Genomic DNA, 205,300 nt, shown 5'->3' with positions numbered 1-205,300 from the left:
CAAATGACGGCATTTATATCTCTAAGGATACTCAAGAACCCATGGATTTGAGAACACTCCTGTAATGGTTGTTTTACTCCCCAATTTGCAGCATCTTATCCCCTCCACCTTGTTCTCCTTATGCTTGCCTACCAGTCTCTTTGTCCAGCTCTTTATTGTCTACAACAACAGGAGCATTAAGCATTTGCAGAAAGAGATGCGCACTCTGTATAATATATTGTAGATGCTGGTTTTACCTACAAAGACAGTGATTTGGGGATAGGATATCTGAAAACTGAGTCAGTACCGTCCACACGAACTTGCAATGGCTGGAGATGTTGGAGATTGTACCTAGGAACTAGCGCAATGATGGAAGAATGAAGAAACCCCGACGAAAGAACTGTGGCAAGAAAAATTGATGGATTATGCGGAATTGGCAAAACAGTCACACAAATTACGTGACAAAGATAACTGTGATTTTAAAGATGAATGGGAACCTTTCACAGAATATTTGAAGAAACAACAATACGAATTGGACTCCTTGGCAGGTTTTGAATAAACATTCACAAAATCTTTATTGGTAATATACAGATAAACAAATTGAGGATCATTACAATTTCATAACAATGCAGATAAAAGCATATGTTGAGAAACCAGAGATAGGAGCTCAGAGAGGTCGTGGGGAGGGAGGGCATATGTTCAGGGGGGGAGGGGGGGAAATAATGTGGATGATGTATTTTTGTTAAAATTATTGTGTTGAAATTCTTAATAAAAATATTTTTTTTAAAAAAAATACTGCTCCTCAATGAGCACTGGTTCTATTATGTTTTTATATATGTTGGAAGCTGCCCAGAGTGGCTGGGGCCACCCAGTAAGATTTGTGGGGTATAAATAGTAAAATTATCCTTGTGGGACGTCCCTATTTTTGTTGGAGGGTATGCAAAGCAGATGTTCTACCACGGAGATATGGCCCATACAATCTGTCCACCCACTGCATTTATTCAATGCTGGAGGCCCTGGTGTGCATTCCACCACTCTCAGAAGTGGTTGGGATCTAAGAAACGGCCTTTTCTTTTGCAGCACCCATATTATGGAACTTACTTGCTAGAAAAGGGTGGCTGGCTCCCTCTCTTTTAAGCTTTGTCGCCATGATGGCTTTTTCTACCTCCACTGTTGGAAGCATTGTGCCTCTAAATATCAGTTGCTGGAGATCACAAGCAGGGAGAGTCCTGATGGCCTAGTTGGGGGCTTCCCCATAGGCCTCTTCCTGGCCACTGTAAGCCCAGGATGCTGTGCTAGATGTGTCATTCACCTGATTCAGCAGGGCTCCTGTTAAGTTCAAGTGTTCTGCTAAGCCCTTTTTATTCCACTGAACATTTAATGGCAGTTAATAATTATTTCTCCCTGTTCTTTAACCTCTTTTAACCTACTTTTGTTATATGATACTGTATTTTTGTCAGTAATATTTTGTTAGTAACGTTTTGTTAGTAATGTTTAGATAGTTATTATTTTGTTAATGATACATTTTGGTGTATTTCAGTCATTTTGTGAGATGCTTTGAACTTATTTATAAAATTAAAGTACAGTGGTACCTCAGGTTACATACGCTTCAGGTTACAGACTCCGCTAACCCAGAAATAGTGCTTCAGGTTAAGAACTTTGCTTCAGGATGAGAACAGAAATCGGGCTGCGGCGGTGCGGCGGCAGCAGGAGGCCCCATTAGCTAAAGTGGTGCTTCAGATTAAGAACAGTTTCAGGTTAAGTACGGACCTCCGGAACGAATTAAGTACTTAACCTGAGGTACCACTGTAAGTGGGTAAAGGTAAAGGACCCCTGACAGTTAAGTCCAGTCGTGAACGACTCTGAGGTTGCGGCACTCATCTTGCTTTACTGGCTGAGGAAGCCAACGTTTGTCCGCAGACAGTTTTTCTGGGTCATGTGGCCAGCATGACTAAGCTGCTTCTGGCAAAACCAGAGCAGCACACGGAAACCCCATTTACCTTCCCGCCGGAGCGGTACCTATTTATCTACTTGCACTTTGACGTGCTTTCGAACTGCTAGATTGGCAGGAGCTGGGACCGAGAAATGGGAGCTCACCCCGTTGCGGGGATTTGAACCACTGACCTTCTGATCGGCAAGCCCTAGGCTCAGTGGTTTAGACCACAGCGCTACCCACAGCAAGTGGGTAGAAATGTCTAAATAAAAACCCCAGTCTACCTTTTGTGTCAGCATTTTTGGGCTGGGGGGACACGCTTTTTTGTTTCAAAATATATTATGTTTAGCAACCACAGAAACATGAGAAATTCCTTTTTGCCTTCCAGATTTGGTGGAATGGTCTTCACCAAGTTCAAGTTAGAAATGGAAGCTCAGATACCACGTTCCTTGGGTGATGATGTCTCTGCCACCCTGCATGTGAACAGCAGTGAACTAGTGCTAAAAGATCTATGTGATGTATTTCCTCTCCTTATGAGTTTGCACACAGGTGATCAAACAGAGCTGACCTTTAAGGTAACAAATGCTATTCTAAATGTAGGTCTACATCTTCAGGTGCTAGCTTCACTGAATAGCCTGCATGAGCCACCTAGTTAATTTAATGCCCTGTAAGTACCATTTTCATCAATGGGATATGAGTTATGCGTTTACTCACCAAACAGGTATGCATTCTCATGATGTGACAGCTTCTTTTATGGTGTTGTTGTTTTGTGTGTGTGTGTGTGTGTGTGTGTGTGTGTGCTTTCTCTCCAGAGCAAACCATAATGAAAGTAAACATAGTTTTCTTGCATGTGGCAATAAAGCAAGACTGCATTTAGCACAGTCCATTCATCTTTTAAAATACTTTGGTCAAAGAGCACAATGCCCTCCTGACGCGCTCAGCTAAGTTAACAAATCATTTAAAGTAGTGCCAAATCACCAATGTTCTCTAGTATTAAGTCTTCCATGGAATTTAGATCCCAGACTGATGCAGATGGAGGTTACCTTGAGTAGGGAAAAAAACTTTCCTATGTCTATTTAGGTGTCCAGGTCTAACAGAGAACAAATCTCTTGTCTCTATAATAGTTGAGTAGAAGATGGAATTTTGGAAGAAGTGGATGAAATGGAATCTTGTCATGTCTTGGGTGGAGAAAAGTTACATCTGCTCAAATTGCCTCTTTTTTTTACAACTATTAAATGTACAAGAGCCCCAATCCCCTTCTGTATCTTGTCAGTCAGCCTCACTGGTAACTTACCATTTAATGCCAATAGCATACTAAGTATAGCACAGCACCAAATACAAGTGGCATGATCCCAGCTTAGAAGATTAAGGCTGACAGCCTGGTCCACATTTTAGGCTGCAGTCCTAACCTTATTTACTTGGAGGCAAGTGCCACTGGGACCTTGGAAGCTATTGCCAAGAAAACACGGGTCGGGCCAGGCTGTTATTCATCTTCTGAACAATTCTGGGACGTATTCCCAATTTTAAATATTGTAAACTGGTGCTTGGAGATCATCATTTGCAAAAAGAAATCCCATGCATGCCTGCTCAAACGTTCCATGGAATCTTGTAGGGCTTACTTCCAGGATTGCAGTCTGAATGACTAAGCAATCATGCATGCCCAAGTTCTTTATTGCCAGCAAAGCCCAAAGCAGATTTTGAATCTCTGTTTCCTTTTAGGAACTCGTGTACAGTTTGACACATTTAAAAATTTCTTTTTATTGCACCTTCAAACCACTGTGGTTTTGTGTTTTACCACTTCTTGTTGTCTACTTTCATAATCAGCAGCAATTGGTTTTGTGCAGTTATGACCCCAGATTTTTGTGTGTCAGTAAATGCCAAACCTACTTACGTTCTAAGGGGATGAGTTAGCTGCATCATTGCAATTCCCCTGGGAGAGGCACCAACATTGTTTTCCTGAAGGGGCTCGGTTTAATGCATAAACTATGCAATTTGCTCCCACAAGACATAGCTACAGGATGGCTGTGTTCTGCCTCTATCTTCTTATTGGGAATCCCAGGTGTAGAGGGCACTGATGGCTTAGGTCAGGGGTGCCAACCTGAATACCTGGATAAAATATTGAGGGGGCAGGTAAGCCCCTCCCTGCATAATCAATCACATGATGTGGTGCACACACACTATTTGAATGGCAAATAGCCATCAATTTGGGGGGGCCTGGCCCCCTCGGAAACTTTCATTGGGGGAGCCAAAGGAACCTTGGGCCCTAGAAGTTGGTTCCTATGGCTCAGGTCTTGCTTGTGGGCTTCTCTCTATGAGAACCTGAAGCCGGACTAGATGCATACCCTCTGACATTTCTCTGATGAAAATAGGGACAGTCCCATTCCATAAGGACATTTTACTATTTATACCCCCACACATCTGACTGGGTTGCCACAGCCACTTTGGGCAGCTTCCAACATATATAAAAGCATAAGAAAACATTAAACATTTTTATAAAAAACCTTCCCTATACAGGATTGCCTTCAGACAGCTCAGGGGTCGGATAACTCCATACCCTCCAACATTTCTCCAGTGAAAAGAGGGATGTCCTACCATAGCCTCCAGCTTTTCTCCAACGAAAATAGGGACATCCTAAGGAGAAGCGGGTGGTGCTGTGGGTTAAACCACAGAGCCTAGGACTTGCCGATCAGAAGGTTGGCGGTTCAAATCCTTGCGATGGGGTGAGCTCCCGTTGCTCGGTCCCTGCTCCTGCCAACCTAGCAGTTTGAAAGCACATCAAAGTGTGAGTAGATAAATAGGTACCGCTCTGGTGGGAAGGTAAACGGTGTTTCCGTGCGCTGCTCTGGTTCGCCAGAAGCGGCTTAGTCATGCAGACCACATGACCCAGAAGCTGTACGCCAGCTCCCTCGGCCAGTAGAGTGAGATGAGAGCCGCAACCCCAGAGTCGTCCGCGACTGGACCTAATGGTCAGGGGTCCCTTTACCCTTTACCTTTAAGGAGCATTCCGGGATCCATGTGGAAACTGGGAGGGCAATCAGAAAAATCAGTGACGTCCTTGGGAAATAGGGACACTTGCAGGGTCTGCCTTTGCCCTGCTCTAGCAAAGCTTTTCTTAGCCTTTAAGAGCAGGCAGAAATGCAGCCAGTAAGTCTCTCCACCTTCCTGGTCCTGTAGATGAAGCGATGAGGCATAAGCCTCACCTGGTCAAAGGCTGCCGGCTGTGTTAAAGCCACAGCAACCGAGGTGGGCGGGGGTGGGCTCTGCGGGATGCGACACCCAGGAGGATCGATCCCCAAAAGCGACACAGAACAAAGTGTGCGGGTTTTGTCCTGCGGCGTTTGAGCTCACGCGCGTCTTACTTGTTCGAGGGAGAAGGAGAGAGTCGAGATCTGGCCCCGCTCCGCTTCTGGGCCAGGTATTGAGGAATGCCGTGACGTCACCGGGGGGGAAGGAAAGGCAGGTGCTGCGGCTCCGTCGAAGAAAGGAGGCGAGGAAGGCGCTCCTCGGCTGGTCCCGGCCGGTGCTGAGCACGCGCACTGGGCGGCGAGCGGACCCAAAAAGGGGTGGGGGGAAGGGAAAGGGGAAAAAAAGAAAAGAAGAGCGCGAGAAACCCAGGAACGAGGAGTGCGCGCCCAGACACACTCGCATACCCAGCAGCTGCCCAAGGCGCGCGAGGCGAAGCGTCCCGCCGCCTCTTCTGCGGAAGGTAATAAAGCGCCACTGCAGGGCTGCTGCGCTTCGGCGGGAAGCTCGGCGAGGTGAGGGGGGCGAGGGGACGGCGGAGGAGGGAAAACTGAACGCCGCGCGTCGCTTTTGCCCTCAGGCTCCTCAAAGCTGGAAGTGTGGCGCAGCGGGTAACCGAGAGAGAGAGCGGACTCTGAGGCTGAGGGGAGTCGGTGGGGCTTTTGTGGGGCGTGAGGCGCCGCCGTTGCCCTTCGCGGGCGCCGCGGGAAAAGGTCGTGAGGGAACTTTGGGGGCGCCGCAACTTCGGCTGGGTGTCCGCGTTTCGAAAGGGCTACGGCTGTGGAGTCTGAGGCGAGATTTATAGATATATTTGTGTGTGTGGAAGAGGGTCGCTGTCAAGTTGGCGCGAGGAGCTGTGGAGAGCTTCGCTTCGCCCCCCACTCCCCCCCCCTTTCTCCGTGGCCTCCCCCATTCCGGCGGGACGCGCGGCTGGGCCAATGGGGTGCGCGGCCGCGGCGGCGGGGGTCTCCCCATTGGCCGGCGGCCTTGGCCTTCCTGCGAGTTGCTTGGACTCCGAGTTGCTCTTGCCCTTTCCTTCCCCCTGGCGTTTTGCTGCTGTTGGCGCCGGCTCTGGCTGGGCTCCGCCTCGGCCGCATTGGCCCGCCGCGATTCTGCGCCTTCTCTCCTCCCTGCGCCCGGGCGGGGGGGAGAGAGAGACACAGCTTCGCTCCTCTCTCTCTCTTTCCCCCCCCACCCGCAGCGCCACCCGCCAGCTTTAGCTTGTGCCAGGCACTTCAGGGGAAAGTTGGCAATGATGTCGCAGCTCAGGCCAAAGGGTTCTCTCTCCTGGCTGATCCCTGTTGCGCCTGCTCTGTGCTGCGAGCCCTTCTGCGAACGGGACCTGGCGCGGGCTGTCGCTGATCAGATGGGGAGAAATCGCGTTTGCGGACTCCGAAGAGTTTAGGCAACAGGCGTCCTCGTTTCGTCGCTTGAGGGCCGGTGGAGGCGTTGCCGCAGCTGACAGTAGAAAAAGCTTATTAAGTTTTTTCTTCTCTCCGAGTTTTGTGCTTGATCTTACAGAACGTGGAAGGGATGCCTGATGCCCTTAGGTAGCTGCTGAGAGGTTTATATTTCACATTTCAGACTGGTTTAAATCTCCAGTCTGAGTGTTCCTTTAAAAAGAAAGTGTGTTTCTTACATTTGGCACATCTGTAAAACCGATATCTAGTAGAATGTACATCTGGCTTTTTGGGGGGGGAAGTACCATTTGCTTTCTGTTCCTCCTTAACAATATGATACACAGATAGGTAGGCTCATAGGTGTTTCTGTTCGTTTGAAAACGCCTCTGAAGTTGAACTTGAGATGGCTTATTTCAAGACCTTATGGGTTGTTTCACCTTCCTATCTGTAAAACAGGATTACTGGTTGGTTTGTAGAATGCTTTGAAAGGATGAATGGCACCCATTACTTTGAAACATTCTTTGTGACTCCCAGCAGCCTCAGGCAGCACAAGCCAATGGCCAGGGATGGTGAGAGTTGTCATCCAGCAACATCAAGAATTTGTTATTAAGTAAAACCTTCTCGCAGCCTGAGCCTACCAAACAACATAGCAGGATGTTAATCCTAGCAGGCTTAGAATAGCATGCTATTTACGTGTGCACAATAACAACAACATTGAATGTTTATGTTCTTAATATCATGGGTTCTGCTTTGGTTTATTTGCTTTTCTCTTTTGGTTCAGGAACTTGATCGGGACAGATTTGTGAATGTCTCTTAATGGGGCCCTAGCCATAGAAATCTCTTAAGGAAGGAACAACTGTTAAGGTCCTTTAAGGCACACTGCAGTCAGAAATCTCTTTTCCTCACTCAGCCCCTCCCCTTCCCCCACAGTATTCCTGGCATCAGATTGTTCCTATGCTGCTTCCTCTCTGCTAGGCTAATGTCTAGTGTCAGGTTTTCCCATCATGGGGAGAACCACTCTAGGGCTTGTATTGAATAACCCAGTGAAAACTACCAAGTTTATAGGCTAATCCTTATATGCTGTCTGGAGGGTGACCAACAACAATACCTAACTCTCTGCTATTTCTCTCCCCTGCCCTCCCCCCCCCTCACCTCACTTGCCTAGCAGTAGACTTCTCAAGGTCTGCTGGGGCAACCAGAACTGCTGAACCAAGAGTGAAATTACCATATGTGTCTGTACTCTTAAGGTAACCAGCTTATTCTGCAGTCCAGGTGAAGCCTTTCATGGGAAAACCCATGCTGCTCTATTTTAATGCTTCAAACTCTGAAACCATCATTGAAGCAAGCGGTTGGAATGTGCATGCTTTATTGTTACAAGAGAAGCACTCAGATGCTTGTCTCCGTCGGACAGTGTCAAGTAGCACTCCAGCTTTTTTTCACATCCAGTAGAAATGTCCTTTCTTTCTCCTGTGCAGACAGTTGCATTCTCAACACTGACCTCTCTTTGGTTTGCTAAGCATTCTGCACTGCTGTGACGGTTAGTATGACAGGAATAATGATTGGACTGCAGTTCTAGAAGGACAGCTAGAGGCAGGGGATCCTTTAAACTTCTCCATTGAGGGGGAACAGTAGCTGCCCCCCCTTAAGCGAGAAGTGTGATGGAGCCAACGCCTCCCCAGCTTTGCAGCTCCCATCCTGCTCCTGCTGGTGTGCAAGCAGGAGCCGGATCAGGGCTCTCTCAGCTGGGGAGGGGGAGCACCTTAACAGAGCCCCCGCACCGCCGGGGGCTCTTTAAAACTGCTTGGTTGAGGTGAGGGTAACAGCGCGCTCCTCAGCCAAGCAGTTTAAAGAGGCAGAGGGAGGAACAAGCTGTATTAGCACCTCACTGATTCAACTTGTTTCTCCTTCTGCTGGTATGAGGGCAGACGATGGCAGTTTCATTCAGTGGTATATTGCTGGTGAAAACACTGCCTCCAGCATCTGGCTGCAGCCTGTTTCTCCCTTGGCGCTGGTAGCAGAGGGATTCAGAAGGCAGCAGCTTCACCAGCAATATACCACTGAGTGAAACTGTCATCGTAGTCTGCCCCTCATACTGGTCTTGGGCGATATATTGATATATTGCCCAGGCCTACTGAACAACTTGTTTCTCCTTCTGCTGGTATGAGGGCAGACGATGGCAGTTTCATTCAGTGGTATATTGCTGGTGAAAACACTGCCTCCAGCATCTGGCTGCAGCCTGTTTCTCCCTTGGCGCTGGTAGCAGAGGGATTCAGAAGGCAGCAGCTTCACCAGCAATATACCACTGAGTGAAACTGTCATCGTAGTCTGCCCCTCATACTGGTCTTGGGCGATATATTGATATATTGCCCAGGCCTACTGAACACCCAGCCCAAACCCCCTGATGATCTCTCCTAGCAGCTTCATATAGATGTTAAGAAGCATGAGGGAGAGGACAGAGCCCTGAGGTACCCCACAAGTGAGAGCCCAGGGGTCTGAACACTCCCCTTCCAACACCACTTTCTGGACACGGCCCAGGAGGAAGGAGCGGAACCACTGTAGAACAATGCCCCCTCAGCTCCCAACCCCTCTAGATGGTCCAGAAGGATGTCATGGTCACTGGTGTCAGAGGTCACTGAGAGATCCAGCAGAACTAGGAAACAGCTTTCACCTCTGTCCCTAGCCCACTGGAGATCATCGACCAGCGCATCCAAGGCAGTTTCAGTCCTGTGATGAGGCCTGAACCCTGATTGGAAGGGATCCAAATGGTCCACATCCTCCAGAGATGCCTGGAATTGTTCAGTAACCGCCTGCTCAATTACCTTGCCCAAGAATGGAAGATTTGAGACTGGACTATAATTGGCCATGATGGCTGGGTCCAAAGATGTTTTTTTAAAGAAGTGTGTCTGGGAAGACTCTCTCTCACAGAGGGAAGCATTCACCACCCCACAAGGCCCATTGCCCAACCCTCCCTGGCTTGCTTTTATGAGCCAGGATGGGCAAGGGTCAAGGAGACAGGTGGGCGGTTTCACTTGTTTAAGCAGCCTGTCCAAATCCTCAGAGGTAACTGATTGAAATTGATCCCATACAACCTGACTAGTCAGAGCTCTGGCACTCTCTCAGCCCTGCCCCTATGGTGGGGTCTGAGTGATTTTATCTGCGAAAAACTTTGCCAAGTCACCACAGGAGATATTGGGGTCCTCACTGGACCCCAATGGTAAATGTGGATCCTTTAAACTCTGGACCACCTGGAGGAGTCTCCTGGAACTATTTTCCACAGATGCAATAGAGGCAGTGAAGAAGGTCCTCTTCACCATTGATATCACCACTTGGTAGGCTTGACATTGAGCTCTAACCTGTGTTTGGTCTGATTCAGAGTGGGTTTTCCACCACTGGTGCTCTAGCTGTCTCAACAGTTGTTTCATCGCCCTTAGCTCTGGGGGAAACCATGGAGCCATCCGGGCTCCATGCAATTTGGAGAGGGCACTTCGGAGCCAGACAGTCGATAGCCCTGGTTAGCTCTGCATTCCAGAGGATCACCAGGGCACCAGCTGAAAGGCCATCAGAGTTACTTTCTCAAGCTAAAACTGACACACACAGTTGGTATAAACGTTTGTAATAAAGCTGTCTAAAGATCAGTAGTCATCAACCTGGTTAGACATGAGATGCACCTTTTCAGTTTTTAAAGGTCTTTTTCTCTTATCCTTTCTCGCCCCTATCTATCTTTTCCTTTGAATTTTTTTATTTGGTGCAGGAGAACCCAAACCAAAAACGGTTGGTGCCACCAACTGTGGCTGCAACCCACGAATTGAATGTCAGTAGTCTGCTAAAATGTTCCCAAGTAATTGCTTTGAAAGGTTAGTAAAGTTTTTTACTTGGAAGAACAAGTTCATTTTTTAAAATGTCCAGTGGTCAGGGATGATGGGATTGGAAATCCAATGACCATCTGGAGTGCAGCAGGCTCCTCATTCATGCTCAAGTGCTTCAGTGGGAAGCATGCAAAAAAGAAGCCATTGCCATTATTTCAATTCTTGAAATAATTCAAGAATTATTTTATAGTGTGTAATGTACTTAAATTAAATACATACCCTTTTCATGTCAAAATGGTTGAAGCTGGCATTGCACCGATAATTTTAACCTCAGTGGTTGATGGTAAAAGTACAAAGGGGCATGGTGAAGAAGAGGTTGTAATTGGAGGAGTCATGCCCAGTTAATTTTTTGTCCATCTTGTCAGTAGCTGCCAGTCCAGGTACTTATTCTCAGAGTAATCTGTTATTAGTTACTTACTGTGGCCTTTAGCTAGAATACCCAGGACAGGTGTTTTCTTGTGGGAAAACTTGGCCAGCAATGAAATGTTTGTTTTGTTCGTGTTTATTCCATGAACTAAGCATTAAACCTTAGGTGTGTTGTGTTTTCTTCAACAAGAGCAGGCATCATTTGGGTTGCTTAGTTGCCTCTTTTCTAAAAGTGGATATAATTGGAGAAAATAATTATTGCATTGCAGAAAATAATTACGGCATTGGACAAAATGTTGGTTAGGTGTAGGAATCCTTGTCTTTCTCAATCCTTCTCCCCCCAACCCTGCCCTCTTTTTGTGGTATTTCCCTTCCTCTCAGTCAGGGACCGTAACCTTGACCTGAGAGAAACCTCCATCAAAGCATAACTGGATTAGCCACACAGTTTAAAGCCTGCCTCTTTTTTTTTAATGCAGAGAATTTAGCATGTTGTGGCTTGCTAGTTACTATACTGTAATGTGTTTTGTGACTACCCAGGTTTCCAATAAAGATGGGGAACAGTAGAATGTTTTAAGAGCATGGGTTTTGAGGCATGCAGAGATGTGCTGGAGTCTTGCATTAGCTAAATCTTACAGTGGTGGATGATGTATCAAGACAGGAGTGGGTCTCCCAAGAGCATACCTGTAGGTGTCAAAGTTGTAAAGAAGTCTTGGCGATTATTTCTTCTAATTTCCAATACTGTGGTAACACTAGTCTGTGAAAGAACAACAACAACAAGCCATAGGAAATGTTGGATGTTTCTGTTTGTTGACGGATTCCTTTGTAATAAAGGAAGAAAATCAGTGGTATGAACATGGAAGTTTAAATACTGCAATTCAAAACACTCGTGTAATTAAGTATCACGCCTCTCAACTTGTGATGTGGTTAAGGTCATCTAGCTTTGGAAAGATGCTCAGTAGTTTCAAATGCTTATACTTTTGTTTCTATTTATACAATACACTGCTGGCAAAAAGAGGGGGACTGGAAAGGGCATTCACGTTGAAATCTGATACCGTTGCACTGTGGTCAAGGAAAGGTGGTGTGTGAATGATTTCTTGAGGTTCATTGAAAAATGAAAGGATTTTAAAAAATGCTTTTTAGAACCAAGTATGCCTCAAGCAATCAATGGCCCACTAAAGAAATGTACAGGACAAACTCGACTGCTTGGAATGAGCTGATGAAATCCCTAAGTGCTTTGCTTTGGTATGTTGGCATATAAAGTGCCACTGGGTTAAACGTTTTCCAGGCATCACTTGTAAAGTTATTGGAAAAAAATCAGGTTACATTATAACAGATGTTTAATAAACCTTCATTGCAGAATGTATGCACCAATGAACAGATTGTGTTAAGGTAGGAAAAAATATGAATCTCTCTCTCACTCACTCACTCACTCAGATCTTAATAGTTTTATTTGCTATTTGTATGGGAAACCTATGTTCAAGTTTTAGTCGTACAGAACATTTCCTTTCCTCTCTTGCCTTAAAAAATGAAAGTTAATTGGTGAGCTGTCTGTGAGACTGCAAGCCTAAGCATGTGTGCTTGGAAATGAGCCCCATTGAAAGCACTGGGACTTGGTTCTGACTAAGCAAGTTTCTTCTGCGTTTGACAGAAAGAAACAACTGAAGTATTTGCATGAGCTATTTGCCTTTTTGATTGAACCTATGAATATGTAAAGTTAGTTGATGATGATGGATGCATTCCAGGGGTTTGGAAGCTACATTTCTCCAATGAGTAAGTAAAAATCTACCTAAATTTTCTGCTTCAATTGTAGTGTGTGATCTGTTCAACTACAGTAATCAGTTGTAACTGGTTGAGTACAAGGTGTGGGTTTGGGAGATTATTTTTTTTTAAGCTGTGGTATCGTGGAAAAGCTTTTGACTGTGTTGTGCTTTAATGACTGAAGCTTCTGGAATTGGAAATTTAACTGTACTTGTATTTTTTTTTTTAATGTCTTTCAACAAATATCTCCAACATTTTGTGCAGGGCAGTTCCAAACAGGAATACAGCATTTCAGCTTATTTGCTGCTGAACTTCAGGGTGGTATAGTAGTCACAAGCTGGGCACTTCCCCAATTCTTGGAGACTTCACAGTGAATACTTTTTAACAAGTTGAAACTCATACTGGTGTTTCCATTTGAAACCGAGGCAACTTTTCATAGTCAGCTCCGGAGTACTCTCATTTCTTTGGGTGCACAGGATTAGGTAGAACCACTTTGGTAAAGAAAGCTTGCTTACAACAACTCCATGGATTTATTTCACTTGCATGAAGCTGTTGATTAAGAACAATAACCTTCATTGTGGGTTGAGGCTTTTGCCTGAATGTGTGAACTACATGTCATGGAAAGTATGATGAAAGATTTGTGTCGTTGGTTCGTTTACTTTAACGCATGCAATTTTCCATGATGAATATGCAGATGTGAACTCTCAGATTTTTACAGAAGAAGCTGATGTCAGTCATAAATTATGGTTAGCAGATTGCATCTTGTAGATCAATGCTTGAGGAGAGCACTGTACTAAGAAAACATTCTGACATTGAAGCTGCATAATGGGTTATGCTGTTTTGTTGTAGGAAGCTACTTCTCTGTGATGGGATGGAGTTATTGACTGCAAAACGATTGCTTGAAGTTAATGGGATAATGCCCCAGAAATGATTACGTATTTACCACTGGTGAAATTTCATGTTGCTAGAGTAATCTTCAAGTCACGTGGGGCAAGGAGAGATGACATGATTGGTGTGGAGGTTAACTTTGGAACTCTAGAATTCCCTTAAGGGCACTTTCTTGAGTGATGGAAAGTGTCCTTCGGGATTTGGAATGGTATGGAATGTTAATGAGGGGGAAATGGCTGTCTTTTGCTTACTCAATCAATATAGGTTAGCCTTGCATTCTTGCATTGCAGACTGGGGGAATTGAAACATTGATCCACACATTGCTTTTAAACGTAAGAAGAGCCTGCTGCACCAGGCCAGTGGCTCATCTAGTCCAGCATCTGGTTTTCACACTTTCCAACCAGATGCCTGTGGGAAACCTGCAAGCAGGATTGGGGACAAGAGCATTCTCGCCTCCTGCAGTTTCCAGCAAACAGGTATTCAGAAGCATTACTGCTCCAACTGTGGAGGCAGAGCATAGCCATCATAGCTAGCAGTCATCTATGACCGTCTCTTCCATGAATTTGTCAAATTCTCCATTAAAGCCACATGTTCCCATTCATCCTTCATTTAAAGTCCAAAGGGCTGAGAGCCAAATTGCATGACAGCTGAGAGGTATGTGTGACTGGGAGATGAAGCCATTTCTATGTACATACTATATATTTAGATAAGCATGTCAAATGTGCACAAAGTTCTTGTTATCCTTGTTAAGAACCTTAAGAGTCATGACTTAATATATACAGAAAATAAATTGTATAATGTGGTAACTATACAGGGACGCAGGTGGCGCTGTGGGTTAAAGCCTCAGCGCCTAGGACTTGCTGATCGAAAGGTCGGCGGTTCGAATCCCTGCGGCGGGGTGCGCTCCTGTCGTTCGGTCCCAGCGCCTGCCAACCTAGCAGTTCGAAAGCACCTTCGGGTGCAAGTAGATAAATAGGGACCGCTTACTAGCGGGAAGGTAAACGGTGTTCCGTGTGCTGCGCTGGCTTGCCAGAGCAGCGATGTCACGCTGGCCACGTGACCCGGAAGTGTCTGCGGACAGCACTGGCTCCCGGCCTATAGAGTGAGATGAGCGCACAACCCTAGAGTCTGGCAAGACTGGCCCGTACGGGCAGGGGTACCTTTACCTTTATACAGTGGTACCTCGGGTTATAGACGCTTCAGGTTACAGACTCCACTAACCCAGAAATAGTACCTCAGGTTAAGAACTTTGCTTCAGGATGAGAACAGAAATCGTGCTCCGGCGACAGCGGGAGGCCCCATTAGCTAAAGTGGTGCCTCAGGTTAAGAACAGTTTCAGGTTACGAACGGACCTCCGGAACGAATTAAGTTCTTAACCTGAGGTACCACTGTATCAACATCTCATTGCACTATTGCTTGGACTACATCTGATAACTTCTTTTTTAAAAAATCCATCTTAGCTATTGGCAGTTCTTGGTTGCTTCCATTCATGTGATAACATAGTAGTGACTGCTATAAGAGAGCACTATGTTTTCCCATTTATTTTCTTGTTGGGAATCACTTTTAATATAAGCAGAGTGTTTGGTACTATTATTCCTGTTTCACCCAGGAACAATTTGCCTCCCAAATCCCATGCTTTGCCAAAGGAAATGAAAATGTTTTCATTTCCCAGTGCTTTTTCAGACAAGACTAATTACTCAGAATGGTTGTAATTCGCACTTCAAACATCCAAAGACCTCTCTTCATATCCCAGAAAAGTGCAGATTATGAGAAGAGGGCCTTTCCTCATTACTTCTCTGCAGGAAGCATACCTAGCTGTAAGTAGGGTATGGTGGTGATGATCAGTCCCACCATGGAGACATAGCATAAAGACATTGACATGCTTTAATGGGGAACAGCTTGTTGAAGGTTGCAGGTTCAACCCTTGGCATCTACCACTGAAGGAGTCAGACTGTGGAAAGACCTGTGTATGAGATCCTTGGGAAGACTGAACACCTTTGAAGAAGCGGGATTGTAACTTGATGACAGTGAAGGTATGAACGAACCTGTCAAATTGCACGCATGGCTTGCAATACAGTGCAATTAGAGTTGTAGTTCACACTTTCAGCTGACAGTGTTTAGCTGCTGAGAAATGCAGCAATGGTATACCAACCCAGAGGCCCTAACTACACTTTGCATATGCATGCATGTAACAAATGCCCAGTGGCTGCTTTCTCATCAGGTGGGAGATTTGGAGCAGATAAAAATGACACTTATCCTTTCCGTGCACACTGCTTCTGAACCCAAGCCACTTCCCCCTGCTTAGTTTCATTTTTTTAAAATAATGGTAGCACACTTACTGTACTGTATTGAATAATAAACAAATCAGTTCAGAACAAAAACTTTAAACTCGGTGATAAATAGCTTTCTATTAAAAAAAAAAAAAGGGCTAGGAGACAGATGCAGACCAAAAAAAGCATATTAGCAGGATTCCATTTGCCTCATACACAGAAGAGCCATTCACCAAGCTCTTTAGTCTTCCCAACCGGAAGAGCTGTGCATGTCCCTAACACATTCCTCTTGTCTCTACTCCTTTTCCCTTCATTTCCTGACTGAAACCCCCATCGCATTAGGAGAAGGAACTAAGACCAGAGCCGTAGCAATGGGGGGGGGGGGCTAGCCAGGTTTTTTGCCCCGGGTGAAGCCTCCAGAGGGGTGCCACTGAGGCTCCCAACCCATGTGTGTGTGTGTACACAAATGCATGTGGGGAGCCCAGCGATGTAGCTAGCCGCTTGGGTTCCTAGTGCGGGGGTGTGTGTCTTGCAGCTGGGGGCGGGGTGAGCCACCTATGAGGGCGGGGCGAGCCTCTCTGCTGCTTGGAGCCTCTTCGCTGCCTCCCCCTCAGCTGTAGGGTGGCTGAGGGAGAGGCAGCATAGGCAGAGGCAAGTCCCATGCTGCTGTTTCAGGCAGCGCAGAACCTGCAGGTGCCTAAGTCACTGTGTCACTCCTAAAAAGTTCCGTGAGCCTATATTTTTTTTTAAAAAAATCATTTTGTCACCCTCCCTCAGTGATGACAGCTGGGGCAGACTGCACCCCCTGCACCCACTCCCTCTGCCACTGGGGGGGCCACATTGGGTCTTTGACCCAGGTGAAAATAAGCCTAGTTTCGCCCCTAAGAACTATATAGACCCTCTCCAACCTTGTATTCCAAGCTCAGTGCAAAATAGTTTCGTAAAATTATAAGGGAGGGGGCAATCCGTGTTGCTGCAACCTTTTAGCCAAGTTTTATTCATGTTTTAATTTGAAAATAGTGGAATTCCTTGTCTGAATTCTTGTGACACTTGTTGAAAAATTGTAAAAGGGGGTAAGTAATAGCCAAATATAAACTGGATAACTTTTTGTTGATTTTTTTTAAAAAAAATGTTTCCCCATGAGCCGTATTTCCAGTTCCTGAATTTCCAATTTTTCACGCTTGTTGGCTAGTTCCCTTCTTGCTTCAAGAGTAATGGTGGAATTATTCTTAATTCATAGGGAAGGTATCCAAAGTCTTGTCATTAGCTATGCCCCAGTTTCACTGTTAATACAGCACTTTCCTGTACTACTGTTTCTCCCTCCTGCCCTCAAATCTTATTCTAATTTAAGTGCCATTCTATTTTAGTCAGCTGTTGTGTTGGTGCTCCTGCTCACTTTTGAATGGCTACAAAGTCTCTAAAGTGATGCCAGCTTGCTATCAACAGAGGTGAAGTGTTCGTGCAAGATTCAAGTATTCTTCTCTGAAAAAGTATACTAGCTGCTTTGTGTTAATCCTGTGTGTCAGCAGTTCAGTGTTTGTTGGACAGGTTGGGAATGAATAAGGGTGAACAAGCTGAGGCTTGAGCGGGACAAGATGGAAGTACAGTGGACGCTCGGGTTGTGAATATGATCTGTGCAGGATGCACATTTGCAACCCGCAGCTTTCGCAACCTGCAGCAGCGCATCTGCGCACTCACAGGTTGTGATTCGGTGCTTCTGTGCATGCGCAAAGCATGATTTAGCGCCTCTGTGCATGTGCAACCGCCGAAACCCAGAAGTAACCTGTTCCGGTACTTGCTGGTTTCGACAGTTCGTAACCTGAAAAAACACAACCTGAAGCGCCTGTAACCTGAGGTGTGACTGTACCGTGTGTCAAGAAGACAACTGATGAGGATGGAGTTGCACTTCCTTAAGCTAAGGATCAAGTCCATAGCTTAGGGTCCTTCTGAGCTGAACACAGGTGGTGTCTGTTGCTAGGTGTGCCTTGTACCCATCTAGGTTAGTACACCTGATATCTCCCTATCTAGAGACATTGGACCTTGCCCTAGTCATTGCCAGGTACTGTAATGTACTCAGGGGTGTCAACAGGACTTTTGCCTCCAGACTGTATGTCATTTGGGTCCTATGCCCCACTCTCAAACAAGACACAAATTTGCATAGTTTTTATTCACTTTTGTGGTTGAGTTGGAGCAGGGTTTTCCCCCTCACTTCTCCCTGGCCAAATGGCTTAGGTGAGGCAATTCCCAGGAAATACTATGCTACTAATGTGAACTTGTAGCATATGTTGTGTTGTTGCATTGCCCATTTTACTTTCCAACAGATGTATATTTAGAACATTAAAACAAGGGTGTCTCCCAGCAAAGCAGTTTCTACATCGCCTGGAGTAGCTCAGTTGGTAGAGCGCAAGACTCCTAATCTCAGAGTCGTGGGTTTGAGTCCTGCGTTGGGTAAAAGGTTCCTGCACTGCAGGGGGTTGGACTAGATGACCCTCCTGGCCCCTTCCAACTCTACAGTTATGTGATTCTACTAGCACAAGGTTTTCCGCTTGCTCCTTTCCCTGTGTGCCTCTGCATCCTTCCCAAATGTGTTGTGGAGGATTAGAGGAACCCCTGAAACAGATTTAGGTAGGTGAGTGGGTTCTATTGCGCAACAAAAAGTCCTTGTGCTAGAGGAACTTCTTTGGATAGTGCTCAATGCTTTTTAAAAATACTCAGTTGTAGGCTTCCTGCATATTTAGAAAGTCTATATGAGGAGGAGAAATAGGAAACTTGGGAAATGTGCAGTGAGTGCATGTCTGCTGAGCATTTTCAGTATTATGAACAGGATCCTTTTAAATATGGCCAGGATCCAAAGTAATATGAAATTACGTAGCTGAGTGAGCCAGAGATGGCTTTAGAATTATTGACGAATAGTAGCCCTCAATTCTTTTGTATGGTGAACAATTCTGAAATGGAGTGGGGTTCAAATAAGGGAAAACATTCCACAGGGCTAGTGCAATCTTATTGTAAACATTTTTTACTCATACATTTGTGTTTGGCATATTATCCTATGAAGTGTAAGTATACCCACTAGGAGTACAAATTAACATCTGGTAGACTGCATTTCAGTACATGCCTGGTGGGTACAATTTTTTATTTAAAATATTTATAAGTCACTTTTTAGCCTCACAAGATAACTTCCATACTATATTCAAATGCAAAACAACAAATAACCAGAAAATAGAAGTAGTAAAACGATCCATAATAATATTTGCTAGTAGTATTGCAACATAAAGGTAGCTGATGGTATCAACAAGGCTTAGTTGCTAATTTTGGTGCTAGAGGATCACTGCAAATGGAAACTGGTATCTCTGTGATATCACACTGGCATTTGCTTCATTTTGAATATTGGGAAGCTAACTAAACTAAAACCAGCAGCAAGGCACTATTGCAGTCACATCGAGCTAATTTCTTAGGCTAGGTATATTGATGAGAGAACACTTCTGTAGAAGGTCATTCAATAACACTAGTGTAAGTTATATTTAGCACTTGTGTACAGTATAACAGACTCTGGTTAGAGTAAAGCTACTATTAATACTACCCAGTTATTTATGTACAACATGAGGGGACAACCGTTGTAGAGAGAGGAAGCTTGTAACATCACCAGTTCTCTCCCAATACAAATTGCAGGTATGTTTCTCTCCTTCACTCCCAAATCCAGACCTACCCCCATTCCAGGTTCCTGAACTGGACCCTTCTCTGCACCAACAATTTGGGCAAGAAAAAGTTTGCACTTGGCCCATAAACAATGACAGAGGTAATTTGGCCCTGATTTAAGAACCACTTAAGGAGTTCCTTTGTCAGCATGATTGTGTAGCTGTGGAACACCCCTATTAAATTGTAATAAACTAAACTGGTTGAGCAGGTTTGCTGCCGTCTTCCATTTACAAAGTCGTGCTTCTAAACTTGTTGCAAGCAGTTCTTATCCACACGAATTGCTTTTATGAAGGATTTTTGTAAAAAATTTTTTTACAAAATTGTTGCAGTGTGATGTGCTTCCTGTTGAGGATTCCAGCTGCTCCTTTGAATTCTCCTCCTCCTCTGATTTCGCAGTAGCTCTGTATCTTATCCCTATCCTTGCTTTTCATTGCATGTATTTTGTGGCCATTGAACGCTGTTGGTCCTTATTTTACCTATTTGGGAGTGAGTCCCCCTTTTAGTTTTTTCTAAACTTTTTTTCTTTTTCATGTGCAAAGCTTGGGATTCTCCAGAGGCTGCTGGTATTTCCATCACTACCAATAGTAAAATGGATCCTGATAATTAGCTTTTCTTTGCTGTAGGATGTTTGGGTAAGGTGTTCATGGGATACGTTAGCAAAATATAAGTTTTAGGCCATATCTGTGCTATAAACCTAAATTTGCTGAATAGGCCCAGTACTTCTCCTATCTCACACTCAAGAGTTCTGTGAACCTCAATTAATTGAGAATGGTTAATGGCCTGCCATGGGACGCGGGTGGCGCTGTGGGTAAAAGCCTCAGCGCCTAGGGCTTGCCGATCGAAAGGTCAGCGGTTCGAATCCCCGCAGCGGGGTGCGCTCCTGTTGCTTGGTCCCAGTGCCTGCCAACCTAGCAGTTCGAAAGCACCCCCAGGTGCAAGTAGATAAATAGTGACCGCTTACTAGCGGGAAGGTAAACGGCGTTTCCGTGTGCGGCTCTGGCTCGCCAGAGCAGCGATGTCACGCTGGCCACGTGACCCGGAAGTGTCTGTGGACAGCGCTGGCCCCCGGCCTCTTGAGTGAGATGGGCGCACAACCCTAGAGTCTGTCAAGACTGGCCCGTACGGGCAGGGGTACCTTTACCTTTACCTTTAATGGCCTGCCACACACTTCCTTTGGTACCCTACTGCCTTCAGTTGCAGTAGAGAGGATGGTATTGAGGATGCTGTCCATTCACCAGTGATTCAGTTGCAGGTCCAATCAGCTTCTGAAGAAGAAATTGGGAGAGGGGGGAGGGAGAGGGACCATCTTGTCCTCTGCCAAAGGCAGCAAAATGTATTTATTCGCTCGCTCTCTGTGTATGCATACCATGAAGCAGACCTTTGTCCCATTATTATTATTATTAATAATAATAATAATAACGATACAAATACCCAACACAGAGACTAATGCATAATGTACTGTAAACATATTGCAATGTAATTTTGTGTCATTGTTCAGTTGAATGTTTATATTAAATACCCAAGCAGCCCTAACCACTTTGAGAGGATAGTTGAAGTATAGCATCCTCTTAATATGTCTGTTTTCATTCAATTTGAGATTTGTATATATTGAACAGGTAGCAATTATGTAGAAATCCTTTCTGTTCAATGGGATTACAGGGGTAAGAGTATACTAGAGATAATTCCAAACCGGATGCTGAGATTTGTTTGTAGTTGGCAGGAGTCTTATTTTCTACAGTGAGAAAGCAAAGCTGAAATTCTATTAGTTTACACTCTTGTTCTTTAAGTTAAGGCATTTTTATAGTGAAGTCCAAGACTCTGTATCAAGAAAGAATTTATTTCAAAGCAAGTGTGTTTAAGGTCACAGCTCTGGTTGGTATGTCTACAAGATTATTATTTTTTAATGTTGCAAGGAGAAATTGGTGTAAAACAGCATTTTCCAATAATGTGTAGTTGTAGCTTAAAACCTTGCCGTTTAAAAAAGGACTTTCAACTCTTGAAAGCATTGCATCCTATGCATAATAACATGCAGAAATAGGCATACTTCTGAAAGTGCTAGTGTCATAACTCTCTCCTTGGATAAAACTTTATTGGTTTCTAAGGTCTGCTCTGTGCCACTAAACTACTATGTATAGTTCCCTCCTCTCTCGATTCAAAGGTTTTTTTTTGCAAATCATGCTCCCTGTCAGTTGCTAAGCAACATGGAATGCTAATAGCTTATAGCTCCTCCCACAGCTGAATGGCTAACCAGTTGCTCACTTTGACAAGCTGTGCTTTCCTTTTACTGTAAGTAAAGTTGTAGGGCTAGCAGGATATGTATGTGCCAGTGCCCTTCAAAAGCCACGGAAGGCTTGGCAAGAGCAGAGCAGTGCACTGCTGGCAAACAACTAGCTCTTGATGCCTGGTTGGCAGCAAGTCCCAGGAAAATCGTTCGGCTGGGAAAAAGTTACTAAACTCTGCCCTGTTACTGTTGAACTGATCTTTGAATGCAGCACTCGCATGACAGGAGCCTTTGTGAAAAGTCTGCATTTTTCCTTTTGTCTTAATGGATGCTAGGAACTGAATCCGCATACCGCTGCACAAACATGGTGAGTGCCTTACTGCATTTATTTTAGTTCGCGAGGAAACTGAAGTTTATTCCAAATGCAAAACATTGGGGTTTTTTAAGCGCTAAAAGTTGGAATGATTTTCTTGCATCTGGTTCATCTTATGAGAACTTTGTTTTGGGCAAGAGAATAAATTCTTACTATTTTTTTTATTGTGCACACTCGTAAAGTATCTAATAAGTTTTATGAAAGCCAGGGTAGATTGTGTATTTTTTTAAAACAAGCAAACAAACAAACTAGCAGGCTATGGACCTTATTGGGATTTATTACATCAAGGCACTGGGAAAATATTGATAGTGGAACTATTAGAGCCTTCTGTTCTTGAAAGCAAAAACATTCTAATTCAATTGAGCAGCTGAATACATGCTTGCAATGAAATAGCTAGACGGAAGTCAAATGGGGAAATAGCAAGTAATGGAGTAAAAGATCTCTTTTAAAAAATTGCCAGGCTGGATTGTAGGCATCTTGATCTGTGTTCTGCTTTCTAACCCCAAGTGAAACGATGAGGTTTTACATACCATATTTCAAAATTCTTGTGTGTCAGATAAATGTAAACACTACTGTCACAACTACTACTGGGAATTCAAGTGCTTAACTGTGTCAAGGATGCTTCTTGCTTGCCAAGGTAGAAGAGGGGGAGGGGTTTGTGTGTGTGCCTGTGACTTTTGCTTGACTGGAATGTAGCTTAGTATACAAAGGTAAGAGGCACACCTACTTTTCTGCCATTTTTTTGGGTCTGGCCCCACCCACCCCTAACATGTGCCCCCCCTCCCAGAAATTGCCTATGAGGGAATGTGTTCATTGGACTAAAGAAGGTTCTCCATCCACACTTCAAACTTCAGTTAAACTAAACTATGGTTTCAATGTGCATGTGTGACATACTAGTGCACCCTGCTGTAGTAATGTTAAATTCTTGAGAATAATCTTTTGGAGAATATTCTCGATTAATGAGAATATTAGAGAATTTCCATTTAAAATAGGAGAATATTCATTTTAATGAATTGAAAATGATATAATTAGTTAACCAAAAACTAAATAAAAATATAGAAACGTCAGCTGTTTAAATCAAGGCCACCTCACATGCAGTTACACATAATTATATAGGCCTAGGTACGTCAAGTGTATAAAGCATTAAAGCTACTTTCTGTAAAAAAAAAAATCACACTGTAGGGCCAAGGGTATAGAATTGCTAAGAATAAGGTCATACCAAAATAGAAAAAAGGCTATTATATATTGTTGAAATACATATGAATTCAAATGTTCATAAAATTAAATGAATAGCATTTTTTTTTAAATGTTTTCTGTAGCTCACATTTATAACTGCCAATGGTGAATGAAACAATGCCCAGTAATGTACTGTAACTGGATTTTAAAAAAACCATTATTCATTACTTACACTGGCAATATCACAGCTTGACTTATTATTTACTAGATTTTTAAAATGTGGGTTGTAAAACTGGTTCTTACATTAGAATTTACAGTTTGTGGAAAATATTCTCTGGAGAATTTTCTAGCAGAGAATATTCTCAAGAATATTCTCATTCTTGAGAATTTTCTCTGGAGAATATTCTCACCTCACATCACTACCATGCTGAAATCCTAGGCACAATATTTTGCTGCTCTCCAATTCCTGTGTTGTTAGGAAACAAGACATGGTCTCGTTTAGTTAGCACTTTGTGTGAACCCGCGCTCGTGATTTGTTTCTCTCCACTCTCAATAACGAATATGTGCATCCCAGGGCTTAGTTGTAGGTGCTCTGTAAAGTTGGGATGTGGGTGGCGCTGTGGTCTAAACCACTGAGCCTCTTGGGCTTGCCGATCAGAAAGTCGATGGTTCGAATCCCCGCGATGGGGTGAGCTCCCATTGCTCTCTCCCAGCTGCTGCCAACCTAGCAGTTCAAAAGCATGCCAGTGCAAGTAGATAAATAGCTACCGCAGCATTGGGAAGGTAAATGGCATTTCTGTGCGCTCCGGTATTCCGTTGCGCCAGAAGTGGTTTAGTTATGCTGCCACATGACCCAGAAAGCTGTCTGTGGACAAACGCCGGCTCTCTCAGCCAGTAAAAAGAGATGAGCGCCGCAACCCCAGAGTCATCCGCGACTGGACTTAATGGTCAGGGGTCCCTTTACCTTTACCTAGCATGGCACCCTTGTTAAAGTAAATATAGTATTGGAAGAGAAAAAAGATTAAGCTTTCTATTACAGGGAAATAATCATTATGTAGGTTATACGGCAGTCTCTTTTACTACCTAGGGGCCGTGCTTGCCGACTCCCCTGCCGTTCCCTAAGCTCCCTTTTCACCATTCAAACCCCATTTCTGAAATCTTAAATTCTGCAGTCCTGCCTTGCACCCATTTTCACCTTCATCTCCGTATGTACAACTCCCCGCCACCCTTAGTGCACACAAACAACCCCCATGGTTACTTCCTGCATCTTGCGTCTTCCAGACATTGCCACTTACTAAGCACCCTTTTTGCCTTCTGTCCAGTTATGAAACCACTCCTATTCTTCAGACCCTTCCATGTACCTTCTCCACTGCCAGTCCCATGCCTCCTACTCCCACCTTTTCATCTTCACTTGCTTTTTCTGACCAACTTTTCGATTCTCCCTTGCGCGCAGACCACCTCATTTCCATACCTTGTTGTCTCTCATATTCTGTGATCCCCTTTGTGTGCATAACCTGTGGCATCTGTCACTGTATCTTTAAGATGAATAGAATATTAATAGCAAATGCCGGCTCCCTCAGCCTTAAAAGCGAGATGAGCGCCGCAACCCCATAGTCATCTTTGACTGTACTAAAACCGTCCAGAGATCCTTTACCTTTACCTTGCTCTGCAAGCTGTCAAATAGTAATGGTGGGACACTGGCTAAGTGACAACCAAACTCACCCCCCGCCCCCCATCTGAATGAGATGAAATCAGAAACCCTGCTATTGGATTCTTCTTCTCCTTTTTGGGGTTTCGTTTCAGATGATAGCTACTCAAGTTACCTAGAAGTCCATGTGGTGAAAGCATACCTCTCTGTGTGACTTCAGAGATCTCCTGGATGCATTGTCAGTTGGTTTCTTTGAGGAACAAAGGGTTTGAGATTCAGATTATACATTGAACCCATTGTAGTCAACTGTTTCAACAAGTGTGCCACAAATTAACTTCCAAGTATGTGTGAATTGCACTATATCCAAACACACCCACATTGCAATCTACTCCTATGCATATTTTACTTTCTAATTTCTGATACACCCGGGAGCTCCTGATTCAGATCCTCAAAGTAGTGTGACAGGGAAAGTGTCAAATTCAAGCCAGGACTTGGATTTGCTGCTGTTTGCAGACACTTCTTTACCTGTCCAGTGTCTGACATCATATGATGGCGGGTGGGTGTGGCTTGGCCAAAACTGCCTTAAGGGCCAAATTGGGAAGCCTTGCAGCCTTATTACACCTGTGGGTCATAGGCTCCTAGTACATGGGCTTGATGTAATCTGGTTTTCCCAAGAGTGACCCATATATCAATCCCTAAAATGCTGTGTGCTTTTTAAAAACAAGTATTTGTTCTTGCACTCCCAAGAAAGGTGTCTCTGCCACTATCTCTGTGGCTTTGAAGCCCAAATCTCTTCAGATATATGGGGTTTCTCGTGAGTAGGAAAGTAGCACTCCAAGGCTGCCAGTCCTCACTAGCTAGACATAACCTGTTTATTCCAATTCTTTCTCCTTGCAAATTTATAGTACAGACCCAAGCAGTGTATGTGTGTGGGTAAGAGGATATTGAGTATACAACATGTGCAAGCCACTTCCTGCGTTCTGATTTTTAAGTATTTTATTAAGGAATCCAATTAAGGGGGAGAAATGGTGGACAGCTTATATTTCAATGCAATATTGCTTTGTGTGTAATCCTTACACTTTATAAGTTCTGATTGCCCAGGGGTTCAGTTCTGGCAGGGAACAGGCAGAACTGTGCTCTAAATATGTTTAAAAGCTTCATTATAAATATAGAGGGGGATGATGATGAGGATGATGATGATGATGATGATAATAATAATAATAATAATAATAATAATAATAATAATAATAATAATGTATATGCCGCCCATATGACTGGGTTGCCCCAGCCACGTTGGGCAGCTTCCAACAAATTAAAACACAGCAAGATGTCAAACATTAAAAGAGTTTTCTATGCAGGGCTGCCTTCAGATGTCTTCTAAGAGTCCAATAGTTGTTTGTTTCCTTGACATCTGACGGGAGGGGATAGTTGTCAGGCAAATGAAAAGAAACACAACAGAACATTGTTTAGTAGGCTTATTCATGATTACTACTTTCAAATGCTTTAATATTTCTGTGTGTTTTCAAATGAAGTAATATTGCATTCTGGATAATTGTAGGCTGCTTCCTGCATGACGGTAGCAATAAAGATGTAGTACAGATGGCATGTACAGCTTGATATCTCTGAAGTTTTACATGCCTCAACATACTGCTTCTGATAGTTATATTAAGCCAGAACTTAAAAATGTAACCTACTGTAATGTGAATGCCTGTCTGTCTGTGTCTCGGGCTCTTTTTGTGAGAGAGCTTAAAATTAGCATCTTGCTGTGTGGCCTAGATGGGTTCAGATTGTGTACAATCTAAATTAAAATGCACCCTGCTTGATATTTTAAAGAAGAAAACGTTCCTCTCTCGTTCTGGCCTTCCCAAATAATTGGTGTGCATCTGCTTAAAGTGATAGTGTTAATATGAATCAGGTTTTGTTTTTTTAAAAGTATTATTGTGCCTTAATAAAAGTATTGATCTAAAACCCCCAAACCCTAAATCTAAAACATGCTGTGTCTCTCAGACAGCACCTACGCAATCTATTTGCAACTGGAATGCAGACAGTGAAGTGTCCTGTGCTTCCAGCACAGTTATCCAATTTGCATGCTTCTCTAGCCTAGATATCTGGAGAAAAGTGCCCTCTTAACTAGAAATCCATTGTGGTTTGCAAGTGCTGAGTGTGGCAGGAAATAATTGGATAGGGCAATGTTAACCCTTGGTTGCTGTGTCTAGAGATGCCTATTACATTTCTGCTCGATAGGTAAAAGTCAGTTTGCTTCAAGATGCTGTTTTCTAAAGGTAAACAAAACAACTCCTAAGGTAATTCTACTCAGTTCATAATGGGATAACTGATTAGCAACTGCCTAGGATAAAACTAATGGAATAAATGCTGCAGAAATAGAACATGATCTGTACTGCGTCTGTTACAGCACTGCAACTCAAGAGATGCTACAGATAAATTTCCATCTCCTTTATTGTTTTATTCTAATGACAATTTTTTCGGCTTTGGTGACTACTGACGATGAAAATGAAGTGAATGCATCAAAACAGTACAAACATCTAGCCTAAGCTTAGTGCGAGAAAATGTTGCTGTGTACTTGCGTAGAGGACTTAAAATTTGTAGAATATTAAATAACTTGGAACATCTGAAGAAGTGTGTATGCACACGAAAGCTTATACCAAGAACAAGCTTAGTTGGTCTCTAAGGTGCTACTGGACAGGTTTTTTTTATTTTTTAATATATTTCGACTGTGTCAGACCAACACTGCTACCTACCTGAATTTGGAACATCCTGGTAATACATGCTGTGCTCTCGTAAATGCACACTGTCTCCTTGATTTATCCAAAGAATATATGGGCAAGATTTTGTCAAAGGAACACAAGGATCATTATGATTATAACCTTCCTTTTAGCATGTGCACAATAGTGAGATGCCAGTTGCTCTGGAAGGTTTTTATCATGTACATTTGATAACGTTTGTAGGTGTGCTAAGTTGAATGTGCTTGGCTTCAGTTTTTGGCCCAGGGAGAACAAATGTCACGTTTCAGACATTTCCAGCCTAGAAGGAAAAATGTAAAAGCCGGAGGAGAAAATACAGACTCCCCACCCCCCCAGCACAGTAGAAACTTGAGTGCTGTTAGAAGCTCATATCTCTCTTTATTAAAAAATAAATTTGGGGCTGTATGATTGCAATGAAGCCCTGAAGGGAGTTCTCATGCGTTTCCTGGGGTCTAGTGGACTCTCGGCACTATTGTGCAAAAAGTTTGCAGATTGGATGGATTTGCGTTTTATTAGATAAACATAAAATAGTTTCTGGCTGACTCACGGAGGCGTTTGTGACTTTAGTGCAGCTTCTAAGTTATTGAATGTTTTTGCAGTTTCTCTCTCTAAAATGTAAAAAATACTACTGCCGCCAACATAAACCGAGACCTCTTGCACTGCTGGGGTATTGTCGTTCTTTTAATGCTCAATAGCTAGATGTGGCGTGTTCAGAATGGTTGTGTAACTTCATTCCAGGAAGCCATTTACAACTCTTATAAAACTGGGTGTTTTCTTGGGATTCCTGACTCAACACTGCTCCCATACAGATTTTTTAGGCATTGCTGTGGTATGCAAACCTCTTTATTTCTGTGTGTACTACACTGGTTCTAAAATATTTAGATTAATCCCATGTGTGTGTTCTCTGTTGTATATTGTTACGACACTTGGATTCTTACCATTAAAAGATAAAGAACTGTATATGAATTGTGGGGGTGATGCAGTATGTGTTAAATCTTAATAGGCCTGACTGTGTTGTTTACCAGGATCTCTCTCTTGATGAAACATTCAAGCACTTCTCTGTGTGTTTCTCATCATAGCTGCATAGTTCTAGGCGGCCAAGGATCGCAGCATGTCCAGTCCTAGCCAAGCCCCTGATCACCCAGAATTTCAGGATTAAACATATTTCTTACTGTGGTCACCGGCTGTGTTGTGTGAAGATAGAAAATGGTGCTCTGCAAATGAGCCACTGCCCTCCTGAGGCACAGGAGAACCTTTGCAGTGTGTCTTGTACAGAGATGGAAGAGCTTCTCATGCAATTTTCATTTATAGCCAGCTGAGTTGTCTTTAGACAACATTATCAATATCAACCCCTCCTCATCAGACTTTTGTAACAATGCAGTGATCTGTGCTATGTCTGATCGAGGTGTTCAATCCCCTGTGTGTCATCTGTTGGCTAAATGGAAGGGTTGTAGTAAAATAAACCTTGAAATCTTCAGGTGTTTCATTTTAAGTTACCGAAACACCCTAGCATACTGTAACATTTACATTGCCTCTGCCCTCTGCTTTCTGCCATGGGCATTTTAGAGTGATGCCTGCTAAGCATCAAGTATCAATATTGAGGGCCCACAAAAACAAACTGCTGTTGGGAGGTACTCCCAGCTTTTGAGTTTCATTCTTCAGAAACTTCATAATCCTGAGCCAGAGTGTCTCCCAGAGGCAATAAAAGACTTTGGGCAGGTATATTATAGTTAAGGATGACTAAGCATACCATCAAGCCGTCCTGATTTTATTTGAATGTTTTGTTTTGCCTGCTGTAAGCCTTCAGGGAAAGGTGGATTAGAAGTTCAAATAAACAGAGTAAGCAAGTGGTAACGTTGCCGCCATGCAAGGGTATTATTTCCAATAGTGTTTCAGGAAACGTTTGCCATAAGAGTGCCTTGGGCAAGTCAACAATATATAGTAGATGTTAGGGATGGTACACTAGATGGACCTAAAGTCAACAGGGTGTAATGCAGTGTAAGCTTCATAAATAATACTAAGCAGTAAGTGTGAACTTGTGGGTAGTGCCATATACTCCCATCCCAAATAGGCTGCGGATTCAGGTCATCATCAGTCGCATCTGTGGCTTTTATCCATCCAGTGCGGTTTAGCATCATGAAGTTATAGTCCAGCTACCTCAGGGTTGCCACAGGTTCCACATCCTTAATATAATGGGAAAATAAAGGTACCGGTAATTAGAAAGATGGATTAATTTCTGAACTTTTTGCGTGTACCTAAGCCTTTGGTTTTTGGGTGTGTGTGTGTGTTGTACTGTATTAAGACTGACATGAAGCATAATGGGGCAATAAATGGTGACAGAAATGTTAGATAAAAGTGTCTCGGATATTCACGATGAATGGATAATGATGGATTGTTTTGTTTTTTGCCTGCTTGCTCTGATTACTACGCACAATACTAAGAGTCCCTAATGAGTGAAATTGTAAAAAGAACCTAGCTTTGCTTGGAATGGTTTGATGAGTGAGGGGATAGATGCTCTAGCATCTTTGGAACTCCTGTTAATTAGGGCTCTGACATCAGAGGGTGCTGGAGGAACTCCCTCTCCAACATTCTGGATCTTGAGCAACCACAAATGGAAGAAAGTTAGCAGAAGGAGAATCCCCCTTCCTCTCACCCTATGCCCCCTGAAAAAAGGTCTCTGGGGGCCCAAGGGAGCCTCTGAAGACTGTGGGATGAGGGTGGTGCTTGGGTGGGAGAAAAATTGGCTAAAATTGGAGCAGCTTTCATCTTTGACATGGATATGGTCCAAACTGGGGGCTATGTACTGATCCACTGAGTAAATGCAACTTGGAATTTATGATTAGAAGAAGAGCCTAGCAGGTATTAGAAAACCTACATTAGTTTCAAGTGGATTTAACTAGGTTGAGAGCAGTGCCTATAGTTTTATACTCGGTTCTCATTTGCATCAGTTCTTATTTGTACTTATACGGTGGTACCTCGCAAGACGGAAAACTCGCAAGACGAAAGGGTTTTTGGTTTTTTTAGTTGCTTCGCAAGACGATTTTCCCTATGGGCTTGCTTCGCAAGATGGAAACGTCTTGCAAGTTTGTTTCCTTTTTCTTAAAACCGTTAATACAGTTGCGACTTGACTTCGAGGAGCAACTCATAGCACGCGGTTTGGTAGCCTTTTTTGAGGTTTTTGAAGACTTTGGTGATTTTTGAAGCTTTTCCAAAACTTTTCCAACACCGTGCTTCGCAAGACGAAAAAATCGCAAGACAAAAAAACTCGTGGAACGAATTAATTTCGTCTTGCGAGGCACCACTGTACATTTGGCTTCTAAGGCTGTTTTGGAAAGTGAAACCAATTCAGCTGATGAAGCTTTCTTCGAGTATTTGGTTTAAGGCTGCCAGTGAGAGACACATCAGGTATTGTGTAGACTGATACAGTGAGGAAAAAACACATACCTGACTGCTTGTTTTATATGCATTTTAAACAAATAAACAAAAAAAAAGTTGGAAACCAAACTGCTGGAGATATCAAAGCAATATTGTATAATTGTAGAAGAAATGTGTAGGCCTAGCTCTCAAAAGCAAATGTTACGGGATACAGTGGTGGGATCCACACCATACCTTTAAAGCACATTCCTTCACATCCTGGGAAGTAAAGTTTGTTAAGGGTGCTGGGAATTGTACCTCTGTGTGGGATAAACTACAGTTCCCAGGATTCTTTGGGAAAAGCAATGTGATTTAAGTGTGTGATGCAGATGCAACCAAATGTGTAGTATTATTTGTCAACACATGCTGTTGAGAAAAGTGCTTTAAATTTTTTAGTACCTAAATCCCCACATAGGCTGTCACCCTCCAAGTGTGTGTTAATGGTACGTTGTAGGGTTTTAACTACTTGGCATGAAGTTCTTGGTCTTTAGACCTCAAGCCTAAAACATGCTTGAACTTTTCATATCAGCTGCATTTTATTTTGTTCTAATTTTGGTCAGGTACCAGGGCTGTTAAACGTTAGTTCTCTCCCTCTCCCTCTCCCTCTCCCTCCCCCGCTCTTTCTCTTTTAAAAATGGGCCCTAGCACTTGTTTATTCCCCTTTTCCCAAAAGGCAGCTGTAGAGGCCCTGATCCAGCTTAGGACTTCATGGAAGGGAAGTTAACCATTTCCTATACATTCTCAGCCAGCCCAACACCCCAAGCTGCTATTTCCTTAAAGGGAAAAAGGAAGGGGAAAAGCAAGGAGTGTTCTCTAATTTTTCCATGTGTTCCATTTCAGGTCAGAATTGGGAATATACTTGAAAAGCCCTACAATTCCGGAAAACAGACACAAAACTGAGAGAAGCTTTTTAAAAAGTGATGGAAAAAGCCTTAAATCCTGAACATTCTGCAGATTAGGATGAGGACAAGCTAGAAACACAGTCAAAAATGAACATTGAAAGCATAGAGAAACAGGGCTTGCAGCCTCCTATAATCATCAGGGATGAAAATGGCAATAAATATGTGTGTAACGCTACTTCGTCAACCTCCCTGAATGGCGGCACTGTTAGCCACTGCCACCAAGAGCTGGGGCATGAAGACTATATCGAATTTAAGGATACAAGTGAGGCAGATATTTATTCAAATCCTCAGAGCACTGAAGAAGAAGATCTGCAAAAGACTGCCAGTGACTATATCTGCATGGGGACTTCAGATCTGGAGGCCATGCACATCCCTTGTGCAAAGGAACAGTTTTACATGCATGCCTTCAATCAGAATTTCCAGGAGCCAGAGAACCCTCTCAAAGAGGGCCTTGCAATAAAGAGTATCCAGAACTGCAGTATGGAGGAATCTGTGCCTTATTGCCAGGCGGACTTAACGCACCCAGTGCCCCTCGCTGCTGTGGAACTAAACACAACTACTGAAATCCAAAATGAATTAGATCATGCCCAAATGCAACAGGAAGGTGCTAGTTCAAGTGACTCTTTCATTACCATTATAAACCTGGGGGATACTGTGGGAAGCAAGTGTTATGAGGTGGGATGTGCCCCTCAGATGCCTGCATATTCTGGGGACACTTGTGAAACTGTTGCTTACACACACAATGCTGGTTCCCCTAAGCTAGATGCCTTTGGCAACCCAAATATGATAAGTGTCATACAGCTAGATAGCGGAGTGTTACCTACTTCTCTTTCACTGACAGGAGATAAGGCCACCAATTATATAGATTTAGTATCGCAGAACAGTGAACAGCAGGGAAAGCAGGATGTTGAATGTGGTGATTCTTTCTGTGGGAGCTCACCAGAAATGGAACCATTTAATCGGTTCAATGATGAGCACAAGAAATATATGCATAGCACACCTGAGCATGATGAAGCTGAACCTGGAGTTGATGGCACCATCAATGGCATGTGCCCTCTAGTAATTGAGAGCTTTGATGAGCATTCAGAACAGGAGTCTGACAAAGACAGGGAGATCTTGACCAAAGCACAAAATATTTCTAAAGAAGATCAGGTTTTGCTCGAAGGACACGATGATAAAATGTCCAAGACACTACACTGTGATATACCGAAGTTAGAAAGGGCTGATCTGGCTGAGCCTAGTTGCCATGAGACTTTTGTGGTTTTTAGTCCCTCACCTGATGAACCCAACTTGGCTTCTCCACCTCCTGAAGCTGGGTCAACAAATACAACTTTTGCTGTGTTTGCTACCCCTGATGAAGTTGGTGATGGAATTTCTAAAGGTGGAAAGAATGGCCACTTGGCGAAAGACCACCCCAGGAGGACATCATTGAAAAGTAATGCTGAACGAGTTGCAGTTAAATCGCCAAACAGGTCTCCCTTTACAGCTACCATAACCAAAGCTAGGAAGGCAGAGATAGTGAGCTTTCCAAAACCAAACTTTAAAAATGTCAAGCCAAAAGTTATGTCCAGGCCTGTGTCTCAGCCAAGAGAAAGTAGTGCATCGAAAGCAGCTCAAAGATCTCCTCAGCTGTCTACAGCCTCCTCATCCTCCCCGTCGTCTTCCCCAAGGCAACCATCCTCTTCAGCTGCAGCACTGAGGAAAAAAATAGACTTGGATAAAGGTACAAAATCAGAAGCACCAATGAATAAAACTCCCAAGCAACATTTTAATAAACACCTTCCTAGCCAAGCTGTGCATGCTGCAACTCATTCCGAAAACACTTCCCACAAGGCTCTAAAAACAACAGTGTCGAAGCAGAGCATGGAACAGGTCGACAAGGCAAGATGCCCTAGTTTGACATGCTCCCTTGTGGCAGCTCCATGCTCCCAGGACTCGGGAGGGACAGCGAGCGACAAAATGGACAGTGCAGAGTCTTGGGCGCAGCCTTGTGCTTTGAGTCAGATATCTCAAGGGGAAGAGAAACAGAAGCAGAATGGCTTTTGTGGGATTCCAGCAGAGCAGTCTGCAAAAGATACTGCAAACAAAGTTCTCTCGGTAAGTTTCTTAATACAACAGCAACTTAAATGTATCTTCAGGTTGTTTCCAGAACATGGACTGCGTGTTTATTGAACTCAAACCTCTAGCATTTTCAGCATATAAACACATGGTGATAGCTACCTCTTTGACTTTACAGGCAGATTGGGTAAGCAGGTAGAGGATTTATTACAAATATTGGGTATGGTGATTTGTTAAACCATGACAGATGCAAGTCAAATGTGATTTATGTGCTGCTGGTAAGATCATAATGCTCCTAGTAAGTGTTATGTGTGGCAGTGCCCAAAGTGGCGCAGGATCGTTCTCGGTGGCTCTTCCTTTCCCTCCTCTGCTTTGCTTATTTAGCCTTGCAGTGAGAAGCTGCCACCCAGATGCAGCCTGTTGAAAATTTTATAATGCACGTTCACTCAAAACTAATGTAGGACAGCTTGTTTACAGTTTTCATCCCAATACCCCACCAATCTTACTTGTAACCTTCTGTTTATAGCTAGACATAGTCAGTTTGTTTGAAATTTGCAACTAGTAAAGCTTTGATATGCAACTATATTGCAACAAAATACAGCCTCTTTGCTTTCAGTTCCAACATTATTTAGTTCATACCAAAATGATCAAAACATCTTGACATTCTAGAACTGGAAATCTTGTTGCAGGGGCAGCAATGTGTAGGTGTTCCTTTATCAAGCTCTCAGGGTGACAGTTGCTAGCGATAATATTTGCAGAAATGTTTTCTTTTCAGCACAGCAATTAAAGTATTGTGCAAGAGCTGACTTCAATGAGAGACTTTTGAAAAGCTTATGGCAAACTTCCTGCAACCAGTTATAAAGCATATAAGAGCGTTTTAATCTCTGGCACTGTGGATTTTTATATCTTGCTTCTCCTACAAGTTCTTTGCAGAAGACTCTGAGAATAAGTGAGACCTTCCCTCACTTGATGCTGGGGTTGGAGAAGGCAGTGTGAATCTCTCGAGGTCCTTCTCCAAAGCTCAGCGTATAGCATATGCACATGTCAGAGGACTGTGCATGTTTGTGTGTGCGCACTGATAATAGCAAATCGTGGCTTGTTACAAAGCCAAACCAAAACATTTGGATCCCTGCTTCTAAACAGGACCATTGAGCGAGAAAATTACCTTGCTTGACTCCACTAGTAGGTTTGCATAAAGCTACAATCTGTCTTTTAATTCACAAATTCTTAAGATGATAATACTGAAATAATAATGTTATGAGTGAAGGACTACTCGTATAGGAAATCTGCCTCAATTCCTGCATTGGTTTCATGCTTTTACCTCTGGATTGGAGGTTTTGACTTGACTTGTGGCTTTTAAAGCAAAGCAAAGAGGGAGAGGAGAGGAGTGGGGTGGGACAGGTGCACAGAGGGATGATGGGGATGTTGTGTGGTTGCATGACTACCTACGCACATTTTGTCCTTCACATGTTCATGCTGTGCACCTGAAGAGGGCTAATGCCAAAACTATTATCTTAGCTCTTGTTCAATGGCATCTCTTAACATCCTTTTAACATCTCTCCCCAAAATTTCATTTGAGCAGTTCCCCTGATCCTTGTAGAAGCAGGGGAGCTTACACTTTCATGCAATACATTTTTTTAAAAAAATAAACTTCATATCATAATTAAATACCAGAAGTGATGTCCATAATCTTTTGATCACAGCTGTTCTTTCTTTCTAAATTAGAGCATGTGGGTGGCTGTCAGCAGGACAAATGTTTGCCTGTTGATGTTGGGATACTCTTTAATTTGAGACAAGCCTTCAGTTCATGTTCAATCCAATGATTCTCCATTAGCATCTCTCCATTATTACCTTAATGCTCCGCATTAAAGTGAGGCTAATAATATATATATCTATATTGCTTACAGATTCACTTTGTAGTTTGATCATGACTGCTTGTTGTTGTTGTTTTTTACCCCCCACATGCTCCCGAACCATATAGGTTTCTTTGCCTAAAGCAGAGGCAACCCAAGGACAAAGTTTACCCAAGGACAGGCCTGTTGCCGTGAGGAATATGCCGGCCTCCAAGATTGCATTCCGCTCCAGGAGAGGAAGTGACAGCAAAAATGGCCACGCATCTAAAATTTTATCTCCTCCAAGAGCAAGAGCAGTCCTGTCGTCAAATTCTGGTGAGAAAAACTTTTGTTAGTTGCCTGTTTTGTGTGGAATCTCCCATGACAGTGCATTGCAAGTAGCCCAGTTTTGGAATTCTGTGCCTGTGCGAAATGCTTGCTGCACGTCACTGTTGACGCCAAGTCACTGCTGGTCATTTCCCCTCCCTTCCCCACCCCTGCATCTCCTCAATTTTGACTTTTCAGCTGCAGAATGCACGAACACCTAACCCTGTTCCGTGAGGAAAGAAATGGGAGGTTTTATTCTGCTTAGATCTGTAGTTGTTGACTGTCCTTTACTTGGAACCCCCCCCTCTTCCTGGGCATGGCAGTTCTTTGGAAGTGGAAACCTGCTCTGAGGAGTGGATGGGTCGTGTATCTGCTGCTGGCGTGTGCTGTGGTCTGTGCAAATGGACTTTGGTCATGAGACCACAAACTCCCAATTTCCACGATCTCTGCAGAGCTCAGATTATTCTAGTGGCAATTATGTGGTCTTCTTTCCCTTGTTCATATAAGCTTGTGTGACTACTGGTGCTGGAGTTGGGGAAATGCAGAGTATTTTATAGCAGTAGTGGCACATTAAGGAGGCTGTGTGGTTTGCCCCGTAGTCCACTCATGTGTGCATGCTTTTAAAGTATATCGTATATTTAACCCTTGTGTATTTAACCAGTTGTGAGCCCCCCATCAGTACCAGGATTGCGGCATATGGGCTTTCCTACTATGCCATGATCCCAGTTAACTACTTTTCTTCCAAATATGGCATTTATGCATAACGGAAGTTTATTATTGCTGCCAATGTTAGCTTCTCTCATGGGGAGGATAATAGGCTGGGACCACGATTTGAAGGGAAAGTGAATAAAGCTGCTCCCTGTATGCTGCAGTCCTGATTGTGGACCTGGGGTTTCATTTTATAGAATAAAAACAAACACCTTAAATGTATACACGTGTACCCATCTATTGACTATCTTTAGCAAGTCTCCAGTCTCATTGGCTCTGCTTTCTCCTATTGGAACCCCAAGATCCACCAAACACGGCCAGATGCAAAAGACATAGAATGAAAGCACAGCACATTCTGAGCCTAGGGATCTGTTTTCATCACCATAACTGAGCCCTTTCACGCATGTTCACTCCTAGTTACCCCTAGCTCATTTCGGCAGCCTAATGTAGGCTGCAGTGGGGTGGAAATGTCATTCTGTTGCTGTTGCTATTGCTAAACAATTGGGAATTGGAAGCCCCTGCCAATCACTAGGGATGTACCAGTAGATCCTGAACTATCTTCTGCCCACACCTGTTCTAAGAATTGCAAACTAAAAAGTCAGTCTGGACATGTAAAGTTAATTTAGAAAACATACCATCATTTTAAAAGCATGCAAACGACTTGTTACCCAGAAAAACCAGTTTTAATTGTCCTGACTTTCCCACCCTCTTTAAAGTGAGAAACAACCCAAACTAACGTAAGTTTGTTATGTATAAACAAAGTGCTGGTGATCTGAAAAATTATTTCTCAGTTTTTATTTTTCATGTGAGCTCTTTTGTAAAGCTGTGTGTTGTTGCGTTTTTGGTTCTTCAATGCAACCTTTTTATGCTTCCATACATACAAAATCTTATTTAGTGGGAGGTAGGCATGCTGAAACAAAAAGGAAAAGTTTTTTTGCTCTTTCAAAACAGTAATTTATAACTTCACAAATCCACCCAGTTTCAGTTAGTTTGTGTCTGGAGGAGAGAGTTTCTCAGGCAGTGCTTTTCAGAGGGGTGTGGAAAATATGCAACATAGAAAAAGCAAGTTCTTGGTGTCCATTGAGTCTAGCTAGAATAAAATCTTATGTGTATGCAGCCAAGTCTTTCTGGAGCCTTTCCAATTTTCTGTTCTTAAAGGCTTTTTATCAGAGTAATCATTATCTGGTTAGTGGTAATGATGGGTGAGTGTCTTAGTTTCAATTTCAGAGCTAGCTGCTACTGGCATAGCACACTTTTTCCTCACTTAATGTAAGTGGAATTCCAAGCTGCTAAAATGTTCTCCTCTTTCTTAATATCAAGAACTTTTCTTTGCATCACATTGGCGAGCCTTGAGGGATGGAGAAGCTTTAAGCATGTCTGGAACAGAGTCTTGTCACTGTACAGAGTGTTTTATCCATGATTTCACGTATATAAAAAAGAAACACGAAATAGGGTTTTGAACAAATACTTTGTCATTTAGCATAAGTGCCAAAGGTCATGCTTGGTTGCAAGCCAACTATAGATTATTTGAGTCATTCTTAAGAGCCTGAATTGTGGCTTGGCAAGACCACAGCATATACGTGACAAAATTGTCAAGGAATTCTTGAGTGCCATGAATTTCCTGCTTCTCCATACCAAGTCATGGCCGCACTTACATATCTGGAAAAAAAATATCCTCCATACCATCTTCCATTGCTCCTATTTTGGGGAGGACAGGAGTTTGGAGATGTGACAGAGCCAAAAGCAGAAGCCACTTATGGTTCCTGTTTCCCTGCAATATTATTACATAATTATTATTATTATTACATAATACAGTTGTACCGGCTCCTGAACGCCTTGGGAGTCGAACATTCTGGCTCCTGAATGAACGAAAACCGGAAGTGAGTGTTCTGGTTTTCAAACGTTCTTTTGGAAGGTGAATGTCCGACAGGGCTTCTTCAGCTTCCGATTGGCTGCAGGAACTTCCTGCAGCCAATCAGAAGACGTAGTTTGGAAATCAAACAGACTTCCAGAACAGATTCTGTTCTGCTTCTGAGGTATGACTGTAATACACTTATTGACATAAGGCTTAAAACATACTTGATGCAGAGGAGAAAATGTTTGCATTAATATAATTTTAGCTGTTCTTTCCACTAAGGTGAGTCTGGCAGGAAGGGTTTGAGTAAGCTCGAAGAAGAAGTGAGGCTTGTACATTCAGGAACCAAAACCTCATCATCTGTGAGGCTTTACAGTAGCCATGTGAATAATTTAGGGATCATCCCCTGCTCTGTTTGTTAAACTCCTCTTCCAAAAACGATCCTGTGGCAGGGCAAAACTCCCATGGATTGGGAATGGAGTCAATTTTTATGGATTAATTAAAACAACTTTAATTGTTATTGTGTTCTTGTTGTTCAGATCCTTTCTGAAGTTGGAGTGCCTAGGAAGGCTCAAGCCCATTCCCAGTTTTTCTTTTAAAAATAGTCAGTTGTGGATGTCTAAGCGCTTGAGGGAGGCAAGCCTCCAATTACAATCTCTCAGTTTCTAGGTTTGCTATTCTACTTCAATTGCTAAAGGCTGAAGTGCTAGAAGGTGACAGGCCAGACACACTTCTGGGTCTGCTTAGCACACAGCTCAGTTGTGGAATGGGAGCCCCTTTCATACTGGTGGAGATAAGAAAGGCCACTTCTCAATGTGCAGCCTTCATGTTTTGACTCGTTTGCTTTTTTCGTACTGTGGCTGAGCAAGTGTCCATCTTCCTTTACTTTCACCTAAGTATTAAAGGGCATCTAGTTCAACACTGGAAAGAAGAAATGGCAGAGCCCAGGCTGTGTAGACATCATAGCTAGCTTCTGTGCTAGAGATGGAGGAGAAATTTGATTTGATATGAATTTAAAGCCAAATCTATCAAATTCACACTTTCCGAAATGATATGTGAACTGAAACACAGCTATCCTTTGAAATTCACACTTGCTCGATGCAGTTCTCCAACCAATGTATTAAAAAATGCATATATTTTGGAGGGAGGGAAACTGTGCATAAAAATGAAAATATTAGTAAAAATAGCTTCCAAAATGCATCATGTTGGAGGAAACTTGCTTGCAAAAGTGTGTACTTCAGTAAAAACTGCGTATAAAAATTAGGAAAATCCATTAACTTTTTAGTGCAGGTTTTTCTTGCAAGTCACTACAAAATGATGAGAACTGAATTTAAGATTGGGGGGGAAATGAGAAACTGAGAGAACCAAAATGGACAGACCCTTCCTTACTGTGTGCTGAGCACTGAGCCACAGAATGGTGGCTGTGGATAATGCATATCCAGTGATAAAAGTGATGCAGGAGAGATATATACTCTGCCTTGGGCTAAGTACTCTCCTATGGTAGATGTATGCACAGTTTGTTGCGAGGTTCTTTGAGAAGCAGTTGCTGCACATCCTAAGTGAGTAGGCAAATAGTGTTCTCTGTTCAAAGTTGACTTGAAAAATAACACACACACACCCTGCTTATACTGCCATCAAGCTTTGCACTGCTAGCTACAAACCCTTTAACGTGGTTTGGGTTTCAGTTGCCATCCTTTATAAAGTAAACTGAGAGGAATTAAATCCAAACATGTCACCTGGCTTTTGATAATGATGCCTGTATTTCTTTCATGATGGCCAAACAGTTTGGCTTAAACTGTGGCCAAAACTAGACATGTGGTGTTTATCTTTCCTTATCTTTTTTTTTTTTTTAAGTGGCTTAGGGAGGTTGTGAATTGGATTTTTGTGTGTGTGGTGGGTTGTGTAGTCTTTCCCCCTGATTTTTCTGTTTGAAATGGTCCCTTCTAGCTACTTTTTTGCCTGTGGAGGGGAAAGATATAAGGACTTTATCTCTTTCCCTTAGATGGAAAATCAGCTGGAGGGAAATAAGCGGTCCTGCCTCCACATTCCTCTGCTGAAATTCAAAGCTTTCCAAGGTTGCTTTTGGCTTGGAAAAAAGTAGGAGGAGACGCATGCGATTGCATGTCTAGACTAGGTCTCAATTAGTATTTGTCTAGTCCAGTTGTATGTTTACTGTCACCAAATATATTAGTTATATTCAAAATGCTGACTTTAGTAGAAGCAAAAGAGCAAATTAAAAATCTTTGCAAAGCCCTTAGCAGATCACATCCTAGGATGCAACACTATAAGTCACCTAAGTGTATCTGTATATCATTTCTCATTATTGTCCAAAGGATGGCTTGGGTTCTCATCAGCATTTTTGAGAAAGTAAAGTTAGCTATCAGCATCATAAACAATGAAGTAAGCCTGTTTGCGGTGGACTGTATTGCAGGAGGAAATAAATTATGATCAGCAGCTGCCTAAAAAGTTCTGCCCTGACTAAGGTTCTGAAATAGTGTAAGTAATGCATTTCTCAAACAGCAATTTCATATTCTCCGTGCAAGATTTGGATAGAGAAAACTTGGGTTGATCTATTGCATACCTTGGTGTTTCTTATCTGGAAACTGGATCTGTTGCATTGCTACCAGCAAGAAAAAGCTCTAAAATGGGATGAACACAGGGAAATTCCCCCCATCAAACCTAATGACTAATCCTCTTCATCCAGATGTCAAATGTTTGGAAGCATTTGATAAGCTCAGAAGTTAAGAAGGCTCATCAATCTTTCTCTATTCCTTGCCAAAGGATATTGTGATGCCTGTTTGCATGATGAGGGGCTGAAAGTCCAGTGGCTGCCAAGATTTTTTAAAAATGGTAACAGCAATCAAAATAGCCCATGTAAACCATTAGAGTTTAATCTAGGTGATTTGGGGGTTTTGTTTTGGTTTTTTATCACCCATAACTATTTTTTGTCAGGGCTTGCCATGGCTTGAATCCAGAGAGAATAAGATCTCTTAGTAACGCTGCTCATCCACTGAGTTTCTACCCTATCCCCATGGTCTGATGTATCAATAGAATAGAAACAGGATGCTTATTTTAATTATTATTAGGATGTAGCTTGTCCAAAATAAATCTGCATTTAAAATTGGTCATGCACCTGTTTCTGATACACAATTCCTACCAGTCATGTTTGCTGATACTTGTGTGGTTCCATTTTCCATAGACTTCCAGGACGTTGAATTGACATTATGTGTGTATGTTGTTGTTGTTTTTAGACGTAGCATTGGTAAAACAAATCCATATAATCTGCTTCTTATTTTTAAAACCGCTATTGATTTTCTGGGCAGTTATTATATGCACCCATAATAACTTTGTTCCTGGAGCACATAGCATCTTAGAGTGGAGTTTGGGGGAAACTGGTGGTAGGAAGGAGGGGGTTAAAACTCCCCCTCTCTTGGGGGCTTCTACACCAGTGCTATCATGCAGTTGATGTAGTGTCCAATTTTACTCATGTATGCAACTTGTGCTTTCTATTTTTCCAACAGCAGGGTTCACTGTCCACTTATTTGATGATGGTTTACTTGGATAAAGTCAGTTTAGATTGTAGGGAGAAAAAACAATGAAATAGCTGTTTGGACTTTTAATTTTTCAGTTGTTCAAGTTGTTTCTTTTATTTATTTATTTATTTATAATTTTATTTTCAGTTTTCAAAAGTTTACAGATACACACCTTACAATCACATGCTTCCAATACAAATGCATATTAGACTCCCCCCCCCTTTTGTGGGGGTTTTTTGGTCTTATTTAAAAATTTTAGATCCACTAGTAACATATTTTATTCTTGCCCCCCCCCCCCGCCAGACAAATCTCGTAATGTCTCTTTGCCACTCATTGAAGCATTCTGTTCAATGGAACTGTTTGAAATAAAAACAGCATTTTTGGTAGCACATTCATCTTAATAACTGATATTCTTCCCAACAATGAGAGGTTCAGCCTCCCCCAAACTTCCAAATTTCTCTTAATTCCTGTCCATATTTTAATATAAAAAGGTAAAGGACCCCTGACAGTTAGGTCCAGTTGCAGGCAACTCTGTGGTTGCGGCGCTCATCTCGCTTTACAGGCCGAGGGAGCCGGCGTTTGTCCGCAGACAGTTTTTCTGGGTCATGTGGCCAGCATGACTTAGCCGCTTCTGGCAAAACCAGAGCAGCGCACGGAAACGCTGTTTACCTTCCCGCCTGAGCAGTACCTATTTATCTACTTGCACTGTGTGCTTTTGAACTGCTAGGTTGGCAGGAGCTGGGACTGAGCAATGGGAGCTCACCCTGTCACAGGGATTTGAACCGCCGACCTTCTGATTGGCAAGCTCAGTGGTTTAGACCACAGCGCCACCCACGTCCTGCGTATTTTAATACAATTGTCCTTAAAGATATTTATATTATTGGGTTTTCGCCACACTCCAAGGTATTTGGGCTTTTTCTCAATTAAGAGCCCCGTCGTGTCTAGTAGCTCCTTTTTTAATTGATCTGTTCAAGTTGTTTAAGTTAAAACAGCTAGTTAACAAATTCAAGTGGTAGAAGTTTTTCTTTTGGGAAGTATGGGGCTACAGTTACCTAAGCAATATCAAAATGTATTTATGTATGTGACCACTGCCGCTCAAGTGATTGTTGCCCAAAGATGGAAAGAAGAAAACGTTCCAACCAAAGAAGAATGGCAACAGAATCTATTTTAGAATACTCAGAAATGGCAAAACTTACTGGAAGAATAAGAAACAAACTTTTTAATATAGAATGGAAACCATTTGTTGAATATTTACAAAATTATTTTACAAATTATAATTACAAAAATATTTACAAATTGAGACATTAGCAGGATTGAAGTAAAAACGTGCAGTGACAGAAAACATATATTGATTATCTGGGATAAATACCGTAATAAATAGGGTTAACTTGGAAATGCAGTAAAAAGTATAGATATAAGAAACCACAGAAAGCGGGGGGAGGGAAGTCAAAATATGATGTGTGGAATAATTTGAGTCTATGTTTGGTGTTTGTTGTAAAATGAAAACTAAATAAAAAATAAAAATAAAAACAAATGCAAGTGTTAAGTAAAACTGCAAAAGTTATTAGAGTTTCTATGCTATCTTACAGTGCCATCTGGTGTTGAGATTTGGCGGCATTGTGTGTTTTGTGTGTGTGTGTGTGTGTTTTAATCGCCTTTGCCAAATTTGTGCTTTTGAGATTCTGTCTCTCAAACAGAACTAATCTTTTAACCGGCTGACTTAAAAATGGAATTGGGCAGCTGATGATTTTGCAGGAGACTTTCAGGGCATGAAATGCCATCATTTCTAACAATTCCTCTCCGGTGAGCAGCAGCGCATCTTACCAACCTCTAAACTCCCTAAAGTCTCATAGAGTTGGCACAGAGCTCTTGAACCTGCACACCTACCCCCCAGAATGGGTTAAAACCTGCACTTTTGCAAATATCTCCAAGCCCACTTCTGGTCCTTAGGACTGTTTCTCAGAAATGACAAATTACTGGTGGTGCATTCAAGAAAGGTGTGTGCGGGTTGGGTTGTGGGTGCCAAACCCAGCCAGAATGGTGTAGAGGGCTTGAGTTACAGGAGTTGTGCTGAAATTTTCCTTGCCACTGAAAATGCCTTTCAGAAAGTACTGGCTGGGGAGACTACATTCAGATCCTCATACAGTCATTTAAGTTCATTATCTTCTAACTTATCTTGTGGGGTATTTGTATAATAAAATGAGACCGCCTAGGCGTGCCACCCCAAGCTTCTTGCAGAATGAACAGGAAACAATGTGATAGATGCTGATACAGTGGTACCTCGGGTTACATACACTTCAGGTTACAGACTCCGCTAACCCAGAAATAGTACCTCGGGTTAAGAACTTTGCTTCAGGATGAGAACAGAAATCACACGCTGGCGGGGCAGTGGGAGGCCCCATTAGCTAAAGTGGTGCTTCAGGTTAAGAACAGTTTCAGGTTAAGAACGGATCTCCGGAACGAATTAAGTTCTTAACCCGAGGTACCACTGTATTTGCCTACATTGTACATCCTTATTTTGGGACATTTTAACACAAAGAGCTCTCCAGAATCACGCCTGTTAGCTGTCATGATTTTTAGCTTCTGCCACATCGTGATATTTATTCTTACGTATGTAGATCTCCCCAGCTTACTAATGCCTTAATGAGACAAAAGCAAGGCTTTTTTTTTTTTAACTGTTTTAGAGATTACTACTTTTGTAATCTTTGTTAGTGACTCACTCCCTTTTTATGCTGGCAGGAACAGAAACGTGTTCTCCCAAGGGGAGGCTTGCATCTGTGAAAGCCTTGCCAGGATCTTGGACCAGTTCTGCTAAGCCGAGTCCCAAATCAAAAGTGCCTGTCAAAGGACAAGGAATACGGAGAACACCTAGCATTTCCTCTGTCAGTAGCACTCAGAGTGACCAAAGTACACGCAGCAATAATTGTAAGTCATTTTTTTGTTAATCCATCTCTTTAAAAAAAAATAAAATTAGTTGAATAAAACCCTAAACGGCTTAAGTCTGACCTTATGGCACTGATGGTGTTGTGGCTGTCCTCATCCTTGCAATGTTACCCTAAATAACAGGTAGAAAACAATAACTGGAAAATGCTCATGTTGTTGTTTGCAAATGTGTACCCATGTCACTGAGCAGGCAACACAATCCACCAATGGCGATGGAAATAACTTGTGGTTTAAGACTAGCTTTCATTGTAGTATGCGGTCTTTATGTACAACATTGTTCCTTTCCGATTTTACAGCAGCTGTCTTCGTTTTGTTAGGCTTTCAAATAAGTTGCTGCTTACCAGCTTAAACCAATTTTTACAAGCACGCCGTTTAAGTACCATTAAGGAATTAATACTAAACAGCCCCCTGACAAAGCTTAACTGTTGCCTGCTTTGATACTGCCTTAAATTGTAGGGATTTTTTTTGGGGGGGGGGGTGTAGCAGTGGTGCTACATATTGAAGCCGCTCAAATCTTCTGTGTGGAGAGGAGAGATATTATGCTAAAACCTTGTTGAGCTGAGGAGGCAAACTGCAGAACAGCTTTTTTAATATATATATAGGTTTATTGCATTTCCCTTTACTTGCTCTTTCCTTTAAAACAAATATTCCCTGTGTACTATTTTCTTTAAAAACATTTAAATTTTGCAGCATTCATCTCTCCTACAAACAGATTGGCTCTGAACAGACAGCCATGTTGGGGTTTTTTTGGGGGGCTGCACAGTATACTACGGTGACTGACTCACCTAAGGAGGTTGTAAATGCTCTGTTCCGTTTTTTCTTATACTCTGCTCGTAACAAAGGGGAGGTCTTTTTGCTTCGTAACAAAGAAATGTGGTGGTCTCCTTTTCAGATTAATTGACGACTCTTTCTTAGCTTGATGGCTAGTTGGCTTAATCTGTTTTGTCTCCTGCCTTGAAGCTTACAATTTTTTTCCACTCTAATTCACTAAGAGCAAGCGTGGGGAATACGAGAGAGGGCTGAACATGGCTGCAGTCTTTCGGGCTTTGAGCTTGCTTTGATCATTTTAAATGACTATACCAGGAGGACTTCGCAGTTGCACAGAAACTGACTTTTCTCCTCATATTTTCACCAATTCTACCCTAACGCCACCGGCAGATTCAAGGAGCCACTGCGATATTACCTTATTGACCTTGCTGGTAGTGGGATCTTACAGCTTTTGTATAATCCCTTTGTTAGCCACATTTACTGGGAGAAGAAGTAGGTGATCATCCTTTTTAAAAAATATATGTGTGTGTGTATATTCAGGGGCAGAATGTGTTGACTTATTGAATAAAATGAATGTGTTAATTCTGCATGTGTTAATTCTGCATTGCTTTTTAAAATTGTGATTTGGGGAGAGGGGGAGGAGGATGAATGTGTTCAGTTTCTGTCTAACAGATGTAAGCCTGACCTGCCGTCTAGAGTCGTAATCAAATCTGGGGGATATTTTAGCCGAATGCATTTCCAACTGTAGAGCTTTGTTGTTTGGATATTGCATCCTTTCTCCCCCCTTTTTTTATTTCAGACTTAATTTCACATCCACTCCTTCCCAAATGTGTGTGTGTGTGTGTGTGTGTGTGTGTGTGTGTGTGTGAATGTATGACTTTACTGAGCACAGTTTGGAATCAGACGCATCAACAGCCCATGGGAGACACCATACAATCTTACACTGATACATTTTTTGAGCATTCTAAGGTCAAAGTAAGATGCTTGTTCAGTAAAGCGGTTGGAATTTTAAAAAACCCCAGTGCATATCTGTAAAACAACCTTTTTCTTAAAGCAAGTGTAAAGTAACAATTCTGTTGCTTTGTGTGCCCAATTCTTTGTTATTTTTTCTCTCTCTCTTTTTAAATCTAGTTTCTGCAGTGTGTGTGTGTGTTTTGAGATTGGGCTGTTCTTTCATTCTCTTCCCCCCCAACCCCTGCCCATCAGCCACCACCACCAGTTTTAAGGAAACTGCCTTCCCTTCATCAATGGTTGAAACTGAGTTTATGCAGAGTTTTTAATAGAACTGTTCTTGTACTATAGTCAGGGATGGTGTTTCAGATATGCTGGAGAGGGCAATGAGATGAGGAAGGAAGAAAAAGGCTGCCTCCTGCATAACTTGTACCAGAACAGCATTATTATTTTCATTATTAGCCGCTTTCGGGGGGGGGGGGGACGGGACTGCTGAAATGACATGAACAAAATAAAATATAAATGTATAAAATCAATTAAAAACCAAATTTAAACTATGTACCATCCAAGAATACAGTAAGGACTAGTCCTCCCCCCTCTCCACATGCCCCCAGAGTGTGGGTTGATAATAATAATAATATTTATACCCCGCCTATCTGGCAACAGAATATTAAAAACACGATAAAACATCACATTAAAAACTTCCCTAAACAGGGCTGCCTTCAGATGTCTTCTAAAAGTCAGATAATTGTTTATTTCCTTGACATCTGGTAGGAGGGCATTCCACGGGGTGGGCACCACTACCAAGAAGGCCCTCTGCATGGTTCTCTGTAACCTTGCAGTGAGGGAACTGCCAGAAGGCCCTCGGAGCTGGACCTCAGTGTCCGGGCTGAACAATGGGGGTGGAGACGCTCCTTCAGGTCTACTGGGCTTAGCCTGGTGCCTCAAAATGGACAGTGATGGTGCCAGACATGGAGAGCATTCCACAGACTGGGAACCACTCCTGAAGTAGTTTGTTCTCACATCTCTACCCTATGCACCTCTCTTGGATGTGGCACACAGAAAAGGGCCTTTGATGAAGGCTGTAGGGTCTGGGCTGGTTCATGTGGGGGAGAGGTAGTCTTTGAGGTCCAAAGATGCATTTTGAATTGAGCCTGGAAACTTAACCGTTAGCCAGTACAGCTGTTCCAGAAGTAGTGTCATAGGCTCAGATTTTCTGGTCCCAGTTACTAACCTACTCTCTGAATTTGCCTTAGCTGTAGCTTCCAAATTGTCTTCAAAGGCAGCCCCACATATAATGCATTGCAGTAATCTAACCTAGATCTTACTTGTGCATAGACAGCTGAAGCTAGATTATATTAACTGTTGGCAAGTTTATAAAGTGTGTTTTCCTCCTTGCAGTGGAACAGTTGTGTTCTCAACAAATAGAGTAAACTATGTCTTCATTAACAAGACTGAGAATGACCACTGGGCTTGGAATGCTTACAAAAATGAACGTTGGCATTTGCACAGCAAAATTGTTATTTTACTGGATTATCTTAAATTCTGATAAGCCTGGCATGTACAGGTTTTGCCTCCAAACAACTCAGCAAGTTTGGCCTTAGCTTAAGGTAGTCAATTTCTCACATAAGTATTGGAATAATTTTTCTTATTCGTTTAGTGATGCAACAGTATGGAAAGGTTAAGCCTGAAAATTAACAGCTTGTAGGGTTCATTTAGCCAGCTTCTGTCTTGAACAGGCTGATCTCTCCATCTCGGATAGCAGGATACACGTGGAAGATTAAAATCTGGCCCATTTTTCTTGCTATATTTCCTGGCCACTGAGAAGGTACAGAAAATGATATACTCCTGAAAAATAAGCTAAGTCAGCAAGCCTGCATGCTATTAATTGGTTATTACCATCATGGCATAAGCTAAATCACTACTGAGGACATTTGAAAATGATTTGATTGCACATTTCATTCAGGCATATTAGTTTATATTACACTGTGCTAATTCCCTTTGAACAGTATCTTTAAACACTGTTACGGTAACAAGATTCCTTGCAAAGACCCAGTGCATTGCTATCACTAAACTAGGTCAGTAGACTACTCTTTCATCATGATGAGTTCTGACATGCAGCAAGTCTTGCAGACTTGAAACATCAGATCTGCGTTGCTTGCAAACACGTATTCTAAATGTAATTAAATGGGCCTTCTTAAAAAAAACCCCACAAAAAAACCATTGACATGCATTGAAGGTTTTGTGAGTTAGGGCCATGGGAAGGAGAGTAAGTTGAGAAAGCCCGTTGCCTTATTTGACAGACTTGTATTCTGCTTGACTAGACTGTTGTACTCATCTAATCTGAGTAAACACGTTTGTAATATGGTTTTAAGTCAGCTGTGCAGGGTGGTGTTTTTAAAAAGTGTTATATTTGGGGTTTTTAAAAAAAAAATGTTGGAACTGTGCCATCTTAAAGAAACCAAGTGCCATGCTGTCTTTCTCCATATGTATCTATCAATACCACGAGAACGTTAGAGTCCCATCTCTATGTGCCCTCTCTGAAGGAGGTCAGGAGGGTAGAAATGAAAGAAAGTGCATTTTCTGTGGCACTCTCTCCATTTTTGAAATGCTCTCCTTAGGAGATCTATCTGATGCCAGCCTTGTCATCATTTGGGTGCCAAGCAAAGGTGTTTTGTTTTCCCAGGCATTTGGGCAGCACCAATTATATAGTTATACAGTTAAAGCTTTTTTAAAAACAAAACAAAACAAAACCAAGCTTCTGTGATTTTTATTTATTGTAGGGTTTTTTTCTTGGCTGTAAATCACTTTAGGTGGGAAGCAAAATATAAATTCAACAACCGAAGCTAACCTAACAAAGTGTAATGATAGAATAGCCTAAATGTTTTTGCAGCAACACAACCATGGGTAGGCAAACTAAGGCCCGGGGGCTGGATCCAGCCCAATCACCTTCTAAATCCGGCCTGCGGACGGTCCGGGAATCAGCGTGTTTTTACATGAGTAGAATGTATGCGTTTATGTAAAATGCATCTCTGGTTTATAGGAATTTATTCATATTTTTTTTCAAAATATAGTCCGCCCCCCCCCCACAAGGTCTGAGGGACAGTGGACAGGCCTCCGCTGAAAAAGTTTGCTGACCCCTGTATTTATCACCAAGTGCCACAACAAAGAAAGAGTGTTTGGAGGACTGTAAATAATTTAAATACTAGAGCCACTTTCTGCTTCATTTAATAGATGTTTGTGTTATTGTCTTACCATATATTTTCTGTAACATTCAAAGGGGTTTTACACATCACTGTAAACATGACCCTGGGGTCTGGACTAGTTGAGTGGTTGATATGCACTGCTTGAAATGTGAATGGCTTTCAAAAATTATAGCATAGATATGCCTGGCCAGTTGTAGAAACTTGGGGACCAATTCTATTCCGTAATTTGTGAAGTATCTCTTAGTTTGTTCAGAATGAACATAGTGGATGTCAAAATGCCAAAAGAGCAGTGCTTTTTTCTGGGGGGGGGGGGCGGACTCAGGGGGACGCATACCCCTAAACATTTTGTGAATCTAAGTTTGGCCTCATTGAGGGGCAGTATTTCAATATGAGTAGGAAAATGAGAGTACCCCTAAACATTTTTTTTAAAGAAAAAAGCACTGATTAGAAGTATGTGATTTTTTTAAAAATCTACCAGATTCTTCGGAAATGAGTGGCTCTTAGCTATGTTGCATGTCAGCGCTTTCATGACTTCTTTAAGAATTATTGTCAAATGATTTTCACCAAAATCCCGTATGCTGCCCAAATGAGCAGTGTCCATTATTGTCCCACATTCTGTATCATGTCCATCCTTGTGTTAAAAAACACTGAAACATTAAACATACAACAGTCACAGTGAACAATAGGAGCATCGTGCTAGGATCTTACTGTGATCATAGAGAAAAAGAAGTCCAGACAGTACACTGACGCTTCCTTCTTTACAGGTGCTGTTTTTGTGTTTCAAGCATGTGGTGTCTGAGTATCCATATGGAGGCTTTCATGGCTGTCTGCTTGACGGTTGTTGTTTTTTCTTCCTAAATCCAGCAGAACAAAATTCCCTTTCCCTTTTCTTGGTGTTGCTTTCCCTTTCCACCAAGGTAAATTGCGTTGGTGCAAAATAAGGGCACAATCTTAAAATAAAGTGAGCAGGCTTTTAAACAGAGTTTCGGACTAAAGAATGAACAATGTAGAAGTCCTCAACATAACTGGATTGCTGTAGTTGTCAAATACCTGCAGTAAGGGGACTGGGATTTGATTGCTCCTGCAAATGTGGCTACACATCTCCTGCCAACCCTATCAAGTAGGGTTTCGATACTGGTGTAAATCATGATCCAGTCGGAAGGAACGTGAGCAGGCTGAAGTTATGCACAGGAGAAGGAAGGGGTTGTGATCTCCCATGACTTAAGAGATCAGGAATGTTGTCTGTACACATGCCTTTATTGTGGCAGAAGCTTTTTTCAGGCTAGGGCACATTTTATAAGATACATACATGTTTTATTTCCTTGTGATCATGTGCTGTATATAGCAGGTATGAGCTGCAAGCAGTATTATTCCAGGATTTTTTTAATCCTTCATTTTTGGTTAATGGGCAGCATGCCCTTGGCTTTGCTATTTGCAAGCAAAGCCCCAGTGGGAGATACTTTTTTGCAGTATGTTAGAGGGGAGTGAAGAAGCATCTCAGAAAGTGAGTGCTATTTTCATATGAAGCAAAAATCGAGTTTTTTCCCCTAAAATGACTAGTGGTAGACATCTGGAGTTGGTGTGTTTCCTCCAGCTTCCTCTTCTCCACTCCTTAGCGGTGCTCAGATCACTGACAACGGTGGCTCACTTTGTTTAAAAATAGGAATTTCTCAACAGGAAAAACTTTGTAAAAACTCTACCTTGTTTCATGAGGACGTTATATGAAGAGTGGTATGAATAAGGATGCAGAAGGGATACACTAAATATTGGGCAGTCTCTGAGATTAAGAAAGTGGCTATATAAGCTAATAATAGTGGGAAGAATAATGTAATGATACAACTATAGTGCCAAATAAATGAACAGTCCAGGGAAGCAGATCCATTGTGTAGCGTAACATGGAAATTATAAAGGAACAACAATATAGAGGGAGGAAAATAAATCTGTAGCAAGAATAATTTTGGAACTCCTTTTGGGAGTGTACTGTAATGAAAACGTGGTAGCTTGTCTCAGTCCTCTTACAATAACCACATAAAGTTAGAAAATACACTATGGCATTGTTAAACCAGATATGCATCTTTGTATGAGGGATGCTTCCCTACAAGTAAGTGTTTGTGTGTTGGAGACTGGTGAATTGACTAAATCTATGTACACAAATGGAGCACATGCCTGTTACATTGTAATTATTTACACAACAGTTTTGTAGTTGTTTCTTTTGGTCCCTAGGTCTAGGTATGAGCAGCCCATCAGCAATGATAGATGGGGTTCCACTTTCAAACTTTGTGGCACCTAATGCCTGTTGACTCTCCATGTACAGATATATTTCTAACAACAGAGGATAATACTTGATACATCTGAAAGTGTATTCCATAATAAATTTGTTAGTCTTCAAGCTGCCACAAATCTTGTTGTGTTTGCTGCTGCACCATAAGAGTAAAAAGAGTTTCAAGTGTTGAACATTTGGCATAATTGGTATGTGGTACTTAAACTGAACTTCTTTATGGCTTGTATTTTTCCTTTATAGCTACAAGTGCCACAATTATAATCAGAAATGGAGAGTGGCCTTCGAAGTCGTCTTGTCAGAATGGCACAGCTGAATCCATCTTTCTAAAGCCCATTCCTAGGCCGAGAGTGCTTTCCCTGAAAAGCACCCCAAAAGGTATCTCATCTCTTAAGCTTGCTGACTTCACTTTTATTCCAGCAGCTCCCATGTCCTTGCTGCCACTTCATTCCAGCCTTTGTCCCCCCCCCCCCCCCGACAGGAATAAATCTGGCAGGGGTGGTGGGGCTCAATTAAATCTTAGATCCCAGGCCCTTGGAATAATGTGCCCTGCATTGGGTGGCCTGTTCCCTTAAAATTTGCTGAGAGTGTAAATAGAGCCCACAGCCCCTTGCCTCTCCCAGAGAACATCTGATCTTTAACAACCCTGATCCTAAGCTGCAGTAGCATGGACCAAAATGATCTTGGCATGTGGGAATTTACAAGAATTACTAAGCTCGGCCACCATACGCATCAAACCCAGAAATCAAAACTACAGTGGTGCCTCGCAAGACGAAAAGAATCCGTTCCGTGATTCTCTTCGTCTAGCGGTTTTTTCGTCTTGCGAAGCAAGCCCATTGACAGCTTAGCGGATTAGCGCTACATCGGTCTAGCGGCTTTCAGCGATCAGCTGTTAAGCGGCTTATCAGCGGAACAGCTGATAAGCGGCTTAGCACCTTAGGAAAAGGGGGGGGGGAGCAAAAAAAAACCGCGGGGACTCGCAAGATTTTTTCGTCTTGCGAAGCAACCCCATAGGGAAATTTGTTTTGCGAAGCGCCTCCAAAACGGAAAACCCTTTTGTCTAGCGGGTTTTCCGTCTTGCGAGGCGTTCATCTTGCGGGGCACCACTGTATGCAGTTTTATATAAAATGGGAGGAAGGGAAGGACACAAAGGGTCAAAACAGAATACTGAAAAACAATCAGAGCTCTGTGGCTAAAAATTTGACTGATCCCAAGCTATTGGTTTGATGATAGCATAAGTGTTCTCAGTCTACTTAGGAGTGTGGTTGCAGGCTCTACAATAGTCAGTGATAGAGAAACGTAGAATTGTAGAGTTGTAAGGGACCACAAGGCTCATCTAGTCTTACCAATATATTTCCTGGATCCCTACATTAGGAAGGGGACAGACCTTGATGTGAGGGCAGGGACAAAGACTTCTCATTGGTCAGGCAGTCTCCAGTGAAGCAGAACCCAGACATTTTGACAGGTAGACCGTCCCTCTGGGATTAGAGGAAGATGGTTATCTCAGGTGTAAATTGTCACCGGGATCTCCCGTCCCTGCCAGATAGTTTAAAATATATATATATGGCTCTGAAGGCTTTAGTGGCAAATCCATGCTAGCCTTGCTCAGGAGAAATGGAGGGGCAGGAGGAGACCAGTGCCTTACATGACAAGCCCTATGTATTAGTTCTGAGATTTATGACTCTTGCAAGCTTAAAAATAGAAAAGATGGGATATTTTAATTTAAAAAATCAGGCATATGTTTTCCTTCAGTAAGAGATATGAGATGAGGAAGCTTCCAAATTGCCACCAATGAAGCACATGCTGGAACATTGATGGATGATTGTCTAACTGTAGCTGAGGAGTACGTCTGCTTGTTTAAATACCAGCAGTGTGCTAGTTTCTGTACAAACCATAGACGTGCATAGTCCCAGCCAAGAATTCTTACAGGTCACGCTAGGCAGCTGAAATCAGTGGAAGGGAAAAGGTCAGGGGCTAATTAAATGGCTGCCATGTGATCTCTTCCAGCACAAGATTAAAATAGGTGATAATCTTTGTGGGTGGGGGAAGAGACCCCTGAAACTGTTGCAGCTGCATTTCTTAGCCTTAAATGACTGGGGGGGGGGGGAGAGCCTAATGTCTTCATAATGATTTTTCTAAGCTGGAAAGCAGTGTTCTTTCCAGTTCAGGCAAAGTCCAGTATGGTAACTTAGACAAGGACTGACCACATCTACCAAAAATCTCTGTAGGCAGAAGAAATAATCAGAATCCTGAATATGGATCCCCCCCCCCCAATAAATCATATGGAACGTTCTTGATCTAACTGGAAAACACCTGATCAATTGCTGGCAGTATTGTCACAGAACCTTGATTAGTTCCAGGTGTGATCTGGAACCCAGCGGAATGTAGTCCCTTCTGCTGATAAATTAAAAGTGCAGTTAGTTGCAGTCTTGTGTGGGAGAGAGAAAAGTCTTAGGGCTGTTTGGATGATACCCTCTCTTTATAGTGTGTGTATGGTGGGGGAGAATAAGCATGCAAACCCAACATGCTCTTCTGAACTTGCTGCATGTAAAAGTTGGGTGAAGAGAGAAGTACTGTCCAATCTTTCTAGGCATCATGAGAAATGGAACTGGTGTTGCCACTCTATGTACTTACCCCCGTTACCCTTTGTAATTTCTAGTTGAATAGAAAGCATGATGAGATTGACACCATGTTGGGCATTGTCCCATCTCCAACTCAGTGCTACACAACATGCATTATGTCCTTCTAGGACTTATGGGGAGGAGGGGGTTGACATGGTGTGGCAGCAGTTTTTTATATTTTTTATATCATTAGGAGCACAGGTAGTTGCCTTATACTGAGTCAAATCATTGATCCATCGAGCTCGGCATTGTCTACACTGATGAGCGGCTTTCTAAGGTGTCAGGTGGTTCATATAAAGTTTACAGATGCATTGGATACTTTCATTATAGCAACGTCTAATTTATTTGTGGGGGGTCTTTTCCCTTTTTTTTAAAGGAGTGAAAAGCAAGTTGAGCTCAGTGAGCCAATGTCTGCCAAAATCTTCTGGGGCACTTCTTCCAGGAAGGAAAACCAGAGATGCAAGAGGGAATCAGCAGCTGGGTAAAGTATTAGTCCCATTTTTGTTTGCGTGGTGTTATTAGTTAAGGTTATAGGTTCATCTGTGTTATCTCCAACATCATTTCTATCCAAATGGCTCATGGATGAATTAACTGGCATGGTGCTTATACAATATACAATCAGACCTGTGTTAGGAAACATGACTTGTCTTGGATTTTGCAGATTTTGCTCAACCCTGGGCATCTAAGCACTGGTGTTGACTAAGGCAAGTGTACCTGTGTGTTTTCCCCCATTTACTTTAAAGCTTAAGTGTATGCTTATTCCACTGAGTGGAAATGCTTACTGGTGCATGTAAGAATTGTTGTATTCTATGATGGCAGTATCCGTTTTGCTATTTGTTCCACCTAGGGAACTAAATTTGTAGATAAATGTTGTGGATAAAGTAATAGGTTTCCAAACATCTATTACAAACCTGCAAAAACAGTTCTGACTTTCATTCAAGTTAATTGTGCAGAACGGGGAAGGATTTTTTAAAAGGAAGTTCAGAATGATGCATAGCAGCATGAGGAACCATGCATATATTAACCTAATTTTGTTACCTAGTCTCAGAATAGTGGCGGTGGTTGTTGTTTTTTTTAAAGGAGCATTTCTTCTTATATATAGAGAAAAGAAAAAATGCGCAGAAATCAAGACTTATGACTTTAAACATGGAATAATACATGATAATGCTAACAGTGAAACAGTATGCAGTATTACAGTTTGGAAAAGCCTGTCTTCCTAGTGATAATTGCATATTCACATTTGCTGATAACATACCATGTCACTTCTCAGCAAGGCAAAATGTATAATTGGGAAGATTTAGCATATCCCTGCTTCTTAAATCCACTCACTGTATGACCAAGTACTTTAAAGGGAGCCTGAAGAGTTTAAAGATAATCCACTTAAGCCCAAATATATATGCTTCATACAAGCACATGTAGCAGTTGCCTGGCAGCTCCTTCCTAGCTGGAGAAACTACTTTGAGTAGTGCGGGCAATAGTTACCTGCCTGTAACTCCAGCCATTAGTTATTTGCCTCAACCCTACAAATTTCACATGCATGGGTTCCCTCCAAACATGCACATGAAATCCCGAGTTGCTCGGGAGAACGAAATAATTTGGAGTACAGTCCTGAGAGGGGCAAGTGTCCCTCCAACTTACCCACCTTCTGAAGTAGCATTTTCTGTGTTTTTTGTTTGGTATTGGTTTTATAGAATGAGCCATTGGGCTTCGTTTGGGTATGTTGCCTTTGAGGAGTAGCTTGATCCATAAGGCTAGTGTGTGCATTTTATTTCCTTTTTAAAAAGAGTATGACAGTTCAAGTTACGTTTTTGTCTTTTGCAGGACCGTCAGGACAAAATGTACCTCGAAGTTTATTGTCTACATTCAGTTCTGGTGAGTTCAATCACTCCCTTTTGTTCCTAAAAGTATTGTGCTAGCAAGGAGGAGTTCCAGTCCTGATCCTAAGTATATTTTATGATGGTATTCTGGGTGAAGCAGTTGGCGAAAACTTTAGTGTTTTTTGTTTCCTGCACCTTTTTTGATATGAGACTTTCATACTGGTAGTATGACATCTCTGTTGTCCAAGCATGGGAAACCTGTGACCCTCCAGCAAATGTCTTTATCATTTGCTACAAACAGAAGTTATGGTTCCATTCCCCACGGAGAGTCTTCCAGTGTGGGTTGAGTGCCGAAATTAGGTTTAATTCTGTTTCCAGAGCTTGCTTGGGGGAAAAGCTCATGGGGAGAGGCAAGGCAGGGAGTGCGTTCAGCACCCTTTCTGCTCATTAACTTTTGCCTCACATCCTCCTTGCTTCATACATGATTTGGGTGGGCCTGCTGCCAGAATTCCATCTAATTTGGCCCTGATTCTTAACTCTGTTTTTTTTTTAAATAAGGCTTAATTCCTCCCCTGCAAATGCCCCTTATGTTATTTTTAATCTTTTCCTCCCTCCAACTGACCTCTGAAACCAGAGGCAACTCTAGCTGAGGAAAATCAGGAGGGCTGCAGGTCATTCATAGGTAGCATACACATACGGTAAGAAATAAAATAATACCTGCTGTTGGTCCTCTCTACCCTCTTTTGTGTTAGCTTGGCGCAAACACTCTTATCAACACGTTTGCCAATGTTGTAATCAATCTACAGAACACTAATTCATTCTCCAATGGGAGTTCCCATCCTATTCTAACTATAGCAGCTTCAGGGGGGCATATTGTGTTGGGACTGTGGCATGGGAGGAAAGAGTTAACAGCTCCACTGCAACTCTGGCCCTGATTGGCTAACCCACATGCACCTGCTATTTAATCTCTAAATCATGCAGGTGACAAGTTTCCCATCACGTTCAGGTTGACATACAGCTTAGAGAACCAAATGTACTTTACCAATCAGACCAGCTAAACTGACGTTCTGAATCCTGTGTAGCGTATAAGAAAGTATTTGAACTAAAAAGTTGGAGTTGATAGCATGTGATGTAATAATTTTGTATGTAATGCCAAATATAATTTGTCATTGAGCAACATAACCTTCATATATTTATCTTTGATTGTGGTCTGCAGTGTAGAGGTTAAGCCAGCAATCGGCATGTAGTAAGATGTTCACTTGCAATTTCCAAGTCTTGTACACCTGCCTTCAGTTTTAGAGCTCAGCAATAAATAATGCATTTGGCGAAACCTTCATTTACCTTAATGGTTCCGTGTGTCAACGAAGAGTGATGAATGGCATGTGCTGAATTAGAAGTGCTACTTATAACATGAAATGTTAATTATAGATGCCTTAGTGATACTGAATTCCTCAATGCATAGGTCTAAAAAGGTTCCTAGCGTTGTCAATTGCTCTTGAAGGCTTCTTCCTGTTGACTCGGTAGTTCAATGTTAATCATGATTTACTCAAACTGATTCTCTCTTTATTGAATCAGGATTAATTGGTAGACCCAAAATATTAATGGACGTGAGCAGACTAAGAGTTATTCTGTATATGCAGCATGAGACAAATATTTGCACAACAGTAGCTCTGCAGATGTTAACCACATTCCTGACACCTAGTAAATGCCTCATGGAGCAGTGTTGCAATGCTAATTGTATAGGACTCCACACAGTATTTAAGCATTATGTTTACATCTAGGAATTCCTGCATTGCAGGGGGTTGGACTAGATGATCCTTGGGGTCCCTTCCAAATCTACAATTCTATGAAATCAAAGGCTCCTGTAAATGATGGAAATGTTTTTAGGTAAATTTCACATGAAAAGAGTTGCTGTGTCTTTCGGGTCATGTACTCAGATGTGATTGGATTATTATTTTTCTGAGATTAGATTGGACAGTGAGATTCTGAGAGCAGTTGAGCCATTGGCGTGAAGGTGGAAGATTCAGTTAGGCAGTTGGCAGCTGTGGGTTGATGGATGAAAAAGGGAGATCTTGGAAAATGAGGTTATGAGCATTCTTGTACCTAGTATATGTTGACTGTGAGGTCTGGGCCTTGTAATATAAGGAAGCTAGCAATAAATTGGATTGTATTCTGTCTTGTTTTGTTTGGATTCCTTCCTTGCCTTGGTTGGCTTTCTATAGAATGATAGGAAGTTCTTATTTTTATTTGAAAGGAGAACTATATACCTTGTTGCTTTTCCAGTGAGTTTGAACAAATTGTTTCTTCAAGGCAAAGGTAGAGAAATGCCAGAAAACCACAGTAGGCCAATTACATTTTATTGGGCCTATCAAACCTAGGATCGGTCCTGTTGGAATGATGAGCCAGCAGATTGGGCTGGTTGATACAGGATGCGGACCCAGTGTCTACTCCAAGACTATATTACATCAGTAAAGAATAAAGTTGTGACCTATTTAATCCAAAGAACTGGCTTGTTGTGTCTTTATTACTCTGCCCCGGTTTTGCTCAGGCATTTGCAGGCTTACTGCGCCTGGGCCTGCAAATACTTCCGTGTAAAGAAAGATCTGTCTTTTGCTTGAAGCTGGATACAGACCTGGAGATCAGATTTTACATTGCTTTGTTGTTGTTCTTGAGGTCAGGAAGTTTCGCAGCAACCATTTGTGTGTTTGTTTCTTAAATTTGTATACTGCATCTGAAGGTCTCAGGGCAGTTTACAGCATAGAAATACAAAATGAAAACACAAAATACATAATAAAAATGAAACCAAACCCATACCCACCCTCCCAAAAACACATTTTAAGGGACATGGAATGTTAATCAGCCAAAGGCCTGATTATAGAGAAATGTTTTGTAGTGAAGGTGCCAGGCAAGCCTCCCTGGGGAGAGCATTCCACAAAAGGCTAGTTCTTGTGTTACCACCCTCTGGTCCTCTCCAGGGGTGAGGCACACAAAGAAGGGCCTCAGCTGATGAACGCAGAGTCCAGGTCAGTCCTTGATATATTGTGGTCTTGACCCATTAAGGCTTCATAGGACAAACCAGCACTTTGAATTGGGCCCAGAAACTAATTGGCAGCTAGTGCAGTTGGGTCAGGATCAGTTTAATATGCCAAGAGTGCTCCACAAAGCAGAAGAGGGCATTCAGGAGCGATCATGTCAATGGCTTGAGCCATTCGGATGTTCCAGAAGTTGGCCAGGGCTTTGACAGGAGCATCAGAGAGATCAGCTGGAGAACTCCCCAGAGTCTTCTGTAAACCTATTGGATCCATTAGCCTCAAAGGATAGACCATCCTCATAGGTCCCCTGCCGCTCTGCAGAGGGGGAAAGGCGCTGAAAGCTTAAACACCAGCAGGAAGTGATCTGACCATGACAAGGGGCTGATGTCAATATCCCCCCAGTTGAGAAAAGAAGGTCCAGGATGAGGCCTGCCACATGCATTGGGCCGGTAACATGTTGGGACAGCCACATGGTGGTCAAGACAGCCATGAAGTCCTGAGCTACCCCAGAGACAGTTGTCTTGGCATGGATGTCCCAACAGTCTGGGGGTCCTCAACATCAACACCAAGACCAGCTCTGTCAGCTCAGGCAGGGAGATAGCTGGGCAGCAAGGCTGATGGCAAAGCAACAGAATCCCATATATGTCCTGACGGCCCGATGCCAGGAAGACACACTCTATTCCCCCCACACAACTGAACAGAGAGCCTGGAAAGAGAAAGAGAAATTCTGTAGACCACAGCAACTTCCCCTCCCCAACTCTCAGGTCTTCTCTGATGCTGCACCAAGTAGCCAGGTGGCCATAGCTGGGTGAGACCAACTCCACCCTGTTCACCCACCCAGGTCTCAGTGATACAGACCTCCTCATCCATAATCGGATCATGGGTGAGGGTGGTCTTGCTCAGAGCTGACCTGGCATTTAGCAACAGCAGCCGCAGACCTGAGGACAACTGCAGTTCCCCAGGTCAGAGGAAGGGCTGGCACAGTCACTAACTGCCTGTGCTGTGTGCCCTTTCCCATCTCCTACGCCATACCTCCCCCTACCCTGGATCACTGCGATTGGGGCCCCCTGGTCTTCCCTACTCCTCTTTTCCCAGGCACATATTCACCCCTTTATTTTAAAAAAAGCAAAACTCCAAAACGGAAAAAAAACACCCGCAGATTAAAAGCTGTTTAGAAACAATTTAAATTTAAAGCCAAACAGTTGGGGACTCTGGTGTTGTTTTTTATTGCCCTAACAGAAATCCCTAGACAATACCCAAGGTTGCCTTTGGGTGTTGGGTAATTGAAGGAAAGCGAAGCACAGCCTTCTGTAAATCTGATGTTTAAGGTTTAGAGTCACACTTACATATAGATAGATAACTGTTGACTTGTGAGTCCCTGCATGATGTGACATATTGGCTCAATAGCAGGTTTTTTTTTCCCTTTTAAAACCCATATGCTATCTCTTCCTGAATTGGCAGGTTTCCTTTGGATGCCGTCTAAAGCATGCACCCTCTTATCTTAGGCTGTGTACACACAGCATGTTTAAAGCACATCTGCTCCACCCCCCTACAATCCTGGGAATTGTAGTTTAGCCCTCAGCGCTACAGTTTTGCCAGCACCCTTAACAAACTACAGTTCCCATTATTCTTCTTTGGATGTGTGTGTAGGGAATGTGATTTAAATGTATGGTGTGTACACAGCCTTAATCATCATGGCCTGGTTTGCATGTCTCATGCTATGCCAAGATAAGGGACCACACAGGCTCCTGGAGATGAAACTGGCATGCGCTTGGCTCCTCCCTGATCCTTTTTGCTGCAGAACTGCACAGAACTGCTAAGCAAACGTTTGTTCTTGGTTAGAGCTGGTGAATACTGAGCGGAGACCTTAATCACCGGGTCTGGATGGCACACTAAGCCAAACCTTGGCTTAGCTCAGCACCAAAATGTACTGGGAGGTGGGGAGAGAAAGGGATGCAAGCTCCTCTTCAGGAGCACACAGATTCATGTGGTCTTCCTAAGTACAGTGGTACCTCAGGTTAAGTACTTAATTCATTCCGGAGCTCTGTTCTTAACTTGAAGCTGTTCTTAATCTGAAGCACCACTTTAGCTAATGGGGCCTCCTGCTGCTGCTGCCGTGCCGCCGGAGCACGATTTCTGTTCTCATCCTGAAGCAAAGTTCTTAACCCGAGGTAATATTTCTGGGTTAGCAGAGTCTGTAACCTGAAGCGTATGTAACCCGAGGTACCACTGTATTGGCGTAGCATGTTACCCATCACTAAACAGGCATTTTTAGTGCCATGAAACAGCACAACCAGCCTGACTTCCCTCTCTGGGCATTTCTCTCTCGATCCCATTTAAGTGAAGAATTTCATCAAGAATTCACGGGCGCGTAAACAACAGTAATACGTAATATCAGCGGAATCCCGGTGAAGGGTTGTTGTTGTTTTTTATGCGCCTGGTTAGAAAGTGCTAAAATGTGTAAGTGGCTATGATAGCTGGGAGTAAGCATATTTCAGAACTGTGAAAAAGGATAAAAGGCCCTTTGGTTATATGAGGAATAATCTTAATCCATCTTGTGGAACGTTAAATCTTCTCCTCTAGCGGTCTTGCAATAGAATGAGATGTGTGACATTACCGGGTGATATATTCAGCTTGGGAGACCACCCACTTCCTCTTCCTCCTCCTCCTCCTCCTCCCCATCCCTCCTGGGTCCCTTCGTAGATTAAACATGAACAGTGTGATGTAATTCAGAGGCTGCTTGCCTTCTGAATCACAGAGCAGTTTTATTCTAAGGGGGAGCTTTGTTTTACAGCATCTGGTGGGGAAAGACGCTGCCAGCAGCGTTTACATTGTGGATATAGGGTCTGCCTTCTTGGACTCTCCTGGCTTTTCATCCGATTGTGGAATCTCAGTGAAGAACCAAGGGGAGGTTGTTGTTTTTTTTGATGTACTGTGAGCTTGTTTTCCTTCTTCCTCTGGCCAGCTACTGCATGGCCCCAATGCTGAGTTACCAATATAGTATGTGACAGTACATGGAGGCATTTTCCTGCTTGGTTTTCTTCCAATTGCTCTGAAGACATGTTATGGTCCCCGAAATTCTCCTTATCCAACATGCATGTTCGTCTGACTGCAAAAGGCTTGCTACAAAATCTCCGACTTCCTGCTGGATTTGGGAAAAACACAGTTATTTTTCATGCAGGTTGGTAATTTTTCTCTGTGTATGGGGGACATCTTGTCTTGTTTACTTCTGCTGCTGTAGCAGTTAGGATTTGTTCAGAGTTCTGTTTCCTTCTTGCAGCTTTAAACCTTAAACTGCACCATGTCAGACAAATTAATCATCATTTTCTTAGTGTGTGCGTGCGTGCATGTGAGGGGGGGGGGAGAGAGAGAGAAAGAGGGAGGGGGAGAGAGAACAGAGGTCTGACAGATGTGTAATCTATTTATAAAGTAAAGAATGTGATTTTAGGATCAGGTTCTTAATTTTTGTTTAATTATATGGCATATAGATTCAGATGTTCATATATTATAAATCAGACTGTGTATTTTAAATAAAGCTGTCTTCTATACACTTCTGAAATGTATTCAGCATAATAAGCAGAATGTGTTCTAAATGGAATTCTGAAAGATTATTGCTGAATTTGGACAAAAAATAATCATAGTTCTAGTGCACATAGATAGGCAGTAAAAATATAGTAAATACTGTTCCTGGAAAGAAACGGATAAGCATAATGTATTCTAAATGTGACCTAATTACATCTGCATCAACGTTTTTTGTACTACATTGCATATCAAACAGAAAAATGTAGCAGCTTTCTTTTTATACATTTGGAAAGCATAATGTTTCAAATAGTGCATCCAGCAAATATGTAACTGAAAGTCCTTTTCGGAGTTTAATCATGTCTCTGTCACCAAGCAGTTTTAATGCGCTCTGTTTATAGTGTGTTTTTGTGTCTCCCCCTCCCTTCTCCTCCCCAGGGCATTTCCTTTTCAGCCTGGCAACTAATAATCTTTCCTAACATCTCAGCCCCTTGGGTATTTTTGACATGCAATTCAGGATGGCTATGCACATGCCTGCTCTCCCCTCCCTCCTTTCCCCCCTCCTCTGTGTGTGTGTGTGCATGTGTGCTTAGCACAGCAGTCAGAATGATCTCATAATTCAGGGCAATTGTTACAGTTCAGATGTTTCATAGGCAAGTGAGCTATCCAAGCATTAACATGTGTGGCACAGCTGAAGGGAAACAACAAATATTTTTATCGGAATATAGGTAGATATGCTACTTAACATTGCTACTAACCAACTGATGTGTAAGACTCAGCTGCAAAAAAACAAACAAACACAACCCTGCAAAAAGATGTGTGTGTAGATTGCAATTGACTTGATAGCTAGATCTGAGTTCTGTATGTGTACACATGAAAGCTCTTGTGCGTGTAGTTCTGTGATCTGAGTCTGCTGTTGTACATATTAACTGCACATCCTTCTTAACTGGAAGTAAAATATAAAAAATGTCCTGCTAGCAAACCTTTTCTTAATACAGTACGTTTACACGTAGACCGTGGAAAATATCCAGGTTTTCAATATCCCTGTTTTCACTGCATTCATGACTCTTTTATGTGCATGTCACATAGGTCTTGGAAAGCTGGAGCTAAATTTGTTATATACAGTAATTGGCCATGTAGCTAGCTGGCCATATTTTGTTCCCTTAAACACATAGATGGTCAGTAAAATCTGTCTTCTGTGGTAGCTAAGGTTAAAGTGCTTATTCTGCTATGGCTGTGGCTAGAATACTTAACTGGGGGAAATGGTTATACAAGTAGCTGAAGACATAAGCCTTTGCTGCCAAGCCAGTGATGCAAACATGCAGCAGCAATGTGGAGGTTCTTTGCACCAAGAACATGTGAAAGAGAGCTCATGAGATATGGGTCCAGAATTGTTGACCTGTATTGTATAATCTGAGCTGCAGAGCTCAACATTGTCTGTTATAAAAATTTTGCATCCAGTAAAGCTCTCTCCCTGCCCCCAGCTTGATTGATCTCAGCATGGTAGCATAAATGTTCATGGAAATGCTTTAAGAGGAACTCCTTTTTGTGTGTGTCGTATCTGATACTCTTAGCCCCTTAACAATAGGTAGCATCACCCAGTGGAAGAAATCATAGTTCAGGCATAGGCAAACTTGGCCCTCCAGATGTTTTGGGATTACAACTCCCATGATCCCTAGCTAACAGGACCAGTGGTCAGGGATGATGGGAATTGTGGTCCCAAAACATCGGGGGGGGGGGCGAGTTTGCCTATGCCTGTCATAGTTGATTACTTGAGTTTTAGTTGATTTAAAATTGCCTGTAAACAAGAAGCAGAAAACCATTATTTCATTATTATTAGATGATGATGATGATGATGCCGCATTACAGACACACATCTTGGAAAAGGCACTCCCTTTTGCATGCTGGAGGAGTGGAAAGCCTCTGCTACCTGTGGTTTTTTTGTAAGTACATGTATTAAAAACCCACAATTTCCAAGAATTAGATGCCCAATTATTTTGGGGTGCCTTTTAAACCTCTTAGCTGATTAATAACAAAACATTGCATACCTCCTGAGGCACGCTGTCACTTGGTAACAGTGGATTTTTGGTGCCTCCAAGATGCATAAACAAGGCACTGTGCTTCTCCCAGGATCAGCCCAGTTCTGCTTTGTGTGTCAACACAGATGTAATTGAGGAGTTTCAGTGTCACCATCATGATGGAGGGTATTTGGTACAGCCTTGCAGCTGTGATATATGGACCACTATGTGTCTTTTGGGAACTAGGCGCTGCAGTAGAAAACGCACACCGACGGCTTTCTTCCTTTTGCAGGAGCCTCATAAAACTATTGGCTATGCTTGCCACCGCAGCTAATGTTGTGCTTCTCCACTAAAATGGGACAAGACCTGTTCATCAGTCCTCTGTCAGAAAAGAAAAAGAAAAAAAAGAAAGGTCCATCATATAGGGCAGAACAGGCAGCAAAAAGCTCATTATGCAAATAGTATGGCCCAAGTTTGCAAGTATAAATTACTCAGGTTCTGCCTTAGCCTTGAGTTCCTTTATTTTCCCCTGTCCTCCTCTTCCTGAGTAAACAATATGCTGAATGGTTTTTTTTGTATATTGAAGCATATTGTATGAGTATACTGCTGTGAAAGCTGTGTCCTATTTTTAGGGTTACATAACATATTCTCCCAAATGAGTTCCTCAAAAAAGGAAAGAAACCCTTCTTAAGGCAGCCTAGAATGTTGTTGAGGTTCTTGATTTTTTAAAACTTCTCTAAGACATGTAATGTATTGGTTAAATGTGAATTGTGTCTATTATTATTATTATTATTATTATTATTATTATTATTATTATTATTATTATTATTATTATTATTGATAGGCATCGTTAGTTGCCACGAAAGTTAGGCGAACAGATTCTAATGTTTGTTTTGAACCATATGGGCTATTTTTTCCCCCTTGATGTATGGTTTCCCTATGTGAAGACTTGCAATAATCAATAAGCTGTCCATTCTCAGTGGCTTGTGCATGTCTAAACAGCTTTCTGTCTCAAAGCATACGGAAGCAGTGACTGGAAAGGGATTGGATGCCTACTTAACATGTAGTGATGACCATTTTTAAAAATACGTTTGTGCCCTCGCCAACTTGAAGTAATGTTTATATTTTGTACTTGAGTATCACAAAATCTTACCCAAGGAAACAAGCGTACGGCAGCTTGTGTGCACCATGAAGAGCTTTGTTTAACTTTGAAGTGACGCAGTCAACAAAAAGCACTAGACCAGTTGGGCATAGGAGTGTAAGTAGTTATGGCACATCCATTATGCAGCAACCGCTTCTAGCAAACGTAGGCAAATATTGGTTGCAGACATTAAACTGAGATGCTGTGACTGGTATAAAGTGACACCATGTCAGAAGCTGTGCTCCTTCAAAAAATTCTACAAGTAATGCAGTATCTGTCAAATTGGTCGGAGCTGGCATCACAAGAATATAACGTCAATGGGACTCTTACTCTCAAATTAGGAGGTAGACTCTAATCTGTGGAAAGGTAGGAGAAGAGAGATTTGTTCCCGAGGAGAGCTTATTAGCAAGTACTAACTGTGTAGTAATATGAGCACTAAAAACTCAAGAACAGCAATCTTGAAGAGGCCATTTTGTGTGTGGAGGAGAGGACAAAATATAGCTTCTGTAAAAGGCGAAATCGAAATTAAGGGAAGGATTTGTTGAAGAGAATTAATTAGAGAATGGAATGCAGTAAGGAGAGGTATGAGGAAGTCGGGAAAGTGATTTTGATGAACATAAGGGAATGAAGTTATACATGTGGTCTTTTTGCTTTTTTTGTATGTATTTTTGATTTTCTTTTTTGTGTTTTTTTGTGATTTTTATGTTTTATAAAATTTGTGAAAATGCTAATAAATATCTTTTAAAAGAACAAAAACAAAATATAGCTTCTGTACCTTTTCTGGCTGGCAGACCAGATCCTAATTTTTCTGATGTCGGAGTGTTGATGCCAATGTAGTATTAGCGGTGTATTTGGTGAAAAGCCCTGCTTAGGGATGTAGCTTGCTGTGTCATTTTTTGCTTGGCACTTGGTCTCAGATGGATGACCAAGTTTGAGATAGTTTGCATAGTTTGGGATCCTCTGGGTGGATTCTACTCATTTAGAGGTTCCTGAGCTCCAGGTGTCTAGCTCAGGGTGGTTTAGTCTGTTTCAGACCCTACCATTCACTGTGACAGATATCATTCGTGGACCTTGATCAAAGCTGTCTTTATGCGATTCTCAATGCGGGATAGTTTGGAACCAAAGGCACATTTTGTTTTTAGGGGCACTCCCTCTACCCAGTTGTTTGGGGAACATTATGAAACCAAGAGCACAATAGTTTTACTATATGTCCAGGTTCTAGATCAGAGCTTTCCAAACTTTAATGTTGATGATACACTTTTTAGACATGCATCATTTAGCAACACAGTAATTCAGTTTTTACTAGCTCTGGGAGTTTTTACCAGTGCCGGGAGCATTTGCATGACACACCTATACACTGCACAGACTAACAGAGGTTTTCAATCTTTCTGAGTCCACGGCTCCCTTAACTAAGTACATTCTTTCTGCGGCACCCCTGTGGGGCTCAGAAGCCCTTGCCTGCAGAGCTGGCAGCCTCTCACCTTTTTTGAACACCCTCCCTTGTGGAGGGTTCCCTCATTCTCCTCTCCACTCTTCTTGGGAGTCTGCTAGGCAGCAGCAGCAGCAGCAGCTGCTGCTGCCCTGGTCTCTGAGCTGCCGCCTTGCCCCAAAGAACACCCTCCCTTGTGGAGGGTTCCCTCATTCTCCTCTCCACTCTTCTTGGGAGTCTGCTAGGCAGCAGCAGCAGCAGCAGCTGCTGCTGCCCTGGTCTCTGAGCTGCCGCCTTGCCCCAAAGAGAGGTTTCTCCCAGAGGCACCATTCGCCTGTGGAGCTTGTATTCAGGGATGCTGCAACAAACAGCTGTGCAAACTTTTGGGAGGCAGAGATGCAAAAGGGCATCAGAGGAGGGAGGGAGGGAGGGAAGGAAAAAGAGACAGGGGCCAGTGTTGGCTGCAGCACCCCTGAGCAGCTTTCAAGGCACCCCAGGGAAATAAACAACTATCTGGCTTTTAGAAGGCACCTGAAGGCAGCCCTGTTTAGGGAAGTTTTTAATGTTTGATGTTTTATCGTGTTTTTAATATTCTGTTGGAAGCCGCCCAGAGTGGCTGGGAAAATCCCAGCCAATGGGCAGGGTATAAATAATTTGTTGTTGTTGTTGTTATAAGGCACACTGGTTAAAAACCAATGCACTAACATGCCGCAGCACACAATTTGGAAAGCTCTGTTCTAGATTGTTTCTATACAGATGTTTAGTCTAGAATTTGTCTCTGTCCACTCATGAAAAGAATACTGTTGTGCACCACCCTGATCTCTGAGTGGTGTGAAATTCCAGGAATTCTAGGCATGCTTACCTAGGTCTGTGTTTTTTTCTGGGAATGAGGCACAGCAGAGACTGTGGTGTCTCTAGGGTATATGGTTTATTTACACACATATACAAGATCTGGCTTACATGCATGAAGAGGACACTTTCAGATCCTTGCTTCCTCGCCAATTGATTGCTGGCTCCTGGGAGGGAGGAAGGGAGACAGTGTCCCAAATTTCACATTAATGGGAAAATGTCAGCTTTCGGTCTGTTATGGAAGCTTCTTAAGCTTCATTCACCATGGAGTTGAAGTAGATTTGAAGCTACTAGATTTGTAGATTTGGCATGTTAGCCATGTAGTGGCCCACACCCCCCCCCCCGCTACATTTGGGGTTTCCTGATAGGTGGATAATCCAATACGGGAAGAAAATCCACTGTAAAATTTCATGTTAACCCCACTATGGACACACTTGGAGCACATAGTATGGTTGGGCTTTTTTCTATTGTCTTGCATACTCACTTGAATGATAAAATTATTCTCAGGTAAAGGCTATAGTCCCACTGTCTTTAACCATAGGGTCACCAATGTTGAATGGCTGGGTAGGCTTTTGCCTAATTCTAGAGGTATCTGAACAAGTGGAGGTTATTTGGTTTCCTTTCTGCCAAAGAAGTAAAACTGCTCTATTTATTTCTATTGTGGACAGTTACAAGTCTGGCTAGGGGGGTAGGGGCTTTCTAGTCCTAAGCAATCCCTTGCTTTGTTTCTCTGTTGTGGTAGTGCCGTCAGCAGCTGCTGGGGATTCCTACCGATGGGAAAAGGGTGATTCAAGGCCGATTCAGGACAAGTGTCTCATTGTATCCTCCCTGGCAGAAGCCAGAGTTGCTTCAGTGCTGCAGGTAGACTTTTCAATATGACCGCCTATTCTGTGCATCACGGTCACCACAGGTTGGGAATGTGTGTGTCACCCTATGGATGAAAGCAAAGTACTGAGCTCAGTGCTTTTGGGCAGCTGCTCCCTCTATTGGACTTTGTTCCAATTTGCCTTCTCTCTTGGACCTTTCTTCTCATCTCGTTCTTGACCATGCAGAAGTGCGACTAGGACACCCTGGGTTTGTGTGTGAGAGAGAGTGCGAGATCTATTTTGAAGCTGCTATCGTAGAAGCAAGTCGTTCTGTAACAGAACACTTGGTATCCTGTCTTCTCTCTTGCCACTGAGTTTCGTTGCTGCCCTAACCCACTAACAGTGCAGTTCTGTAGATGTCTACTCGGTTGAGTTCAATGGCACTTAACACCCAGGTAAGTGGGTATAAGATTGCAGCCTAAATTAAGTTCAGTTGCCTTTTTAGGCTTGAAGCCTTGCTTTTGGCATGCCACCTGAGATATTTTAGTTTTATGATTTGAATGCTGTTCCTAGTTTAGAAGAGTTACATGCACAGGCATCCAAAAACCATTTGTGAATGTATTTCTGTCTTGGAAGAACGGACCAATGTGACTGAAGTGAAGAGAGCAGGCTTGTGAAATGAGTCATCCTTTAATTAAGCATTTAGCTTCTTTCTTTTCTGCACCTCTAATCTGTATTGGCCTTCACCAACATTTTGCACTCCAGGCATTTTGGAGTATGGCTCTCATCATCCCTGGGCTCTCATAATCTGGTGGGTTGCAGTCTATAACATTTGTAACACAACAGGTTGGAGGAAAACTGATCTATACCAAAAGCCTATGGCATTGAAGGAGTCTTACATTTCCGTGAGGACATGGGAGTTGTAGCCCAATACATCTGGAAAGCAGCACCAGGGTTTGGAGGGAGCTTCACAGTGGAAGCAAAGGGTTTGATTCATAGCGGATGGCGTGACCTAATACTGGCTGCCCACTGCACGTTTCTGTCGGTGTCCTTGGTCTATTGCATGAACAGTCTATTGCTACCCAGGGGCAGTGAGGATTTTAATCCTTCCAGGGCTTTAATTTTGCAAAGCAAGCACTTTTAGTGAGGCTTAGTAGACTAGATGCTTTTGATGTCTATTTTTGCACAGCTTCAACTTTAAATAGCCTCTAAATCCACTCTGCCCTCCCCTCTGCAAGGTTTAATATATTTGTATGATTTGAGCATACTTGGCTTAATCTTGGACCTCAGACATGAACAGCTAAATCCATGCATCCTTTTTTTTTACTATTTCTTACTACTTAAATGCTGTCTGTCTCAAGCACTGTGCTGCCACAGCACTCGTAATGCTGTGCCATGTTTACTTTAGGCAGTAAAAAGAAGAGGCATCAATATTTTTATAGCATTTCCATGCCACAGAAAGACAGTCTGTGTTTTTAACTTTACATCTACCCTCTGTGCTGCTCCAATGGCATTTTCCGTAGCATGTTTAATTTTGTTTTGAAACAAAGTTTGACAGTCCCGAAAATCAACATGGCTAAGAGAAAATATTTTGATCATCTTTCCCAGTATTCATCATTGGTTGCATAGAATTAAAAGGCTAAAAGTTTAAACATTAATGTATATGAAGGAGGCAATATCTTGAGCAGTGGCTTTTTATGTCAGGGGCTGGTGGTAAGGTTTCACCACCTGCAGCCAGGTAATAGACTACAGGTAAAAGGTGTAAACACAATCCCTGGAATATAGTTCTTCCCAGATTCATACCTGCCATAGACAAGCTTTTTAAAGAGTATTTATGTTAAAGATAATAGGTTGCTGCTCAATTAATCCGGAATAACTTTTTAGTCAAGCATATTTTTAATAAATTCAGTCTGTTTTGGCTAAATATTGCAGTTTTAACAGTATATTTGAAGACACAGATGGCTATTCATCAGGGGACATGTATATCTAAGATTAATAGGATCAAGGGAATAAAAACAATGTCATGGGGTGAACTCACTGCAAGACCGGTTTCTCCATTTGTTTAATTCCTAGCTACACCTGCTTCTGCAGCCCCATACTAATTAATGTAGTGGTGAAGTTAACTAGATTAGAACCTGTGCTTGTCTTATTTCTATCTGGGAAAACTCTTCCCACTTGGAAGGCATACTTGGGTGCACACATGTCTGTAATAAACTCTTAAAATTATTACGTTTAATTAAAAATGATTCCAAAGTGCTGTAGGCATTTGGGGGGGGGGAAGCTTGTGGTCATGGGCTGTCTGGTAAATAATGCTTTATGAGCCTTAATGTATGTTTGTTGCTGCGGCAACACTAGTCATACTTCTAGGGCCTAGAGTTGATTTTCAGTGTTCATGGCTTGAAATGCTTGAGCCATGGTGAAACCAGCCTAGTAAACATGTAGGCATTTATGACTCTAAAATGGGAGTGACTAACCTGTGGCTCTAACCATGTTGGGTTCCCAACTCATCAGTCCCAGCCAGTAAAGGTATAGGGACCCCTGACCATTAGGTCCAGTCGTGGCCGACTCTGGGGTTGCAGCGCTCGTCTCGCTTTATTGGCCAAGGGAGCTGGCGTACAGCTTCTGGGTCATGTGGCCAGCATGACTAAGCCACTTCTGGCAAACCAGAGCAGCGCACAGAAACGCCGTTTACCTTCCCGCCAGAGCGGTACCTATTTATCTACTTGCTTTCGAACTGCTAGGTTGGCAGGAGCAGGGACTGAGCAATGGGAGCTCACCCCGTCAAGGGGATTCAAACCACCAACCTTCTGATCGGCAAGTCTTAGGCTCTGTGGTTTAACCCACAGCGCCACCCGCATCCCTCTGTCCCAGCCAGTAGTGAGAACTAAAGAGGAAGGATGTCCTCCACAGCTTCCCGTACAATGTTGCCTTCAGTTCCCTGCAGAGCCATAATCTTTACGCAATATGGTAGAGGAGTGAAGATAGCAGAATCTTTACCTACCTTTTCCGTCTATGAATTCTGGAGGAGAATGCAACTTGCATTCAGTCACATGGCTTCTGAACATGGACGAATGCGGGGCTGTCATGTTACTTGATCTGCCATTACTGATGCAACTCATATTGTCAAAGAATCACATTTTAGAATGCTGTTGTGCTGCAACTTAGATATCCCAAACAGTTATCCTGAAACAATATTGGAATTTGCATTCTCAGTGCCCATTAGATCTTAATCAGCTGATTTGTCACCAGAAGATGTGTACATTTTCATGTCCCAAAGTGCCTACACCAAATAAACAAAATGCTGTACATAGGAAACAGTATGCCTGCAATCTAAAACTGTGTGTACAAAGAAGAAAGGAGGAAGATGGATTTTGGTATGCCAGGGTGAAGAATGAGGTTTTAATAAATAATTTGGCATGGTAGTGTTAGAAGTCAGATGATAGTTGAACATTGAAAAGTGGGCACCAATTAATAGAGGGAGATGGGTTTTAGTTGGAGAATGGGGGGGGGGGGGAATGGTTAGGAAGAAAGGTACTGTACTGAAGAATGAAGATTAATAACTTGAGGAAGCCATATGACAGGCTGATTTATCAAGATGTAACACTTCTACAGCAATCTCTTCAAAAAGTGGCTCTAGGAGCATCCAATTCTGGGTACTAGTTTAATACAAACAACATTTAGGCAAACAATATGGGTGTTCTAGCAGTAGGAGGTACTTAAAAATCTCTGCACCAGTACATTTTGGCATTTCTGAAAGCAAATGTAGTGTTGAGCACTGGGACATGGTTGTCTTCCAAACTTTAAAAATTAGAATTTGGGGGGAAAGGGTCAGCACATAGTTGCTTATTTGAAAATGTGGGTTATAAATACAAATGATCCTAGCATATAAGTGCTGTAATTCTATCAGACACTAATTTTGTATGCCATTATGTCTGCCTGAGCATTACCCTGGGGTAACGTTCTGCTTAGTGGTCCCCATGCGATTTATGCTTCATCTGAAGCAGTTGTGCAACAAATTTTGGAATTGGTGCCTAAAACGTATTATATTGGTTGCATAAGATTGCTTCCCAGTGCCTTCTAGTTCTCATTGTACTGGAGCAGTCTCGCTACTCGTACCCTCAGCAGATCTACCTTATATTTAAGTGAGTAATCATTTCCTAATAAAGACAATTTCCTGTTTGTTCTGTGCTACACCAACAAATTCCTGCGAGACCTGTTTGGAATTTGAGATCAACATTGCAAGCGTTTGTTCTAATCAGCTCAAAGTTTTAGTTTTAGTTTCAATTTTTAGTCCAGAGCACAAAGATGAGATGTATCATTACACCATTCAATGCACAGTCTCTTTGAGATCCTTAGTACAGTACTTGTTTCCGAAAGTTAAGGCATATTCTCTTTTCAAATTCTCAAACATATTTTGAATATGTAGGATTAAATTAATTATTCCTACTTTTAAAACTTTGAACAATGTTTTAAGTGATACTGCAGGTCTGTGCTCACAATATTAACGATTACTTTAGAAACAGAACTCTCACATCTTTAAAGCTTTGGCAGTAATTGTTGTTCAAGTACTTTGGCCACATCCTGTTTGATGTAAATGCAGCCTTCCTGAATCAGCTGAGAGTTGGGTGTCTATGACTGTGCCACATGTGGAAAATAGCTTCCATAAGTAAAATGGGATTTTAAACTTATTAGTCATAGTTGAATTAGTTAATCTTTTTACAGGGCTTTAATTTTTACAGTGTTATTAAGATTTGATTTGAGATCTAAGCATCTTTCATTGCTGTTGCTAGCTTCTCGCCAGCTGTTTGTTCTGTATCCATTATCTACTGTAAAAATGTTTCACAAGTTTGTTTTTTTTATCCTAGTTTAATTAACTAGTCTCCTCCTGAAGCTTTGTCTCAGGCTGTAGTTGGCGGTTGAGCAGCCATGCAGAGATGGAGGTGGAGAGCTTTAAAATGCTTAGGTTTCAGTACTGTTTGCCCCAGGTTGTAATACGCCTGACTGCCGGCATTCTTGTTGTGACATACAAAACCATAAGACCATTTTCATATGATTTGCCAAGCATGCTTCTAATGGGTCACATTTGAACTGAGATTCCTAAACTATCAGGGACAAGTGGTTTGGTGTGCTGAAGGAACTGCATTTGGCTGTGTGCACAACTACAAATGCATACAAGACTACAAATGCATGCAAAAACATGCCCATGTTTTTAAATTTGCACACATGCTCATGTGGCATTGAAACACTGCTTAATTTTAACCGATGTACATCCTGCGGTTCATTTCTTCATCGTACCTTTTTTGTAGCTGTACGCTTGGGAGAAAAATATTTTATAATAAACTAATGGTGTTCACAGAGCCTAAATCTATAATACATGTGGAATTCTAAATGTTCTGTATGCTAGCAACTTTAATTATTCTAGCTAAATGGTGCAGATGCCCCTAAAAGGATGGCTTTATCATGTTAGGTGGGTTGCTCCTTTACCATTCTGATAGGTTTCAGTTGTTGCGAGGTGACATAGATGGCAATCCTGTAGCCATTCACCTGAGCAGCTTACTTCTGAGTTGACATGTATTGTTAAAGATAAGTGAAATGCCAGCTCTGGTGGCCTCAAAGTCATCAACTTGAGCATCATGTTCAGATAGTAAGGCAAATTGGAAAAGCAGAAGAAAAAGCACCTGTGGTTTTTTACCTGTGATGGATTCTTCTTTACTCCGAAGCGCAAATTCCTATTAGATGCATCCTATACTGCCAAAAGAAGACAGACAAGTCATGCAAATAAGAGAACACCCACATGCATTCTTTTGACTAACACGTGGATAGAATGACTGAGAGTATCTTTTCAGTGGCCTCCTACATGAATGTAGCAAAGGATCTGATTGGTTTGGGTGTGACCATGTTGAGCATCCATTGCACAGGTACATTCTTGCCAAGACTTGCAGTTAAGCTGAACTTCAAGGACTAGGAAGATGTGCTCCATTCATTTCAAATGTCTTTATCCAGCCACACCGATGACAAAGAAGAGAGGGTCTGAAGAAGTTATTTTGTTGTCGTCTCAACAAAGAAGCTCTTTTTTGCAAGTTTTGGAAGGTGGGGACTAGTCAGTTTGTGCTTTTACAGTAATGGAGAGCTTAGCTGCCATCCCAGGAGAACCTACGTTTGTCAACCATGAGGTGACAGAAGCTGAACAAAAGGAACCTAACAACATGGCAGAATCCAGAAAAGAAACTGGAACAACTTTAGATTTGCAGAAGATCCAGCAGACAATTAAAGATGACCTTGTGGCAGAGATCAAGTCTAGCCAGCTGGAAATAAAATGTGTGCTTGAGGATATCAAGAAAGCCTGGATGGAAATGGAAATGAGGCTGAACACTCAGGTTGACATGGTGACCCTGATGAAGGAAGTGAGCCACAATCTGACTAATATTACAGTGTTTCAGACAATGGTGAAGAGCCCGAAAATGTCTGCCAGCTTGACTTGCGTTGCCACGGATGAGAAAGAACAGGCATCCCAGTGCATGGGTGCAGAAGTTGGAAGTATAGACAAGTGGGAAGCACACTGTCAGTGTGGGGGGAATGCAGAGAATCCTACTTTGGGTAAGAAATATACAATTGTAATAGTTTTGCCTGACTGATATCACTGCAGACTTTTGAAATTAAAGCTGTTTCTCCCAGGAGAAAAATTCCTACATTTAATTATTTGAAAAACAATGTAGTAGCCTTGTAATTCAACTATAATTTTAAGATAGGAAAGTAGGTTTGGTTTTTTTGGGTTTTGTTTTAAAGAAATGTTTGGAAAGTAACATACTGAGATGTTGTAAGGAGTTATCTGCAGGGGGAAGAGTAACTTCTTTCTACAACCTGTAGTGTGTTAGAGTAAAAGGTGCTGGAACATTTCATGGCGAGTTCAGCTGACTCAGACAAGTGCTTTTGGGGAAATGAGCAATAGATTAAGTATGCCCCCTTGTGTTGCCTACAGAGTGTGAAATTGCAAAACACCCTGCTAAGTAGAATGGCTCTCTGCTTGAAATATTGTCAGATGTGAAAAACTGTGTAAGTAAGCTGAGGAACCAGATATTCACAGGTTTATTAAGAAGGAAAGACAAAACCGGAAACTGGTGTCATGCCAGTTTGCATTAGATCTTGGCTTTATGCTGGCAGTCTTTGTTCAGTCTGCACAAATATATTGTTCTGGCCCAGAAGGAATCTCTCCAGAAGCTAAGGCAAGGATCCTTAGCTGGTGTCCAAACATCTTTGTTATTCAGTAAGATTTTCAAGACACTTGAAGGAGGTGGTGCTTGTTAAAAACAATTTCCCACCTGCTTGGAATAAAAACGTTTAGTAAATATGACTGTGAATCACCTTTAAAACTCGACATGAGGTAGGTTTTACATACAAGAGAAGTGCAGTAGGAGCCAAATTTTATAAATGGTGGCAGGTCTAGTAGACTGTGTTGTGAATGCAAATGAGAAGGTACAAGCTTGAGAGTCAGGGAGAGTTTTGAAGCCTGCTGTTTGCTTTGGGTGAAAGAAATAATTGGATTGATCATCAATATTTTTTTCTGCTGACTGCTTGATTCTGTGCTCCTATTCACGATTGATTATTCAGCACCCTTTGACCCTGTACCTATCTACAGGATGAATTTCCCACTTGAAATAATTTACCAATACAGTGGTACCTCGCAAGACGAATGCCTCGCAAGACGGAAAACTCGCAAGACGAAAGCGTTTTTTGTTTTTTGAGCTGCTTCGCAAGACGATTTTCCCTATGGGCTTGCTTCGCAAGACGGAAACGTTTGTTGCCTTTTTCTTAACACCGTTAATACAGTTGCGACTTGACTTCGAGGAGCAACTCATAGCACGCGGTGTCGTAGCCTTTTTTGACACCAGTGGCGGGAGCACAATGGAGCCAGAGTAAATGGCAATGCATGCACAGCCTCTTACTGGATTTAGTGTTGCAGTCTCCCGGTGTCCTTCAAAGATGCCAAGTTTTCCTCTTGTTAGGAAGCAGGCAAGCGTGCTTGTTAGCTAACCACGACCCATAGCTATCATGTAGTTCCTTGAGAAATACTGCGGCGTGGTGTCTCTTCCCTCAAATGAGCTTCTATCCAATTTGAAAATGCACTTTGCAGTTAAGCTGAGGCATGCACATAAAGACAGCCATTTCACATGAACAGGCAACAGCTCCATGAGCAGGAGTTGGGCAGGGGTGGGGGCGGTTGCAGGCACAGGGAAACCAGGTAATGTGCATTGGTTGAAGACATCCCTACCTGCCTTCTTGTGTGTACAGCAACATGCAAATGCAACTTGAAATGCAGTGTGTGTGTGTGTGTGGAAACAACCTCACTTTGTGTTAAGCCACGAATGTGTACCTGGTTAGACCTGCAGCAGTTCTCAGGATATCAGTCAGGTTTGTAGGCAGCTCTTGGGCTGCAAGAGGTATTCTGACTGCTGTTTTTTTTTATATGTGTTGTTACAAAGGTTGCATGCCACCCCCAATCTCTGCCAAGCAGTATCAAGATTCCAGGGGGTTCCAGTGCCATGTTTCTGTTGGGAATCGAGATGCAGCAGAGGCTGTCATGTTTTTAAGAAATACGGTTTATTCTACACGTATTTACACTGGAAGCTTTTGGTGGTGGGAGTGCAGAGTTTACAGCATTCACATCTCCAGAGGGGTTTGTTCCCCGCAGCAGTGCAGCCTTGGATGCCGAGACTTCTCCATGTCTCTGTGCCAGCCTGCCTTCAGCCAACCCACCAAGATGGTTCTGACCTTCAGCTCCCTGCCTCTCCTTCCCAGCAAACCCCTTGCCATGCAACTCCTCCCTGCCATTCCAAGCCCAGTTTTAATAGGTGAAAATATTCCTGTGTGACACCATGTCCATGTTGCCCTGGCAAACCCCCATCTCCGTTAGCTGTAGGGTCTTTTGTCTTGTAGATGGCTTAATGCAGTGGTGTCCAAACTTTTTCCAAAGAGGGCCAGATTTGATGAAGTGAAGGGCCGACCAAAGGGCCAACTAAAGTTGTTAATTTTTTTTTTAGGATTGAAGTGAAGTTCTTGAGCTTTTTGTAAAAAGTTGATGAGCTTTTTTTAGGATTGAAGTAAGTTGTTGTGGGTTTTTTAGGATTTTGCCCCAGGAAATAAACTGCCACGGGGGCCAGATTAAACCAACCAGCGGGCCAGATTAGGCCACTGAAATGGACTTTGGACATGCCTGGCTTAATGGCAAGGACATCATCTCCCTCTGCCCCTCTGGGAGAAAAATAAGCTCAGCCTGTCAGCCCTGATTAAATTGCAACACTCAAAGAATCTAGAGAGGGAAATCTGTCACCCAGGGATCTAGGGGGGATCCCTGTTCCCACACTAACCCGTAATACTATGTATAAAATAAATTTACTGCTCTCGTAGACGGGTTATGTTGTTTTCCTGTTACCTTTGTTTCATTCATACTCATGAACATACGTAACTAATAAATTGTGGAAGAGGAAGAGGAAATGACTAGGTATCGTAAAGGTATTCTTACCAAATTAATTTTACAGTAAACCTAGTCCTGGACAGTGTTTATATCAGTGGCCTTCTCAGTCTGTGCACTTAGCTAGCTAAGCTGTTTTTCCAGAAGGTCATTTCATAGTAAATGGGCTTAATTTATAAGGTTCCACATTGGTTGGGTGAATTTTTTGGGAGGGAGTCAGGGGCTTTCTGACACACAGGTACACAAAAGTTCTAGAATTAAAATTGAGTCATCTCTGGAACACAAAATAATGCAAACTTTTAACGAATTCAGCTTTTAACTAGCCACTTGGCGATTTTTATCAATTTGTCACATTTAGTAAGATACCAGTTTATGAAGCTAGGCTGAACAATGGTTGTTTTTTTCTGTGCATGTAAATTAGCTCAGTAGTAAAATGTTCCCGGATCAGTCCAAATGTAGTTTATACAGTTGAAATGAGCTGAAAACCCGAAATAATGTCTTCCTCTTAAGAATGAGCTGCTCAGATCTTACAAGTAGCTCAAAGGTACCCGCCATGAGCTACTTACCCAAGAGAGATGTTCATTTGTAGTGATGGGCTTATTGGGTATCAGCCAGGTTAATGCTGTCTAATCTTGAGCAATAAAGAACAGATTTGACTACTTTTAATCCAACCAGAGAAGGCAACATAATGGTCGGAAGAGCCAATTCCCTCACTTTGCATCTTGTTCGACCTGAAGATTTCCTCTTCCCCTTGTTTTTGAACCTAGATGAGCACCATGTGGCAACGGACTTCAGGGGCAGGAGAATGTTGTGGTGGGCTTATTATGGCTTGAAATCTGTGTGCTTCTTACTCTGAGCATGTACTGTAACAGTACTTCACTAGGTCTAGAGTGTTCAAAGCCTTAAAACCCTTTCTATGTATTTCTTAAGATAGACAGTATTACTTATCACAACCATCACAATAGTCTGCTACTCACCCACCTTCCCTCCTTCCGGGTCCGACCATCTCCTTTTTGTCACTAAGGATATTATCCAACAAAGTCACCCCATTAGCACAAGGACTTTTGCCGCGCAACAAGACTTCTCCTCCTCATGTGCCCCTCAAATCTGTTCCAGAGAGTTGAAGAACCTCTAGAGCAGATTCTTTTATTGGAGGAGAAGAGGAAGAGCGCATTGTGTAGGCAGAAGTCATTGTGCTAACAGGACAACTTTGGATACAACTCCCGTTTTAAAAGTTTCAAATTATCTATTCAAACAAACAGATTAAGGGAAGCCAGTGCATCAAGTAACTTTGGAAAGAAAGTTCTTGTTTTGAATGTTGTCATAGAGCATGGGTAGGCAAACTAAGGCCTGGGGGCCAGGTCCAGCCCAATCGCCTACTAAATCCGGCCTGCAAACTGTCTGGGCATCAGCGTGTTTTTACATGAGTAGAATGTGTCCTTTTATTTAAAATGCATCTCTGGGTTATTTGTGGGGCATAGGAATTCGTTCATTCCACACACACACACCCTAAAAATAGTCTGGCCCCCCACAAGGTCTGAGGGACAGTGGACCAGCCCCCTGCTGAAAAAGTTTGCTGACCCCTGTACAGAGCCTCTAGGGCTGTGGGTATGTAACGGTGGCAAGAGTATAAAAATTGAAGGAATATTCCTACAAATGTGAAACAGTTGTATATTTATTAGTACAGTATACATTATGCTAAAAAACACAGTTTTTTTTGTAAGGGCACCTGCCAGAAACATGAGAGAAGTTGCACTACTACATCTGGGGAATGTTGCTTGATAAAGCCATGTTGGAAATGAATCTTCGTCAAAACTGAGCAATACATGATTGCCAATTAATCAGCTGTGGTACTGAGAGCACCCAAATGTTTAATGTGGCTTGTTAGAATTGATTGTCAATGAGCAGAGCACAGTAGTGAAAATCCCAATAATGCTTAGCAATGCTGGAATTGTAGGAAGGGCCACAGTGTACATCCTGGTTTTATCTTCCCACTATCTTTTTATATATTTCTCATGTTTGAATGATAATCCTTTTAATGGACTTGAGAGGTCCCTTAACTTCAGGGTTTGTGTTTTTCATTATAAAGCTGAGAAACCCCGCAATTAAGAGGGAAAAGATTGCTAAACCTAGTTGGAAGTGTCTATGTTGGAAAGCAGAAATGGTAAAGCTGTAATTTGCAATGGAAATTTGTACATGGAAGTGCCTGGGGTGCAAATTTTATGTTAAATATGCCATTAAAACTGCTTTGAAAATGAAATTGAGCAAGCTGTTGCATTTGAGATTGCAGCATTGTGAGTATATGCTAGAAAGGCACTGCAATATTATGGTAAGCTTTTTAAAATAGAAATGTGTGGGAAAAGATGCTGCTAGATCAGGCGAATGGATAAGCTTCAGTATTTATTTAAAAATATAGCAATAGAACACTTGCTGACAACTTGGCAAACTGCATATAAGGAGTCTTCCTTGTTTTAAAGTACTTTCCTTCCTGCAGCTATCAATGTAATGCCCAAAAGCACAAGTTTGACAAAGAATTACTTCATACGCCTAATTTACTTGTACTCTTGACGTTTACGACGTTCAAAGTTGTTGCTTCTTGTTTCTGTGTTCTGCAGTTGACAGGGGCAAGCAGAAGAGTCCCAAGAACTCATTCATACAAACCCGCAGTTCATCTATCGAAGTGCATTCGCCAGAAACAAAACAACACGAGCTGACACAATACAAAAAAAAGTGTGAGAACCAAAGTGGACTTATCCAGCGATTGAAGAAATGCTTGGGCATCAGTCATCAGAAATTTGAAGCGTTGGCTATTGTGATCCAGCACTTGGAGTCCGAGGTAAAGTTAATTCAGAGTTTTGAATGCACATTTAATTATTTAGTATTGCTTGCGTTTTACATCTTTTCTACATTTGATTTGATTTGTGCTGAAAAAATATCTAAATATGAAGGAACTTGGATGTTTATAGGCTTTTATTGTTGCACACCACCCCAATTTCCAAGCGGGGCGATATTTCAGGGGTTCCAGGTGCTTATTCAGGGTTCGTGTTTCCTTTGGAATGAGGGATATGTATATGCAACCTGAGCTTACGATGGAGGGGTTCTCAGCATCAGTACCCAAAAACGGCCATGCTTCTCCCATAGCCACAGCCTTTGATTCCAACAGAAATGAGGCATCTCTCTCTGTCTCTCTAGCTTTCCAACCTGCTTCCAGCTCACATAATTAAAAACTCCCAACTCTGGCTTTTGTTTGTCAAGTTGAGAGAACATTTGTTATCTGGCACAGAGCCACTTCCTTTGTTACCTTAATGGCCCATACTTAGAGGGCCATTACCAAGACAGATCCTGAAGCTGAGGCTCCAATACTTTGGGCACCTCATGAGAAGAGAAGACTCCCTGGAAAAGACCCTGATGTTGGGAAAGATGGAGGGCACAAGGAGAAGGGGACGACAGAGGACGAGATGGTTGGACAGTGTTCTCGAAGCTACCAGCATGAGTTTGACCAAACTGCGGGAGGCAGTGGAAGACAGGAGTGCCTGGCGTGCTCTGGTCCATGGGGTCACGAAGAGTCGGACACGACTAAACGACTAAACAACAACAACAACAACCAAGAAACTTGTCTGGCTGTTTCAACAAGTTGAACCCTTACTTAGATTTCAGCACTTGCTAGATCCAGGAATTTAAAGGGTTTCAAGCATACTGCCTACCTGCCACAAATAATAGTACTATAATAACACAATAATGCATTCAGGGAATATTTGAGTATTGATTCTCCACTCCTCCCTCCTCATAGGTGTACTCAAATTGGGATGTTCTACCATAAATAGATGTTGGTGTATTGCCTAGCCCTGGATAGTAGGGAAGAGGCTGTCTTCAGATGATGGGTGTTCATTCCCATGTTCCATCTCAGAATAAGAGAGAAGCAAGGAAAAGGCATCACTCCTGTTTCACACTGTGTGTATTGGGTGGTGTGTGAAATCACGATGAAGGAGTAGCCGAATAGCCCCATATACAGAATGGCAGAAGTCAGGCAACTGCCCTTTTACTGTAAGGGCTATTATCTCATGAGAGCATGGAATATTTCAAAATACAAGGCAAACAGGGCAAACAAGTCTGCAATGTGTTAAATGTGTTAAATGCGTTCTTAAACAACAACGCATACTTTGAGATCTTTCATGGTATAGTATCAAATGATTAAACACATAACTGCGCACTGCAATTAAGAGGCATGCTGTGTATATAAGTTGTAATTTGAATGCCTTTGTTTTTAAAGCATAAATTAGCTCTGCACCGCTCTTACCAGTTAAATCTGCTCAGACGATACAGAATCTGACATCTAATTCTTGTAAATGTTAAGTACGCTGAGAGGAAATGGCCACAGGCTGCAATGCTAATTGGAAGTTTCTTTTTCTCTGTATTGACAGCACTTCATCCAAATTTACCTTTTAGATACAGATAGGTAGCCGTGTTGGTCTGCCATAGTCAAAACAAAAAAAATTCCTTCCAGTAGCACCTTAAAGACCAACTAAGTTAGTTCTTGGTATGAGCTTTCGTGTGCATGCACACTTCTTCAGATACACTTCAGGTATCTGAAGAAGTGTGCATGCACACGAAAGCTCATACCAAGAACTAACTTAGTTGGTCTTTAAGGTGCTACTGGAAGGAATTTTTTTTTGTTTTACCTTTTAGATAGTTTGTCTAACTAACCCTGAAAAGTTGAAAGTTGTTATGTCTGCAGTTGTAAGCCAATAAAGTTGAAGCCTTTGATTTTAAACAAATATCCCAGCTTTCAGAATTTTGGAATGCTAAAGTTACCCATTCCTACTCTGATAAAAGAGAAATTGGATAGGGTTTTTTTTAAGTTCAGCATTAGAAGAAATAAGAATGGACGATGCAATGTTGTTTACTTTTCCAACTGATATATGCAAAGAAAAACCCATCTCTTAAAAAAAGCAATATAAAAGCAGTCAAGTCTTGTCTGAACTGGAAGAGCATACTAAGTGCACCAGCTATTTTGGAAGTTAATTATCCTTAATTATTCACTTTATCTGGCTAGGCTAGACACTTAGTTGTGTGAAATAAAATTAACAAACATCTTAAAAGGCCAAAACTGCATAACTTTTTTTAAAGGAAGCCAACCATTAACACATCTCAGCTAAACTAAATATGAAGTATTGTCCTTACAGCCTTCATTTCCCTTTGCCATGTTTCTCCCGCTTCTTCCTCTTTTCCTTCATCTTTACCCACTGCAGCCTCTCCATTGGCGGTGTCCTGCTTCTCCTCTTCCTTTCAATTCTGTTCATCCACATATACAGTACATTTACAGATACGTTCGTTTCAAAATGCACCCAGCTGAAAGATGTATTTTTATATGGGTGAATGGGGAGGATATAATTACAACATCTCCCTCTGCTCTAGATCAGTTTTGGATCTCTATTATTATTATTATTATTATTATTATTATTATTATTATTATACCTTGGGTTACATATGCTTCAGGTTACAGACTCCGCTAACCCAAAAATAGTACTTTGTTTCAGGATGAGAACAGAAATCGTGCTCTGGCGGCGCAGCGGCAGCAGGAGGCCCCATTAGCTAAAGTGGTGCTTCAGGTTAAGAATAGTTTCAGGTTAAGAACAGACCTCCAGAACGAATTAAGTACTTAACCTGAGGCACCACTATATTATTATTATTATTATTATTATTATTATTATTATTATTATTATTATTATTTCACACACACATGAATACCGACACACACACACACACACACACACACACACACACACACGGCATAACAGGCACAGGAAGCTTTGGGCAGCATCCTCATTCATACCTATAGTCATTCCAATCCTTCCCATGTCTGGAATGCATGGCTGTCATTGCCCATTGCTCTGGGCCGTTCAAGCATGGATGTTTCCCAATGTTGTTTTTCCCTCCCCGATGATTCAAATCCACATTTTAGTGATGGATCCATGTAGCTCCGGGAATAGCAATGTTCTCAAGGCTAGCTCTCTGAGCCTCGGTTCTGAAATGAAAATTGCCTTGTCTCTCAAAGTTGTCCTTAGGGTGTGACTACGACAGATGTGTAAACTACTTGGCAGAATAGATCAGCAGCATTGTATAGGCTGGGCAGTGACCTTTCCGTGAGTTTAATTTAAAGATCATTCCTCTCATGGAATCTCCCATGCAAAGGTGCGAATGCCACCTTAGAGTCATGGGAAGGTCTTCAAGAATGCAGAACCATTATTAGCTTGTATTTTGCAAAGTTAATAGGATTTTTATTTTATTTTTAACCCTCTGTGCTTTGTTGGTCAGGAGGACCCATTAATTTCATTGTGAGGCTAGATTCAGAAATGTTGTTTACAAATGTGAAAATGAGTAGTACTCACCCTATGGTAAATGATGGGCCATTTTCCTTGTTCTGGGCATTTTGTGTTCTTTTATTGGCAACCTGGGTTTTAATAGAATTTCTCACCAATAATATTTCTCTTAAATGCATACCTTATGGATTGCTTCAAGCAGTATTTTAGAAGCATATGCAGTTGGCAAGTTTAAAAAATAAGATATATAGCACTGCAGTTCTGAATGCATTAAATGCTTGGCCAGATGCCAGTGACCTCTCAGTGAACTGTCTATCCTCATGTAGCACAGTTACTTCTAAGCATTAATTTATTACACTTGTCACTAGTCTCTGAATGGTTAACATGCATCCAGTGGTGTAGCGTGGGTTGTCAGCACCCGGGGCAAGGCAAGTAATTTGCGCCCCCTAACCCTGAGTGAGCCAGATAGGGGCAGAGAGCTGCGAGTGTGAGCGCGCCCCCCCCAGATGTTGCGCCCGGTGCGGCCGGCCCCTCCTGCACCCCCCACGCTACGCCACTGCATGCATCAGGTTTGGCTGGTTGACTTTTTCAGGCAAAAGTTGATGGAATTTGACAGTATCTCATCTGTCACTTTGCTTTTTAAATTCTTCAGATTTTGGGATGTGTGGGTGATAGGACAGGCAATTCTAATGAGCAACACTCATACCAAATTTGAAAAGTCTGCTTATTCATAGAGTTAATTCATAGTGTTGTAGCTGTGTTCCCTTCCCAGTTCGTTTTTCAGATATTTGTTCATTGAGAGCATCAACAGATGGGGTGGGGCAGGGGAAAATAGATGGCAAATTGTAAGAAACCAAAGGAATGGTCCTGTTTGTGTCCAGGTCTTGCTTAATAGATCCTCCTTACCAGAAGCAAGAGTTTATACACACACACACACACACACACACACACACACACACACACACCCTCTTTACACCCTGTTTACACTGGTCTGATCTTCCAAATATTTCACTTTACTGATGAGTTTTATATTATGCCCTTACATAGTCAAAGTAATCCATAATTCTCCTGCACACAAAAAATCCCAGCGCCCTTGTTTTGTGAAATTCCTCTCCTGTGCAGCATAGATGAGTAGCTTTGCTCTAGCAGACTGTAGCATTGAATGTAGCCCAAAACATTATTCTTGTTTCATACCTGTTTTTTTTAATCTAAATGCAAGTTTATGTAGAATTATATGCATCTAATTGATGACAATCATCTGATCAACTACTTGGTTTTTATTACTTGGGTGATAGCCTCGCGGCTTAGACAAGAGAAAATCTTTTGCACTTATTATCGACTCATTTCATACATCCAAGGACACTATGTCACCTCATTTATGCTAAGTGACTGGAACTCTTTCAGAAGCAGGAGCTGGTAGCTCTCTTTATTAAATCCCAAAGAACATGGACATAGCCCTATTTCTTTTCGGCGTGGTTTCAGCTTTTCCTGAGCTAGGGTGATGCAGCCTTCCTTGAATAGAGGATTTTGAAGGGCAGCAGGGATCAACTATTGCTACCACTATGGGAGGTGCATTTTGGATTTTCAACCCCTGAAGCAAGTGCTACACTATCACTTCAGCCTACAGGTGGTCTGAATGTTCCTCCAAACAGACAGAAAACCCTTCATAGCAAACCAAAGAACCCTGACATAATAGGGAGAAGCGGGAACCCTGCTCCCAGCCACCCACTTCTCTACATGGGGGGGAGGGGGGATTTGTCTATTTCGTATAGTCATGTGAGTTACTATATTCAGTAGTCAAGAAACAGGTTTAACTTCTCATCTGTTCTTTGTTTGAACTTGGCTTTAATGTGATGTCATCATTTAAATTGTCGATGAAACACAGACTTCAAACTGGTTCAGTTTTTTCCGTGGGAATATTTGCATTTGAAGTCTGTCAGGAGTGGGAGATAATAGTGAGTATCAAGATGGAAAACTCTCAGGAATAATTTTCTTAAGAATAATAATTGCTTGAAGTGTTTCGTTCAAAGGTGTGTTATGCATTTTTATGCTGGCATGCACACTGGTTTTGAAATGGAACAATTGCTGGGCCTTCTACTTGAAAAAGCAATGAGGTCACAATACTATATTAGTGATGCCTCTGTTGTTGTGGCAACTATTGATGTCATCACCTTTGTCTTTAATCCTTTAACCTTATACTGAGAGAAAGATTGAGGTGGGCTCATTGTTTCCTAAACATGGGCTTTTAATTAAAACATGGCTGGAAAAACGTTCAAACATAAATGCAACTTCCTTGAAATAGCGTTTTAAGAATGTATAACAACTTTACCCCCAGAGAACATGGGTTTGCCTGTTCTCTTGAAAATACACTCGTCAGATCTGTAAAATACAACATTAATTGTCCATGAATTTATTGGGCCATTCAGAGTTCTTCTTGCCTATTACGTTAATACTTTTTGCACAACTCATGGGTTGCAAACTGGTAAAATTCTTTAAGGCCTACGTTGGATTAGATCGATCTGTGCCTCTGAACTTAATATCCGGCCACAAGAAAGAGGTGGTAAGTTTGTTGCAATCACTGCATTTTGGTTTAAATACAAATCTTTTAAATAGTAATTCTAAACCTGGCAACTTTTACAAGGCAAATATTATTCCTCCACATGTTCGTACCTAGGTTTCGTTACCATGGAAAATAACAAACAACAATCTTTGACTTTCATGCATGGAAATATTTTTTCCCCCCATTGTGCAAACCCCACAAAGATCATTGGTTAATACAGGGGTATCTTGCTCTTTTGGAGAGACACAGGGCTATAACCTCCCTCCACAGTGAGATGGAGAAAACTTTAAAAAAAGCCTCTCCATCACTGGAGTCAAAATCTGTATCTTCTTGCATCATGTCTTGCTCTCCTATAATGCAGATGTAAACCACTTTGAGGTTTCTTGAAATGTAAAGCGGTGTACAGGGTAAATTTATAAATAAATGCTGTCTTGCTACTCAAGAATAATGGCTCCTAGCCACTTATCTGTGGAACCATAAGAGGTAAATAATGCTAGAATGTCTTCAGTTCTATCCAGAGGACTTCTTGCTTGCTAGTTTCAAATGGTTTACTTCTTCTTGACAGGATTTCGGGAGAGCTAGCTGTCAGGCTCCGGGGATTCGGCTCCCCCAACTTTGGCTATAGATAAGCAGGACAAAGCAAAAAGAGTTCCTTACCATTTAAAGAGTCAATAATAAAAATAAAAATAAATAAAATTTTATTTGTACCCCTCCCTCCCGCCCTGGCCAGAGCCGGGCTCAGAGCGGCTAACATCATATAAATAATACAATGTGCATAAAAACAAGCAATCGATCAATTAAAATGTATTCCAAAATTAATTCAAATAAATTAAAGTTAAAACTGGACAAATGACAATCCTCAGGCTAAAATTGAAAGCAGTTAATACTCGCCAGGACCAATTGTTTCCACTGATATTTTAAGGACCTGTGAGCGGGCTCCTTTGTGCTTGTTCTTATACAAAGAGAAAAGGAGTCAGACTGAACCCTGACCAAAGGCCTGGTGGAACAGCTCCATCTTGCAGGCCCTGCGGAAGGATGTCAAATCTTGCAGGGCCCTGGTTTCTTGTGAGAGAGTGTTCCACCAGGCCGGGGTCACGGCTGAAAAGGCCCTGGCTCTGGTCGAGGCCAGTCTAATGATCACAGCAAAAGAACAAAGCACCCATTCTCGGAATAAAGGTGTTCCCAATTAAGGATTCCACCCACTCCCCCCCCCCCAGTCACTTCCGTCTTGCAACCTGATCTCGCAACCACTATGCTTTTTGTGTAGCCACCTTATCTGCTCTACGTGACATTGGACTGATATGCTGAATACTTTCCAGCGAGAGAGAGTCTGTTAACTCTCTCTCTCTCCCAGTTCTTCTTCTCCTAGCTGTTCACCACCCAGTTCTTCCCGTTTGTCTTCTGAACTATGTCCTTCTGTGAACCACTGTTCCAAATCTATACTGTCCCACTGCTCCTGGGCAGCTTCAGGATCCTGCTCAGGAGCAGGTCGAGGGGGAGGCTCCCACCATTCCTCATCAGAGCATTACTCCTCAGCCTGGTCTGACACCAGCTATTTCTTGTCCATGATTACACAGGGAACTCCAAAGAGCTAGGCTGCTTGCAGGAGATGAGGGGGTGTTGTGTTCCCAAGGATGTGGGAGGACTGAGAAAGAGGAAGAGAAGACACGTGGGATTTGGGATTAGAGGCATAGAGGGTGTGGAATGCATATAAGTGGAAAGTTGAATAGTACTATGATATTTTTTACAAAACATCCTATTACAGTGGAAGCTCAGGTTGCAGATGTAATCTGTGATGGAGGCACATCGACAACTTGCAGCGTTCATAACCTGCAGCGCTGCATCTGCGCACGTGCGTGATGCGATTTGGCACTTCTGCGCATGTGCAAAGCGCAATTGGTGAAACCCGGAAGTAACCCTTTCTGGTACTTCCAGGTTTCCTGCAGTCCGTAACCTGAAAACGCGTAACCTGAAGTGTCTGTAATTTGAGGTACCACAGTATAAGTACATTTCAAACGCAGTAACCTTTTGTAGTTGTTGCACAGACATACAGCTATTTCATGGCAGGGATCTGAAGCAGCAGCAGCAGCAGCAGCAGCAGCAGCAGCAGCAGCAATGAACTAGGTCTGAACCATAATGAGATGTTGTATTCTCAGAACACCCTTTTACAAAATGCAAAAACAGTGGCATGGGAAAAAGGGTTGGGAGACAAGGCAACCCATCAGATGGCTCTCTTGCACGGGATATAGTTCATTTTGGATGCCAATGATGGTCCTTCCTAGTGTATTACTTTGACAGCGGTGCTTATTTGGCTGTAATTCCCTATGCAAGGGAGCGATGGTCTGGTTGCTGTAGAAACAGGAACCAATTCCCCCTCTTCAGTAGCTCCCCAGTTGGGGTAACACAAACAGAGTTGAAACAAATCCACAAAATAGAGGAAAGTAGATTTTGTCTACTGAATTTTGGTACCATCAATTGTGGCTTTTACAGCTAAAATAGTACCTCACTAGGTCTGTGCAGCACTTGGGTAAACTGCTGGTCATTCTCTCTCCCCCCCCCCCCCCACTATGACAGCCAAGGAAATAGTAATGTCTTCCCATGATTAGCAGTGTGCATGACCTATTTTATTGATTGGAAATGTTTGCACATCTTTCAGTTTTCTGGAAGTTGCTGATGCTGCATTCTTGATAATTAATTCTTGTCTTCACAGATGAGCAGGCCCTCTGCTTTCATCGTATGGTCACACCGTTACTGTCAAATGAGTAGTTTTAAAAAGTGGGAGAAGGAAATGAAGTAAAAATGCACTGTGGGGGAACGTGATCTAGTTGGGGGATCCCTGGAGAATATTATGAAACCTACTTCTGTTTTAAATCCAGATTTAAATTTCCTCTTCTATATTATCCTTTGGAATTTTGGCGAATCACTAATGTTTAGCCACAGTTCTGCCAAATGCAAACTTGTGATCTGCAGAATTTTGAGGCCAGATCTGAAGTATTATAGAATACTGAAATTCATGGAGCACTGAATAATGGAAATATGAAATAGAATTCCCTTCGCTCCCTAAATAGCCTTCAGTTTGAATTTAGTGCAATAACCTTTGATGCGCTTCATGAAAAAGAAATACGCCACAGCAGCAACTCAAAAACAACTGAACAATTTATGCATTCAGCTTGTTTTCAGTAGCAATACTATGTGCTCATTTTTCATCAATCCATGTTTTGCACAGTAATATAAATGTGTGTACTGGAAAAAATTGAGAATAAGCCTAAACAGGTTTTCAAGACAGTTAGTTCTATGAGCTTGAGGTGGCTTTAGGACTACCCTTATTTTTGTTTTGTTTTCCAAATAATACCCACCCCCTTTAAAAAACAACTTGTAATGCAGTCGTGCCTTGATTCTCAAACAGAATGCATTCCAGGAGTCTGTTCAACTCCCGAAACCGTTTGAAAACCAAGGAGCGGCTTTTGATTGGCTGCAGGAGTGTCCTGCAGCCAATCAGAAGCTGTGCCGGATGTTCGGCTTCCGAAAATCGTTCAAAAACTGGAACACACACTTCTGGGTTTCGATTGTTCGGGAGCCAATTGGTTCGGGAGCCAAGGCATTTGAGATCCAAGGTACGACTGTACACTGTGTGTGTGTGTGTGTGAGAGAGAGAGAGAGAGAGAGAGAGAGAGAGAGAGAGAGAGTGTGTGTGTGTCAGCTCTCAAAGAGAATTGTTTGCCTGTGTGGACTGGAGGACATTCAGTTGACAGGATGACTCCTTCCACTGGACTGGATGGGCAGGGTCTCCCCAAGCCTTTCAGAACCTCCTTCAGCCATCCCACCCTTCAGATCAGCCCTGCCTTTGGTCAGGGTAGGATGATGTTTTTTTCTCTGTGAAGAAATAATTATTTAGTGCTTCTTCCTGTTTTGTCAGCTTTCAGAGAATTTGGTTGTTGTTTTTTGGAGGGGGGTGGGCTTAGCAAAATTGCTTGCATGAGTTTAAGCTAATCTTTGGATCCTAGTCTTTAGCATCACTTGAAGCTTCCACAAGTCTTTCTGTGGGCCATGCCCCCTTTTTAGCCCAGTAAAAGTTTGTGTTGTGTGTGTGTCTGTCCTGATTGTGGCCGCTTACCTGAACATCTTCTCTTTGCTGCTAATCTATTTTATTAAAGTATTTTAGCCAGATTTGTTTTCTGTAGCTCATACTGGCAAAAATAATTGGTTCCGTGCAAGAGAACCATCTTAAATTTTGTATATCCACGTTATTGACCTTCTAGATACTGGGCTGTTCATGTGATTCGCTTAACAGTAATGCTTTCTTTCCACCTAATGGGTGGATCCATAGAGTTATTGCCCTCAGATTTCTAAGAACAATGTCCTAATTGTTGGTCTTACCGATGGCTAGTAGGAGTGGCTGGTCACTAATCGGGTTATCAGATAAGTGGATTTTTCTCATTTGTGAGTTTTAAACCAATTTGCTGTTGGAATGAATGTCCTGAATGTAACAAATGTATTCTCAAGGTGGGGCTTTCTCTTGTCTGTCTGCAGCAGGGCAGTTCTTGCTCTTTGAATTAAAACTACCATAGTCCTTTGTATACGTGCAACATGAAGAACTTAATTCTACTCAGTAATAAAAAATATTTTACATGCATCCCTGTTTTATATACAGTATAGAATTTAGAGTATGCAAAATGCTAAAGAGGCCTTTTCTTCTACAACCAAAACATACCTGTGAATTTGACACTGATATTCCTGGTTTAAGACTGGTCATGCACTTGGGGAATGGAGGAAGAGAGATGCACTTAGGGAAGGTTACCCAAAGAACTCACGGCCAAATTTTTGAGCCTAGCGCAGACTTGACTAAATGGCATTACAAGTTTTGCAATATAAATGATAATCTGTAGTTTCTAAGGTAGCAGAGAGCCATGCTGGTATGTTAGGGAAAAGACTGAAAACTAACATTAGGGCAATACAGTGGTACCTTGGGTTAAGAGCTTAATTCATTCTGGAGGTCCGTTCTTAACCTGAAACTGTTCTTAACCTGAGGTACCACTTTAGCTAATGGGGCCTCCTGCTGCCGCCGCACGATTTCTGTTCTCATCCTGAAGCAAAGTTCTTAACCCGAGGTACTATTTCTGGGTTAGCAGAGTCTGTAACATGAAGCGTCTGTAACCCGAGGTACCACTGTACCTTTGTGAGGTTGGCCATCTGTCATGGATGCTTTAGTTGAGATTCCTGCACTGCAGGGGGTTGGACTAGATGACCCTCGGGAGTCCCTTCCAATTCCTTGATTCTATGAGAAGCATCACGTTGGTGTTGTGGTTAGAGTGTTGGCTCTGGAAGACCAGGGTTTAAATCCCCACTTACCTGTGAACTTCAGTTGTCCACTTTGAGCTGTTTAACATGTCTCAGCCTAACATACCCCAAAGGGTTATTGCGAGAATAAAATAGGGGAGAACCATGTTTGCCACCTTGAGTGTTTTGGAGGAAATATGAGACTTGGAAGTTTGAAAACATTATGTTTTAAGCTGGTTTTTATAAAGTAATACGCAGGTGTATGAGTTCCCCATAACTTTTCAGGCTGGATGTCAACTCCACCCTACAAAAGGTGGGTGGGCTGGTGTGTTATTCATCAGTGATGTGATTTTTAAAAAAAATAGTGTTTTATTTTTGAATGTCTATTTTGGTGAAAGCTAAAAAGGAGTGAATGAGTGCCGTTTCCCCCCAGCAAATATAAAGATAGATTTGGTTCTAAGCTTTAGCCTTTGGGTATGCATTCGCCAGGGTTGACTCAGGCCAGTTACTAAGTAATCTGTAAAATGGGAATAATAGCAAGTGGTCTAAATCATAAAAGAGTGCTTGTGAGGGCAATCACGAAAGCGATGCTGAAATATTAATGAATATATAGCTTCATCAAATGTAACAGGAAAAAAGATGGAAGCAATCCCCTTGCCCCCACTGTTTAAAACCGTATTGTAAGCTCCTTGGGAGCAGAGATTTGACTATCCTGTAGAAGCACCAGGTTCACCGAAGAAGCTACATAACAAATGATAGCATAGTCGTACTGGCAAGGTCTGTACCTTCTCTCGGCTCCTTACAATTCATGCCATGTTTTCTTCTTCTATAAATTAAGAATGAAAGCCTAGAATAACTAATTCAGAAAAGCTAAAAATAAGATCCATTATCCATAGAGGTAGTCGGGATTTCTGTGCTCTTTCCTCCCCTCCACCCTTCACTGTACCAGTTGATATTTGAGTAAGTGGCAATTGATCTTTGTAATGTCTGGTTCTCATTTTTCAAAAAACGAAAGGGCTGTGGCTTTAAGTAATCACTGGCTGCTTGTGCCAAGTGCAGAAGCTGCAGTGTCTGCTTCTGTGTTGGGGGGAGAGACCAGTAGAAGAAGTACGGTAACTGCAAAGCACAATGAAGCCGAGCTGAGGCAGTGTCCAAAGCAGCGCTACCTAGCTGTGAGTTAAGCGTGGGCCGACCAGTTTGGTTTGCGGTAGTTCCTGCCACCTGTACATGCCTGCTACGTGGATGTGGTTGGGCAGAGAAACTGAATGATGGGCTGCTCCAGCAGCAGAATGTGCCTGTATTCTCAGTGTGCTGCAAAAGAGGTAATTGGTATTTGCGCTGTATTTGCTCTTTTAAAATAACAAGGATTTTAAAAGCAGCAGCTTGCTGCAGGCAAGGTGAAAAATGGTTCCAGCAGCTGGAGGGAAGGAAGGCAGGCTGGATCTGGCGACCTCTGCAACGTTCTGCTCTCCACAGCAGTTGCTGCATCTTGGAAGCAGATAGCATACTGAAATGCTCGCACAGCGTAGATTTGTTATGTGGGTGCTGATGGGTGCTTTAGTCGGAACTCTTTACTGGGGTGTCCAGAAACTTCTTTTAATACAGGGTTTGGCAAGTGGGAGTGGAAAGAAAAGCAGTGAAGTACAGATTGCAGGCTAACTTTGCGCTAACAGCAGAAGCACTTTGAACTCTTAAAGATGACTGCAATTTTGGTGTTTTGTGCAAAACCTTGACAGGCACAGCAGCTTGCAGCTGCCGTTTAAATTTTGCAATGAGGCTTTATCAGTTCGTACTCGCAGGCTGAGAGTATTCTGTGCCGAAGCTTATGTTTACCTTTGTTACAAAGTACATTACACGTATTGTTTATCCCCAACTATGTTCTCGCAGTTATGGTTTGGAGGCAAACATCATGCATCCTGGAAGGTTACTTGAATGCTACTTAATACACAGTTTATTTAATCCCTAGCACCCCCACCCTTCTTAACTTGCAAACTAAGGTTTTGTTAACTTTAAAGTAAATTGTGTACTTAACTAAAACCCCACTGAAGATTACTTTAGCCATTGGCAGAGTTCTTATTGCAAGTTACGTACTTCCTTAACTCAGGGGGCCATCTGTGTTTTTCTAACATTATGAAGCTGTTGTCCTGGATGATTCATATCTTGGCTTCACTTTCCTGTTTCTTGTCATTCTACAGATAGCATGCAAGTTAAGCATTGGCAAATGTTGTATTTTCTGCTTGGAGTGTTCACTAACATTCCATGTGCCTCTGTGTTGTTTTTTCCTCAGAGGGAGGAAGTGGTAAAGCAACGTAAAGAGCTGTCGATAGAACTTGTCAATCTTCGCGGAGAGTTAGGTAAGTACAGGCTTGTGTGCTGTCCTTTGCATTTAAAAAAATAATAATTAAACAAATTCAGCGGCAAAACTGATTTTAAGACACATAGTATTGAACCAGAACAATCTAATCCCCTGACTGTATTCATATGTTTGTGCTCTGCATTTCACTGGAGTGTTGTCTGCCTGACCCTTGGGTTCATCGAATTCCTGGCACCAACTTGACTAAGCCTACCAGAGCAGCCTCCTGGAAACATGTGTTTGATGGTCAAAACATTTACTGGGGGTGTCTTTTCAGCATGGATTTTGTTGTTCGCCTAAATGGTTTTGCAGACATTTATCCCGCATTTTGCCAGTAAGCAAACCAACTGTAAAAGTGTGCTATATCTTACTCATTGCCATGTGTCATGCCGGGTTCTGGTAGACAACAGGTCTGAAATGAACTTGGGTGCAGGTTAATTGTCACTTACAGTAATCAGATTAAATGCTGCAAGGCAGCATAGCAGATGACCGTAATGCTAAAATGGTGAGAGATGGGGTATGGCTTAAATTGGCCAAATGAGAGTTGCCTCTTAAAAGCTTTAGAATGCTTGACTCTTTGGTAGAGAGATTGCTGTGATAGGAAGAGATGTTTGCTATTTGTCCATTTTGCTTCTGGCAGCAGCAATAATAATAATAATAGTAGTAGTAGTAGTAGTAGTAGTAGTAGTATATTTATACGCTGCCCACTCTGGGTGCCTTCCAGCAACTTAAAGCCCATTGGATAGCCCTAGGCAAAATGCTATCATTTGGCCTCCATTTCTCTTGTAATGTGGAGGCAAGTCTGGCCTACCTTACAGATTTGTTGTAAAAAAAAATCAATCAGATGATGAATGTGGAGCACTTAATGAAAGTGCTATCTATATAAATAGTGTATTTGACGGATTGAATCTGTGCCTGTGAAATGTGGTTGAAGTATATACCCTTCGTTTAATTCAGAGATACTTAAGCCTTTTTTATTATGAGAATAATTACTTGTCACATTCTTAAACCAGGGTGAATGTTTTAAGTGGTGGTTTTCAGAAGAAATCTTTGTGTATAACACATTACAGTTAGAAATGCCCACTTAGCGTTCAGTTTGCATTTGTAAAATGCTTCAATCATAACAGGCCTTAAAATATTTGGGCCTATTCTTAAGGGCTTTGTGGCCTACTGCAATTTTATTTGCTGGAAGCTTACAATACGTTAGGTGAAGAGCCCTTTTTTGTTGGCGCCATGGATGTCTTTGAAAGGTTTTTGTGTAAAACCATGTGCATAAGCTTAATTTCTTAAACGGGTTACTTTCCAAATGGGAGCTCTGCAATGATGCACTAGGGAGAGTGGAATGCTCCTTGCGCTAAGTATTTCACACACATGAAGTAACTTCATATTGGGTAAGCAGAATGATAATGTGTGCAAAATGCTATTGATCTTCTCAGTCCTAGAGATCTTTCTCTTCCCCCTCCCAATTTTTAATATGAAGTCTTTGCAGAAGTCAGAATAGCTATAAACACTTAACAACTTGGGCAAGGCTAGATTATGACATAGAGTGGGGTTTTTTGTGAGCAAACTCTGTTCCACTTTTGAAAGAACTGGTGCTAGGAAACTAGGGAATACATGGGAAGCAGGAATAGGGGGAGAACATGTTTGGGGATTTTAAAATATAAAACTGTAGGGGAACCAAGTTGTCATTGATTCACCTACTTCTGGCGTCATTGAAAGGAGAGGTACAGTAACAATGCTCTTAAGATATTATGGCCTTAGGTGAAACTGAGCTCTTTGAATGATGACCACATAGAGTACTTGTGCAAATCTGATTAGTTAGGCTGCTTTCAGATTATCAGTGTACTAGCTTTGGTTTGGATAAACCTTGGAAGCAAGAGGGTATTTTTCAAAGAAAGAAATAATATTCCAAAATAGCATATACTGTACATCATAAACACAGTTAAATACTATAGCACGCTCTCTTGAGCGAGAGCTATATATGTAAAAAATAACCATGTGTGATAAGTCAGAAGTCCAATTTCAAACATGGGTGCAATAAAAGATGGTCATTAAAAGATGTGTGTGTGTGTGTGTAAGGGAAGCATCAGTTAAAATACCAGGAAAAAAGTAGCTGTGGACAAATAAAAAGACACAACAATAGGCATCAACACAGATGCCAAGCAAGCGTCCTGTGCAACTTTTATAAAAGTCTTCTGTACAGTTTAATTTTATATAAAATTTATGGAAATTTAGATGAGCATTTGCAGAAGGCAGACCTCCTGAAAGCTCTGGGAGAAAAAAATATTTAGCTTTTTAAAAGCATTTTAAGATGTGGGACTTAAATCAAATATTATGGGTCTAGAATTTACCTAGAAACAAGAAGCTGTCTTAAACTAACAGGCAGCGACTCTCCAGGATTCCAGTGAGGAAGACTGAAGCTGAAACCTCTGCCTGCAAAACCTGTGTTTTCTCACAGAATTAGGGTCCTATCCCTGAATACTATAGGGCTGGAGGAAAGGAAGAAACTCCCCATGTATCATCAAAGATGGTATTCTGTTGAAGAGGGCTGTGGCTGTGCTTCCCTAAAAGTCCTGTGAGCATGTGCTTGCAAAACCATTTTATTTACATAGAACGTCACTGCATTTCTGTCTTCAGTAACCGCTTCTGCAGCCTATGAGAAATTGGAGAAAGGTAGACATGAACTACAAGCAGCTTACGAAGGATTTGTGCAGCAGCTGAACCAGCAACACCAAAGAGATTTGTCTGAACTGGAAGAAAGGCTGAAGCAGTTCTATACAACAGAATGCAAAAAACTACAGAGCATCTGTATCGAAGAAGCTGAAAAATACAAAGCACAGCTCCAAGAACAGGTAGGCAGGATGGAAGTTGGGCTGAGATTCATCTGCTGAATTTCTTAAGCACAATCTCCTTTATTCAGATATAAAAACTGGCAAAGGAAATAACCCTTGATCATGATGAATTAAGCAAAGGTCTGTTTCATGAGATGTATGGAGTGTCATCCTGAACTGGCAGCTCTGTGTATAGGCAGATATGTGGTTAGATGGGGAGGAGGAAGGAATTGAGAGGTGTAAGGTTGAAGGGAAACAAAATGCAAAAAGAACGAACAGTAATAATTACATAAAATAGCCACAGTGGCAATTAACAAGGCTGTGGTGGTTGATATCGCAAACATCCTGGCACACGGTAAGCGAAATATGTTGTTGTTCCTCAGGTCGACAACTTGAATATTACACATGAAAACTTTAAGCTAGAGCTTGAAACCAGTCATACGGAAAGGATAGATGAGCTGAAGAAGAACCACGAATTGTCCTTTACAGGTAAATTGCATAGCTTACTCTGCTTTGATGGTACCAAACACATTGCATTATTGCTGTGAGAGAGGAAGAGTTTCTTTGCTGTGCTGCTAAATACATTTATTGTTTATAATCCTGGCAGTGTGACAAGAGGTCAGTACCTTATTAAAACTTGCCTGCCAAAATAACCATGAAAGCCACACTATGCAGGTATTGTAAAGAAGTTAGGCGAGTACACTTGTGCAATGTTAAGACTCTAAACATTTTTCAGAGCTCAAGAATGCCCAGGAATTAGAAAGAAGGACACTTGAAGAATCTCTCCAAGAAAAACAACAACTACTAGAGGTCTGGAATTTCTCTTTTGTTTACTAAGCCAGAGGCAACTGTAACATTGCTAGATTTAGATGCCACCACAGTGTCAAAGTCAACATGTACCTTGTATTTGTAGAACATCCTGGAACATAGCTGTCAAGCATCCCTGATTTGGCGGGACAGTCCCTTATCCCAGCGCCATGTCCCGCTGCTGTCCCTTATTGATGATGTCCTTTAAATTTCCCGGGTTTCAAAGGAAGCAGCTCCTCTCCCTCCCTCCCTCCCGGCCAGGGAGGAGGGAGGCTCCAACTGTGTTGCTTGGCTGCATTGCTCACCCAGTAAGGAGTCTAAGAATGACTGGGGGGTGGAGTTTGTATGCCTTGTGCTGATCAAATCGGCCGCGTTGCCTGGGGACTCGCCTTTGCTCAGTGCTTCCCAGCGGAGAGGTGACGGTGGTTTTCCTTGAGGCTTGAGGCTTTGTTTGGCTGCTGGCTGGGCTTTCTGCCTTTGGCTCAGAGGGGCTCAGAAGTTGAACATACCTGTGCCCAGAAAATCCCTTATTTTGGCTGCTGATCCCTTATTTTTGAGGCTGCTGGCCCCTTATTTTCAAATCTGTAAGTTGACAGCTATGTCCTGGAACTGTTGCCATAGGGCCGGCCCACCCCACCCCACCCATGAGGCCTCGGGCAGCAGGAGCTACAGGGGCAGCAGATTCCAATATAAAGGAGATCTTTATTCCCCTTGTTCCTGATGTAGATCTTCACTCACTCCTCCTTCCCTGGTCGGGAGGGGAGTGCCAGGTATCAAAATGTCTTGGGCCAGCCCAGAGTAGTCACAGGTACCTTCAACTTGATCTAAAACTACATACTGATACAAGCTTGTGGGTGCTGGACATTTCTAAATTCCTTGATTCAGTAAGTGTTAGAATTTAATTAAGATCTGGGGTGTTAACACTTGGGTGCTAGGCCTGTGTGTGTATTAAGCTGTGTGCTAGACACTTCTAAATCCCCTGGAATCAGCAAATTTCAAAAGCCAATTAAGACCCATGTGTATAGACCTGTGTGCTAGACACATCTGATCCTTTGGAATCAACAAGTGTTAAAAGCTAAACAAGCCAGGCTAGCTTCCTGTGTGAGGTGATAGCCTAAGGGATGAGCCATTTAGACAATGAGCAGAACCTTTCCCTCAACTGATAAAGCCAGCTATGTCTATGGAAGAGGCAAGACGCTTTTGGGGTATTGATGCTGTGCACTCCATTATAGGCTCAGGTTGCATATATTTGTACATAGCATAAATACACCACAATCTCTGCTGTGTCTCGTTTTCTAAAAGGATACACAGACCACCTGGAACCAAACCCCTGGGAACCTCAAACTGCTCAGAGTTTGGGGGTGGTGTGCAACAGTACATATTTCTGGTTATCCCTTAGAAACCATGGGATAAGCAATGCAACTCCCAATTCTTTATAAAACATGCATTTTATTTTTATATTTTTGCTTAGACAAATTCCTTGGCCAGGACAGCTATGCTTTGGAGCATTACTTCTCTAAACTCTGACCTACTGTTTGTGTTAAGGATCTCTGCAACTTCTAATTTCTCACACTGTATTTAGTATTTAGCGTACTTGCTAGCAATTTCCTAAAATGTTACCTGGCTTTATAGCAGAGGCTCAGGTCTTAAGTTTGGGGTGTTTTTTTGTTTGTTTTTAATCTCTTAGAAAAAGATTAGTGAATTACAGAGTGAAAATGATTCCCTGAATGAAAAGCTTAAGTTGGAAGAGCAAAAACGTACAGCCAAAGAAAAAACAAATATTGTAAGTACCGACTTGCTTTTATAATCCTCTAGAAAAAGCCTTTTTTTGTGGGGAGGAGGGGAAGGCTGGGATCTACTGGGTGAAGGGGAGCTTGGAAAAATAATGTCTCCTCTCCTTCCATGAGTGAAAGATGCCTCCCTGCTGGATCAAAAACCTTTGTTTTGCACCGACCCCTCTCCTCTCCAGGCTTCAGGTTCCTTTCGACCTGCTCCTTGGGGCTGGTGGGGGGAAGCCCACCACCAGCCCCAAAGAGCAGGTCGGGGAGCAGCGCAGAGGCTCCTGCCATAGCCGCATGTCACCTCTCCAGCCAGGAGAGGGTCGCGGGGGGCTTCTTTAGCCCCGCGTGCGCTCTCCCGGCTGGAGAAATGGCGTGCGGCTATAGAGGCTCCTGCCATAGCCGCGCGTCACCTCTCCAGCCGGCAGAGGGTCGCGGGGCTATGCTGTCTTCGCTCCATAGGACGCACACACATTCCCCCTTCATTTTTGAAGGGGAAAAAGTGTGTCCTATGGTGCGAAAAATACGGTATATTTTACCTTGGGATAGATATCCTTACGCGTGATTTAAAAATACAACAATATACCAGAAAGTGACCACCTTTATCACTTTTTACAGCAATAAAATAATTTCACAAGAGCTGTAAATACATTTAGAACATTTGTGAAAGTTTTGTTTTAAAGAGACTTTGTCTGTTATTCCTCCATACAAACAGCTTGTGAGTTTGAAGTTTTTTAGATGTACCTTGGGGTGTGTGTGTGTGTGTGATAAATGTTTTACCCTGCTTGGCTAAAGAAATCTATAACAAGTCAATATTTACAGTCGTAACTTAAAATATGTTTGCTATGCATTAACTTTGCATGCCATTTTGCAGAAAAACCCTCAGCTTATGTATCTGGAACAAGAACTGGAAAGTTTGAAAGCAGTGCTGGAGATCAAAAATGAGAAGCTACATCAACAAGATATCAAATTGTTGAAGATGGAAAAACTGGTGAGCTTTTTCTTGGAGTGCTAGGCTTCTAAAAGCTGGATTTGTGCTGATAATGCAAAAGTAGACACTGTAGGAATAAATTCAAGTTAGAGGAGTTAATGAGTAAAACTGGAAAGAGGAACCATAATACACCTCTGTGGAGCTAAAGTAAATTAATTAGCTTTAGCTAAATAAGTTTCCACCTATGAACTTTTGCAGTCCATCATTCTCTCTGTCTCAGCCCTTCCCATCTGTCACAAAAAGACAGTACATCACAAACTTTTGTAAGGGTTACTGAAATAATATATGGGGCCCTTTGCACACTTAAAATACTGAACATTTAAAACGTTCTGTATAAATCCAGGTACATGGTATAACAATTCTGCTCTGTTGATGTGGAAAGAGAATGTAAATTGAGGGTGTTTATGCAAACTTCTGTTTCTCTGCTTAATATCTGCTGGAGTAATGCAGATGCAGAGCAGAATAAGCAACATTCTGAGCAGTGACCCCATACAGGAAACTCTGAGAATGGTCGTTTCAGAGACAGAGAGATGCGTGCCTCCCTCTTTTACATGCTTTTTAAAGTGTGACAAATTCTGGAAGCCTGTCGCTGTGCCAGAGGCAGGAGGAGCCAGCAGGGTGTGTCATCTAAATGGCAGCAGTAAGGCTGGGCAAACACCATAATAATCAGGGACATTGAGATCCCAGGACAGTGGCTGCCATTGTTTCTGAGATGATATACTGGTCTCAGAGCACATGTAAATAAGTAAGTTAGGCCTCTCGTCTCCAGAACGCACAGAGGAACAGATTATAAATCCAAGGGACAGGGAGCAGGGCTAAATAGTATTTATAATTTTAGAGATTTTTATTCTGCCCTTGATCATTAATTCCACAGCATTTAATTCTTAAACCTAAGCACAATACGCTGGCCATAAATCCAGATTGTGCAGCCAGAAACATAAGGATGCTGAACAAAAGAAACTGGAAGACTGCAGTCAACTCTCCCATTTTTTTTTTCAATTATAAGGTGCTTCTTACTAGTTTTAACAAGACAGACTAGATTAGTGCAGGGTGAAGGAGGCATTTTACAAGTTTGTAGTAGAGAATTTATGTTTGAGCTCTGGAGCTGTAATAGCAAGTTTTTTAAATAATAATAATAATGTTTGTGGTAGATTTTGAGATGTTATTTTATAAATTGACGCAATAGGACAACCTGGCTTCATTTAAAATAAATTGGCCTCTCCCCCTCCCCACCACACATTAAATTTGCACATTTGTTTAAGGTGGAGAACAATGCAGCCTTGGTGGAGAAAATGAGAAAACTTCAGCAGGAGAATGAAGAATTAAAAGCCCGGATGGACAAACACATGGAGCTTTCCAGGTAATTCTAAAATACTTGTTTGAGTTGCTCTTGTAGTTTAACAGCTGCCATAATTCTCTGTTTGGGGGGGGGGATTTAGAAAGTAGAGAGAACTCAAGTGAAATAGTATATACTGCAAGCTACCTTGAGCCTATTGCAGGTGGGGCGTGCCTGCGGTAAAGGGAAGAAAAGCACAGCCCACACAGCATTTGAATGCGGACTTACCTAGTTAGGCAAGCCCCTCTGAAACTATTAAGAAATTGTGCTAAGAACAGTTTTCAAGAGATTCTGCTTCCTTACTTAATGTACAAACAGCTTTGGAGAGCCACTGCAAAGAGAATTACCGTATTTTTCGACCTATAGGACGCACTTTTTCCCCTCCAAAAATGAAGGGGAAATGTGTGTGCGTCCTATGGGGTGAATGCAGGCTTTCGCTGAAGCCTGGAGAACAAGAGGGGTCGGTGCGCACCGACCCCTCTCGCTCTCCAGGCTTCAGGAGAGCCCCACTGCCAGCCCCACAAGCTCGGGGGACAGCGGGAGGCGCAGCGCGCCTTTCCCGCTGTCCCCCGACTTGGTTAGAAGGCTGGCGGAGGGCTTTCCCCTCCTCCAGCCCTGCAAGCTCCCAGAGCGATGCCAAAGCTGCACGCAGCTTCGGCATCGCTCTGGGTCCTGTTCTGGGGGCTGGCGTCGGGGGAAGCCCGAGCTTCCCCTGCCCCAGCCCCGTGCCTGGGGGGGGGGGGGGGAAATAATTTTTTCCTCTTTATTTCACCCCCCAAAATCTAGGTGCATCCTATGGGCCGGTGCGTTCTATAGGGCGAAAAATACGGTAGTACTACTTGGTCAATGGCTGAGGTTTTGTGTCCCTGCAGAAGAGAAAGCAGCCTCCTTAAGCTCTTTACAGTGGTGCCTCGCAAGACGAAATTAATTTGTTCCGCAAGTCTCTTCGTCTTGCGATGCACGGTTTCCCATAGGAATGCATTGAAAATCAATTAATGCGTTCCTAGGGAAACCGCCTTCAGACCAGGTCCGGGGAAAGTCTGTCCCCCGACCTCTTCTGAAGGCTGGGGGGGGGGGACAAGGGCCTTTCTTCCCACCCCCAGCATTTTAAAAAACCCCGGGACAGCGGAGGATGTCTCCGCTGTCCGGGGCGATCTTAAAATGCTGGCGGGCGGCATTTTAAAATCACCTGGGACAGCGGAGGACTTCTCCGCTGTCCGGGGCGATTTAAAAGCCCCTGGGAAGGCAGGCAGGGGGGACAAAGACTTTTGCCCCCGCCTGCCTTCAGAAGAGGTCCAGGACCTCGTTCCGATGCCCAGCGGCGGGGTGAGAGGTTCCCGCCCCGCCGCCCGGCATCGGGGCATAATTCCGATGCCGGGCGGCGGGGTGAGAGGTTCCCGCCCCACCGCCCGGCATCGGGGCATCGTTCCGATGCCCAGCGGCGTGGTGAGAGGTTCCCGCCCGCTGCCCGGCATCGGGGCATCGTTCCGATGCCGGGCGGCGGGGTAAGAGGTTCCCGCCCCACCGCCCGGCATCGGGGCATCGTTCCGATGCTGGGCGGCGGGGGGAGAGGTTCCCGCCCCACCGCCCGGCATCGGGGCATCGTTCCGATGCCCGGCGGCGGCGAGAGGAGGTGTCCCCGCCCCGCCGCCAGGCTTCGGAGGAGGTCCAAGGACAGCGGGGAAGACGCGCTGTGCTTCCCCGCTGTCCCGGAGATTTCCCTATAGGCTGTCGTCTTGCGAGGCAAGCCCATAGGGAAATTCGTTTTGCGAAGCGCCTCCAAAACGGAAAACCCTTTCGTCTAGCGGGTTTTCCGTCTTGCGAGGCGTTCGTCTTGCGAGGTACCACTGTATATTTAAACTATGCTGGATTTTTGAAAGTACTTGCTCAGACTGCTTATTTTTGGAGTTAGACTCTTAGTCCTTGGTGGTAACTTTTTCTGAAGCGTGGAAGAGTTTAGCTTTTAAAAAGGAGGATCAAATAACTACCCTTTCTCCTTTTACCGTTTCTTGTGCCTTCAATAATTTTGCTCTCCACTCCTTGCGGCAGGAAACTCAGTCCCTACCATTAAATCCTATGTGGGGAAAGTGGCTTGGCTTTGCCCTTTTGTAGGATTACGGGGCTACCATCTCTTACGGGCAAGGATGTAGAGCAGGCGAGCTCTGCAGTTTGTTACTCCGGTCCCTGTCCTCAGAGTTTCTTGCACCACAAGCAGCTGACTGGCAAACCACAATATGGTCACATGATCATTCACCCTCTAGCTCGAGGTTGAGTGCTGACAGGACTGGAGCCACAACAAAATCACTAAGGAGGAAGCAAGTTAACTGCACACACGAGTGACGCTCAGGTGTGCAGAAATACAAAACATAAACCAAAGACAGCAAAAAGCAACCTCCAAACAGCCCAGGGAAACTGCCCAGCGGCCCTCAAGAACCACAGAATTCCGATTGTTGAATGGGAGAAAAAACAACATCAGAGATTAGGAGAGCTGTGCTGCAACTCTCATCACAACCAACCATTGGCTATGTTGGCTGGGACTGGTGGGAGATTTAATCCAGCAACCATGTCTGTTAACTCTGGGGAAGGCTGTAGCTACCTGAAATCCTGAACAGAAACACCTTTGGGGAAAGCGGGTACACTGCAGCGTATTGTTGCTAGTCCAACCTAGACAGTAACCGTCTGCTTTCTCTCTCTCTCTCATAACAGGCAACTTTCCACTGAACAGGCAGTTTTGCAAGAGTCTCTGGAGAAAGAATCAAAGGTAAATAAGCGCTTGTCAATGGAAAATGAAGAACTTCTGTGGAAGCTACACAATGGAGACCTGTGCAGCCCGAGAAAACTGTCCCCCAGTACTCCACCAATGCCTTTTCAATCGCCAAGGAATTCAGGCTCCTTCTCCAGCCCAACAGTGTCGCCTAGATGACACCACTGAACGAAGAGACACTCTCCATACAGGCATTTCATTTTTGGTCTGCAGAACTAAAAAACATGGATCGAGGGAGCAAAGAGCTATATTAGCTGCGCGTGATTGAAATATAACTGGAAATGACTGTCATGAGAAATGGCTGTAACGTAATGGGAGTTCATGGCTAGAACTCGAAACAGTGCATCTCCTTATTAAAAGAATACAAAAAGACTTCAGTGATAACTTCTCTGAACATTGTTGCACAAAGCACTTAAAAGAGCAAGGAAAGTCTTGTTCGGTTTTTTGCCTTTTTTTCACCTAACTTTAGGGAGAAAAAAAATATGCTCAGGGGCTTATAAATAAAAGATCACAACCTTTAATACGTTCCTTATTATAGACACCTTGAGACGCCGAGTGTGGCATGAGTGAATTGGATGTATCACACGGTGAGTGTGTTATGTGTGTGTGATGCAGCCACCTTTGCTATGTATATTATAAAGGACGAAAGCTGAAGAATAAAGTGACATGTACTTCATAAATAAAATATTGCCATTATGCATGTTTCATCATAGATTTTTCCCTTCAATGGGACTAAGGAAAAGCTGCCGCTTGTGCTCTACGTTTTTCCTTATCTCTCTGCTTCAGTTTAGTCAAAGGATGAGATTTTTATTTGATTTTTGTCATTGTCTGCCTACTTGCATAGTGGAATTTACGACGAGACCGATAACCTCTCATACCACAAAATATCATTCAAAGTATTTTTAAGCTTCCCCTAGATAACTATATAAGAACGGGGTTTCTTTTCTCACCTAGTTAAATGTTCTTCCCCCTCCTTTTTTTAGATATCTGGTGGTAGATAGTTCAGACATGCAGCCCTTTCCAGGGTGACGACAGCTGTGGAGAATAATGGTCTGATTTGACTTGAGATCACAGAATTTCACACTAAAGGAAATATATATATATATTCAGATGCTATTATTAGGATAGAACAGTAGGATTGGTTGTGTTCCCACAATGCACCAAGCCAAACAGCGAATGTGCAGGCTCCCAGAGAGGAGCTGAATAGCTAGAAGCTCCTCCCTAAGAGCCCACATGTTCATTCAGTTTTGCCTAGCCAAGGGTTCGGCTTAGCATGTTGTATGAACACAGCCGTTGTGTACAGCTGCCAGTAGCACTTCCTTGCATTGCGAAGAACAAACATCCCGAACTGATAACTTGTCAATGTGCACTTTAACCAACTGGCTGCAAGACTCTGCATTCCCCCATTTCATTTAGCATGAGATTTTCAGGAATCAGAAAAAACAACAACGGATTATTTTGCTGACATGATAGGTTGAAGATGTCTGTGTCATAGGCAACATTCAGTGCTGCATTACAAATCCGAAGATGACTCACTGCATGTCTGTTCCTGTTAATGACCTGTTCAACATGTATTCTTGTATGTACAAATGCATTCTTTGTTATGGTTAAACACTATCTCTGCTATCAGATCTAGATGGGACTTGGTTATGTAGTCATCACTCACACATCTAAGATGCACTGGTACCGTCATTGCTGTTGAATAATCAACTTGTTAATCAAAGCCTGATGAAATCACAGGGTTGTAGCTGATATGATGGTTGTACAAGTGAGAGACTCCCACTTTTGCAACTGGACTTGCCCATCCTCTCCTTTCCACTGCTGCCTCCCAGTACCCTCAATCTGCTTGAGGGTTGGAGGCACTCTGGAGCAGATTTTCTGGGGGCACAGAGGGATGCAGGGTAGAGGAGTGGAAGGGGAAGGCATGTTGCACAAGTGAAGACCGACCCACGCATGCAATGACAGCATTGGATTCAACCCAGTGGTTTGTAGCAAAGATGTTGACGATTTGAGAGCTAGGTCTTGAGATATCCTTGTCCCCTTCCATAAAACCGAAGGAGCACTGGGAAAAACGTTAATAAACTTGGAAAACAAAGTATCAAACCAAATGTTTTGTTTAGGGTGCAGAAACATTGGCTTCAACAGCAGAAGGTTTTAGTTATTACTGACTGAAATATTACTCTGTAATATGAAAAATTCAAGGATGAATTATTTTAATTTTACATTGTGTAAAGTATGCCTCCCCTGTGAAGCATTTTGCCTGCCCAAACCCATTTATGGCACTGTTATGTAGCTAGAGATATCAGCACTTCTAAATTAACTGTTGTTCAGAGATTGATTTATATAACTATGAAAATCCGCTATAGGCTGAAACTTGGCTTAAAAGTATGACTTGGAGCAATTTATTTCTTTGGCAAGGTCATATTTGATTATATGTACTTGAGTGTTGAAAATTAAAATAAATTTTTTTTACTGGTTCAAGACTCTTGCCTGTTTAGACATAAAAGCAAAAATACTGAGGCTAAAGAGATAATTTTACAGTTATAAGCGTAACATCCACATTCTGAGAGCCATTTATACAGAAGAGGCTTCTGTTTTAGATGGCCTTGCACACAGTAATAATAAGATTGAATAAGCTGCCACAGAAAGTGTTGTTTTGTCGAATCATCCAGCATTATGTATTGCTCAAAACTTACAGCTGCATTAGAGGATGAAACTTGATTTATTAAAAGATGTTGTTTTTGTTTCCCTTCTACAGAGGCTGGATGAGTGCTTAATTCTAAATGCAGTTACCAATAGAAATGATTTGAATTCAATTTGAATTCTACACTTGCTTAGAATTCTTTTAGTGCTTGGTGTGATCAGCAAAAGACCTTCACACTGAACACTAAAACTGGATCCTTCTACTATGTAAACAGCTGAGTAACATGCAGTAAGTCATGTCCCCTATACAGTGGTACCTCAGGTTACATACGCTTCAGGTTACAGACTCCGCTAACCCAGAAATAATACCTCAGGTTAAGAACTTTGCTTCAGGATGAGAACAGAAATCGTGCTCCAGCGGCGCAGCAGCAGCAGGAGGCCCCATTAGCTAAAGTGGTGCTTCAGGTTAACAGTTTCAGGTTAAGAACAGACCTCCAGAACGAATTAAGTACTTAACCCGAGGTACCACTGTATAAATATAAGAAAACTACTTTTAATATTAAATCTACAAATGCTTAAAACTTGCAGAGTATTTTATTTATTTGATACGTATTTTACAAGCGACAACAAAATCAACCATTCAGGCTGCAGCTGTCTATTATACCTAAAGATGGCATATTAAAACTCACATATATTGTACTGCAATTTCTACAAAACGTACAAAATGACTAATTCTGCAGGGGGAATAAATTTTACAGAGCAAACTAAACATTACATTCCAAGCTACCAGGAGACATGTGCATCTATGTTACAAGTGATATTTATTTACTTTTCATGTGTGCAAATTAAAGCGCAAGGCTAATTTTAACGTTAATTTAGCTAGCTTTTATCTCTTAATGACAAAAGAATATTGTGAGATTATGGCTTTGAAATGTATATTTCCTAAAAAGTGACTTGAGTTATATTTAATGCTTAGCATTTATATAGTGCTTTAGTGTTTGGAATGTGATGGAGACTTATTTTAGCACCCTTTTGCAACCAACCCTGTGTGGTAATTCAGTGTTTCCATAATGAAGATAGGATGGTCATTTCTCTAAGGCCACTTTGAGTGGGAGAGGCAACACTGGGTGATGGATATTCTAGTTCCTGGTTCGGTTTCTAAGCCCTTGTGCTACGCTTGCACAATAACCCTCATTTACAACCACATGCTTGCATTTGTGTTGCTCTAAGGTAAGAATGAATTATATTAAGATTTGTTTGCACTTATCTCAAGTTCTGAAGGCAAAGCTAGCCAGAAGCAGTCCAGCAATACATTTCCTGTTCCGTCTTGTCCGAGAGCTCAGTATGTCAGATGAGTTCAACATAGGCAGCTACTGTGGTCTGTCCTCGAAGGTTCTGAGCTATACAAATATAGTTTCCACCATCAATGGTCTCAAAATCTTCAACGGTAATAAGGCTCTCAGAAATTCTCGTGGTGTGACCAATTCCTCTGTCGATCAGCCTCCAAGAGTCTTGGATAACCACAGGCCTTTCATACTAATGATTGGAAAACACTTCACATGAGATAGTCATCGGAAGCATTTCTGTAAACACAGTACTTAATTTTATTAACAGTAGTTTACTTGCTAGCGTAGGAGTTTTAATCTGAATGGCAGAGCTGTTGCGGAAGATGCCGAGGCTGCTGGTTTTGCAATAAGAATCCCAGCTGTTCCCATACAATGAAAGATGTGTTTGCTGCTTCTAGGGCTGTCTTGTTTGTTTCTGCCCTTTTAATCTGAAGGGGAAACATGACCATTTAAGGCTGGCCTCTCTTTGTATTCATGCCAGATAAAGATTACTTACTGGGTAATTTTAGCACCTATATGTGAAGTACAGCCAGATCCTAGGCACTGTTTAACTGGAAGTAAGGCCAACAGAGTGTGGCAGCAGATTACAGACTTAATACAACATCCTCTATACTTCCATAATGGTATTTTGTCTAGTTTAAACACCTTTGGGAAAACTGGTCCTATGATTTCTTTTGGGTTCATATTATTTGGTATAGCTGAGTCTGGGACTCACCAGTGTAAGGTGATCAAGGATGTAAAGATTTGAGTCTTTTAAATACCACCTTTGAAAAGTTAATTGAATCCATGCAGTAGGTGGAACTTCAGACATTTAGTATGTAGTCCTGCCATCTGTTTTGTCAAGACTTAAAGTGGTTTTAGTGGGATTTATGCATGAGAGATCATGGGCCAGAACTGTGCCACTTCAGACACAGTTGTGGTAAAAATATTCAAAATATCCAAGCACCATATTGCAAAGGCACAATTGACTCTACCACCTCTCAGAACCAGAAAGAGACTTTGGAACAAATTGCATTTTATCCTAATTCCCACTAGCACCACACACAATTATCTGCTAATAAATGAAATGTCCACAAATCAATGTTATTGTGTTACTAAGCAATTTTAGTAGCCACATATTGCTAAACTGATGGCATGGGCTGTGCTTTGAGACAGGATGAGAGTTTGGTTGCTGTAATAACTTTATACACCTGCAGCTTCAGTAATAGTGTCATATTAATCTGTGAATTTACAATATATAGAAAAATAAAAGGAAACTCAAAAGGGTCAATTACTGTTCTACACAACAGTGGATGAAGATAAATTGATTTTTAAAAATCTAGTGGTGAAGAATCAAACTCCAGAAGGGAAATAACCCTCAAAAATTTATCAGGATTTCCTAGTAGAAAAATGTTGTGGTAGATTATAATGATAAGCAATCTCTGTAAAGCATATTCTTTGTCTACTCATGTGGATAGCTTTATAGTGGTCCTTTGGGTATAGACTTATCCAAAACATGGATGGCCAATTTTAGGCCAAATCAGGCCTTTGTGTATAATCTTTCCAAGCTAAAAGTGGCAGGAAAAAACAGATTACTGTACCAGTCAACATTACCCTCTGCCTGCATCGTCCTCAAGACTTTAGCAACTTTGTAACTAATAAGCTTTGTTTTCATGCCTTCCAAAATTTCATGATGGACTAATTTGCGTGTTCATAATTTTCTATTATTTTATTTTTTAGAGAAATAACAAAACAAGCAGCAGTTTACCTTTTGCCCTGGATATATCCAATTAAACTCCACTTCTACATCTGGCTCCCCCAAAACTGTGCACAGAACACTGATATCATCACCACCTTCTGCCGTACTGGATGATGCTTTGATTGTAGTTGAAGGCGGGCCACTAGGGACTGGTTCAAAGAGATGGGCGAGAGACAATAAAAAGCAATTCCACATTTTTAATAGCCTACCGGGTTGCAGATGGACCAGCTTGACTTGTAGAAATCAGCAAGTGAAAATTCCACAACATGGAAACCAAGACCACCAGCTGCTAATAGTTGCACTCAAGTCAACAACATTTACGCAGGGAGTAGGAAAAAATATTGACAATTTAAAATTCTACTCAAAATCAATTTTTAATTCATTATTGTTCAACCCCACCCAACAGACACATAACTCTCTTGTAATTTGCTCACAAATTAGCTGCAACTGCTGTTTGGGGGCAAAATTATTTATGGGTGCAGATATATTACTGTAGTATTCCAAAGTGTTCTTCAACTTAGCTTGTGGGAAATGTAGGTATTGCGTAAAGATAACAGGGAACTACTATCTTCTGCCTCAATTTCAAAGTAGATATATGCTCGAGGTTTGGAAAGTTTCATTATGCTGATAATTTTGCTTGGCTGACCTCAGAAAACACATTTGAATGTGTTTTGCTTGTGGTGAAGTAGCCTGAGTAGTTCAGTAAGAACCTGAGTACCTAGGTAGTTCACCATAAGGCAAAACAAAGGTAAAGGACCCCTGGACGGTTAAGTCCAGTCAAAGGTGACTATGGGGTTGTGGCACTCATCTCGCTTTCAGGCGAAGTGAGCTGGCATTTGTCCACAGACAGCTTTATGGGTCATGTGGCCACACGGATGAAACCGCTTCTGGTGCAACAGAACACCGTGATGGAAACCAGAGTGCATGGAAACACCATTTACCTTCCTGCTGCAGTGATACCTATTTATTTACTTGCACTGGCATGCTTTCAAACTGCTAGGTTGACAGAAGCTGGGACAGAGCAATGGGAGCTCACCACCGTTGCAGGTATTCAAACCGCCAACCTTCTGATCAGCAAGCCCAAGAGGCTGTGGTTTAGACCACAGCACCACCTGCATCACCATAAACACAGATCACCACTGTGTTAACCTGTGTGGGAAATTGCTCAGGGCCAGTTTAAAGCACTGTGTCTGAGAGCGTACAGTAGAACTGCTTTGATGTTGGCCTGAGCCATTCAGTTAGTTTTTTTACCTTCCACATAAAGCAACTGGTACTTGATGGAAATCTGAGGTGCTCCCCACGATTCTGCTCTGCAGTAAACCACTCCCTTGTGATCGGATGTTGGATGCTTATAGATAAAACCCTTCTTCACATCATAAATAATGTTGGTTCCATCCACTTGGATTTCTTCGGCTGGGAACTCCTGGTGCAATGAGACTTTCACTGACGGGCTGGTCACTCGGCAAGGAACTACCGCTGGCTTATCTGGGTTGAGGTAGACAACTTCAAAATAACTTGCAGAGGGAACGAAGAGCTCCCCTTTATCTGTAGGAAGAAGCAAGGCAATGGATATTAATCACGCACCAGTCATTACCATTTTAACCAGCACCATAGCAAAAACATCAATAATGGGAGAAATGGTTTATTAGCAGAAATCTGATTTTTACCAACAATAACGTTACCTTTAAGAGTAGTTTTCTAAAAGAAAATGAATGAACTAATTTAAATATATAATGGCTTCAATGGATCTCTAATTTGCATGTCCCCTGTAAGCAAATGCCCGATCTATCTCAGGGGTAAACAAACCACTCTTGGGAGACTAGTGAGCCTTGTGAAACACACACCCCAAAGTCACATGAAGACTGGCATACATGAAAAGTGGATAACAAGTTGTCCAAGCCTGGCCTAGTGAGAGAGGCAACCATAGTACCTCTGCAAGAATTACATTTTCAGTTGTGATTTCAAATACTTAGCAATTGAATTTAAACACTAAGCCCCAAATCACTAAGCCTTTATTGAATGTGGCCATGTGCTCAGCAGGGCCTCTCACTGCGAATGCAGCCTCCATAACACACTGCATGCAGTTTTAAAAGAATCCTAACAGCATATTTGGATCTTCCAGCATAAGTTTCAGAATGGTGACTGCATTTCTGAATTTTAAAAATAACCAGATCTTTCCAAACTGAGCTATTGTACTAACTTCACCATCTAGAATCCTCTACTTCTGATCAGAGTCCATACTGGTAAAAGATAAAGGACCCCTGGACGGTTAAGTCTATGGGGTGCGGCACTCATTTCTGCTTTCAGGCCGAGGCAGCTGGCGTCTGTCCACAGACTGCTTTTCCAGGTCATATGGCCAACATGAACCACCTGGTGCAGCGGGACACTATGATGAGTGCCAGAGTGCACAGAAATGTCGTTTACCTTCCCGCTGCTGTGGTACCTATTTATCTACTTGCACTGGCATGCTTTTAAACTGCTAGGTTGGCAGGAGCTTTGACAGAGCAACGGGAGATCACTCCATCCCGCAGATTCGAATTGCCATTCTTGTGATCACCAAGCCCAAGAGGCTCAGTGGTTTAGACTGCAGCGCCATCCACGACCCCAAATCTGTACCAATCATGATTTGTAGACCTGGTATCCTAGTTCAATCACCACTCTTTACGCAGTGCATTTTCACCTCACATTATTGCTCCTTATCTTGCTTATTCATTAGGGACACCTACCCCCCAACCTGGTACCTGCCAGATGTCTCATCAGCATCTCGCAGCACACCCAGTGGTGAGGAAATTAGTCAAAAACTTCAGCTTGAGGAAGGCTGCATTAAAGGATTATGTGCATGCAGTGACTTTTTAACTTCATCCACCACTGCACACCTTAAATAACCATAATGTGGCTGACTGTAAATTTTCTCTACAAAACAGACAGCAGGCACTAATTAACCATTCCTCTTTTTTAACTTGCTTTGATCTCCAATAAAATATTTTCAGTGTAAACAAGAAGCTTAAATATGATAATGTATCACTAAAAGACGATGACTGATTGCATAAGCAAACCCAAATACAGCAGTGCTAAAAAATGAACTGCTTTGAAAAATGAGCATGTAACTAATGAGCACAAAAGAGGGTATAATCTGCACTATCAGAAACACTTGCTGCCCACTCGATACAGGGATACCGTGAAGTGCAAAGATGAAAAAAAAGATAGCATTAAGGAAGGACCTTTCTACCTCTGGAAACAACGAGCCATTCCATTACCTGCAAAAAAGATGTACGTTGAGCCCGTTTTGGTCTCATCCTTCTTGCAATTGTAGCCACTGCATTGCAGGAGCCAGCAGCTGTATTGACCAGTGTCTGCTGCAGTGGCATTTGCCAGAATCAGCTGCCCATATCTGTCATGTTGCCTGATGCTAGCAAGGACAAAGAGAAAGCACAAAGTCAAAGGTTATGGAGGACCGTTTCAGTCCAAGAGCTGCATTAGTTCATGGCCAAGTTTATTGGGGCAACATGCCAGTGGCGGGTTCACATGACACGCCAAGTCAAGGTTTATAAATCAAGGTCCGGTTAACCATAGTTCAGAATGATGGTCTCAACTTGGCCCTAATGGCCTAATGGCGCCAGTGCCAGGGAACTTCTACTCGTTGTGCAAAAGGTGCACCAGGAGCAAGAGCCACCACCAAGGCTGCAGCAGGGCGAACATGGAGCCCATGTTCCTTCTCTTCAAGATATCAGCAACCAGTGTTAGAAACTGAAAGAAGAATAATGAAAGCCAGGAGCAAAATGGCACCTTAAACCTAGGTTATGGGTGCAACAACGGAATGTCTAGGCACACTTTTTTTATAACAATAAGCTGAAAATTAATGAACTGCAGCTTAAATCTTATAAAGGTAGGTAGCCGTGTTGGTCTGCCGTAGTCAAAACAAAATAAAAAAATTCCTTCCAGTAGCACCTTAGAGACCAACTAGGTTGGTCAGATACAAACTTAGATTATTTTATTAGCCAAAGGCTAATTGAGAGGGTGTGGTCCTTAGGATGGCAGAGGGATTAGATATGGTCATTTGAAGAGAAGAGGATCTCTTTCCCAGTTGTGACTATATATTCAGCACATAGGAAGAATAAAATGGGGAGGAACCCCTCAGCTGTTTACTTGTGATTCCTGCTTGGCTCCTTGCTTATCTTTGGACCTCATGGGAAGGGGCTTGGCTGGAAGCAGCCATGGGACAAATACTTTGAATGAGCCCCTTTTGGAGAGCTAACCGAAAAGTAAATAATGTAGCTTAGGAATACATGCCTGCAGAGAAAATGGTAAGATATTCAATACTGAGTATCTCTAATACAGAGAAGCAGTTGTGCCTGAACAATTTTGACTCCCCCAGTTATCACAGTCTGCTAAATATCGTTCGAGCACCATTGAATGAGACAAATTAAGGTCAGAATTAATTAGCAAACCATACAGTTTGATTGGCTCAACTCTTTACACAATAAGCCATCCATCAAACCCTCTACATATAAGCTATCCAGCAATCAAAATAACCAAATAACTTCCCAAGGAAATCCATATTGTATCCCTAAGGAAGCTAAATAATTAGGACTTTGAAAGAAATCAATCTCTTCCAGAGTTTCCTTCCCACCCACATATGCACTGATTCAGTTCATGCAAAGCAAAGCTAGTTCTATTGTGGAAATGCCAACATTCTATTGTCCAAATCCCTACACAACCTGGGATATCTTTTTGAAGTGTGAGTTCCCAGTAAGAACCCATTAAGTAGCACAAGATAAACTCGTATGTAGATGTATCAGTGCTGTACAAGAAAGCCTAGGTGTGTTTTTTAATTTTAGGCAAGCACTGCGCTAACACAGAGTTTGATGTTGGGTGAAACTTTAAAAAATCATAGAAATTTCAGCCCCACCCCCTTTTAAAGGCAAGTTTCAAGATGCTAGAAAGGCATGCTTGACGGAAGCAAAGAAGCCAAATGTACATGAAAAGTTTCGACCACTTCAAACCAGAGTTTCAGAGCCCCTCTGCATAGTTTGTTGTCTCTCCCACTGATTAGCAGAAGCATTAAGATATTATACAAAACAAACAGGGAAATATACTTAATATGCACAATTTAGACACATTGCAGAATTCAGTTTTCTCACCCCAAAATTTAGATTACTGTGGTATAAAATTTCCATTTAAAAACGAAATATAAAAAAACCTCAGCCCTGGCTATAAGCACTCTATCAGCAGCTACCAGCTTCTTATATCTAAATTATGTGCAGCCTAATCCTATGCTTATTTACTTAGAAGTAGGGTCTCAGCAAGTTGATCATTCTGAAACCAGTTCATTGGACTTCAGTGTTAATCTGAAAATGGTTCGAATTTCTGGTGCAAAGGGTTTGAACTGTAACAGTCCGAGAAGAAGAAACAGAATGGTATCTGAGTTGTTTGTTTGTTTGTATCCATCAACACAAACAGCCAGCTTCAATAGAGATCTTAGTTCCTTAGGTCATTAAAACAGCCTGCAACCCCCTGCTGATTAATCTGTTGTATCGGCAACTGTCTAGGATGCTAACTGTTTTCTGATTAGCCCGCTCTTCTCTTTAAATGACAGTAGCTCAATTCAGAACTTCTTGCGAGGCCAGCACAGGACCAGATGGTCCCGCTGTGCTGGCATTATGGATATACTGTCTGCTCGGGACTTACTACCCTTTGCCCCTCCTTGAGAAGGCATAAGGTTGGGCGCAAGTCTCCCCTTCTGTGGCTCAGCAGCATGTATCCAGAGACACGTTTGTTCTTTTGCATGAGTGAGGGAGGTGTAGCCATACACAATGGAGAATTTACCACCTATGAGTTCTTTCTCAAACATTTACTTTTCTGTCATTGGCTAAAACCATTGACTAAAGCTTGCTTCCTGGTAATGAATGCTTTGTAAGTCAAAAGCTTGCATGTTGACCAAGAAAGTTGGAATAAGAGATATCCCTTAATCTGTTTCCTATGCCCATGAAAATTGCCTTAATTGGTGATGCACTTAACTTATCAAAGCATCATATGTACAGTAGATCCTGAAAAACAGGTTCACAAATTTCAGACGCATCCTTTTCTTTCTCAATGCAAGTATGTTGCTAGAGAAATGCAAAATGTGGCAACCGGCAGAAACTGCTCCAGTTGCAATCCGTGATACCTAATCTTTTAAAGACTGACTGAATGAACAGAACATTAATAAGAAGAAAAGAAGTAGCACTTATATGGAGAATAAAGATGGAGGAAACAAAATTGATCCTCAATATCAATAAAATATGCCATAAAGCAAATTCATATTACACCCTTGCATATTCATTTTACTAATGTCACTATTTACAGGAAATGGGCACCAAATAACTAAAGATGCTGGCAAGTATAGCATCTGAATACCACTTTAGCAGTGGTTAGAAGTAGCACACATTGAAGCCGACCATTGGAATAATAGCTCTGCAGTTTAGACAGACAGATGTGGAAGAGGACATACCAGAATAAAGACCACATCCGCACCACACATGAAAAGCACTCTTATACCACTTTAGCAGTCACGGCTTCCCTCCTAAGAATTCTGGGAACTGTAGTTTAAAGTGCTGTGAACTGTAGCTCTGTGAGGAGTAAACTACAATTCCTGGGATTCTTGAAGAAAGGCATGACTGTTAAAAGTGATAAAAATGTGTTTTTAATGGATTTGTGGATACGACCAAAGACTCATAGTCACCACTTCAAACAAGATGACAAATACCAACTTGAAAAGAGGGTAGCTGCAGTAACTTGGAGTATGTAGGTTAACAGATCATATGCTTAAGGGCTAAACCTTGATGAACATATATTAATCACCCTATAGTTGAGTATCATCATGCATTTATGATTCTGAGGGCTACTCAGTTCTGCAAAGGCCAAAGGTAGATTCTAATGACTGGTTTGCAGGTTGACTATCACATGCTGCCAATCTATATTATCACACAAATTGTATGCACAAGTAGTTACTGAAGTAAGAACACAAGGATAACTAAAGAAATAGAAGCCGACGAGTCAAGGGCAGTTTCCCATGAAGGTCTATCTTGATTGAGATGAAGCCAAAACTACAAGGAGATGAAGGGTTTCACCCTCACAGACTCTGGGAGAAAAGGTACTATTACAAACAAGAGTGATGAAATTCTTGATATGGGAGCTTGGAGATTTCTTAGTGCTGAAAGAAGCAAACAGATCAGATATATTATTAATGTCGTCAGTTCTTGCAGAAGAACTAGTAGTGATGTCAAATCAGCTTAATACGTCTTTGCAACAGCAAAATGCTGCCCAACACCCACAGCAAGCTCTGAATAACTTGGGAAACAGTGGCAAAGACTTTATTTATTTATTTGTTTGTTTGTTTGTTTTCTATACCACTTTATATTTTTAAGAAAAATCTCAGCGGTTTACAGCATATTAAATCAGGGGTCGGCAAGGTTTACCTTGCCTGGGCCAATTTACTCCCGCGGAGATCGCTCCGTGGGCTGGATCGCGTCTACACAGACGCGACTTCCAGCGCCTGCGCCAACACAACTTCTGGTGCCACAGAAGTGAGTCCCTGCTCTGCGCCGGTTTAGCGCAGCGTGCAGGGACTCACCGAGCAGGTGGCTCGGTTTAGGGGTGTCTCGTGGGCCGTTTAAACGACCCCCCTGGGCCACTTGTGGCCCATGGACCGCAGGTTGCTGACCCCTGTATTATATCAATAAATCAATAAAACAATCTGAAAAAGTCACATATACAGTCAAAGCAACATAACAGAAAACTAAAATATTATCTTAAAGTATTTCAAAATAAAACATTACAAAGGTGGTCAACTACAGAATGCATATTTAACACAGTAGGGCTGGGTGAGTCTGCCCCCTAGGCCAGGTGGAAAAAGCCTTGCAGGGAGCGGCCTTCAGCACTCACAGCCGGGCGATGTTCCTCCAGCCCCATGAGGAGTCTTTTGTAGGGCTGGATGAGTTTGGGCCCTGCTCCCTAGGTCAGGTGGAAAGGGCCTTGTAGTGTGCGGCCTTCATGCCTCACAGCCAGGAAATATGTACACCATATGTACACCATATCAGCATGGTAAAAGATGGTCATACTAAGTGTTGCTTCTGGGTTTTTGGGGGGGAGACTGCCTTCTGTTCAGAGCACTTTTGTGGGAAAGATGAAATTGAAGGTGGAATCATTCATGATGAATGTGATGGTGATCTTGATGAACGCCAATTAAAATCAAGTGTGGCACGCCAGCTTTGGTAAACCTGTTCAGGATCACAATAATATCCTTCTACCAGGTTCTTTGCCTAGTATAGATGGAACCAATTATTGTTATATTAATCATCATCAAGAACATTCTAAAGGCTGAAATATGAAAAGCCCAAAGTATCTGAAACTGTCGTCTCTCATGGTGCCGAATCAACCAAGTGAGACTTTCCCTAAACTATCTGTAAGGGCTGCAGCACCACCTGAATACTCTGTGCCCAGAGATCTGCATCTCATGAAGAAAATGACAGGATAATTTAGCTGAAAAAGCCACTGCAAGAGTAGTTACCTGTGCACCATGGTATAGCTAGTTACTGATGGAAGCTTGAAGATACTCTTTCATTGTCTTTCTTGTTCTTTGCTTTCAAAAAACAACGCACCTTGGGATTTCCCCCAGCTGTATCCTGTCACAGACTGTTTGCCACACTTATGGACGTTCAGAATGTGCTGATCCAGCTGAAGGAAAGGTAGCAGCATATTACCAGCCTCCTCATGAGGTAGTATTTGCAGACTAGTTTTAAGAAGTGGCTATGGGCCTTCATGACAACCGTGTGAGTCATCCTCAAGAATGCATCTGGCCAGCCAACCAGAAGAGCCTCATAATAATAATAATAATAATAATAATAATAATAATAATAATAAATTTTATTTATATCCCGCCCTCCCCAGCCGAAGCCGGGCTCAGGGCGGCTAACAACACCAAATAGTGCGACATTATAAAAACATTATAAAAATTAATTAAAATCAAGATTGATGGCAGCCATAAAGTTTTGTAAAGGTTGCCAAAGGAGGGAGTCAGGCTGCGCCCTAACCAAATGCCTGGCGGAACAACTCTGTCTTGCAGGCCCTACGGAAAGATGTCAAGTCCTGCAGGGCCCTTGTCTCTTGTGACAGAGCATTCCACCAGGTTGGAGCCGCAGCCGAAAAGGCCCTTGCTCTGGTTGAGGCCAGCCTAACCTCTCTGTGGCCTGGGACCTTCAAGGTGTTTTTGTTTGAAGACCGTAAGTTCCTCTGTGGGGCATACCAGGAGAGGCGGTCCCGTAGGTACGAGGGCCCTAGGCCGTATAGGGCTTTGAAGGTTAAAACCAGCACCTTAAACCTGATCCTGTACTCCACCGGTGTACTCCACAAGTGTACTTCCTGGAGGCAGTCAGCATCCAAAATCAGGTCCAGTCCTAGGATTGGGCAAACAGCAGTCCGTGTGGTCAGATGGTCCAGGGGACAGGGAATCTGATGATCATGGGGTCAAGAACAAAAATCAGCAAGATAGGGCCAGGAGTTACAAGCATTATTACCAGCAATTGACTGCTGCTGGAAGCTCTGCTTAAGAAGGCTGAAGCCAGATGGTTCTCATCAGTACCTTCTCCACCTTGAAGGCTGGGACACTCCTTCTCCCCCTTCAGGCTGCTGTTCAGCCGGCGAAGCTGACTCCTGGCCCACAACAGACTTGAGTGCAACAGCATTACTCACTTTGCCTCAGTCATCGCCTTTTCATTTATGGCACTTGAAATCAAAGGATATACATTAATATGTGATTCACAGCTATGAAACTACATGCTCCCTTCTACAATAAAAATTCACTATGTCTTACACAGATTTAATTTTGCATTAAATTGTGGAGGTATTGAAGAGACATTGGTGATGCAACTTTCCTCATGCTAGAAATGTATTATTGTACGCCACCCCAACCTCTGAGCCGTGCAAGATTCCAGGGGTTCTAGCTGCTTACCCAGATTTTAGTTTCCTTGGAACGAGGGAGAGCATACCCTGTATATGCAACTTGAGCCTATGATGGAGGGGCTCGCTCACAGCTGGGGGGTGGGGGTGGGCTTCCTCTTACTGTGGCTGGCCCAGACGGATGCTTATTTGGCAAGGGGAAGCTGGAAAACCTGGAAAATGATCCTCCTTCCCCTTTCTCCATTTTTGGAACTGTGTGCCAAATCCTGGTGAAATCCTCTCCAAGCAAAGTTGAAAAGGGGAAGTGTTGTTGCTTTCTTCTTCTTTGGCTTCCTTCAATGTCTCAGAGATCAATTAAAAGTGGTGAAGAGATCAGAACACCACTTCCTTCCCTTTTTGGGAACAGATGCACTTTGGCGTATTGCTTGCTTATGTATTCGTGTTCTCTCTCTCTCTGTGTGTGTGTGTGTGTGTGTGTGTGTGTGTGTGTGTGTGTGTGTTTGGATCTAAAGGAAAACATACATGTTTACATCATATGAATACATAAAAAGGGCACTGCAGCATACAATCAGCTACAAAAACTGAGTCCTCTTTATACCGAAAATGAAATACCTGCAATGAAAGAAATGTGATGCTGACATACGAAGCACTTTGTATTTATCCCTTCCTGTAATTTGGAAGGAAAATGTAACCAATCCACTTTAAATTATTTAACTGCAATGGTTCAGCCGTCAAATTTTTTTTAAGGAAACTTGTGGACTATTTATTCTTTTATTTTATTATTTAGAGCCTTAAACTGCAAGCATTTACTACTCAGAAGTAAGTCCCATTGAGTTCGATAGGACTTACTCTTTATTATGTGCCTGATCATTATCAGTTTCTTCTACTACCACTACTACTATTAATAATAATAATAATAATAATAATAATAATAATAATAATATCATACAGTCATAATACTTCTTAGAATTCCTCAAATGACCTATTACTCTCTGAGGAGATCTACTTAAGGTTGAATGAAAGCCAGATACATACACAGACAATTTTACTATTTTGGAAATATTATTTCTTCTCCAGCCTCTTTCAAACTATATTCTATGTCCTTCATGAACAAATGTGTTAAGTTGTGTGTGTACGCAAACACATGGGGGTGTGTGTCAAACTGGGTCTTTGCCCTGGGTGACAGAAAGCCTGCTTATAATAAAAACCCATACCTTGTTGTTGTTTAGTCGTGTCCGGCTCTTTGTGACCCCTTGGACCAGAACACGCCAGGCACTCCTGTCTTCAACCCATACCTAGGGCTATTATAGCCCTTGAACAGTGGGATATTCTGTTAAGATACCACCCCACCCCCAAACTCACAACAGTATTATGGTGTAGGTTTGGCAGGCCAGATTCTGCTTCATCATGTACTGTATTTTTCGTCCCATAGGATGCATCTAATTTTTTTTGGGGGGGGGGGAAATAAAGGGGGAAAAAAATTCCCTCCTCAGGCACGGGGCAGGCGCGGGGGAAGCCCGAGCTTCCCCCGACCCCAGCCCCCAGAACAGCCTGATATCCGCAAGCCTAGGGAGCCACGCCGGTCTCCCCAGGCTTGCGGAGAGGTGCGCAAAGCCCGGGGGCGCTCTTCAGCGCGCACCAGGCTTCAGAATGCAGGCAGCTCTGCGCTACCCTCCGGAGCCCCGCGCGGCTTCGCACCGGGATCCGGGGGGTGGCGCAGAGCTGCAAGAAGCCCTGGAGCTCAGGCAGCTCCGCGCCACCCTCCGCAGCCCCGCGCGGCTTCGCGACGGGATCGGGGGGGTGGCGCAAAGCTGCAAGAAGCCCTGGAGCTCAGGCAGCTCCGCGCCACCCTCCGGAGCCCCACGCGGCTTCGCGCTGGGATCCGGAGGGTGGCGCAGAGCTGCAGGAAGCCCTGGAGCACAGGCAGCTCCGCGCCACCCTGCGGAGCCCCGCGCAGCTTCGCGCCGGGATCCGGGGGTGGCGCGGAGCTGCAAGAAGCCCTGGAGCGCAGGCAGCTCCGCGGCACCCTCCGCAGCCTCCTCCGAAGGGCGCCCCGTGCTCCGCGCTGCAGGCTGCCGCCCGCAAGCCGTGCACGCCGGGGGGGGGGGAGATCTCCCGGGCGCGCAAGGCTTGCTGACACCTGCGCGAAGCACAGGGCGTCCTCCGAAGGGCGCCTAGTGCTCCGCGCTGCAGGCTTCCGCCCGCAAGCCTTGCGCGCCCGGGGGGAGTTCCCCCAGGCGCGCAAGGCTTGCGGACAGCTGCGTGAAGCGCGTGGCGTCCTCCGAAGGGCGCCCTGTGCTCCGCGCTGCAGGCTGCCGCCCGCAAGCCTTGCGCGCCTGGGGGGAGTTCCCCCAGGCGCGCAAGGCTTGCGGACAGCTGCGTGAAGCGTGGGGCGTCCTCTGAAGGGCGCCCAGTTCTCCGCGCTGCAGGCTGCCGCCCGCAAGCCTTGCGCGCCGGGGGGAGTTCCCCCAGGCGCGCAAGGCTTGCGGACAGCTGCGTGAAGCGCGTGGCGTCCTCCGAAGGGCGCCCCGTGATCCACGCTGCAGGCTGCCACCCGCAAGCCTTGCGCGCCTGGGGGAACTCCCCCCCCCGGCGTGCAAGGCTTGCGGATAGCTTCCTGGAGCCTGGAGAGCGAGAGGTGTCGGTGCGCACCGACACCTCTCGCTCTCCAGGCTTCAGCGAAAGCCTGCATTCGCCCCATAGGACGCACACACATTTCCCCTTCATTTTTGGAGGGGAAAAAGTGCATCCTATAGGGCGAAAAATACGGTACATGGAATGTCCTCTCGAGTTGGAAAGTACACAGGGTGCAGAGAGAGAAAAGGAGCAGCGGTGTCAGAGGGAAGTACCAGAAATAAACACGGAGATAATTACAATGAAGCTTAGATGTATGCAAAGTAATTACAGTGACCATTCACAATGTAACGTAGACAAAGATCCTGACATTTGTAAGTTAATAAAAACATACAGGATATCTAGTTCACAATTATAACTTTGTTAGCATTTATGATGCCACAAAACTTTTTGCTGCAGCAGACTAACATGGTTACTAACATGGGGAAACCCTGGTGGTGTATAAATAAAGGTAAAGGTAAAGGTACCCCTGTCCGTACGGGCCAGTCTTGACAGACTCTGGGATCGTGCGCCCATCTCACTCAAGAGGCCGGGGGCCAGCGCTGTCCGCAGACACTTCCGGGTCACGTGGCCAGCGTGACAAAGCTGCATCTGGCGAGCCAGCGCAGCACACGGAAACGCTGTTTACCTTCCCGCCAGTAAGCGGTCCCTATTTATCTACTTGCACCCGGGGGTCCTTTCGAACTGCTAGGTTGGCAGGCGCTGGGACCGAGCAGCGGGAGCGCACCCCGCCACGGGGATTCGAACCGCCGACCTTTCGATCAGCAAGCCCTAGGCACTGAGGCTTTTACCCACAGCGCCACCCGCGTCCCTAGCGCCACCCGCGTCCCTGGTGTATAAATAATTTATTATTATTATTATTTACTCCTCCTCCTCCAATAGTTCCCTGAGGAGAGGGATTGATTGTTAAACCACTCTGGGAACTGTAGCTCTGGGAGGGGAGGGGAATAGGGGTTTCCTTACAAATCTCAGCACCCTTAGAAAACTACATTTCAAAGTTCAGTACAGTATTTTAAATAGGTAGCCAGATGCTGAGACTACTGAAGTACTAAAAAAACACTACAGAGTCCTCATTTCAAATTTACCATATCCTTTCAGGACATCACGCCTTGGAAAAAAGGTCTTCGTTTGTCAAAGTACCTCGCTTACTTTTACAGTCAGGCATTTTGGCATTTTGGTCTAATACTACACAAACACATTAAAAGTACGGTCAGTTCTGCTTTTACATAATTATTAACTCCCTCTGGTCAAGGCAATGTGACAATAAAATTTCTGGTGAAATCTGCCATCTAGTGGTCAGATATGCTGCGGCTCAGTTAACTGCATAATAAAAACAAGACTATTTGGAATAACTGCAATACTATACTGGATCTGGCCGACTAATGTATTTTCTAACTTGAGTGTGATGGAAGTACAACAGTTAGAGGGATGTTGTATCTCAGAAAGCGTTTGCATTTTCTGGCTACCAAGGTCTGTAAAACCTCAAACACTTCTTCCATGTCATTATTTAAACTACGTTTCAGAGTAATTGGTACTTGTAGCAAAAGCCACAACATCCTATGGCAATGAATTACCGGTAATTTAAAGCTTTTTAAAATCATTATTATCCCAATGTAAGATACCAATCACTATAAACACAAATAGTGCTAACCATATACAGTGGTACCTAGGGTTAAGTACCGTATTTTTCGCCCCATAGGACGCACTTTTTCCCCTCCAAAAATGCAGGGGAAATGTGTTTGCGTCCTATGGGGCGAATGCAGGCTTTCGCTGAAGCCTGGAGAGTGAGAGGGGTCGCACCTCTCCAGGCTTCAGGAAGCTATCCGCAAGCCTTGCTAGCCCGACGGGAGTTCCCGCGGGCTCACAAGGCTTGGGGTGGCAGCGTGCAGCCCGAAGCACGGGGCACCCTCCGGAGAGCGCCCCCTGCTTCAGGCGGGTGTCCGCAAGCCTTGCGCACCTGGCAGGAGGCTGGGGGGGGGGGAAATAATTTTTTTTAATTCATCCCCCCCCCAAAAAACCCGAGGTGCGTCCTATGGGCCGGTGCGCCCTATAGGACGGAAAATACGGTACTTAATTCGTTCCGGAGGTCCGTTTTTAACCTGAAACTGTTCTTAACCTGAAGCACCACTTTAGCTAATGGGGCCTCCTGCTGCCACCGCGCCGCCAGAGCACGATTTCTGTTTTCATCCTGAAGCAAAGTTCTTAACCTGAAGAACTATTTCTGGGTTAGCAGAGTCTGTAACCTGAAGCATATGTAACCTGAGGTACCACTGTATATCAAAGTTTGACTTACACATTTTATTATTCAGCAATGTATTCATTTATTTCTAATAGTAATTAAAATTTGGTGACTCTCCTAGGGAATCAACCCCCCCCCCCAAAAAAATGTTCACAGTGTGGAACAAAACTTAGATAGGGGCCCTTGTCATGCAGCTAAAATTCATCTACACTTCTATCTTAAGAATGCTATTCTTGTTAGAAAACCTATCTTGCAACAGCAGGTGCAGGATGTATCTAGAAAAAACCTTACTTCACACAGTTTGCAATATGGCAAGCTAAAAGTAATTACAAATAAAGACTACTTTCCTAATCTAGTCTAGAATGTTGACAAAACATTCTCCTCTTGTGATAACATCTACCTTTTATTGCTATGTATTTCTTGGGCAGATGGGAATACAGTGGTACCTCTGGTTACGAACTTAATTCGTTCCGGAGGTCCGTTCTTAACCTGAAACCGTTCTTAACCTGAGGTACCACTTTAGCTAATGGGGCCTCCCGCTGCCACCGCCACACGATTTCTGTTCTCATCCTGAGGTAAAGTTCTTAACCCGAGGTACTACTTCCGGGTTAGCGGAGTCTGTAACCAAAGTGTTTGTAACCCGAAATACCACTGTACACCCAATAAGAAACTTACATCTGAGTTAGAAAACTAATTTCTGTAAACCACACGTGTGAAACAAGACTATCGCTGCACTCCTAAATCCATTCAGAAGTCCTAATGAATTTTTTGGACTTACTTCCAGATAAATACGCACATGATAACACTACAGCGACAATTCTTTCAACAAAGAAGTTTCCAGATATTTCATCTGAGCAAAAGCCCCTGTCCCCTCTATTTAGCTTGAGTTCGGTTTTAGGTGAAATTCTATGGAAACTGAACATTGGCAATGGTCTGTCATAAATCCCTCTGGTCTGAAACCTTTTCCCCTTCTCTATACATTCCAATATATTTTAACAAAGGAACATCAACATTTGCATTTATTTAAAAAACAACAACAGTAAAGTTTGGGCATAACTTTATTCATTTCCACCTTTCAAAGTCTTACCTGACCCTGTTGTGATCTGAAGGATGGCTCCATTCAATTTTATTTCCTTTACACCGCAGTTCTAAATTCTGCCCTGCAGAGAGGCTCAGAGTAGCAGCTGGTTTCTGAAAACGCCCCTTATCCATCACCTGTGTCATTATGGAATGGATTTTTGGAGAAGCATCTGTGGATTCTCTCTCCTTTAGTTTGGGAGTTTTGGGTTTTACTTTCTTGTTAGCGGGTTTAATCCTGTTCTCTCCCGGTTCCTTCGGACGCTTGTTCTTTGCAGGCTGACCAATAGCTATCACGAGAGAGAAGAAGAAAATATCATGCTCTATTTTGGGTACAAAATTTTTTTCATGAAAGGGGTTTTTCACCTCACATATGGAAAGGAACCCAGAATATTGACATAGGATTAGCATTTGTAACCAATTTATTTTAAATAGGGCAAGACAGCAGGGAGGGCTTTTGTGTGTATATACATCCTGTTCATTTTTTGTTAGTTCAGGATGCTCACCAACAGGCAATTTTAAATCTGCATGGATTTAAATTAACACATGCAAATAAGCAATTACTAGGTCTTCCCACGGGATAAGATGACACTTCTGTGTAAAATCAATTATCTTTGCCAGAAGCTACTACTCTTAGTTAGCATTCAGATGAACACGCAGTTGTAGAAAGAACAGCTGAGATTATAGGTTTGGAAGTTGGCTTAGAATTCTAGAAAACTAAACTTGGTTTGTTCATGTAAAACTACTTGTAATCCTTAATTCTAATGTTTTTCCAAGAGATATATTCCCCTTTTAATTGGTACTGTATTATCCTTGTGCTAGCGCCTTTAAACGGATTCCATGGGGAAATACTGTGTTTTGGAACAGAAACACAAATTACACCTGCAGTGACTGATCTAAGCAAGCTCATTCATGTACTGCTGGTCACTTGATACTGTATACTTGATAACTATGCCTATTTAACAATCTACTTAAGAAACAAGGGCCACAGAGCAGGGTGGGAGTGCACATCTGTACAGTGGTACCTCAGGTTAAGTACTTAATTTGTTCCGGAGGTCCGTTCTTAACCTGAAACTGTTCTTAACCTGAAGCACCACTTTAGCTAACGGGGCCTCCCGCTGCCGCCGCGCCGCCGGAGCACGATTTCTGTTCTCATCCTGAAGCAAAGTTCTTAACCTGAAGCACTATTTCTGGGTTAGTGGAGTCTGTAACCTGAAAATCATATCTATCGTTAGTATATACATCTTTCAGGGTAGTGGGCATTGCAGTTGCCCAGTTGATGTAATCCAGTGCTTTTTTTTCTAAAGAAAATGCTTAGGGGTACTCTCATTTTCCTATTCATATTGAAATACTGACGCCAAACTTAGATTCACAAAATGTTTAGGGGTATGTGTACCCCTGCGCCCCCCCCCCCAAAGCACTGATGTAATCCATACCTTCTCATAGCAAGCCAGTTGCTATGCGTTTGTGGCTACTAGACATTTCTAAATCTCAGGGTTTAGTAGGTGTTAGAATTTAATCAAGGCTTGGGGTGTTAAAAGCTAACTAAGACCTGTATGTACTGAGCTGTGTGCTAGGCATGTCTAGTGCCATGGAATTAGCAAGTGTCCAAAGCTGTCAGGGCTGGAGTCAGACATAGGTCAGGAACAAAACCGTGAATCACCTGAGGCCAGTGAAGTTAACTTTTTATTCAAGGAAACTCTTCTTTGAATTAGTTATGAGTTACTGACATTACTTAAATGTTTAGTTGGGGTTGGCGGTTATTTTAATTTGGGTATAACTGCAAACTGTTTATTGTTGTTATTGGTTTCTATTGATTTATTGGACTGTTTGTTTGTTGCTCGTATTGGATATTTTGTTTTTTAATGTTTGATGTTTTGTTGTGTTTTTATATATGTTGTAAGCTGCCCAGCAAGATGGGCGGGATATAAATTTTAAAAATATTATTTTTTATGGGGGGGGGGGCAAAAAGACTTCAGCCCCTAGGAGTGGTGCAATGGTTAGAACAGTGTTTCCCAACCTTGGGCCTCCAGCTGTTTTTGAACTACAATTCCCATCATCCCTGACCACTGGTCTTGCTAGCTAGGGATGATGGGAGTTGTAGTCCAAAAACAGCTGGAGGCCCAAGGTTGGGAAACACTGGGTTAGAACACCAGACTGACCCCAGACACCCATTTTCAATACACACATGTACCCAGAACCAAACTGATTTAATCTTTCTCTCTCTCAATACACATCAGATACGGAGCATGACCACAGCAAAACAGTTTAATGTCCTGCAACTCAATCTCAAAATTAATCCCCAAAAATACTTTTGGTAGACATTTCTTGCAATATTACAATATTTTCTGCACCAAGTATCACAGACAGGCAAATAATCTTCCTCAAGTTACCTGGATTGGACATTGGGGCATCCTAACCAAGTACTAAAACTCGTATGAAATTATCAGATACGAGACCCTTTGATGCTCACAGGGAGCTTTAAATGCACGACTGTGCCAGGCTTTGCAAACGATCAATTGTGTCTTCCACTGGTGAAAATCACAAATTTTACCGGGATGCTTTATGCCGTTACCCTATTTTACATCTAACTTGAATAGAAGTTTCGTTCAAACCTTAATACATTATTATATTACAGTAACACCATACGATATCCCATAACATGATATTAAATCCTTAATTTAAAAAACAAGTTTTGGGGTTTGTTGGTTTGCTTTCAAAGCTATGCATGTGAGCCATGCTGAGCAGCACAGTCCTGTGGTAACTAAATGGGGTGTGGAGAAAAATAAAATAAAAAAGCCCACGTCCAAATTCTCAGCATTCTTTCCCGGGGCGAGGAGGGGTGGCAGCAGCTAACGGACTCCATTAATCTGAGGCACACTTGCTTAGCCAGGAGGAGAAGGAGGCGCTCTGCCAAGTGGCGGGAAAGGCGGCAGAAACTGGGAGGCGGCAGTTCTCCCTCGCCCCCAAAAAGTTTTATAAGTGCGGCGTTGCATGGGGTGGGGTGGGGGGTTTAAAGGGTGTTTTTTGAAAGGGATGCTGAGCGTTGGAAGGCGGTGGGGCGCGCAAGACGCACAGCGGCCACCCGGGCGGACTCACCATTTTGCAGCGTTTGGTGGAGCAGCAGGAGCCCGAGGAGCAGCAGCCACGGCTTCATAGCGGGAAGGAGAGGAGAAGTTGGCCGGGAAAAGGGCCCGTCGTCAACTCGGGAGGGCGGGAAAGCGTCGGCGGGAGGAGGCCGAGGCAGGCGGCCCGGCTCGACTGAGGCGGTTGTGAGGGAAAGCGGCCTTTTCCTTTCCCGCCCTCAGGCCCCCCGCGGTGCTGTCAGTCATTAATAGCGCTCGTGGCAGCGGCGACGCCTCAGGAGCGAGTTCTGGAGTTAAGTGGGGTGGAGGACGCCCCATTTTTTTGTTAGTAAGAGACTCTCGCCCACCTCCCCACACGCCCTCCAGCTGTCTCTCCTCCTCAGGCGCATGAGAACAGGGTGGTGGTTGTTTTCAATATCTTTATTCCCACCAAGCCTGCGTTAATCCCATCCACATTGGCCCCAGCTGAGCTGGACTAGGAGAGGCGCCATCAGTGTCCGCATAGCACCGGCTCCTGGACAACACCTGTTTTTTAAGCAGCCGTTGAATTTCTGGTGCTGGCAGGTGCTTTTTATGGACTACATTAACGAAGGGTGTTTTAGTGCCCCGGCGGGAATGGTTATTGCACAGTTTGGCGGGTAAGCCAGTGCTTCCCAAACTTGGGTCCCCAGCTGTTTTGGGGACTACAACTCCCAGCATCCTTCGCTAGCTAGGGATGGGAGTTGTAGTCTGAAAACAGCTGGGAACTAAATTCCCATCACCCCTCCCTAGCTAGGGATGATGGGATGAATGAATAAGAACTTTATTTGCCTTAGCCATTGGCCATAGCAACAAAAGAGAACAAAATAAAAGTTGAGTATGATAAAACACAGTTTAGGATCCTGAATCAGCTGTCAAACAGTGGACCTTTATTCTGATTGTCCCAGCTAAAAATCTTGCAACCTTTGCTGTCACATGCTCCTCTTGATCCGCCAGGAGAAAAGACACTGTGGCAGTGGTTGGATGACCCGGAATGGACAATAAAAGAGGGGTGATCATCTCGTTTCTCAGGTTTTTGTAAAGCGTGCACACCAGGAGGGCGTGCGCCACTGATTCAATGCTGCCATCTCCACAGGGACATAAGCGTTTTTCGTGTGGAATCTGTTGGAATCGTACAGCTGAGGGCAGTACATTCAGTCTTGTGAGGTTAAAAGTGCGTCTATATTTTGGAATTGCTAGGTTGTGCAGATAGAGTGCCAGGGAACCAAAGTAGGAGGATGGAAAATGGTCATACCATGGGCAAATTTTCCTTATTGTTGCCAAGTTATTCTGACGCTCGATATCCTTTAGGCATTGACAAATTAGACTGTTTTACTATAACCCACGGTGAGTAACTGTTGTGGGGATAAGCCACAAGAGTGATGTTTCTGATCGACAATTTTAGACCAGGCACTCTTGTGACAGTCTTGTAGCACTAGGGATATTAGACCGGGGGGGTTTGAGTTTTGGCAAAGCCAGCAGTTAAATATCCTGCGCCAGATCCGTAATTCTACCAAGGGGATATTGGCCTCTAACTGCAATGATGTGTTTGGGACACAGGGTGGTACAGGAAAAATTTGCCTTAAGAACTTTGATGATGGGAGTTGTAGTCTGAAAACAGCTGGACCCAATTCTGATCATCCCTCACTAGCTAGGGGAGTTGTAGCCCCAAAACAGCTGGAGAGTAAATTCCCATCATCCCTTGCTAGCTGGGGATGATGGGAGCTGTAGTCTGAAAACAACTGGAGACCCAAGTTTGGGAAATACTGATGTCAGCGGCACGTTAATATACTAGAATACGATTTGTTGCCCAAATTGGTCATAGGATAATAGATGCTTCAGAGAACATGGAAATGGTAGGTTGGGTTTGAAAGTATAGGAAGCCACCACACAAATTGGTAGGTTCATTTGTTTCGGCAAAGCATGACTCCATGACAGGTGAACTGCACTGCAGTATTCCTAGGAACTGTAGCATGAATAAACTGCACCAAACTTGTTAAACAGGTCACTTTATATATAGATAACATCCAAACAGTGGAGTGGGAATATAATCTGCACCTCTCATAGGGTTGTCATATTTCAGAAAGTATAATTCCTGATACCCGCAAAGTTGTTGAGCATTTTTTAGGAAGACCCCAAATTTACTAGAGCTGTTTCCAGGAATTTTTCTGACGTATGGCAAGCCTAACTCGTTATCAAGGCCCAAGATGCATTGGTGGGCATATGTGATGGGAAAGAGTCAAATGGGTGCTAAACTATCAAACTGGCTAAATGAGTTGGCACCCATGTTTCTATCTTCTCAAAATAGGAATTACAGTGCTAATGTCATTTCTGAAATTGATATTTTTATCTGAAGTGTACAGCTGAAAAGATGTTACAGAATTATTTATCACCTCATGAAATAAATGTACCGTAAATACAAACCTTTATGGAAGGAGGCAAGGTGGCAAAGAATATAAATGGCTATCAGTATATTTTTTGAATATGATATTCCTATAGATTTTTAAAATTATGTTATATCATGGTGGTCTCCAGCACTTTGGAAAATGAAAAAAGAAACCCGTAGAACATGTACAACTTTATTTTAAAAAATGTAGAACAAATGCACAATTACTGTCAAAAGTAGCTTTTTTTTTACAGTGAACAGCAGCAGTATAAATTTCTTAGTCTACAGTAACTGCAACTTATGAACATCAAAAAACAAAAGCACCAAAAAGTATTTTATCTGTCACACATTCTGAACACATTTTTACATTAATTTAAAAAATCTAGCAGATTATTAAACATTATCTTGACTGAAGCTAAAATGATCTATCCCCATTTATGTGCACAGGCAGCAGCAAACATAATACATGGTAATAATGACTAAAATATACAAATATATACAAAGCACTGTTTTATAAAATCTTAAAACACCCAAAATGTGTTTTTACGTGTAGAGACTTTCTGTGGGAGTTCTACAGACCTGACCCAAGTTTCCCATTGAGCTCCCTGGGAATTTGCCAGAGACAGAAATAAAAAGGGAGGGATCTTTAGAAAGAAACTGATCCACTGTCCAATCTTATGCATCATTTATCAGAAATTAGTCCCACTGCACTGAGTGGAGCTTACTTCCAAGTGAATGGCTGTGGGATTTCAGCCTTTGTCACACAGTTAAAAGAACTTTGTATTTCTAGAATGAACTTTTTTATGAAAATATTTTTGAACCATAAAAAATGTTTGGGTCTACCAAAAGTGTGGGGGACCTACGTAAATGGCCACTGAAGTTAGGGACAAGCTAAGAAAAGCATCAGCAGAACAAATAACTAGAAAAGTGAAGAGATAGCAATGTGCTGTGCAATATAGCTGCAAAATTTATCTGTGCTTTTGTTTCAGTCAGTACTTTCTCCTTGCAATTGCTTGTTTGAGAGGAGGGTTTGCAGGGAGAACATTCTGCCCAAAGAGGAAGGTATGAACTAATCCACAGACTTGCAACCAAAAAGTTATATTCAGTAAGTTTATTTAGACCCAGTATTTGGTTGTACATTGCATTTTCAAATCCCTCTTGCATTCATAGCTCTTTGGACCTGAAAAGGGCATAGTCTGTGAAACAAGGTACAATTAAAGTAAACAGTAATAAAAGGTAAAGGTACCCCTGCCCGTACGGGCCAGTCTTGACAGACTCTAGGGTTGTGCGCCCATCTCACTCAAGAGGCCGGGGGCCAGCGCTGTCCGGAGACACTTCTGGGTCACGTGGCCAGCGTGACATCGCTGCTCTGGCAAGCCAGAGCCGCACACGGAAACGCCGTTTACCTTCCCGCTAGTAAGCGGTCCCTATTTATCTACTTGCACCCGGGGGTGCTTTCGAACTGCTAGGTTGGCAGGCGCTGGGACCGAGCAGCGGGAGCGCACCCCGCCGCGGGGATTCAAACCGCCGACCTTTCGATCGGCAAGCCCTAGGCGCTGAGGCTTTTACCCACAGCGCCACCCGCGTCCAGTAATAGATGCTACTAATTAAAACTTTTGGGGATGTGAGGAAGAATGGGAAAAACAACTATTTATTTTGCTTATCTTTGGACATAGGTTAGTAATAGAACTGTTACAATTGCAAAGCTTCAGGGTTTGGAGAAAATTAAAAATTGCCTTTGGTTATATAGTGGAGCAAAACTATTTCAATGCTCAGTCCTAGAGCTCAGTGGGTGGGCTTGGCCCAGCCTACATTACAGGGCTTTTGAGGCTGAATAAAAAAAACACCCTTGCTCTGAAATCTTTGGAGGAAAGACAGAACAGAAAAAGCATCACCAATTAGAAGTGCGAGAGACAGATAAACGTATCTGAACATGTGTGTTTAAATTTTGTTCTGTCTCCCACCAGCCCAAGTATCCTTAGACCACCCATGACAAAATGTCAGACCTGTCTGCATTGAGGGCATGTGAAGTTGCTCCCTCCATTGGAATGAATGAGAAAGCCACTGTATAGGCAAGGACTCAACGCAATGAAATCCACACAGAAATCCTGAGGCCCCCCTTTTTTAACTGCTGTAAGAGGGTTTGAGAAAATAAATGTCCTTAAAGCCTTAAATTCTATTTACCAAAAAGAACAAAAACACTTATCTGCTACACAACACACACAATACGACATACAGCAGGGGTGGGGGATTTTTTTCAGGCCAAGGGATAAATTCTTTTCTGGCTAACAGTCCAGAGGCCATATACCAGTTGTACGCATAATCAGAGACGTAAGTGGGTGGATCAATAAATGTGAATTTTAGCTTTGTACAGTAGGCTAGTTATCAGAGTTCAGAGACACATTCCAGCCAAGGCAAATGCCCTCAAGTAGAGTTCAAAGCAGACCAAGTAAGCGTTGTGCCATGGAGAGTCCTGAGGGCCAGATAAAAAGGTCTGGAGGGCCACAATTAGACACCAGGCCTGATATTCCCCACCCCATTTTACAGTGTTAAGCGATAATCCAATGCTTCTGTAGACACTAAAAACTGCTATAATTCTTGCAATGTTTATGCACCACCTGTATTTCCACCAGATGTTTATATATACGCATAGGGTTGGATACAAATATTCCCTTTCTCCCGTGGAAGTTCTCTTGATGGAAGGAGTCTTTTCCCTTCATGGAATGGAACCTTTGGGCCCAACCTACAGTATACATAAATCCTGAACCCTTTTGAAAATCTAACATTCTGTTCTGTCTCGTGTAAGGCTTGGATAAGTAACCTGAGCCTCCAACATTTTTATTAAAATTAAATAAGATACGACAAAAACTGACAAAACGTAGAAAACCTTAAAATAGTTGCAGAAACAGTATTGATTGTCTCTTCTGAGTTTCTGTTTTGATTTTTAGTACACACAGTAGTAAAGTTCTTCAAGTCGTAACAAAGGTGATTGCTATTCATCACTTAACAACTTTTAAGGACATCCATAATATAATGGTGCCTAAAGAGATATTGATTAGCTACAAACCTGACCTGTGGAAGTTTGTTGTCTGCTAAAATGATCTGCATTTTCCCCATTGTGATTTTTGTTTTCTTTGAACTTTGTGATCTCAGTTATTTACTAAAATGTGACTTTTTTCAATAATACATTTTTAAAAGAAATTATCATAATCATATATATATCTCTTTTGTTTTGGGGACATTGCAAACAGATCAATCAATCAGAGCAATATGCTAAAAACTGCTGCAATACTATCTACATTCAATAATGGCGGCAATCAGGGCACCCTCTCTCATCTTAACACAATTTCTCACATTCCATATAGTTCATAATTTTTCATAAAAGTGTTCTTTCAGCTATTAATATAAGATTATACAAAAAGCCAAGATAAAATATACCTCCTTTACATTTTTAAGTCAAAGAACAGTGCTGCCATATCTACAGTTCCTATCAAACTCAGTATTGTTAGGCTGACATCAAAAAATTACACGTAAGCCAAGTCAGATAGGGGCGAGCAATGTAACTGATTTGTGTTTCCTCCTTATATACTTATTCTGCAAGAATCATAACTAAGAACCTAAATAGCTCTCTCTCTCACTGTGTGTGTGAATTTGTATCTGCATCTGGATTTTCCACCCCTCACTGTAGACTTTGGACACCACACACAGCATTCCTACCTGGTCACCCTTCCGTAACATTGAAAGCCAGCCTAACTTTCCTTATCAAACTTTTAAAAAAACCACCCAGTGTGCTTAAGATGTACTTATTTGCGAATAATCATCTCATTAGTATTTTAATACTTGTGCAGGACAGCTTTCCAGATCATGTGGCCAGCATGACTAAACCGTTTTTGGTGCAACGGGACGGAAGCCGGAGCACACGGAAACACTGTTTACCTTCCCGCTGCAGCAGTACCTATATATCTACTTGCGCTGGTATGCTTTTGAACTGCTAGGTTGGCAGAAGCTGGGACAGCAACGGGAGCTCACCCCATTGTGTGAATTTGAACTACTAAACGCCGGCTCCCTCGGCCTGAAAAGCAAGATGAGCGCTGCAACCCCATAGTTGCCTTTGACTGGATTTAACCATCCAGGGGTCCTTTACCTTTTACCTTTACTTGTGTAGGGATGAGAAAACTGTTGACAAAAAAAGCATTAAATCCACAGTCTTGGATTGAGTGCTTTTCTAAGGCACTTTTAAAAACAATTTTTGTTCCCAAACCCCTCTCTGAATCCTGAAATTTTCAGCTTTTTAAAACATGGGTTTCTAACCCAACAGTTGCGATGAAACGTTTGACAGATTGTTGTAACATGGTCCCAACATTAATAAACTAAAAGGCATCAGGTATATTGTCAGGTTATCCTTCCTCTGTCTCCAGGAGAAGAAACAGCCACAGATGCTCACAACCCCTATTCTTTTTTTCCCTTTTTTTTTTGAGAAAATAAGTAAATTAATGCTGCAGGACAGTTTTGCTTTGTTTTTCTCTTTGGCTTGTTCTCACACACATACATATGTTGCTTCATACACAAATTAATGTGTGGAGCTGACTGTGTCAGAAATACAACTTGCCCATCAGCCACAATGCCAAGTTATGACTGTATAGATAAAGGTAAAGGTACCCCTGCCCGTACGGGCCAGTCTTGACAGACTCTAGGGTTGTGCTCCCATCTCACTCAAGAGGCCAGGGGCCAGCGCTGTCCGGAGACACTTCCGGGTCACGTGGCCAGTGTGACAAGCTGCATCTGGCGAGCCAGCGCAGCACACGGAAACGCCGTTTACCTTCCCGCCAGTAAGCAGTCCCTATTTATCTACTTGCACCAGGGGGTGCTTTCGAACTGCTAGGTTGGCAGGCGCTGGGACCGAGCAGCGGGAGCGCACCCCGCCGCGGGGATTCGAACCGCCGACCTTTCGATCGGCAAGCCCTAGGCGCTGAGGCTTTTACCCACAGCGCCACCCGCGTCCCTGGCATGACTGTATACATGAGTGATAATAATGTAACCAAGAGTGATCCTTTGGTGCCTATGCCTGCCTCAAATTTTATTTATAGAATGTTACTTCAAAACTAAAAAGACCTGTCACCTGTTAAACATAACTCTGTATTCTTAAATGTTATTTGAATTCTATTTCTTTCTTTTCTTTTTTTACTCCTCTCTCCCCTCCAACTACCCATCTCTTTTAAGGAGATGGAATATATTCCCTGAAAAATCTAAATTTCTGTTTATGATTCATACAAAAATGTTAGATAAGTTATGACTACAGCAGGATCCACTGAAAGACATAATACCTCCTGCAAGGGCAAAAAAATACATGGTGGCTAAATTCAATCCTCATCATGATCCATGTTATATTTCTTAAGTGCAGCCTTGCAGGCTGGAAGCTTTCCCAGCTATGTTTATTATTATTAATTGTTGTTTAGAGCTGCAGCTGAACCCTAAACTGTGGTTAATCTTAATTATGGTTTGTTAAAACAAGCCAGCTTAACAGCTCATGATTTAAATTTAGTCTATTTCAAACAAGCCACAATTAAGATTACTGACAATTTGTTGGTTTGGGGCAAAAATGCCCTGCTGCGGTTACTCAAAAGAAGAAGTTCAAACTTCCAAATCCCATCTTGTAGCCACGCCAGAGGAGAGGATGAAAGGGGAGAAGCATGCAAGCCTGAGGTTCACTACAGCTTGTTCGCATCATAAGCAGCCATGGTTTACTGTGACATCTGAATGCAGCCGATTTATGGCTGACAGTTTCATTTTCCTTAGTTACAGAAATTAATGAATATACTTGGTGGGCCAGAGACTTGGAAGGTACACAGTTCATCAGTCATTGGACCTAGGGCAGCTACTTACAACCTCAGAGGGTTTACACATTCAGCACTAACACAGGGCAATTCCATAGGTGCACCTGGACTAGAAAAATTCCCAGTTACATAGGCACATGCTGTTTGCCACTCTTCTGAAGTTTCTTACATCTTAGGAACCATGTGGTGTGGCTTTTTGATTGTCACCATCGAGAAGGAGAATTTGGAACACGACTGGTAAAAGGTAATTTCAAAACATTCTATACGGAGCCCATCCATATGTTAGGCATTACAAACACTGCTTTTCAAAAGGATGTTCGCGGCGTACATTATTTGCATATACAGTGGTAGCAAAAATTTGACACTTTTTAAAACAGAGAAGCACTACATCGCAATGCAAAAGCCTGCCAAGTTTCTGCTCTATGTATTCATCTGGGTAACTGGCTTTTTTAAATAGGTTTTTTTTCTTCCCTTTTTTAAAGTTTGAGAGGCTAAACAGTTTAGCTACCTAGTTACTGACCACTGCTACGCACATTTTTAAAAGACAGAAACAAGAAAATGTGTCCCCAATAACACAACCTAAAATGGTTCAGCTTCCCTCCTTTAAACATTCCTAATTATATAACATTATGCCAGTTCAAGTTGTAGGATGGTGCGCTAAGGAAATTCCCAACATTTTTAGCACAACAGGCAAAATCAGCCGGCGGGAGTTTGTTCCCCTCCATTTCCTTGGCAGTTTTTACTTCAGGCAACCACAATTTGAGGTAAATCACCACTGGATGAAATATCTAGCAGTCGGTTTAGACCATTATTGATGTTTTCACAAAGCACAAGTAGGTTACTGCTAACCTTTCGGGAGCAAGTGTTTTGGCATTCCACCCCCCCCCAAAAAAACCCCAACTACATTCTGTTACACTATTCAAAAGATGTACACAGCATGGTAGTTAGCAACCATTAACATTCACTTGTCCTTTCATGTGTAATAAACTGAGCACTTTCACTTGCATTTTCAATCTCGTTTGCTTCTTTTACATAGATCTTTTCTGGAGCTGCGCTTTTTTCGGAGCAGCTGTCGTCCTCGTCATCTTCATCTTCCACCCTAGGACGGCCTTCCACACTATGTCGGATGCCATAAGCAAAGTAAATAAAGAAGCCTTCCAGAAGAAAAAAAGAAAGGGATGTAAGTTTTCTCAGTTTTGTCATATTTCTGTTGCTCTACCCAAGATTACAAAAACAGAACACTTGTTCAGATCTTGGTATCACTTGTGGTCATCGGTTTCTTTAATCCACACTAAGCTTCCATTCTAGTAGTGATGCCTTGATTCTCAAACGCCTTGGTACTCAAACGCCTTGGTTCCCAAATGCCGAAAACCCAAAAGTAAGTGTTCCGATTTTTGAGCATTTTTTTGGAAGCTGAACGTCCGATGCAGCTGTCAGCTATTGTTTCCAGGGCACCTGCACCAATCAGAAGCTGCGCCTTGGTTTTCGAACATTTCGGAAGTCAAACAGACTTCCGGAACGGATTAAGTTTGGCGCTTTTGTTTTTGCTATTTATTTTGCGTTTTTGTTTTTGAGGCTTTTTTGGTTAATTTGTTTTTGTGGCTGTGTGGAACCCGGTTCAGCTACTGATTGATTGATTGATTGATTGATTGTGTGACTGCAGAAATGGATAAAAGCCCCCCCCCCCCCATCCAAACAATGACAATCATCAGTGCAGGTAAGAATTTTTATTTTTATTTTTTATCATCTACAATACTGTCTTATTTTATAGTACAGTACATTGATTACTGCTTTCATTTAATGGACCAATGGTCTTGTTAGATAGTAAAAATCATGTTAAATTGCTGTTTTAGGGGTTATTTTTTAAAGTCTGGAATGGATTAATCCGTTTTGCCTTACCGTCTATGAGAAAGCACGCCTTGGTTCTGGAACGGACTTCTGGAATGGATTAAGTTTGAGAACCAAGGTACCACTGTATTACTCTCAAAAATTATATACAGAAATCCCTCATATTATGTGGAGTTTCAGTTCCAAGACGTATGCGGATGTGCAAAAATTGTGTCCAGTCAAACTTTTGGAGCTGCTTCTAGAACCTGCATGCTGAGCAGGCTTTGCCCAGCAAGCAAGGTTAAGAGCCTAAATGCTCTTTTTGCACCATGTCCACTTGGGTCACTCAGTATGAAAATAGCTTTTAAGCTTTTGCCCTTACTTAGGGGGAGAGGCAAGAAAAAGTTCACAACAACATTCAGCTACATAATACCTACCAATCGCCATCCAGATGCTAAACCGGATCCAAGTCTCTCCACTTAGTTGTACCATTAAGTAAATATTCACCAAGATACTCAAAGATGGCAAAAATGGCAGGAGTGGAACCTAAGGACAATTTTTTACAATTCAGTGTTTTTGACAAATATCCAGTGTGTCATACTTTTAATTAAATTTGTAATGGGGCTCTACTGAACTGACACATCCATATTTCGAAAATAAAATAAAAGTTATAGGGCAAATTGTCTTAGTCCAGTTGCAATGAACACATTACCTACTTACACTGCATTTTAAATGCAGAAGTAATGAATTAAATTTTGATAGGCCTGCAACGGGAAGGTGAGGACCACAATTTAGTGGTAGTACACACATGGGCTACACAAGCTTTTATATATGTACAAGGGAAAATAAGGAAAGATAAAATAAGGAACACGGATCTTGTGGCCCACAGCTTTTGCATTAAAAACAAACAAACTTTTTAAAGATCTGTTGCCCAATTAATCTTCAATCAATCAAAAGATTGTTAAAAAAAATCTAATCTTACACGTTTCAGTTGTAGTAGAAATGAATTCTCAACTCTTTCTACAGTCAAGGCCAAATTTGCACAAGAACCACTATTTTGGCTTACCACAAAAAGCAACTTTAGCACCATATCAGTCAAGCTCTTTTTAAGGCAACAGCTAACTTATTAATTCAACTGAAAGGTAGCCACTAAGCGACCGGGTGGTAATCTCCAGAAGGGCAGCTAGTCACACAGCCCCCCCCCCCAAAAAACAACTGTTTCTGAGGTTTTGCATTTGATGCCACTACCATCACCACTGCTTACCATAAATGCTACTTTCTGTTGACTCTGAGGTTGCCTCCAGATGACAAGTACAATGGTGATAAACAGCACTGAAAGTACTGCAAAGAGACAAATACTCCAAGGCTCCAGATTGGCAAGAAGATGAATCCCGTTGGTGGCCAAAATGCTTAAGCCACAAATCAGGAAAGCTAAATAGAGGCAATCAAAATAGGGGAAGGGGACACAAAGAGAGCATTTCAAAATCTCAAATCTTTAAGTGCATAGCTGTCAACCGTCCCTTATTTTGTGGGAAACTCCCTTATCCCAGCGCCGTGTCCCGCTGCTGTCCCTTATTGATGATGTCCCTTAAATTTCCTGGGTTTCATGCTCGCCCGGCTCGGGAGGGAAGCAGCGGCTCGGGGTCCTCCGCTGCGAGAGAGAGCACGCGCTGGCGCCGTCGTCCTGGCGCGAGGAGTTCCATCGGCCCTTCCCCGCCCGAGAGAGGGGGGGAGGGAGACTCTCGCCCATGTCGCCCGCGAGCCCGGAGGTGGCAGTGGTGGTGGCAGCTGAGGAGGCAGCCTGAGGGAGGAGGAAGAGGAGGGGATGGGGAGGGACGCAGAAGGGCAGCGCTTCAGCAGCTGCGGCGGTGCTGCAACCGGCTCATGCTGGATTGATAGCATCTGTCAATCCTACCAATGTATGCAACTCTTTACAATAGCAAAATCCCTTATTTGGGCTGCTGATCCCTTATTTTTCAGGCTGCTGATCCCTTATTTTCAAATCTGTAAGTTGACAGCTATGTTTAAGTGACATAAAGCTTCAGCAATAGTGACAGGAAAAAACCAATACTGTACATTCCTTTGTTTTGAATTCGGCTGTCAGAACAAAATTAGACTTGCAGTCATGTCTACACCAATTAATCCGGGATGCACAGGCCCCTCTCCCTCTTTTTCGATACTGTTTTCTGCACTTGAAATTTTGGACAAGTTCAAAATAATAAGTAAATCTGATCTGTCTTTTTGTTTAAATGCATTTTGATTATCAGTTGACATTTCCGAGATAGCCCAAGTATTTAGATAGCTTTTGACTTACCCAACAGACATACAAGAAAGCTAACCATGGTGGCAGACTGTTCCGTGGGCAAACTTGATGGATTAATCAGTGTTTGTAAGCTGAAACTGTGTCCTGGTACCATACTCAGTTGAGATTCATTCGTACTTTCTCTCTCTGATCCCGCAAGAGCCTCTTTTTCTGCTGAATATTTTGGCTGTTCATAGTTTAAACTGGGTTGGTACCTGTTTGTGCACATACACACACACAAATACATTTGTGTAAGGTGAGGTTCACATAAAATAAAAATTAAAGGCACAATGTATTATCATCTACAAGGCCTACAGCAAGAAAAGACATGATTCTATATTTTGGGTGGCATTATTGCACCATTTGTTATTGATATTTAATTCAGGCAATAGAGCCAGAGTTGCCACCAATATGCAGTCCTACAGCCACTGATATCTGCATATTACAGGAAGGACATTCAGGTCCAAATTCTCTTAATGTTTCAAAGGTGCACAGCAAGTAGGGAAAGAAGCCAGCATCAGTCACATCTGGGGAAATATTGGGCATCGCTGCCTGAAGCAGCCCTGCATGTCTTTGGGCAGTGGCACCCAACAATGCTGGCTATTACACTGCCTAGCCTCCCTCCCCACCCCCCAGGAAAGACCAGATGAGCACTGGGCACCACTGACTGAAGGCAAGCCATGTGTCCAAAGGCAGCATTGGCCAGCAGCACACCCCTACATAAACACTCAAGTGTTTTCCTTGGGAAATTGCAGGAGGGTTGCCTGACATGTATGGGGACTGATAATGACCATTTCTGGCCTAACCAGAAAGGCCAATATATGGTGAATCACTTCATATGCATTATAAGTGATCTAACTCTCAATAACGGTACCACTGGCCCCAGAAATCCCTCAATATGGTAAACCCACCAGCCCCAGGAGCAGAGCACAACCAAAGGGGCGAACTCCTTGTCCACAGGATATTTATAAAGAATCAGAGCCGGGATTAGACCACAAGAGACAGGTCTGCTTTACCGAACCGAAGATGCATGGAAGACAGAATTTGCACGCAAGATTTATTGGGCCAGAGCTGTTTTAAGAAAGTATCTCTATCTAGCTTAGAGGTGCCTTAGTGTTGAGAATTTCTCTGTCTCTAGCTCTGAAAAGGGAACTATTACGCTCTGCGGGTCACTTATTTCATACACAGCACCAAAAAAGGTACACATAATAAAACAGAGATATCCAATGTGGTTGCTGAATGACAACTGCCACCATCCCCAGCCAGTGAGGGATGATGGGATTTGGAGTCTTAACTTCATATGGAAAGCATTAAAGAAGCACTTAAAGGTGAGAACCATTATGCAACAGAGCTTTATTTCATACAAGTTGCCCTAGATGCCAAACTTTTATTCTCCCATTCCTCTGTTTACAGCAGTACCTAAACTTGTACAGCAGCGGAATGTGAACTTCAACAAAGTACTAAGGTAGTTGCTCTCATGCACAATCTGCATTTGAAGGGTATCCTGTTTGTGTAACTTCATGTTTGCATAACTTTATGGCAGAAACAAAAACATTTAAGGATTTAGACAACACTGCCTAACGGATTAGTTAATAACCCAAAATTGGAACTCACCTAAGAATGAGGACACACGCTGCTACTAGCGAATACGCGAGAAGCGTACCAATGGACATCATATCTACTAAAGCTTTTAAGTCAAAGAGAAAAGCCATCAGAGCTAGAAAAACAAGACAAAGCAGAGCTAGTATTAAAAACATGTCTGTATTAAGCTGAAAATGAATATTTGCTACCATCTCCATTAACGTTTAACGCTTGCCCTTAAGGGTCTTTAAAACGTTCATACAATTTGAAGCAAACCATTGTCTTCTAAACGTTTTATGGCCAAAATTAAGATTTTAGTAATGCAGTAGCATTTTATAACCTTCAGGGGAACTGAGTTAATTCCCCTCTGAAATTTGGTGCCATCAGGGCTTTACACAGTAGTTTCAATACTTGGCTTTCACATGAGAAAATGGTATAAATTCATTTTGCATGACAGACACCATTAATTTAAATACATGCATAGACATAATAGGCAAAATACACTGTGAGCATCTCCCATGCTATAAAATGGGAGTTAGGCAAGCTGTTTCTGGCTCATTTTAATACGGCACAAATAGGAAATGTTCCTGGAACGCTGTGCCCATATCAAATCTTGCTTCTTTTCTTTTACTACACAAAGCTCATGCAATGAATTAAAAGTGTTGAGCTTTCAAGCACTCATAAAAGATAATCCCTCTTTAAAACAGTGTTAAAACTAAGCAAAAGTATTTGAGGGCTTATGCAAGGCACAGATGAAAAAAGTTTTTGAAAAACAAAACCCAGTACTGTTGTGTTCTGCAGAGGTAGTGCTAGCTGCCTGCAACCAAGGGTTTAAAATCAGTAGCCAGTCTCTAGCAAAACTATTTCCCCTTCCCAGGCTACAATTATCCATGGTATGGCATGTGCATCAAGGCAAACCATGGCTTAAAAGGTAAAGGTAAAGGTACCCCTGCCCGTACGGGCCAGTCTTGACAGACTCTGGGGTTGTGCGCCCATCTCACTCAAGAGGCCAGGGGCCAGCGCTGTCCGGAGACACTTCCGGGTCACGTGGCCAGTGTGACATCGCTGCTCTGGCGAGCCAGAGCCGCACACGGAAACGCCGTTTACCTTCCCGCTAGAAAGCGGTCCCTATTTATCTACTTGCATCCAGGGGTGCTTTCGAACTGCTAGGTTGGCAGGCACTGGGACCGAGCAACGGGAGCGCACCCCGCCGCGGGGATTCAAACCGCCGACCTTTCGATCGGCAAGCCCTAGGCGCTGAGGCTTTTACCCACAGCGCCACCCGCGTCCCTAAACCATGGCTTATGTCCCTCCAAAAAATGGTCTGCAATCCTGCTTCAGATCATAGTTTACAAGGGAACTATGCACTGGTGCACAGTCAATGTATAACTATGCTTAATGCTAGGAAGTCATGATTTTGAGAGACACAGAGATGTCTTTACAGTGTTTATTTCAGAGGGGCAACTTGCTATTGGTTCAGTTGTATCACTTATACTTTTAACTTAAAGCTGTTTAACCTTCATACAATTATATCACTATGAATAAACAAAGTCTAGCTTTAACATATTGAAAAGTTAGAAGCTAGCAAAGAGGTATCATTGCATTTTCATTTGAAGTCACAGAAAACTGCAACCAAGATTTGGAAGACTGCATTAAGTCCACAATTTAAGAAAATGGTTATTCTCTAAATTACCTATCCTGACACCTCTGTTTATCTGCTTTTTGTGTGTGTGTGTGCAAACTTTAGCCATCAAGAAGAAGAAGTAGAAGAGTTTGGATTTGATATCCCGCCTTTCACTCCCTTTAAGGGGTCTCAAAGCGGCTAACATTCTCCTTTCCCTTCCTCCCCCACAACAAACACTCTGTGAGGTGAGTGGGGCTGAGAGACTTCAAAGAAGTGTGACTGGCCCAAGGTCACCCAGCAGCTGCATGTGGAGGAGCGGGGACCCGAACCCGGTTCCCCAGATTAAAAGTCTATCGCTCTTAACCACTACACTACACAGGCTCCCCAGTTGTTGTATAAGCAAAATATAATTAGCACTTATATGTTGGTATTGACATGTATTAAATATTTAATCTTTTTAAAAAACCAGACATTTAATCTTAACACCGTTTAAAATGGAGGGAATATCTATGTGAGCTTTAGATATTAATGTCATATTGGCAGGGGAGGGGAATACTTTTCATGCAACATTTGCAGTTATTAAATTGTCAAATATACTTTAAACAACATATTAACTACAGAGAAAGTGTATGAAAGGCTGGGATGAAAATAGCCCAAATGGCAAAATTCAGTGAGAAAGCCAGGACGCTTTATAGCTATTCACTCACACTTCCTTCTTTTCATATGCATAAAAAGCTACCATTGGTCACAGCAGAGGAAAGCTTTGGAGAAGTCCTCCAACGAGCTTGCTCCTCCACAACCAGCACCAGCACCGCCACCACAATTCAGAATTGTTGCTTCTTCTGATTAGTCAGCAGTTTTGTCCCCAATTTGCATGCACAGAAAGTTAGCAAGCAGGCCCATCTTATTAACATAAATTTTGCACGTGAAAATGGGGTTGAGGTCCCAGTTAGGCAAGACCTGCTTTAAGAGCTTACCGGAGATGAGCCCTGCTGTCATTGTGGCAGCAACTGGAGACTGCCTCTTGCTCACTTTGGCAAGAAATCTAAAGAGTAAACCATCTCGTGCCATGGCAAACAGAATGCGGGGCAAAGGGAACATAGAGCCCAGAAGACTAGAACAAAAAAATTTAATTGTTCAAATGCCACAGTAAGAAGAATATTATGCACTAACAGACAATCCGAAACACAGACATGGGGGAAAGGGAAACTGTATGTGTAAAATGCACTTCCAATAACCAAAAACGAGGCTTGAGACAAACACCAAAGGTTTAATAGTTGAACTCTTGAGATTCACATTTTATCACTTGAGCTGCAACTGCTTCTGAATCTACATTTGATCATGGGTGAAGATGTCCCTTTTCCTGATAATAAATTCGCTTAGAGCCTCACCTGCTACAGCACCTGATGACAAAGTAGCAACAAGAGGAGTCTTCGTTTTGGGATTGATACGAGCTAGACATTTGAAAAGCAACCCATCCTCCGCCATAGCATAGATTACACGCGGCATTGGGAAAATGGATCCAAGGAGACTGGATAAAAAGCAAAAGAACATGCAACATGGCCAACACAAAGTCATGCAATGCATTAGAGCAAAAAAGAAACAAGGCCAATTAACAGCATACGATACCAGAAACGTGGGATGGGATGGAGATAAATTGTACATGAGACACACTGCAGTTAAGACACAAGTTTCTTCAACCATTCAATTAATTTTTATATATTGTGTGCAGGTTTGTTTGTTTTTAATGCACAGAGTACTTTGCAGCCTTTATGGTCTATTTGAAACACTTTCAGGGATCACAGAATGTATTTATCTGTATGGAGCAACACCCTCACCTTCTTCACCACAGAGATCACATTGCGTCTGTCACAGCCACGAAGATTTCCTCACAATATTTGGAGGGGTGGAACCTCAACTACATTTTTCTACTTGGGCGTTGCAAGGTCCTCACAGTAAAATTCTTGTGTCGTTATTTCCTATATCCTCTGAAGAGAGGTTTGTTTCAAACCTAATTAAGTGATCTGTCCTATGCCAATGATTAAGGCAGAATTACGGTAATATTCCTACCCATATTTCAAAGATAAGCTGCTGACACAAAACCTCCAGGTTTGCAGAGGAAGGCCCCAAAATGTTAGATTAACCTGGTGAATTGTAATGGTAACTCTTGTGGTTTACTTTATTTTTTTAATTGACTGAATAACCTATCAATTTAATTATTACTATCTTAATGCTATATATTACACCATTAGTCACTTGTGATCATGTGATTTGTTTTATTTATGATTTTTTTGAATGCCTGTAACGGTTAGAGTAAAATACTCAAAACTGAAGAAACTTGAGCCTTCACTGCAGTTTTTCCCCAAAATGGTATACCAGTAGAAAACATGTAGTAATACTTGCAATGCAATTAAGCGTCACCAGCACCTTGAATGATTGCACCAGGCAGCAGGATTGAAACAGGCAATATCAGAAAACACTTTTTTAAAATGCCAAAAACCCATTATATCATGTATTAAGTCATTTAAGGCTAAAACGTCATTCTTGTTAAGTACCTCTTTGCCCAATCTGTGTTCTAACGGAATCATCATGCCAAATAGGATCCGGGAAACAATCTGACAGACCCAGTGATCCAGTCCTCCTGGACTTGGACTGGATTGGGGTCTGCTCCAGAATCTGCACATTGCCAGATTCCCAGATAACTTATGGGTCTTTTACAGGGTGGCCCAAGGTCTGTGGTCCTGCCTGCTCTCTTATAAACATTAATCCTAGTCACTTGTATGCAGTGCCCCTGCTGCAACAAGCCCATCTGGAAGCACCGGGACATATGTCTGCATTTGACAAAAGTGAAGTAAACGTGACATCTAACTTAATTTGCTGCAGGATGCTAAACAGGTCACAGTGTATGCTAAACTGTATGATTTTAAATGCCATATCAGCTAAGCAGCCTTGGCACTGTTAATGAAATAAGCATATGCAAATGTTAGGAAGCTTGTACAGCCCTGATAAGTTTTAGAAACACTGAATCCCTGCACTAAATGCTTGAGCAATTTGCAACTAAGCCACATTTACTTCGAACTGAGTAGGACAGGAAGGGTGGTCCTAATAAACATGGGGGTCTTTTCCAACCTTATGATTCCTATGGTAAAGCCACTTCAAGTGGAAACGCAGCCAGTGTAAGTCATTTATGAAGCCCAAATTAGATGCAGCTTCTTTAGTACATGCTTATATTTAGAAATGCAGACACTTTCATGATGGATTTTGGATAGTTCAGACAAATTTGAGCATAAGGTTTCTGCAAAATTACACTTCCCCTGATTTTACACCAAAATTATTTTAAAACATGCATTTTCAATATATGCTTTTAAAAAACAAGAACCCGAGCCTGGAAAAAGTACTTAAATATACTTTCATTACCCATGCTACTACATGTATTTTAATATTACTCCAGTGCATTCTTAACAATATTCAACAAATATGATGGTCAATAAATTAGCACAGGCAGAAAGAGATGAACTTATGAACGTAATTTTTCCTTTCACAAGGAAAAAGTTCGCAAAATAAGAACTTAAAATAGTTGACTTACACAGCTGAGCTACATTTGAGCCGTAACAAACTACATTATTATTCTAAATATCTCTGTTTAGCAAGCCTAATGAATCAAAACTTTTAAAAAATAGCTCCATTTTCCTGGCAATGACTTAGTTTTCCTTATTTTTACCTTGTTGATAAAGCACACAGAGATCCGACTGCTACAACATATTTCGCTGGGCCCCATCCGACATACTCAAAGGCTACAGGGAGAGGACTTTTCTCATCAATTAAATAGTACGGCATCATCAGAGTTAAAGCAGCTGAAACACCAAAGTAGGCCAAGAAGCAGACAAGCAAGGAAGTTACAATCCCAATAGGTATGGCTTTCTGGGGATTCTTGACTTCTTCCCCTATGGAGAAAATCGACATTTTATTCTTAGTGTGAATAAGAGTACGAAAGATGGGAAACAGTGAGATTGTGTGTCCAGTTGGGCAAAGTGCATCCATGAGATTTATTTTTTATACAAAAGACTTTACGTTTTAACTAGCAGGAGTACTGAAAAATACAGAGACTCCAGATGGGATCACGTTATTGGTCTAAACTGAATTCTGTGTGATTTGTGAAGAGAAAAACAAGTATTATTGGCCTGGGGGGGAAGATTTTAAAATACACCAATTTATATAACACAGCAGTACAGTACTACGCATGCTGATTCAGAAATAACTGCTATTGTGCGGAGAGAGAGAGAGAGAGAGAGAGAGAGAGAGAGAGAGAAATGGGTGTCGTCGTCAAATAGGTGGTGGAAAAAGGATAGTGGGCAGGTAAGCAAAACACAGAGGCACTACTATAAGGTCACCAATAACACCTTCAAACCAGGTAAGATAAAAGTGCTTTGTCTGATAGGATTGGTCTGTGATTGCAATGAAAGTTCAAAAAATTGCTACAGGCCAAAAACAAACAAACCAGCCTGGATGATACAGGGAGTGAGGAAGAGGAAATGAAAACATAGCTGTTTGGTAGAAACTTGTGAATTCTCTAAGCCAAGGGAGGGAGCAAATGGTGTAATGTAGGAGTGAAAAAAAGCTACCATAGAAACACTGTTTGCTACCTCTGGCTGAGAAAGCAGGTTTTAGAGGTTCTCAAGTGTACTGAGCCTACGCATGATATTTCCAATTATTAGGGGTGACTGAGCATGAAGTCACAAAGTAGAACTTAATATATATGCCTTGGAGAGACAGATAACGTGGTTCTTAAAACCAATTTAATGCCTTTTTAGAACATGCAACAAATTAAAAAGGAGGACAAGATGTCTCTCCTTTAGCCTATGTAATTTATGTCAATTACACATTATCATGCTGAATGGATTTTAAAGTGCAGCAAGAAACAGATCTTGCCATTCTGTTTGTGATACAGAATGAATGGGGCAGAGTTGGTAAGATTTTCAGGTCAAGAGAGAAATGAACAAAGATTGCATCAGAGTGTTTGGTGGCTTCTGCTCTGCAAATCCTATGCATGCTTACCTGGAGTAATAACAGAGGTTGCCAACATAGTGCTTGTGGGCACACATGCACCCACAGAGACCCTCCACAATGGTCACAGGGTTACCTCCACCTCCCCCCTACTGAAAATTAGGCTTGAAAGAAGCATTCTGTTGTAGCCAGTAGAATAGGCTGCAGTGTGACTGCGCACCTCTGTGTGTACAGTTTGCAAAAGTGCCCACAGGTCCAAAAAGCTTAGCGAACTGCCTACAGACTCAAGCAAAGGTCTCTTTCAGCCCTGCTACTGGAAATCCTTTTAACTGGAAACACCATCAAGTGAAGAACCAATAGGGTTGCCATAGTCCAGAATTCCCCAGACATATCTGGAATGCTGCATTTGGAAGCAGCGTCTGGGTGGAAATTGTCAAAATGTCCTGGAAAATCTGGACGTATGGCAACACGTCACTTTTTGAAATATGGCAACCCTGAGAACCAAGATCCTTTTGAATGCAAAGCACGCATTCTAGCATTGCATCTGCAGGTCTTTCTCTAAAACGTATTGGATCATGCTATAGGAACACAGTGGTTTTACACTACAGCTCCAGCACGTGTAAATCACAACTTCAACTGCATGACCCTTTTTTTTAAAGGCAGCTTACCAGTTGTTGCGATGCAATCAAATCCTATAAAAGCATAAAAGCAGGTTGCAGCACCAGCCAGTGTTCCTGTAAAGCCATATGGCATGAAGCCACCAACTCCAAATGCACTTGTCACATTTTCAGAAGATGACAGGTTTCTAAAAAAAACCAATTAAATAATAATAATTACGTCGTATCCTGTGTAGGCATGGGACTTACAAACCCCACATCATAACCTGAGTGGTTGGGTGCACAACAGTGGCTCTCAACATTCACACACATAAATCAAAGGTTAATTGTGCACAGGTGCTTTTTATTCTTTGCTTTATTGCCCTTTTGCCCTGAAGTGTCAGAACCGCCCCCCAAGTACATTTAAAGTCTCGATGCCATGGCTGTTCCCATACGTAGCACAGAAAGACATGAGCGGAGCATGGAAACAGTGCAGGGTTCAAAGCCCAATGCACACTGAAATTGCAGGTTTGGACTTAAGCACTGAAAATGTCAGGACGTTTAAACTCACTTTTAGCTACTTATTCCTCTCAGAGGGATTTTGCAGCTCTGTGACAAGTTTCCCCACGTACGGATGTGGTATTTAGCAGTATTCACTGCATGAAAAATGAACTGCCTATGAGGACCATAATGAACTAGCTTGGACGATTATGTTGGCCTAATAAGATGAGAAATGCACAAACCCTTTGCCTGTATAAGCAGCTGTTTTGCTTTTCCGTTTTCCCTTTTGAGGTGATTAAATCAGGAAGCCTGTAATTTACAGCTTTCCTTTTTCACCCAAAGCTGAAAATTATGGTTTCCAGCTTTGGATCAAGCCAGGATATTACAACCAAAACGTGTCATTGAAAATGTCTCACCTCTGGCCAAAAATAAAATAAAATAAAACGCTTTCCTCACTCTCGGTTGACGATGCAACTTTTAGTTGGGCATTAAATCTAAAATGTTACGTTTATTTTTATTAAAACATGGATAAATCCCATCACATAGCTTATAGATTATTATGTTCCAAAGTCTCCATTCTAAGCAAACAAAGCAGTAAAGCAAACAAAAAAACCCCTGTATTACTCTATGTATACTGTGTAGTTTATAAGAAATTCTTCTGTTTTCTTCCAGTTATGAAGATCGCCTTTCACAAAACCAGAAGTCATCACGAAGAGGAGGACCAAGATGTTAACAGCAGTGAAGATTTTATTCACCCATGCAGATTCTTTGACTCCAAATGATAATAGGCCTATAAAACAATATTTTTAAAATTAAGTTACATAATTAAGGTCTACATGTTACATTACTACAATTTGACAATGTTTTGTCTACATGAGCTATCTCATAAGGCTGGTTCACAGACTCACCAAGCTGGAAATTCTGTACACACAAAAAGCATCCAAGTCCATATTTTTCTCTGTGGATGTAAACATGACCTCAGACTAGATGAGCTCCACCTAGAAATCCCTTTCACAGGTCAGAAGCAAATGGCCTGATATCCACCAGCACACACACACAACACAACTCTACATGATGATGGTTATTTTTAAATTCCACATGGCCTTTGAGTTAGGGAGATTGTTGGAATTGTACATATGCATATACCCGCGAAGGGCATTGCATTGTACATGCAACAGGCAACACGGGCATAAGCTTCTTACTCATTATGCATATGAGATTGCTAGACTAGTGAATGTGTGGACCAGCCCTGGCTTGAGAAGAAGAGGCAATAGTCGAGAGCTCAAACTTATATCTCTAACATTAAGTCTATTTTTCTGATCAAAAAGCAATACAATTAATATTACTATATTTTAGAAGACATTTGAAGGCAGCCCTGTTTAGGAGGTTTTTAACACTTGATGTTTTTATTATGCTTTTAGATATACTGTAAGTTGCTCAGAGTGGCTGGGGAAACCCAGCCAGATGGGTGGGGTATAAATAAAACAACAAACAACAACAACAACAATTTTATTATTATTATTACTATTATTATTATTATTATTACAAATATAAATGATATGAAGAACAAAGTTATCTAACCACTCTTGCTAACTTTTACTGGGGCAGATTAATTCATTAATGAATATGTTTAAAATAAACATTTCTTCAAAAATGGGCTGCACTGGATTAGTTTTTTCATTGTAATTTCCTAAAGATCGAACCCTTGTATGATACCTATCCAGTACACGCAAAAACATTTCCACAAGTAGTTAAAGAAATTATAATCTAGAATTGCAATGATATGCATGTGTGATCTCCACTGGAAATTAGGATATCCTAAACTGAGGTATGAAGATATTGTTCAAAAAGAAACAAAAATGACAGAATAAAAACTAGAACCAAATTTTTTGCCCCACAGGTTGATAGGATTCCTAAACTTGCAGATATGTCATGCTTGAGGCTAAACATACCCTGCCCTCTGGGCAGAATTTTCCCCTTAGCAAAATTAAGATAAGAAAAATGAATATTAAGTATATATATATATTTACCTGCTAGGAGCAATATAAGGCAGACTGCAAAAAAATCTGGGTACTCTGCTAGACCTGAATAATTCATTCTGAAGTAGGTCCTGAAAAAGTAACCAATTTGTTTCCCAAGGAGTTCATCAAAGGTACCACTCCACGCTCTTGCTACACTTGATGTACCTTAATGAAATGGAACAAAAACAATTGACATCACAATGCAATTATCAGAATTGTAAAAGACAAAACCTACATGTATTTACTAGGCATTATTACATATTTAATGTTGTGGAATCTTTCGCTGTTATTGAGACATATTGGGCTATTGAGGCCCATATCTGTGCTCTTCTCTATTCTGGATGTGGTTTTGTGTTAAGTTGCAACCTTGTACCCCTTCCTAATGTTGGGAATCAATTTCTAGTTTGGAAACAATAAATCCCCATTTGGGAAACTGCAGATGACTCACATCGGATAATATGGTTTTTTGGAAGAGACCTGATACAGGCCAGAAGTTTATTTTCAGCTGCTACCATGAGAAATTCCTCATTTCTAAGTTGGTTTTGATGAAGCAATGAAATGAGATAGCAAGTTGTACCTAGTGCTAATTCTACTCAAAGTTGACACACTGAAATTAATGAACTTAAGTCAGCCATTTCCAGTAAGTTCAGTGGATCTACTTTGAGTGGGAATAGCATTGGCCTCACCCCATTTCTTGGAAATCTTGTCAAAAACTCTACATTCTTCTTAGAATACACACTTCACAAGGAAATGTGCATTTTCAGTCTATTTAGTGCTTCTTCCTTTTTTTTGCTACAGCGCGAGTTCATTTTTCTACACGCTATGACTGTATTTCAAGGGTGCCCTGTTGTTGCAATGCATTGTATTGTTATTTCTAGCAACAACATTGTGCCAACTGACAGCACAGTTAATTTATTTAATATTTACAGCAACCAACTGGGTGGAACTGTGAAGCGTTTTCTATGCAGAGCATCCCAAGGGATATATCCATGTGGAGGAAGCAATGCCTAACCAATCATGTCCCCCAGTCCCAGCTGTTGCTTCCTGGCAGTGACTGAGAAATGGGTCTCTGCATTTGCCTAGTCCTGGCTGCAAATTCCTAGCAGTTATTCACATTAACACAGAGTCAGAAACTGCTTCTTCCATGCGTGCACATTCCCAGGACCACACTGGTTGCTCTGTGCAGTGAGAATTTCAGGAATAAGCATGGGGGCCTCATGTTCGATGACAATCTGAGAAACTCTTGCTGCTCTGTCTTCAAAAGGAAGATGAACGCTGCACCACGCACCCAACATTATTTACACAACGGTTGAAGACAAGAGAAACCAAGTAATTGTTCTAAGAATTATATTAGAAAAAATTATTTATTTGCAAAAATAAAATAAAATTATCTCTACCACTATTTAGAAAATATGCTGGATGTTCACAGTGACATCAAAGGCTTTGTCCTCTTGTCAAGAGAGGCATGTCATCAAAAGCAATTTGGGGATTGTTTGATGTTGCTCTCAGAGAGCATAATTTTATCTCTGGAATCTACATGTGGCTTGTGCACAAGTGTGGCATAGTAGAAAAAGTGTTGGAGTGGGACATGGGAGGCCAGAGGTCAATTCTCCACTAGACATTTAGTTTACACGTTGACAATGGGCAAGTCACATCAGCCCAATCAACTTCATAGGGTAATTTTGAAAATAAAATGCTGAAGGTGAGAACCTGAGCTGATTAACGCCTGAAAAGTCAAAACATCATGTAATGTAGTGGTATACAGTGGTACCTCGGGTTACATACGCTTCAGGTTGCATACGCTTCAGGTTACAGACTCCGCTAACCCAGAAATAGTGCTTCAGGTTAAGAACTTTGCTTCAGGATAAGAACAGAAATTGTGCTCCGGCGGCGCAGCGGCAGCAGGAGGCCCCATTAGCTAAAGTGGTGCTTCAGGTTTAGAACAGTTTCAGGTTAAGAACGGACCTCCAGAACGAATTAAGTACTTAACCCAAGGTACCACTGTATTTAATTTAGTCACATACATCAAGAGAAAAACTAATATGACTATTGTTCATTTCCTTTGGTTTCCATAACCACTACAGGGATCCACGCCCTATTCTTGTGCTTGAAGAACCTTTTTCCTAGCCCATATGCCATTCACCTCTCATCATTTCAATGCATTGCAATTCTATCCCCTTCTCATATTGCTGGCTGCTGGATATTGTCCCATTCACACTGCTGCCAATAGCCATCAAAAGGTCAGGAACATTGAGAGCATGTCCCCCCAAAAGTGTTCTCCCTCTCTCTCTGTGCACATTTATGCATGAAAGCGAAAGATTACTCCAGTTATGAACAGCAGCCAGGAAACAAAAGCCAAGTAGGCTGTGGTTGGCGTTTTCTTACGAGCCTCCGAGGTCTTCCAAACTCACCTATGACATAAGACAAAATGAGATTCCAGCCAGTGATAAAAGCCCAGAGTTCGCCAACAGTGACATAAGTATACAGATAGGCAGAGCCAGTCTTTGGAACGCGAGCACCAAATTCCGCGTAACAAAGCCCTGCCATCACGGAAGCCAAGGCTGCTATGAGGAAAGAAACGACAATGCTAGGTCCGGAATTTGCTTTTGCAACCTCTCCAGCGAGGACGTAAACGCCAGCACCGAGGGTGCTTCCTACTCCCAGGGCAATAAGGTCCATGGTGGATAAACAGCGGCATAATTTGCTATCTTCAAGGCTGTCCACAGTGACGATTTTTCTCCGCAAGAGGGACCGAGCGAAGGAGAAGGCTGGTCCACAGGTTATCATTCTGGATGAAGGAGCCTGAAAAACGAGAGAGATTACTGCATTTTGCGATCCTCCAAATTTGCCATAGAGTGGCATCTGACTAAGTCAAGAGTAGATCCAATGAGATCAATGACGGTAGAAGTCCCATTTCCAATAGGTCTAGTCAATGCATGATTTGTTCAGATGTCACCCACCATTTATATGTAATGAAAATTACACAGTTTCATCCACCAGATAAAAAGTTGCATAGCACAGCAATGTTCACCGACATGACATCGCAGCAGAGAACTCACTGACTACAGAGTCCTATTCATTTTGCACAAATTGCTGCTAAAATACGCTCCTGTCCCAAGGTGTAGAATAAACTTTATTTCATTTTAGGCACCAGACACAGACTTTAAAAAACCAAACCAATTCAAACTTTTAAATTGTGAAATCATGAATCCCCTGAATTTTATACCATTAATACTGTCTAGGTCACTATGCTATTTAACTTTCTGTTGATTTTTTATATAAAAACAACGACATTCAATTTTTAATCCATTATCTGTTTACTCTTTTTATTCTGTTATCATTACTGTATTTTAACATTCTATGTTATAGGTAGGTAGCTGTGCTGGTCTGCCAAAGTCAAAACAAAATAACAAACTTAGTTTGTCTCTAATGTGCTACTGGAAGGAATTTTTTTATTTGTTTTAACATTCTATGGTTTGAAAGCCATCCAAATAATATGTAAGTGCTATCAGTAAATTTATATATATTAGCAAACTGTATCTGTTGCAAAGCATTATGAACTGAAATTAAAAACCATTGAACTGGTTTGATGATAGACGAACATCAATCTATTGCATATGTCTGTGGTATACTTTGAAAATGTTGTTCAACACATTCTTGTACTACTACTAAATGCCAACAACTTAAAATCCAAGTTGTTACCTCTTTTCCAAAGTATACCATATTGCACAAAAATTAGGATGTCAGTAGTTACTCATTCATTTAAACAGATAATTATTCCTGCTTTCTGTGGACAGGTTTTATTGCACCATTTACTTTGCTGTTCCAAAGGCACCCAATCTAAATTACACAAAGCTCGCAACACCCACTAGCCTCTGCCACATGAGAGCTCCCTCTGTTCTTGCAATAAATTTAATCTCACTAGTCTATGCATTCCCACCTCTGCTAATGTATCTTGATAGGAGTTTCTACTCTAACCTTCACAATCTAAACTAAAAAAACCCAAACCAGCTCTACCCTCTAACGTCCTTCAATTTATGTTCCATGATCAAGGTGTCTCCCCTGCCAGGTAAGTATAAGCTACGGGACATATAAGCTATGGGACAGGGATAACTGTGACTTTAAAGATGAATGGGAACCCTTTACAAAGTATGTGAAGATGCAACAAAGCGAACTGGACTCCTTGGCTGGCTTTGAATAAACATGCACAAACTTTTTATTGAAAACAATCAGCTAAATAGTTTGAGGATCTATACAACTGTGTAACATGCAGAAAACAGCATTCTTAGAGAAATCAAAGACTGGAACTGAGGGAAGTCGGGAGGGGGGAGGTTTTGTGGGGGGGAGGGAGGGGGGAAATAAGGATGATATGTTTCTGGATAATATGTTTTGTTTTAATTTTGAATAAAAAAAGTTTTTTTAAAAACACCAATTTATGTTCCATAATCCACAGAGCTCTTGCAACCATAGAATCATAGACGTGTTGGAAGCGACCCTGAGGATCATCAAGTCCAACCCCTGCATTGCAGGAATATGCAGCTATCCCAAATGGCAGTGGTTTTCAACCAGTGTGCTGTGGCACCCTGGGGCACCTTGAATGATGGTCAGGGGTGCTGAGGGCAACACTGGCCTCTGTCCCTTTTTCCTCCCCCTGCCCTCTTGAGTCTCTGCCTCCCAAAGGATTGCAAAGCTGTTGCAGCAGCCCTGGCTACAGGCTCCCCAGGCGAATGGTGACTCTGGGCTGGCCAGGGGAGTGCTGGTTGCCAGGAGCTAAGGTGGCCTTGGAGTAAGCAAGCAAGCGGGCGAGGGAGCCCAGCCAGCCACTCCACCAGCCCTTGTTGTTGGGAATGGAGAGACAAGTCCCAGGCTCCTGTGGGGCAGTGCGAGGAGGCACCTCTCTTTGGGGCAGGAGGGCAGCTCAGAGACCAGGGGCAGCGGCAGCAGCTGCCCAGAGGACTCCCAAGGAGAGGGGAGAGGAGGCTGAGGGAACACTCTGCAAGGGAGGGTGTTTGAATAAGGGTGAGGGGCTGCCAGCTCTGCAGGAAAGGGGTGACATAACTGGGCTCCTAAGCCCCACAGGGGCGCCGCAAAAAGAATGTAGTTGGTCAAGGGAGCTGTGGACTCAAAAAGGTTGAAAACCTTGTGGGGATTGAACCTGCAAACTTGGTGTTATCAACACCATGCTCTAGCTAATTCAGCTATCTAGAGTAGGATAGTCCTAGCTCATAGCAGAGTTGCCATCTCTTATAGGGCTGCAGCTGCATTTCTCTCTTGTCCTATGAAAGTACGACAACAGTCACAATAAATATTCAGTTATTTCTGATGCCTGGTACTCGGACATCTGTTCTGAACACAGCAGGTGTGGAAGGGTATCACATTTTGCAGCTTTTGAAAGGCAACACTTTTGCAGGTAAATACAATTGCTATTGCAAGCTTCTGCTGATAATACGATTGCCATTTCTGATATACCGACTTGTAAAAAACTTGCCACCAGGGCTTGTCCTCTAACTTTAAAAAAAGAAAAAAGAAAAAGAAGGAAAGATAGCAACGGCACACATGTTGCAGCTTGTAAAAAAGTTTCTAGAAACTTAAGCCTGGAGATCCCAGCCTTTTGGGCTCTGGAGACACATTAGGAAATCTAAGAAACTGCCATTGGTACCCATTTCACAGAATAAAAACTGATGATTGTCAGAATCCTGCCAGACAAAACACACACTGAAAACAAATGGGACACAGGCAAAAAAGCAGGCCACCCCCCCAACCCTCCTCAATTTTTAAAATGCAAAATTGAGAGAAGTAGGCGGCCTTGGAAGGTACAAGGGGAGTGGGGTGTGTGCCAGAGGCTGTCTTGGTGTCCTCAGGTGCCACACTGGGAATCCCAGAGCAAAGCATTCTCCTCCCTGCACCTTCCAGCCTTATCACTCTAGAACAGCTGCCCATTAAGCTACAGCAGGAGAAAAGACAGCCCCAGATGCTCAATTATGCTAAAACATTTTCAAGATTATTTGTCAGTTTTCATTTATGCTGCACAAAGTATCTTTGCAAAATTCCAGGTGTGGAATCCTTAAGGTGTTTACTGAGGAAAGCAGAGCACCATCAGAGTTTCAGACATTCCCCCTGAGGAATAAAATCCTCCTCCCCACACCCGTTTCTATCTTTCTTTTATGCATTCAATATAGTTTGTACGCTTAACTGCTAATTCCTACCAACAAACCATTTCAGTGAATGTTTTCCAAGCTGCAAAGCTTCTACTTCGATACAGGTTTACTTTCAGCCCAAGCTTTACTCACCCAACAATAATGCTCAGATTATATGGATTTCTGCATCTGTAAGTGTAGACAGCAAACGGTTCAGACGGATTTTACTTAAACATCTGCCTTAAAAGTAGAAACAGGGAGGTGGTGTGGAGCTGCTTGCTCATAGGGGGTGGAGGAAAAGTAGTCACAGGTGATTGGATGACACTGAGCGTGCCCACCTATTTGCCAAACAAGGGGGGGGGGAGCTTTGCTATTCGTATAAGTCATTCCCATTATGCATGAAAGGCGAAGTCACTTTGGCTTCTTTCCCTGTGGAAACTGGGCTTATGTTATATACATACCCACAAAGCCAGTTTGGTGACTTGGCATATCTAACAAGGAAGTTTTGATTAGTTTAATCGGTTCATTTGAGCTATGCATTCCAAGCTCAGAGATACACGGGAAAATGTTGTTTATCCTTGTCTTTGGGCCAGGTGTAATGTATCCACTGGAAACAAAAGCTGTTCTGACAGACAGGGCTCACATCCCGATGCACAACGCAGTTCCTGCTCCAGGAAGCATTACACAGAAGCCTACCGCCATGTACAGATCTCCGTATCTGGATTAGGGCATTTTATTGACATTCCTCTGGATGGCCCACTTGGTTACAGCATGGTTGCAGGTTCGATTCCCATATGGGACAGCTGCATATTCCTGCACTGCAGGGGGCTGGACTAGATGATCCTCAGGGTCCCTTCCAACTTTAAAATTTTATGATTCTATGAACTGAGAGTGTCAAGTTTTAACCAGCAAGTGCTACATAAGAAAAGCTGGAACTAGTTTTCAGCTGTGTGTGCCCTGAATGTCTGCAGCATGTATGTACATGACTGTCTTTGGATAGTATCCACAGCGAAAAGCAGTGATGAATAGCAAAGCATATTAAAATACTATGCTTCAGAAATGAGGCTCCAAGTCACAAACACACCATGGTAGAACAATGGTAGACATGAGTTCACATACAAAGCATGAATGTGATGTGGGGAGTGGGTTAAAAAGAAACAGCACATTTCTCCCACATCCCTGCCTTTCTTTTCCTCAGCCCAGTGCTCCAGACACTTTAATTTACATCCCATCTTTCTTCCATCATGAACCTCAAGACATGAGCTGAGGAGTTTCCAGGTGGCTTCTTGTGTAGGCACATCACCTGCTCAACTTCCAGAGAGTTGCTTAGAGGGGAAAGTAGGTCTAGAACACGTTGATACTTCCATCTGTTAGTATAGCCCGTGAAGCCCTGCACTGGCTAATACCATCAACTGAATTGTTAAAGAGAGCTAGAAAAGAAATACTCCCTGTGTCTCTCAAATACATCAGTTGCATATCGTTCAAGGATATTGCTGTGATCAGTTGTATTGATGACCTGTATTTGTGTTATTAGTAAAGGTAAAGGGACCCCTGACCATTAGGTCCAGTCGTGACCGACTCTGGGGTTGCGGCACTCATCTCGCTTTATTGGCCGAGGGAGCCGGCGTACAGCTTCCGGGTCATGTGGCCAGCATGACAAAGCCGCTTCTGGCGAACCCGAGCAGCACACAGAAATGCCTTTTACCTTCCCACCGGAGCGGTACCTATTTATCTACTTGCACTTTACGTGCTTTCGAACTGCTAGGTTGGCAGGAGCAGGGACCGAGCAACGGGAGCTCACCCTGTCACGGGGATTCAAACTGCCGACCTTCTGATCGGCAAGTCCTAGGCTCTGTGGTTTAACCCATAGCGCCACCCACATCCCTTGTGTTATTAGTAGGCTGGCCTTAATAAAGAAGTAATTCTACAGCAATCAAGGAATAACTATAAGTTGGGAGGGGAGAGGAATCCTATCCTCGGTTGGTAGAGCATGAGACTCTTAATCTCAGGGTCCTGGGTTTGAGCCCCAAACTTTCCTGCATTGAAGCAGGTTGGATGAGATGGCCCTCAAGGTCCCTTCCAACTCTATGATTCTATGGTCTAATGGACACTCTCCTAACCTACACAATGCTATACATGCCTTCTCGGAAGTAACTTCCATTGAGTTCAATGCAGCAAGTGGGTACAGGATGCAGCCACAGGAAGCCAAACTTTAGACATTATTTCCCCACAAGCTGCAGTGATAACTGAAGCTTACCCAAGCAAATGATCTCTTAACTATGTGTTTGCTTTTACGCAGTACAAGGCAAACAGTCGGTGCAGTGCTTAAAGTTGCTGCATGGCACTGCAGCTCGCAAAACAATCCAGCCGCTGCACAAAAACCCTGAGTGCGTGGTATTGCAAAGACCTTGTGAGGAGCAAAAGAGGCACGTGCATCAAGATTACATTGCTGTATAAAGGTAAAGGTAAAGGTACCCCTGCCCGTACGGGCCAGTCATGCCAGACTCTGGGGTTGTGCGCCCATCTCACTCAAGAGGCCGGGGGCCAGCGCTGTCCGAAGACACTTCCGGGTCACGTGGCCAGCGTGACATCGCTGCTCTGGCGAGCCAGAGCCGCACACGGAAACGCCGTTTACCTTCCCGCCAGTAAGCGGTCCCTATTTATCTACTTGCACCCGGGGGTGCTTTCGAACTGCTAGGTTGGCAGGCGCTGGGACCGAACAACGGGAGCGCACCCCGCCGCGGGGATTCGAACCGCCAACCTTTCGATCGGCATTATATTATACATTGCTGTATAATAACTTGCAAAAGCAACAGTTCTATTCCAACGTGCTTTTGAAAAAATTTAAATACTACCTCTTCCGTAATGTTTTTAATTCCTGTAATTTTAATATATTTAACAATGTTTTATTTGCATTTTTTCACTACATATTTTAAAATCGAGACCTGCCTTGAGTAGTTTTCTGTGGGATATAAATTACTGTAATAAATATAGAAGAAAAAATGTTGCAAAGCCACAGTAGCACCACTATGATTGATATGCACAGGTGTGACCAAGGTGGCCTCTGGAGGCACTTACCTGGAATTAAACATCATTGATTTCAATAGAACAAATGTCCTTTGGATGGCAGTCGTAGGCTGCAATCCAGACATTCACAAGCAGCCACTGACTTTAGCAGACCTGGAATTAGGCAGGACACACCACAACTTTCCTAACATGCCACACATGGCCAAGTGAGCGACTCAGCTTTGTCCCTCGCCGTGCTTGAATTCAGCAAACGGTCCCAGATCAAAGCTCCTACTTCTGAGCAGATGTTTGCAATAATACCAACAATGCTATGGACCGTGAGAAGGCTGGATGGAAATTCCTCCGAGCAATTTCTACATATTAAAAGTGATAAAGGGTGACAGGCACTTGCAGGAGAGCCCCTCAGTGTAGGCAATCTCATTTCAAAAATATCCTTCAAAACGTGTAAGGGAAGATGAAAAGGAGATAGAAACGCAGGGCCTGCTTTCCATAAACGATTAAAAAAGTTAGCCACAGCAAGACTGAATTGCTTGAACAGCAACCGCCATGAGGCATTGTAGAAAGAATGATACCAAGGCCTTGGAAGTAATTCATTCCCCCCCCCCCCCATTTATATCCCACCCTGCTTCCAAGGAGCTCAATGCAACTTATATATGAGAGTTGCTCCCCATTTTATCACAACCCCCATGTTAGGTAGGCTAGGCTGAGAGAAGCAACTGGGGGAAAGCTAACTGTGCAGCAAACATGGTGCAAATAGGCACCTGCACCCACTTTCCCCTGGTTTAAGCTCAGCATTTTAATCACCATATGATAGTAGTTATCAGAATTGGTACACAAGGCCAGACTGCTCGGTCCCTGTGTTATGCTGAAGCCTGTTACAATACTGGATAGTTATGTAACTGCAGCTGAAAGCATGCCAGAGTCTCTTGGAAGCTCTTAAAGTCAATTATTTCCATATTGGTTCAAAGGAGAAAGGGCCTTCTCCTATGTTCAGTGAATTGCAGCAGTGCCCACACAAACCACAGTGGTTTAAAACCACTAAATGGCACACGCTTCAAAAAGCTAACTTCCTGTACTTGTGGCATTTTTTATCAGATCTGTTCAAAAATCTGGCACATTCGTGGACACCATCAGATCATGTATTCTCAAGTGGCGTGGCTACTGCAAGCTTAAAATGCAGCTAGGTCATTCATTTTCTCAATTCAGATTGAAGCTAGATGGGAAGGGGGACACATCAAAATGCAGTATTTCATAAGAAGTGATAGGACAGAGATCAATATGGATTTTGGCTAATAGTCAGTGGTTGGAGACTCTGGATTCAGAGTAAAATGTTCACAGCCCACGTTTCACGTTCAGATGTCTTTTTTATGAACTATAATAGCTTAGAGGCTATAATGGAAGAAGCAGGATCTGGAATATGTGCCAGGAGTCAAGATGATCAGAAGGCAAGAATTGCAGAACACCGCAAAAATAAGGACCAAAGAGAAAGAACAGAAATGTTACAGCTCAGGTAAACCATGCAGCTCAAGGCAGGGTCAACTGGAAAAGTAAGTCTGCCCAGAAAGATCCAATGGTAAGATTGGATACGTGTAATCAGCCCAAAAGGCATTTAATGAAAAAGGTTGCAGTGGTTCTGTTGTGACATGGGGTTTGTGAATTCAGCTCTCTTGACATAATATGCTGGAGACAGTTCTCTAGTAACACTTCTTTATTTAAGCAACAAGACTGAGACCTGAGGAGGGGAAAGCTACATTTATAGGGACAGGGAACTAGCTAGAAAGGATACATTTCGGAGGGAACAATATCAGGCAATCACAGTCCTGCCTTTTGGAGGGAACCAATAAGACGGAGGATCCAAATACAGCAGCTTAAATGAACCAATAGTAGCTGTACCCTCTGGAACCAAAAGGCAGTTACTTTACCCTAATGCAAATACAGACAATAATAATACAGATATAAAATCCTTTGACTCAATACACAACAGGTTCACCACCAAGGGCAGAGTGCAGCAGCTCCTGACAGTGGTGGAGTTTGTGGTTTCTGGATGAACTTTCAGATGTGTATCTCCTTTTCGAAATCAGTATTCCTAATTCCTTACAAATTAGTTCACTGAAGTCAGAAAGTACCAATATCTACTGTATTGGCCCAAATATAAGCCGCACCTGAATATGAGCTGCACCTTTAGAATTCGGGGGGGGGGGGGGAGGAAAAAAGACAATACCTGAATATTAACTGCTACCTTAAAATTCTGCAGGCACTCACACCCGTTCTGTTTTACCATATGTCTGTTTCAGCAGCGATATCGTAAAAGCCAATTTTTGTAAGGTCGCGAATTTAAGCCACACTTTAACTTTTCACGGTCAGAATTTGGGGGGAAAGTGAGGCTTATATTCAGGCCAATTCGGTAATTTTAACCTGTGAACTAATTCCAGAGTACCAAATTGGCAGCACTTTGGATATTACTTGACAGTATTTTTCTTGGTCCAGATGCTATGTAGAAAGGCTCAATTTGTGTAGCAATTTCTACTGCTTCTCAAAAGTTCTCTAGGCATATTTCCATGAAGATCATAGGAAGCTTCCAAACCCTCTCTCAGTGAACAGGTTCCTAGGGTCTCATGTCTTTCATTGCAGTCATCTCTATATATGCCAAACCTACAAAACTCCTCACATCTACAGTCAATTCTGCAGGGAGCTCTTCTTTATTCCTCCAATTGCCCCTGAACCCAGACCAATATAATGTGCCCTATGCAAAACTATAGACCTAAACTTTAAACCTTGAATAAGTCACTTAACTGAGGTATATTATGCCACACCAGCAGGACTGATCTGCTAGACAAACTGTCAGTAATCCCTCTTTCTTCACGGCATCTTTGTAACTTAAACTTCCAAGTTGACTTTGACCCCATAACTCATGGGGTTTTGACATTAATCCTTCTTAGAGGTATACCAATAATAAGAACCTGATCCCAGACACTGAAAACTTATTGGGGTAAACTAATTGCTTAACTATCCAATCTCAAAAAATCATCTGCCTCGTAAACCTCTTTGGCTAGTTCCAGCTAGTCCTCCAGCAAGCCTTCTTTACACCAAGTCTCTAAATTCTGCACCTGCTGCATCTGGGAGAGCTGAAGGCTGCATAGGCTTCCTTTAAGAAACAACCCCATGCTGTATAGGTTTACTTACAGGTCCTTCTTTTGGTGTTGGGATGTTCTGATTTCTTCCAACGATTTCTTTCAGGAAGCCCAATCTTGTCTCACTCACCAGTTCAGAGTTTATCCCCAAGAAAACAACTACCTCACTTCTAAAACCAGAGTTAGATATCCGCCCCTCTTTTCTATGGGGTGAGAAGTCCAGGGACAAAAGCTGAAGTGGTTAGCTTGGGCCTCCTCCACCCTGCAAATTCATGGTGTCCTTTTGCAACACTTGTCTTATTCATATTTATACAAACGTGGGTGGTGGCCCCCAGATGCTGTTGGACCACAACTCCCACCATCTCATCCCCAGACACAGTGGCTGAGGCTGATAGGAACATAAGAGTTGATATAAAACATCTTCCTAAGTCAGACTATTGAGTCCTTCTAGCTTAGCACTGGCTCTACAGTGACTGGCAGTAGCTCTCCAGGTTTCAGACAACAGTCTTTCCCTGCTCTATCTAGAGATGCCAGGGATTGGATATGGGACTTTCTGTATACAAACTGGTTGCTGAACTATGGTCCTACCCCCCATGAGAGTGTACCAACATGTGTAAGGTACCCAGGTTTTCCACATTTGCTTTAAGACATGGTGATAAGCTCAAGATTACCCAGATTCAGAACACCATGGATCTAAATCCTATTCTCACGTTGAGCAGACACTTCAAAGTTCAGAAGTACTCTTTTGTGCTCCATGCGACAATATAATGAAACAGACTGATGTAGTTACCATGTCAAACATGAAGGTATTTTTTCTGCACAAAATCTTACTTTCACCAAAATGTCCTTGGAAGCTTAAAATACCAATTCATAATACAATTCAGTTTTTCTGATAGATACATGGAAACACACAGTTTATAAAGCTCTTTCTCAGAGAACATACCCAAATGCAAAATGCCTTAAATGTGTTTAAGATTAAGAATATTAAAATAAGCAGAAGTTAGTGAAATTAGTGATGGCTAGCTATGAATTTCAAGAAAAGGTAGATTGTAATCTTAATGTTATACAGAACTGTTGCATTTGATAGGACTTCAGAAAAGATTTAACACCTGCAAAGAGATAGCTATGCTTTCATGACAGGATATAAACAGCACTGCCGTATGAATTATCAGGGCAAGCAGAATGAATAAAATAGTATCATTACCTTTTAATTTTTTTTATCCAAATCATGGGTTGATATACTACCTCAATTTAAGTATGCAGTTTGAGATACACATGATATAAAATCCCAAGCAGCTCCAACTCACCAATTTTCTCAAGTCGTCTTTAAGAATTCCAATTCTCTGTGAAAAGATATCTTGCAAGCTGCTGCCTAGTGCTATGCTAGATTTCAAAAAATAGTCACAACCGCTTACTTATCTCTGGTGATAAGTAAAGATTCACCAAATTACAGACAAGCTCACAAAAATATTTCACTGGGTGGCAGCGTCAAGTCTGCAGAAAGGAAGGATTAATCCCTTTCCATAGACATAAGATCCTAGGAGCTATATAACTGCTAAGACCAGTAACTCAATCTGGCTTTCAACGTCTCTAAAATTGCTACAGAGACCTACTACTATATATCATCCTCCAAACTCCAGATGTTCCCAAGCAAGCTGAAGCAACTACTTATAATTTTGTTGGCAGTGCGGTCCTCAGCTCCACTTCACAACAGTGATTTTCCTTTTTAAAGGCAGCCTGTGGGTGGAACTACCATTTTAAAGGCATAGGCCTTAAATAAACTCTTGAAGTCAAAGTGCAATAAATCCGCCTGCGAGCAAACAAAACAAAACAAAACAAACAAAACAAAACAAAAAAACACCCTATTTGTAGTGAGGATTGTGTCAAAGGCAGCAGGGAGTGAGAAAAGCTTAAAGTTAAAGCAAACTCATCCTTATTCAGATGGTAACAGAGAGCTGGCAGATTTAAGCAACATAAAATGGTAGCAAGCAAATGCATCAAAATATCCTAGCCAGAGGCTTGGGGACCAGCACACACACAAACACACACACACACACACACACACACACACACACACACACACCCCTTCCTGAGTCAGCTATGTTCTTACCTTTGTATATAGCTTTGATTTAGTTAAGTAAGGATTATTTTTGCAACTACTTTCCCATTCCATGAAACTGGATCCAGATTGCCCCAACAAGAGGGTTCATGAAGACAAATTTCACAACTGGTAAACATAGTAACATGGTGCAAGAAGGCAACTGGGTAGTTAAGTCTACAAACTTGCCAGTACTACACATGTTGAAGCTACCATTGGGACCTCAATGTGGGAACAGCCATAAGATGCCAATATTTTTTGCACAAAAGGGCTCAGACCAGAGACATCTTCTCTCAAGCGCTGTTGTTTACTGCCCCATTTAAACAAAACTAGAAAGTAAATGCTAAAATTTGCAGTTACATTGCGAACATCCTTGCATTGTTTGCGCCTCTCTAGAAATATACTTATTTCCATTTACAATGAATTGGGAACCAGGGGATGTGTTTTCAGGGCAGAACAAACCAGAATTATATGCCAGGGGTCTTCTGTCAGAGAGATAACCAGTATCCAGAACATTCAAGCCTCCTCTTGTGAAACGCCACTTCCCTTCCACACAGCAATTGCAGGTTGTTTCCTTCTAAACCCAAGGGAACAGGATTTGGCAGAAAGTCTGCTTTCTGTAGCCTTACACTCCCAACATGTCCACAAGAACATGCTAGGGTGGGGAAGGGATTCAGTTGCTGCAAATGTGCCCACATAATTGCCTGTGCTTTCATGAAGAGGACAGGTTTGCACTTGGTGCCCTAGTTCCATGGAGAGCAATAGTCACAGATGGAGTTAGATCACACTACTTTCCTGCATTTCCTTCCATTTTCACCCTTTGGAAATCTATGGCTAGGAACAAGAAGCGCTACAGTCCTGCCCCAGCAACAAAACCTACCGAGGTCAAATGTAACTCAGCGCAGGATTGCATCCCAAGCAAGAGCCATTCAAGCTTCTTGAACTTAGACAAAAAAGAACAAGAAAACCAAGCACATGCAATGCTATGAACTATGTATGTGAAGTAAGGTAAAGGTAATGGGACCCCTGACCATTAGGTCCAGTTGTGACTGACTCTGGGGTTGTGGCGCTCATCTCGCTTTATTGGCTGAGGAAGCCGGCATACAGCTTCCAGGTCATGTGGCCAGCATGACTAAGCCACTTCTGGCGAACCAGAGCAGCGCACGGAAACGCCGTTTACCTTCCCGCCGGAGCAGTACCTATTTATCTACTTGCACTCTGATGTGCTTTCGAACTGCTAGGTTGGCAGGAGCAGGGACCGATCAACGGGAGCTTGCCGTTGTAGGGATTCGAACCGCCGACCTTCTGATCAGCAAGTCCTAGGCTCTATGGTTTAACCCACAGCGCCACCCGTGTCCGTATGTGAAGTAAGTGCATTTAAAATAGTTGTAGCTCCCCGTTCCAAACTAATGACTGGGGACCAAACTGACAGTTCTGGATTTATTGCAGAGAAAGCCAGCCACATATGTCATTGCCAAACGACAGGGCCACACTGGTATTAACCCACCTAAACCTTAGTGCTCTTTGTATCCCAATTTAAAAATTAAAATTGCAAATTGGCTCTATAAGCAATTGTGACCCCCCGAAAAGGGCATTCACAGACACACATTCACCTGTTGTACCCACGGCCTCCAACCTCCCAAGAATGTATTCACCTAGGGCTAATGCAATGTTTTTAGTCTTTCTTCTACCAGAAATTTCTGTTATATTATGTCTCCATCAACTGAAGCTGCAGACAGACAGATGGATGCCTGAGGGACCTTGCTACATATCCTGACTGGTGGTATGAAGACCAGGGAGAAGGCCATTCAGCCTCATTCTAACTTTCAGGTTGATGTTAAAAATACAAATATTTCATGTGCAAGGCAAACATGTGCAAATATTTCTTGTTATGTTGGAAATATACTGCTTTAGAGATTGTTACTACTAATAGCATCAAAATGTAGATGTGTTGTTAACAAATGCTAGAGACAACTCCCCACCCCCACAAAAAAATCTGGATCCCTGAGTAGTCCCACATCAATATGTGTTAGAAAGCAAGTGACATGGATGGCCCAATACATTTTGTTGCCTGAGGTGAAAAAGAAAATGGCGCCCTTCTTCTCAAGTCACGATGTATTCTACCCAAGCCTGGCCAAGCTATTTTGGCATCTCAGACAAGAGACCACATAAGTGCTTTTCAGTGGAAGGGAAAAAATGTATTACTAATTTATCAATTTATTTAAAAAAAAATTATATAATCAATCAATCAATCAATCAATCAATCTTTATTACGGTCTAGAGACCCAACAAATCATTACAAATCAATACACAATTCATACAGCCTACCTCCAGGTTAAAATATAATGCTTGATGGTAGAAAAAACCCCAAAGTGGCAGAAGTTATTAAAAGTTTGCTGTCCTTTTATGACACCTAAAATCAGCTGTTTGGCACCCACCTCATTCTACAACTGAAAAGGAAGCCCTTCTACTTATTGACTGTGTCTTAAATTGTTTTTAATAAATAACAGTGTTTTACCTCTCCCCTAGAGGTTACCAAGTTTCCACTGCAATCCCTTGGGCAAGATTCTACCAAACTTTCTATTTCTAGTTTGGTGCCACTTTGTTACCTCTGTGAAGAAATCGCTGACAGGTTAGAAGGGTGTGATTAATTCTTATGAACCCTTTACACAGAGTTTTCCTAATCACGAGGCAGCCATCCACCTGACCGGCAAGTCTATTTTTATGTTTCCTTCGAGTGCTAAAGGTGAGAGGGACCCAGGGACTTCACCTTTACCCACATTTGGTGGCTTTCTACTTTGCACTACTTCCTAATTTTCCTCTACACCCTTCACTGCCACTTGAGACAGGTGCAGTGCCCTCTGTCAAACTCTCCAGCAAGCACACATACAACCACATCTTAGATGCCAACAGATTTATTATGGCCTAAGTCTCAGTCCAGTATACCTGAAGAAGGGTCTCCACCTCCATCGTTCTGCCCAGACACTGAGGTCCAGCGCCGAGGGCCTTCTGGCAGTTCCCTCGCTGTGAGAAGCCAAGTTACAGGGAACCAGGTAGAGGGCCTTCTCGGTAGTGGCGCCCGCCCTGTGGAACGCCCTCCCATCAGATGTCAAAGAGAAAAACAACTACCAGACTTTTAGAAGACATCTGGAGGCAGCCCTGCTTAGGGAAGCTTTTAATGTTTAATAGATTTTTGTATTTTTTAAAATAACTTTTATTCAAAATTGGAAAAAAACATATTATCCAGAAATATATCATCCTTATTCCCCCCCCCCATTTTTCCTTCCTCCCCCCACAGAACAACCCCACCCCCAGACTTGCCTCAGTTCCAGTCTTTGATTTCTCTAAAAATGCTGTTTTCTGCATGTTACACAGTTGTATAAATCCTCAAACTATTTAACTGATTATTATCAATAAAAAGTTTGTGAATGTTTATTCAAAAATAGATTATTGTATTTTAATATTCTGTTGAAAGCTGCCCAGAGTGGCTGGGGAAACCCAGCCAGATGGGCAGGGTATAAATAATAAATTATTATTATTATTGGACAAGAGGCCACTCTGAACTCCAAAGAGACCAACATCATCCGACAAAATATGTCGCAAGAAACCTTATTAGCTGTGCTGAATTCATCAGACTTAGGTGTTTTTTTAAGTGAGTGTGCTTAGCATTGCACAGCCTGTGTTGCGACTAAGTTTAAGCAGCATCCGTTTCATTAGGTGTTTAGCTACGCTTAGTTAGGTTGTGCACCTTGTGAAAGTTTGCAGTTTGTATTGTATGGGACACCTCACCCCCCTATAAAAGAACATGGATGCATTTTAGGAGGGCTCTAGGATTCAGTACCAACTGGGAAAGACCAGGTAGCATCAGCTGCCAAGAATGCCTTTTTAACAGCTTGGGCTGGTATGTCAGATGCAATTCCATCCGAGGAGGTCTGACCTGACCACACTGATCCTTGCCCTGGCCACATCCATATTAAATTAAGGTTACCAGGTGTCCCCGTTTCCCAGGGACAGTCCCCGGATTTACAAATCAGTCCCCATACAAAATCCATTGAAGTTGAAAAGTGTCCCCGGATTCATTGAAAAAAATCTGGTAACCTTATATTAGATGACTGTATTACACTTTATGGGAGCTGCCTTTGATGAGGGTTCAGAAACTTCAAGGCGCTTGAAAATGGAATCCCAATGGAGACATGGTGATACCATTCTTATGCCAGTTTCATGTCCAGGTCCAATGTAAAATGCTGCTAAGAGGGTCCATTTTAAAGCACTGCATTTAACCTTCAAAGTCTTAAAACAGTTTGGGCCCAAGTTATCTGTTGGATTGCCTGTGCCTGCATAATCCTGCCCCATGCATTGGTACTGGCTTCAGAGACCATCCTCAAGTAGCCAAGTAGCCATCCTCCTAGGTAAGTGAAGGAGGTGCCCATGAGAGAATGGGCTTTCTCCGTGGTGGCCCCACAGTTTAGGAACTCTCCCCCTTCAGATCTGAGTCATATTGATCTGCTACAGGGATCTCAGAAGGCTCTGAAAATGTCATCTCTTTATATTAACCGTCCAGTTAAAATAGTTGGTACTGTTATTTTATAGCTAGTACTGTTTTATTTCATCTTTATGGGATCTTTTTGTTTTATTAAAATTAGTCTGTCATTCACTCACTGTGCTTTAAATGCTGTAAGCCACTTTGGATGGGCTTGCCTACCAAAGCCGCTTTAAAATACAATTAAGTAAAAACAAAGAAGCAAATGAATAAAGTGTATATGTTCTCTTTAAAGCATTTATGTGCCTCACAGCTACTGCAGGTATAAATTCTATTCAAATCAGACTCCCACAGCCCCTAGTAAGAGGGAGAACTGCTAAACAAAGACATTTTCCGGGATTTGTTCTACTTGCTGCATTTAGCGTGAGATTGCGATTAATTCTAAGCCTATAATATGCACGGTGATTCAATTCTCCAGGAGAACGATAACCTTTAACATTAAGAATTAGACACCTGACCCATTTGCGCACTAGCAGACATCTAATCCATTTCTGCGCATTTAATACAGAAGATGCCTTGTCAAAATAATATAAAATATCTATTCTGAAGTCGAAGAAACACTTATTTATAACCGAGGCAACTAAAGCCAGAGAGTTCCATTTTCAAGACGCATTCTTTACTTTAAATAGCACTTAATGTATCAGTAACAGGGTTTGAAATACTCTCTCCCCTACCTTCCCCTTTTACTGCCCTCCCCATCGTGAAAGCAATGTTACTTGAACATCCAATTTTCTGGACAAGGCTGAGAAAGGATGGGAATGAAGGTGGATGATACTCATTCATTTTAACTGCTGCAAGCAACTGGTGTATTTGGGACTACGCTTCCCCTGCCCACAACCGTTACCCCCTTGTGAAACACACTGGGAACTTGATCAGAGATTTTGGAACTGATCATGCAATGGCTGCGTCAAATGACCTTCTGTTAACCCAAGCATATGTTGCCATTTTCTCCACCACTTGAAGTATTTGCTGTGCAGAGTACATACAGAGGGGCAGCCAGGACAGTGACATGTGCTTTGCATTCGACACAACAGTCGAGCACGGTAGTTTTCTTCTTCCCTCCTTTTTTGAGGCGCAGTTGGGAAACATTCTGCAAACTATATGCAGTTTTCTGGAAAAAATAATGAAGGCTGGAGCTTCCGTTCCCTAGCACTACGTCTCAGCCAAGTTAGCTGCCAAACAATGGTTTTTTTCTGTCAAAAGGTTTATTTTAAGAAGAATATCAAGTACAAATGTAATTGAATCAAATGCGAATGCAAAGTTGGGCTTTGGGTAAGAGCAAGCGGAGATTGTGCCCGCTTTACATCAGGACCCTCCTACCAGTTTAGGGAAGTCCTCTCGAACTCACATTCTTGGCATTCATTTGAAGCACTTTATACCACTTTTAACAGCCATGGCTTCTCCCAAAGAACGCTGGGGGCTGTAGTTTGCGAAGGGTGCTGGCCTCACAGAGCTGCCAAGTTCCTCTTGGTGTAACCCCCTTCACCATAAATGATGGGACAGAACATTCCCATTGCCTACAAAGAAATGCTGTTGTTCCTCTTGGCTGCTGCTGCTGCTGCTGGACAGATCATAGCAAGAAACTTCAGCTGGACCAAAATGCAGCAGGAGATATACTGGCTGGTTGGTGTTCCACTTAGAATTCATATTTTCTAAAAAGCTGCACTGGTTGCCGGTTCATTTCTGGGCCCAGTTTAAGATGGTCACATGGACGTTTGAAGTTCTAAGCGACTTGGTCCCAAATATCTGAAAAACTGCCTCCTTCCGTACAGACCCTCTTGGATGTTAAGCTCAACAGAGAAGCCCTCTTGGCAGTTCCACTGCCTCAGAAGGTTGGGTGGTGGCAACAGAGGAGAGGGCATTCTCTGTAGCAATCTTTTAAGTTGTGGTTTACCCACCCCAGAAATGCATTTGGCACCTTCAATAGTTTCCAGTGTCTTTAACAGTGTGTGTGTGTGTGTGTGTGCGCGCACACACACACACACACACACACACCCCATCTTATTTTCCTCATCATAATTTGTTTTCAACTTATTTTAATTTTGTATGTAATAATGTAACCCATCCGGGGACCTTGTACTGAAGGAGGAGAGGAGGTTCTAACTGAGATGTACTAATTGAGATGATAATTCGCTGTCACTGTTGTCCTATCATACAAGGAACAAGAGCAAAGCTGGGGGAAATATTTAAATTATAATTTTATAAGTAAGTGGAGTGAATAATACTGGAGTGTGGTAAAATAATGAGTGACTGCTGGGATAGCTCAATCTCACCCAACCTAGCAATGTTAAGACCTTCCAAAGAGGCTATGGTTTGGACATGTTTAAAAAACTGAAAAACTGCTTTGTAAGAATGGGAAATGCAACAATGAACCTAACGGAATCCAAAACAGCATTCTTTTTTTAAAATCTACTTTACTAAAAAGAGCAGTTGCAGTTAAGAATCATAACAGCAGAGATTGCACACCTGCCTTCCCACACACATTGGTGCTATTCAGACTTAACACTCAACTATAATTTATCATTACGTGGAGAAGCCTTGGGTTCAAGCACTTCCCTTTCCTCCTCTAGCATGGCCACAAGGAGAGTATAAGACAGGGGTGCCAAACCTATTTCAACCCAAGAGTCACATTCCTTTTTGGACAACCTACTGAATACCACATTCCAGTGGTGAATAGAGCAACCAATGTACCGTATTTTTCTCTCTATTACACGCAGATTTTTTCTCCTAAAAAGGAAGGGGAAATGTCTGTGCGTGTTATGGAGCGAATGTGGTGGTGGGGGGGGGTGTCCCTGGAGCCGATTAGGGGAGCGCAGGAACAAAAATCAGCAAAAATCAACCGTGCGTTGTGTCGGAGAGGGAAACCTGAAAAGAGGAAGTGGTTGCTTTCCTGCATTCTGCCTCAGGGTCTTACTGCCCACCCTCCTCTGTTTCATTGCTGTGTTTGCTCAAACGGAACAAAGAGCAGGCAAATCCCCTCCCCTCCAGGCAAGCAGAGGGGAAAGCAGAGGTCTTTCCTTCTAATTCCTCTCCGTGCTCCTCGCAGGCAGCCAGAAAACATGCAGGAGGAGAGAGAAAGCTGGCTTCGGTTTGTGGAAACTTTTGCCTTTCTTTCCTCCCTCCCGTAAAATCTCTCTCCTGCTTTCTTAGCCAGCTGCTTCTCTGCACACCGCTCTCTTGTCCCTTCTGTGTTTTTCCTTCACTCCCCACTTAAAATGTAGTTACAAAGCATGGATCCACATGGATCCTCAGGATCTTTGCATTGGGCCACCCCAAATTCACCATCAGATCACATAGCAGCCTGCCCCCCAAAAATCACACACCCACTGTTGCCTGGGGCTGCAATGGTGCAAAAACGTGGTTAAAAAGCATGGATCCACATGGATTCTCAGGATCTTTGCATTGGGCCACCCCAAATTCACCATCAGATCACATAGCAGCCTGCCCCCCAAAAATCACACACCCACTGTTGCCTGGGGCTGCAATGGTGCAAAAACGTGGTTAAAAAGCATGGATCCACATGGATCCTCAGGATCTTTGCATTGGGCCACCCCAAATTCACCATCAGATCACATAGCAGCCTGCCCCCCAAAAATCACACACCCACTGTTGCCTGGGGCTGCAATGGTGCAAAAATGTCGTTAAAAAGCATGGATCCACATGGATCCTCAGGATCTTTGCATTGAGCTACCCCAAATTCACCATCAGATCACATGTCTGTGGCCACAGCATGAAGCACAAAAATGATACATCCACTGTTTCATTCAGAATTTTTTTCCTTATTTTCCTCCTCTAAAAACGATGTGTGTGTTATGGTCAGGTGCGTGTTATAGAGCGAAAAATACGGTATATTTTAACTTTGTACAGCAAGCTAGTTTCTACATGCACTCACACACACCCCTCTACCCTCCATCCGGACAAGCACTTTTCCCTCTGGCCCCCCACAAACAGTATGTGGCCCCTGGAAGGATGCCCAGAAGGGAATCCAGCCTTCAGGCTGAAACAGCTCCCCACCAGGACCATACTAAATGTTAAAGCCACAACCAACCTTTGCTTTCATGCACCGCAGTAACTGACCGCTGTATTTTAATTCAAGTTTTAAATAACTTGATCGAAACTCCCTTGGGTGGGGGGAGTGGCCCATTGTGGTATCAGTGAACAATGTGATAGGTCTGACAATATCTGAAATGCGATATCAGCAGGGTCACTATAGTGATTAGGATAATATTTTCTTTCAGAGTCTTTGCAACACTTGGCCAACATCTTGGTTGACATAAGAATCTGAGCAAGTCTTCATCTGCAAATACTTTCAGATGTGTTACTGAACATAACAGTAAGACTCTTTTGTTCCTTGAAACTGAAGCAACCTGCATTTTCCTCTTTTACAAAATTTGAGTCCAAATACCCATTCCTAGGTTAGTTGCTCTTTAATAAAGTAACAAGATCTTTACTGAGTTCACACATAACACTAAGCCAAACAATGATTTAGCAAGCCTGAGGCCACATTTAGAAAATTGTGACCACTTTGCTCCTTCCTTGGTCCTGCTGGTGCAGCACTACTAAAAACGTTTTACATGTGAACCTGGACTTTTGGTTTGTATCTCCCAACAAACCAAGAGAAGGAAACAAAACTTGGCTACTGTTTGGAACAAGACAAACCATAAGCCTGGGTTTCCACATATAATGATAAGTCAAACCATGACTTAGCTTCTCACAACAGCAGGAGCAGTGCAAAAATCTGGCTGCAGGTTGGCTTAATATAAACCCCGACATATGTCCTACAAATAAACACAAAATAGATCCCATTTTACTGATACAACACAACTTTATATTGCAGGGCAAAATTGTAAAAATTCCTATCTCAAAAAAAGGGAAGGGAAGAAATTTTATTCCTTAATAGTCCTGAATTGGAAAATGCTAAGTTTTCATAAAATAAATACTGAAATCATCTTAAATAAGTTAGTAACACCATGCACCATGTTTAAATTGTACTCTTTGTCAATACAAAAAGTACACAAATTTGATACACTAGAACCCAGATTAAAACCTTGATTTTTCAGCATTTCATCTTAAGCCTTGCTTTACCTGAAAGAATTAATGTTTAATATAAAAATGGTTTTTATACCATTTTAAACATGAACAAGATAGTAATTAGAATGATGTTTTTTATTCTACTATACAGCAGGAAAACCAGTGAACAGTCTCAGAAACCAGTATGGTAAGAACTTTATATCACAAGTGCAAAGTCCAATGTGTCACAAAGTTTTGGTACTAGGTGACCCAGGCAAAATCCTGATAAAATCCAGCAGAGGATGATTTTGGACATCTGTCAAGAGATTCTGAAAAAGATCTCCTATACCCAAAACTCAGAGAGGACCAAATTAATTGTACAGACTTACACTCCTGTTACTTCAGGAAGTTTAAAGGTTGTCTTTTGAGAGCCAGTGTGGTGTAGTGGTTAAGAGCAGTAGTCTCGTAATCTGGGGAACCGGGTTCGCGTCTCCGCTCCTCCACATGCAGCTGCTGGGTGACCTTGGGCCAGTCACACTTCTTTGACGTCTCTCAGCCCCACTCACCTCACAGAGTGTTTGTTGTGGGGGAGGAAGGGAAAGGAGAATGTTAGCTGCTTTGAGACTCCTTAAAGGGAGTGAAAGGTGGGATATCAAATCCAAACTCTTCTTCTTCTTCTTGTCTGGTGCAATTTGACTATCAAGCCTTCTAGGTTTTCAGTACTCTGGCCTTTTGTTATTTAACCATTCTCGATATTTTACACTCCATGTACAAACAATGCCCACATCTGCACGCAACCCTAAGCCATAGTCAAAGTCAGTAAGCAGACAACAAACTATGACTTATTTTTGTTAACAAACCATACTTAAGCACTGCACTGTATTCAGACACAACACTAAGCCATGGCTTATTAACTACAGTAATGTTCATTTAAACCATTGTTCAAACTAGGTCTATAAAGTTCAAACTTGGTCAAAAAAGAGCGCATAAAATTGCTGTTTGATTCAGTCACACCTTCTTGTTGGCATCCATCTGTCTCAGGAGACTATGGAAGAGTGCAATTTCAGAGTTAAAGTCAAACTGCTAGAGAGTTACAGTGCCTGCTGTGGCTGTAGAGAATGATATGGGAGAGACGTGTTTTTATTGCAGGTAGGGCAGATGAAGGCATCCACATTGGCTACCCCCTAGGTTAGTACTAGCACTTCACCATGATTGAAGTAGGCTCTTTGGATCCCAGCCATTATTCCTAAGTCCTGTTAAAGTTCTAAATATATAGAAGGGAACAGCAGCATGGTTGGAACTGTCCAGCTTAACTGGAGAGACTGCTGTTGTGGCAATCGAAGCTAAAAGCAATAGTGACACACTAGAAAAGTGACTTTCTTGCTCACACAGATGAAACTTTAATCAATTGTGGTTGAAAAAAATCAAATATAATACTGGAGACTACCAAAGCAACTCAAAATACCTTCTATGCCAGTTGCACTGAAATTACACTAAAACAATGCACTAAGAGCAGCAAGAACCCCCAATTTTCATGCCATACTTTCTACACCAGTCCACAACACTCCAGAAAGGTTTTCCCACTAGCTACGAGGGATAATGGGAAATTATCAGATATGATTTTCAAATCTAATTTAATTAGGTGGGAGACACATAACAAAAGGAAGCAAGAATGAAGCCTTGGTTTCCAGCAGGTTAGTTCTGCATCACTCATCCGTGGACAAGAAAGTGCATCGTCAACAGTAATTTAATGCAAGTTTTGTTCTTCTTTAGTATGGTTCACTGAACTAAGTGCAACCCCATCTGTCACTACATAGGGTAAGAAAAACAGCCAAACTGATAGAAATCTCACTTCAACATTGCTGAAATCGTGTTCTTCAGCACCTAAATAAACAACCATACACCACAGTTCTAAAGCCAGTTCTATATCTGGATTTCAGGTGTTCATCAAGAAAAATAAAACTATATAAAACTAACATTTATCCAAATTATATTTACACTTAGAATTGTTTTTGTGAGAAATAAAAATATCTAATTACTGTATATACGGTGGTACCCTGGTTTAAGAACAGCCCTGTTTACAAACTATTTGGTTTATGTACTCCGCAAAACTGGAAGTAGTGTCCCAGTTTGTGGTCTAAGAACAGAAGCCGAACGGTGGAAGGGCACCGGCAGAAGGGGCCTCATTAGGGAAGGCCTCATTAGGCCTCGGTTTAAGAACAGTTTTGGTTTAAGAATGGACTTCCGTAACGGATTAAGTTCGTAAACCAAGGTACGACTGTACTGAACAGTATGGCCTCAAAAGTTTCAGAGTTCCAACAATTCAGCTGCCCCAGACCAGGTGTGAATCCAAGAGAACAAAATGACAGATCTCTGCTTTACATTCTAAACCAAGAAACCTCACTTCGTGTCTTGATTTTGAGATATTGAATCACAATCAGTAAAAACACCCTTCACACTTTCTTGCTACTTGTTTCTACAGAACTGCTCAGGAGTCATACGACAGAACACACCATAGGAGTGTTCTTGGGATACATTTTACAAAAGGATTCCTCTTTGCAGGAATATACAAAACAATCCCTATCCCAAGTTGTGCAGTGTTTCGTTCTGTTCATATGTGTTAACTATGGCTTTATGCTTTTAACGAGGCTCCATTCTTTCCAGGTGCAAAACAATGGCAAAAGAACAGGGGGTAATACAGTGGTACCTCGCAAGACGAATGCCTCGGAAGATGAAAAACTCGCAAGACGAAAGAGTTTTTCGTTTTTTGAGTTGCTTCGCAAGACGAATTTCCCTATGGGCTTGCTTCGCAAGACGAAAACGTCTTGCAAGTTTGTTTCCTTTTTCTTAAAACCGCTTGAAGAGGTGCAGTTGTGACTTGACCGTGCTTCGCAAGACAAAAAATTCGCAAGACGAAAAAACTCGCAGAACGAATTAATTTCGTCTTGCGAGGCACCACTGTATTTTGTGAAGTGTTATTATCCGTTGGAAGCATCCATGTCACATGTGAAATCTCTACAAGTTAACCACAGCTAACTTCTATTGAAATCAATGTGACTTAAGCTTACCATTATTCAAGTCCCCTTCCATTGCTTTCAAATTCACCTTAGCTGCAGACGATCTTTGTGCAATATCCATTATTAGGCTGCTTACAAAATACGCTCCTCTGCCATTCTGAAAAAAGAGCCTTGAAGCCAGCAACCATTAAACCTGCAATCTCTGTAGACATGGTACATTCCATGTTAGGTACTCCTTTTGCTACAGGGGCTTAACAGCTAAAGCAACAGTGCTCCAGCAGCATTAAGAACATCAATTGCATTATGGTGTTCCCACTGAAATACAGGAATATGATTTGAACTAAAAAAAAAACCCATTTACCTTTTCTCCTTAATAAAATGTTCCCTGTGATTAACATTTCTTTAACAAAAAGAGATGGATGGGCCTTTTCTATTCAGTACCCGTAGCTGCCATGGCCAAACTAGGAAGAAGGCGGCAGCACAAGTGAAGCAAGAAAAAAGGCTTCAGATCAGCACAAAGTGGTTGATGGAAGAGACCAACTTGTTAGAACGTCCCTGCTGCTGCACCAGCTTTGTTGAAAAGTTTTACCTGCCTCTAGCATAGTTTGGCATGGTTTGAAGATTCTGAATTACAATACATCAGGAGTTTCAAAGCTATCATTTATGGACTGAACCAAGTCAAAGGATGCTTTGGTACATGTGTTAAATGGTTTCCCAATGTCTGGATATCTATGTCATCAAAAACTGTATAAAGGCAATGCACGCACTTCTGTAACCCAAGAAAATCTTTAATAATAACTATTTTAAAAAAAAACTATTTTGTGAATTAACACTGCTTGAACTTTTTCTGCATTCCCCCCCCCCCCGATTTCACTTTTTACCATCCCCCACCTAACCATGTATACGTGCGCTGATATAAAGCACAGTAGTCCATTAAAGCTTATGCCATAATAAATTTGTTATTTAAGGTACCACAAGACTCTTTGTTGCATCTGGTACTTTCATGTTATTGCAGCTGCTCTTATTAGATGTTTTGCACATCTGCCATGCATCTTCAGAAGAACACCTTGATACAGAGGTGGGCAAAAGATAGACCAGGATCTGCTGGTAGAACTCTGTGGTAGATCACTGGGTGATTTCCAGTAGATCAACAAAGATGGATGACTCAAAACTGGGTAGCAACAGGAATAAAATTAGTCTCCTTCCCTCCCTCAAAAAATTATACTGGTGAAATTAAGAAAACATAGTGGTGAGGAACTGGACTGGATTGGAAGACTTGCAAGTTAAGTTTGGGTATTCAAAATAAATTTATGGACTATGAACTATTAATTCTACCTATATGTCTTTTGCACAAAGCTCTGCTTGGTGGATCTCTAATAATTTACATCTGAAGTCTGCCTATCCCTGTCTTAACATACCAAAAAAGAGTTTGGATATGATATCCCGCATTCTCACTACCCAAAGGAGTCTCAAAGCGGCTAACATTCTCCTTTCCCTTCCTCCCCCACAACAAACACTCTGTGAGGTGAGTGGGGCTGAGAGACTTCAGAGAAGTGTGACTAGCCCAAGGTCACCCAGCAGCTGCATGTGGAGGAGCGGAGACACGAACCCGGTTCCCCAGATTACGAATCTACTGCTCTTAACCACTACACCACACTGACTCTCAGTGTGGTGAGAAATAACTTTGCCAAGTGTAAGAAGAGATAATATTTGACGAACATGGTTGCCAACTTTTTCCTTACAAGGTTCATATGTGTTAACAGCTATGCGAAAAACTGAAATGTAGGCAATGAAGCATTTTCTCCAACATACATATGCAGTCAAGGGAAAGCTTCACCTGTTGAATTTCTGCTTGTGATGCAGCTGTTTAATAACCACAACGCTGCCCGAAATAAAGTTGGCGACCTTCCTCAAAAGCAAGTAGCACCAGTTTTAAACAGAATTTGCTTCCAAGTGCTCATTAATTATAACCAAAGCAACAGGGTATACAACTCAGTAAAATCAATGGCATGACTCCCTTATACTCTTAACAGATCTGGAATATATCCACTGTAAGCATCTTGCATAACATGGTTAAGGAACTTTTAACTACTGCAACATTTTCAAGTATTTTGGTTTTTTCATCACAATGGAGTGATAAGACAAAAGTCCAATTCTATTATCAGTTTGTTTAACTAGACAGAAACACTATTGTTGCCAGTTCTGAAAGATGCAAAGCACTTTCTCCTGGCCTGTAAATAGATACTTACCTAAAAAACAAAATGTGCAAAGAGGCCCTGCTAAGAGTGAATGCTTGCCTTTTTCAGCCCACGGTTTCCACTGAATACAAGCTGTTCAAGAAAGCTGCACCAGCTGCTTGCTTTGTTGAAGCACAGCCAATTTAGCACAGCTTTCAGATTCTGCTCAAAATTTCTTGTCAACTGACCAAAAAGTGCAAACTAGGAAAGAAGGGCCCCAGCAGGGGTATATGACACTGATTGTGGCCTGAAGAAATGTTCTTTGGGTACACAAGTGGTCATTATTTAACACCCTGCCGCTTGCTGCAGAAATAAAGCAAAACGCAAGCACGTGTAAACAAACACACACATGCACAAAGTGGGCGTTAGTTATGCGCATGCTAATTACACTACTCTGTTCACTTCATGTGAGCATTAAAATGCATGTTGCAGTATACCTAATAGAATATGATGGCCCAAGGTTTGATGCAAGGGCTACATTATGCTGCAGAACTGATCCATTTGTTTGCCTTCCCGCAGAAGAAGCAGAGACTGAGCACTGAAAACACAGCGAAGATCTTATCTCTGAGAATCTTTCAATACAGTACAGCCATTTCTCTGTAGACGCTGCGTAGTAGCTCCACAACAAGGGCCGGTAATGAAGCACTGTCAGGGGCTGTTACCGTCCTATCTGAATTGTTTTCCTTACTATTATTCTTCCTTTCAGCAACCTAGCAGTGCAGACATGGCCTCAGCTTTCTCCCATCTAAGGTCGCATCTACATAGCACAAGATGAAGTTGTGCCAAACCGAGAGCAGCTCTATGCCAATTGCGCAATGTCAGAAGGCATTTCTAAGTTTGGGAAGATGGACAACCAAGAAACCGCCGTCATATATTCCATGAAGTCAAAGAGCACCCTTGCATAGTCCTAAGTTGTTGTGGATCTCTAATGATCTAGAGCAGACCATGCACAGCTCATCACTGCCTGTCAAGGAATAAACTATACTAGAGCATTACTAGAAATTGTGAATAACACAGGACTGCCACAGTAAATGGCAGCCCTGTATCAAATTCTCCTTGCAGTGTGTAACAATGGACACATGTGACATATCAGATCTCATTGTTAGTTTTCCCTTACATACACACCACAGCAGAAACAAAGGATGTGTTTGCAACCAAGGGCGGTAAACACACACATGGTACAATGTCAAGTGTTTTCATATTATGGGGTTTTCGTTTTTAGCACAGTCCCCTTTTCTTCATCCAATTTCACCGTCAGACATTTACAAAACTGGCCTAGGTCAGCTTACTTGAGCTTCATGCTTGAAGCCTGGAAGGATTTCCACTCATTTTCACAAGCCATGCAGCTTATCTGGTCTGGGGATAAATCAGGGCTCCATAAGTTTTTGGTGGCCAAATTTATGCTTGCCAAAGACCCACCAGCACACTGAGCTTCGGAGGCATGGCAGCAGGCATGGGCAAACTCGGCCCTCCGGATGTTTTGACACTACAATTCCCATCATCCCTGACCACTGCTCCTGTTAGCTAGGGATGATGGGAGTTGTAGTCCCAAAACATCTGGAGGGCCATGTTTGCCTATGCCTGCATAACAGAGTACCTCCAATGACCAGTGCAATCTGGAGATCCTGTAGATTTCCTCAGCTGAAAGTAGCACAGCGGGTTTTGACAATGGCATATATGAGTTCCTTCCCCCTTCCCAAATGCACAAAGCTTGGTCTAGAGGTGGAAAGGAGAAGGCATAGACAGAGAGCAGCAAACACGCCAATTCCACACTTTCTTTACAACAATCCTGGCAAGAAAAAAAAAAAGCTTCAGCCTCCTTTAAATCACACTTTCAGATAAAACTGGATGTTTTGGTGCTTTACCTTGCCCAGCTGAGGCAAAGCCTGAGAGGTTTAATTTTGCAGTGTGTAACGGCAGTGCATTCCTGTCACGGTCTTTGCATGAATGGCACATACTGTCATGAGGTAAAACTATAAATATACATTGCTACCAGCCTGAACCAGCTCAACCCAGAAAATGTGACAGAATCAGCCCCCACCCCCAGTCCCAAGCTGTCCTTTACAACATCAATAACACTAACCAGGGATAGCAAACATAAACAACCAGGGAAAGGAAAAAGAGAGAGAACGAGGGAGCTTGCTAGCTTATTTTTAGTTTGCATCCTACTAACATACATCTTCCTTTTTGGGCTCCCAGAAGCCCCGATTCAGGTTTCAAGCCACTTTGTCTGGAGTACTCTAGGGGCTCCACTGCAGCTTCTTCCGAGACAAGCGGCTTAGGGACACGCGCCCAGGTAGTGCTTCAAAATCGGTAGAAAGTGGAATTGATACGAACGTTTGCAAAAGGAGAAGGTACTACTACTAAGGTCACCACCTTTCCTCCTGGCAAGATTCCTGAATCTTCTGCATGCGTCAGGGCGGGCAGAGACTCAACAAGCACAAGCGCAAAATTTCACTGGCGGGAGAAGAGGCCTTCACTGAAGTTCTGCCTGTCCTGTGGCTATTAATGGCACAGGGGTTGTTCTGAACTGAGGTGGGGGTGGGGGGAGAAGAGCGTGTGTTATCCTTGCAGGCATCTCTCTCCCACACACAACAGTCCAGCATGGACAGCTCAGTTGGTTAGAGCATGGTGCTGACAACGGCCAGGTTGCAGGTTCGATCCCCGTATGGGACAGTTGCAAATTCATCCCTGCATGGCAGGGGGTTGGGCTAGATCAGGGGTCTGCAACCCTCGGCTCCGGAGCCACATGTGGCTCTTTTACACCTTTGCCGCGGCTCCGGGGCGGATACTAGCGAGGGGAGGAGGCGCATTGTGCGCCCCGAAACTCCCCACTGTGGCGGGCGCTGTACTGGCTGTGACGTCGCATGGGGGCGGTGCGTGCGTTACGATTCTGTATATATAGCATTAAGGTAAGAAACAATATGTGCAGTGTTATATTTGTTTTAAATGTCGCAATGGTTTTGCGGCTCCCAGTTGTTTTTTCTTCGGAAACGGGTCCAAGTGGCTCTTTTTGTCTTAAAGGTTGCAGACCCCTGGGCTAGATGGTCCTCAGGGGTCCCTTCCGACTCTACAATCCTAGGATTCTAATGGACCAACAGTGGGGTAGAGCATAGTGCTGACAATGCCCACGTCGCAAGTTTGATCCCCTTATGGGGCAACTGCAAATTCATCCATGCAGATGTTGTTGAACTACAACTCCCATCACCCCTAGCTAGCAGGGCCTAGAGCTCAGGGATGGGAGTTGTAGTCCAACAACATCTGGGGACCCACAGGTTGAGAACCTCTGGGCTAGTTGGTCCTTGGGGTCCCTTCCAACTCTACCATTCTGTTCCGGCAGAATGCGATAATTAAGGAAACTTAGCAAGCTGCCCGCATGCCCAAAGTGGCAGCTAATGCACACAGGACCAACACGGCGTCGACACCAGCCACCCTTCCATATCGCGACTTCTGCAGCGGCAGCGAGGAAGCGTCACGCGCCTAAAAGGAGATCCTCCCGTCCCGTCCCCTCGCGAGGAAAAGTAACCCGTTCCCACGTGCAATGGCCAAACAGACGCGTGGCTTTGCAAAAAGGTACCCCACACATACACACACCCTTGACGGGAAACACACACACACACGCAAAAAAACCAACCCCGACTCGCTTCACAATCTGCTGGCCGTGTGAAGCGCACCTCACAACAGCTCCAGCTTCCCGCCAAGTTGCAGAAAAGACGCCCATAGAAGGAGGCGGTGGCGGGGGAAGGAAGAGGACCGGGAGGGCGGGGAAGGGGACTTCCACTCACGGGAGCCGGGCGGCCAAGGAAGAAGAGGGCGAGCGGGAAGGCGAAGTCTCTGGAGAGGAGCCTGTTGCTCGCTTGCTGCTCCCCGACAAGCCGCCTCGCGCGCGGAAGTTTCCCACAGAAATAGCCCCCCCCCCTGTACCCCGCGGCCAGCCCCCTCCCCACTTAGAACGGCCGAAGCCCCGCCCCTCCCTCGCGCTCCCTCGGGGAACTCGGTCTGCGCGCGGGCCCGCCCAGCTCTCCCAGCCAATGGGTAGAGGAGGCGGCGGCGGCGGCTGTGGGCAGCCCTTCGCCGCTGCTTGCAGACCGCTGGAGCCTGGGGAATGGGCGGCAGGCAGCCAAGGTGCCGTCGGAGGGATGCGCCGTGCATTTCTTCCCCATGCATTTCTTTGGAGAGGGCCGCTTTGGCGTCCGTACGCGTCATGCGCGCACATCGGGAGGAAAAAAGCAGGGGGACGGACGGACACGCAATTAAAATGAATTGATTTGTTGAAGGCCTGGAGATTAATAGCGTTGGATCAGTCCTATGGACATCTTGCTTGAAGCTAGGAGCAAAGGCTGGGTCTGCGCGGTTGCGACCCAGATGCGCGATTAGATGCTGCGGATCTCACCGTATCTCCTCAAAAGAAAGTCCTATCAGTGCCGGATTTACGTATAAGCTAAACAAGCTACAGCTTAGGGCCGCACTCTCTTGGGGATCTCCCCAAAATTTTTAAAGGAAAAAAAAACTGGATGTAAATTTTCAAAATATAAGATAAAAAACAAGTAAAAGCTTAATAATTATTTCACTATTAATATACTTCTTCTTAATTGTATTTTGAACCCTGGGCTCCCAGGTCATAGTCTGACATTCTAACCACTATACCACACATCCCTCCAGAATGGCTGAATTTTTGCTTATCTGATTATTTTACTGTAAAGTAAATCAGAGATTGACCCTATTTAAAAATGAAAACTAGATTACAAACAAGCAGTATTTCTTTTCACCCTTATACAGTGTTATTTGTATGGAGGAGGAAAAAGGGCTACGTATTAGAATGTTTGCAAGATAGAGTCTTGATTGAGCAACCTTGCAAAGGTGCATCCAGTCTTGTAGGGAAACCAGCTTAATTATGCAGCTGCTTGGAGAGCTTTAACTCAAGCATTTGCCAGGCTTCATTCACTACGAACCCCAAAATCTGGGATCCCTTCGAAACGGGTGCCAAAGTTTTGAAGTTGTTTTGCAGCGCTTTGCAGTGAGAACCCCGCGTTTTGTAGTGCCCCACAAATGGAGTAATTGATACAGCAAATCTGGGTTCATAGTTAATGCCCCAAAATGCAACACTGTCCGATTCACTCTAAAATGGTGAAAAACTTTGGCAAAAGTTTTGCAGCGTTTTAGTTACCCTTTGACCCCAGATTTGAGTGGCTATTGCTCCATTTGTGGGACATTGCGAAATGTGAGGGTTTCGCTGCAAAATGTGTCAAAATCTTTGCCAGAGTTTGATGCCACTTTGGAGTGAATTGGACAATGCTGGATTTTTGGTTCCCTTTTGACCCCCGAGTTTGAGTGGCTATTGCTCCGTTTGTGGGGCACTGCAAAACATTGTCCCCCCCCCCTGCAAAATGCTACAAAACAACTGCACATTTTGGCACCAGCTTCGAGGGGATCCCAGATTTAGGGGTTCATAGTTAATGAAGCCCATTTGTCCCCCAGTCTGCCACATACTCTATATCTGTGCATAGAAGGGTTAGCTAAAAACACACTGTCAGATCTAATTGGTCTAAAAAGCATTGCTCTAACATACTTCAAAGGGTCCTTTTGACTGTGCACAGCAACTTAGAAGGATTACAGTGCTTACCCTTTCAGTTAAAATTCTTATTGTCACGAAAGATCAGACACTAGAAGCTCTCAGGTTTAGCCTAGACTGACTTTATCCATACTATTATAATCCCTCTGATAAATGTTATACTGCATAGTGAAATCCTTTGATGTACTTCAGAGTTAACATGAGGTTTCTTTCTCATGCATTCTATGCAGCACCCAACTGTTAAAACAAAATATGTCGTGTTACTCTGCCTAAATATTTTTATTCCTTTAAATGACTTGTAATCCTGTCACTAAACTCTGCCCACATTTCCCCTTGATTTTTGTCTGTAATGATAAACATACAGTTGCCAGCAGACAGGCTGATTGGTTTACCCATCCAAACAAGAATGCAGGAAAACTATTTTGCTGGTAATAAATTATATGATTTACCTTTCACTAGTCAGCCTGCAAACCCTCTCTTACACCCCACTGCTGCAGTACCCTATTTCTCCATCCCATTTGAATCTCCCTGCTAAAGTGGTCATCAGTCCTTTTTGACCGTGAGAGAATATGTGCAGTTTCTAACATCAGTGTACTATTTGAACTCTGGCCTTTGTCCTTCACACTAACAGCCAGGGAGAGGGGGCCGGGTTCCACTCATTTGCTGTCTAGCACAGAACCACTTCCTTTGTTACCTTAATGGTCCATATGTAGGGGCCATTACCAAGAAACCTACATTGCTGTTTCAGCAATTGGATCCTTGTTGGATCCAGGAATTGTAAGGGATGCTGGCATACAGCCTAGTCCCCCCCCCCCCCCCCCGCTAAACTCAAAACACTATTAATCATGCCGGTGTACCGCAGGTGAGGGTAACAGGTTGAGAATTGGTGGCTTGCTTAAGGCCATCCAGTGAGTTCATGGTACTCTCTCTGTCTCCTAGACATTGCACAACGTAAACTAATTTGTGGCACTTATCCACATCTCTAAGTAGAGGGTGATATGTTGAACCGGAATGAAGCAGCGGATAACCAGGGAAAAGATCCCTCTGCAGGGTAAAGTGTGTCTAACGCCAGCAGGCTGCATCTGTTTAGCTGGGCCTCCTCCGCCCACTTCTCCACCCCTTGAGGGAAATGTTATTCAGAATCAATAATGTCTGCAAGGAGAAAATAATGTCAACCAGTACATCTCTTTTGGATAAGAAGGCAATGCCCTTTGGGGCATGCTACAGATTTATTTGGCAGGACAACAAGAGCAATTTTAAACTGGGCTGACTGAATCATAGCTACCCACTAGATAAATACAAGATTTTATTATCCAGGACAGTGTGTCCTTTAACCTTTACTGAATATACACACATACTGTGGCAACAAAACAACTGAACAGAGACAAAAACCAAATAGTGTGAAATAAATTATTTGTGAAAAGATCTGCTTATGGCTTGTATGTTGTTGGTTCGAGAAACCAAATAAGCACATAAAATAAATGGTTGTAGCTGCAACCTATCTCCATGCACTTTGAAGAAGTTCTGCTGTTTCTACTAGGATTACTCCTGAGTAAGCAGGTTTCAGATTGCAAGCTGTGGAAGGAGAAATCAGTTTGCACTAGATTTTATAAATAGTCACCTATGAGTGCTACCTCCAGTCTACACAGACTTGGGCATGCAACAGGAGTTATTTCTATGTAAACATGCATAGACCTAGACTGAAAATATCACAAGCCATTGAAAGTAATTATAAGAAATTAACAAATGTGTATATTTTCCATTAATAATCAAGGGTAGTAGTCAACTGAGTTTTACTTAGAGTAGACCCACTGAAATTAATGAGTGTAACTTAGTTATGTTTATTAATTTCAATGGGCTTTCTGTCAGTAAAACTTAGTTGTAGACCACCCTAATAATTTCCCCACAGTATCAAGTTTTGGTGTATCTGAAATTTGGATCTCTCCCCTGAGCCCACCCTGATGTAGGTGTTTATTTTTTAATAAAATAAATAAGAAAGAGAGAACAAGAAATGCATGGTTTATTGCAGATAGGCTTGCAATAGACTGCGTGTTTTGCAATTTAAAGTACCATACCCCTGGGGATGAAAAAAGGAGGTTTATGAGGGGGGTAGGGTAACAGGAAAGGGACAATCATCTCGCCGGAGACAGAGCAAACAGTGGCAACACATATGTAACACATTGAGCAATTAGGTATTTTTAAACATAGCTCGATGCAATGTCATTGCCAGTGAAGCTGCACAGACCCATCTAGGTAGAAGGTATAATTTTGTGTATTTGTGGGTTTCAATCAATGGCTTTGTTGCTGCATCTGCTTCCTGCAATCAAACTCTGCTAGCTTTCTGCTGGTTTAGAACAGTGTTTAAGCAGGAGCTTTTCATTTGATCCAAATAGCAATGCTGTTGGAATGAATGCTTCTGTGTAGAGGGCAAATGTGGGCTGAGATGATGAAGCAAGAAGTGATGATAGGTCAAAAACAGATGATGATGTACTTATATTTGCCCTCTCTCCCGCAATAGTTTAGTTCAGCCTCCCTCAATCTTGTGCCCATCAGATATTTTAGCTGTGCTGGCTAGGGCTGATGGAAGCTGTAGTCTGGAGCAAATGAAGGACTTCAGATTGGAGATGGCAGGTCTAAAACATGAGGTTAGATATCAATAGATGCCTGCTTTCACCTGAATGTGTCTCTTGTCTAAAAGTCATTTGAATCCATCTCTTCTGCAAATTCTCTCTATTTGTGACACTATATGGCCGGGATTGCCTAGGTCAGGGATGGGACCTAAGTTGGTTGGATGGTACCTTGTATGCCTCCTTTCAGCAAGTCATGCAGCCAAGCTGGTGCCAGATGTATTATTCTGCTTTCCTTTGGACATCAGTGAGGCTGGGGCTGGTGGTGGCGGGTCTTGTCGTTTGGGCAGCCCAGGACCCCCATACACACTGCCTAGGCTAGCACCCCAGGGAGGTCACTTTGTCACTGTTAATACAGTGGTTTGACTTCACCCGCAGAGGTGCGCTCCATTGTCTCTCAAGACAGATGGATGCCAAGAGCAACTGTTATCCTTGCCAAAAAGATTGGCCACCATTGTTCTATTTAACTTATTGTTTCTTTACATTCAGTGTGTACGTATATTAGATTGTTGTTGTTTAGTCGTTTAGTCGTGACTGACTCTTCGTGACCCCATGGACCAGAGCATGCCAGGCACTTCTGTCTTCCACTGCCTCCCGCAGTTTAGTCAAACTCATGCTGGTAGCTTCGAGAACACTGTCCAACCATCTCGTCCTCTGTTGTCCCCTTCTCCTTGTGCCCTCCATCTTTCCCAACATCATCAGGGTCTTTTCCAGGGAGTCTTCTCTTCTCATGAGGTGGCCAAAGATCGTGAGCCTCAGCTTCACGATCTGTGTATATTAGATAAGGTAAAAGGTAAAGGTACCCCTGCCCGTACGAGCCAGTCTTGACAGACTCTAGGGTTGTGCGCCCATCTCACTTAAGAGGCCGGGGGCCAGCGCTGTCCGGAGACACTTCCGGGTCACGTGGCCAGCGTGACAAAGCCGCATCTGGCGAGCCAGAGCAGCACACGGAACGCCGTTTACCTTCCCACCAGTAAGCGGTCCCTATTTATCTACTTGCACCCGGAGGTGCTTTCGAACTGCTAGGTTGGCAGGCGCTGGGACCGAGCAATGGGAGCGCACCCCGCTGCGGGGATTCGAACCGCCGACCTTTCAATCGGCAAGCCCTAGGCGCTGAGGCTTTTACCCACAGCGCCACCCGCGTCCCTAGTACATAGGTAGACAAGTCTAAAAAGCCCAGGACACAAATTTTCACAATCCTCTAGTGGTTATGATGGCTCATTTACCAGAAGTAATGTATTTAGCATTAACTCCGGAAGTGTATACTCTATTCTTACCAAACTAAGCCTCCTAGAGCAAAATATGTATAAGAAGGCTATTGCTTGCAAGGCTATACGCTTGAGCCTTGCTAAACATCTCCTTTTCTTCTGGAGTCCGGATATACTGCTCTATCTCACTGTCTAAAATGGGCTCATCCCCAGTGATAGCAGATTCTTCAAGGCTTAGCTCAGGAGTTCGTAGCCTCTTTGCGGGGTTCAAGACGCAGGGTGGGAGCAAAGGTTTCTGCTTGCTGAACTTCTGCTTCTCTCCTGAAAGGGAGGCCTCTTCTACTGTTGCAGCGCTCTCATCTATTAGCTGCAGTGGCGCAGCTGCTGAGTCTTCTAGGTCACGGTCATCCGTAGTATCCACGATGTGGAAGGCAGCCTGTAGAAGCACACGGCGGTGCCGCAGAAGGTCACCGATGTACTTTGCCACACTCCGACGGTCCACTTTCAGCACTCGCAACCAGCCCAGCTGAGAAGCCATTTGCAGGAGGATGTTATGCAGCTCCTTCAGTCTCTGGTGGGCTGGCCGGGGAGCATCCATACCAGCAAGCTTACAGAACTGAGAAAGGGTGCAAGTGAGGCGATCGACAGGCCGGAGAGACTGCCAAGCCAGGAAGGCTGCTGCTGTCACTATGGGGATGGGGTGCCGGCCTGTCACCAGCCACGTGTCGCTGGCAAGTTCCACCATCTGGATAGTCCTTGCCACCAGCTGCTCCTTTTCTTCCACAAACTTAGTCGGGACGCTGGGTGAATTCTGGAAAATCTTGAAGCTGTTGAGGTGGGTTTTCACCATATCCATCAAGCTGAGAGTAGGCAAATCCAGTGCCAGTTCCTTCAGGAAGCGTAGATAGGTCTTTGCAAACAACTCCTTGTCTCCATAGAGCAGCAGGCAGACTGTGCCCATGGTCAGGGGCCAGTTGTGCTGGCGGCAGGTCACAAAGACGCAACAGCCCACAAGCATCTCCTTCTTCTCCAAGCTGACTAAACTGAAGCAGGGACGTTTGATTGCCTGCTGGTAATAGGACACGGCTGTATCTTCAAACAGAGAAGGAAGGCGCAGAACTTTGCAGAGATCTCGAACACGTTTGACTCCTCGCTGTACACAACGGCTCGTTTGCTCATTCTGACCAGTACTCCATGAATATGTGACTTCTTGTAAATGTTCTTCATCAGCATATGTGGTTGTGAGAAGCCCTTCAGTCAGAATGAAGCCACAGTCTGCGCACACCAGCTGGTTCTGAGCATAATGAGAGTCCTCTACAATTTCCAAGGAGCCACAGTCTGGACACTTCTTTTGGTTTGACATCTTAGCAGCCTTCTCGCCGCCGCTTTCGCAACACCGGATATATTAGATATATATATATATATAATATTATGTATATTAGATAGGTTGCCTTAAAAAAAAAAAGATGGAGGAGCACATAGATACAGAGGCCATCTTTGCAGAATCTTCCCATCTCTCCCATCTTGTACCTCTTATCTTTGGTGGGAAATTAATATGACAGTCATTGTCCATGTCAAACATTTATCCCAGCTGGCAATTGAGCACATCTGTGTTGGAGAAGTCATGAGGGATTAGCAAGATCAGATCATTACAGTTTTGTTGTTGGGCTTTTTTGGTTTTTTACTATTGCAAAGAAAAGCTGAGATTTGAACGAGAGATTCCCACAGGAAAAGATACCCATATCAGCCAAGCAGCCTTGGTGCCCTTAGAGAAGAGTGTATAAATATATAGTTTAATGCTCTTTTCAAACAAAGTTTGACATTTGTTAAGAATATCAGGAAGCGAGTTGGCCAAGTCCCGAAGGTCTATCCCAGCCAACAGAAGGTCAGAGTGAGAAACTCACTGCACTAAAAATGAAGAACATGTTCTTTAAGAATTATCCCTGAGGCATGTCATCTGAATGCTGAAGGTTTCTAATGGCGGTGGGAAAATGGCAACATCAGTTATCAAGATACAGGATATAATCAATCTGGCCGGCCTGGCCAGGACACCTTTCCTTTTATATCTTGCATGTTCATTGCAGCATCTGGGCTTGATGAGGCATGTGACCTGTCCTGAGCCTACTCCAACTGAGGAATCACATACCTCCTTCCCAAGCTAGTGAGTCCCACCTGGGATGTGGGTCCTTGCCTGCCTTAGCCTCCTAGAGCGTACCTCCCGCAATCCTGCAATCAGAATAATTCAACCAAAATAACCAAAACCAATGAGGTCCATGCCGTGAAGTGAATTGCTAGGGGGATTTCAACTCTCCCATCTTCTGCGCCAGCTGCCAGCCACATGCTGTGATCATGCCTCAAGGTAAAATTGCCATATTTTGAAGAGCAAAAGAACAGACACATTTGCTATTTTTCCAATCTTAAATTGAGTGTGCTCTTCCTCCTTCCCTCCCCGTCTCATTCTGTTATTCTTTATTCCTCCCAAAAGAAGTATTTCCCTCCTCTTTTCTTTAAAACCATTGTTTAAGTTATTGCCTTTCCCAGAGTTTTTGTGGTGATGCAGCAGCTGTACCATCCCAGAGATGGTAAATTCAGTAACAATGATGTCCACATTGGGGGAGAAATTACTTGGGAAGAGTAATGTGCATATTTCATGCTAGGTTTAGCCTTGGTCTTTCACTGATGCTTCTGCTGTTGTTTTGAGTTTGTTTTAATTTATTGTTTTAAATGTAGATCATAAAAACACAGGTAAGATACAATATATAATTATTTTTCATGTTGCAAGTAAAATTAACATCTAAGGGCTAACTTTTACAGGGCAAGTAACAGAAATAGAATACAGAGAGTATAAATTGCATAAATTGTATCCAAACACTGTCTTTTTCTCCGTTACAGGTAAGTGGATTGCATTCAGTTCCCTTAGAACAACGTCCCGAAAAGTCAATAAAGTTAACAAAGCAGAGTTCAAACAAAGTTGGCTTCTCTGTCCTACTTCGAATGCAGAAGGGCAGATGATAGCATATATATATTATACTGAAAGCTGGCTGAGCAGGTGAACTGACTTGTGACTTTGCTGCTGTTATTAGGGACTAGAATAGTATCACAATGATCTATCTGAAGAGAGGAATACATAGATTTATCTTCAGTATTTCTGTTGCAAATGTCAAGGAAGCCAACTTTTCAGTAACAAATACTGTATATGTTATTTTAGATAAATCCTGAAGTGCTCTGAGCAATATTACATTTTGTGGGGAATGACCCATAGGAACTTCTTTGCGGGGTTTGGAAGGCAAAGCTTCAAAGAACAACAAAAATTCAAGAACTGTGAGAACTGCTTAGGGTGAAGACCCTCATACAACCATCTCAAGATACCAAGCATAGTTTTTCAGGGCTGTTGATCAAAGTCATGTATGTGTCTTCCTGCCTGTGGTGAGGTAACTCATGTGGAAAAGAAGGCTACTTTTAGTCTTGAAGTCTGTGTCCTGACGTCAATAGTGGAGGTGTTATGCCTCTGGTTGCCAGTTGCAGAGAAACATGAGCAGGATACTGCCATTGCTATCTAGAAGGACTGTAGCTCATTGGCAGAGCACCTGGTTTTCACACAGAAGGTCCCAGCTTGAGTCCCTGACATCTCCAGATAGGGCTGAGAGAGATTTTTGCCTGAAACCCTGAAGAACTTTTGCCAGTTAGTGTAGACCAGGATTTCTCCCAGACTTGAGTCTCCAGCTGTTTTTGGACTACAGTTCCCATCATCCTTGACCACTTGTCCTGCCAGCTAAGGATGATGTGCGTTGTAGTCCAAAAACAGCTGGAGACCCAAGTTTGGGAAACCTGGTGTAGACAATGCTGAGCAAGATAGACCCAATGGTCTGTCTCAGAATAAGATAGCTTCCTATTGTGCTCAAGTCCTGCTTATGGGGGGAGTATTATCATTGTTCAGTTGCACATACTTCCTGAGTTTCAACTCTTAGAAGAAAGGGCCCCCCCTTCCAATTATAAACCAGCAAGAATGTTCAGGCAAAGTTAAAAATAAATAAATTCCACAGCATTCTCGCTAATCTTTTCTGTCATGGAAGTTGGCAGGCCAAACAGCACATCACAGGGGAAGAAATGTGTCATGTCACAATGTTTCATTAAAAGTACATGGGAAAACCCTTCATACAGAGTCAGGATAAAAATAGGAAGCCTCAGAGTGCATGCTTGTATAATTTTAACTCATAACTAATTCTTGCTTTGTGTTGCCCTCTTTACTTCTGAGTGATACTGGGGGAAATAACTCTTGGAGTGTTGCATACATGTGATACTTCTACATGCCTATGTATGTGGAATACATACATCTCTTGGGCAACACACACACACACACACACACACACACGTAAATGTCTTTGTTTCCCACAAATATGTGAAACTTCACTTTCAGTGTTGTCTTCTTGGAAACATCCAGTTACGAGCCCCAATATGGTTTCTCTCAGAACCTTTCTTCTGCAAGGAACTCTGTGTATGTTCTGATACCCAACTGCTCAAGCAGGGATCTGTCTCAAGCAATGGCCTCGGCAGTACAGTTTCTGACCCAAGGTGAAACTTCAGGTTTGGACAAACAGAGCAAGATGAGATAAAGGTCTGAGGTGAGGCTTGGCACCCTGGACAGCTCCAGGCAGTGATCAGCTTAGCAACTCAAGAAGAGTAGAGCTTGAATGTTGTTTTGGGAGAGGTCAATGGCAGACTGAGCCTTAAATAGTTGGTACAGGTCTAGCTCTGCCTTCCATGGGAGCAACCTCGTCCATTAAAGGGGCCCAACCTGCTTTAGCAGCTGAGTCCAACAGAGCAGGGGAGATTATGGTTCTGAGCTGCGGGCTACTCCACATAACCTGTCACATCCCCAAAAATCCCAGGATGATGACCTCTAACTCACTAAGTTAGATTCATTTAATTCATTCATTCATTCTTTCATTTTATCTACTGATGTATTTTGATATTTTATCTTTTGTTATATATTGCCCGGAGCTCTATTTGTAGGAAGGGTGACTGATAAATGCAATAAACAAACACTGATGTCTCCAGCAGTAAATTGCCAGAAACATGGCTGTGCTCAGAAAAAGGAAGGAATCATATGTGCATGCTTTGTTTCCCTTCCTTGATACAGGTTCCATCATTATTGTGTGACAGGGACAGGTAGATCAAGACCACATCTATATTAAAAGGTTTTAAGCAGTATCATACCACTTTAAGCAGCAATGTCTAATGTCTTCCCCCTAAGAATCATGGGAACTGTAGTTTGTTAAAGGTGCTTAGAATTACTGGGAGACCCCTATTTCCCCCAAAAAGCTACAATTCCCAGAGTTCCTGAGAAGGATTGATTGGAAAAAAACACTCTGGGAATTGTAATTCTGTGATGGGAATAGGGGATCCCCTAACAACTCTCAGCATCCTTGACAAACTACTGTTCCCAGGATTCCTTGGTGGGAGCCATGGCTATTTAAAGTGGTAAGATACTGTTTGGAAAGTATAGTCAGTGGCGGAGGAACCCTCTCCAGCACCCGGGGCGGGACGCCACGGGGCAGGGTGAACTGCCCGGCGGCGCGCGCGTGATGTCTGTATGGACTGAGCACACGTGGCAGCCCATACAGACGCCACGCGAGAGCAGCAGCCCGTACGGACGCCCATATGGACGGCACGCGAGAACAGCAGCCCGTATGGATGCCACGCGAGCTGCGGCCATACTAACTGCGCACGTGCCCTTAGCCGCTCTACAGCTGGGGGGGGCAGCGGGCCATCTTGTCACCCCCCAGAGTGGTGCCCGGGGCGGCCCCCACCCTCCGCCCCCTTTGTATGCCCCTGAGTATAGTGCAGATGAGTTACAATCCACCATTTTAAAATTTATTCTGCCAGCTACTCTTGGTGCCACTTTTCACTGATGAAATTGCACATCAAGACTGGTACGGAAGGAGATAAAACAGAAGTTTGAAACATCTAATTAGTCAAACTATAGGACATAAAGGACTCTGCATTTCTGAAGGGATGTAACTTGTCTAAGCTGCATACCAGTGTTCTAAATTAGAAATAGTATTTGCTAACACCTTTGGTTTGACATGTATTTTTCAGCACTTCATTTCCCTTCATAGCAAAGCCATGATGCTGTGAGGCATTGCTGCTAAGCAACTCTATGTTGGGAGTGAGCTTTGCACCTAGATCAAACTATCCTAATTTCAGTAGCTGTCTCCTTCCCACCATATCTCTGAAATTTTGGTTAACATTAAAGGAAAATGAATTGTATCTCTGCATTCAAACATGCTGGGAATGATTAGTTATGTGATTTCCCTCCATCCATCTTCAACTTCCTTCTCTTCTTGGCTGAAGAAATGGAGTGTTTTTGGGAGTAAAGATTGAAATTTTCTCACTTGTTCTGTGTAAGGTTCTCTCTTTCTTTTGCCTATGATCTTTGATTAATCAGCTGTATTCTTGGAAATCTCAAGTGCTTCTCTGTATTTAGAAGATTAACACTCCTTCATCAGCCCATTTGAGTAGATGTGGCTGACAGAACTTTTAAGAAGTTAGCATGGTGCTCTTAACACCAGTGGGTGATGCCAAGATAAGCAGTCCCAAACCGTCTAGGAGAATCACAAGGCTTGCTGGGGTCAGCCAAGAATTATTCTAACCCTCTTACAATGACAGTCAATTTTAATTCCAAAAATGTGACATGTGGGGCCTGATTTTACCTCTTTCCCCCAGGGGTTTCTAAAATAATTCCATTTACTTAGGATTTCAGGCACTGAAGTAATTTTATTTCATTTTTAAATGTCCTGTTCATAATACTGCTTTAAAAGCCCAGTGCCTGCCCCTCTCTCTGTCAAGCAGTGGCAAGAGCGTGAGGGGTAACGGGCACACATACAGGGTCTGTATTCCTTTGGATAATAGAAGACATGGTAGAGACTGTCGTGCTTTAAGGAATATGGTTTCTTCACCTATTTAAACCTTCAGTCTGCATGGAGGGAGTCCAGATCTTAAAGCATGGCCCATAGCATTGCAGGCAACCTTTTCTCCTTCCCTGCCAAGATGGATCTCAGCTTTACTTCCTCCTCCTTCTGCCCAGAAGCCCCTACTTCAACACTCCCCTTTTACTGTGCCCTCAAACATAGTTACCCCAGCAACTTTTGTGACATCTAACTCCCCAGGCCAAAGGATCCTTCTGTGGCTTTTTGTAATGCTAACAGGTCTGCTGTTAACAGGCCTGTTCTTGAAGCTACTAACATGAGTTTGACCAAACTGCGGGAGGCAGTGGAAGACAGGAATGCCTGGTGTGCTCTGGTCCATGTTGTCACGAAGAGTCGGACACGACTAAATGACTAAACAACAACAAACAGGCCTGCTCTTCCCCCAGCCAGCCAGGGTGGTTGGCATAAGCCAGCCCAGGAATTCCTTTGCAGCTTGCATTCTCCCTGCATACTACAAATAACCAAAATCCTAACATTTATTAATTTCTACAACCCTACTATTAACAATGGGTTGCCATATATCCTGAATACAGAATTTGGCAGCAGCGTCTGAGCGGAAATCGGTCAAATGTCTGGAAAAATTTGACAGCCCATGTTGGCAGTGCCATTTCATTAAAACAGTTCAATAACAGTAACAACTTTTGGCAAAACTAAAAAAAGGTCAAAAACTTTGCCAAAAAAACTTTTCTGTCCCGATTTTCACTGTTTGAAATATGGCAACCCTAAACAACATGTTTTTTTAATGTAGCATTTCAATCTGCTTACATCTGGTGCCTGAAGATATCAAACAATAGTGCCAGGTAAGCCTCCCCAGGGAGAGCATTCCACAAATGGGGAGCTACCACTGAAAAGGCCTGTTTTTGTGTTGCCACTCACTGGGATTCCTGGGGATGAGGCACATGAAGAAAGGCTTGATTGCAGGGTCCGCTTCAATTCATATGGGGAGAAGCAGTCCTTGAGGTACTGGGGTCATGAGATGCCTAAGTCTTTATTGGTCAAAAACAGCACTGTAAATTGGACCAGGAAACTAACTGGTAGTCAATTAACTTCTTTAATACCAGTGTGGCATAGTGGTTAGAGTTTCGGACTAGGACCTGGAAGCCAGAGCTTCAAATTACGCAGTCATGAAGCTCACTGGGTGACCCTGGACCAGTCACTGCCTCTATGGGCAGGGTATAAATATTTTTTATTATTATTTACTATTAGCTACCTCACAGTGCTGTTGTGGGAATTAAATGAGGAGGGCAAGAACAATGTACACCACTTTGAGCTCCTTGCAGAAAAAGGTGGGCTATAAATGCAATAAGAAAGTAGATAAATACTGAGAAATAGTTCTCACTCTCTAGCACTTTGCCAATCATATTTAAAGTTGGGAAGGCTCTTTTTATTTTTTACCCCATCCTTTCTTCTAGAGCACAGGGTGGCAATCAATCATTAAAACAATAATCTAAAATACATCAGAAATAAATATTATTCCAGTATAATAAAATACTGCAGAATACGACTACAGAGTAATTTGCTAAAGGGCCACATACACCTAGCACAAACAATTAAGAATCAATTATTGCCAAAAAATTCCCATTTGCTCTGGAATCTTGTCGAATGCAACAATATTATTAATTTAGCCAAACATAATGACAGTTTTCTGTCACAGAGATAGGAACAGTTTTCCATTTTGGTGTCAACTGGTTTCCTTCATTTCACTTTCTTTTTCTTTTAACCATGGTGAAAACAGCAATGAATAATTCTGAAAGTGCATGTTAAATGTTAAACTAAACACCATGTAGCAGAGTTAAAGGTTGCACGTTTTGAGAAAAACTGACCTACATGAAATGAAAAAAAAAATCTTACCTCGGGATCAACGTATCATGTGCCAGTTCTATGTAGACCCAACTAGGGGAAAAGTTTTTGTACTCAAGTCAAGTGCACCATGACGAAGAAACATCAAAGAAACGTGATCTACAAAGTCACATTTCTTGGAAGCTGCTGAGCTTGAGCCTGGAAACAGATCCAATAAAGCAAGCATATCAGTCATTTGACTCTTAGGCTAGTCGCTACCTTTCAGCCACATTACAGGGCTGTTGTGGACAAAATGTGTGTGTGTGAGGAAACCATCTATGATGCCTTGAAGAAAGGGCAGGATAAACATATAAATAAATCTTAGATCCACCTTATGGCCTTCATCTTAAAGAATGCCTACACTAAAAATCTATGGTTAGTATTCAACTAAGTTTTACTCAGCAAAGGCCTACTGAAGTTAATGAACATGACTAAGTTAGGCCCATTAATTTCAATGGATCTACTTTGAGTAAAACTTAATTGACTACTGCTCCATATTATTTTTGCATTGGTGGAACTGCCATAGCTTCCCAAGAAGTATCTTGAAAAAGTTCAGTTTGGTTAGAAGCTCTGAGAATTTTGTCAGAAATCCTTAGACCTCCTCATAGAACCAATCCCCAGGGCTCCTTCAAAGGACAGATTAAGTATCAGTTGTGTAATTATCCATTATTTATTAAAATAGTTCAAGTTTGCCTTTCAGTCAAAGAGGGATCCCAGACTGTCACTATTTTCGAGTGGGAGTCAATCCCATATTGGCAAATTAAGGCTGCACAATTAAAGCTGATTTGTAACTCTTTAAAGCTGATTTGTAACTGCTTCCCCCAAAAGCTCAGACTCCTTCCAATAAGGAAAGTGCACTGGAAAGTGTGGGACAATGCTTGCTAGATACATCTGTGTTTATTCAGAAGTGAGTCCTGCTGTGTTCAGTGGGGCTCATTATTCCCTACTAAATGTGTTTAGAACCGCAGCCTCAATCTGCAACAACAGCAAAATCAATTTTCATTAAATGCTAGAGAGAGTTTAAAAGGACACCTAAAAGTAGTGAGGATGTGGGCCTGCTTAACTGAAAAGAGAGTTCTAAAGCTGAAACTTCACAACTAAGATGCTGCTGCTCGATATTGTCACTTATTTATTTTGATCAACTGACTGATTGTATTTCTAGACCACTCTTCATCCCTTAGAATCCAAGGGTCTCTTTCATAGAATTACAGAACTGGAATTCAGGAATCTTTTGCATTCTAGGGCTTGAACCCACAACCCTGAGATTAAGAGTCTTGTGCTCTACTGACTGAGCCACTAACTGGCAAACAACAATTAGATTTTAAAAAGACATAAACATTAGAACCAATTTAAATCCAAAGTATTACGGGTTGACAGTGGCACATTATTTGTGGGCACCCTGAGCAGGGTTTCTAAAGAAAATCTGAATTGCTGGGCAGGCAAATATGAGAGGCCCCAAGTACCATGGGTTCCAGATGTTAGGTCTTAAAATATGGGTTAGGAAACGTGTGGCCTTCCAGATGCTGTTGGTTTCCAGCTACCATCAGCTCCCCTCAACATAGCCAATGGTACGCAATTGTAGGAGTTAGTCCAACAACATCTGGAAAGCCGCAATTTCTGGTAGCAGAGCAGTCAGGATGAATGCTTTGTACCTAGACGTTTGTGTCCTGCACTTGTCCTCTTGCACACTTCCCCTGCAGAGCTCTGGCATGTTGCCTTTTAGTCCTCTGGAACACTTGGCAGCTCTGTGGGATATTGAAAAAAAAAAAAAGCCAGGCCAGTAGTCATGTTGAACTGAAAGCCAGTTAACTCCTTTTACTATTAAACAAGTGTCATGCGTTCAGCGTTGTCACGTTGCAATTTGTGCAACAATTGTTCAGCAATTATAAGGTTTGGAAATAATTAAAAGGGCAACTTTTCATTAGCTTGCTTTTTTATGAAGTCATACGTTTTCCAGGAGAATCAGGGTGAAATACTAAAGGATTAAATTGTTGTTGTTAATATTTATTCACTGCCAGCAGTGTGACTTAAGTTTCATATGCAAGCTCCCTGTCTCCAAGGAGTTTACCATTACAATCTAAGGACAACAGGAAAGCAGCAGAGGGAGACAAGAGTGTAATTATAATTCATAATATAGAAAAATCTCATTTGGAGCACTATTGAACAATTTATTAAAAGTTAGAAATTTTGGGAAATGTCTTAAAACATGAAGTAGTCTCAGACAGCTTTTTGATTGACTCTGAAGATTAAAGTTATGTTTTATGGAAGAGTGAAAGCAAATTCAGCTCCATGTGCTTATAGTTTGGTTACACTTGTAGATTAGGATTTAAAGGGATAAACCATAAACAAAATGGAATCTTTGGGTTTTGAGGACGGATTAGCTACAGTACGTAGTTTCATACTAATACCACTGAAGTATAAGTTCTAGTGTTAGAGTAAACCACTTTGTGGTTGCAATAAATCCTTGCTTCATAGGCAGAAACTGCTATGTCAACAATCCTATGTAGCTGCAGTTCTTAGAATTGCCATGGTTTTTTTATAAAAAATGAGCTGGATTAATTGTGCTTCCATTTAAATCAAAGGGGATTCTGGTGAAAAGTTTTTTATTTGAACTAATTGAAAAACATAAAAAATGTGTTGAACTGCACAACTATGAAAACTGAAAATGTCAGATTATCAACCAGCTATATTGATAGTCATGTTTGCATCGGTTATGGTTAACTGTAGTGAAAACGCAAATGCAAGAGCACCATTTCCAATGACAGAGGAAATGTTTTCTGCATTGTTTTTGTGCCTTTAGATTACCCTACCCCCTGCAGAAAAAAAACCCCCTGACTAGTTCATTACATAAAAACAACATGAGATACTGAGACGTATTGAAACTGCTGCATGTAGCAAATTTTAACACATACGCACCGTTCTTTCCCCTTTGTACACTTCAGACACCTGCAGTTGCGCTTTGAGAGATCTGAAATAACACATAGACAGCAATCTTAGGAATTTACTTGTAACGACTATTAGTAACACAGAAGAGGAGGTGGTTTTCACAGGGGCAGCTTGTTAACATGCAGTCAAGAGAAAAGCTGCCCCTTTTGCATCTGGTCACTCTAAAAGCGGCAGGATTCTTAACTTTTGCTCCAGCCTGGGTTATGGGGGGCAGTAAAAATCAATAAAAACCTGAGGTTCTGCCCTCCCTCCAAACAAAAATCCTGGTTACGCTCATGGCCTGGGTTTGGGTGCCACGTTTTCACAACTGTTTGCCAGGCTGCAACTTAGCAGGTGAAGCTCTTCCTTCGAGAGAGAGCAGATTTAAGATGTAGTCACCAAATATAAAATGGAAGACTGGTACAAAGAGCTGTGGGATATAGCTATTGATGATAAACTGACATGCTATTAAGATGGG

General features: G+C 42.6%; 3 protein-coding genes and 1 pseudogene across 16 annotated transcripts; 1 reads left to right on the top strand and 3 right to left on the bottom strand.

The window, feature by feature from the left end:
- The first annotated feature begins 5,482 nt into the window (after nt 1-5,482).
- MTUS1 (microtubule associated scaffold protein 1) lies at nt 5,483-108,553 on the top strand. 10 transcript variants are annotated; one of them, XM_028745084.2, is made up of 16 exons: nt 5,483-5,618; nt 31,834-33,992; nt 35,935-36,121; nt 44,948-45,133; nt 52,598-52,732; nt 55,352-55,456; nt 56,797-56,847; nt 81,671-81,891; nt 95,500-95,566; nt 98,203-98,417; nt 98,780-98,885; nt 99,133-99,206; nt 100,891-100,986; nt 101,856-101,972; nt 103,235-103,332; nt 106,015-108,553. In XM_028745084.2, the coding sequence occupies exons 2-16, from the start codon at nt 31,983-31,985 to the stop codon at nt 106,229-106,231; spliced, it is 3,885 nt and encodes a 1,294-aa protein (XP_028600917.2). In that variant the 5' UTR covers nt 5,483-5,618; nt 31,834-31,982; the 3' UTR covers nt 106,232-108,553. The 10 variants fall into 10 exon arrangements, with proteins under 10 accessions (XP_028600917.2, XP_028600922.2, XP_077790423.1 ...); XM_028745088.2 differs by having other exon boundaries at nt 5,546-5,670; XM_028745086.2 differs by lacking the exon at nt 5,483-5,618 and adding an exon at nt 5,687-5,766.
- A 737-nt stretch (nt 108,554-109,290) lies between these two features.
- On the bottom strand, nt 109,291-131,119 carry PDGFRL (platelet derived growth factor receptor like). 2 transcript variants are annotated; one of them, XM_028744364.2, is made up of 6 exons: nt 130,785-131,119; nt 127,696-127,975; nt 115,057-115,208; nt 113,051-113,344; nt 111,809-111,948; nt 109,291-110,251 (listed from the first exon to the last, which is right to left on the bottom strand). In XM_028744364.2, exons 1-6 carry the CDS (start codon nt 130,840-130,842, stop codon nt 110,063-110,065), a joined length of 1,113 nt encoding a protein of 370 aa, XP_028600197.2. In that variant the 5' UTR covers nt 130,843-131,119; the 3' UTR covers nt 109,291-110,062. The 2 variants fall into 2 exon arrangements, with proteins under 2 accessions (XP_028600197.2, XP_028600198.1); XM_028744365.2 differs by lacking the exon at nt 130,785-131,119 and adding an exon at nt 130,490-130,596.
- Nucleotides 131,120-133,352: 2,233 nt separating this feature from the next.
- Nucleotides 133,353-187,591, bottom strand: SLC7A2 (solute carrier family 7 member 2). 4 transcript variants are annotated; one of them, XM_028744859.2, is made up of 12 exons: nt 187,448-187,591; nt 156,877-157,267; nt 154,475-154,630; nt 153,069-153,234; nt 152,016-152,152; nt 150,065-150,287; nt 147,735-147,874; nt 144,753-144,855; nt 143,151-143,353; nt 142,101-142,267; nt 141,274-141,382; nt 133,353-140,163 (listed from the first exon to the last, which is right to left on the bottom strand). In XM_028744859.2, the coding sequence occupies exons 2-12, from the start codon at nt 157,250-157,252 to the stop codon at nt 139,964-139,966; spliced, it is 1,980 nt and encodes a 659-aa protein (XP_028600692.2). In that variant the 5' UTR covers nt 157,253-157,267; nt 187,448-187,591; the 3' UTR covers nt 133,353-139,963. The 4 variants fall into 4 exon arrangements, with proteins under 4 accessions (XP_028600692.2, XP_028600696.2, XP_028600693.2 ...); XM_028744863.2 differs by lacking the exon at nt 147,735-147,874 and adding an exon at nt 147,321-147,457; XM_028744860.2 differs by lacking the exon at nt 187,448-187,591 and adding an exon at nt 168,068-168,465.
- Nucleotides 187,592-193,151: 5,560 nt separating this feature from the next.
- On the bottom strand, nt 193,152-194,464 carry LOC114604604 (transcription factor IIIB 50 kDa subunit pseudogene; annotated as a pseudogene).
- Nucleotides 194,465-205,300: the final 10,836 nt, after the last annotated feature.

Source organism: Podarcis muralis, chromosome 9 (assembly GCF_964188315.1).
Source record: "Podarcis muralis chromosome 9, rPodMur119.hap1.1, whole genome shotgun sequence".
NCBI classification, from domain to species: domain Eukaryota; kingdom Metazoa; phylum Chordata; class Lepidosauria; order Squamata; family Lacertidae; genus Podarcis; species Podarcis muralis.
The sequence above is the reverse complement of the archived record's forward strand: the minus strand, read 5'-3'. Positions and strand labels throughout refer to the sequence as shown.

Excerpts from the sequence above, each read along its gene's own strand:
- PDGFRL (XM_028744364.2), bottom strand. The coding sequence starts at position 130,842 with ATGAAGCCGTGGCTGCTGCTCCTCGGGCTCCTGCTGCTCCACCAAACG. Across the intron at positions 127,976-130,784 it reads CCACCAAACGCTGCAAAATG|CTATTGGTCAGCCTGCAAAG; the intron begins GTGAGTCCGCCC and ends CTCTCGTGATAG. Across the intron at positions 115,209-127,695 it reads TCAGATCACAACAGGGTCAG|CATCAGGCAACATGACAGAT; the intron begins GTAAGACTTTGA and ends TGTCCTTGCTAG.
- SLC7A2 (XM_028744859.2), bottom strand. The coding sequence starts at position 157,252 with ATGATAACCTGTGGACCAGCCTTCTCCTTCGCTCGGTCCCTCTTGCGG. Across the intron at positions 154,631-156,876 it reads CATTTTGTCTTATGTCATAG|GTACATCAAGTGTAGCAAGA; the intron begins GTGAGTTTGGAA and ends CATTTCATTAAG. Across the intron at positions 153,235-154,474 it reads CCTTATATTGCTCCTAGCAG|GCCTATTATCATTTGGAGTC; the intron begins GTAAATATATAT and ends ATTGTTTTATAG.
- MTUS1 (XM_028745084.2), top strand. The coding sequence starts at position 31,983 with ATGAACATTGAAAGCATAGAGAAACAGGGCTTGCAGCCTCCTATAATC. Across the intron at positions 55,457-56,796 it reads AAGAGGGAATCAGCAGCTGG|GACCGTCAGGACAAAATGTA; the intron begins GTAAAGTATTAG and ends TGTCTTTTGCAG. Across the intron at positions 98,886-99,132 it reads CCACGAATTGTCCTTTACAG|AGCTCAAGAATGCCCAGGAA; the intron begins GTAAATTGCATA and ends AACATTTTTCAG.